Source organism: Ursus americanus, chromosome 21 (genome assembly GCF_024610735.1).
Source record: "Ursus americanus isolate L20-20 chromosome 21, mUrsAme1.1.p, whole genome shotgun sequence".
Taxonomy (NCBI): Eukaryota; Metazoa; Chordata; class Mammalia; order Carnivora; family Ursidae; genus Ursus; species Ursus americanus.
This window is the reverse complement of record NC_142147.1, coordinates 41,163,422-41,391,126: the sequence shown is the minus strand read 5'-3', so window position 1 is coordinate 41,391,126 and position 227,705 is coordinate 41,163,422. Positions and strand designations below refer to the sequence as shown.

The following is a 227,705-nucleotide window of genomic DNA, read 5'->3' as shown; positions in this document are numbered from 1 at the left end:
AGAGAGAGACAGTGAGAATGAGACAGGCACAAAAGACAGAGAGATCTCGTTAATTAACTGCTTCCCCTCCAGGTCTAACTCCTTGGCAAGTCCCGCCTGGCTCCACCCACCCAGTCCTTAACTTCACCATCGGTCCTCCCGCGTCCGTCCTCTGGTGTCCCAAAGCTCTTCCGAGCTTCACCCGCTATGTCTGCTAAGCCCTGCGCACTCACGGCAGAAGTCAGGCGTCCTCCAGGGCCGCAGGTGCACGCCTAGAGCCTGACAGGCGATGGTGAAGGCGGCCAGGGCTCGGCAGACGATGTGACGAGCGCCGTAGTGGCGACACACGTCTTCCAGGCAGTTGTCCATAAACGGGAGTGGGTCCAGCGCGGCGTAGCATGGCCCGAAGGGACCCTCAGCTGCCCCCAGCAGCCCGCAATACGCGTCTCCAGCGAATTGAATGCGTTTGGCCACTGGGCACGGGCCGGGACAGAGAGGCCCGCAGAATGGGCCACAGCCCGGCACTTCTGCCACCTTCCAGGTGTCGGGCACCTGCACGGTGGGGCTGCTGGGGCCGTATTGGCCACAGAGTCCACAGAGATAGGGTCCATAGGGCCTCCGCAGCGTTACACGTGCGAGGCTGTCCCAGTCGTAGGTCAGGGAGAGGCCGAAGTCCGTTTCTACGCAGAGCTGGCGGCCTTGGTAGTAGGCACGGAGGCAGTGGCCGTGAAAGAAGGGCAGCGATTCCAGAATTCCGTCCACCTACAGGAAGGACATGCAGGTGGTGAGATCAGCGGGGAAGAGATATAGTGCTGTCAGGAGAAATTCTTGGAAATGTCAACGAAGGATCAGAGAAGGATCAAACGGAACATTGGTTAACAGCGATAGTCGTTAGGAATCACAGGGAGATTCAATAGGGCATCAGTGGAGGCTAAATGGAGGGTCAGTAAAGGATTCCATGGGGCGGGGGTCAATGGTAGAGTGATTAGATAAGAGTTAATGAGGGGTCCATGGGAGATCAACGAAGGTTAAAAAGAATAATTAGGGAGGCAGTAGGGAGGAGCCAGTAAAGGATCAATGGGAGGATCAGAAGAGGGATAATGGAGGAAGTGGCTAGAGAAATACAAAGGGTTCTGAGGATCAAGAGAACGCTTAGGTGGCTTTGGGTAATGGGGAAACTTAGCTGTTGGGTAATAGGGGGTGGAGTCAATGAATTTTAATGGAACTGTCTAGGGAAGGCTCAATGCGTATGAGACTGAGAATCAAAGACAGGAACAATTGGGATAATAGAAAGCCTTGGGAATTCAAAGGAGGAGTCAATATCAATAGGAAGCTCAATGGGAAGATCCATAGAGATGTAAATAGAATTAATGGTCCAGTCAGTGGACTACTAGGAAGGTTAACCCGTAGATCAGTACATATCTATGGGTGTGAGGTGAGGTCAAAAGGACAGTAAATAGGGTTAATGGGCCAGTCAATATAACAGCAGTAGGATCCATTGGGGAGGGGTAATGGATGGGTTTATGGGATATTCATAGGGGAGAAAGGGAAGGTCATTGGGAAGATCAAGGCTGGGTCTATGGTTAAAGGGGAGTCAACTGAGGACTCAGTGGAGGGTTAATGGGAAGGTAATAGGAGACTCAAGGGTAATAGGAGTCTCAAATAGAGAGTCTGTGGGAAGGGGTCAACAGGCAAGTCAATGGGCCACTAGGAAACTGGAGGAAATCTTTGAGGACCAGTGAGAGAGTGAATAAAGGGGGTATCATTAGAAAAAGAGGGGTCACTACAGTTTACCTGTGTGTAGTAGGGATGGTAGGGGATAGTAGGTTGATCTGGAGCCTTTGAAAACTCACCCGGATGTGGTTGAGATCTTTTGGACTCATGTCCAGCCTCAGGCCACAGGCTAAGAGGGTCAGGGCCTTGGTCCAGCCACGTGGCCGCAGCAGTGGGGTCAAATTCAGGCTGAAGGGCTCAAGGTTGGCATGGGCTGTGCCACAGAGACCCACCAGGCGGTAGACACAAGAGCCAGGGAATTCATAGTGGGTTCCTCCAAATGTGTGGAAGTGGAAGTCTCCAGTGGCAGTGCAGACCAGTGACTTCTCCAGGACAGTGGGACTGGGTGGGGACTGGGCTAACAGGCAGTGGTACCAGGCACCTGTGGAGGCCTTGCAGTGACCATGGCACTTGCCAGGCCAACACTGGGGAAGCTGGCTTACCAGGGCCCCAACGGTCGGACAGTGGCATTGCTGAGTACAGTTGTCTGTCCAGAAAGTCTGGCCTTGGTGCAGGGAGCAGAAGCAGTGGGCACGGGGCACGCATTGGCCCCCTAGCAGCAGGTAGCCGGGTAGGCACTGGCAGGTCGGAGCACAGGGGTGGCTACAGTGCTCTTGGGCTGCGGGGTTGGCACATGTGGCTGGGCATGTAGAGCCACATGGAACAAAGCGGGCGTTTTCTGGGCACTGGGGACTGGGGCTGGAGAGCAGTGGTGGGGAAGGTGGGGAAACCAGTGGTGGGGCCACAGAGCTCGGAGCAGGGGCCGAGGTGGCTGTGGGGGAGAGAGAAGATCAGGCACCTATGAGCCCCAGAGGCCTGGGTAACCAGTCCTCTCCTTCCCAGGACTTAGGAGTCATGCCCCAATCTCTGACCCCTCAGACCACAGCCCTGGGCACCTTGCAATCGACAGCCTAGGACTCCATCTGTGATGCCACAGATCTCCTCCGTAGGGCAGCTGAAGGGGACACAGGCCACACCCTCCCCTAGTTGGCAGGTACAGGAGGAGGAGCAATTCTTGATGAGGACAGTCTGGCCAGGCTGTGGAGGAAGGCAAGGAGGGTGAAAAGGGAGGTAGCATTGAAGGGAAGGTACAGCCAGACCTTCTGAGATGAGACCCACACAAGGAAGTGCATGGAAATCCGAGGCAAAGGGGGGGGACCCAAGTGAAGCTCTAACAAGGACCCAATAGGATGCTCACAGGGAAGTACTGGCCATTGTGGAAGCAAGGACAGTGGTCCACAGGGACACAGTCACGCCCGGCCGGGAAGAATCCATCCTCACACTCGCAGCCCTCAGAGCAGGGAGTGGGGAGCTGCACCACTTCCTGAACACCTGGACAGGCCGCAGGGCAGGGGTTCACACACAGACTGTAGTGGCTGTGGGGGGGGCACTGCATGGCTGTGAAGAGGGGGCTTGTCAGACTCGGGCAAGCCAGGGGCCTCCCCTCTGCTGACCCAGCACCCTCAGATTGCATACCTCCCCCTCAGATTAACCTCGACAGCAGTAACAACCAGCAGTGATTGAGCAGTGTCTGCATGCTATGTATGCAGTGAGCTAGCTACTTGAATGTATCCCAGATACGACTAACACGGCTTTCCTGCTCTTTGTCTTTTATGGGGTTTTCCCTCCCAGTCCCAGCCCCAGCTGAAGGGGTTGACTGTTACTTGAACCATCAAGTCATCCCACCTTCTATCCTACTTGTTTGGGTCCATTAGGAACCTGTCAGTGGATTCTAGTGGTGGATGTCTTTTCTTGCCTTCTCTGCACTTCTAATAATAATACCTCCACTTGCTTTTTAGCAACTACACATCCTTACTTTCAATACATGGACTGAGATGATTTCACATCCAGGTTCCAGGGATGTGTACAGAACCCAGGGCTGGCTAATCAGAGGATTCTTCCCTCCTCTGGATCACAATAACTGGACAGGTAAAGCCTGTGGGTAGTGACCCTGGGACTTTTGCTGGGGCCGCTGGGAAAAGGGTGTTACATTTTTGCAAAGGCTTTGAAGCTGGTAGAACTGTCAGCCTGAAGTTGCCAAAGCCTTGCTGCTACCACAAGAGGAGAAGAATCTGCTTTCAAACAAAGCTAACAGAGAGAGGATGGAAGGGAAGAATAAGATGGAGAAGGAGAAAAATGGACTTTTTAAAAACTGCGGTTGAAAATTCTTAATCCGGCTAAGCCTGAGGATAGAAACACCCTCAGTCTTCGTGGGTAGATGTGCTCCAGATCATTTGTTCTTTCTTCCTTCAGTTTGAGTTGGGACTCTGACATCGCCATTAAGAGTCCTGCTTGATACAGTGGCCGCATTGTGTATCCATGACCAGCTAGTTGGGCCAGGGCTGGGTAAATGACCATGACAGACAGAGGTGGAGGTGGCCATCAGTCTGTAAGTAAAGATCAACCCAAACAGATTCCCTCCAAGAACATTTGAGCCTAGAGGCAGAAAGAGGTCAGAAGGAGATAGACACTGACACCACAATGATAAGTCAAGGTGGGGCCAAGAGTCCATGAGATCATGGAGGATACATATGGACAGAGAAATTGGAAGTTGATGAGAAATTGTTAAATGAACAAAATATTCAGGTGCCAGCTAATAAGTCATTTTCTAGGTGTGTGTCCCTCTGGGCAAATTCCTTAACCATCTATGCTTTGGTTTCCCTCATCCATAAAATGTACTTGCCTGATGGGGCTCTTGGGAGAATTGAGAGCTTAGCACCGAGTATGTACACAGTAAGGTCAGCTGTTCTTTTCATGTTACTACTGGAACTATTTTTACATTATGGTTGGGAGAGAAACTATAGCATAGCGTGTCAGAGAGAGGATTCTGGAACCAGGTGGAAAGGCCAGTTCTGCCACCTACTGGCTGTGAGATCTGGAAAATTCTCTGTGCCTCTGTCCTCAACTATAGGCGGCAGACAATTGTCCCTATCTCCTAGAGCAGTTCACAGGTGGAGTGAGGTGACTTAAAGCATGTAAAACTTGTTCTCAGACCCAGGCTTGCATCCAGGTCGCCTGGAGGGGCTTGTTAAAACAGGTTGCTGGGTCCCACTCCAGAGTTTCTGGTTCAGGAAGTCTGGGGCAGGGCAAGAATTTGCATTGTAAACAAGCCCTGAGTATGGGCAGCTGCTGCTGGTCCAGGGGGAACGATTTTAACACAGCACCTGATATTGAATGAGTGCTTTGTAAATGTTAGCTAAGGGATAAAATCAAATCTGTTTTCCCAACCATCGGGTGTGCAGGACTCTGTCTTGTTTGGTGGTGTATCATTAGCGTGGGCACGACACATAATAGGTCCTCAACTAACACCTGCACTATGAATGAAGCCCAGATCGCGGACTCCCGCCCCGACCCCCCCCCCCCAGCCCCGCACCCCGCCAGCTCTGAAAGCCCTCTGGTGGGGAACATACGGCAAAAGCTGGGAGCCCTCCAGGGCCTCATATCTGCACCAGCCGTCTGGCAGGCAGCCACGTAGGCTTGCAGGAAGGCACAGAGCACTTCGCGGTTCCCGCGGGCACGGCCCACGTCGGCCACGCAGGCCTGGAAGAAGGGCTCCGGCGGCAGGAGTGCGTGGCAAGGTGCCAGCGGGCCGCTGGGCTCGCGCAGGAGGCCACAAGCGCCCCGCCCAGCTGCGTCTGCGCCCGCGTCCTCGGCGGCCGGTGGACAGCCCGAACCTGGGCAGGGACGTGGCGCGGCGCAGGGCCCGGGCCCCTGCAGCTGCAGGTCATCGGACGCATTGCCGTTGAAGTTGCCGCAGAGGCCGCGCGTGAGACCCCGGTAGGCCGCAGGCAGCTCCACGCTCAGGTGGCCACCGAGCTCGAAAAGCAGGCGCGGGCCCCCACGCACCGCAAGCACCACCGAGGCGCCCCGCGCGAAGGCGCGCACCCTGCCGCTGGTCAGCGCGAAGGGCAGGCAGCGCCGCACGCCGTCCACCTGCGGGAAGGGGTGGGGCAGCCTAGAGTGAGGGGGGAGGGCCGGGTCTGGGGAGAACTGGGAGGGGACTGTGAGGAGGGGTGGTGTGGGGAGTGTGTGCAAAGGCGAAGAGAAGTGGTGTGCCAGAATAGGGGAAGAGTGGACAGGGACTGCTGGAGTGAGAAGAGGGCCATGGGGTGAAGAAGAGTCAGGGGTGGGCAGTCCTTGGGAATGGGTATTGTGAGAAGGTGTGTGGAGATCTGGAGAGGGGAAGAGTGAGGGGGAGGGAGAGTGGTGAGGTGGGCCTTGAGTGCATGGAGAGAGGGGAAACTCCTTATTCAGGGACCGGAGAGGGACCTGAGGGCATCCATGGACCTGGGGGATGGAAGGCCGCAGAGGAGGGTAGAGCAGGGAAGAAGGAGAGAGGGGATGTGGGGACAGGAGGGGGAGAGAGGGGAGGGACCACTTTGGAGAGAAAGAGAGGAAGGGCAGTGGTGAGGCAGGGGCACCAGAGAGGAGGCTGGGCCAGCAGGGAGCAGGGGTCAGGGAAGGCTGGGTGGGCCTCATGGGGAAGAGGTGATAGTAGTTGTGGAGCAGGAGAGGGCGCATGAAGACCCCGGCGGAGGAGGAGAAGAGCCCGAGATGAAGGTTGGGGGTGGGCATGGGTGGTGAAGAGAGAGAGGAGGGAAGTGGGAGAGACAAAGAGCCTGAGCAGCACGGAAGGGGGGGCGTGCAGACCCAACTATTGAGACAAGGATTGAAAGGGGCAGGGGCAGGAGAGGGGGGAAGTGGAGACAGGAGAAGGAGGAGAGTGGAAATGAAGTTGTCGGAGCGAGGCAGGCATCAGGAGGTACTCAGAGATCCCACCCATCAGAGCAGAAACTGCCAGGCAGCTGAGAGGAGGCGGACCACAGGGAGGGGGCTCACCCTGATGTATCCCCAGTCCTCCCAGTCTAGGCCGAAGCGGTGGCCATGCACGCAGAGCAGCACGCGGCGGAGCTCGGGCGTCCTTGGGCCTTTCTCCAGCACCACCTCGAAGGGCCACACACCCCGAAGGCTGCCCATGCCCGTGCCCACCAACGAATAGGTGCAGGCATCCGGGAGGTGGAAGGTGGTGCCATCGAAGGTGCGGTAACGGAGTTCGTCTGAGGCGAGGCAGAGGCCTGGGCCGCCCCGGACTGCGCGGCAGGGTTTGCAGGCCACCCGGCCGCCAGGGTGGCAACTGCAGCAGCGGCTGGTCGCGGGGTGAGGAGGCGGCAGCGGCACGCCGGGTTCAAAGTAGCGGCCGGCACTCAGGCAGCCGCACTGAGCCGCAGGCACGCAGATGGCGCCACTCAGCAGAAAGCCCGCGTCGCACACGCAGCCCTCGCGACAGAGCCCAGGGCTGTCGCAGCCATGTGGTGGCTTCTGCCCCGCGCAAGTGGCTGAGCAATCCGGGGCGCACAGCGTGTAATGCGAGTGTGCGGGGCACAGTGGGCCTGGGGGAGCAAATAGGATTGGAGGATTACTTAGAGGCATGTGGCTGTGGGAGTCTCGCCCTCCACCTCTGGGGCTAGGATGGGGCTGCAGGGATGAAGCTCTACTTGGGCGGAACTGCCGGAACCTTCAGATAAGACCAGCTGGCTAACCATGGATCAGAGGCGTAGCTAATCTGTAGGGCTTGGATGGGTGAGGGTTTGGCGGCTGGGCTCAGGGGGCTGAGTCCCTGAGAGGTAAGGGCTGAAGGGCTGAACCATAATCAGGGCTGAGAAGAGGGAAGGATGAGAGCTGGGGGCTGGACTTCCGTCAGAGTAGGCCTGACACTTTAGGATGGGCCAAGGTTGGGGAGTGGAGGGATGGGTGGAGGCTGGCACAGTGGGAAGTCCAGGGTCTCAGGGATACGTTGTGCAGGAATGAGCAGGCACCCTGGGATGGGCAACAGCCAAGGAGCTGAACCTTGGTCAGGAGTGGGACTAGGTTCCCCAGATGAGCAAAGATGGAGAGGCTGGACCGAAGCCCTGGGCACTTACTGCACAGACTTGACTTCCGCCAGGGGAAGACTTGGCCACCCAGCAGCTGGCAGGTTTCACAGTAGAGGCTGAGCATGGGGCAGGGTCCAGTGCCTAGACATACATCCACCATGCAATCTTGGACATAGGGGGCTGGTGCCAGCATCTCATGGCACAGCTGGAAGGGCCCCAGGGGGTCCAGGAGGATGTCACAGATGTGGGTAAAGTAGGCTGGAGTGCTGGTGGTCGGCAGGGTGACACAGGATGGTGGCAGTGGTGGCATCTTGTCAGCAGCATTCAGGCACCCAGTTGGGGAACCCACCAAATAGCTATGGCCGAAGGCCCAAGCCAGCGCATCCTCAGGCAGCTTGGTACCCAGCACAATTCCAGGCACATGGAGGTCATCCATGGGATCCCCATTGTAGTCAGCGCACAGCCCCACCACATGGCCCATATATGCCGCTGGAAGATCCACTACCACGCGGATCCCAGGGGCATAGGTTACACGCAGGCCAAAGGGGCAGCTGACCACAGTGTCCCAGCCATGGCGAAAGATGAGCGTACTGTTGCTCAGAGCCTGGAATGGTAGATTCTGCCAGTCTCCATTCACCTGTATGAAGAGGGTATGTCAAACTGGGGCTCTAGGAACCCAGTATCAGTACCAAGGATGTGTATGTCACTAGGTAAGAGCAGGGCCTCCAGAAGGCCTTGTTGAGGGACTAAGGTTCTGTCTGTAATAACACACACACACACACACACACACACACACATACACACAAAGCTTGGGATGCTGTCCATGGTACAGTTTTTCCAACAAATACTTGGATGGTGAGAACTGGATGGTGGATTCTGGGGTTTGGGCCTGTAGTATTCCTGGATCAGATTTGGCGAGTTGAAAATGACAGCCTCTGAATGTGACACATGTGCAGTGCTGGCACTTAGTCTGTGTTCAATAAATACTTGTTGAACTAATGCAGAGATGAATGAACGAGGTTGATTGGTCAAGTTAGGCTGTAGAGTCCTAGGGATGCTGGGATTTCTCGGTAATGGCAGGGGCTTCAGGGTGCTATGCAAATGGCTCAGGGCAGGGAGGTCTGTCCGTAGTGTATACAAATGTTGAAGCTGCAGTCCATGGTCTAACCATATTTGCCCACAGCACCTGCGGCTGGGGGTATAAGAATTGGGGGTGAGGGTTGTAAGCTTTGGGAATTGGAGATTTGGAATTCCTGGATTGGGTCTGGGGGTGCCCAGGACTTGGACTGAAATCGGGTTGAAATTCGGTTAACACGTGTAACCTAGAATAGTGCCTGAACACAGTAGGTGTTCAATAAGTGATTGTGGAATGAATAAATGGGATTCTTGGGTCAGGACTGGAGTTTCAAGAGCCCAGAATCAGGACTGAAAGCTCTGGTATATTGGCGTTCACAATGAAGGCTCTAGGATTCTTGAGTCAAGGCTAGGAGAGTCCTAGACACTCCAGGCCAGGAGTATTTGTCTCAAACACTTAAGTTGAACTATATGAAACTGCCACATTTGTAGGAAAAAACGTAAAATATTTGCAGCTTCATATGGTCCAATTTTAATAACTACATGTGTCAGGACAGTGAAGTATGGTAGTTAAGTGCCCTTTGACTTTGGAGTCAAGTTATCTGGGTTCAAATCTTGGTTCCTGGTTTGTTTAGCTGTCTCACTTTGGCAATTTACTTAACTTCTCTGTAAAATGAGAGAAATAATGATATTCACTGGAAAAATTGTTGTAAGGATAAAATAAGGATTTGTAATTGCACCTGGCACGTGTTGGGGCAGTGTTCCTTGGGGCAACAGAGGGATCTTAGGTTCTGGGATTAGGGTCCCTTAGGGCCCCCCATAAACCTGAAGTCAGGGCTAGACCTCTGGTCCCAAGAAAAGGATAAAACCCAGTCCTAACTCACATGCCTCCAGGCGCCAGGCAAATAACAAAATGAGTAAAGTTGAGAAGGTGGGATGTGATGGGGACTGTGACAAACTGGAGAGAAAGTATGTGCCCCTGGCTAGAGAGGGAAGTCCCAACCACAAGTGGCCATTAGAATAGGAGACCGGTTGCCAGGGCTTCTGGTTTCTCAAGAGATACTATACGTCCAGGCTTCCTCATTTAAAAATGGCTATTCAAATTAACAAGTCAGGAAACAACAAATGTTGCTGAGGATGCAGAGAAAAGGGAACCCTCTTACACTGCTGGAGGGAATGCAAGCTGGAAAACAGTATGGAGATTCCTCAAAAAGTTAAAAATAGAGCTACCCGGGGCGCCTGGGTGGCACAGTGGTTGGGCGTCTGCCTTCAGCTCAGGGCGTGATCCCGGCCTTATGGGATTGAGCCCCACATCAGGCTCTTCCGCTATGAGCCTGCTTCTTCCTCTCCCACTCCCCCTGCTTGTGTTCCCTCTCTCGCTGGCTGTCTCTATCTCTGTCAAATAAATGAATAGGGTCTTTAAAAAAAAAAAATAGAGCTACCCTACTACCCAGCACTGCTAGGTATCTGCCCTGAAGATACAAATGTAGTGATTCAAAGGAGCACGTGCACCCCAGTGTTTATAGCAGCAATGTCCATAATAGCCAAACTATGAAAAAAGCCCAGATGTCCATCGACAGATGAATGGATAAAGAAGATGTGGTGTGTGTGTGTCTATCTATCTATCTATCTATCTATCTATCTATCTATCTAGATATAGATATTATTCAGCCATCAAAAAGAATGAAATCTTGCCATTTACAATGACGTGGATGGAACTAGAGGGTATCACGCTAAGTGAAATAAGTCAATCAGAGAAAGACAATTATATGATTTCACGCGTATGTGGAATTTAAGAAACAAAATAGAGGAAGGGAGGGAAAAATAAAACAAGACAAAATCAGAGAGGGAGACAAATGATAAGAGGCTCTTAACCATAGGAAATAAACTGAGGGTTGCTGGAGGGTGGGGGTTGGGGTAACTGGGTGATGGGCATTAAAGAGGGCATGTGATGTAATGCACACTGGGTGTTATATACAACTGATGTATCATTGAACTCTACTTCTGAAACTAATCATACACTCTATGTTAATTAATTGAATTTGAATAAAATAAAATAAAGTAAAATAACATGAAATAAAATAAAAAAGACTTACAAAAGCAAAAATATACCATGTTGGTGGGCTGGCAAACTCAATAGTCTCCTCAATTGGAGTTACAGATTCAGTGCAATCCCAATAAAAAAAATTCACCCAAAAAGAAAAAAAATGGTAATTCAATAATAAATTTAAAATATTACCAAGGCAAAGTACTCATGCAAGAGAACTGACAATGTCTGGGTTCTGTCCTCCGTGGTCACTGAGAACTCATCCCCACAGCCCCACAGCTACTCTCCCAGTGTCTCTTCCCAGTGTCTTTCCTGACTTGATGAGAAAATTTGCCATGTTGAAGTGGTGTCAGAGTCACTGGGGCTCTGAATTACATTTCACAAAGGAGGTAGTTGAGGTAATGTTTTTGTTTTGTTTGACCATTTGCAGAGACAGCATAAAAGATACCCTGTAGCCAAAATGTTTAAATATGAGCTCTGCTATTTATCAGCTGTGTGACCTTGGGCAAATGGCCTCACCTCTCTGGGCCACAGTTTCCTCAGCTGGAAAATGGCAATGCCAATTGTGTCTTACCTTAGAAGGACTCTTGTGCATTCTGTGTTATTCCATCAACACCTAGTGAGCACCCTCCATGTAGCCTTTCCAACAACACTACAACCTCTTTTCCTTTGCCACAAGAAGTTATGGGGGACTGGGTAAGGGGCTTCTGGATGTAGGGTTTGATCCTAAAGAGTTAAGGCTTGAGTTCTGATTTGGGGGTTAGTTTTTTGGGGGCTAAAGGTAATCAGCTGGGTCAGAGATCATGGGGCAACAGGAAGGTTGTGGGAGTCCTGGGTTGAGGGTCCAGTATCATAGGACAAAAACTCAAGGTATGACCCTAGGGTGAGGTTAGGGGGATCTTAGGATCAGGTTTGGGAGTCTTGAGGTGAAGACTCTGGGTCAGAGGTCATCAGTGGGATCCCTGGGTGTATGTGTGGGCAGGGTTGGGATTTTCTCACCAGGACATGACCAGATTCCTTGGGGTCCAGCCTCAGGTGGCATCCAGACACGAGCACTTCAAGGCTACTCGGGACACCATCAGGACCAGTGCCCAGGAGCACACGGAAGTCAGCCAGCTCCTGTGGCGCCTGAGAACTAAGGCCGCTTAGCAGGTACATGCAAGAGCCAGGGAAGCGAAAACGGCGCCCGTCGAAGGTGATGTAGTGGCCTCCACCAGCCGCCACGCATGTGGCCATGCCCGAGGGCACACATGTGCGCAGGCCGTGTGACAGAACGCAGCGCTCTCCTGGCCCGCAACCCACCTCCGTGCAGATGACGCTCCCTCCTGAAGCTGGGCAGAGGCAGTGGCGCGTGCAGCCCACGCCCTCCCATAAAGTCTCGCCTGGTCCCAGCAGATGCCCCTGGTGCATGCACCCACAGCCACCAGGCCCCGGGCGCCGCAGGACACAGGCAGGGCCACTGTGAACATAGCCGGCATCACAGGCGCACGTTTCGCCGCAGGGCAGTGGGCACGATGCTCCCAATGGACCCATGCACGTCTCTGGGCAGGAGGAGCCACACGGCTCATAATGGCTGTTTGGGGGGCATTCGATGGCTGGGGGCAGAGGGAGAGGAAGGTGGAGGGAAGAAAGTGTTCACATCAGGATCTCCCAGTCTGGTTTCGGGGACCTAAGTATTCAGCTACCCCTGGAATGGAGACGTTCTCGCCCTCAGCTTTCAAGAGTCATGCCCAGGATCCTGGAATCCTCCTCCCCTAGAATGGAGGCTTTCCAGCAATCTCCATCTCACAGAGTAAAGAAGTTTCTATCATCAGAAACCAGAAGTCCCCTTTCCAGAACATAAAAGTCTGGCCCTGGGACACAGAGCTCTCACCCCAAAGCCTGGAGTCCTCCCTTGCCTAAGAGGACTTTTCCATCCACCAAATCTAGGAAACCTGCCTTTTAGAATTAACTAATTCTGGAACCCAAAGCCCGGAAGCCTTCACGCTAGGACCCGAAGACTCCAGACCCCAAGACCTAGGTGTTCCAGCTCCCAGAAACCAGAAATCTCGCCCCTAGGGTGGAAGAGTCTCCATCCCCAGACCCAAAGAACCCTGCCTCTGTGGCCTCCGCAGTCCCACCCCAGGGACCCTGCAGGCTTGCCCCAGGAATCAGCTCCAGCTTCAAGGAGTGCCACCCCCTAAGTCCCAGAATCCCCTTCCCCAGTAACCCATAGCCTTTTCCATCTGAGGTTCACTCACGGCAGCCAGCCTGGAATCTCCACGAGTCGATGTTGACACCCAGGCGCTGACACGCGTGCGCGTAGACCTGGAGGGTCAGGCAAAGAGCAGGGCGGTAGTTGGGAAAGGGGCAGATCCAAGCACTGCAGCTGGTCTCGAAGGGCGCAGGCAGCAGCACGTCATGGCAGGGGCTAAAGGGCCCGTTCAGAGCGGCCAGGATGGCGCAGGGCCCCGGGGTCTCGGGTGGGGACACTGTCTGGGCGCAGGGAGCAGCCCAGAGGGCGTGGCATGCGGCGTCGGGCGGCTGCAGGGCCCAAGTGCGCAAGAAAGCGCGCGGGTCCGGACCGTCTACATCGTCTGTCGGGTCCCGGTTGAAGTTGCCGCACAGGCCCACCACGTGCGCACGGTAGCCTTCGGTCAGTTGCAGAGACAGCGCGTGCTGCCAGTCGTACATCAGGCGCAGCGCGGGTGGCTCTTGCTCCAGACCAGCCTCTGCCCAGAGTTCTGAGCTGCGGAAGTGCAAACGCAGCCTCCCGTCGCGCAGCGTCGCCGGCAGCCGCAGCCGCTGCTGGTTCACCTGCGGGGGTGACCCAAGAGTAGGAGTCACCAGACAGGGTGCATTCCTGAGCCTTTGAGGTGAAGTGGAGGGTGAAAGCTGAGGGGGTTGGATTTGGGGATGCTGAGGGAGTGGGGACTTCGTAGCTGTAAGGTGGGAATGAGTTAATATATGAAAAGCACTTGGGACAGAGTCCACCTCAGGGATCATATGAGGAGGGTTTGCTGTGCTTATTGTCCCTTCACAATGGCATCTGGATCCTCCAAATTCTGTGAGCTTTGGACATATCCTAGGACCACATGCAGCCACTGGCATGTCCGAAATTTCTCCTCAGGGAATGTTTAGAGTCATTGTTCTGGTTGGAAGGTTACTCCATGCACTAACCCGGAGTCTTTTTATTTTTTAATTATTATTTTTATTTATGTATTTTTAACCAGGAGCCTTGTTACCAACACCCAGATGGGACCTCATGCAAAATTCAGAAGTCTTCCTCTCAGGAATCCAGATAAGCAATTCTACTAACGAGCCTCCTGTTCATAGGGGAGCCTTCAGCTAGGACCCCAATGTTGTTGTTGTTGTTTTTTAATAATATTTATTTTGTTATATTAGTCACCATACAGTACATCCCCAGTTCTTGATGCAATGTTCCAATTTCATTACTTGCATATAACACCCAGTGCACCATGCAATATGTGCCCTCCTTACTACCCATCACCAGCCTATCCCAATCCCCCACCCCCCTCCCCTCTGAAGCCCTCAGTTTGTTTCCCAGAGTCCATTACCAAGAGCCTCCACCAAGAGCTTCCAGATCATACGCTATCTCTCCTTCCAATCCATGATTTCCATTTTTTGCATTCACCCACTAAAAAGGTTACCAACCCACCTTTTACTCTCATTCACCACCTTCACCCTGGTCCAACCATCATCTCCTGCCCGGACAATGGCAGCAACCTCCTTACTGGTCTCCTGGTGCATCCTTCACAAGCCCCATAGTCTGTTCCCCACGTGGCAGCCACAGTGATCCTGTTAACGCCCAAGTGATATTTCATCCCTCCTCTGCACACAATCTTCCCTTGGCTTCCACCTCACACAGAATAAAAGACAAAGTTGTTACAAGAGCCTATATGGAGGTAAACAATCTGACCCCCACGGTCTATCCCTCTCCTCTGCGCCACAATCCCTCCTCTTCAGCCTGGCTTATTATTCCTCTAACATGCCTGTCAGATTCCCACCTTAGACATTTGATGTTCTCTCTGCCCAGAATGCTCTCCTCTCAGATATACACATGGCTCTCTCTCTCACACCTCTTTTAAGACTTGGCTCCAAGTTTCATCTTCTCAGAGAGGTCCTCCTACTTAAAACTATGCTCTCAGATATCCTGATGCCACTTTCCTTTTTTTTTTTCTTAAAGATTTATTTATTCATGAGAGGCATAGAGAGAGAGGCAGAGGCAGAGGGAGAAGCAGGGAGGCTGATGCGCTTAACCGACTGACCCACCCAGGTGCACCCTGATGCCACTTTCCTGATCCATTTTTTCCTCCTTAGCATGTATCACCTTCAAACATACTACATAATTAACTTCTATTTATTGCTGATCTCTCTCCACTAGAACATAAGTACCGTGAGAGCAAGGATTTTGTCCGTCTTGGTCCCTGATGAGTCCTCAAAGCAAGGTCTGGTACATTATGATAAAAATTCCTTAATCAATGAAGAAACGCAGGAGTGTCAGGTCCTTGGGAGATGGGGGCTCATTTAATGAGAGTAGAAATCTGAGGCCCTGAGACTTTGAAGGTGCTAGATACCTGGGTTGGGGAGCCATAAAGGCACTTGGGGGGAACTCCTGACTCCTGAGTAGCAGGGTGAGTTCCCAAGAGGTATGTGGAGGGGAGTATGGAGCACCATGGGCTCACGCATCAGGCCCTAGCGTCCTCTACTTCTGAGCTTTCCATGTATTAGCCCATTTGATTCTCCCTACAGTCCGATTAGTTCAATCTTTTAATCATCTTGATTTCACAGACGAAGAAACTAAGGCCCAGAGAGTTTAAATAATTTGCCTAAGGTCATATGGCACTTGAACTCAGACCATCAGGTTCTGGAGTCCATTGTCCTTCTATAGTGGTGCTGAGGAGGGGCTTAGTATGTCCATAACCTCATAGGTTTGCTCCCTCTAGCAACCCTGATTAAACATATCCTAGTCCCCACAACCTTCCAGAGTAATGCCTCCAAACCTTCCCTGAGGAGAAATTTCGGACATGCCAGGGGCTGCCTGTGGTCCAAGGATAAGTCCAAACTCACAGAATTTGGAGGTTCCAGATGCCAGTGTTAGGGGACAATAAACATGGCAAACACTCCTCAGATGATAGTTACCATGAGGTGGACTCTGTTCCAAGTGCTTTTTGTATGTTAACTCATCCCCACTTCACAGGAACCTGCTAGAGATCCACAATCCCCAAGGGCAAAAGTGTCCCAAAGACTAAGATGTTTTGTGTATTTGATGTTAAAACATAACTGGCAGCAAAAGCTGACCTGAACTCATGGTATGGCTGCTTAAAGTCTTAATTTCTGTCAGAATATTCAGACATTTCACTGCAGAGATATTAATGTTTGTAATTATGTACCACCTATTCGAATTATCATATAATACATGGCATTTACATGGTATGACCACCTGAAATTCCAAAATCTGAAATGCACCGGGCCCCAAGCATTTTGGATAAGAGACTGTGGACCTATATAATTGCCTCCACTGCAGAGTTGACAAAAATGAGGGACAGAGAAGGATACAGTTTCCCAGGATTCCATACATAATGATTCTTACCTGGACAAAGCCGACCTCATGCTTGACAGCAGTGATGGTGACACCAAAGATGCGCATTGTGACAAAATGCATGGGCTGCCTCTCTCCAGAGCTCGCAATCCACAGCTGGAAGGCAGGGAGGCCACTGGGTAGGGCCTGAGGGCAATGGCTCAGCATGTAGGTACAGCCCCCAGGCACAGGGAAAGAGTAGCCATCAAAAGTGTAGATGTATGGTAGCCCGGAAGCCCAGCAGGTACTCCCTGTGATGCCCCCCTGCCCCTCACTAGAGACACCCGCCGTCTCTGATTTGGCCTCAGACACCATTTGGGACCCAGACACGATGCTGAGTTCTTGCTTTGCCATAGTCACAACCTCTAAGCCTGGTTCAGTCACTGCCACCACCTTGAGCCCCAGCTTGACCGCTGAGATGGATTCTGACCTAGCCTGAGACACTGCCTTGGGTTTGGACTCTGGTTCAACTGTGGGCACTGGCAGGGGGAAAGGTGCAGGTGCTGGTTCAGTCACAGCCAGGGTTTCAGGAATTGGTTCTTTTACAGCCAGAGGTTCAAGTTCTGGTTTAACCAAAGCTGAAGATTGAGGCTGAAGTTCATTCACAGCCACAGATACAAGCCCTGGTTTGGCTTCAGGTGTGCGTTCTGATCCTGGTTTGGCCACTGCTGTGGTTTTAGAGTCCTTCAGAGTTATGGTCTTGGGACTGACCATGATCTCGGTGGCCTGGGTGCTGGCCACACACTCAGGTTTGTGCTTCACAAGGTGACATGTGGTCCCACTGGAGCAGGCATGGTCCTTACAGGATCCCAGGAACTGGGGTGGCATCATCAGGGAAGACTCTAGGAGGGGATAGAATTCTGTGGGAGGGTTCAGATCTTCCTCAGTCAGAATATCTGGAGATGAGATGAGATGAAATGATGTAACAGAACTGGGTCCTGGCATTTGGTCTCACCCCCTTCCTGCCTCCACGCACTAGGCCTCCAGGGTCATTAGAGACTCAACATTCATAAGCTAGTAGGGTCCCCAATCTAAAAGGAAGTGGGACTATATCGTCAGGAAGAGAAGGGTGGGGCTGAAGACAAAACAGAAATGGGCAGCACAGTGTGGGTGAACAAGAGGGCTGTGATGAGCTGGAGAGCACAGACTCCATCTAAGGACACCAATCAGTTATTACAAAATCTATGTGCCAGTAAGTCTAAACACATCTGTGGGTTGATTTTGGCCAGTGAGGACTTCCAGTATGCCATGTTAAGCAGCCTTAAGAATGTGTGTGTGTGTGTGTGTGTGTGTGTGTGTGTGTGTGTGTGTGTGTGTTCTGTTGGTATATAGCCACCCCATTTTCCAGGGAGGGGAGTTATTTTTTTCATAGCTGGTGATGCATGATGCTGACACCTACAGAGTGAACTTTTAAGAAATAACTTTGTTCTGTAGGGGTTTGCCTATTTTCCATCAAAATATAATACAGACTTTTGGTATAGATTAGAATATGAACTAAAGTATCAGCTCCCTATGGTAGGAATGTTTCTATGTTGTACATTGCTGCATCTCCAGTGCCTAGAACAGGCTTAGACTGAAGTGAATCTAAAAAAAAAAAATTGTTGAAAATTAATAATAGCAAATGTTTACTGCATGCCAAACACTCTACTATGAACTCATTCTTTTAAATGCCACAACAACCTTATGAAGTTGTTGATATTATTATTCACACTTCACAGAGGAGAAAGTTGAGGTTCAGAGAGGTGATGTGATTTGCCCAAGATCACACAGCTTGTAGTAGGATTTGAATCCAGGTCTTTTGACTCCAGAATCCAGCTCTGAGCCAATTTTAATAAATGAATTGAAGTCCACGTTTTCATTTCTAAGAAACCCCAGCCTCTCTGACTATCCCCTCACTTTTCTCTCACCTCCCTGGTCTCCCCCTGTTTTTTGGGACTGGAAGAGATTGAGTGGGAGCTCCCTTATTCCAGCGTTACAGGGTAGCAAACTGTATTCAGAACCATGGTCAGCGTCCAGCTACTCTATAGTCTGTGCCTAGCCCTGTGCTCTGGGAGGCCACAAGCCGCTTTCCCAGCAGCCTGAGCGAGTTCTGGGTTTGCAGTTGCCACTTGCTCAGTGTGTAGCTTTGGACGGTGATTTCTTGCCTTCAACCTTCAACTGCTTCCTCTATAAAATGGGGGATAACAGGGGCGCCTGCGTGGCTCAGTCTGTTGATCATCTGGCTCTTGGTTTCAGCTCAGGTCATGATCTCATGGGTCCTAGGATCTAGCCCCAGGTTGGGCTCTGCTCATCAAGGAGTCTGTTTGAAGATGCTCTCCCTCTGCCCTTCCCCCCTCCACTCTCTCTTTCAAATAAATAAATAAATCTTTTTAAAAAATGAAGATAATAAAGAGACCTGACTCCAGAGTGGCTGTGAGGAATGTATTGTATAATGTATATACATTATATATAAGAGCATTTACCACTTAGCTCATAAGTCTGGACTATAAGTCTGTGTGAAGCAGTACAAAATAAAACAATACAAAAAGGTGGCTAAAACCTTGTGCTCTGGAAGCAAATAGACTTGGGTTCAAATCCTGGCTCTGCCACTTTCTAGCTGTGTGAACTTGGCAAAAGATTTGACCTCCAGCCATTCCCCTCCCCAGAAAAAAGGAATTATTATAATACTGTTATACAGTCAACCTCAAAGACAAGCCGGAAGTTCAAGCGCCCATTATTTTAACCCTTTCCCTGACCCCATTGTTTACATTTTACACCGTAGTAAAGAAAAAGAACATGTGACCTTCAACAATAACTTCCATTCTGAGCCCAGTGCCTGGCATATGATTTGGTGTACATTTAACAACTTATAACCATTATTATTCATTCCACAAATACTTCTTGAGGGTTAGGCACGTCCCAGAAACTGGTGATTCTACAGTAAACCAAAGATTTTTGTAAAAATCCGACTTCATGGAGCTATTTGGGGTGATGGAAATATTTTGTAGCTTGATCTAGGTGACAGATAGGTGAAAATTCATCAGGCTATATATCTAAAAATTGTACAATTAACTGTGTATCTTAGAACTTACATTTAAAAAAAAAAACGTTGACCTCAAGGAACTAATGGGAGAGAGAGAAAGAGAATAAGTATGAACAAGGAGAAGAAAGTAAGGTGGCTGGTGTGGCTGGACTGGAGTGAGGGAAGGGCAAGAATGAGAAGAGATGAGATCAGAGAGGTAATGGGAACAGATTGTATGGGGCCTCAAAAAACACTAAGTACTGTGCTTTTGCTGGGTGTAATAATTGCATGGAAAGATTTTGAGTGGTGGAGGGAGTGATTTGCATTTAAACAAAACAAAACAAAACAAAACAAAACAAAACAAAACAAAACACCCTGCCTGTCGGGCTGCTATGTGAGCAACTGAAGGTAATGTTATGATTTTCCCGGTCCCTGATCTTCTGGAATCCCATCGTCTGCTCAACTTCCCGCTGTCTTGGGCCCCAGGGCTGCTCACCCACGCTTGGCTGCCCCATGGCTTGGGTCCCGAAGCCCGCGCCCGGGGCGGTGCCGAAGCTAAGCACTCCCACCGGCGGCCCGCGAGTCTCCAGGAAGTGCACCACTCCGGGCTCAGGCCCATATGCCACCTCGGTCCAGACGAAACCAGGAGAGGGGGCCTGGCCTTCACCAGAATGCTGCCCGTGACGCGGCTCTGGGCCGCCGGGGATTAGGCGCCAGTGCAGGTTGGGCAGCGGCTGCTGATCAAGGAGCACCGGGGTGGGCTCGCGCGCCAGCAGCACCGCTACGTTGGAAAAGCCCGGCTGCGCGGTGAGCGCAAAGCTGCGGCTGAATGCGTCCACCGGAGGCAAGAGAGCGAAGAAGGGATTGTAGGCGACGCCCCCGCGGGCCGCAGCTGCAGCCAGGAAAAGCACCTGCAGGCCGGCGGAGGAGCGTAGCACCAGGGGGCGCACTGGGTCCACCGCGAAGTGCAGCACGACCCCAAGGCGCAGAGCCCGCGCCCCTTTGGCACCGCCCCCCCAGAAGCTCAGGCTGCCCAGGCTGTCAGCCACCACATACACGTGGTCTCTGGGTCCGGGAGCCGCGGGCGCGAACGGGGGTACCGCGTAGACGCGGCCCCAGTAATCCTGGGGCAGCAGTTGTTCGGACACATGGCCACAGGCCTTATCTCTCGCTTGCAGGCAACTGTGGCCAGCCAGCAGCGCGACGGGATGAGTAGCCACGACGCGGGTGCCGGACAGGTCGCCTGCGCTCTGCACCTGCAGTGCCTGGAAGGGCTCAAGGTGCACGAGGAGGGGCCGGCCGGCAGCATGCTCGATGCCATCCAGCAGGATGGGCACCGGAGGCGTGAGGCGCAGGCGCGTGGGCCAAGCGCCCGCCACCACCGCAAACTCCTTGTGCCGGTCGTGGGGCTGCAGCGACGGCGTCACCACCACGTAGCGAGTACCCAGCAGGCGGCGCGGAAGCGCTAGTGCGGTGTCTAGGGAGGTGCGCCCACGCGCGTTCACCACTGTCACTCCTACCGGTCGCGAGGCGGCTAAGCGCACCGCGCCCCCTGCCGCCCGCCGCGAGCCCCGCAGCTCCACGGCGCTGGGCAGGCGCACCAACGCAGTGGTGCCTGGCTGCAGGCTCAGCGCGCGCCGAAAGGGAGGTCCGCCCACCGGGTGCGCCCTCACTTGCACCGCCGTCGGAGGCCCCTTCGGAGGTGGCGACACGTACAGGCGGAAGTTGGGCTTCTCCGCGCCCCCATTCTCCAAGAAAGCCGTGATGAAGTAACGGCCCTGGAAATCCACAAATGCAACCGTTGGGCCTGAGGGAACCCAAGGGGAAAGGAGGGGGTCAGTGTACTCTGTTGGATTTTGAGGCCAAATACATCAGGTTCTAATCCTGACTGCCATGCTCTAGCCATGTCCAAAAAGTACCACCTTTGGGCCTCAGTTTCCTCATCTGTAAAAAGGGGGTGTTGGCAGAGCTATGAGAATATTAGATGAGATAATATATCTAAAGGCCATGGAACAATGTCTGGTCAATATTAACTTAAAATTAATTTGCTTCCTTTGAACCATCTGTCCTGGAAAGGCCTGCTCAGCCCCCTTCCCATAACCGGTTTGGCCAATTCCCTGCCACAGAGGCTATCCAAACAGTCCCTGGATCCAGCTGTCCCAAGAAGCTCCATGGTGGCCAATCCCTTGTTACAGAACCATGCCGGGCAGCCCCAAACCCCAGCCAGCACAACCAGTCCCCTGCTGCAGATCCAGACCGGCATCCCCCATGGATCACTCACCCCACAGGCAGCCCAGGGCACCAAGGCACAGCAGGGCGGGGGAGAAGGCAGCCATGGCCTGGGAGAGGGTGGACAGATACAGGCTAGTGCGGTCTCTCCTGCCAGTCTGCCTCCAGCCTTTGTACCGCAGGAGCAGAAGGGGGCACAATGGGAATCCCAGAGAAGGGCTCAGGCCCTGGAGCCCAGGGAAAAAGGCAAGGCTGGAGGTCTCACCTGCAGGAGCTGGGCTGAGGCCACAGTGCGGGGGGTATTTATAGTCCCAGAGGCCTGCGCCCAGACCTCCCTGGGTCGGCACACCGGATGTCCCCATTAGCACCTGTTCCAGTCTGACCTGGTGCCATTGATTATAATGAGGCCTAATTATGTGGGTGGAGGCAGGGAGAGGGGGCAGACGGAGAGACAGAGGTGGAGGGACACAGAGAGAAGAAGGGAGGGACAGATGTGGGGAGGTGAATTAGATCAAAGGGGGGTTTCCAAGAAAAGCGGGACATGACTCCTGACCCTGCCAAGGGTAGAGAGGCTTTAGGCTTGAACTTTCGGGGTCCTGGGAAGGCGGAGGGCCAGGAGCCTGGACTCCTGGATTCCGCGGAAGGAGGGGGAATAGACGCTGCACTTCTGTGTCTGAGGGAGGAGGGGACTGGGGACCTGAACTCCAAGGTTGTGGAAGTGACAGAGGCAGGAGAGGACACGATGTGCCGGATGTGCAGGTCTGGAGGATATGGGGTGGAGCTGCTCAAGGGAAGACAATGGCTTCCATGTGACTCCCCTCCTTCCAGAACATCCGGAGCTGGAGAACAATGGAGTTGCACCCTACATGGAGGATTTGGTAGGAAGGACAGGCTGGCACTCCAGACAAGGAAAGGCAAGGGACCTTGGATACAGTTTCCAGCCCCTTCTCTCCCAGGTCCTGGGAGCCTGCACCCCTAGCCCCTTTCTCCCCCCAGAACACTTAGCCTTTGGTAGGGAGGATAGAGGGAGAATTCAAGAAGGAATTCTTTCAATAGCGTCATTTCTCACCTGCTTAAGATCCTTCCCCTGCTCTTCAACACAAGCAGAGGAGGTGAAGGAAGGCTCCCCCGAGGGCACAAGGAACAACGTGGGTGTGTAAAAGGGTGGGCTTTTCAGGGAGTGCTTATTTCCTTCCAGCCTGAGGTGGGGAACATATATGCTAGAGATGGAGCTGGGGGCAGGCGGGAGAGGGGCAAGACCGCTACAGCCAGGCTGAGTAGCTGTTAACTTTGTCCCAGGAAACCAGGAGAGCCATGGAGGATTCTATGCAGAGGAGGGTCAGGTTTGGCTTTACGAACATTCCCTGAGCCAGAGTGGGAGACTGAAGCCAGGACCCCGGGGGGAGGAGATGCAGGAACCCAGGTGGGTGAGGTAAGAGCTAGAAAAGGGTGGGGCCAAAGAAGGGAAGAAGGCTAGTGGGAGGGCTGCCAGGAGGCTGAGTGGAGGGTTGCCCTGAGAGGACCCAGGTTTGGGAAGACCCTAAGGCCAACGTGGCACCCGGTGAATGTGAGAGGCCTGGGGGCTGTCCAGGAAGCCGAGGGGAGCCAGGTTTAGAGGAGGCGCCAGCGCGGGGGACAGAGACGTGGGGGTCTTCAGGAGAGAAGGAGTACAGAAGCGTGGGGGCATGTGGAGAGGTGCTGCCCCAGAAGGAGGGGAGTAGAGAAGCAGGAAGGGGGTCAGTTCCCAGCCCCGGGGGCTGCAGCGTTTAGGGCTGTGGATGAAGAGGAAGTTCCCAGAGGTTCCCAAAGATCTGATGTTTTACCCAGAGGACTGGGGAGAGGGAAGTGCACTCCAGGGGTTCCACAGAGTTGAAGCCAGAATATACCCAGAATAAAGTCCTTTGAAGTCTTACATTTTATACTCTAAATTCTTGCCAATTTTGCATTCGCTTTCATCAGTCTATCCATGTGAGTTCTCATATAAAGATTTTCAAGTACCTACCAGTGACACCCATTAACCTACCCTTGTGCACCCCGCCCAACAGTGAAAATCGTCAAGTGAAAATGAAGCTGGATTCAGCCTGTGGCTTTGGGTCTCCCTGGCCAGTCTCCTGGTGCATTGGGTGTCTGTCACCCAAGTATTCAAGGCTCTTCATAAGCCTGCCCACAGTGACCAGACACTCTGAGCCTTTCCACAGGTAGCCCAGCCTCCCACCCGCACCTTGTTCTTTGTCATGTGACCCTAGCCACCCTCCCCACCATAGACAGATGGATCTTTCTGAAGTCCAAACCTGACCCCGCCCTTGCCATGGCTGCCTAGTGCCTCCGGAACGGAGGCACAGCTCGTCAGCCTGGCAGCTGGCACCTGCCAACTCTCAAGCTCACCCCTCACTCTCCCCCATCTTCCACTCCATGCTCCTGTTGCACAGAACTTCCCCCAGTTCTTCAAGAGTATAATCCTCTCTTCCTTTTCTTGTGTTTTGCACACAATGTTCTCTGTCCTTGGAAGACCCTCTCTTCTCCTGGCTCTTTTTGTATATCCCTCAAGTATGCAGGGCCCAGTGCAAAATGGAAATGTGGAGTCCTTTGTTCAAAAATTACTAAGAATCTCATGGTGGTGACAGCAGGGCATTCAACCAAGCACAGGGCCCTTCTAAATGTGAGGTGCTGTGGGACTCTACAGGTCACACTGCCATGAAGCTGGCCCCGCATTCAGGCCGCCTCCCAAGCCAGGCCCAGTAAGGAACCCATTCTGGGCTCCCAAAGTCCCTTGCGCTTAGACAGGCCCTAATCAGTCTTGCCTGTGCTTCCCCCATCCCAGCCCTCTCACTTTGGGATGCCATTGTTTGGTGAGCATGTATTTCCTCCGAGGGCCTGGAGCTCTGTGAAGGTGGGGTCTGGGGCTGGGTTGGTCCCCCCTGTGCTCCCAGCATTGCTCTGCACGGGTCTGGGCAGCACCAAGCACTGACGCCCATTCTTGCTTTTCTGAAGCATATGGGGCACCGGGACTAGGGAGGAGTCAAGGCAGAGGCCACACTCAGGTTCAACCCAGAAGAGAAACATCCCTTTTCGGAGGACCGCTTTATCGGACTCTCCCGCATACATGCCCACAGAACGAGCTGTGAAAGCTTGGCATTAGCTGAGGCCTGGTGAGGAAGGGATCACAGACTCGGAGACACTTGGGGCCCAGGCACGCAGGTTGGACGTGGCAGCATGCAGACAGGCGAGCGTCCTGGTATCAGGACTACAGTTACTTCGAGAAAATGCTCCAGTAGCCTGGAACTTTGGTTCCAGGAAACCTGGTCTCGAAAACGTGCAAGGCATTCTCAAAGCCACACAGGGGATGGGCCGTGGGAGGAGTAGCACCTTCTGAGCTGAGGAAATTGGGGGATTCAGCTGGGCGGTGTCGGACAAGCTACATTTTAACTTTAAATTCTAGATACGTGTGATGATTTGTCCATGGTAGTATTGTTCCTGCATGGGGGTGGGGGGTGATCCAGGCACCCTGCAGGGGAGGAAGAGGGGGGCCATGCTAGAGGAACTAGCTTGCCCCCATGTCTCTCCTCCCACACTCTTTGCTTCCAAACGTATAATTAGCTACCGCTGGGTGTGTGTCCCCCTTTCAGGCCTGCATTTCCTGGAAGGTAATTCCTCCCCAACCAGCCACGGTCTCTGCCTTGCAGAGCCAACGTCCACTGTCTGCCTGGTACACGAACCTGGAAAAAGCTCTTAATTTCTATGCTACAGAGAGGTCAGCTTCCTCATCTGAGGGATGGATCCTTGGATAGCAGACACCAGGGTCCCACAGCTCTTCTTTCCAGTCTCTGCAATCTTTCCTGAGAGCCAGATCATCGGACAGTGGTCCATATTGTCCTCCTTTGCCTAGGGGACAGAGGCCTCTGGTGAGGTAGTCTCAAATCTCTCTCCAGTCCATCCACTTCAGGCCCCAATCTTGTTTGGGTCAGCATTCTGCCTGGACCATTGCAGTAGCCCCTTCCCTGGTCTCCCTTCTTCACTTCTGTCCCCTGCGTGCAAACAGACGTACCCGTGGAGCTTCCTAAAGATCAGGGCGCACTACCCTCCTCACTGTTCAAAACCTCCAATGGCTTCTCATGCCACTTCTGATAAAACCCAGACTCTTCCCGGCAGCCTACAGGGCCCTGCATCATCTGCCCCCTTCCCACTTTCCAGCCTCAACACAGCATCCTTTCCTCACCCCACCTCAGCAGCCCCCTTCAAACCCTGTTACTCCCCATGTACCACCCCCATCCCGGTCCCTACACTTCTGCACATGCTGTTCCATTTGCATGGGATGCCCTTTCCACCCCTGATGCAGTTAACTCCAACCTGAGCATCCTTCAGATCTCAGCTGAGTAGTCACTTCCTCCAGGAAGCCTCTCTCAACCTCAATTCCTGGGTCAGGTCTCCTGGTTATAGGGTCTCACGGTTCCAAGTATCTCTCGGGCATGTCCCCATCCCCACTCCCCACCCCCCACCCCCGTCACCACAGATGCTTTACACTGGCTTGTGTGATTATTTAACATTTTTTTCCCCACCAAATGGTGAGAGATGTGAGGGCAGGACCTGTGCCTGTATTTGCTCAGTATTGAATTGCCAGCATGCTGCACAAGTAGGCACACAATAAATTGCTCAAATTTAAAAGGGTTGAGGAATGGTGCACTCTGGCTCCCCCTTGTGGCAGCAACTGGTATCTTGTAGTTGGCACTAGATCTCCAATCTTCCCGCTCCTAGGCCGCCTTGGCCAAGACACCTCACTCACCCTGATGGCGTCACCTGACCTCAACCACCGAGGGTAACAAACAAGAAGGACCTCATTATGCTTCTGGAGGACTCGGGAGTCAGACCAGGTCCCTGGGACTCAGATTGTTCCCATGGCTGGTGGAAGATCATTTTCAAAACCTACACCCACCAAGAAAACCGTTGCAGAATCTAGGATGTTATCCCACGAGGACAAGGTCATGTGCACCAGGTCTTGAGAACGGCCAGTCCAGTTGGGCCTCCTTCACCATGCCCCTCACACCAGCATCATGCCAGAGAACACTCACAGAACTGAAGCCCATCTCCCCCACCCCCATCTTCTCTGCCTCTGGACCCACTACCAGAGGAGGCCTGGAGTTAGGGAACACTATTCCTTTTCCTGCCTATCCCATTCCTGGATCTCCAATGAGGCCCGGTGTTACCAAGAGCTAGGGTTTGGTCTACCAAACCTGTAGGTCTGGTGTCTGAGGGGGGCCCAAGGCAGTCCAAGGCAGAGTAAGACCAGCCTTGCAGAGACACAGGGCTGACAGGTCCAGATCAACCTGAACCAGGCCCTAGGTCCACAGAATCACAGGGTCTGTGCTCCCTAACTATACTTTCTTACTCCTACTCTCAAATCAGCTGAATCGGGCACCTGCTGAACCAATCTCCTAACACTACTCTCAGTGAGGTCACTGTGGCCTGATAGCACTAAACAGAATAGTCACTTGGGTCTGACTTGCCTGGTTTGCTTTACTCTGTCCCTCCATCTGCTGGTCCTATTTAGTCTTTGTCAGGTTTTTCTTGCCTGTCTCTTAAATATGGAAAGTCCCAGAGGCTGTCTCATCACCCCATTCCTCATCTCCGCTGACATAACCTTCTTTTCTGTCCCCAGCTCCAGCCTCAGACCAGGGTCCTGAAGCCTCCTGGCCACCACCACCTAGATGTCTTCTGGGCCCCCCACATTCACCAAGTCCCCCATTGGCCTCAGCATATTCCCCAAACCTGTACCACCTTCCTGGTTCTGTATCAGGTGGCTCTACTGTTCCCTGCCTTGGCCAGAGCCCTGGGCCTCACCCTGGACACTTCCCTCCCCCATAGCACTTCAGCTCCATAACCCATAACTTCAGCTTCCTCTCTCACCTACCCCCTATTCCTTTCCCCCAGCCCTGCCCTGGTCCAGTCTTGTCCTTACCCATCTGGGTCCCTGCCTTGGCTTCCCCCAGGCTCCCAGCTTCAGTCTTCCCCTCTGGTCCATGCTCTTCATGACAGCTAGAAAGAGCTTCCTAAAGCCCATTCATGACCCTGTTCCTCCCCTGCATAGACTCCTCCATGGCTCCCCAGTACTATTAGGCCAGAGTCTGAGTTCCTCAGCCTGGAGGTCCTGGACCCTGCTCACCCCTCCTGCCTTACCTCTACCACAATACCCCCAGTGTCTGGCATTCACTAAGTCCTTGCTTGTGCTGGGCCCTCTGCCTGGAACAGCTTTCCCTTTGTTCTTTGCCCAATTATCTCCTTCTGATGTCGTGCTCAGATCTCATCTTTCCTCCAGGAAGACTCCCTGACCACACCCTAGGCTGAGTCACCTTTCCTGGGCTCCCACAATCTCCTAGGTTTCCCTCATCGCCACGTCTCTGCTCACTCTGAACTATCACTATCTGGTCAGGGCTTGGGGCCCTCTGGGTCATGGTAGCATCACCCAGCACAGGGTGCACCCAGGGGGCACGCTCACAGAATTCTGTCGATTGAATGGAGGACCATCCTCAGCCTCATTCAGGAACCTCAGACAGAATGGGGTGGGGGGGTGTCTCTCCCCAGAGGAGGCATTCCCAACTCCAGACCCCTGCATGATCCCCCCCCCAACCGCCACAGACAGAGACAAGGGCAAGGGCCTAGGCCCAAGCTTAGAAAAATAGGACTTTCTTGTTGTGCCCCGGTGCCCCCGACACCCTCCCCATCAGAGTTTTAAAAACCGTGAGCAATTTGGTGAGTCTGAGGCCAGGTCCCACGGGGTGCCTGGGTCCTCCCACCCCTGGGGCCAGAAGGGCCATAGAGGTGGGCGCGAGGCTAGGGTCCCGTGGGTTCGTGGCTGGGCCTCCAGGGCTCACAGTCCAGCTGGACCACGGTGTGGGCCCTGGGCGCAGCAGGCTCAGGGGCGGGCGGGGCCAGTGTGGGGCCCAGGGCGCCGTTGGTCTGCAAACAAACGCTGCTGACGGGTGCGGGTGCCTTGGTCTTGCCGGGGGGCTGGCCGCCATGCACCTTGTAGCGCATAAGCAGCACGAAGATGAAGACCAGTACAGAGGCCACGATGACTCCACCAAGGGCGATGATCATGGTGCCGCCCAGGAAGGGTGCGTGCGGGGCCCCGCAGGGCCGCAGCGCCGGCTCTGTGGAGAAGCGGGCGCAGCCCACGGGCCGCGTGGCCGTCAGCCCCGTGGCGCCGTCCTCGTACACCGCCAGCACACAGAGATCGTAGGTGCGGCCCGACGCCAGGTCCGACAACAAGAAAGAGCGGCTGTCGGCGGGAATCATCCTGGAGGGACAGGCAGGTGGGGGTCAGGTCTCTGGCTGCCCAGCACCCACCCTCCACTGTGCCCCAACCCTCTGGTCTGGAAGATCTCTCCCCCAGCCCGCTGTTAGCCCAAGTTCCTTCCCACCACCACTCATATTCCCTTTGGTCTAATACCCGGTCAGCCTCCTGACTGATAACCCATGAGTCATCTTGGGTTGCTGGCACCTGCCGCTCAAATCCCCCAGATTCCCTCGGGGGGCCACTGCCCACTGCTCCTCTGCTCTGCTGCTTCACCGTAGCCTCACTGACCGGCTTCCCTGCAGTGCAACTTTCCCTCCAATCCCACCTCCCGGTCTCCCTCTAGACCCTCGCCCAACTTCCCAGGTTCCCCCAGGTTCCCCCCTCTACCTCTCCTCCAGCTGGGGCCTGATTTCCCTTTTCCAGCTGCCCTATGTTCCTCCAGCGTACAGCCAGAATCCTCTCATCTCACCGCCTGATTCCCCCATACTGCTGATGCCTGATTTCCTTCTAACCTGCCAATGAATGTCCCCCTAGCCCCACTGCCTTATTATCATTATTGTCTCTATAGCCTGCTTTCCGGTGAGCCGTCTCTGTTCTCCTGAAACTGATGTGCCTCGGCCATCACAGCTGATTCCTTTTTCTCCCTGTTGCCTTATTTCTTCCAGCTCCAGCTCTTGATTCCCTTTTTGTCTCTGTTGCCTGGTTTTTATCCTTTCCTTTCCCATTTCCTTTTATCCTTAGCACCCAGTTCTACTTTATTTCCTTTTGGAGCAGAGCACCCTGTTGGAGATTTAACTTGTTTTATAATGTCTTATTCCTAAACTGCTTTAATGAGGGAGTCACAGGGAACTCCGTGATTGTCTCTGAGAGGGTGACTATCTAGGAGAGCATTTGTCTCACCTCCTGCCAGGCAAGGTGGGCAGGGCTGGTGGGATTTTCAGGTGTGGGCCCTCCATGGAGCCGACTCCCCTGCCAGGGAGTACGGCCATCTGAGAAAGGGGACAGAAGAAGCTTGCTAGATTTCCAGGATTAAAAAGGAAATCAGTTGATGATCTCTTGAGATATGGGCCCCTGGGGAAGGAAAAGGGACCCAGGTACTGGGTTTATAAGGTGCGTGCCCCAGGCGTTAGGAGGCCTGACTCCCTGCAGCCAGGCTTCGGGAACTGCACCCTGGGCCCAGCCTGGCAGTGAGAAGAGGGAACCACCCATAGCCACCCATGCAAGGTTGGACTCAGCCGAGAAGTGTCAGCAGCATGTGGGTCAGAGCTCCACTCCTGACCACATGTGGCCAGCCACAGCAGATGTTCCAAATGCTCTCCAGCCTGGGGGTGGAATATGTCCTGATCCACCTCTTGGAGTGTATAAGCCCCAGATTTTCTTCTCTCACTTGCAACAATTAAATAGAGAAGGGAATCCCCAACAGTGGGCAAAGTGAATGTTCCCGTTCACCTAGCAGGCGGAGCATGAACGAGGTTGAATTTGATTTAGGAAATCAAACATTGAGATGTCACCATATTAGAACTCTAAACATGTGGAGTAGGTCACACAGCACAGACCCAAAGCCTGATCTCTGTTTCACCTCCTCCTTCATTTCATTTGCCCCATGAACTCTGGACCTTCCTGTTTGATCTCCTTTACTTCTTGCAACTTGGCTTATATCTGGTCCTGTCCTTTGGAAGCACCTGGTTCCTCTTTACCTTTATATTCAATTTGTTTGTACCCCTCCAACCTTGCCCCCCTCCCTGATTAACTTTTTATTCTTTTGGTCTGATTACTTTTTACTCTTGCTGCCTGATTTCTTTTTTATATCTGTTACTATTTACTTTTGCTGCCTGATTTCTTTTTATCACTACTGCCAGATTTCTTTTACCTTCTCTGCCTGATTTCTTTTACCTTTGCTGTCTGATTGGAACCTTCAGCCTCATTTCTCAGCTGTGTTGCAGCCTGGGGTGTCAACAGACATATCTCCAACCCTCCCTCCTCCTCAGTCTGCCACCCACGCTGCCCAATGCCTGGACCTTGCACCTGTAGACGAGGATGTCGTCGGCTGAGCTGTTGTACTGGATCTGGTACATGCGGATGCCTGGGATAGGCCGCTGATCTGGCCACTGGACAAGAGCAGCTGTGGCCCCATGCTCAGTCACCTGGACACCACGGTCGGTAGGGGGCCCAGTGTCAGCTGCCTTGGCAGCGGCGGAGGCGGAGGCGGCAGAGGGCGGGGTGAGGGCATCCGGATCCCCGTCCCGCGGGGGGTCACAACTGGTGCTGTTGGCTAGCTGGGGAGGTGGTGGGGGACCCACGGTCAGCTCAACAGCAGCGGTGGCCTCACCAGCTGCATTGGCCGCAATGCAAGTGAAAATGCCACCATCGCCTGGCTCGGTGACCAGCAGCTCCAATGTCCCGTTAGGGAAGGCACGAGCACGGCTCGAATTGCCCACCAGCCGGCCCTGGGGTGACACCCAGCGCACGCGGGGCTCGGGGTCCCCCACTGCCCGGCAGCGCAGGGCAGCTGGCCGACCTGCAGGCACTGCCAGGGGCGGCGAGCGGTGAGTCACCACAGGGGGCTCGCACACAAATTCCTCCTCACCCACAGCCCAGAAGTAGCGGCCGCCCAGAGCAGGCGGGGAGGCGCAGGCCTCCAGGTCGTCCTCCCGGGCCAGCCGCCGCAGCCACACCAGCTCGCAGTTGCAGTGCAGGGGGTTCCCGCCAAAGGCCAGCACCAGGGCGGAGGCAGGTGAGCCGCGGGGCCTGGCCAGCAGCGGCAGGCGGGAGAAGAGCGGGTCGGGTGGGATGGTGGTCAGGCGATTGGACGTCATGTCCAGCCGTGCCAACTTGTGCAGGCGGGAAAAGGCGCCAGCGGGCACGGAGGCCAGCAGGTTGTGGTCGAGGCCCAACGTGTTGACGTTGCCCAGGCGGCCCAAGGCCTCCCAAGGCAGCTGCTCCAGGTTGTTGTAGGAGAGGTCCAGATCCTCGAGCGTCTCGGCGCAGTCGTCCAGGGCGCCGGCCGCCAGGGCCACCAGCTGGTTGTTGCTCAGAATGAGATGGCGCAAGTTGACCAGGCCGCGCAGCTGACCCTCGCCCAGCGAGGTCAGCCGGTTCCCGTCGAGGTGCAGGGCCCGCAGGGCGCGCAGGTCGGCGAAGGCGCCGGCGGCCACGTGGCGGATGGTGTTCCGCGACAAGCTCAGATGCAGCAGGCCGGTCATGTTAGCCAGGTCTCGGCGGCGCACGGCCGCGATGAAGTTGTCCGCCAGGCGCAGCTCGGCAGCCCGGCGGTCCAGCGAGGGGGGCACGAACAGAAGGCCTGCCCCCGGGCACAGCACACTGAGGGGCAGGGACTGTGTCTGGCAGCGGCAGCGGCGGGGACACGGGCTGGGTGTGGCTGGCTGGGACGGAGACGAGGCAGGGGCCAGCGGCAGCAGGCAGAGGAGCAGTGGGAGGACGGCCATTGCGGGCGGGGGCGGCCTACAGGGAAGAAGGGAGGCATTAGGGCAGGCTGAGGCCAGAAGAGGGGTGCCAGAGGGCACTAGGGCGGTTCAAGACCGGGAGGGAGGGCTCAGAGGAAAACAGTTGGGTCAGAGATGGTCAGGCGGAGGGGTGGGAGGGGTTGGACAGATCAAAAGCCAGAGGAGATGGTCAAAGACTCAGAGGGATGTGTCATGGAGGGGCAGAGGGAGCAGGCATGAACAAAGACAGTGAGAGGAGAGGGAGGTAATTAGAGATGGTCAGAGACAGTGAGGGAATGGGAGGGTTGATGAGAGTGTGTAGAAGGGAAGCCAGAGGGTTTGAAACGTGGTCAAAGACGGCCAGAGAGAAGAGGCGGTCAGGGTGGTGGGAATGATTAGAAGTAGTCAAACATGACCAGAGAAGGGAGGTGGTTAGAGATGGCCAAGAAGAGGAGAGGTGGACAAAGGAGGGGACATGGTCAAGGGTGCTCAGATCTAAGAGACATGGTCAAAGATGGTCAGAAATGGTCAAGAGCCAGAGAGGTAGTCAGAGAGAGGACGAATGGACAGATGTGTCAGAGACAGCTGGAGATGAGGACAGCTGGGTAGAATGGTGGGTGCCGGGAGAGGTCATCAAAGAGAGGAAGGGCAGCCAGAGATACTAGAGATGATTAGAGAACTCCAGTGCTCAACAGAGACAGAGAGAAGGGAGGTGGTCAGTAGGGTGGCAGACTGGCAGTTGGGACAGGCTGAGAGGAGGGCGAGAGCAATGGCAGAAGATGGTCAGAGACAGGCCAAGGCTCAGAGTCAGGGGTGGACGAGAGCAAGAGAGCTGGTGAAAGATGATTAGAGAGAGGCACGGTGGACAGAATGCCAAAGGTGGTCACTGAGTGAAGCAGCAGACAGAGGTGGCCTGAGACAGCAGCGATGGATGGAAGTGTCAAAGATGATTAGAGCGAGGAGTGGTGAAGAGAGATGGTCAGTGAAAGGAACGGTGGCCAGGAGAGGCGTCTGGAGATGGTCAGATGAGACAGATGGTGGGAAGAAATTGGAGAACAGAGTGCGAGATCAGAGACCTGGAGGTGCCATAAACTGGGGAAGAGGAGGTCAGAGAGGGGTAGTGCTGGTCAAATAAATATCCAGAAAGTATCTGAGGACAGCAGGAGCTGGAGGCAAAACCTTGGGGTGGGGGGTGGGGGAGTATATCTGTTTCCTGGGGAGACCCCAAGGGTGCCCAGGGGGACCTAGTCCTCACTTACCTCCACCCCCAGCCACAAAGTTCCTCCCAAGTCCCTCCCTACCATGGGGGTCCCCCAGTAACCTTACCTGAGCTTGAAGCTGCCCCAGGGAGCAGAGTCCTCAGGCTCCAAGGGGTCAGGGGTCAGGGCTCTGGAGGGGGGGCCTGGTCATGCCTTCTCTGTCCCCAAGGCCTCTGTAGAGGGACTGTGTTGTGCCTCAGCCCAGATCTGTGGCCATGGAGTCTCTAGACCTTGATACTTGGGCTCCTAGATCTCTAAATATAGGGCCTCTAGGGGTCAATTTTAGAGACCTAGACTCCAGTTTGGGTTGGTCAGAGCCAGTGTCTCCTAGCTCTGGTCTTGGGATGCTAATACAGCCAAATGGAGAGTAATGGGTCTGAGTCTCAAGCCCAGTCCGGGGATCCGATACTGGGGTGCTGGGTTCAGATATTGGGGTGCCAAATCAAAATTTGTATGTCTCTAGCCCTCAATTTCAGCATTCGGGTTTGCAGCAAGGACTTCAGGCTCAAACTCAGGTTTAGGCCCCTTGGAATGCCAGGGTTCAGATCTCGGAATTTGAGGCCTAAATCTCAGGGTTCAGGTCCCAAATAGTGGGTTCCAGAGTATAGAATATGGGAATCTGGTCCCAGATTTCAAGGTCCCAGGCACAGCATTCAGAGTTCAGTTCCAGATTTGGGGCTTTAGATGCGAAATCTTGAGGTTCAGGCTCCAAATTTGGGGGTCCATATTCCAAGTCTTGGGGTTCCAGAGACTGATGTTGAGATTCCAGCCCCAGATACTAGGTGTTCCGGCTCCAGGTCTTCGGGTCCCAGCCCCAGATCAGGGTCTCAGTCTCAGGTTTCCAGATCTCTGGATCCAATCTCGGGGTGCAGGCCACCGATGTCGGGGTGCAGGCGCTGGGTTTGGGGCGGTGTGGTCCCGGCTTGCTTCCCCGGGCTGCGGCGGGGACTGGCCCGGAGGGAGGGGGGCGGATGCGGTGGGGGGGGGTGGCAAGGCAGCCCCGGGGGCCGGGGTGGGGCGAGGCCTGGGCGAGGACAGACGGACAGACAGGGACACGCGGAGTGGAGACACCGCAGAGCAGGTGGGGGCGCAGGGGGGAGGGGCCGCTCTCAGAGACCCCTCCCCCGCCGGGGCCGGGGCGGGGGCCGGGCGGGGGCCGGGCAGGCGGGCCGGGTCCGGGCGCTCCCGCGGCCTCCTCGCCGGGAACCCAGGGCCTCGCGCGCGCCCGCGCTTAAAGGCGCAGGCCCCGCGCGTGCCCGCGCTTAAAGGTGTAGGCAGCCCCCCTCTCTCAAAGGAGCGCGTCTGGCCCCATCTCCCATGGAGTCGCCCTGGCGTTGCTTGGGAGTGAGAAAAAATCTTTGGATACGGAGAGACACAGAGACTGAGACAAAGAGACACACAGATTGAGAGAGACAGAGACAAAAAGATGGCAGGTTTAGATTCAGAGACAGGAGTAGAATGAGAGAGGCAGAGACAAAGAGATAGAAAGACCCACACATTCAAGGATGGAAATACACAGAGACAGTGGGAGAGCCAGAGAGAAATAGACAAGGACAAGACAGAGATAGACAAAGACAGAGACACAGAGAAAGTCAAAGAGACTGAGACACGGGTGGGCTGAGGGGTTGGGCGGTATGGGGGGCGGAGACTGAACAGGGGCAACTCAGCTGTGAGGATGGGTATGTGTATTTGTGTGTGTTTCCAGTTCTTATTCACAGCTTTGAATACGGCCTTCCATCCCAGAGCCTTGGGCCCCCTAGCCTGTCTCCTGCTCCTTTGTCTCAGCACCACCTCCCTGGGATGTCCTTCCCTAAGTGGGGTTTCCTTACTTGGACCCTGGCCAGCAACAGGCCTGATCTTTCAGGAGACTCTGCTCCTTCCCAAGCCTCCTTGTCCTGGGTGCAAGGGGAAAACTTGGCTCCCAGACCTGTGCCCTCTGGAAAGCTAGACCTCAAGAAGCACTGGACAGGTAGCCCATGGAGGATGGAAAAGATAGGAAATGGGACAGAGGCAGGAGACTAGACAAGATAGGAAATGGAACAGAGGCAGGGGACTGGACAGGTTGACCCAGAGAAGTGTGTCCACTACCTTCCCCTCTCCCTGACTTGAGTCCACTGCCCCACAGAGGACTCTGCTAGAATTGAACTAATACATGACTCACCAGGAGTTGGGGCTGCCTGTCATGACCATTGTGAGAGGGTAGTGGAGGGGAAGTGGGGGGTTCCACATGTCTCCTGGCACATGGTATCACAGGAAGAGGGATGTGGGTGGTGGTCTACAAGCCTGCCCTTGGAACTTTGTTATAGCAACATGGGGGACCTGATCTTTGGGACCCCTGGTCTGAAGGGAACACAGGCTTGGCCTTTGGTCATGGCCCTAACCCTGGGGGGACCTGAATGGTCATATACCACCCCCAGGGACACCACCCCCCCAGTAGAGGAGTAAAGCCACATTTTTGGGGGGTAGGAACATGTATGCACATCACCCTGCATCCTTAGCTCTGCTGAAGGTTTCAGAACAGACTTTTGGCTCCTTCCATTCATGTGTATTGAAAAATTGCAGCTAAAATTAACTCAGCTCTAGGGCCCATCTTTCCAGATCATTAGCAAAGTTCATTGGTGCTCCTGGCCCAGCATAGTGGATACTGGTTAATCAGACACTCAGAAAAAGGATGCAGAAGTCTCAAAGACACTACAGAAGTGGTGGAGATGGGGAGATTGATGGAAATACCTGGACACAGTCCAAGAGCAGAATGGGATTAGAATTCAGTGGAATTGACTGATTTGGGGGTGACCCCAGAAAATGGGCAAGCAATTGGGGAGAATGAGGCAGCGGAGGAAAAAAGTTAATAGAGGGTGCAGGTGAAGAGCAGATTAACCCTCTGGGCAACTGGGACTCAGTTCAGCTGGGGAACATTAAGAAACCTTGTAGAACACATCAGAATTATGTTTCCCTCTCAACTCCCCCCCCCTGCAAAATTTCTTTCCCCTGCCCCTGCATTTATACACTAGTCCTTACCCCTTTGGGTGATGGTCATCTCTTTGGTGGGAGGGGGTGGTGCTGAGAGCCATCTGGGATCTGAGGCAGAAAAGCAGAGAGGAATGCCTTGTATGAACTAAACCAGTTGTCCTCACACTTTAGTTGGGATCACCTTAGCAATCGATCTCCAGGCCCCAGTCTTAGAGCTTCTGATCCAGTACTTCTAGGTGAGGCCCAAACGTTTGCATTTCCAACAAGTTCCCAAGTGATGCTGATGATGCTGGTCTAGGGACCATACTTTGAGGACCACTGGGCTAAACCAGGGACATCTGCAGCTTGCATGGAACTGTCCACCACAGCTGTGCTGAAAGCTGGTGGATTGAGGGGATTTAGCATTCTAAGCGTGTGCCAGAGAAAACGACATATTTAGAGACATAAAGTGGGGCTCGGAAATAGAGAGGGGCAGATGCAAAGATGCTAGTTCAACATTTACTGTGGCTGTCTGGCCATGGCTGTGTGCTAAATGACACTGCAGCAGAAGTGTGTGACCTAGGCAGGGTCAGGGCCTGCTTTCACTGAGCTCAAATTTCAAAAGCGAAAAAGACACTTCTCCAGACAGCCCAAAGTGATCAGGGCTGGGCTGGGAGAAGCTAGGGCTGCACAGCCTGGAACTGTCATGACAGAGGCCCAAGCCACAGTGGCCAGGGTGTGACAGGGGATGCACAAGGCAAAATAATTAAGGGCTTTGATGGCAAAGCACAGGCCTGAGTGGTCAGGGCTCTGATGGAGGAAGCAGAGGGGTGTGGGGTCCCAGAGGCAGAGTCTAACCCTTTAGGCGCCCTGGCTCCTAGCCCCCAGTGAGGGAGGCTTCCCAGAGGAGGGGACCTTTATGCTGAGACCTGAAGCATGAGTAGAACAAAGCAGGTGGGCAAAGGGACCCTCTGTGTTTTTTGTGTGCCCTCATGCTATAGCATGTGCAGTCTGGGGGGTCCCTGCGGTGCCTGAATAGTACTGTGCATATGTCTGCATGTGCTGCAGTCCTTCATTAGCTCCTGTGAGGGGATCCTGGTGGGATGGTGGTTTGGGGGGCTCTGCTTAATTGCTGCATTTACTTAATTACAACATCTGGAGAAGGGGACAAAAGCAGCGGAAAGAGCCACAGCAGGAAGAATGAGGTTAAACTGCCTGGGAGCTGAGGGGGGCTTCAGGGGAAGGGGGCTGCTCATTTACGCACACCGAATCTGCCTGAATATACAAATACACACGGGGGACACATCCATATTCATACATGCACATCACGTACTCAGAGGCTCACCAGAACACAGACACAGCAGGCGCGTAGAACACATATGCACCTGGCTTCGTGTTCAAATACAGGGGACATGGGGTGCCTGGGTGGCTCAGTCGGTTAAGCATCTGCGTTTGGCTCAGGTCATGATCTCCTGGGATCTAGCCCCGCATCAGGCTCCCTGCTCAGTGGGGAGCCTGCTTCTCCCTCTCCCTCTGCCCCTCCCCCAGCTTGGGCTCTCTCTCTCTCTCTCTCTGTCAAATAAATAAATGAAATCTTTTTAAAAAAGATTAAAAAAAAACAAATACAGGGGACATACACAAGTGCACACTTAGGCACACACCTCCGACACACACACGCACAGACTCACACTCAGACATGAGATCCTATGTGCAGAAACACACTCTGCACAGATTCTCTCTTGCATGCATGTGTGAGCCATATTCCCACACATACGCACAAGAAACATATTTAGAAAGCCGTATCAAACACCTATAAGGGATGGGTACACACACATGTGCATACACATACATACGCACATGGGCATTCAAATCAATGAAGTCTGTCTGTCAGAAAAAGACTTTATAAATAAACTTAGGGGGTGCTTGGGTTGTTAAGCGTCTGCCTTAGGCTCAGGGCGTGATCCCGGCGTTATGGGATCGAGCCCCACATCAGGCTCCTCCACTGGAAGCCTGCTTCTTCCTTTCCCACTCCCCCTGCTTGTGTTCCCTATCTGGCTGGCTGTCTCTCTGTCAAATAAATAAAATCTTAAAAAAAAAAAAAAACTTAGGCCCCTTTCAAGTTGGGGGTTGTTTGAGCAATGACGGATGGAGGTGGTGTTCCTTTATCCTCAACTAGTACCCACCAACCCAAGTCCAGCCAGCAGGGTTCACTGGAATTAGCTCAGCTTTGTAATTAGCACATGAATTGATACTGAGGACTAGGAACTCCCTTTATTTTTATTTTTATTTTTATTTAAGATTTTATTTATTTGACAGAGAGAGAGAGAGCATAAGCAGGGGGAGTGGGAGAGGAAGAAGCAGATTCCCCACTGAGCAGGGAGCCCGATGCAGGGCTTGATCCCAGGACCCTGGAATCATGACCTGAGTCAAAGGCAGATGCTTAACCCTTGAGCCACCCAGGCACCCCTAGGACCTCACTTTAAAGATTAGGTCTGAAGGTGCATTCCCATGTGGATGGGTCAAAAGAGATGGGCAGGAAGATGAGTATATCCTCCCCACCTTCCCAAACATATACACCAACCACCGTAAATCAGACTGATGGATTTCTGGCGAGCACTGACTTCTACAGGGCAACCACAAGGTCCTCTGTGTGAGGCTCTGCTTGATGATGGTAGAAGACCTAATGCAATGCTCAGGGTCTGCTTTAATGACTCCCAACTGTCCACCTGGAAGAGAACTTCCATAAGAACATGGGGGAAAGTTTACATCTGTGCAAAGAATGGAGGGGAATATACAGATAACTTTTAAATAGTAAACATAGAGCCTTTGGGCCACTGTATGAAACTGCTATGTGAAAGCCTGAACACCACAACTGGGGATTAGAGGTTCATTTCACAGAATGACAGGGGGTGCCCAAGGTTTACAACTATCAGGGGACCAGAGAGGAAGGGTCAGAGTATCAGTGCGTATATTGTCAGCTACTGTAAAAATGACTCTCTTGATTTCAGTGACTTCATACAATAGTTGATTTCTTGCTACAGGTGTCCTGCTTGGTTGGCAGCTGTCCTCCATCTGGTGACTCACACAGCCGACTTGTTCATCTTATGCCTCCATTATTTCCTGGGGCTCAGAATTATGTGTTTCCACCTGGCAAATGGGAGGAGACAGGGTGGAGAAGGTTCATCGGCTTCTTACAAAACTTGGCCCAGAAGTGACCTTCTATAAACCTCCCTTCTGCCCATATTTTATTGGAAAGAACTAGTCACATAGCCACCCCGGATGCAAGGAGAGTTGAGAACTTATTCCCAGGCTGGGCGGCTTCCTCCCTGTCATAATTACACAGAGTGTATGAATTATAATGGACCCAACATCAACCACCACCAGATCCGTGCCCTCAGGGGAGGCAGCGGGAAGAGGCAATGGGATCTCTTTTCATCCACTACACCAAATCCTTCTCCAGGGAAATGTCTCAGCCCCACCCTGACCACCCAACCACCTACCCTGGGCCCTTGCCTTTGGGCTGGATGACCACAAACTTTACTCCTTTGAAGGCAAAGTGAACCCGATTTGATAAATCTTTAGGTCGATGCAGAAAGATGATGGTGAGCGTCCAACATTATTTTCCCAAGCATTTATTGAGCCCTCACTATGTGTCAGACCCGATGCTGGGAGCACACCTGTGAATCAGATACAGCCCAGGCTTTGGAATTTTGTCTCCTCATAAGGCAGAAAGAGAACAGGTAATTTCCGAACTGTGGTGGTCAGTGTGATATTCCGTTATGAACAAGATGGGGGAGAGGCGAGGGACAAGGAAATCACCAAGTCTAGCTGCCTGTGTGTGATGGTGGGGTTGGGGGTGGAGGTTCAGTGAAGGGATGAGGGCAACATTTAAGGGGGAGGTCGCCTGGCCCAGAAGTGGGTAGGGCTTTCTAGGTGTGAACGTAATCCCTGTGTGCACAGATCTGTGTGCTAATCAGAAACTAATGATTCCAGCTTCTAACACAAACAACTGTTGATTCAAGAGCTAATCAGAAATCTGATCTCTGTGAACAGAAACCTGTGCTGATTCATGTGCTAATTATAAATCTATGCTGATTGTAACCTCTGTCCTGGAGCAAGGCTAAATCACAAACTTGGGCAGGAACACATAATCAACGCAGACATCCACATGCTAATGGCCATTTTGAGTTGATTCATGTGCTAATTACAATCTTGGGCTAATTTAACAGAGTGATCAGAGGGCGTTACAGTCTTAGTGAAGAAAAGCCCTGACTAGGAAGCGTCACAGCCTAGGTTCATATCCCAGCCCTGCCACTGACCAGCTGAATTGACTTCGGGCAAATTATTCCCTTCTTTGGGCTTCAGCTTCATTCTTGTAAAGGGGGGCTGATAGTACCTCAACTGGCTGTTGGGAGGATTAATTTAGATAATTCATGTAAAAAGCTGGGAGCAGTGCCTCACACATAAGTACTTACTCTATAAATACTAGCTGTAATGGTAACGATAATATACAGTCAACAGTTCTGTCATTTAATTTAATCTTCTTAGTGGGCTCTACCTCCAACTTCTTCACCGCCACCACTCTCCCTTGGCCCAGGTCCGGGACCCTGCCCTCTGGATACGCCTCCCAGGCAACCCTCAGCGTCCCCCAGCCCCGTCCCCGCTCCTGCCCCTCCCAGCACTATTCCCAGGTTAGGTTAAGTTATAACCGCTCATCTGCCACGTGGGGGCAGCAACACACCGCTCAGCCGCTGCGCGCGCGGTGCATTGTGGGGCACGTAGTCTCTTGCGTGAATTAAGCGGTGCTTCCCACCTAAGAAGCCCACTGCATTTCCCCGGAAGGCTACGCGACACCCTCTGCCTCACCTTGCTCAAATCTGGTGGCTGAGGCCTCGCCCCCTTGGAAAGTTCGCCTCCAGAGCGGCGCGGGGGATTCTGGGGTGTCGGAACTGAGCCCCGCGCCCCGTGGGGGGGATGCTGCGCAGGCGCGGGCGGCTGGTCAAGCCAGATGGATCTTAGCGGGTGGGTGGGGGCCGCTGTTAGTCGCAGCCGCTGTGAAGCGAAGGGGAGTGGGGGGCGCTGCGCAGTCCCTTAAGAACCAGCGAGCCCCCCACCACTGTATATGCCGTGGAGCCAGCTCAGCCGCCTGCGGCTCTCCTGAATCTTCACTATCTCCTGTCAGGTCTCGAGTCTGTTTATGGCGCTTTAGTCTTAAAAGAAGAAAAATCCCTTCCTCTTCTTATCTCTCTTTTCCTTCACAGATACGCCTCTACCCCGTTTAAAAACAAAAAACCCAAAAACCTCCACCTTATTATGGTAATGTTCAACCATGCACAAGAACAGAATAGTGTAATGATCCCCCATCGCCTTCTTCACCAATTATCAACATATGGCCAATCTTGTTTTATTTTTCTGCCTTCCTCCCTGCAGAATTAGTTTAAAGCAAATCCCAGACATCATATGATTGCATCCATAAATACCTTTATATGTATCTCTAAAATGCAAGGTTCTTTAAAAAAAAAAAACCACCTTTATCACACCTAAAAACAAATAATTTCTTAATTTTCTTTAATACTCACTTGTCTCCAATTTTCCCTGATTGTCTTATAAATGTCTTGACTGTTGACTGGTTCATATCAGAATCCAAACAGGATCTATGCATTGCATTTTGTTGGCACCTGTTTAAGTCTTTTATTCTAGGATGGTTTTCCCTCTCTCTCATTCGTCTCACGGTCTCATTTGGCTGATTGCATTTCTTGGTGTCCTTTATTATGTTCTCTTCTGTCCTCTGTATGTCCTGTAAAATGGTCTATCTAGAGGCTGGGTCAGATTCAGGTTTAATTTAGAGATAAGACTACTTCATGGGTGATGTTGAGTTCTTTAATCAGGAGGCACATAATAATGTCTGGATGTTTCATGTTTGTGATGTTAATATCCAATGTTGGGTTTCAGCGTTGTCAGCCTGATCCATCCATTATAGTAACACAGCCAAACTTCAGGAGGGAAGTCCCTACATGCTCTCCTCTCCATCTCTCTCCCTCTGTTTCACAAAAAAAACCCTGATACTTTTGTGTTGCTAAAGCTCTTCCCTGTAGCTAAACTCAAGAGGCAATTCTCTATCCTTAACCCTGGTCCTGTGATAACAGGCCTATCCTATGCTGTCCAGTATGGTATGCATTAGCCACACAGGGTACTGAAGGTTTAACTCGTCCTAATTAAGATGTGCTATCAGTATAAATACACACTGGGATTTCAAAGATTTATTACAAAAAAGAATGTAAAATATCTCAAGAATTCTAAAAACATGGGTAACATGTAGGGGCGTCTGGGTGGCACTGTCGGTTAAGCATCCCACTCTTGGTGTTGGCTCAGGTCATGATCTCTGGGTGGTGAGATGGAGCCCTGCATTGGCTCCATGCTGAGCACGGAGTCTGCTTCTGATTCTCTCTTCCTCTCCTTCTGCCCCTCCTGTTCATTCTTTTTCTCTCTCTCTCAAATAAATAAATAAATAAAAATTAAAAAAAAATTAAAAACATTGGTAACTTGTTGAAACAATAGTATTTGGGATATATTAATAATAACATATATGACTGAAATATTTTATTAAAATATTTTCACCCTTTTTGTTTAACCATGGCTACTAGAAAATTTTATTTTATTTTTAAATTTATTTAAGTAGTCTCTACACCCAACATGGGGCTCGAACTCATGACCCCATGATCAAGCGTCGCCTGCTTTTCTGACTGAGCCAGCCAGGCACCCCTAGAAATTTTTAACTAAGACACATGGCTTACCTTCTATTTCTATTAGAAAGCATTGTTTTACACTTAGTGGTTTTCAAAGTGTGATTTCTGGGTCTGCAGCAGCAGCAGCATCATATGACAACTCGTTAGAAACGCAAATTCTTGGTTGCCCTGGACCCACTGAACTGTAATCTCTGGGGACAGGACCCAGCAGTCTGCATTTTAACAAGTCCTCCAGACCAGTCCTGTCTGAAAACTCCCCTTCTGGTTTCTGTGACACAGCTCTCCCAAACCCACCCACTTCGCCCGCTCCACTGTTAACACCCCGGGCCGAGCCCCATTCAGCACCGCCTGGACTACCGCAATTGCTTACAGACTGGTTTCCCTGCCTCTAATCTTGTGTCCTACTTGTAGTCCTCATACCACACCTTTGGGAGGAGGTGTCTTTCAAAAACATAAATCAGATCATACTAAAAACCTTTCAGTGGCTTCTCATTGCACTTATAGTAAAATCCAAGCTCCTTCCTGTGGCCACTGCAGCCCGACCCCCAACTCCACATTGTCCTTCGATTTCCCTTTCACTCCTTCTGCCCCAGCCATCCCTTCTCACTGCTCCTCACACACTCCCAGCTCTTTCCTGGCTCAGGGACTTTGTGACGGCCATTCCGTCTTCTGGGAACATGGTTCTCCCAGATCTTTGTAGGCCTGGCTCTCTTGTCCTTGAGGTCTCTCAGCTCAGATGCCCCATCTCAATGCTGCCATTGTGTCGCCACAACTAAAGCCTGACTCCCCCACACCCACATTCACACAATATCACCCACCTTTCCTCCTGCATGGCGTGTTTCACACACTGTTCTTCCTTTCCTTCATTTGTCTGTCTCCTCTACGATAATGTAAGCATACAGGGCAGGGACTCACTCCTCTTGCATACAGCTTTGTCCCCAGCTTGTCACACAGTACCTGCACACCGCAGGTGCTCAGTAAAGGTCTGTTCACTGACCTAGTAAGTACTCCTCCTCAGTCTCTCCTGTGGCTTCTATCTATTCTGAAGTAAGAGGACCACTGGCATCCACAGCGTTTGAAAAATCGGAACACCGCCATGACATTCTTGGTTTTTGGCTTCTGCCATATTGGGACAACATGGAGCCCACTTTTCTGCTTGGGCACGGTAGGCTGGAGCTGCTCTACCTGTGAGGGCCTGAAGAAGATACAGGTATTAGAACAGAGGGACGTTAACACATGGAGGTGGTTATGCACCAGATGGAGGAGCTAGAGGGCCAAGCGGGAGCCAGTGAAGCAATCAGAAATTAGCAGCAGTGGGAAGCCACTGTCACTCCAGGCTGGAGGAACAAAGGGCAGAGGTGGCATCAGCAGAGCCCAGAGTGAAAGTCACCTAAAGGAAGCTGGAGGACCCAGTGGGATTGTCGAGCTGGCTGGAACTGTGAGGAGGCACAACCATGGGGAGAGGGATGAATTGCCATGGTCTCTTGCTGCCCCTCTCCAGGCTCCTGACACTGCTTCCCACTGGCAGAACCCCAGATAAATCCAGATAAAGGGGGAGACTGGGAACTGTGGCTGGGATGCAGGCAGAAGGGGGAGGCTGAGGACCAGATCTAACCTAGCCAATACAGCCTAGAGCAGCACGGCATGGGTTTCTGGGTAAATCCGTGTCCCCACCATGCCCTGTTGTCCCACACCAGGCCCTGCCCCCCAGCTTACATTACATGTCTGGCTGCTGTAGGATGAGGGTTAGGGTAGAATTTGCAACCCTGGTATTTTGCTGCATAACAAATTATCCGAAAATTAAGCAGCTTAAAACGACCATTTTCTTTTTCCTCTGAGTTGATGGATCAGTTATTCAAGAAGGGCTCAGTGGGGCTGGGCTGGGCTGTGCTCACTTTGTGTCCATCATAAGGTTGAAGTCAGATGCTGAGTGGGGCTGGAGTCATTTGAAAACTCAACTGGCCTGGGTGGCTAAGGTGTCTCACTCACGTAGCCGGCAATGTTGCTAACTGTCAAATGAACGGTCAGTGGGCTGTTGACCAGAGCAAATGCACAAGGCCACTCCAGCATGGTGATCTTACATGGTGGCTGGCTTCTCCCAGAGCATGTGTCCTGAAAGATCCAGGGCATTTTTTTTTTTCTGAATTTATTTGGTCAGAGAGCCTATATCGGTTAACTGTTGCTGGCAACTATCACACCATTTTCTTCTTCCACATTCTGTTGACCACATCTGTTCCCAATACCTGCTCAGATTCAGGGGCGGGGGAGGGGGAATAGACTCCACCCTTTAAAGGAAGTTGCTGGGAAGTCAGATGGCAAAAGGCAGGGAGACAGAGAAAGTGAAAAATTGGAGCCATTTTTGTAGTCTTCCAGAGTCTTTGCTCCATGGAGTGTATTGGGTAAGGTAAATTACTAGCTACTGTTAACCAAAGAATGCCCAAATTTCAGTGGCTTGATACAATCTCTATTTCCTTCACACCACAGTGTAATGCAGTCAGTAGGGTGGATCTGCAACTGGGTGACCTGGGGACTCAGACTCCTTCCATCTGGTGGCTCTGGGCAACTTTAGTTGGCTTGCCCCTCCCTGCCCCCAGTCCTCTCTATCAGCAGATGTTAAAAGAGGTGAGGGCCACAAGGTTTTTAGAGTCACACCTGGAGGTCCAACACAACACATTTGCTCATGTGCTGTTTGCTCACATACCTGACTGCAAGGGACGATGGGAAATGTGGTGCAGCTGTGTACAAAGGAGCAAAGGGAAGCCATTTTAGTGACAAATTAGCCAGGCTCTGTCACACATTTTGTTTTGTTTTGTTTTTTTAAAGATTTTATTTATTTATTCAACAGAGATAGAGACAGCCAGCGAGAGAGGGAACACAAGCAGGGGGAGTGGGAGAGGAAGAAGCAGGCTCATAGCGGAGGAGCCTGATGTGGGGCTCGATCCCATAACGCCGGGATCACGCCCTGAGCCGAAGGCAGACGCTTAACCGCTGTGCCACCCAGGCGCCCCATGTAACACATTTTGGAATGTGGTAGCTATGAAAATAGAAAAGTTTTATTTATTTAGTTTTCTTGTTTATTGCCTGTCTCTCTCCACTAGGATATAAGCTCTATGAGGGCAGTTTTGTTCATCATTACATATCTATCACCCATCCAGGGCCTGGACAAATATGTGTTGAATAAATGACTATGTGCATGGGTGAATAAAAATTCAATAACTTCAGGGGTGCCTGGGTGGCACAGTCGTTAAGTGTCTGCCTTCGGCTCAGGGCGTGATCCCGGCATTATGGGATCGAGCCCCACATCAGGCTCCTCCGCTATGAGCCTGCTTCTTCCTCTCCCACTCCCCCTGCTTGTGTTCCCTCTCTCGCTGGCTGTCTCTATCTCTGTTAAATAAATAAATAAAATCTTTAAAAAAAAATTCAATAACTTCAGAAGATATAATATTACAAACTCAATAAAGACTGATATTTCTAAGGGGATTTTAGCAACATGAGAAATTGCTCATGTATAGTGAGCGCTTAGATAGGACATAGGTTAGTAGCATATGAACCCCGGAACAGAACTCTATGTAACAGTGGCTTAAACAAAGTAGACTTTTATTTCTTTCTCACCAATAGACCACGTATAAACAGTTCAGGGCTTCATGGTATCAGAGATCCAGGCTGCTTTAACCTATGGCTTTGCCGTCCCTTGGGGAATGCCCTGGCCTGCGTGGCCCAAGATGGCTACCACCACATCCACATTCCAGGTAGTGGGAAGAAAGGGGAAATGGAGACTCACCCCCATAGCTCTTTCCTAGCATAGTGAACAGAGAAATGAAATCTTAGCTTTGATGTCTAATTTATTTTGCCCTCTGTAGTGTGAGGGTTGTCTCCTTGCTTACTTTCCAGGGCAAAGAGCAGATGTCTAACAGTAATGTCAGGTCACAGATGAACAGTTGAAGAGAATATAGCTGTTTGTTCCAGTTTCATACAAATCATTTACAAAAATGGGCAGGATGAAAATTTGCATATATGATATGGTCAGAAATCTGAAGTGTTTGCGTGTATGTTGTCATATCTGTTGATTCTGTTGGTTCTTATTCATGATGTCTTAGATTTGTAGGAAGAATCTGAAGACCTAATGTGGTTGTACATTACTCCGGAGGGGACATTAATCCAGGACAAAACCTAGGTTTACCTGACTTAGGAGGTACAAGGAGAAACTGTTAGTTCACATGAAGGTTAGATGATTTCAAGTTCACTTTTACCTTGAGTGTGATGGTGTTCAGATCCCAGCTTAAGATGAAGAGCTGATGTTCAGACTCTCTGGTCAAGGTGGATCTGGGCCTTTATTCTTGCCTCTCTAGTCCCAAACTGCCTTCTGGATAAGAAAATGCCTTTAGAACAATGTGAAGGTATTTGTTCTGAAGGCATTTGAGTTCTGGGCTCCCCTCTTGCTTTATTTTAGATTTGGGTGGTATTTCCTTACCCTCTTACTAGTGCTTTGCTACTTAGAGTAATTTTCCCCATATATTTCATCTTGTATTTTCATTTGTTCCTCAGGGGAGGGTGATTTCTGATTTCTTAGACCACCATTACTGGCTGCAGAAGTCCTGTCCCCCTCCCCCAACAAATTTGCCTTTATGTATTTGTTGTGTTTTCTGAAATTAAAATATTTTTATTTTTAATGATTATATAAGTTAAAAATACTCCCCGTAAAAACACGAATTTCAAAAATAAAGAAAATATAAATAACCGAAATCTCACCACCCAGAGATACCACTGTTGATATTCTCTTGAATGTCATTCGGTTTTTGCTGTGCAGATAGACACAGTTTTACGTGTATAATTTGATATAAAAGGCGTCTTGTTATACACATTATTGTTATATATTTCTTTCATTGCAACCCTGTTTTGCTCTTACCCTCCCCGATCTCCTATCCTGACCCAGGTCACCAATATGACCAATGGTGGCAGCCTGCTGTGACTCCTTCCACAGTTTTATTCACCACCTCTCGATATGCAAACATATATACCCATATCTACAAGGGATTCTTCTGGTCACTGTTTGGCATCATACTATATTCATGTCTCTCTACCTTACTTTTTTCAGTTAAAATCCCTGCAAATCAGCTTGAAGAATTCTAATTCATTTATAATGACTGCATTTATGATGTGGATGAACCACAATTGATAAATCTATGGAACATTGCTTTAATTATATTTTAAAGGCCTTCATTTCACAAATAAAAGGTCTAGGATGTCTGTCCACTCCTAGTGTCGGGGTCACATTCTTGCCACAGAGAAAGGGAGGACACATCTTTGCCTTTAGGGACATGACCTGGAAGTTGTTTCATCCCACGTTCCATTGGCCAGAAGACAGCTACAAGGCCTCACCTGGCTCCAAAGAGGCTGAGAAACATAGTCTTGGCCAGGACACCAGAAGCCCAATTACAAATTCTATTTTAATAGAAGGGGAGAAAACAATGTTTGCGATCACTGGCATCCTGCTTCACTCACCTTGCAAGTCAGCATTTGCTAGCATTTTCCCACAAGTCCAAGTGGGAAACATCTGTTTAGTTGTCAACATTGCAACTGGTAGGAAACAAAGACATCGTGAAACCTCTTTACCAGTTCCTTTGGTGCTTAGAATTTTCATCTCTTTAAAACAATTTTTTATTCAGGTAGAATTTACATAGAGTAAAATACATCCTTTTACTATATTGTTTTATGAGTTTTGACAAGTGCATACAGTCATGTAATCTTCACAAGAAAAATAGAGAATTCTTTTTTTTCCCCAATTTTTATTTATTTATTTGAAAGAGAGAGAGAACAGAGAGAGAGATGGAGAAGGAGAAGCAGACTCCCCATAGAGCAGAGAGCCCGGTGTGGGGCTTGATCCCAGGACCCCGAGATCATGCCCTGAGCTGAAGGCAGACATTCAACCTACTGAGCCACCCAGGCGCCCCCACCGTTTTTTTAAAGAAGATTTTATTTATTATTTATTTGAGAAAGAGAGAGCACCGAGGGAGAGTGAGAGAGAGAAGCAAACACCCTGCTGAGCAGGGAGCCGGATGTGGGGCTTGATCCCAGGACCCTGGGATCATGACCTGAGCTAAAGGCAGATGCTTAACCTACTGAGCCACCCAGGTGTCCCTCAGGAAATTTTTAATTTAGAGAATTTTGAAAAGATGAAACACAAAAGAATAACAGGAGCCCTCAACAGTCTATCTACCCCCGACAACCATCCAACTACAGCCCATGCTTTCCCACTCATTCTCCTCCCCTGTGTGGTTATGTAGCATAATATTTTATCTGTAAATATTTTGGTATTCGCATCAGAATTTTATCTGAAAGAGTGAGGAGAAGAAGGAGGCAACCTGGAAAATCAATTCCCCAGTGTGAATAGCGGCTGAAAATCCTGGGTGGTATTAGGACTTATGTAGCCCCAGGACTGATCTCTGGCCCTCCTAGAGATTCGGTGGTGTCCCTAACATTCTTGAACACATCCCCTTTGCTGTTTAAACTAGTTAGTGGCTTCTACTCTATGCAATGAAGAACCATGACTGCTACATCTGGGTCAGGTGTAACCTTGGTTTAGTGACCAGAGCCAGGAGGTGGGTGTAGGTAGCTCTAACTTGCAGAAAGAGCCCTAAGACAGTCACAGTGCAGACAGTTGTAAGCTGGGTAGTGTGCCCAGAAATGGTGCATGCTGAGGAACTATTGTTCAGGCGCCAATGGCATCCCCTACATGCTGCTTCAGGACTGTTTCTCCTTCCCTCTCCAAACCAGAGTTCTTATGGATCCTGCCATTTTCTTACAGACTTCGCCCCCGGCCCCAGCCACAGGTGATTGGTTTGGGGGTGGGCTGGGAATTCGTGCTGAGCCAATCTTAGCCCTTTCCCAGGATTCTTTTCTTTTTCTTTTTTAGAAGATTTTATTTATTTATTTATTTATTTATTTATTTATTTATTTGAGAGAGAGAGAGCACGCATGGGGGGGGAGGGGCAAAGGGAGAGGGAGAAGCAGACTCCCCACTGAGCTGGGAGCCTGCCCCGGGGCTCCATCCCAGGACCCCGAGATCATGACCTCAGCCAAGTCAGACACTTAAGCGACTGAGCCACCCAGGCGCCCCTTTTTTCTTTTTTAAATCATGGGCTCAGCAAGAGTGAGCTATTGATGGTAGAAACTCCACAGTACCATAAGGAACAGAGAGGCTGAACAAAACTGGTCCAGCGAGAAGCAAAAGCAAGAGATGAAGAGTCTCCGAGTCAGTCTGGATCTGTCCAAAGTTCCGTCATCCCCTTTCCTCAGATAGTTGGGTGCTCAGCTTTCCCTTAGAGCACATGTGCATTAACCTCCAAATCTTCACAAACTTCATCTTCTAATCTCAGCTAGTTCAAGCCGGGCATTTGAAACTATGTCCAGTAGAATACAGAATTGGCTGTAGTAACAAAGTCCCCAAAATAACAGTGTTTCCATTGTCTATTGCTCTGGGGTGCAGGGTGGCTCAGTTGGTTAAACAACCGACTCTTGATTTCGTCTCAGGTCATGATCTTGGGATCTTGCGATTGAGCCCTGAGTCAGGTTCCCCTGTCAGTGGGTAGTCTGTTTCTCCCTCTCCCCCTGCTCATGCTCATGCTCTCTCTCTCATATAAATAAATAAAATCTTTTTAAAAATTAAAAAAAATTCAGGGGTGCCTGGGTGGCTCAGTCCTTAAGCGTCTGCCTTCGGCTCAGGGCGTGATCCCGGGGTCCTGGGATCGAGCCCTGCATCGGGCTCCATGCTCCTCTGGGAGCCTGCTTCTTCCTCTTCCACTCCCCCTGCTTGTGTTCCCTCTCTCACTGGCTGTCTTTCTCTCTGTCAAATAAATAAATAAAATCTTTAAAAAATTTTTTAAAAATTCAATCTACCATTGTTTTGTAACAGACTATCCAAAAATGTAATGGCTTAAAACAACAACAATTTATTTTTTCTCATCATTCTTTGAGCTGGCTGAATGGTTCTGTTCCACATGGTGTTACCTGGGGTCATTCAAGTGGCTGCATTTGGCTGGTGGCTGGCATGGCAGGAAAGATCCAGATGACTTCTTTAATCTGCCTGAGGCCTTGGCACTTGCTGTTGGCTGGGGTGCCTTGGTTTTCCTCCACATGGACTTTTTGCACATGCTATCTCATCCTCTAGGGCCTCTTCGTATGGCCTCACTCTCCAGGAAGGGAGCTTGGACTTCCTTACAGCATGGCAACTGGATTCTAAGACAGCAAAACCAGAAGCTATCAGGCTTCTGAAGATCTACGCTCAGAACTGGAACAGCACCCCTTCCACCACATTCTTTGTCAAAGCAAGTCATAAGGTCAGCTCAGATGCAAGGGCAGGGAAAATGGACTCTCTGCCTCTTGATGAGAGGGATGCATACTGGGAGGAAGAAATTCTTGGTGACCATCTTTGGAGACTACCTACTAATGACTGTCTTTGAACAAGGCAGACGTTTCTCGGTCACCTAACAGTCCAGGGTTGGTTTGGTTTCCTCAAGATGATGGGAACTGAGCCTTCTTCTGTCTTTCCACTCGTTCATTTTGATGATGTTGCCCTCACCCACTTGTTCCAAGATTCCCACATTCAAATTCCAGCAAATGAGAAAATCAGCAAGAGGAGTAGAGTGCATCCCTCCACGAAGGCTAGGACTTCTAAATTGCTCATTTACTTCCCACACTCTGCATCAGCCAGAATGAAGTTCTATGGCCACTTTAAGCACAAACGAGGCCAGAAAATACAGTCTTTAGTTTGGTGGGCAGAGGCCCTGCTAAAAATTTCTTGGAAAAAGGAGCTGGAGGATATTGGCGGACACTAGCATTCTTATCTGCCAAGTGACTAATTCAAGAAGAAGTAGTGGGCATGTCTGGGATACCCTTAGACCTCTGCAGAGATCAAGAGCCATGTTTCAACCAACCTGTTACTGGTGGCCATTTAGTGCAATATTGAAAGAGTATTTACTAAGCAGCTGCTATATGTGCTGGGGATATAACAGTGAACGAGGCAGAAAGGTTCCTGTTCTCATGGAGTTTCCATTCTAGAGGAAGTAGCAGACAGTAAAAATGGGACTACACAATTCAGAGAATTTCAGGTATGATAAATACAGGAAGAAAATGAAATTGGTGGTGGGAGGTGACTTGAGCAGTGGTGGTTTCAGAAGAGGCCTCTGTGAGGGCATGACATTTGAGCTGAGATCTGGAGGGTGAGAAGGGGCCAGTTCTGCATGAACTTTGGGGAACGCATCATAGGCGGGGGAGCAGCAGGTACAAAGGCCCTGGGGTAAGAATGAACTTGACTTAAACAAGAAACAACAAGAAGGCCAGTATAGCTGGAGTAGGGGAAGCAAGGGAAAGAGGGGTAGGAGGGGAAGACAGAAAAATGGGCAGGTATTTATGCAAATATATGTGTTTATGTCTCTTGGGTAGATGCCTGCTTCCGTGGAATGGCTGGATCTCTGCATAGGTGCATACTTACCTTTACCAGACACTCTCTCCCAGAACGGTGGTTCTGTTTTTCATTCCCACTAGCAGTGTGAGGTTCGCAATCTCTCCACGTCCCTGTTGACACTTGAGAGGGTCAGTCTTTTTAATTTTACTCATTCCAGTGGGTGTGTAGTCATATTTCATTGTGGTTTTAATCCGTATTTCCCTAATGACTAATGATGCTGAAAGATTTTGCACATGCGTATTGGCCATTCGTGTCTCCTTTTGTGACGTTATCCGTCCACATTTTTGGGCCACTTACAAAATTGGTTCTCTGACTTTTCAAAAAGCCTCCTCTGGCTACCGTGGGGAGGGTGGGCTGTAGGGGCAAAAGTAGAAGCAGGCAGGGGGTGTAGCTTCTACAGAGACAAGCTCATCACAGGCTCAGCACATTGCCTGCTTTCTGGCAAAGTCAGCTTGGGCCTTGCCCAACTCTTGGGCTACTTGCCAGGAGAGATTGAGACACTTACAGATCTCATGGGAGGTGAAGCAGCCCTACTTCCTGGAGTCTGGCCCTGGGTGAGGGTGGCTCCCAGTCAGTTGGGTGCCCTCCGTCTCAGCCTTCTTTCACCCAATGGCCCATCCACCCTTGGAGAGCCCAGGCCGACCAGCCCAGGCCAACATTCTGTGGTTTATACCAGTACAGTCATACCAGTTGCTAAAATATTTAAATACTTCATTTTTGGTTGGTAAAGAACCCCTACCCCACCTCCCACAGATATCCGCCACCACCCCAGTCTGTTCCCTTGGGATACCTTGGACTTCCCCACATCTCGGCTACTAAAAGAGAGGCTCCAGGACTCAGAGCCGGCCCTATGGCCACAGCTGCTTGATTGGTCGGTGAGCGATTGTGCTGGCTGTGAGGCTGAATTTTTGGGGACAGCTCCAGCCCGGCTGGAGTTGGGAGCACCAGACTGGGAGGCTGAGTCTGAGGGGTTGAGGGAGGATTTTTATCAAGGAGAGCCCCGAACTGGAGACTTGAAGTACTAATAACAGTAACAGTAATGAGGATTAAGATTCGCTGAGCAGTTGCAACGTGCCAGGCAGACATTACTCTGACAGACCTCATGTAACACTCGCAATAAAACTGGACCACAGCAGCGCTGCCCCCCACAGTGTGCGCCCCCTGCCTGGCCAGAGGGAGCCCAAGAGCACCGAGCACCCAGCACTGGAGTCAGATCAAGACCCCAAGTCTCAGAGCTTCCCTTGCTCTCTGACTGCCCGTGGCTCACTCAGCTTCAGCCACCTTGAGGCCTGGGTGCGGCTTGTGGGGCCTTGGGGGCCCGTTCTCTCTGCGCTCACTGCAGGCCTGGTGGCGGTAGTGGTGGGGTGTTTAGCGACTGCACGTGGCCAGGCCTGGATGATGGCGGCTGTTGGCGGCCAGTGCTACCTCCTCCTGGGCCCTGACCCTCCTCTGGCTTCCAAATCCCCCACCATGAAGGGCCACTCAGAGTCTGTCCCATGACCGGCATCCAGTTTCCCCTTTTCTCTCCTGAGACCAAGCCCAGGGAGCTGTGGGGTGTGACGCCTAGATGGGGGAGGGGGGCTTCCTGCCGTGGGCCCATCCCCCCAACGCCCTAACCTCAGGTTCCTCCTAGCCAGCCCCAGCTCAGGCTTCTGTGGGGGGACTAGAAGTCCCTGTCTCCTCCTGGGTGCCTTCCCTCTGTCCTCACTTCCAGCTACTTCCTCATTTGGTGGTGCAGGGCAGCCCAGCCCAGTGGTCAGCTCCCTGTCCCCCACTTGCCTCACCCCAAACCCCCAATCTTGTGTCTGTGCTGTGCGTATCTGTGTCACTGTCTATCCCTCTTTTTCTTGGCCTCGCCACTCCTTTCTCCTTCCCTATCTTTCATCTTGGTTCTTTTTCTTTCTCCCTAAGGGTCAAATATCCGTCCTTGGGTCCTGTTTCCTTACCAACTTTATTTGCTGTGTGACCTTGGGCAAGTGTCTGGACCTTTTTTTTTTTTTTAAGATTTTATTTATTTATTCGACAGAGATAGAGACAGCCAGCGAGAGAGGGAACACAAGCAGGGGGAGTGGGAGAGGAAGAAGCAGGCTCCCAGCGGAAGAGCCTGATGTGGGGCTCGATCCCATAACGCCGGGATCACGCCCTGAGCCGAAGGCAGACGCTTAACCGCTGTGCCACCCAGGCGCCCCAAGTGTCTGTACCTTTCTGTACAATGGGGATGACGAGAGCATCTACCTCAGATGGGTGTTGTGGGGGTTAAAAGAGTTAACGCCTTAGGACAGAATGCCTGCAGCTCATTAGTGCCCATATCCTGATGGCTCTCTTTTAATTTCCTATAAACATCACAAAGTTCTTTTTTTTTTAAGATTTTATTTATTTATTTGAGAGAGAGAGACAGCGAGAGAGGGAACACAATCAAAGGGAGTGGGAGAGGGAGAAGCAGGGCTTTCTGCCGAGCAGGGAGCCCGATGCAGGGCTCGATCCCAGGACACCAGGATCATGACCTGAGCTGAAGGCAGATGCTTAACTGACTGAGCCACCCTGGTGCCCCAACATCACAAAGTTCGGATTATCAAATGATTATAGCTGGTGCTTATAAAAAGCTGACAAGTTTCGGACCCTGTTCTAGAGACATTCATCCATTTGCTCCCCACAAACCCCTACAAAATAGGCACTATTTTACTCTTCATTTTACAGATAAGGAAACCGAGGCCCGGAGAGGTTGAATGACTTGCTTCAGGTTGCCCAGCCAGGAAGAGGCAAAGCTGGCTTCAGTCAGAGCCACTGACTCTTCCTGGTACAAGGATGGCTGACCCCTGATCGGGGGTGGGTGGGCATATGTACCCTTTTTGCTTTTATGTTCAGTGCTTAGGGGCTACAGCATGGTCCCCGGGGGTGTCTAGGCCGGATTCTTCCTGGCATTATCTGTCTCCGGCCCTCCTCCTGTACTGTCCCCTCCTCCCTCCTGCCACCGCCCACCTCAGACTTCCTCCTTCACTTGGTTGGACGCTACTACACCACATCCCACCGGCCCTTGGACTCCGGTGTCCAGCAGCGTCGCCTGCGTCATGGGGGTCCTTGGACCTTCCAACAGGCTCCTGTTCCTGCCTCTCCTTCTGACAGTGGGTGGTGAGTTGGGGGCTTCTATAGCTGCCTCCTGAGTCCCTGGGCTCGGCTTGGGGCAGAGCAGGGAGCGGGATAGAAAGAGAACCAAAAGGGAGGTGGGGGAAAGCAGATCCCCAGGCCCCCAAAACTTATGGCTGTCTCCCAGAGCCTGAGACCCCAAGATGTGGCCTCTGGTGGCAGCAGGGGGAGGGGACTCTGCGGGTGTTGCAACAGGACAGTTCGGGGTAGAAGTAACGCTGGCCAGTGACCTTGACGCTGGCCCACAGGTCCCACCAGACATCACTTTCCACTCTTATCTCCTGGCTATCAGGACCCACCCTCCTCAGGTTCTGTGCCCACCCTCCAGTCACAGCCCCATGCTTCAATTTATCTTCTTTTTCTCTCCTCAGGTTTCAGCCCTGTCCAGGCACAGAACGGTAGGCCTAGACTCTGCCGTCCTCCTCCCTACCTCCCAAAGACCTCCCCATCTCTGTCTGTTCCCCAGTCTCTCCAAACCTTCCCCTGCTGACATCTCTTCCCAGTTCCCAACTCCCACTGACCACTCCCAACTCCTATGCCCCATTCTCAGGATGCAACTGCTCCGTGGTAAGTCCTGGTGTGCTGGCGGGGATCGTGCTGGGGGACCTGGTCCTGACCCTCCTCATCGCCTTGGCTGTGTACTCCTTGGGTCGGCTGTTCCCTCGGGGGCGAGGGGCTGTGGAGGGTGAGTGGGGCTGGCAGGGGGTAGCCTGGGATTCTCTGAGGGAGGGGTAGGCTCCCAGATCACAATCATCCAAAGGGACAGTGATGGAGGGGCTGATTTTGCAGCAGCAAAATGGTCCAAATTCACCATCTTAACTATCTCTGCGCTCTGCACTACTCCCCATCCCCCAGCAGTGACCAGGAAACAGCGCATCACTGAGACAGAGTCGCCTTATCAGGTGAGAAAACCAGCTTCTCTTCCTCACATCTCACTCCTACCCTGTGGGTGTCTGTCCTAAACACTTCCCCAGTCCTTCTAGAACCTAGACCCTAAAGCCACTTTCTCAGCAACATTTCAAACCCTCAAAGACTCATGGGGCATCTGTCCAAAACTGCTTTCAATGATCAATCATGACCTTATGCTCAGCTTAGAATGTGTGAGAAAACATAGGAAGGGCTTTACTTGCACAAGGGCAAACGTAGGCCTTAGTGCGAAGGCAGGCATGGAATTGTTCGGGACAGGTTGATTTCTGGGAGAAGCTCTCAGAAGGGCAGACGACATAATTCGGCCCTAATTCAGCAACTCTGAAGAGAGGAGTTTTAGAATTTGGGGGAAGATCCTGTATCCCCTTGAGAAGCTGATGAAAGCTAGAGACTCCTCAGAAAAATCCACACGGAATTTACAAAATTGTGCATATAATCTAGGGGTGGTACAAGTATCTTGAAACCCTTCTTAAGAACCACCATCCAGGGGCACCTGGGTGGCTCAGTCAGTTAAGCATCTGACTCTTGATTTTGGCTCAGATCGTGGTCTCAGGGTTGCGGGATCCAGCCCTGTCTGGCTCTGTGCTCAGTGGGTAGTCTGCTTGGGATTCTCTCTCTCTCTCTCTCCCTCTGCCCCCCTCCGCGCTCGTGCTCTCTCAAATAAATAAATCTAAAAAAAAAAAAAAGACCCCCCCATCTCCCCACTCCCACGTGTGCACGTGCGCACTCTCTATCTTAAAAAAAAAAAAACAGACACAAAACCACTGCTCAGACAGATGCATCTTTCCATCGCTTGCCTCTCAGTCATTGCCCTTCTCAACCCTTTAGGGGTCATGGGCTCCTGTGAGAATCTAATGGAAGCCAAATAGATCCCTTCCCATAAGGGTGCACACCCAGACCAGTCATTTGCTTATGATTTCAGGGATTCAGTCTGAGGGCTGCCTCTTGCGGCCATAGACGCCTCCCCCTGCAATTTTAAGCCTTGTTCTGTCAAGTCTCTTACTTATCTGTAGCTGGCTTTGCTTTTCCTCACTTGTGGATAAAAAATCTCTTTGTAAAGTGTAAGCATCTTGAGTTTGGCTTTGTGAGGTCCAGAAGAATGAGGGAAATTTTCAGTTACTGGGGGCAATGAAATTTTAGGGCAAAGCATTATTCTAATTTATTCATCCTTTGGTGGAATTTGTCAAGCACCTCACAGCAACAGAGTTCACATCCTAGTTGGGGAGATGGACCTGAAGCAAATTAAAAGATAAGATAATTTGGGGCAGTATCATGAGGAAATAAAACTGGTGTGACAGTGACTGGAGTGTGTGTGTGGTGGGGAGAAGTTAGATGGCAAAATCAAGAAATGCTTCTCTGAGGAAGTGACGTGAGCTGCGACTTGAAGGGAGAAAGAACCATCCACGGGAATATCTAGGAAGCGCATGTTCCAGGCAGAAAGAACAGCTTGTGCAAAGGCCCTGAGGCTGGGGCGTAATGATGAGGCAGAGGAGACAGGGAAACACTAAATGCACTTGATTAAAATCCAGATCTTTTCCATGGCAGAAAGGTTAAAGAAGCTGCCGGGAGCCTTATAAGCCACTGGGAGAAGGCTGAATTTTGTTTTAAGTTTATTCAGAGGACCTCATCCACTAATGGTTCCCACCCTGTGCCTCCCATTAGGAGCTCCAAGGTCAGAGGTCAGATGTCTATAGTGACCTCAACACACAGAGGCCGTATTACAAATGAGCCCAAACCACAGCAGTCAACAACCTGATGCCTGGATCCGGTCATTCCTGATGTCTACCCAGCACCCTATTCCTACTCCCACGAAGATACAGATCCACAGAATGCCCACCCTGAGGGGTCAGACTGCTCTCCACTATTGCCCCCAAATAAATATGGCATACAAAAACACTGTTGAGTTATTCCAGATCTCTCAGCTGAGGGGGCAGGGATATGTGGGGTTCTAGGGGGTCATGGACCCAGAAACAGCTAAATAGGAGGGAAGCTTTGGGGACCCTGGGGTTCTTTGAAGAAGAATTAGAACCAGAGGGAGTTCAATTGTTTTATTCCACCCCAAAGTGGGGAGTGTGTTTCCTGTGTGGCCGCATACCATGCGGGATGAGAGGGTCAGAAGTCAAAGGTCTCACTTACAAGGGGGTCAGCCCCTGCCAGGCATGTTGATGTAGACTTTGTCATCTTCTGGGGGTGGGGGAGAGAAAGCATGAGGCCTGACCACCTACCACCCACCCACATCTCCACCTTCCTGGGGACCCCCTGTCTCAGGGGTTTCCTCCGGAGTTCCCCCCTGCACCGCCCCCAGGGTTTCCCCAGCATCTCCTCCAGGGCTTCCCTGGGGGACCCCTCCCTGGGGACCCCCTCTCTAGGGACTCCTCTCCCTCCAGGCCCCACCCTGTCTCTGCCCTCACCTCGGATGGGCCTGCGGCGTGGGCAAGCCCACACAAACACCACTGCAACAATGAGTAGCGACACCACCGCATCGGCGGCCAAGAGGCCTGCCAGCACTGGCAGAGAGAGGGGCCCACATCCGGAACAGGAACCTGGAGGGTGGGGGCCGAGGCAAGAAGGCGGTTGAGGGAGGTTCCAGACCCTCAGGGCTGCACTTTGGGCGTCTGGGGCAGAGGAAGTCCCTGGGGGGAGGCGGGGATGTCTGAGATTCCCTGAGGTTGACTTGGGGGATGAAAAGGGAGGTGGGGTCTGGAGAGAAGTGGGAGGGTGAGAGTCCCAGCATAGAGGGACATACGTGGTGCTTTGGGCATAGTGGGTACTCCCAAAGAAGGCTGGGGGGTGGCCGAGTCCCTGGGGCTTCAATTTGGTGATGAGGGCAGTGAGATGGGGACCCAGAGAGGACAGCAGATGCCCTGGGGGCTCTGATTTGGGGGTGAGAAATTAGCTGGTGACCTAGAGAGCCACCGGGGGTGTTCCAGGACCCTCAGGCCACACTTCAGGGGCAGAAGCAGTACCTCAAGAGCCATGGCAAAAGGGGAGGAGTGCCAATTTCTCACCTGGGGTCACCAGAGCTGCAGCCACTGTGAAAAGAGAGGGAAAGTGGATTAGCAAGGAGAGGTGGTTCCCAAAACAGGGTGCAAGGAAAGGTGATGTCCTGAGAAGTAACCTCCAGAGAGCGCAAATGAGAAAGAGGCAAGAGAGACAGAAAATCAAAAGTAGAAGTAGAGACAGACCCAGCAGTGAGAAGGGGAGATTAACAGGCAGCTACTCCAGACTCAGCTTCTCTCCCCCAAAGAACCAGGCTCGGAAGCCAAAATGGATCCCCAGGAAGGAAGGGATCCTGGGAGGACCTGCCCTTAGCTCTCCTCCCTTCAGATGTCACCAAGCCACCCCTCTCATAAATGCTCTGCCCGCCACCCCCCATAACCACTGGCTTCACCTGGCAGCACAAGCAGGAGCAGGAGGACACCTGAAGGGGCCATGGCGGGCTGGGGGCTAGAAGGGGTCTGGCAAAAGGCTGTGGTCCAGAGAAGTCCTGAGGAACAATGGGGGAGTGAAGAAGCAACAACAGCGGATGTCACCCTGCTGGTGGCAAGGTCACCTGCTTCCTGTGTGATGGTGTGGGAGGGGGAGAATTGGTGGGTCCCTGTGACTGCCTTTGGGGATCAACTGGGTGTAGGATCAGAGACCAGGGAGGCTGCTATGATTGTCCAGATGGGAGGTGACAGATGGACCAGGTTGTGGGCATTGAGGAGGCTCTGGAGAGATTTTGGAGGTGAAACCAACACAACCTGCTGATCGTGTAGGTATGGGTGTGTGTGAGAGAGGGGGATTCAGGATGACCAAAGCTTCTGGACCTTCTGGACGAAGCAACTGAAAAGACGGAGCATCCTTTGACAGACATGGAGAGGAGGGGAGCAGGTTTAGGGGGAAACTGCCAAGGTCTGGGGACACTGAGTTGGAAATGCCTGATAGATCTCCCTGGAGATATATAAATTTTCGGGTTGATGGCTTATGGATGGTATTTAAAGCCACGGGACTGGATGAGATCACCAAGGAAGTGAGTTCAGACAGAGGAGTGCCCCTGGCCCCCAAGAATGGGTGAAGAGGTGGAAAGAGCCAGGGAAACTAGGAAGGAACAACGTGTGAGGAAGGAGAAGCAGGAGAGCAGAAGTCTTGAAAGGCTGGCAGAAATGATTAACATGGCCACAGATGTGGGAACTGAGAATGAGCCTCCCCTGGGAATGTCAAGTTGGCTTGAGGGCTGGGAATTCCTGTCGGCTTAGTCTACAGCTATACCAGGCACCCAGCAAAGTACCTCCCTTAAGGTAATAAATTATTCTTAATGATGAATGAATAAATGAGAACTGACCTCTGAAAAAGAAGGTGATGTGGGGAAGAGGGAGAAGTTTGATCCCACCGACGTGAACTTCCCTCCCTTGGGACCAGGAAGTCCTGAACCCCAGCCTCCTCTCACCCCAGGACTCAGTAATACTGTCCCCTCCCAGCTCAGGCCCCAGAAATCAAAGCCTCCGGCCCACCTTGGACAGAGACCCAGAAGTCCAGGCCCCCACTGCCCTCCTCCTTAGGGTGTCCGCTATCCCCGGCCGTTTCTCTCTCAGACCAAAGTTGGGGTCCCCCAGCTCCCTCTTTCCAGGGAGGCTCAGGAGTCGCGCCCTTAATGTCAGCCCCGCCCATTCAGAGACCAGGCTTGTTCAAGCGCGACACGGGGACTCCCGGGCCTGTGGGCGGGGCCCTGCCCTTGACTGGGCGGTGCCAGAAGCCCAGTTTAAAAACTCGCGGGGCACTGACTCTAGATCGGGGACCCGGCGGCGGCTCCGCGGGGCAAGTGCGAGGCTGGCGCAGCGCCGAGGCCGCGGCCCTGGGGGCCCGCAATCCGCGCCACGGAATCCGCGAGGTAATGGAGGGGGCGGGGAGGAGAGGCACGCTCGGCCCCTTGAGAGAGCGAGGGCTGGAGTCCTGCTCTTGCGAACCTGAGAGACGGAGCTGGAGCATCAAGCCTGGGTGCTGAGAGTGAGCGTACTCGGTATTTGGAGGGGGCAGGAGGCCAGGACTTCTGGGTGGTGATGGAGGAACGGCTGGGATTCTGGGCTCCTGGGTCCTGGGGGGTAAGGGACCGGGGAATCGGAATCCTGGGTCGCGGGGGGGGGGGACGGGCTAGGAGCTCCGACCACTGGGTCCTGTGGAAGAAGGCGGCTGGTGGCTCGGACTCCTTGCTCTAGAAAGGGGCTAGATGGAGTCCTGGGGGCGTGGTTGCTTAAAAATCAGCCACGAGTCGCTGCGGGTGAAGTCCCGCGCCCGGCCGCAGGGGTCCACGTTGGCCTTGACCCTGCCCGGGCCCCGGGAATTCCCGAGTCCCCACCCACCCCGGGTCCCCGGGCCGAGCAGGAATTCCCCACGTGCGGGGATTCCGAGAGCTCCACGCCTGGCCGCGCGCCCCGCCTCTGAGCGGGACACCTGCGGCGCGCCGCCGGGAGAGGAAGGGGTGGATGGAAGATTCCCTTGCGTGTGCGCCGTGACGTCAGCACGTCGTGTCTGGGCTGTTTCCGAGTTCGCCCTCCCCCGCTTAACCCTTGCTCCGCCGGAACCCGGGCTCGGAAGGGTGAGGGTTGAGGGTCCAGACTTCCTTGGTGGTAGGGACCAGGCTTCTGGAAACTGAGACTCCCAGGTGCAAGGCAGGGCGAGGCTGAGGGCCCGGACTCCTGGGTCCTGGGAAAAGGGGTGCTAGGCTCTCGGACTCCCGCAGAATGGGGCCTGGACTCTTAGGTCTGAAGGAGGGATAGGGTCTGAACTTCCGGAGCCCAGATGAGCTAGGGGGCTATTGATTCGTGGTTCCCTGGGGAGAGGGGCTGGGGACTCGGACGCCTGGTTTTCTGAGGAAAGTGTGTCAGGTCAGCTTCTAGGGCGGAGAGATGTTGGGAACCTGGATGTGCGTCTCCAGGGAGTGATTCCCAGCGACCCCCAAGGCCTCCGGACTGGGAGATCTGGGGGCTGGGATTTTTCACGGAAGTTGGGGGAGGTGCCGCAAAGGAGCGCCCTCCTCCCCCTTCCTCAGTTTCCACGACGCTGGTGGAAAGTTGGGTCAGAGGGGAAAGTGCGGAGCAAAGGGAAGGAAACGGCGGAGGCGGAAGCTGCACCTGAAAGCTAAGATTGGCTTTGGAGTTCTCAGGCGGCGTCAGTGTGCCAGTTTTTCCGCGCAGGAGGGTGAGGGAGGGTGCCCGAATCCACTCCCCCGCATAGTTGGTTGACTTAAGGACCTCTGATTGCTTCCCTCCCCTTTTCCTGTCCCCTCCTTCAGTGAGCCGGAGTGAACGCAGCCACTGCCCATCACAGACCGTGAAGAAGCTCCTGGAAGAGCAGAGGCGCCGTCAGCAGCAGCCTGACGCTGGTGGAGTACCGGTAAGATCCATGAAGCCCCATAAACTGTAATTCGTGAAGCCACGTCCTGTTGGGGAGAGGCTTGATGGCTGATGGGCCCTTGGAACAGATGAGAGGTGTAGTCCTGACTTAGATGCGCTGTGGGTGGGGAATGGATGCGAGGGATCTCTCAGATAAATTCCCCCGTGTTCCTGTTTTTGTTTATCTCTCTACAGGGACAGTTTCCACCTCCCCTGGCCCAGTCCCTGACTCCATCTGTGAATGAGAGTGAGGCCGGTAAGTCTGCAAACTCATCTGGTTCCCTCAGCTCCAGCCCCAGCTTTCTTCAGGGACTCAGACACCCCAAATCTTAGAACCCGGGGAACTTAGGAGTCAGACCGTCTTTCTTGCTGGGACCCAGTAGCAGTTGATCTCCCAGATTCTCTGGAGCCCATGGGTGTATGTACACAGTCCCTCCGTGTTCCAGGGGCTCAGGCTCCCAGCTTTTTGTTGCTCCCCAAGTCTAGGCCCTCAACCCTCAGTGTCCCTGGAGTCCAGATCCCAGAAGTCCAAGCTTTCAATCCCTTGGTGTCCTGGCTTCTGGGTCCCAGCCCTTTAGTGTCCCACAGGTACTAGCTCTCAGTACCTCGGGAGATTCAGGGCCCTCACACCCGCCCTCCAGCCTTGGTCGTGATTTGCCCGGCTCTCATAACCAGGCCTGCCCCTGTTCCTCCTCTCACAGGCCATTCTCGCTTCCCAGTACACCAAGAGACTGTGGGTTCTGGACTTGGCAGCCTGGCTCCCACCACAGGCTTTCCAGACTGGGACCCCAACACGCATGCTGCCTACACAGACAGCCCCTACTCTTACCCTCCTACTGCTGCTGAAGGCTTCCCGACTCCTGACTTCTACCCACCCTCCGACCCAGGGCGGCAGTGTCCATTTTCTGTGGGGATGGAGGTGAGATATAGAGCGGGAACAGGATGCTGAAGGGCCCCAAAATTCCCAGTTGCCCTCATGCTAGATTAAGATCCCATTCTTCAGATGGGCAAAATTGAGGCCCCAAGGTCCAGGGTCACTTGGTATAGATGGGGCACCCAGCCACTCTCCCTGGCACTCTGTCCATGTACGTGTATATGTTTGGAAGAGGGAATTCTTAGCTGACTGGCTCTGCCCACCGCATGTATCCTTTAGGACCCCCTGGATACCCGGCTTTATGCAGAACCTTCCCTGCCACAGGCAGGATCCTGGAGAGGTTCTGGACTCCCCTTAGGACCCCCACAGTTGCCCCCTGTGCCCACCGGACCATCCCTGGACACAGCCCGTGCTCACATGCTGGCTTTGGGGCCACAACAGCTGCTGGCCCAGGATGAGGAGGGAGACACGTGAGTATAGGGGATTGCAGTCTGCCTGTTCCTGGCTTAGCTGGGGTGGGTGCTGTGCTCACTGCTTGCCCCCACCTGTCCTCAGGCTCCTGCACCTGTTTGCGGCTCAGGGGCTGCGCTGGGCAGCGTACGCCGCAGCTGAGATGCTCCAAGTGTACAGACATCTGGACATTCGTGAGCATAAGGGCAAGGTGAGGGCCAGGGGCCTGGACTCCTGGATTTGAAGGGAGATGGTCTGGGAGCCTGGATTCTTGGTTTTCAGGGAGGAGACTGGGGGCCCAGACTGACCTCCTTATCTCCTGCAGACCCCTCTCCTGGTGGCCGCCGCCGCCAACCAGCCCCTGATTGTGGAGGATCTGCTGAAGCTCGGAGCGGAGCCCAATGCCGCTGATCATCAGGGACGTTCTGTCTTGCACGTGGCTGCAACCTATGGGCTCCCAGGAGTGCTCTCGGTATGGCCAGCTGCCCGGTGGGGTGAATGGGATGGACTGGTCGCTCAGATCCTGGCTTCCAGGGCTAGGAGGCCTGGGGAGACTCTAATCCAGCACTCCGCCTTCTCCTTCTCAGGCTGTGATTAACTCGGGGGTTCAGGTTGACCTGGAAGCCAGAGACTTCGAGGGTAAGTTGGGTGGGTGTGGCAGGTGGGGCTTGGGTGGGGTGGGCGCTCCGGATGCAGAGCCCTCATCGTCTCCACCCTGCAGGCCTCACCCCTCTCCACACAGCCATCCTGGCCCTCAACGTTGCTATGCACCCACCTGACCTATGTTCCCGGGTGCTGAGTACCCAGGCCCGAGACGGGCTGGCTTGTGTCCAGATGTTGCTGCACATGGGTGCTGATCACACCAGCCAGGTGAGCTGGGCAGTGGGCAGCCGGCCCCTGGGAGGGTGTGTGGGATGGGTCACCTGGATGTCTGGCGGCTTCAGACAAACGCTGACTTTGCCTTTTGCCAGCTGTGTGAACTTGAGCACGTGGCTTCGTTTTTCTATGCCCCAGAGAATAAGATTACTGATCCTAGCTTGTATTTATCAACCACTTCCTATTCAACGAGCACCAGGTGTCACGGATGAGCTAATCGAATCCTCACCAACCGCCTTTGACATGGGCACTGTTATTACTTTTCCTGCTTTACTGATAAAAGAAACTGAGGCACAGGAGTCAAAAATCTTACACCCTGTAAGTGTCAGAGAGGGGATTAGAATCAGGTGACTTCACGCCAGACTCCAGCCCTTCATGGGCAGGCTGAGAGAATTAAACATCCACTTACCATTTTGTTTTGTTTTTTAGTTAAAGAATTTTGAACACAGATAAAATACAGAAAATAGTGTAGCGACCTCCCCGTACCCAACGTCAGCAATCAGCAACTTGTACCCAGTCCTGCCCCATCAATTCCTCGACTTTCCTATAGCATTTTAAAGCAAACCCAAGCATGTATTTTCATCCACAAAAATTTGTGTCTTTAAAGTTAAAAACTCTTTTAACCTCAATACTATCATTGTACCTTAAAAAAATTAATCTCATAATATCAAATATCCTGGCTGTGTTCAAATTTCTGATTGACTCTAAAGTGATATACGTTGTTTTTTCATTAAAAAAAAACTATTGCCATTATAAGACTTTGAAGGTTGCTCTTAGGGGCGCCTGGGTGGCACAGCGGTTAAGCGTCTGCCTTCGGCTCAGGGCGTGATCCCGGCGTTATGGGATCGAGCCCCACATCAGGCTTCTCCACTGGAAGCCTGCTTCTTCCTCTCCCACTCCCCTGCTTGTGTTCCCTCTCTCACTGGCTGTCTCTCTCTCTCAAATGAATAAATAAAATCTTTAAAAAAAAGAAAGAAAGAAAAAGAAAGAAAGAAAGTTGCTCTTAATTTAGAGCTTCCCCCTCCCGTCTCCTTGTCTCCTCTCCATGATTTATTTGGTGAGCCAACTAGGTTGTTTAGCCTTGTATAAACACATCGTATTTCTAATATCCGTTATCATTACAAACTCTTTACAGGCACATAATAAAGTTTCATTGTGGAAAATGTGTTTATTTTCTCCAAAATGTGAAGAGAACAGCTCAGAATGGAAGTGCATATAGGCTTAGTTTAGTCCCCTGATTAATGCTGCTCAAGTCCCATCCTTAGAGATAAAGTACAGTCCGTGTGGGATGGGTGCGTTTTACCATGCCTAACAGAATGTGGGGTGGCCAGGGCAGCTGCTAGCCCAGAGCTCCTTTGGAGGATCAGAGCCTTTTTCTCAAAGACACTCGGGCTGGAAAATTGTCGTAGTAAACATAGTTCTGTGATGCCTATGATGTGAATGGCACCCCCTTAAATGTGGTACTCTTGTGTAGTGCACAACATAGATAATGGTGTAAGGCACCCGTGGGTGCTTGCAAAGGAGAGACAAGGCGTCTAAAGGCTCTTGGGTTCCGTGGGAGGGGCCCTGGGTGTGAGGACTGGCCTGACTTCTGCCGTTGCCTTCTCTACAGGAGATCAAGAGCAATAAGACAGTTCTGCATCTGGCTGTGCAGGCCGCCAATCCTGCCCTGGTTCAGCTGCTGCTTGAGCTGCCCCGGGGAGACTTGCGGGCCTTTGTCAACATGAAGGTGGGGGCCTAGGTTGGAATGTGCGATTGTGTAGGATGTGAAGGTGAAGGGCAGGGGGATGTTGGGAGGCCTGTGGGCTGTGGCTGTGGCAGGGACAATGTACAGAACACAGGTGGGGACCGTATAGGATGTGGACGTAGATTGCGGGAATGTACGGGACATAGAGGGGTGCGTGGAATGTGACTGCGGAGGGGATTCTGGGTGTGAGCAGGGGCAAGTGGGATGCGGCTGTGCAGGCAGGAGTGTGGGATTTGGGTGTTGGAGACTGTGAAGTGTACCGTTGAGGGCCCAGGCCAGCTGAGTCTGAATCCTCATCAGCCCTCCCCGCACTGTCCCCAGGCCCATGGGAACACAGCCCTCCACATGGCGGCTGCCCTGCCCCCTGGGCCGCCCCAGGAGTCTATCGTGCGGCGCCTGCTGGCAGCTGGGGCGGATCCGACACTGCGAAACCTGGAGAATGAGCAGCCTGTCCACCTGCTGCGGCCTGGGCCGGGCCCTGAGGGGGTGAGCGCTGAGTCCACCCTGACTGCAGAGTGGCCTCTGACCTAACAGGGAGAGCCCCTGACCCTACCCATTCGTGACTTTAGGGGGTGACTTTTACTCTCGGAAGGTGACCTTGATCCCTATCCAAACCTGACTTGAAAATGTGACCTCTAACCCCAGTGTTTGATTTCTGACCTGATATTGGTGACTCCTCCTAACCTCTACTTCAACCCTGACCTCTACTTCTAACCCCAAATCCTGACCTCAAGGTGTGACCTTTGATTCCCAAGTGTGATCTCCAACCCCTCACCCCAGCCCTGAGTTCTGACCTCAAAGTGGGACTTCTGACCTAAATGCGACCTATGACCCCTTGCCTCTACCCTCCGACTCCTGGTCCTCAATGTTAACCCCAAAGTGGGAACCCCCGACCAGCAACAGCTTTCCCCTTCATCCCCAGTTCTGGCTCCTGAACCTTTTTTGTGTGTGAACCATCATCCCTAACTCCACATCTTGACTGTGAACCTCTGACCTGCAAACCCAACCGATCCTTCTCTGCTTCTCCACCTTCCCCTCCAACTTCACGGGGTCTGTGGCCCTGACCTCTCTCTCCAGCCTCCCTAACTTCTCCTCCCCGGTCTTGTCTGCAGCTCCGGCAGTTACTGAAGAGGAGCCGTGTGGCACCCCCAGGCCTGTCCTCTTAGGACTCAAATCCAGAACCTGGACTGATTTTTCCAGTCCCCACCGTCCTGTGGGACAGCCAGCGTATGCTAATGTTGCAAATCCATGATAATGTATGTGGAATGTCCTGCCAGCGGGGTCTTACATTAAAACCCCAAAATGGCTGCTGGGGGTAAACGAATCCCAATATTTGGGGTTGTGTAATACCCCTCCCCCACCCACAAGGAGCCCTCTTGATGATTTCTGTGAAATCGAGGCCCCTTGATTGTTTCTGTGAAACACCCTAGACCCCTAACCCTTTCTCCATTGGGATCTTTTGGGACCCCCTTCCCTACTCAACTCCAGTTCAACTCACCTAGAACCCCAGATGTGATTTTCCTACATAGTACTTGGGGTACCCCCAGAATAGCTCCCAGTGTTATCCAGTAGATGACCCCCCAAACCTCCCCAGGACCCACACCATTCAGGTCCTTACCCCTGAGACATAGGAAGGACTCTCCTAGATTCAAGTCCCCTAGGTCCTATGCTTTCTAATTCAGAACTCAGCTGGACCCCTGTCCCAGATCTGCGCATTTCCAGTGAATCCCTCCCCTATCTGAAACTCCTTATTAAACTCAGTTTGGACTATACAGTCAGTGTCTAAATCTCTGGGGGGATTGGTGTAGGGGAGCGGCCATGGCGCGTGGCTGAGGAGGCAGGTTTGGATGACTCTGTGGGGTGGGGTGTGTAGCAGACTGTGGGTACCAAGTCTGCGTCCTGTCACCTTCACCCCATCAGCACCTGGTGGTCTGAATGCCTGTGGGCATCATGAGACCGCTGGTGCCTGCTCTACCCTGGGTATGAGCCTGGTAGCCTTAAGTGCCAACAAGTTTATGCCACTTCCCATCTAACAGCCCTCGAAGCAGAGACTGAGGGGAGATGGTCTAGAAAGACTCCAGGTCCCTCACCTCTGTATGAGGATAGTGTAGAAGTGTGTGTTCTACACAGGCTCTCAGAATTCCCCACCAGAATCAAGCTCCAGTTCCCCCACACAGTTCTAGCTTGATGACATTCCCTTTCCTGATGCTTTCCCTTTTCTGTGTCCTTTCCCACCTCCCCTACCAATAGATTGTCCTCAAATCCTGCTTCTGGAGAGACCCAAACTAAGATAGAAGACCTCCACAATGCCCCTTTCTCATAACTGCCCCACAGCCTCTGCTCTGGATTTCATCCCAATCTTATCACCAAAACAGCCCTGCTGAAAGCCCACTGACTTAGCCCCCCACTGCTCAGAGCCTCTCAAGGACAACAAACCAAGCATACTTCAGGGCATGTGCCCGTGTCTCCACCCCAAAAGTTAAGGCTTGAAACAACCATCACTATTTGCTCATGATCCTACAGTCTGGTCTGGGCTCGACTGGACTGTCCTGCTTTGGTCACTCGTGACAGCAGTCAGCTAGAGGCCTGATTGGGCCGGACAACTTCACGCATAGTCTGATAGCTCAGCCGGGATGGGTGGAACCAGTGGGAATGGGCCAAGCAGCTCTTTCCTCCTGTGGTCCCTCCAGGAAGGTGGGTGAGTTTCTTCACAGGGTGGTTCCAAGAAGTGTTGTAAGAGAACAAGTGCTCGTTTGCACCGTGCTTGTTGACATCGCATTGGCCAGAGTCATTCACATGGCCAAGCCCAGAATTCGGGGAGGGAGCTCCACACCAGGGCTTGAATATTGGGAGGTGGAGTTTCGGGAGCCACCTGTGTTAGTCTCCCGCAAGAGCAGCCCTGAACCAGGGTGTATCTCTTTCTGTGTATGCACATAGTCGCAGCTGACCCGAGAAGAATCCATAGGAATGTTATTCCATAGATTCTAAGAACTTGACCGGAATTCATCTTACAGTCATATTGTGGCATAATTTAATTTCTGTATTTTTTCCTTTGTGGTACAAAGGTATTTTATCATCTTTCTATCATCTATCTATCTATCTATCTATCATCTATCATCATCTATCTATATTTTATCTATCATCTATTTTATGTATGTATGTATGTATGTATCATCTATCTTAGAGTGTGAGTGAGGGGTGCGGCAGAGGGGGAGGGAGAGGGACGAGCAGACTCCATGCTGAGTGTGGAGCCCAGTGTGGGCCTCGATCCCAGGACTCATGATCACATCCTGAGCCAAAATCCAGAGTTGGATGCTCAAAGGACTGAGCCACCCAGGTGCCCCCATAAGGCTATTTCTTTTTTTTTAATTTTTTAATTAATTAATTTATTTATTTATTCGACAGAGATAGAGATAGCCAGCGAGAGAGGGAACACAAGCAGGGGAGTGGGAGAGGAAGAGGCAGGCTTAACCGCTGTGCCACCCAGGCGCCCCCATAAGGCTATTTCTTAACATTGATGGCAGTTCAGCGTCTTTTGACATATAAGATGTATATCCCAACATGTATCAACAAACACATGCACACACATATTAAAATGACAGAATGATAGAATGTCTCTAAGAAACTATTATTAAAAGAAAAATTAACAAATTGTTTTCACTGGGAAAAGAAGGCAGCTTAGCGGCACAAGAGCATCAGATGAACAATAGCAATCCCCTGCTGGAATTTCAACTATAAGCGTTTTAAAATTAATTACCCTAAGTATCGCCATTAATAGGTAAATATTATTAAGGAATCACACCCTGAGCATAGTGAACAAAATGGCCTTTCACTTCCTGTCCCTCCCGCCTGGAGCTCCTTATTCATTGTTAGCCTGTTGATTGCCCTTGACTGTGAAAACCCAAAGGCAGCATTTTCCCCTATCCGTGGTGCTCGTCATAGATTTCTGCTGGGGTTGTCTCAGTACAACTACAGGTATAACCGGTATCAGAATGATGTTGGAAACTGGATTCTCCCAAGAAGCTGTGGCATTGTATCCAACTTGCCTCATGTAGGCATCTTCCTCCCAATGCCTACCACGTCTATATTTAAAATACATGACTTGTATTTACATGTATATATTATGAAGAGACACTCTGAGCTCATAGGCTCTTCAGAAGAATATCTAACTCTAGGTGCTTCCTCCCTAGTCCATCTGTCAGAAAATTGTGTACTAAGCTGACATTAAAACATGACATATTACTGCCACCTGCTGGGAAGTTGTGGTAAAAATGCAAATCTACAGTGTCTAGAACGTGAATGGTATCACTTGGAATTTTGCAATGCACAGCCTGAACAGAATATGGGACAGCCTCGAATTACTAGACAGCAGGTTAGCAAAATGACTGAGTATGGAGACTGGAGCCAGGTTGCCTGGGTTAAATCCCTAGCTCTGACCATTCCTAGATGGTGACCAAGGACATGTGATGTAACTTATCTCCATTTCTTAATCTATAAATGGGAATAGTCACAGTACCTCCTTCATGGGATAGAAGTAATGATTAAGTGTGTCAATATATGTAAAAAGCTCTGGCACAGGGTGAGTGCCTTAAGAGTATTTGCTGTCATAATGTTCTAAAATTTATTTAACAAATACTTGTGGAGTAGCAGGCATACTTCTAACATCTCCACAACTATTAACCTTTTTAGTTTCCATAACAACCCTCTTGGGACAGGTAACAGCATCTGCAGAGGGCTAACCCCAACGTCACAAGATGGGGTGCATGAAGATTTAAATTCCAGTAGGCATTTGCAGACATCACATTCCCCTCTCTGGGACACGTAACTGGAATTTCCACACATCGGGGGATTCCTGTTGCCTCCCAAAGAAGGGATGAAAACCTGTGAGGGGCGCCTGGGTGGCTCAGGCGCTAAGCGTCTGCCTTTGGCCCAGAGTGTGATCCCAGGGTCCTGGGATCGAGCCCTGCATTGGGCTCCCTTCTCTGCTGGGAGCCTGCTTCTTTCTCTCCCACTCCCCCTGCTTGTGTTCCCTCTCTCGCTGGCTGTGTCTCTATGAAATAAATAAATAAAATCTTAAAAAAACAAACATGTGAATGGGAAGAGGGGTTCAAGATTCTCAGTCCCTCTTTAGGATCGCAGGTGGGGGTGGATGCTGTGTGTGATTGAGTGTGAGGGTGAAGCTGCCAGAACACAGCTTCCTTGCAGTCTGTCCCGGGATTCAGCAAACAGAGGTCTTGAAGTAACGAACCGTTCAGCAGCACGGAAAGCTCCTGAGTGGGCAAGGGGAGCCTATCCAGCCTTTGGGCCCGGCCACATGCAAGCCAATTCTGGCCCTTCGTACAATCTCCGCCCGGATTTAAAAATCCTTCATACTGTTTGAAGAGGTGAAGGAGGCCTGGGCAGGGATCCACACCGGCGTCCAGAGCTATGAGTACACGCTGATTTCCCCACAGAGACGCATGATGGCATGGTGGGGAACAGGATTTTATTGGGTTGTTAGTGGAGAGCACACGGGAGGGTGAATTCTAGGAAACAACAGACACTGGGACCAAGGTGGTGATCACCTTAAGGAACAATAAATTAACTTATAAAATAAATTAAGGTGAGGAAGTCCCAAAGAGGGAGGCAGCTGGGAGTACCTGGGGATTTCTTGGGAATGGAATTTGGAATTGGAAAGGGGAAATAAGAATTTCCAGCCCCCTCACAAAGAGTGTGAAATGAACATTTTCAAGACCCCGCCCCCCAGGCTGGGAGCTGGGGTTCTGGGGCTCTAGATAGAGGGAAGGTCTGGGCTCAGCCAAAGAGGGTGAAAGGGGCTGGTTCAGGGTCGTTCCTCCAGGAAGCGGTAGGTGGGGTTCTCATAGCCATGACGCTGCAGTTCACGCAGCTGCTGCTCCTCCAGGGTCAGCATGGGGTCCACCTGCAGTACGGGCGGGGAGGAACAGAGGGGCATAGGGACCTGACCGCAGATCTCACAGTTCCTCTGTGCCCAGGCTCTGGAACACCCCCCCCCCCATCCCATGTGTTTGTCTCTCACCTCCACCACTCCATGGCTGATAGCCCCATAGGGCTTCTTCCTGCGCAAGAGCAGTAGGGAGAGGACGATCAGGGAGCCCCCACCTGCTCCCATGATCAGCAGCCCAGACACGGCCTCTCGGGACACACCTGTCCCGGCTGGTGCCTGTGCGGAGAGGACATGGGGCAGGGGACATCTTTGAGGCTCACCAAGGCCCTGTGTGGCTTTGGGAGTCACAGCCTAGCTACTGACTTCTGACCTCTCCCCCTAGGTACCCAGAATAGTCCTCCTCTTACCAGCTCATCTCTCTGAATCTCCGATGAGTGGAAAGGAAAACCCCTTGGAACAGACACATTCACCTGGGGGAGCAGGAGGTGTCAGGGACTCAGGAGTCTGGACCCCAGCCTCCTCCTCCCCTGGGCCCCGACAGGGCGTCCCCCAGCCTTCTTCTTCCCTAGGACCCCAAAGTCCATGTCCTCAATCCCTTCTTCCCTCAGGCCAAGGAATCCAAACCCCTGACACCCTCCTCCTTCAGACCTTGGAGTCCAGGACCCCTCTCCCATCCACCCTCAGGCACCTACAGGTCTAACTTACCTTTCGCTCATACTGCTCCAGCGGGGACATCTTCTCCTTCCCAGGGGATGCAGCATCTTGTTCTGTGGACCCTAACCCCCAAGTCCTATCTTACTCCTGAGAGTCAAGAACGGTGCTACCCCTGCCTGAGAAGGTGGTCAGAAGGGGCACCGGACTCTACCCCAGCAGGTCTGGTGCTCCCCACGCATGGACTCTTTTCCATTCTGGGCTTAGGGACTAGAGGGATTTGGTGGCTGGGGTCTATTCTGGGAGATACTCACCTTTTGGAAGGGCCATGGGGGTGTCTGCTGGCAGGCAGAGGAGGCAAGACAGGTGGAATAGTGAAGAAGGGAGGGCATCATCGAGGAAAGGGTGGAGACACACCCTCCCAAGGGCCCAAGGCCTACAGAGGCCTCCACAACCTTGGACATCCGTTTCTATCCTCTCCCACTCACTGTTGTGGCTAAGATACCCTCAGACTTTAGGGGACTAGACTTGAGGTTGGGTGCCTGTCCCCCAAAGTCTGGGCTATCTATATTTGGGTTAACTCACCGTCCTTGGAATCCAGAGGCTGCAGCCCACCCTTGTCTTCACTGCTGCCCCCGGGGGCGGGGGCTTCCAATTCATTGGGACCCAGGTGCTCAGAGTGGAGGAGCTCCTCTGAGGGGAACAGGCAGAAAGGGGGTCGAGATCGTGAGCGTAGGGATGCCACAAAACAAAACTGGGTGAATAAATGGCATCCTAATAGTAGCATGATCTGGCGTAGCCGTAAGTGTGATCTGGGAAAGTGGGGAGCTAGATGGAGACGCCCCTTGGCAGGGAGGATGAAGGTTGAAGTTTCAAGAGAATGGCTTCTTTAAAGAGCAGGCTCACGTGTGGGATATCCGGGAGGAAGTCACAACAGATCTGGGGGCTGCGGTAGGTCACGCTTTCTGGTGTTCGTTCTCTCATGGGGGCCCCTTCCTTTGAATCTGGACTGGGTTTGTCACCTGCTTTAACCAACGGAAGGTGGGGCCCTGCCTTAAGAAGCCCTGGAACGGGAACCAGGGGTCACAGGCACTCACGGATCTGGGGCCGCAGCTCCTGAGCCAGGCGGGGGTTCTGGTCAAGCAGCCCCAGGCTCTGATTCATTCTTTCTTCAATGACTTGAAGGTGGGTCTGCACCTGTGGGGGAGGTAAGCATGAAGGATGAACGGGGCATCAAGGAGAGATCAGGAAACTGAGGAAGGGTGAATCAGGAAGGTCAACAGGCCCAAAGAAAAGTAGCATATACAATGGACAGGAAGTACGGTACAAAGGCCAAAAATTGGGCCACAGGAGGAAGAAAACTGGAGGAGGAGAAGCAGAATAAAAGGAAAAGAAAAAGGTGTACAGCAGACAGGAAGTAAGGGGCTTGGAAAAGGAAGTAAGGCGGAAGGGAAAGGAGTAGTCACTGGGAAAAGTGCGCAAGAGACAATACAAGTACAGGATACAGGGAATATGGCATAGACGACAGGAAGCGGACGAGAGTGAGTAGGAGGAGCAGAAAGTAGGGTCTGAGGAAAAGAAAGTGAGGTTTCAGGGGTTACAGAAAAGGAAGTGGGATTAGAGGGTCCTATAGAAATGATGTTCAAGGGCAAGACTTGGAGTTCAAAAGCGTAGAATGGGGTAGTGAGAGACAGGGAGAGAACATCCAAGAAATAGGAATTGGGATCCGGGGGCACAGAGCAAGGGCTGCATGGAAAACAAGGGGGTTAGGGAGAAAGGAGAACGGAAGGACAGGTACAGGGTATAAGGCCCAAGAGAGGGATTCTGGGAAAGGAAGTAGGAATCCAAGGGACAAGAAGGGGGTCAAAGGCACAGGGGTGGTGGTGGAGGGGTGGGGGGTGAGGGCAGTGTTTCAGGGTCAGGGAGTAGGGATCCAAGGGGCTGGAAAGGGTCCTAAGGCACAGAGGTGGGGGGTTGCCAGGGACAGGAAGGGCGTCCAAGGGACAGAAAGAGCGTCTAAGGGATGGGGTCCCAGACACAGGGTCGGAGGGAGAACGGGGTATTCGGGAGCTGGAGTGACAGGGATGTGAGCACCTGGAAGCGCATCTGCTGGGCCTTCTCAGGGTCCACAGCAGCCACGTGCTGGAAGTGCCTCAGCGTGTGCCTCTGCTCCTTCTGCTCGGCCCGCAGGTAACGCCGTAGTGCCAGCAGGACGCGCTCCGCCTGGGGAAGGGACGAAGGCTGCCTGGGCCTGCCCCAGACCTTCTCACCCTCCGCCCTCTGCCCCCGCAGCTCCCACACCTGAGGCGGATCCCCCTGCAGTGCCGCCAGGAAACCTTCCAAGGCAGCCCGGCGCTGGTCGTTGATAAGGGCGATGACTCGGGTGGCGTGGGTCTCCACCAGGCGCTGTCGCTCACCAGACACCTGCTCCTCCAGGGTCTGCAGAATGGACTGGAAGTGCTGGTGAGGGCCAGGAAGGGTGAAGATGGGTGAAAGTCCGGGTCAAAGGCAGTCTGGAAAGGCAGGGCTCTAGAGCCAAGTTGGGGGTGGGGAGGGTGCCGTGGGTCTAGGCATGGGTAGAATCAACCCTAGGGTGGGAGTAGATCACAGGTCACTGGCTGGAAGGGGTGGGGATACAAGGTCAGGCAGAGTGCAGGCAGGACCAGGCCAACTGGGAGCTGACCTGAGGAGGTAAACTGTACTGGGTTGGAACAATCTAGGAACTGAGCTGGCTTGTATTTAGGGGAAATACTTTCCAAGTATTATAGGACAGGTAAGGCTCTAGGCCTGGGCGGGGCCAACTGGAGATGGTCTGTGCCTGAACCTGATGAGAGGAGTGGAGCAGGAGTCAGGGAATGGGCTAACCTGAGCGAGGCTTAAAGGTGACAGGTGAGTCACGGGGCTGGGCCTAGTGAGGAGGGACTGAGTAAAAGTGAGAGCAGAGGGGTGGGACCAGAGTCAGGGGGAGGGGCCTGAGAAGGCCGGGGCGGGCTGCATCTGCAGGGGCTCAGCTGGGGAGGACCACAGAGCTGGCCCTCAGAGGTAAGGATCAAGTTAAGAGTAGACAAAACATGGCCAGTCTGAGGAGGAGAGAAATGTCAGGTCAGACATAGGCCGAGAGGGGTGGGGCCAGGAGAGACCGATATCACTAGGAAGGGGTGGGTGGAACTGAGTGAGGTGGGAACCAGGCCGAGACCAGGTGTGTCCCGGGTAGTGGATGCGTGAGAGTCAGACAGGCTAGAGGGCGTCCTACCTCATTCAGGGCCTGTCTGTCAGCCTTCGGCAGGTTCTTGGACTGGTTGTCTGCCATGGCCCATTCACGCATCACCTAGTATCAAGGGGAGCTTCAGGATCCTGGAATCTACCCTGCTCTACCCAGTGAGTCCCCCAATCCCTCTTCAAGACTTCGGAGGCTCCAGATCCCTTAGGTCCCACTGGCTCTTGGGTTCACAAGAGGTTAAGGCTCTGAAGGATTTTAAAGTAGAAGAATACAGTGTCCCAGAGTTTCCCTAGAATCTCGGTGGCATCTCAGTGGGATTCTAGGTAGGTCAGGGACCCCTGATCATCCTAGAGGTGGTGTTGAGGTCCAGGGGTTGCTGGGGGCTTGGGGAGTCCTTGGAGGCAGCCTCAATGTGTGCCTGTGTTTATTTAGGGAGTTCTGTGTTGTGGGAAATCCTGGGGCTCCCAGGATCATCACCTCATTAATCTGGCGCATCCTACGTTCCTCCAGGTCCATCTTGGCCCGCAGGAACCCCTCATGCTCGCTGATTTCTCCAGGCATGCCAAAGTACACATCCACACCATCTGTGGGCCTTGGGGTGGTGGTCACTGCAAGGCCAGGAACCAGGGAATCAGCCTGAAGCCCATCTCCAGGTCACCTTCCCTTCCTGGAGAACTGCATTTCCTAGAGCACACTGGAGGCCACCATGTGTCCACATAACCATAAGCTGCTGTGGGGCATCATGAGAGATCTGGTTCTGAACTGGGCCTGTTCTTGCAAAGGTTAGGAACCCATTATACCATCCTTCAGCTTCCCCAAAATAACCCTTAGGAACAACCAGAGGGCTCCTCCACCTCCAGGTACCCCCAAACCAACCCCATCCTTTGCAGTCTTCACAGGACAGCTCTTCCACCTCTTCTTTATCCAAAGTTACTCCCATCCCTTCCATTCCCCCCCCCCCCCAGTTGGGTCTCTCCCCAACAGGTCCCTCCTAAAGATGCCCCTACCCCAAGGCTCCCTTAAAGCATCCTTCCTCCAGGGTAGAGGGAACTAAGGGTCCAGAGACTGTCTCACCTTTGCTGACCGCTGCAGGGCTATGGGAGCTTGAGGGTAGAATTCTTTCCTCCTCTTCTTCCTCTTCAGCCCTTGGGGGCTCCACGAAATAATCGTCTACTGGCTGTAGGAAGGATTCCTCTTCTTCCTCATCCTCACCCCCCTCTACTCTGCCCCCTAGGGGCCAGGACCGGGTGGAGGGGTCTCTGAGGGAACAGAAGACTCAAGGCAATGAGAATCTGAACCCCGCCCCCAGGCTTCCATTTCCTGCCTCAGGAGCCTTGTGATGGGCATGGAGGGTCCCCTCCCACTCACCCAACTGCTGTCCCAGACGGATCAGGGGTCACCGGAGGGGGGCAGCACACATACTCCACACCTCGGAACCGATCTGTGCCACAGGGCAAAAGCATGCCCGAGCCATGCAGGATGAGGCCCTGGGAACTGCAGGCCTGTGGGAAGAGTAGGCCCAGATGCCAGGATTGTGGGTTAGGAGAGGGTAGAGGGGAGCTTGGATGCCTAGGTCTTGAGGACTGATGGGGCTGTAGCCTGGATTCCTGATTCTGTCCCAGTGGGAAGAGGGGGCTGAGGCCCAGACTCAGGTTCTGGAGGGGACTGGACTCCTGGGTTCTAGGGGGTGAGGATGGATGGGCCAGAGTCCTGACCTCCTGTGCTTCCTGATGCCTCCGCGTGGAACTCTCACACTGGTCCATGCGCTCCTGATGCAAGAACCGGCAGCCTTCAGGCACCAGCAGGGCTTCGCTCACAAATTCACCTGCTGGGGAACGGGGGGGGGGGGGGGGTGGCACCACAGTGAGACCTTCCCACAGACACTAGCTCCACCCTCCTCAGAATCCAGGCATTTTATCCTCAGAGGTTTCTCTGCCCCACTCTGGCACCAGACGTCCAGATCTCCAATGTGAACCTGAGCCCAGGGCCCAGAATCTCACCCCTGGGAGACCCCCCACTTCTAATACCCTGCCCCAGCCTGTGACTCACGCAGGCAGCGGAAAGGCACAACCTGGTGGTGGGGGTGGGCACAACGGCCACCTCGGGCACCCCCGCACCAGCGCTCCATGGGGATGGCCTGTGTCGCCTGTTCCACACGCGCAATCTGCAGCTCCGGGTACATCTGGGGGCACCGGGTAGGGGCGATCAACCCACAGCCTCACCCCTGCCAGCCGAGCTTCTCCACTGGCCATGTCCCTTTTCAAGGCTCTAGTGATCTCCCTAGGCTCTGCTTCTCCACAGAATCGGTCTTAAGATATCTAAGCCAGCAGGCCCCTACCCACACCCCCAGTAGCTCTCCCTCGGAAGCCCCGCCAACCACCCCAAAACCCACCTCTCTCCTGGTCACCTCTGTCCCCTCCCCCAATAGGTTTGGCCCTCCTTTAAGCCTCACCTCTTCCTCTGTTTGGCTTCTGAGGAAGCATCCCTTCTTTTTGTATTAGAACTGCCTTTTCGTTGCCACGCCTCGTAGCTTTCTACTCTCATTGGGCTCCACCCCTTTTCCTACCTTGCAGGTCCAAAAGGTCTTTTTTCTTAGCCCCGCCTCTCCTCTGGCCACGCCCACCTATACCCCTATCTTTAAGGAGCCCACCACAGATTGCTAAGCTCCGTCTCTTCACTGGTTACCGTCCTTAGCTGGCCCTCTTTGCACGGTTCTCCTTTCCTGACCTAGTTTCTCAAAAACAGGTTCTGCCCTATCCTAAATTCGCCTCTTCCTTGGCCACGCCCCCTAGCTTTCCCTGCCTACCTAGAGCCTTCATTCTCCCTGGACCATGCCTTTTGTACCACTAGCTTCTTTTGGGCGACGCGGCCTAGTCTCCGAACCACTTTCCCGCTGACCACGCCCCTCCCAGTAGGTCCCGCCCACCTGTCTGCAGTATTCCAGCACGCGTTGCGGGTCCCGGAGACAGCGTCGCGAGCGCTGTGGGTCTGGTTCCCAGCGGCCGGTGCGCAGGTCCCGGTGAAGGGTTAGGTGCCCGCACAGTCCAGCAACCTGGGCCGACCCCGGGGCCTGAGGGTCGGGTCGGAGGGGTCAGAGAGGGCCCCGGGAAGCTGGCACGTGGGTCCCCTGAATCTTTGCTCCTTAGGACCGAGGGGTTCGGACCCCCAGCACCAGCCCCCTCCACAAAGCATCGCGCACCCGCCTCCTAAGAGGTACCGTTCCCCGGGAAACAGCTCCCACAGGGCGGGGGCGCCCCAGCTCTCCCGTTGCTATGGCGACCCGGGTCCCCCGGGAGTCTCGCGGCTTTGTCGCCCCGGAGACAGGCTCCGCCCCCACCCCGGCGCAGCCGCACTGGAGCCCGAAGGGGTTAAAACGGAATCGCGGGGGAGGAGGCCAGAACCCAGGCGTTCTGGCCCCTCCTCCCTCCATCCCTAGCTCAGGGTCCCACTCTCCAGTGCAAAGACGACAAGGCCTGGCTTCAGGGCCCTGCAGGCCTGGACACCAATCCTTTGAGGGCTGGAGAGCAACATCCCAGGTCGGGGGTTGGTGGCTGAAGACCTAGACTCCTGGGTTCTGGGAGGCTGAGGGGGCCCTCAAATGGGTCCAGAGGATGCAAGGGGCCAACATTCTTGGATCCAGGTGTCTTACTGTCTGGTGGGTCCCATGTTCAGGTGGGAAGGGGTTGGGGCTGAGTCACCTAGGTCAAGAGGGTCTGAGGGGGCTAGACTTTGGGGATCAGAGGCTCTGGAACAGCCAGGTCCTAAGCTAGGGGCGCGAGGCGGCTGGGAGGACAGAAGATGGGGATGCTGGGGCCTGAACTCCAAGGTTCATGAATGCCTAGTGCCGTTAGGGGCGTATGGGGGCTGGCCACTTGGCTGGAAAGACTGCGCTTTCTGCCCTGGACGTGTCCGCGTCCGGGTCCAAGGCCCGGTCCCGCCCCTTCCCCCATCCCCCAGGACCCGGCCGGGCCTCACCTCGGCCGCGCCGGGGCTCCCACCGGCCAGGCTCCCGACGGCGAGCTGCGCGCGCAGAAGGAGCAGCAATAGCGGCAGCAACAGCGGCAGCGGCGGCGGGCCCCGGCGGCGGCCCAGACCGCGAGCGGCGGGGCTGGTGGGCCCCATGTCCCGTCCCTCGCGCCCTCACGTCCCCTGCACTCCCGCCCGGCCCGGCCCCAGCGGTGACAGGAGCTCCCAGCGCCACCGCCGCCGCCGCCTCCTCCTCCCGCCGCCCGCGGGCTGCGCCGGCGCCGCCAGCCCCGCCCCACGCCGGCCCCGCCTTCCCAGCCAGGACAAAAGCGTGGCGGCTCTGCGCAAAGTGGAGCAGCTCTGGAACCCCGGGTGGGAGCCAGCGCCAGGCCCCCGCCTCCTAGAGATTCCGGGAGTCCCACCTCATGCAAGGGCCTAGCCAGGAGTCTGGGTCATAGGCTCCGCCGTTTTGAGCCTTTCCTCGGGACCCTCACCTCCAGCTTTCTCTTCCCTCACACCCGGACACTCGCAAATCAGCCTTCTCTTCCGAACATGCCAGCATTGGAGACCTCTCCCCCCAGCAAATTCCTCTCTTAAGGTCCCAGGAATACAGGCCTCGGAAATTTCCCTAATCGAGGACACAGCAGTTGAGACCCAGTCCCCTTCTCACTCAGACCCAGGAGTCTGGGCTGCAGGCACCTTTATTTTCAAGACCAGAGACTAAGCCCCTGCCCTTTTTCCCTAAGACTCAGGGAGTTCTGCCTTCTGTTCTGCTTTCCAAGGATCCCAGGTGTCTGGACCTCTAATTCCTAGCTCAAGGATTCATAAACCAAAGCCCCCAGGACCTTTCTTTAAGAATGACCTGAGCCAGGTGCCCAGCACTCCAGGACAAGGGTCTCAACCCATCCTTGCTTTGAGGACCATGGCATTTCTATTCTCACACCCGGAGCCTCCCCCTCCCCACCTCCTCTTCAGGGCTCACTGCTTTGTCTCCTCAAATAACTAGAATTCTGTCTTCCCCAAGCCAAATGGAGCAGCCCTGTCATGTATGTGCATCTGTGCGTGTACGTGTACATGTATATCAAAAGAGCCTGGAGTGCTAAATGGGTAGCAAAGGATTGGGAGGTGGCTCATGGTTTTGTTCCTACAGCCACTTCATTGCCTAGGGTAGAGGAAGGGCCTTGGGGCAGATTCAATGGACCCCTTCCTTGTGGAGGGTAACAATGCTAGGAGAATCCCCAAGACACATTCACTTCTCAACCTTTTTTTTATTAAACATAAATATTCTCATCCCCAGATTCCACCCCCACCCACCCCACCCTACTCCCCTCTTCTCATGACAGTTCTCACCCTGTCCTCACTCCTTGGATTCAATTCTTCCAGGGCCTTTAAGGAAATTGGGTGGAATCAAGATAGTGCCATCTTAGGTTCCCAGAGAGTGAGCGACCATCTTGGCTGCACTTTCATTGGCCAAGCAAAGTGCCCGTCAGGGAGAACCAGGACAGGGCCTGGCCTGGCTTCCATCTAAATCTGTCCTATGTTGCCTGTCTTATCAACACAGGTGGTCATTTTGAAATCTCTTCTTTCAATGTCTGGAAATAACTTCCACCCCTGCCCCTAACTCCTATCACACCCCCTGTCTCCATCCCTCTACAAAGAGCCCATCCGCCATCTTGAATCCCTTTTACACAGGGGAATAGTTGGTCAGTGACCACTTTGCTCCCACTTGGGGCAACCCCTTTGGCTGACTTGACTGTACACCAGTGATCCAGACAATTGTAATGATCTTTCTCTCCCATCAATGTTCAATTTTGGAGGAGGAAGGTCACCAACTTGTTCTGGTTCCTCAAAAATCAGGACAATCCATTGTGGCAAGTTGAAGATTCCAGGACTCTTCACTTGGAGAGGTGTCATACATGAGTCTGGAGACGTGGGTGGCTAGGTATGGGGAAGGCAGCATATGGGAAGGGTGGAGTCCTGGGGGCCAGATCTGGGGGTCCAACGGATGTAGGTTTGCTGTAGCTGGTAAAAGCTCGAGGGTGGGGTGTGGTGAGATAACCTGCCCGAGCTCTATACAGTCTGCAGGGGGGGACCATGCCTAGGTGTGAGTTGAAATCATAGAAGGTAGGAGTCCCTGGAGGTCCAAGGGGGGAGGGGGGCGGCAGAAAGAGGCCTCCTCCAGGGCCTTCACCAAGGCTCAGGCTCACACTGACTCCTCGGACCTTGTAGTAACCATTGGTTGGATCCTGAGGGGACAAATGGGATTTGTTAAGTTATGTGAGTATATAAAGCGGGGGGGGGGGAGGTTAGGGTCCCTAATGGAGAGACACACTTAAAGCAAGACCTAGAGAGAGACAGAAAGACAGAAACAGGAGCAAGCAGAGACCCAGAGACAGAGATAGACATATAGACTGATAGGAAGACCAAGTGGGACAGAAAAACAGTGACAAGAGACAAAGGGACAGAAGGAAATGGGCAGAGAAAGGCAGCAACAGAGAGATATAGGCCTGCTAAGTCCTGGTGGTGTGGAAGGAGATGCAGCGGGGAACAGAGAGATTGAGACCAAGTTATTCATTCATCTGCCCCCAGCCCCAAAGCTCTGATTCTGTGTCATGCCTTATGCTGTTGCTGGAGGTGACTCTCATGGGGAGAGACTGGGGTCCCCTGCCTTCAAGGAGATCCCAGGCCAAAGAGGACATGGCAAATCCCCAGAGTCCAGAGGCGTCAGGGTAGTGATGGGGAAAGGACAGGCAGAGGGATAAGGCTTGATGGGGAAGCACAAGCAGGATTTCAGGGCTGGGACAGGAAGCCAGGACAGAGTGGTCCCGGTTGTGACAGGCGGAACACAGTATCATCAGGGCTGTGATGAGGGAAGCATGGGCTTTCTAGAACAAGAAATGTTTGAGTCGAGACCAGAGGAATATAGGACAGAATTAGGTAGGTATGGGAAAGAAAGTAGTGTTTCAGGCCAATAGAGTGGCATGTGCTATGTACAGAGGAGACAGAGAAGGGCTCTGGACTGGGGACTGAGGTCAGTGGAGCTCAAAAGAGGGGACCCCAAAGGAGGGGCAGGGGAGATGTGAGGCCAGTGTGGGACCTGGTAGGTGGAAGGGGCCTGGCAGAGGCATCCAGGAGGCCTGAGGTGGGCCTGTGATGGGAAAGCTCAAGAGGGAGGCCAAGGCTGGACAGATTTGTGGGTGTAATCAGCAGGTGTGCCAACAGGCTGTAGAGGTGAGTGAAGTAGCTCAGAGGCAGGAAGAGCGGGTGAAGGGGGCTAGGTCCCAGGGCTGGGGGCAACAGAGTAAAAAAGGAGTGGACCAAGTAGGGAGAGAGCTGGAGACTCAGTGAAGGGAACCCCTCCCTTTCCAATACTCACCTTGCTTTCCAGAGCCCCCTCCTCATCCAGAACCAGGTCACTGTGTTCCTTGTGCATGATGGGGCCCTGGGGTAGGGTGCGTAGTGAGAGGGAGTGCTCAGAGGGTCCTCCTGGCCCAGTGCCAGACCCTGACAACCCTTAGCTAGACAGTAGAGACTGGGCAGGAGGGACCAAGAGCCCCTGGAGCTGGGGTGTGGACTCAAGAAAAAGGGCCCTGGAGACATATTTGTTCTAGGGGATAACTGGGTCAGGGGCATATTTGGACTTGGGGGACATTTGAGCCTGGGGTCACTTGTTGGGACTCAGACCCTCTTTGAGTTGGGGGGCCCACTTGGGACTGGGAGAACAGTTGGGACCAGTCACTAATTGTTCTAGAGGCAGAGTTGGGTCTGGGGACCCTGGCATCCTACCCGGTCCTCGCCGCTGCCTGTCTCCTCCTCCTCGGGGCCTTGAGAACTGGAGCCCTCACTGCTGCCTGGGATTTGCACCAGGTTCTTTTGCTTGGAGAAAGAGGCTGCAGCCAGAGACAGTGCGGCAGTAGAGATAAGGGATGGGGCAGGGTCACAGTTTGTGGAGACCAATGAGCAGGAAGAAAGAGGACTGGGTTGGGTCAGGAGTCTGGGAAACAACAAGAACCTGGGAGGGTAAGGAGCGTGACCCTGAGAAGATGGACATAGGGCTTGAGGGAGGAATCAGGGCCTGAAGGTGAGCCAAGACCAGAGAGGTGGGACTGGGGCCAGGTCAAGTCCAGGTCAAGGCCAGGTCAGTCAGTGGGGCCGGGGGAGGGAGGATTAGGGGTTGGAACTGAGGCAGGGCTCAGTCACTGACCTTTGCCATGGTGCCAGCAGCAGAGGGTCACCCCAATAATGACCATAAGAAGAGTCATGGCTGCAGCAGCCACTCCAGCCACAATCCGCACAGTGGGCAGCAAATCTACAGGGAGGAGAGGGAGTGTTCTGAGGAGGCCAAGTATGAGGCCCAGGAGGAACTGGGGAACAGGGATTCAGGGCTTGCTTAGGTTGGAGTCTCTGCGTTCAAAAGGTCACCAAGTTTGAGGATACCCAAGTTTGTAGTCCCTAGATTGGGGTCCTTCAGGTTTAAGGGCTCTTGAATTAAGGGTTCCGCAAGTTTAAACTCCCTGGCTTGAGGGGGTCCTAGAGTTTGAGCGTTTTTAAACTTTGCAATTCCCCATATTTGGAGCTTCCTTTCTTTGGGGCCCCTAAGTGTAAGGGGGTCTCTCAGTTTAGAATTACATATTTACATATTTAAAGGAATTTACTGTTTTGGGGGTCTCAGGATTCAAGGGACTTGTAGTTTTGAGGCTTTCAAGGTTTGAGGCTGTTGCATTTGTAGGTCCTTGGTTTAGAGATTGTGGCGTTTTGGGGGTTTGGGATCCTCAGATCTGGAGTCTTTAGGCCCAGGATCTCACCTCTACGGCCCAGGCTGACCTGGGTGCCTGCCTCACCCAACCGGTTCCTGGCACTGCAGTTGAAACCCCGGCTAAAGTCGGACTCCTGGGTCCCCGAAATGTGTAGCACAGAGATCAGGGCTGCGCCCTGTCCCCCGCGGCCCTCTGGGGCTGGGAATGTCTCCACCAGGAACCGACCCTGCGACCCTGCCGCCAGAAAGCCCTCATCCCAAGACCAGACCTGGGGGCACAAAAAAAGGAAAGTCATTAAGGAGATTGGAAGGGGTGGGAAGGAGGGACAGGGTGTCTGTCATTGCAGTTTTGGAGGTCGGGGTGGGAGGTCAGGGATCACGGCTGGGCCATTACAGCGGGGACATTTCCTTACCACGGCATCTGGGGCTGGGGATGCGAAGACTAGACATTGGAGGCGGGCGGGGCCCCTCAAGAAGGCGGGCGCAGAATGCAGGGCGGTCACAATCGGGGGAGCTGGTTTGGAGATTGTGGACCAGTCAGATAGAGGTCCTGCCCTCGGAAACTCCAATTCTCAACAAGCCGGGGCCAGGTCTTGGCCCTCTGCACTAAAGCCAATCAAGCAGGCCACGCCCCTCAATAAACTCCGAACCTCTCAGAGGCTCCCCTTCGCTAAGTCCGGCTCCTACCGCCCCGCCCCGCGGTCTACAAAGCCTGCCTTCTCAAGGCCACGCCCACTCCCGTTTCGAGCTCGCCCGCTCTGCCGGCTCCCAGTCCCGCTCCTCCCGGTCTTCTAGGGAGCGCCGCTTTCTCACCGTTCACAGTCAACCTAGCCTCCGCAGCGCCGCCCCCCAGGCCCGAGAGCCCCGGCTCAGCCCTGCACACGTAGTCGCCTGCATCTTCGGGCCCCACCGACGGAAGACGCAGCGTGGGGCCGGAGGCCAGCACCTGGGATAGGGTAGGGGCGTCAGAGGCAGGACCTTGAGAGGAAGCCCCGTCCACCGCCACCCACGGCCACAGGCCCCAGATCGGGTCTCACCTGCGCGTCCCCGCTGCGGGACCAAGTTACCCGTGGGAGCGGGTTCCCGCGCCAGGCACAGCTGAAGGAAGCGTCTTCCCCTACGTCTACTGACAAGGGCTCTGGCCTTGCCTGCAGAACTGGCCCGACTGGAGGAGAGAGAGGAGGCGTCGCATGGCCGGGGAGGGGTGCAACGTCTGACCCGGGATCAGCGACTCAGAAACGACACCCTCAAGGGTCCAATACAGGCGGGCGGTCTACAGCAACTCGGCTCACACTCTCTGCTCACACGCCCCGGCCCGCCCCCGCCCCGCCCCGGCCCCGTCGCACCAACCCAGCACAACCAATCCCGGCCTACATCCTATTCCGGCTCCACCGGAACCACGCCCCACTCTAGCCCCTGGCCCTTTACAGTCGGCCCCGCTTTGGCCACACCCAGGGCCCCGCCCCGGCTCACACTGCACGTCCAGCGCGGTGCTGCGGTTGGCGCTACCCACAGCGTTGCTGACCTCGCAGGACACCGGCTCAGTCAGGAATGAGGCGTCTGCCACGACCTCCAACATCGGCCCGCGGGCCCCGAGCACCGGGGAGCCTCCCTTTGCCCACCTGCGGAGGGAGTGGGGCTGTTCGTGTTGTCCCTGCTCCCCCGGCACACCCACTCACGTCCCAATTGCAGTCCTCCCCAAACCCGTGCTCCGGGCTGAGGAGAGGTGACCTTCGCGCTCACCTATAGCCAGTGACAGGAGGTTGGGCTGTGGACTGGCACAGGAAAGTGACCTTCTCTCCCTCCAGCGCGGTCTGTGGTTCTGCAGACAGAGTCACCACTGGGGGATCTGTGGAGGTGTGTCATGGTCAGCGGTGGACAAGGACCTGGAACACCTCCATGGAGCACCTGAGTCCAATGCCCAGCCTCTCACAGGCTGGGTCCCCAGTCTCCTCTTCCTTCTGAGCTAGGAGCCCAGGACTCCAGGTCCCAATTCAACCAGGGCTCAGGTCCAGAAGCTCCTCCTTCCTCATACCCTGGAGTCTAGCCTCAGGCCCCCTTTTCCCCAAGGGCCTCTGTCTTAAGGGCCGCTGTCCAACTGCACTCACACTGCAGGCTCAGTGTAATAGCTGTATCCTTCCCCGACGGCAGGGCCTGGCTCCGGGCCCGGCAGACCAAGGTGGCTCCATCATCATGGCTGGAAGGAGTCAAGGATAAGATGCTCTCCACTGACCCAGTGGTTCCTTCCTTCAGCAGGGTCTGGAGATTATGAACAATAATGATTTCATCTACCCCTTATATAGTGTCACTTCTAAGCCTTTATTTAATCTCCACAATTACCCTATGAAGTGAATATTATTGTCCCTATTGTACAGATAAGGAAACTGAGGGACCGAGAGGTTAAGCAACTTGAATTCAAGACCAATCAACTAGCAAGTGGCTGAGCCAGGATTTGAACCTGGGTAGTCTGGCTCTGGAGTCCTTACCCTTAATCACATACCAAGGGTACCAACAGTTGAACCTCTTCCCTCCCATGCCCCTCTCTCCTCTGGATAAGCCTGTGATCTGAGTGGACCCCAAATTTCCCTCAATGGGCGAGGCATGCATAGGGATTTGGACCTGACCTGGTAGAAGGTGGTCCCATCCAGCCGGATCCCATCTCGGAACCACAGCAGCTCAGGGGTGGGGCGGGCATCCCCACGGCTCCGACAGGTCAGATTCGCAGGAACCCCAGCCACCAGAGACACAAAGGGGCCGCCCAGCACCTGGGGGGCTTCCGGGGGCACTGTGGGGTGGATTGGGGTCAGAGCTGGATCCTGGGCCCAGAGACCCCAATCTTCCCAGCTCTCACTGACTACCCCTCTGGGCTCCCTGGATTCTGATACTCAGCTAGCACTGGCTGTCCCCCTGGGCTTCCCAGGGACAAGTGAGCTGGGTCCTCACCCAGCACATGCAGTTGGGCTGGTCGAGAGCGGAGGCCTGCTTGGGTAGCCTGACATTCATATGATGCTTGATCCTCTAGCTCCACGGGCTTAATGTAAAGGTCGTGCTGGCCACTGGCTGCATTCCCTGATATCCAGTACCGGGACCACCCTGCAGTTAAGCAAGAGGCAGTCACACCATGGTTCTGAGTTCCTGGCCCCAGACTCCTTCCCCAGACATCCCACACGAGAAAGACACCCAAAAGTGGGTGCTGGGCCAGAGAGACTCTAACCCCCTCCCAGTCCAGAGTATGGCAAACTTGGGGGTGGGTGAACAGGTCAGAAAAAAGCAAGAAAACAATTACCATAGACGTCAGATTAGATACTACCTCTGGGGTGCGCAGAGGGCTCTGACAGGAGAAAGGAATAAGGAAGGTTCTGGGGAGCTGACAATGGGTGTGAGTAGTAGTTACACGGGTGTCTACTTTAGAACTATTTGGCAAATCTTCCCTTTATGTTTTATGTGCGTTTCTGCATTTATGTAATATTTTATAATGCAAATAAAAATCCCCTACTCCCCAAGGAAGAAGCTAAAACTTCAGTTCTCCCGGGTGTTTATCTGAGCCCAACAATTTCCCAAATTTGAAAATATCAAAATAGAAACTTCATATACAGCCCAACTCCAGCACCTCCACCTGAAGCCAACCCTTCCTGGGTAGAGAGAACAGTGTCACCTGGCAGGTCCCTTTCACCTCCTAGAGCCAGCCCATCCTTCGTCCACTGAACCAGCCCCCAGTATTCGCCCAGGGCACAGGGCAGCCGGGCCTCCTCCCCCAGCAGTGCCACCAGGTCATCTGGTTGTTGCAGGAAATGGGGCGACAGACCTAGGAGGATCAGGTGAGGGGAGCAGGGTTGAGTTTAGCAATGAGCTTAGCTCCCTCATTCAGGACCCAGGAGTCCAGCCTCCCCGAGTTCTCCTGCAGACCTAGGAGTCTGAGCACACACACACCCCCACCCTGTTCCATCTACCCCAGTAAAGAGGCAGCTGGCAAACAATCCTCCCCCAAATTCACCCGCCCCTCGAGGTACCTGCATGTCCTCGGAGGCAGAAGAGGAGGATGAGGAGGGCGGGGACCAGCATTCTGAATGTGTCGCCCAAGATCCTGCAGACTTGGGGTTGCACTGGCTTCCTTGCTAACTCCTTCCTCAATGGCACACCTCTTATCACCCTGGTCGGAGCTCCTTTCGCGCCCGACTCTTCGCCCCAGGCTAGGAACCACCCCGTTTCTGGCCTGGAGCTCCCCAAGTCGGCCCAGCCGCAGGCTCCAACACTCTGAAACACAGGCGGTTTCCGCGCCCTCGGTCTCTGAGAGATCGGGGAGGGCCTGATCCCACTCGCCCCGCCCCCTGGGAGACCCGCCCCTTCCCATTGAGAAACTCCCGCGGCCGAGACTTGGATGAATGCTGGCACCGCAGGGCTGGGTCTCCCCGCGGGCTGGGGCCCCACCTAAATTGGGGTCTGGGAGCCGGAACACCTGGATCGAAGGAGGGCGTCCGGCTGGGTTGTACACCTGCACCCTGCCAGGCTTGTGGGGGGCATGGCGGGGAAGAGAGTGGAAGAAACTTGCTCAGCCTAGGTCCTGGAGGGAATGCGCAGAGTGGAAACAGAGCTATAAATGGGAGCCCCTCGGGCTTCGCTAGTTTCCGCGCCTTGGGGAGGCGGGGCCCGGGGCTCCCGTGGGCCTGCGGGTCAGGGAGAGGACACCGGGGTGCCTGGGAGCAACTGGGACCCCTGAGAAGAGGAGGGGGTTCAGTTCTCGCCTCAAAATGTCAGCTCAAAATATCCCTCTGCCTGCCTTGTTACCGCTGCAAACCATAGCACGTCCAAGTATCTAGGAATCCAGGCCCCAGCCCCTCCTTTCCCGAGACCCCGCAGTCCAGGCTCAGCCCCTTGTCCCACTCGACTGTGGTTGCCGGGCGACGGCTGGGAGGCGGCGGTGCCCGAGCTGGGCCAGGCAGGGAGGCTGGGAACCGCGCAGCTTGTCCTGACGGCTGTATGCCGCCCAGCTGGGGCGTTCCCACGCTGCAGGCCTGCCGGTGCGCTGCGCAGCTGGCCGGGCAGGTGGGCGGGACCCCGAGCCGACCGAGTGGGGCCTGGGGGCCTGGGACCTGGGGTCTGATATTCCTGAGCCTGCAGGGACTGGGGGTCCACACTCAGGTTCTCTGCTGTTCCTGAGCTCAGATACTTGCGTCTCCAAATGGCAGGGGCTTGGACTCCAGGATTCTAAGACTGGGCGTTCAGACTTCTGTTGACAGGATGACCGGGTCAGAAAATCTGGTCTTAAGTCTTAGAGTCAGTGGATTAACCACCACTCTCTCCCGCCCCCACACAGGCCCAGGAGGATGTGAAAATCACAGACAGTGAACATCTGCCCTAAGTCCTGTTGGGGGGGGGGGCGGTGTGTGGAGGCCTGAACTCCTGGGTCCCTGGGGAGAAGCAGCTGCAAACCTGGACTCCTGAGGCTGAGAGGGGTAGGTCCTCGGGACCAGACTTCTAGGTCTGGGGGCCTGAGCCCGCTTCTGTTTGGAGAATCCAGTGGCTGGATTCTGACAGAGGACGAGCTAGGAGCCAGTCTTGGGAGGAAGTCAGCTAGTAAGGCTGTTTTTCCAGACACTTGACATCGCTTCCCCTTCCTGGCTCTCTTGGGCCATAGGCATGGAAAAAGAGAGAGTGGGAGGTCCCAGGAGCATCCAGAGAAGGAAAACAGCCAAGGTGGAGGGTGAAAGGTTTGTGCTAATTAAAGGTCCCAGCAACTGACAGCTCTACACCCTGGCCCTGAGGGACACCATCTGGTGAGAGCCCCTATTGACTCTGCATCCAGCCCATTCCCCAGAAGGTGTGGGGGGCAGTTGGGAGAGGGAATGTGGGGGAGGGCGAGGAGTCAGTAACGGGAGGGAAGAAGAAAGACTAGAGGGAACATCGAGGATGGAGCTGTGGGGGTTCAGACCAGATGCCTCATCTTGTTCCTGGAGGAGGACCAGAGAAGGGAGTAGGGGTGGGGGCGGGGGGAGGAAATGAGCAGTTCCAGTTCCTGCAGGAGATAAGCACGCAGAAGAAGCTTATCCCTTGTGAGTGTGTGTGTGCATGCTGGGGTGGGGAGGGCAGGCCGAGAGGGTTATAAAATTCAAAGATGTGACAACCAGGAGGGCTCAGCAATGGAGACACAAATAAAAGAAAGAGGTGTAGTCAAATGTGGACTGAGAAAAAAAATATTTTTAAAGATTTTCATTTATTTATTTGTCAGAGAAATAGAGAGAGCAAGTGCACAAGCAGGGGGAGCGGCAGGCAGAGGGAGGAGCAGGCTCCCCACTGAGCAAGGAGCCCGATGCGGGACTCAATCCCAAGACCCTGGGATCGTGACCTGAGCCGAAGGCAGCTGCTTAACCAGCTGAGCCACCCAGGTGTGCCGGAGAACAAATATTTACTGAGTGTCTGGTGTGTGAGAGACACAGAGCATGGGGAGTGGGGGATAGAGATGAGAACAAAGACAGAAAAAAAAAAAAACATAGACACGTAGAGACAATAGAGAGACAGTGACGTAGGTAAAGGTTGCCTGAGACGTAACCACCTGATTGTGGGCGGGGGGGGGGGGGCAGGGAGAGACAGAGGAAAGCTTCATGAGGTAGAACTCATATGGCCACAGGGTTCCCAAGCTGGGCTCACTCCTATACCCACTTAGTGCAGGTGGTCTTGGACCGTGGCTTTCACTCCACCCTCTCTGACAGCCCTGCACACTTATGCTTTAGACACTCAAGCGCGCACACACACACACGCAAACACACACCCACTCCTGAGTATACTTTCACAGATCACATTTCACTCTCACCTTCCCCATGCTCACACCCATGCTCATGCACTCACATGCACATATGCACACAGATATCTGCACTCTTGCAGTCTCTCAAGCACAATCTTGCACACTCTCCAGCAGAGATCCCTGATGGCAATGAGGAGATGTCTACTCTGGGAAGGCAGAGACTTGCCAAGGTCATGTACCAGGGGAGGGAAGAGTGGGGGAATCCTAACCTCATGCTGGGTCCAGCTGTCTGCCTGGGTCTGACTGGCTGCCCCTTATCCTTGGCCCAAGCCAGGCCCTTGGGGTCATGGGGACTGGGGAGGCACCGTGGAATGTTCCTGGCATGTGCTGACAGGGGATTTCATGCTCCAGCTGGGCCGGGAGGAGCCTGCTGGGCGGAGACCTGGAGCTGGAGACTCGGGAGGGTGCCCAAGGGAGGCAGCAATGTGAGGACAACATCGGGCTGGGTCTCTGCCACTGACCACATTAGCCTCATCGCTCTCCTGGGCTCCTGGAGTTCTCCGAGCAGCTGTCCTTCCTGAGGGGCTGTGAGTGGTGAGAGGAGAGCAAGGGTCGGGGGGGGGGGGCAGGAGAGAAGAAGGGTGAGACTGAAGAGGAGGAAAGGAGAAAGAGAGAGAGACTGACTCATGGGAAGAGAGGAAAACAGAGAAAGAGAAGGAGACAAATGGACCAAGAGAGACAATAAGAAAAGCCAGAGATGTAGAGAGAGGGACCCAGAAAAAGACAGAAACAGAGAGAGGATGTTGGCAGTGGACACTGCGAGAACCACAGGCAGAGGACCCAGGATGGCTCTGACGACCCTCATCAGGGCTCCCCTGTTCCTCATGGGGCTGCTGACCACAGGTGAGTGGGATCCTGGCCTTGTGACCCAGCGCCAAGTGGCCCTCATTTCCCACTCATGTTCTCCAGACAGACCTTCTCTTGCTGACATCCCTGTGTCCCCAGGCCTGGCCCAGTTGCCGCTCCCTGCCTCAGCTCCACGAGGCTTCTGGGCTCTGCCTGAAAACTTGACGGTGGTGGAGGGGACTGCTGCTGAGCTGCGGTGTGGGGTCAGCGCTCCTGGCAGTGTGGTGCAATGGGCCAAAGATGGGCTACTCCTGGGCCCGGATCCTAGGATCCCCAGCTTCCCGAGGTACCGCCTGGAAGGGGACCCTACTAGAGGTAAGGGATCAGGGCCTAAGACCCTGAACCAGCAGCAGGGCCTGACTGGGTTCCTGACCTGGGACCCCTGGTCTCACCTGCAGGTGAATTCCACCTGCATATTGAAGCGTGTGACCTGAGTGATGACGCCGAGTATGAGTGCCAGGTCGGCCGCTCAGAGACAGGCCCTGAGCTTGTGTCTCCCAGAGTGATCATCTCCATCCTGGGTATGGGTGAGAGACCGCCAGGATGCATGAGTCCCATTTCCAGCCCTCTCCTACCCCAGGGCCCAGGATCCCAAGCCCTCAGTCCCAGGCCCAGGGTGCACATCTGATGAGTAGTGAGACTCAAAACCCAAATCCTCCTATTTTTCTCAGTGGTGGCAGCTCACCCCAGACCTTTTCTCACCAGTGCCCCCCAAGGTGCTTCAGCTGACCCCCGAGGCAGGGAGCACAGTCACGTGGGTAGCTGGGCAGGAGTACGTGGTCAGCTGTGTGTCTGGGGATGCAAAGCCAGCACCTGACATCACCTTCCTCCAGAGTGAGTGTTGGTGAACTGGCGGGGCCCCTGGAGTGGGGAGGGAGTGTGTCCCTCTGAGAGGTCCCAGAAAATAGGACATTCCTTGAGTGATGGGGATGCAGGATCGGTCTTGGGGAGATGTTGAGGCCAGTGTGGATGGGAGGGAGCATCCAGGAAAGGACACCAAAGTGATTGCAGGACTGCTGGTCGGAAACTCAGAGAAGAGGCTGAGGCTCCAGATGGAGATATGGGTGTCATCATTGGTGCAGGAGCAAGAAGCTAGGTGATGGCGGTGGGTGACACAACCCGGCAAGGTGGTGAGGGCATGGGCCCAGGAGGAAGGCCTGAATGTGTGGAGGAACAGAGCTGGAACTTTTCCTCCAGAACGAGGAGGGAGGGGGCATTATGTCCACCCTGAGGATTTCCAGACCAGTCTCCCAGGGATCTGCCTCGGGGTGGGGGGGGGGGAGGCAGCATCCCTCTAGCCCTCTTGTTGCCTCAAGGTGGACAGACAATTTCTGACATCTCTGCCAGTGTGAATGCGGGGGTCCCAGGAGAAACTATTCACCACAGAGGCCACAGCCAGGTATGAAATTTGGGATGCCCTCCCCTCAGCCTGGCCCCCAAATTTCTCCATGAAAACACCAAGCATGGAGACCAGAGTCAGGCATGAACATCTGGGACCTAATTCTTCACTCTGACCCCTCCAAAACATCTTCATGGGAACCCTAGTTCCAGAGTATCAAGTACAAGGATTTTGGTCAGGTGTGGGCCTCTGGGATTCCAATTTTCACTGCTGACCCCCCAGATCTCCTCCATGGAACTCTAGATCCTAGAGGAAATCAGCAGAGAGACTTAGGCAAGGCGTGGGAACCTGGGATCCCCACCTCTTCACCCTGACTCCCCAAATTTCAGATGATGACTCTGACTCCAGAACCCCAACTTCCCATCCCAGGGTGACACCCCAGAGCTCAGATAACGGGCAGCTACTGGTCTGTGAGGGGTCCAGCCCAGCAATGGACACCCCTATCCGGGTCTCAGTCACCATGAATGTTCTGTGTAAGTGGGGAACTGAGTCAGCTGTGGGCATGGGGGATGGGAAGCAGGAATTGGGGGTCCTGGGGGGATTATGGAAGGTTCAGGTTCTCAAGGAGAAACATGGGGGTTCAAAGGCAGGTTGTGGGGCCTGGAAAGAATGGATGGGCTCCCCAGGCCCACTGAGTGACTGCTGCTTCCCAGTCCCCCCAGGACCCCCTATCATTGAGTGGCCAGGCCTGGCCGAGGGGCACGTGAGGGCAGGACAGAGCTTGGAGCTGCTGTGTGTAGCCCGAGGAGGGAATCCGCCAGCTATACTGCAGTGGCTGAAGGTGAGGGCAGAGGCAGACATTAGGGTGGGAAGGGAAGCGGGGTGGTGGTGGGAGAGGAGCTGGTCCTGAGCTGGCCCAGGTTTGTCTCTGTCTTCAGAATGGCCAGCCCATGTCCACAGCATGGGGCACAGAGCATGCTGAGGCGGTGGCCCGAAGCATGCTAGTGATGACTGTGCGACCGGAAGACCATGGGGCGAGGCTCAGCTGTGAGGCCCACAACAGTGTATCTACGGGGATCCAGGAATGCGGAGTCACACTGCAGGTCACCTGTGAGTCCTCATGCCAGCTGCCCATCTGTCAGTCCGTGCCCCAGAGAACCATCTGCTTGTGCCCCCAAATCATGCCTGTCTGATGCCAAAGACCTTGTCATATGTCCCCAGTTCTTTGTCGGGGCCAGTGTGTGAGGCATCCAGCCTAGCTTCGTGTCTCTCCTCTGTCCATCATCCCTGCAGTCCCCCCCAGTGCCATTACCATCTTGGGATCTGCATCCCAGTCTGAAAACAAGAACGTTACGCTCTCCTGCATCACCAAATCCAGTCGCCCACGTGTTCTGCTGCGATGGTGGCTGGGTTGGCGGCAGCTGGTGCCCACAGAAGAGATGGTCATGGATGTGAGGCAGTGGCCAGGCTCCTGGGTCTGAGGGAGGAGGGAGCCGAGGGCACGACTCCTGGATCTGGGAGAGGACGGGCCTGGCAGCCTGGGTGACTGGGTCCTGGCCTCCTGGGTCTCACAGAGGAGGGGGTGGAGATGATTTCCATGTCCCTGCTAAGGTCTGGGGTGAACCCAGACCTCAGGTACCGGGGATGGGACTGCTCTCATTGCCAAGTCTTAAGTTTGCTCCTTAGCAGGGCCTGCACGGTGGCCACATCTCCATGTCTAACCTGACGTTCCTGGTGCGGCGAGAGGACAATGGTCTGACTCTTACGTGCGAGGCCTTTAGTGAGGCCTTCACCAAGGAGACCTTCAAGAAGTCACTCATCCTGAATGTGAAATGTGAGCCCAGGGGTGCCCCATCCCTTAGAGACTCCCCACCCCCACTCTCAGGCCCAACCCAGAGAGAAAAGCCCCTCTTCCCGGCTTTCCTCACAGATCCTGCCCAGAAGTTGTGGATAGAGGGCCCCCCAGAGGGACAACGCCTCCGGGCTGGGACTCGAGTGAGGCTGGTGTGTTTGGCCATTGGAGGCAACCCAGACCCCTCTCTTACCTGGCTCAAGGTTGGTGCCAAACAAGGGTTTGTGGGGTGGCCAGAAATAGGGGGAAAGACGGAGCCCTTTCTCTCCTCCAGAGTCTTGGGGAATGTTGGAAAAACGTGAGCTTCTTGAAAAATACTGGAGAGTTGGAGTTTTGGTAGGGAATTGGAAAAGACACAAATGCCATGAAGATGAAACAGAATCCTAGGAAAATTCTGGAAACTCTGGGAAAACAGAATTCTAGGAAAAAAGAAGGAATTCTAGATGAGGAAAGGGAATTCTAGCGAAAAGGCAATTAATTTCACCAAAAGAAAAAGAAATTCTGGTGAAATCTTAGGGATTCAGATGAAATGGCAGCAATTTTAGGGAAAAACTAAGAATTCCGGGTCCAAGGACAATGAGGGGCAAAGGCTAGAAATTTGGGGGAGAGACTAGTTATTCCACAGAACATCTGAAAATCTATTAATAATAAATTTCATCTGCAAGATTTGGGGGTAAGAAAGTGAAATTTCATTAAAATTAAAAGAGGGATGCCTGGGTGGCTCAGTCATTAACCGTCTGCCTTCGGCTCAGGGCATGATCCCAGGGTCCTGCGATCGAGTCACGCGTCGGGCTCCCTGCTCCGCTGGGAGCCTGCTTCTTCCTCTCTCAGTCCCCCTGCTTGTGTTCTCTCTCTTGCTGGCTCTCTCTCTCTCTCTCAAATAAATAAATTTTTAAAAAATCTTTAAAAAAAAGAAAAAAATCAGGGGCGCCTGGGTGGCACAGCGGTTAAGCGTCTGCCTTCAGCTCAGGACGTGATCCCGGCGTTCCAGGATCGAGCCCCACATCAGGCTCCTCCACTATGAGCCTGCTTCTTCCTCTCCCACTCCCCCTGCTTGTGTTCCCTCTCTCACTGGCTGTCTCTTTCCTGTCGAATAAATAAATAAAAATCTTTTAAAAAATAAAATAAAATAAAAATTAAAAAAAAGAAAAAATTAAAAGAAATTCTGACAGAATTCTGAGTAAATCCTGAGAAGTTAGGGGGCTAGTGAAAATTCTGGGGGAAGGACTAGAAATTATGGGAATGAAATTTAATTGGATAGAATTCTGGGAAAAAACTAGGTTTCTAGTAAAAGACTGGTGTAATAAGAGGATATGGGGGAAGGATTCGGAAATCTGTGAAAAGACCATGGAATTAAGGGAATGATCAAAGGAAATCTTTGGAGAAAGTGGGAATTTTAAGAAAAAGAACTAAGGACAGGAAACAACGTAGAAATTCTGGGAAAGGTTTAGGAATTCCATGGGACTTTCCTGGCGTGTGGTGCTTGCTAAGTGTAGCTGGAATGGATTTTGAGGAGTGGGGCTGAGGGTCGGCAGGGGACACCGACCACTGCTAGAGCAGAGGAGGCGGGGCCAAGGTGTGGGGCATGGGGCTGGAGGCCCGGTCCCACCGCAAAACCTTGGGGCTCTAGGGCCCCAGGGTAGGCGGGAGAGATTCCGTGTGGGAGGTGCTCGATTCCAGTCCCCATTCCTCTACCTGAGCTGGGTGCCAGGGGAAGGAGGACACTTTTCCTCATCACACGAAGGCTTTATCTGCGCTGGCGGCAGCCAACTCAATGGGGCTGTTTCTAGGGGGAAATGGCAGGGCTTCGCCGTCCCCCAGTCAGTCTTTGCCCTCAGGACTCCCGGACGGTGACCGAACCCCGGTCGCCCCAGGAGCCGCGGCGGGTGCAGCTGGGAAGTCTGGAGAAGTCAGGGAGCACGTTCTCCCGAGAGCTTGTACTGATCACGGGTCCGTCGGACAACCAGGCCAAGTTCACGTGCAAGGCGGGTCAGCTCAGCGCATCCACGCAGCTTGTGGTGCAGTGTGAGGGCGCGCTCGGCCACGGCCTGGGGGAGGGCGTGGTCGCGGCGGGGAACTAAGCCAGAGCCAGGCTGGGGGACAGTGGGTATGGAGAGCTAGGTCGTGTGCGGCAGAGCTTGGGGTCTAGGCAAGGCGGAAGCAGGCTCTGAGCCTCGCTCTTCTGACCCGTTCTTGAAGTTCCCCCAACAAACGTGACGATCCTGGCCAACGCGACGGCTCTGCGCCCAGGGGATGCATTAAACCTGACTTGCATCAGCGTTAGCAGCAACCCTCCTGTCAACTTGTCGTGGGACAAGGAGGGGGAGAGGTGAGAGTGCCAGCGGTCCCTCCACTCTCTGGTTCCGGTCACGCCCCTTTACCGTTTGAGCCCCCACCCCCACCCCCACCCCTGGTGTCCTGCCCCGTACCTAGTACCCCTCTGCCTCTGGTTCCATCCTTGAGCTAGCCCTGACCTGACCCTACCACCCCTGCGTGGGCCACAGGTTGGAAAGCGTGGCCACGCCGCCCCGTAGTGCCCCATTCAAAGGCTCTGCGGCAGCCAGGAGCGTCCTTCTGAGAATGTCTTCCCGAGACCACGGCCACCGAGTGACCTGTCGAGCCCACAGCCCTGAGCTACAGGAAACCATGAGCGCCTTCTACCGCCTCAACGTGCTGTGTATGTGGAAGCCCTCTTGATTCCCTCCTGACCTTATACTACTTGGGTCTTCACCTTGACACTGGCCTTTATCTCCATTCTAAAGCTTGACACTTTCGTGACCTTTATCCTTGACCCCTAGCTCTACACAAACTCCTCTCCTGCCCAACCTCCATTTTGCCTTGCCCTTTATTCTAACCCCTGACTGTGAACCCTCCTGAACCCTCTCTCCAACTTTTAACCTGACTCTGGCCTTTACCCTTTTCCTAAACTAGATCCTGACCTCTATCCTGAACCTGATCGCTGAATTCAGCTCTGAACTTGTTACCTTGTCCACAATCTTAAATCTAGTCATGACTCCAACTTTAACCCTCATACCGGTACCTGATCTCAAATCCATCCCAGACCCCAACCTTAACAACAATCTTGACTCCCTTTGGCGCCCCTTCCACAGACCCTCCGGAGTTCCTGGGGGAGCAGGTGCTCGTGGTGAACGCAGTGGAGCAGGGTGAGGCACTCCTGCCGGTGTCTGTATCTGCCAACCCTGCCCCGGAGGCCTTCAACTGGACCTTCCGCGGCTACCGCCTCAGCCCAGGTTTGTGGAGTGGTCACAGAGAAGGGTGCAGGTCTCCCGGACTGGAGGGGGCTGGCAGGCCCCTCACCCTGACCTCCCCCAGCTGGTGGCCCTCGGCATCGCATCCTGTCTGGTGGAGCCCTGCAGCTATGGAATGTGACCCGCGCTGACGATGGCCTCTATCAGCTGCATTGCCAGAACTCGGAGGGCACCGCTGAAACTCTAGTGCGGCTGGATGTGCACTGTGAGCCCCTATCATCACTCTGGGAAACTAGGGCGTTCTAGGACCCCGCCCCCATGGTAGCCACACCCACTCAGGGAATCTTGTCCACTGTGGAGTCTCCTATGGTGGAAGCTCCGCCCACCTAGGCGTATTCATCCATCCTGAAAGCCTCCCACTCTGGAGCCTTAACTGTGATGGAGTCACTCCCACTTTGAGAACCTTGCCCACTAGAGAGACCCTAGGTGGAATCTGCTCAGACAGGGGGGCCACCTACATGGGAGTTACTCTCATCAGGAAGTCTTGGGGCGCTTGGGTGGCTCAGTCGGCAAAGCATCTGACTTTTGATTTCAGCTCAGATCATGATCTCAAATTCCTGAGATTAACTCCTGGCTCCACTGTGCTCAGGGTGGAGCCTGTTTAAGATTCTCTCTCTCCCTTTACCTCTGCACACATGCACATATGCAGGAGCTCGCTTTCTCTCTCTAAAAAAAAAAAAAAAATTAGGAAGCCAAGCCCACTGTGGAAGATCCACTTTCTTACAATCCTGGAAGTTCACCAGACCTGCTCTTGTCACCACAGAGGCACAGTACTGTAGTGGGTGGAGAATGCCTCTCTAACCCTGAGAACTTTACTTTGCATAAAGGGCAGACTGTATCATACCTGTTCATACCTGTAACTTTCCTGAGCACCTCTAAAACACTTCTCCCACTTGGGGCCTTTCCCACCATCATCTGTATGGGCACAAGTGCCTTCCCCAACCCCTTGCCTCTCCCAGATGCTCCCACTATTCGAGCTCTCCAGGACCCAACTGAGGTGAATATTGGGGGTTCTGTGGACATAGTCTGCACCGTTGATGCCAATCCCATCCTTCCAGGGATGTTCAACTGGGAGAGGCTGGTAAGGATCTGATCTTTGGTAAATGGAAGTGGGGGCTGGGGGATGTGGTTTCTTGACTGTGAGTTCCTTGGGAGGAGGGATCACAGCTATATGATCCTATATAACTATATATTTGTTGGGACATCCTCCGAGAACTACCTGTTGAATGGCAGATGGATGGGTGCATGAGTGGATAGATAACCAAGTGAGTGGGCAGGCAGGTGGATGTGTATATGGATCAATAGGTAAGTGGATGGATGAATAAGTAGATGGAAGAACAGATGGACAGACAAGTGAATGAATGGATAAATGATAAATAGATGAGTGACTAAAGGTTGAATGAAAGAAATGAATAGATAAATTGATAAAATTAGAGAGTAGATAGACGGATGAATACCATTAGTGGAAAGATGTCTGTGGAAGAACAATGGATGAACAGATGGATAGATGGATGGATGGATGGATGGATGGGTGCATGGGTCAATGGAGACATGGAGAGATGGATAAACAGGTAGTTGGATGAATTGATGTACAGTTGCATGTATTTATGGGTATGTGCATGTATGAGTAAATAGAAGGGGTGGATGGGTGGATAGATGGAAGTGTGGATAGGTAGAAGGAAGATGAATGAATGGGTGAATGCACAAATGGATGAAGGAGACGTAGATAGATAAATGAATAAATTGACAAGGAGATGGATGGTTAAATACATGGGTGGATGGGTAGATAAATCGCTCTGAGCATGAATGGTTGGATAAATGGATGAGTGAATAGTTTTCTGGATTGGTGGATGAATGGATGGGCCCATGAATGAATGATTGGATACACAAATAGATGGATGGATGACTCGGGGGATGGATAGATGGATGGGGGAATTTTTTCTTTGGCAGATCTGTGGAAGGTGATTGTGTCTGGGAGAATAAAGGTACAGGAGAGACCCAGTTTGGGTGATAATGGAGCTGGGGCCAGACTTGGGGGCCATCTCCTGTATTTTGTGCCTCAAGGGAGAAAAGGAGGAGGACCAGAGCCTGGATGACATGGAGAAGATGTCGAAGGGAGCCACAGGGCGTCTTCGAATTCACCATGCCAAACTGGCCCAGGCTGGTGCTTACCAGTGCATTGTGGACAATGGAGTGGCACCTCCAGCCCGAGGGCTGGTCCGACTTGTTGTCAGATGTGAGTAACACCCAAACTCCTGATTTCAAGGCCTGCTACTAAACTCACATCTCTCATGTCCTTCCACATATCTCATGTTGACCAACAACTCCTACTAGTTGCCCCCCAGGTGGAGCACCCCACTCCCCTAACTAAGGTGGCTGCAGCTGGAGATAGCACCAGTTCCGCCACCCTCCACTGTCGTGCCCGAGGCGTCCCCAACATCGTCTTCACTTGGACCAAAAATGGAGTCCCTCTGGATCTCCAGGATCCCAGGTGAGTCAAGGCCTAGCCAGGCAGCACTCTAGTCCCAACTTTGGTCCCCCAACCCATGTTACCTTTCCTGAATCCTTGCTACACCTCCTCCCCAGGTACACAGAGCACACATACCACCAGGGTGGGGTCCACAGCAGTCTCCTGACCATTGCCAACGTGTCTGCAGCCCAGGATTATGCCCTCTTCACGTGCACAGCCAGCAACCCCCTTGGCTCAGACCACACCAACATTCAACTCGTCAGCATCAGTATGGTGGGAGTGGGTTATGAGGGTGTTGGGAGGATGTTCCCTGGGTCAATCCCCAAGTCTCTGATTGTCACAGAATGGCAGGGTTCCCATAACTGAGAAGTGTTTATGCGTGGGGATGGAGTTTCTGCCTGCCCTGAAAATCCTAATGGAGACTGGATCTTCAGGGAAACCCACAGGAAGGAAAAGAAGGAGGAGGGAAGAACTTATTGGCCCAAGTAATCAAAAAGTAGGTTCTCAGGAGTCACTGGATCTAGGTTCAGCTGTCATCAAGAACTCTCTGACTCTCAGGTCTGCTTTTCTCTGTCTTGGCTTTATTCTAAGTTTCCTCATAGAGGGCTATTAGACTTCCCAGGAGAAATGGAATTTTTCTCTTCCTAACAGTGGTATGAAAGTACTAGATTTAAGATTTATTGGCTCTACTCAGCTCCCATCCCACCCCTGAACCAACCCTGTGGTCAGGGATGGCAACACCCTGGTTGGCTTGGCCTGGTCACATATCTCTCCTACAAGGAGTAGAGTCATTTCCATCAGAAGCACCTGGCCTGAGAATCTGGATGAGTGGTTTTCCAAAGGATACTCAGGGTTCTGTATCCAGAAGAAATGAGGAATGAATGTGACATAGGCACCAAAAAAATCCACACAAGGAACATATGTCATATACATTCAGTGCTCCTATTTGTCAAGCCTATTTGCAAATTTGCCTACTTGCTAAAAATTATTTGTAACCTCAAAAAATCAATACTCATACTGCTTTCTTGGTCATTCAGAAACATGTACAGAGCAGGTAAAAAAAACTGAGTCACCCAATGAGCACATTCTCAGCTGGGGTAGAACAACGTAACACTCTGCCTTCTTATTCCAGCTTTCATACTGTAAGTAAGTGTCCTCTTTGTGGCCTATTTAGTCCCACAGTTTTTGCACTTTTGTGCTTTTTGTTAGTGATTCTGCTATTTAAAGTGGCCTCTAGCCACAGTGCTAACATGTTGTCTAGAGTTCCTAAGGATATGGAGAAAACATTGCTGTTGGATAAGCTTCATTCAAACATGAATTGCAACACTGTTGGCCGTGAGTTCAATGTTAATGAATCAATACGCTACTTTAAATAAGGTGTCTTTAAATAGAAACACAAAAAACAAGGTCATGTATTGATTGGTTGATGAAAATGTTGTGACAGGAGGTTCACAGAAATCAAACTGCATTTCCACCAGAAGCAATGATTTGATGTTCTGTAATTCAGTGTTCATAGCAACTTTATAAAACATAACCACAACTAATCACAAGAATCGACTATATATTTAAAATAATTCTTAGAAAAACCTGGAAGGATCTTCTAGAACCTTTTGTATCCTCTGACTACTCCCCTCATCTTTTTCTTCAAAGGCCGTCCAGATCCCCCATCAGGATTAAAGGTTGTGAGCATGACCCCATATTCAGTGGGGTTGGAATGGAAACCTGGCTTTGATGGGGGTTTGCCACAGAGGTTCCAAATCAGGTGGGTCCCTGTCAGGGCAGGAAGGGATGGCAGCCAACATGGCTGGGGCACCTCCCTGAATGACTGCCCTCCCTCTCGTACAGATACGAGGCACTGGAGACCCCAGGGTTCCTCTACGTGGATGTCCTACCACTTGAGGCCACCACCTTCACATTGACTGGGCTGCAGCCTTCTACACGATACAGGGTCTGGCTGCTGGCCAGCAACGCCCTGGGGGACAGTGGACTAACTGACAAGGGAGCCCAGATCCCTATCACCACCCCAGGTGGGAAGCGACAATCTTGAACAGGTTGCAGAGCTCCTCAAGGGACTTATGGGATGATAGAGTGAAGTAAATATTATTCCTTTTTTATAGATGAAGAAACTGAGGACCAGAGAGACTAAGTTTACTGTTGAAGCTCACACAGTGAGAAGGAGGTAGAGATGAGATTGGAACTCAGGCAGATGAACTCCAGGAACCAGTTTTTAGCCACTAATCTATTCTGTCTGAATGTGATTAATGACACAAGGGAAATTAGAAAAATGTTTTAATTGAATGGAAAGAAAACATGGAAATTGTGGGGTGCAGCTAAAGCAGTGTGAGCAGGACATTTACAACACTACGTGCTCATTTAGATTTTTTAAAAGGCTTCAGACTGATGCTTAGTTTCCATCTTAAGAAATTAGAAAAAGAAGAGCAAATTAAACCCAAAGTAAACAGAAGGAAGGAAATAATAAAGAGCAAAAACCAATGAACTAGAAAACAGAAAAACCATAGGGAAAAATCAATGAAATCAAAAGCTGCTGCTTTGAAAAGGTCAATAACCTTTATAAAGTGAGTCAACGAGAAAAAGAAAGAAGACACAGCTACACCCGTATCAGGAATGACAGGGGGCATTACTACTAACCCTACAGACATTTAAGGGGAAGTTAGGGAATGTTATGGGCAACTCGATGCCAATGAATTCAGCAACTTTGATGAAAGGAACAAATTCCTTGATATGACTAATGAGAACGTTTGACTCTGGCAGGCACGGTAGTGTAGTGGCTCATCACACAAAGCCTGGTTTAGACAAGCCTGGATTCAGGTCCCAGCTCTGCCACTTCCTAGTCATGAGACCCTGGGCAAGGTGCTTAACATTATCCAGCCTCAGTGTCTAAAAATAAGGTATCTGAGATCTCTGCACCTGTCTCTGAAAGTAAGATCTCTCTCAGACAGTTGTGAGGATTAAATAAATTAATTTATCTAAAGTGTTTAGAACAGGAACCTGTACAGAGTTAGTGCTATGTAATACTGATTTGGAGAAATGCCCTCTGCTCAACTTCTGTTTACTTTGCCCTATTAAAGCTCCCTCTTTCTGTCTTTCCCTTCCTGACAGAGCATCAGCCTTCTTCCTTATGGAAGTAAGGAACTTCTCCCACTCCTTCTCTTTCTTTTCCCCATTACAGTCTTCCTTCTAAGTACTAAAGCATAAAGTACTACACTCACTTTGCTTGCTCTAGAACACCTCTATTAAGACATTCTGAGAACCCAGGATCTTTTTTGGTTAACCCTCCAAAATTGATAATTTGGGTTAAAAGGACCTTCCATACCATAAAGCACTCATCAATAATAATAATCATCATCATTGTTATTATTATTATTATTGGCATTAGAATGGCTGTTAATAGTATTGCCATTACTATCAGCAATTTGCAGCTCTCTTTGAAATATTCCTAAGAAGCCATAAATCAGTTCCTCAGAATGGGTTGAAAAGCTTAATAGGAAACCATGAAATAGTTAAGGCTTACCCAGATTCTTGGTGTAGATTCACAATCTCTATACCCACCCCGCAGGTCTAGACCAGCCTTCTGGAGAACCTGACTACCAGCTGCCCACAGAGCAGCCTGCAGGTAAGTTTTCAACCCCTTGAATATCCCTCTCTCCCTTGAGAATAGAGCCTTCTGGCTTCCAACCCCACCACCTCTGTTTTGTGGCCACAAACCCTTAAGACTTAGCTCTGTCCCTTATGCACATCCTAAGCTCTTTCTCTTTCCTGGATGTGACACATTTTCTCTCTGCCTAATTCAGTTTAATTCTGAAAGAATTAGCTGAATCCATGCCCTGTGCAAAGCCTGTATCAGTTGGCTTAAAAAAAAAAGATTCATTTATTTATATTAGGGAGAGAGCGGGGGAGAAGGAGAATCAGAGAATCTTAAGCAGATTCCCCACTAAGTGTGGAGCCGGAGGCCGGGGGGCCTGAGGCAGACCCCCACATGGAGCTGAGGCAGGCCTGGACATGGGCTGACGTGGAGCCCCACATGGTCCTCGATCTCACGACCCTGAGATCAGGACCTGAGCTGAAACCGAGTCAGATGCTTAACTGACTGTACCACCCAGATTCTCCTGTATCAGTCGGCTTTCGATGCAAAATAAACCACTTCAAACATGGGCATTTACAGCAACAACCATTATTTCTCTTGATTCTACAAGTGGCTGAACAGTTCTGGTCTGGGCTACAGGCAGCTGGAAGCTTGTCTGGGATTGGTTGACCTAGGATGGCCTCCTTCTCACATATCTGACAATCTGATTCTTGGTTGGGACAATGGAGATAACTGCACCACATGTCTCTCCTTGACTTGTTCATATGGAGGTGGTCACAGGAGTCCCAAGAGCAGCAGGACTGGGCAAGCACTTTCAAGTGCCTGATTCTGTCACACCTGATATTGTCTCATGGGCTGAAGCAGGTGACATGTCTCAACTCAGAGTCAGTGTGGAAGGGGACTACTCAAGAGTGTAGTTACAGGGAAAGAATTTTGACCATTTTGCTAACAATCCCCCCCTCAAAGTCTGAGATGGTTGCAAGTGACAGAAATTCAGCTGTTGTGGGCAATAAAAAGTTATTGGTTGGCTTGTGAAATTGAAAACTCCAATAGGTTCTCATGATTTTCACAAAGGATGTATTTCTCACTCTTTCTCAACTTTGCCTTCATCTCTGATGGCTTCCTTCTCAGGTTCTTTCATCAAGAGGGCAAAGAAGTACCCACCCCCCTCCACATACCTCCAGCTTTGTTCCACTTCTCAGTAGCCAGCAGAGGAGTGTCCTAAATGTTCTGGCAAAAATCCACCTTGGGTCAAATGCTGGATGGGTCTGAACTGATCACTGTGGAAAGAGGGATGGGTGCTCTTATTGGTCAGGGAAGTCCATATATCCTCCATGGAGATTTGTGGGAACATACAGCCTAAGAGTGAGGGAGTGGCTATTTCCTCAAAGGAAGATAAGTGCTGTTAGCAGAAGATAGGGAGATAGATGCTGAGCAGATGTCTACTTAGAGGGATTTAGTCTTGTCCTTAGGGATATAGCAGAGGACTCCGATATTACCTGGAAGGGAAGTTTGTGCAAAGAGGAAGTCATTTGAGAATAAAATCAGTTGAGAAGAAAGGACATTTACTAACACACATTTGACTCTTCCAAGGCTTAGGGGTGTGGCTTTGCCTCAGTGGTTCTGGAAACAGCCAGTGGTTAGTTTGTGTGGCTGGAGGGTCCAATACCAGCGTCTATGGTTGGTGGGGAAGGCTGAATACATGGGAGGAGATCTTGAATGCCCAGCTGGAGCTCCCACCTGAGTCTACACACAGGGCTCAGGTAGGACCCACTGTTAGTGGCTTGACTTGAGAAAGGAGCCACCTGCCCTGAGGTGGCAAGAAGGAGTGGATCTGGACATCCCTGCCCATCTGCTTCCCTGGCCTAGGAAGAGGGGCTTTGCTTAGTCAGAAATGGGCTTTCTCAGAGAATGCTGCTCCGGGCCTAGGGCCAGTCATTTTGGGTTCACTAAGGGGTACCTTCTTCCCCCAGGACCCTCAGGGATGCCCCTGCTGCCTGTGTTGTTTGCTGTTGGGGGTCTTTTGCTGCTTTCTAACATCTCCTGTGTTGGGGGATTCCTCTGGCAGCGGAGACTGAGGCGTCTTGCTGAAGGTGAGGAAAGACCATTCTTCCCCTGCAGGGATGGAGGCCCAAGGGTGACAGGGAGCCCTGGGGCTGCTCCATATTGAAAGTTTCCCAGGGACTGTTTGGCCAGAGGAGGGGTGTCTCTGATCCCTTTTTCCCTACTTCCCTCAGGCATCTCAGAGAAGACAGAGGCAGGGTAAGTGGGAATATTTTTCTGTAAGAAAGGCTCTGAGGAAGGAGGTTTGGGGATGAGAGGTGTCAGAGTCAACACCCAGCTGACCTCCATACCTCTGTCCTGGAAGGTCGGAGGAGGACCGAGTCAAGAATGAATACGAAGACAGCCAGTGGACCGGAGACAGGGACACTCGAAGCTCCATGGTGAGTGAGGGTGCTCCCAAAAGCTCTGCTAACAGGGAACCGGCAGACTAAATTTCTGCCATTAACTTCAGGTTAATCATTGTCCTTTCTGGGAACTATGGAATCAGAGGATAGAAAAGATTTTATCTGGGTTTTTTTTTTGGGGGGGGTGGTTGACAGGTTAGCACAACAGATGTAGAACCATATTACCACTCCATGAAGAACTTCAGCCCCCAGCTGCCACCAACACTGGAGGAGGTGTCTTATCCTCGAGGTGAGTCATGATCATATCAGAGTTCCCTCTGCTCATAGATCTCCCTGCTATCTGGACAGGTGCCTTGATTATCCCTTCCTTCCACTCCAACTCCAGGTTTCACACATCTTGAAGAGGCGGATATGGCTTTTCCTGGACACCTGTATGATGAGGTGGAAAGACTCTATGCCCCACCTGGGGCCTGGGGACCCCTCTATGATGAAGTACCAATGGTGAGGAGATTTGTATCAGCAGAATTCTTTCCTGGCTACCGCCAGAAACCTACCTCCTACTGTTTATATTAGTTAGGGTAAACTAGACGTCATAGCACAAAGTCCTATTTCCTTCTCACATAGCAATCAGAGGTGAGTGACCCTATTGCACATGGTTATTGCAGAACTCAAGTTCTTTCCATTGTGTTCCTCTGCCATCCTCTAGTGCATTGTTCAAGTTTGCATAGATGGGCTCGTTCACTGCGTGTTTCAACTGTGGGAGAGGGAAAAAGAGAGTGTGGTGGAGACACAACCCTGCCTTATGGCCCAGGCCCAGAAATGGTACATTCTACTCTTTCCCTGATGAGAACACAGTCACATGGTCACACCTAACTGTAAAGGAGACTGAGAAATTTAGTCCAGCTTGACATCTATATGCCTCACTATAGTTCTATTACCATGGAAGAAGGAAGCTATGCATTCTACTGAATAATTAGCCTTTTCTACTACACTGGTTAAGCAGACAGATATAAAGAAATAAGTTTTTGGCCCACTCAATTGAAAAGTCAAGGGATAGAATAGTCTTCAGGCCCCACTCAGGTGGAACCAGAGTGTCCTCCCTACAGATGTCCCTAGAAAATGCAGGTTTGTATCCTCTTAGATTAGTAACCTTCAGAGAAAGAGAAAGTCTCTTTTCCAATAGCTCTAAAGCCCCAGAGCTGACACTTTATTAGTCCAGCTTTGGTCACATACTTATTGTTGAACCACTGAGGCAGGGGAAAGACTATGCTAATTGGACAGATCTGGACTGGTACCCAGCCATGGCATCAGAGAGTAGGGGCCATCCACTGGACTGAGTGAGAGAGGAACAGAGAGCCCAGAGGGAAGTGAAGATGGTAGCTGGGCAGGCAAGAACAACAAACACTTTGACTATCAACTATCCCCACCTACTGTAAGGGAGGTGGGGCAGAACACTTGACTTTCTGTGTGGCCTTGGCAAATGCTCTGGCACCTCTAGGCCAAGGATTTCCCTCTGTAACTGTCCCAGGTGGGGCACTGTTCTCACCAGCATGGAAATAATGTGCATTAAAATGCTGTCCGTGGTGCTGAACCATATGTGCCCTGGAAAGCACAGATGCAATCTACACACTTTTTCTGTAAAGGTCCAGATAGTAAATACTTCGGGCTTCGCAGGACATGCTGTCCTTTTCAAAACTACTCAGCTCTGCTGCTGTAGTATAAAAGCAGCCATAGACAATACATAAATGAACAAGTGGCTAAGTTCAATAAAACTTTATTTTTGGACACTGAAATTTGAACTTCATATAATTTTCACATCATAAAGATTCTTCTTTTGCTATTTTCCCATTGATTAAAACATGTAAAACCATTCTTAGCCCCAGGCGGTACAAAAACAAGCAGCAGGCTGTATTTGGCCCATGGGCAAATCAGCTCTAAAATTTGCTGATCTAAAACAACAATTTCCTCCCAATCCTAGGGCAAAACACATCTCCAGTAAGGACCACTCTACATGGTCTTTTTTGTCTTCTATTTTGATGAAAAATTTGATATTTATAGGACTAACAGAATCATTATTCACATTCCACTCCAATTCTCAATATCATGCACTTTTAAAAGTTTCATGTTTCTGACATTTTAATTATTTTTCTGACAGAAATCATGAGATATCTTAGACTTGCTTAAAAATAACCCACATGGTGAGGTTAGGAGATGAAAAGATGGAGATATAGATAAATCAAGATCGACCAAGGGTTGATATTATTGAAGTTAGGGGTGGGTACATTGAGGTTCATGATGGAGACTCATTATAATCTCTCTCCTCTTTGTATTTGTTGGGTTTTTTCCTCATAATTAGAAACTAAAACATTTTTTTTCCTGGGAAGTTGAGTAGGAGTGTGTATCCCTCCTAGAGCTGTAATGAGGACCTATAGGGCATCTTCTTATGGTTCTAACTCCACCTTTGCTTGTCAGGGCTCCTGTGACCCCTGCTGGCTTGAGGAGACATATGAGGATACAAGAGGAATCTATGATCAGGTGGCAGGAGACTTGGACCCCATGGAACACGATTCTCTACCCTTTGAGCTGAGGGGACATCTGGTGTGAGAGCCTTCTCGACACCCTTTTCCTACACATGCAGGACATAATATTCCACTGGTCCATGTGTGTAAGTGACAGGAGATGATCCAAGTAAGGCTTACATAAATAAGACTGCACTGGGAGCTGCCTTTAGAAACTAAACTTCTCCAAAGGGAAACAGTAAATTGTAAAAGACATCTCAATAATGAAAAGCTATTCCAGGGTCTTTATATTTTCTAAAGTAAAATTTTCAGAAGTTGGGAAAGACATAAAAATAGTTCATTTTGAGTTCAATTACACCTGAAATAGCTAATAATAAGTGGAATTTGTGAACCATTATTATATCTAACTTGTTTTATTATTTTCCACAGGTATCTAAAATATGATGTATAAACTATGACACACATGTAAACATAAATAGACTTTACAGAAAATAAAAAGACAACAAAACAAGCTAGATACAAAAGAATACATATTGTATTATTTCACTTGTAGAAATTCTAAAACAGGCAAAGTTAATCTAAGGTGACAGAGCATATCAGTGGTTGCCTGGGACCATAAGAAGGGAATTGACTGCCAAAGGGCACAACAGAACTTTTTTGGGGTAAAAGAAATGTTCTATATCATGATTGTGGTAGTGGTTTCATGGGTGTATAGATTTGTCAAAACTCATTGAACTGTACACTTATGATGGGTGCATTTTATGGTACGTAAATTATACCTTGGTAAAGGTGATTTGTAAAACAGTCTCCATAATAAAGCAACCCAGCAAGATAATTCTTATTGTTTATATTGAATAGCAGAAAGACTGAGAAATCTGCCTATTTTTATGGAGAACAGAGTATAGCTAAGTACAATCTTCATTTAGGCCTCCATTTCTACTGGATTAATCATATTATCAAAACTGTAGGTTCAGGGGTGCCTGGGTGGCTCAGTCGTTAAGTGTCTGCCTTCGGCTCAGGGTGTGATCCCGGAGTTCTGGGACTGGGATCGAGCCCCATGTCGGGCTCTTCTGCTGGGAGCCTGCTTCTTCCTCTCCCACTCTCCCTGCTTGTGTTCCCTCTCTCGCTGGCTGCCTCTCTCTCTCTCAAATAAATAAATAAAATCATTAAAAAAAACACTGTAGGTTCAAATGCTCATCAACATATTTTTTTTCCCTCAGTTTAGACTAAAATAAGCTTTTACACTATAGCACTCGAATACACAAATACGCGGGTCCAAACAATTCCCCTTTAATTTGAAAGATGATTCGGTTCTTAAAAGTAGAATTTTCCTAATTGTGTATTTTTCTTTTTCAAAGAAGGAACCTACAGCATTCTGTTTCCACACTGGCTAAGCAGGAAAGGTGAATTTATTGGTCGTTCTAGATGACAGCATCAGGGGAATGCTGGCTTAATGCATTGCTGGATCCAGTATTGAAACAGAGCCAGGAAAGGTCTATTTTTCTACGTCTCTTGGCTCTGCTTTTCTCTGTGTTGATTTCATCCTCAGGTAGACTCTTCATTTAAGAAAGAAAGATGACCACTTACAGCTCTAGGCTGGCATTCCAAGCTCAGCAGCCACAGTGACTCTTTTGCCGATAGTTCTGGAAAGTCCTGGGGCTGCTTTTCCCTCGGCCCAGCTTGGGTTTTAAGCCCATCCCAGAACGGATCATTGTGGCCAGGGAAGAGAATATGCTGATATTCTTGGATTTGGGTTGTTGGGTACCACTTGAACGGCTTGGGTAAGGCTCCCCAAAGGAAATCCATGCTGTGGTTGGGTCTCTTTGTGCACTTCCTATTTCCTCTTGCCAGTGTCTGAATCAATGCACCAAATATCTATTGCTTCTGTCTGCCCATAATCTAGTCCCTTTTAATTTACATAAATAACTATGAATGAGACAAGTTCCTGATTACAACAAGCTCCTGGATCCAGCTGTGCCTGAAGTTAGAGCTGCTTCTGGACCATAAATTCCCCTTCCCCCTTAGGCCAGTCTGAATGGTGGCTTTAGTTAGTTGCAACCATAACTTACCCTCTTTCTTAAGCCAGTTTGAATGGGGGCCTTTAGTTAATGGATACAAAAAAATGGATAATTTGCAAGGGGCAGAAACTCACTTGAGCTCAAGTAGAACTAAAAAACCATTTATTTTACTAGTTACTAAGGGAAAAATAATAATGTCATAGTTGAGAAAACATTTAAAAATGGAACTACCCTATAATCCAGTAATTGCACTACTGGGTATTTATCCCCAAAATGCAAAAACACTAATTCAAAGGGATACATGCACCCCTATGTGTATTGCAGCAGCATTATTTACAATAGCCAAATTATGGAAGCAGCCCAAATGTCCATTGATAGATATATGGATAAAGAAGATGTGGTATAGATACACAAGGGAATATTATTCAGTCATAAAAATGAATGAAATCTTGCCATTTGCAATGACATGGATGGGACTAAAGAGTATAATGCTAAGTGAAATAAGTCAGTCAGAGAAAGACAAATATCATATGATTTCACTCATATGTGGAATTTAAGAAACAAAACAAATGAACGAAAAGAAAAAAAGAGTGACAAACCAAGAAACAGATTCATAACTATAGAGAGCAAACTGATGGTTACCAGAGTGGAGGTGGTGGGGATGGGTGAAATAGGCAAAGGGGATCAAGAGTACAGTTATCATGATGACCACTGAGTCATGCACAGACGTGTTGAATCACTATATTGTACACCTGAAACTAATATATGTTATATGTTAACTCTACTGGAATTAAAATTTAAAACTTAATACAATTTAATAATAATAATAATAATAATAATAATAATAATAATAATAATAATAATGTTGAGGACGGGGAGCCTGGGTGGCTCAGTCATTAAGGGTCTGCCTTCGGCTCAGGTCATGATCCCAGCGTTCTGGAGTCGAGCCCTGCGTCGGGCTCCCTGCTCAGCGGGAAGTCTGCTTCTCCCTCTCCCACTCCCCCTGCTTGTGTTTCCTCTCTCGCTCCCTCTCCCTCTGTCAAATAAATAAATAAAATCTTTAAAAAAAAATAATGTTGGGGGATTTTTTTTGTTTTGTTTTTGCGAAAATTTTAAGAAAAGAAAAAAAGAAACTAGAAAATGAACCATAGAATAAATCTGAAGAAAATAGAATATTTCTTCTACTTTTAAGGAAATTAAAATAGCGCTTGCTTCAGCAGCACATACACTAAAATTGGAACAATACAGAGAAGATAGTATGGCCCCTGTGCAAGGACGACATGCAAACTGAAAAGTGTTCCACATTAAAAAAAGAAAATTAAAATTAAAATAAGTTAATGAAAAAGTAAAATGGAGATTCTTTTTAAAATTTTTAAAAAGATTTTATTTATTTATTTGACAGAGAGAGACAGCCAGCGAGAGAGGGCACACAAGCAGGGGGAGTGAGAGAAGAAGAAGCAGGCTCATAGCGGAGGAGCCTGATGTGGGGCTCGATCCCAGAATGCTGGGATCACGCCCTGAGCCGAAGGCAGACGCTTAACACCTGGGCCACTCAGGCGCCCCCTAAATTTTTAAAATTTAAATTTAAATTTAATTTTTTGAAGATTCTTTTTTAAATTTAAATTTTATTTTATTTCATTTTTTAAAAAGATTTTATTTATTTATTTGACAAAGAGAGCAAGAGAGCACAAGCAGGGGGAACAGCAGAGGAAGAGGGAAAAGCAGGTTCCCCGCCGAGCTGGGAGCCCGACACGGGGCTCGATCCCAGGACCCTGGGATCATGACCCAAGCCCAAGGCAGACACTTAACCATCTGAGCCACCCAGGTGCCCCTAATTTTGTTTTTTAAGTAGGCTCTACTCCCAGCATGGAGCCCAACACAGGGCTCGAACTCACAACCCTAAGATTGAGACCCGAGCTGATATCAAGAGTCAGATGCCCAACTGACTAGCCACCCAGGCACCCCTAGAGATTCTTTTTTAAAAAAGCGAACACTATGTTCTTTAAACTGACAAAATATATAAATCTGATTACAAAGAAAAGTCATCAAAGTTATGGATGAAAAGAACTATGAAAAGCAAGAAGTAAAAATAAAGAGCTTTCAGTCCTAAGGGTGGTTTGTGAGGCTAAAAGCAAGCCTGGACATGGTAAGAATGTGGATGTGTTGGGTGGGGGGTTATGGAAAGCCATGACAGCCCCGGGGTTAGGTGTCAGAGCCTAAGCAGACTGTGAGGAGTATGCACAGGAGGGTTGCACAGTACGGGCTGTTAGAGCCCTGGTGGAGTGAAAAAGACTGATACGGGGGACAGGGGTAGCAGCAACAGTAGGAGATCAGTTAAAGACAGGGGGATTGATCAAAGAAATAAATATATTAATGTTAGCTAGATTTCTCACTATCAGAGAAGGGGCTTATGCATGGATAAGAATGCATCATAAACCAAAGATAATGGTTGATCCCTGAAGTCCAGAAGAAAAGAGAAAAACAGAACAAAACAAAAATATTCAGGCACAACCATGTGCTCATGGAAGCGTACATTTGTACAACCACTTTGTTTGGCTGGGTCTACTAATTCTTAACATATGTATACCCTACAAACCTATAAGTATACTCCAATGTATATACCCAGCAGAGATGCTTATATCTGTGAGCAAAAAGACATAAACTAGAAAGTTCATTGGTACTAGAATCTGAACACAACCCAAGTGTCCACCAGGGAGAATAGACAACTTAGTTGCATATTCATCCAATAGACACTATGACAATGAGGATAAATGAACTACTGATTCAACAGTGTGGATGCGTATCAAACACATAGCATTGAATCAGAGAACTCAGACCCAAAAGAGAACATACTCTATGATTTCATCCGCTTGAAGTTTAAAAATAGGCAAAACGAATTGGTGGCATTAGAAGTCAAGAGTGGTCATCTTTGGGGCAGAGAGAAATAGGGATTGGAATGTGATACAGGGAGAGCTTTCAAGGGGGATAATAATGTTGTTCTTTGACCAGGGGTGCTAGTTACACAGGTGGTGTCACTTCCTGCAAATTTATCATATCGAACACTTGTAATATGAGCACATTTATGTGTGTTTTACACTGTTAAAATTTTACATTATATCTCATAAGCGGCATTATGGTTGGAATTGAAATTTTCCTATATGGCAAACCTTTGGTGCCGTTCTGAACAACAAAAATCATCATTTTCACTCTATTCACATTATAGTTTCATTTCAGAAAAAGTATGTTTTAAATCGTACCACAAATTTTTATGCATTTGTATATATGTTATATTAGTAATTTCAGATAATTAAGAAACTTTTAAAACGCCTTTAAGGAAGGTTTCAATTTGTTTAGGGCACGGACGCAGGGTCTAGCGTTCCTGGTTCCTCTCCTGTAAAAGTCTGTAGTGCCCTCCAACCAGCGTGGCAACCAAAAACGTTTGCGCAAGTTTCCAAAATTCCCACCAGGGGGCGGTACCGCCCCGTTTGAGAAGAACAAACCTAGCCCAAGATTCTAAGAAAGTGTTTTGTATACTGGGATCTGGAGCTCAGCAGAGAGGTCTGTGCTGGAGATAAAAACTTGATGGTGGTAATGGGAGTGTCCTCTGATGTTAAGTGGTCACCGAGCCCCGATATTAAAGGCTGAATAGGTGTGCAAGTCATTGAAACACAGAATCGCAGGAGTACTTGGGGGAGAAAGATTTTCCTAAAATTGTTGCTGGAGAATTGTTAGCGCAGGGAGTGATAGGAATTGAGGCTGGTGAGATGGACTAGGATAAACCATGAAAATCATCTTATGGTGTTTGTACTTTATCCTATGAGTGGTCAGAAGCCAATAAATAGTTGAAATAAGGACAACAGACAAACAGTATTCATAAGCTGTCTCCACATGCCAATCCCTATTCTAAGTTCTTTTTACGTGTTTTCTCCTGGAACCATTAGAACCACTCATGAGCCCAATTGTTCTATCACCCAGCGTCCATTCACCCTTTCCCATTGCTGACTCTTGGGAAGCAGCAATACCTCTTCCCCCACTTCAAGCAGGCTTTCTGCGTTGGATGTAGCCCCCTCTACTTGGGGCTCCAGCAAATGGCCATTTGGATTCGGCCATTCTGAGTATCTAACTCTCCAACCCCAGTGATTGACTTAGGGGTCATTAGGTGACCCAATCAAAACGGAGAGGACTCTGATCCCACAGCTTTTCTCCCACTTAGAACTATGTCTCTTTGCTAATTTAACAGCCCCTTTCCCTCTCACCACAAAATGGGTGACCACCCACAGGACCATCTGGAGCTTCATGTGAGTACAGCATCTAAAAAGTGCATCTTCCAGCCTCAAATTGAGCTGTCCCTGCTCATACTGCATGGAGCAGAAGCAAGCTAGTGAATTGACAATCTGCAAGCAAAATAAGTTACTGCTGTGGTTTTATGCCACCAAGTTTAGGGGCAATTTATTTTGCAGCAGTAGATAACTGGAGAATTGCTTCTGCCAACTCTCCCTCCTGGTGGCTTATTTTCTTGTGTGTTTGGTGATCTTTGAGTGTGAACTTATTACTTGATCTTAGTTACTGGGAGTCCTACACACTTAAATTGGGGAAGCCTTCCTCTAGAGAGGATTTTCTTCTGGTTGTGCTGGTAGTTAAGGGGCACGATTAACCTGGGTCTATCCCAGCCCCTCTCAGGGTCTTGGCTTAACTTGCGAGTACCAAGTCCAAATCCCCTACTACCTCTCCAACAGCCCAAGACTTAGCATCTCAGGAGCAGTGCTGTTTTCAGCAACACTCTCAGGGCAACTCTACCTCTCAGCTGTCCCCTGCTCTCCCCCACTGCCAGATCATGAATTTTTTGAGGGGGTGATTCTTGGGGACTCTTACTTCTTGTAAGATCACAGTGACTCAAGAAGGGGGTCTTATCCACAATTTACTCGTACTGCTGAAAGAAGGAAACTTTAAGTCCTGTGTCCAGCAAATGCCAAATAAATCCATTAAATTATTCATTCATTCAACAAAAGTTAAGTCCCATGCTAATCACTGGGGATAAATTAACGACATAAATGCGGTCCCTGTCCTCATGACACTTATGGTCTTGTGAAGAGGGAGCTATTAATAGGTATTTGCTCAAATAAGGATGAATGTGTCAGGAACTACAAGTAAAGTGTAGAATGGTTAAATTTCTCCTTGCAGGACTCCTGGGTGGCTCAGTTGGTTAAGCATCTGCCTTCGGCTCAGGTCATGATCCCAGGGTCCTGGGATCGAGCCCTGCGTCAGGCTCCTTGCTTAGTGGGGAGCCTGTTTCTTCCTTTCCCCCTGCTTGTGCTCATGCGCTCTCTCTCTGACAAAAACAAAAACAAAAAAACTTTAAACTTCCCCTCAAGGCAGGGGCTGCTCAGGGTAGGCCTTGTTGAGGGCGCACCTTAAATCCTGAGACCTGAGGACATGTGGGAGTTAATTATGCAAATAAAAAAGGGAAGAGTTGTTTATTTTTTTATTATTTTAAAGATTTTATTTATTCATTTGAGACAGAGAGATACAGAGGGAGTATGAGAAGGCGGAGAGGCAGAGGGAGAAGCAGACCCCCTGTTGAGCCAGGAGCCCGACGTGGGACTCAATCCCAGGACCCCGAGATCACAACCTAACCAAAATCAAGAGTCGGACACCCAACCAACTAAGCCACCCAGGCCCCCTGTTTGTATTTTAAGTAGGCTCCATACCTAGCCTGGAGCCCAATGTGGGGCTTGGACTCACAACCCTGAGATCAAGACCTGAGCTGAGATCAAGAGTCAGATGCTTCACTGACTGAGCCCTACAGGCGCCCCAGGAAGGGGAGAGTTTTAAGGGAAAAGGAACAGCAAGTGCAAAGGCCCTGAACAGGAAGAAGAGACAACAAGGAGTATAAGAGGGTGGTGGGGGGATATGTGAGGTCTAAGTCAGTGGAGTGTAGGGGTCATGTTAAGCGAAAGAAGACCATCTCAAAGATTACATACCATATGGCTGCATATATTTGACATTCTCAACAATACAAAACCACAGCGATGTTAGAAACGATCAGCGGTCGTCGGGAGTTATGGGTGGGGAGAGGGTGTGGCTGCAAAAGCAATGTTTTGGGAGGATGCAACTTATGTTCTTATCTTGATTGCAATGGGGGTGTGTGTGTGAAATGAATTTACACATGTGATAAAATTCATTGAACTGCCCACCAGAAGAAAAAAAAGTTATTTTTTATGGTATGATCATTTTAAAAATAAAATTAAAATAATCTCTCCAGGTGATCTCAGTGTGCAGCCAATGTTGAGACACTGGTGATGGCCTTGAAGACCATTTGAAGGAGCTTTTCGTTCTCTTCAGAACCATGGGGAGCAAGGGAGGGGCATCCTTGAGATGGGAACCCCCAGGAGGATTCATACACTGAGGCGGTCTAGGGAGACCACTCTTTGGTCTGAAGGCGCCAATACTCTGGTTTGTTTCATGCATTCATTCAATAGTTATTCAGCACCTAAGTTGTGCTGCCTGTACCTGGGTAACAAAGCAAGACAAAAACTAAACTACTCCTTCCTCTTACCAGGTAAGGAGAAAGGAGTACTTTAGAGATTGCAAGGGGGAAATCTGGGAAAGGAGTCAGAAGCCTGTATATCTGCTCCCCACACTTGGCTAGAGTCCCTGTGCTGGATTCCCTGGAACCTGGGGTTCTCATGGAGAAGTTTTTGGGGGTCAGAGTGAGTAGACAGTGTCCCTCAAATGCCACACTGATCAAAGTGTTTGTGACTGTCACCCTTCGGATTTGGAGTTTCCATGAGGATTTGGGGGGATCTCCCATCTGTGTGGTGCCCTATTTATCTCTCCACTCTGGCCCCGCCTCATCCTTGCACCCCTATCCCTGCCTCAGTCTCCTCCCTGGCTTCTAGACTCTAACCCTCTCTCTTATCTACTCTCCCACTGGGCAGCCAGGGGGATCTTCTTTATTTTTTTTTCCAGAGGGATCCTCTTAAAGCCTAAATGTGAGTTTCTCTCCCACAGCTAGAATCTTCCACAGCTCCCCAGTGTGCTCAAGGTAAAATCAGCTCTTCATAATGAATATTTAAGGTCCCTCACAATCTAGTCCCAAAAGACAATTTTGTTTCTGGCTTCTCTCCTCTCCCTATACCTCTATGAACTCTAGTCCTCTTAATCGTCCAATGGCAGGTGTGGGAAGGCTTTGAACCTAGCCCCTCAGCCTGTCTCCTACCCTTCTGTCAAGGCTGCTCTGGCAGAGCTGATGAGGAGCCTGGGAGGCCTAATAACATGGTGATTAAGAGACCAGGCTTGGGGACTCTGGAGTCAACCTAACGGTCACCAGTAGGAGGCTGTTCTACTAAATTATGACTCTTGACCAAAACACAGGATTTACAGTAAATACATAGGATAAAGGAACACATTAGGTGACATCACATGAGTATAATCAGGGAACTACAGCACGTGGGGCATTCGACAAGACACCTGGGGTCTCAGGGTCATGAGATCCAGCTCTGCATCGCTGTTGTTGTTGTCGTCGGGCTCTGTGCTCAGCAGGAAGTCTGTTTGAACTTCTTTCTCTCCCTCTGCCCCTCCTGCCACACTGTCTCAAATAAATAAGTAAATCTGTAAAAAAATCATGAGGACTGTACCAAAAATATACCCCAAACACTAAAGAGACATAACAACCAAATGCAAAGCATGGATGGGCATGGATTGACTCTGGTTTAAAAAATAATACTAACAGCTATAAAAGCCATTTTGGAGTCAATTGGGGAAAACTGAACACAAATTTGATATTGATACTAAGGAATTATTGATATTTTCTTAGATGTGAGATGGTGGTGTGGGCATGTAGGAGGATGTTCTTCTTTTTTTCAGATTTATTTATTTGAGAGAGAGAATGAGCAGGGGAAGGGGCAGAGGGAAAGGGAGACAATCTCAAGCAGACTCCCTGCTGAGCAAGGAGCCTGAAGTGGGGCTCACCTCGAGACCCTGAGATCACAACCTGAGCCGAAATCAAGCGCCAGACATTCAGCCGACTGTGCCACCCAGGTGCCCCGTTCTTATTCTTAAGACATACATGCTGAGATGCCACAGGGTTTATAACTTCCTTTTTCTTTTTTTTTTCTTTTCTAATATTTCATTTATTTATTTGACAGAGAGAGAGAGAGCCCAAGCAAGGGAAGCGGCAGGCAGAGGGAGAGGGAGAAGCAGGCTTCCAGCTGAGCTCGATTCCAGGACCCTGGGATCATGACCTGAGCTGAAGGCAGACACTTAACGGACTGAGCCACCCACGCGCCCCTGTAACTTACTTTCAAATGATATGGGGCACATGTTTATATTAAGAGGGAAAGAGGAGAGAAAAAGCAAAGGTGGCAAGGTTGCTGGATCTAGGTAGAGGGTGTATAAGTGGTCTGTGGTCATTCTTTAAACTGTGTTTGCCAATTTTTATGCTAAGTGTCAGAGAAAAATGAAATCATCAATGAGGAGAGTCCATACAACAGTACAATCTGCAAACGTTAAAAATGAGACAGATCAGCAAACCATAGAGAAAATTAACAAAGCCCAAGCTAGTTGTTTGAAAAGATCAACAAGATTGATAAAATCCCTAGCTAGACTGATGGAGAGAAAAAGAGAACAGAAATGACCAATATCAAGAGTGAAAGAGAGGTTATCTCTACAGATTCCATAGTTAGATTTGACAATTTAGATGAAGTGACGATTCCTTGAAAAACACAAGGAATGAAAGCTTGTGAAATAGAAAATATGAAGAGCCCTATATTTATTAAAGAAATTGAATTCATTATTTAAAAACTTCCCACAAAATAAATAAATAAAATCTTAAAAAAAAATACAAACTTCCCACAAAGACAACTGGCCTGAATGACTTTACTGGTAGATTCTATTAAAGACTAAAGGAAGAGACAACATAGAACGTCTCAAATTTGAGACGAAGCTATATGTGCTGAGATGGGAATGATCTTTCAAAATACATTGTCAAGTAAAAAAAAAATCAATGTGCAAAGGAATGAAAAGTATTTTCTCATTTCTCATAAGTGTGTATTCTGTCTTTGCAAGGATAGCCCATTGCCTTACAGGGAGGAAATTGAGGGGCTGAAATTCAGGAGTGGGAGAAAGACTAATCTTTCACTCTGCCTCCTTTCGTAGTATTTTACTTTTTTAAATATGAACTGTGCATGGAATTAAAACAAAACTGTTTAAAGACTTAGTTCAAGCTTTACCGGATTTATAGTCTGACTCTACGCACGTGTTCTGTGAACTAGGTACTGATAAAAGACTGCAAAAAGAGGCTGCATGGCTAAAATCTTGAGCCTGGGGTCTAGCGGATGAGGTCATTAAACCCATACTTGGCCACCCACTGGCTGTGTGATTTCAGGTAGGTAGCTCTACCTCTCTGAGCCTCTGCTTTTAACACCTGTGAATTAGGAGTTATGCGGTCAAAGATTAATTTTGCCTGGCTCCTGGGAGGTAACCTCTTGGAATATCCTGCTTGGTAAGAGTGTTTTGTTCACCTGAGGACATGCAGTGTCAGCTTGACCTCTGGAGGACCTAGAGACTAACGTCAATCATATGTGAGCACAGCGGTGACTGTGTGACTGACCCCCCAGCAGAAAGCCTGGACACCAAGGCTCACGTGAGGGCCCCTGGCTGCCGTTCCCCGGGCGTGTCGTCACGCACTGGGGCTGGGAGCACTGAGCACTGTGTGCTCCATGGCCCTGGGAGAGAATGACTAGAAGTTTGTGCCTGGGGCCACCTGGATCCCCTGTGCCTCTTCCCTTTGCTATTTTTAATCTGTATCCTTGGAATAAACCCTGACAGTGAGTAAAACAGCTTTTCTGAGTTCTGTGGATCCTTCTAGCGAGTCACTGAACCTGAGGTGGTTTTGGGGATCCCCAAACACAGGAGTGGTGAACAGTGTGCACCTCACTGGGGGCACGGGCACCAGGGAGATCGTGCACACCCAGCACCTAACGATCATAGGCTGTACTTACTGAGCACGTCTGAGGACCAGGCTGCGTGAGCACATGAACGCACCGGCTCCTCACAACAGCCCCAAGAGACTGGCACTCTGATTCATGTTTCCTTTTTATTTTATTGTGAAATGTATGGTACATTCAGGAGTATAAAATGTAGGTGTATGACATGAAAAAAAAGTACTTAGGGGGCTGCCTGGGTGACTCAGTCGGTTGAGTGTTTGCCTTCTGCTCAGGTCAGGATCTTAGGGTCATGGGATCGAGCCCCACATGGGGCTCCCCCCTCAGCAGGGAGTCTGCTTCTCCCCCTGCCCCTCCACCCACTTGTGCTCTCCCTCTCTCTTAAATAAATAAATAAATAAATAAATAAATAAATAAATAAATAAATAAAATATTTTCAAAAATACTTAGAATATGAACAACTGTGAATCATCAGGTTAAGAAAAAAGGACAGGGAAGCCCCCAGAAGTCCCTACCCAGTTACAGCTCCTCCCATCGCCCGAGGTAACAATATCTCTGACTTTTGAGATAATCATTTCCTTTTTTGTCTTTCCTGAATGGTTCAGCTACCCATGTACATATTCCTAACACTAGTGTTTCATTTTCCCTGCTTTCAAGTGTATTGAACAGAATGATGCAGTGTGTCCTCTTTGGCATCTGGCTTCTTTCACTCACCGCTATGCATGTGAGATTTAACCATGGAGTTGGACGCATCAGGAGTCTGTTCCTTTTTCATTGCTGTATAATATTCCATATAGTTTGCCTTTGTAGCCCACAGTGCATCTCTACCCATTCTCTGGTTGATGGAGATTTGGGCGGCTTGTGGCCGTTACAAACAATGCGGCTGTGAATGTTCCTCCCTCTACATGTTTCCCGACGGCCACGTTCCAATTCTCTAAGATGTATGCTCAGCCTGGAACAGCTGGGTTACAGGTTACGTACGTTTTCAAATTGATTCAGTAACACTGCCGTCTTTCCTGTTTGAAGATGTAGTAATTGCAACAAGCGAGGTTAAGTAACTTTCCCAAGATCACAAAATCGAATTGCCTTGAACCTGGAGATCCTTGTTCAGAGCCCATGCTTTCCCTTAACACCCACTGGCACACGGTGGGCGTCTCACAATCGTGAGTGTTCTGCTGAGGGTTGTTGGGGGCTATGATTGGGGGTTTCCATCCCTGTCCCCGTTATTTTGAACTCTGTCCCCATCAGTTAATAATTAACTGCCCCCCAAGGAGTCTATGATCCTAAAAGATTTGCCTTGCCCTGGCTACTGCCTGGTTAATCAGTCACTGCCCCTGGCCGGGCAAGGGGCACTTGGTAGACCTCCTGCCTCCAAAGCCCCTTCACTTGCTCTAGAAGCAGCTAGGGGTTCATGATGCTTCGGACCTGTCATGTGCTCTGTTCCCAAGCTGGACCCTCTGCTGGGGGCTGGCAGCCCCTGAGCTTTGATGGTGGGGCTTTTCACCTCAAAGGCACAGGAGAACTGACACGAGCTTTGTTGGTGCTGCGGCTGTGTGCCTGGCCCCCCCTGGTCACACATGGCCTGGCGGTGAGTGGGGACCCTGGGGACTGGCCTTGGGCACTCCCAGGGCTGGGCTCTGAGCCCTTGCTCTCTGTCACTGCAGCTCCAGGCCTGGTCTCGGCGACTCCTGGGCTCCCGGCTCTCGGGCGCACTTCTCCGAGCATCTATCTACGGGCAGTTTGTGGCTGGTGAGACAGCAGAGGAAGTGAAGGGCTGTGTCCAACAGCTCCAGACCCTAGGCCTTCGGCCCCTGCTGGCCGTACCCACTGAAGAGGAGCCAGACTCAGCTGTCAAGACTGGGTGAGTAGGGCCAGGCCCCGGGAGGCTGGGAGGTTGGCCGGAAGGGGATTGGTGGGCTCCGGAAGCTAATGCCTGCTGGCTGGGCAGTGAGGCCTGGTATGAGGGAAACTTCAGTGCTATGCTTCGGTGTGTGGACCTGTCACGGGGCATCCTGGAGACCCCTGGCCCAACTGGGAACATCCTTATGCAGCTGAAGGTGACGGCGCTGACCAGTACTCGGCTCTGTGTAAGGGACTGGCAAGGTGGGGGAGGGAGGGTATGGCTGCCTACCAGGTCCCCCTCACCACTCCACCCACCACCCCATTCCAGAAGGACCTAACCTCATGGATCAGAAAACCAGGGGCTTCCTTGGAGCTAAGCCCTGAGAGGCTGGCAGAAGCCATGGACTCTGGGCGGGTAAGGATCTCAGGCTGGGAGAGAATGGATAGTTGGTGGGGACGTTGAGGGGGGGAGAAGTTCTCCGTACTTGGATGTAGCAGGCACCTGCCTAGCACCTGCTGGCAAGTAAGATGTTCGAACTATGTAACTACTGCTACTCCCCAGGCTTAGAACAATCGGAATAAATGCGGCTATAGCCCTAGGGTGTGGTTGGGATGGATGGAATATATGGGTCATCTGGGGGTCCTAGGTGAGGGCCTTGGGGCTGGAAGCTCTCAGAGGAGGGAGTGAGACAGTAGCTCTTTACCAACTAGAAGAAAGTAATCAGTATTTGGTCAATCAACTCAGCTATGTCGTATGTTGACTGGAAGTTATGATTAGGCCAGTGGGGTTTTGGTTTGGTCATTCATTCATTCACTCATTCATTCACTTCTTTTTCTTTTTTTTTTTTAGATTGAGATTTTCTTTCTTTTTTTTTTTTAAGATTTTATTTATTTATTTGACAGAGATAGAGACAGCCAGCGAGAGAGGGAACACAAGCAGGGGGAGTGGGAGAGGAAGAAGCAGGCTCATAGCGGAAGAGCCTGATGGGCTCGATCCCATAACGCTGGAATCACACCCTGAGCTGAAGGCAGACGCTTAACCGCTGTGCCACCCAGGCGCCCCCATTCACTTCTTTTTATTTACATATACTATTGCTACCCTCCCTGCCATTGGCACCCACTCGATCCTGTATAATGTCTATTTCTTTGTTATTGTGAGTTTGTTTTGCCAAGTACAGTGTTTGGGGGACATATTTTTCCAAGATTTTATTATGAAAACTTTCAAACATATGGAAAAGTCAAGAGAATTTTACAGTGAACACGGTTAACATTTAACTATACTTGCTTGAAATCGTATCTGTCCCTCTATCCATTCCTCCACCTGTCCATCAATCCATTTTATTTTTCAATGCATTTAAAAATAAGTTGCAGACATCAGCACAGGACCCTCCAAATGCTTCAGGATGTATATCGCTAATTAGAGCCTGATAATTATTTACAGTATTTTACTTCTTTTGAGGTAAAATGCATATGCAATGGTATATACAGGTTGTAAAGGTATCTACTGATTATATCTATTTGTGTATTTCACAAATACACACACCTGGGCAATTCAAGTCCCTATCAAGGTACAGAACATTTTCATCACTGCAGAAAGTTCTGTCCTGCCCTTCCCCATCAGCCTGAGAATAGAATTTTAAATGTATACAGATAGCATGGTTATCTCTCTCTTTCTGTTTTCTGTTTTTCCCCTGAGCACTCTGATTTTAAGATCCGTCCAAGTGTCTCAGTGTGCATCTAGTCCACTGCCTCTAGCCGCTGCTCCTGGCCGCACAGTGCACCTCTCCAGGGACGGACCCGTCGGGGGGCCTCCGGGCCTCCACCACCACAAACAACGCTGTGGGGGAGGTGGTGTTCCTTTTACATTTTTTTAATTTGTCATTTTTAAAATGTGTCGCAGAACACATGGACGCAGGACTTCATGTTTCAGAGGATCAGCTTTAGAGTATAACAGAGTTTTGTCTCTTTATGAGCTTTAGTTTACTCGTGGGGACAGTGAGAGCAACTTCTTCCTAGGGCGGTTTTAAGGATTAAAGCCCCTGCCAGGCTGGCATCTGACTTCACGATGAGCAGAGGGGCCTTCCTCATCCTTGCGTCACATGCTTTCCTTGGCATCCCTAATACAAACCCCTGGTTTTCCTTTTCCATCTCTTCTGCCTCATTCTTAATCCTTGTTAGGTTCTTTTCTGTCTGTCTCTTCAATATGGCGGTTCCCCAACCCTAGCTCCTGGCTCCTGCCTCCTCACTCCTTACCCACCCTGCAGCCTCAGTTTCGCCACTGGGTACTCATGAGGCCCATGTTTGTCTCCAGCCGCAGCCTTTCTCCTGAGCCCCTGGACATCCTCTAGACCCCTCACACCTACCAAGTCCCCAAGCCTGCACCCCTTCCTGTCCCCATCTCAGAGACAGCCCTCCCATCCCCGTCTCAGTCCCTACCTCAGGAGAAGGTGAAGATTGGGTGAGTTAAATATTTGGTGAGGTACCCGAAATAGCACCAGGCACCAAGTACGCCCTCTTTGAGGTGGCCATCATATGTAGGAAGTCTCACCAGCTACTAACTCCACAGAACTGCCCCCAGACTCTGCCCCCAGCCAGGGGGAGACAATTCTGACTGAGGAAAAGATAACTGGGCAGGTGCCCCGGCTCTTCCCTCCTTCTGGAGAGTTTTCTCCACTAAGCTGAGGGGGGGTTGCCACAGCCTGATCCTGGGGTGTTCCATTAGCAGAACTAGACCTGCGTCTCCACAGGACTCTGCTGGGTCTGGTAGAACTAAGTCCCACCTATTCCTCCTTCTCGAAATCCCCAATTTCTTTGAACCCAGCTGGACTCCTTGAGTCACCAGCTGCTCACATTAACCCTTGGAATCTCCATAGCAAGAACGTAAGTTAGGGACAATTATTATCTCCCCTGTGCACCCCCAGGGGTGGAGGAAATGATGACCAAGACAAACTCCCAGTCCTTGAGGCACTCATTTGCCAGTCAGGGAGGGGCAAGAGACACTCAATTACTAAAACCAAAGCCAATAACTAACAAGTATAAATAAGCATTGTAGGGACCAATAAGGCTGAGGAAGGAGAAGGGAAAGCCCCAGAGAAGGAGTTGCAAATGTGAACCAGGGAAAACCTTGTTGAGAAGGTGACATTGAGAAAAACACCTGGAGGAGAGGTAGGAGTGAAGCAAGTGGACATCAAGGGGAAGAGTGTTCCAGGTGGAAGGAACCGCCAGAACAAAGGTCCTGAGGCAGAAAGGTACCAGGCATGTTGAAAGACTAGCAGGGAGGCCATCATGGCTAGAGGGCTGTGAGCTCAGGAGAGCTGAGGAGATGAGAGCAGTGGGGCCAGACGGGTGGAGACTTGTGGGCTGCAATGAGGTTGCAAAGCAATGCCTTAGATGAGGATATTGAGGTCCTAATAATACCAGGTGACAACTGTGGCACCTACTAAGACCTGGCTACTCTTCCACACACTTTCTATGTGTGAATTCCTAGTCTCTCACTCACCGAGCTTCAGTCTCCTCACTGGTAGTTTGGGATAATTCTCTACCGCGATCATTGTGAAGATTATATAAATAAGATAGTATATGAAGTTACCTATTATTATAATGACAATAACATATATTGAGTGCTTATCATTTGCTAGCCCCACCCCATTCTTAGGTCCAGGCACGTCTTACAGTTCAACACAGCAACTCCATGAGGGAAATGCCATTATCCTCTAATTGTTGAAAAAATAGACAAAAATTGAGGCTCAGAGAGGTTATATGACTTGTCCAAGGCCATACAGTGAGTGGTGGAGTCAGGATTCAAACCCAGACCCTGGGCTCCTAACCACTTTATTCACCTCAATAAATAGTTCTATGTGATACAGCTCTGTTTCCTATTTCTAACAATTTCTAAACTTTTCTCCCTTCTGGGTGGTGGGGGAGAGGAGACCTAGGCCCTGGAAGGATCCAATCACCTGAGCCATTCTCGCCTCCCTGCTGCTCCCCCAGGATCTCCAGGTCTCCTGTCTCAACACCCAGCAAAACCAGCATCTCCAGGCCTCTCTGAGCCGCTTACACCGGGTAGCCCAGGTAACACCAGCCGTGGCCGGCCTCCGCCACGTGTGCTGGACACCCTGAGGCCTGACCGTGGTCCCTCTCACCCTCAGCACGCCCGGGCCCAGCACGTGAGGCTGCTGGTGGATGCCGAGTACACCTTCCTGAACCCGGCTCTCTCTCTGCTGGTGGATGCCCTGGCCATGCGCTGGAACGGCCCCGGGGAAGGCGGGCCCTGGGTGTGGAACACTTACCAGGCCTATCTGAAGGTGTGTGGTGTACTCTGGGAGACCACGGGCTGGGGTCCTGGGGCCCTGACCCGAAGCTGCCGGGGTGCCCCACCAGGACACACACGAGCGGCTGAGGCGGGCCGCGGAGGCCGCTGACAGGGCTGGCCTGGCCTTCGGAGTCAAGTTGGTACGAGGGGCATATCTGGACAAGGAGAGAGAGGTGGCTCGGCACCACGGGACAGAAGACCCCACTCAGCTGGACTATGAGGCTACCAGTCGGAGGTAGGACTGGGCCAGACAGGCCTTGGAAATAAACATCTGACCTTTCATCCCGGCACGCTGCCCGTGATGTTGAGCACCCTACGTATGTTCACATATCATTTCCTCTCCCTTGTCCAGGGCATCGTCACTTCCCGCCTCCTGTTTGGGTTCCCTGCTCCCTCCTTTGTCCACCACCACAACCCCTACCGCACAGGCAGCCAGGGGGAGTCTGTCAATATCTAAGTCAAACCACATCCCTCCTCAGTTCAAAACCCTTCCATTGCTCCCATTGCACCTCAATAACCCCCAAATCCTTACAGCAGCCCCCAGGCCCCACGTGATCTGGTATTGTCACCTCAACTTCTCTTCTGCCCCACTCTGTTCCTCCACACTGGCTTCCTTGATGATCCCCAGGGCCTTTGCATGTCTTGTTCCCACTGCTTAGAATGTTCTCCCTCCAGACAGCTGCTTGGCTCAATCCCTCACCTCTTTAGGTTTCCACTTATTTGTACCTCCTCAGGGGACCTTCCCTGCCCTCCCTACCAAAAACTAGAACACCCACACCTACTCTCTCCCTCAATTTATTTTTCTCTTTAGCACTTACCAGCATCTGAGGTTCTATAGACTTTTGTATTCGATTGCACACTGTCTATCTTCCCCTCTAGAGCGTGGGCCCAGGAGGGCAGGGGTTTCTGATTTGTTCATTGCTGAGCGCCCAGTGCTCAGAACTGTGCCTGCTACACGGCAGCAGTTCGGTACAGATCTGTTGAACACATAACCCCCAAGCAGTAGGCACTATTATCATCACCCCTCCCCCCATTTCACAGAGGAAGGAACCCAAGCACAGAGAGGTAGAATCACTTACCCAAGGTCACGTAGCTAGCAAGTGGCAGGGCCAAGTTCTGAACCCAGCAGACTGACTCTAGAACCTGGATTCTTACCCACCTCAAATCAGCCTGTGCTGGGAGCAAATTTTGGATGAACTCCTTGGGCCGCCATCCCGTGACCCTGGGAAGAACGAAAGTGGTCCTTTACCATATACTTTCTGATCACCTGATTTAGATCAGGACCTGTGCTGGACCCTGGTCCCAGTACCAGCTAAGGTAGTCCCCAGGCCCTGTCCTCCTAGAGCTTACAAAATCTACCTCCATTTCACATCGGATCCAGGAGAGGTTTGTAGAACCACAGGGACTGACCCAAGCTCACAGGACAAGGGGCCACACCATGGCCAGAAGCTAGACTTGCATCCGAGGCCCATGAGGGCTCCTATGTACGTTTGTGCCCCAAAGGCTTAATCACTGGCACCATTATTATTATTTTTTACTAAGATATAATTCACATACCATAAAATTCACAATTTCAAAGTGTACAATTCAGTGCATTTTAGTATATTCACAAGGTTGTGCAGCCATCACCACTAATTCCAGAACATTCTATCGCCCCCCAGAAGAAACCCCATGTCCACTGGCAGTCACTCCCCATACGCCTCCCCCTCAGGCCCTGGCAGCCTCTAATCTATTTTCTGTTCCCATGGTTTTGCCTCTTCTGGACATTCCATATCAAGGAAGTCATACGATGTATGGCCTTTTGTGTCTGGCCTGTTTCACTTAGCATAATGTTTCCAGGGTTCAACCACGTTGTCAGATGAATCAGTTCTTCATTCCCTCTTACATCTAAATAATATTCCACTGTATGGATGCACGACATCGCGTTTAGCCACACATCAACTGATGGGCATTTGGATCGTTTCCACTTTGGACTATTGTGGCTAGTGCTGCTCGAACATTCGTGTGCACACTGCTCTGTAAATACACATTTTCAATTCTCTTCAAAGCTCACTTCTCTACGAGTGGAATCGCTGGGTTCTGTAATTCCCTGTTTAACTTTCTGAGGAATTGCCAGGTGGTTTTCCAAAGCTGCTGCACCATTTTGCATTCATACATTGCACATTCTGAATAAATAATAAATTTATGTGATTAAAAATCAAAATGTGGGGTGCCTGGGTGGCTCAGTCGGTTGAGCATTTGACTCTTGGTTTCAGCTCAGGTCCTGATCTCAGGGTCATGAGAGTGTGGCCCTTGTCGGGTTCTGTGCTCAGAGCAGAGTCTGCTTGGGATTCTCTCTCTCCCTCTCCCTCTGCCCCTCCCCCTGCTTGTGTGCATGCTCTCTCTCTCTCTAAAAGATGAATAAATAAATCTTTAGAAGAAAATCAAAATGATATGTGATACCTGGATAGCTTAGTTGGTTAAGCGTCTGACTCTTGATTTTGGTTCAGGTCATGAACTCAGGGTCATGAGATCGGGCTCTGTGTAGGGCTCTGCTCTGGGTGTGGAGCCTGCTTGGGATTCTCTCTCTCCCTCTTCCTCTGCTCCTCTCCCCTACTTGCTCTCTCTAAAAAAAATCAAAATGATGTGAAAATGAATACGTTGACATACCTCACTTCCACCCAAGTCCCCCTCTCATTTTGGAGTCTCCTTGCCCTCCCCAGGTGACTTACTTTGGTTAGTTTCTTACACATTTCCTAAGTTCCTTTATCCATAAACAGACAAACACAGAGATTTGTGTGTGCGTATGTGCAAAAGGCATCATGCCTACACACTGCTCCTTGCTTTTCCACTCCATTGCATATTTTAAAGGCAGAATAGTCTAATGATAATAAACCCAGGCCCTGGAGCATCAGACAGCCTAGGTTCAAATCCCAGCCCAGTCACTTTCAGCTGTGTAACCTGGGGACAAGCTTCGGTCTTCCCCTCTGTAAAATGGGGATAACCGGGACATCTACCACATGGAGCTGACTCGAGTGAATGTATGTGGGTCAGGCAGAACACTGGAGGAAAGAGAATTCCAAGCAAAGGGGTTTAACTAAAGGAAATGTAGTAAAATGTACTCTTTCTATAGACTATGGGCAAGGTTAGGGGAACCCCTAAGAGCATGAAGCTGTTATGACCACTGTTCCAGAGCTGAGGAAGTGGGGGCCACCCTAAAGGTGTTACCATGCACGGGACTGTCAGTGTGGGCCAGGGCGGGTGCTAAGGGGCGAAATACCCCAAGCTCCCTCTCCTCCCATCTTCTGAGCTCTTGCCCATTCCTCCATGGGTGATACAGGACATAAAAGTCAGCTTCCTGGGGGGCAGGGAAGGTCAGAGAACAGATCTGGGAGGCAATGGAGAATAACCAGTGTAGTACGCAAAGTCCTTAGGGTGGCACTTGGCTGGCAGCAAGCTGGCAAAGCATTTGCCAGTCAGTTTACCTTTCCGTATCACTGCCCCAGTGTCCTCACCCTTCTTTAGTGCCTGGCGCTGCACTATCCTTTGTGCGCCATTGTTCATTTGAGTCAGTCCCCACCGACAGACAGTTGCATTACTGCTCCTTGTGTTCCGTGGCCAATGCTGCAGTGAATGACCTTGGGTAAGTGTCATCTCGTGCACAGGGATGCGGCCCTTTGCTGTGAGATGGCCATTGAGCCAGGGGCTTTATGACACCCTCATCTCACTACACCCTCAACAGTGCTGTTAGGTGAATTTGAATTGTTACAAGAGAGGAAACAGGCTCAGAGAAGGGCTATCCTTTGCACCTGGTGCAGGTGAAATGGGGGTACTGTCTGACTCCAGAGTACTTGCCCTTAAGCACCCCACATCCCGAGGACAGGAATCCTGAGTCCCTGGGGGCTGACCTTTAATCACTAGGTCCCATCAGCTGAACAGAATGTCTTCCTTCAGTTACAGCCACTGCCTGGAGCTGATGCTGACCCATGTGTCCCACCGTGGCCCCATGTGCCACCTCATGGTGGCTTCCCACAATGAGGAATCTGTTCGCCAGGCAACTAAGCGGTACATAGAGGGATGGGAAATGGGTACCCACAAGGAGGACCCCTCGACTCCTCTCCCTTGCTCACATGCCAGGGATGGGCAGAGGGTGGCGGACATGGAATAGAGGGAGAAATGGTGAAGGGCCAGTAGGTCCACAGGGATTCAGGGGAGGCTATTCAAAATATTTAACCCCCACCAAACCTGTAGGCCCCAGCTAACCAAGACATTGCTCCTTATATGCTGGGGCATAGGGAGGTCTGAGGGTCCTAGGGAAGGAGCTGGGACTCACTGGCGAGCTTCCAGGAGCCTGAGAGCAATGGTTATTTATCATTGAGTTTAGAAGTACTTCAAAATTTTAATAACTGGAACAGCCATGTGGGTGCATAATGGCTGACTTTCAGCTCTGGATCCAGCCACTGTCTGGATTGATGATGTGGCCTTTTCTGTAGCATGTGGGAGCTGGGCATTCCTCTGGATGGGCCCGTCTGTTTTGGACAACTTTTAGGGATGTGTGACCACGTCTCCTTGGCACTGGGTATGTGAATGGCCCATTCTCCCCATCCCACCACCATGACCCACCCAGCCCTCAGCTTCATCCCCTCCCAGCCAAATCCCTTCTCCCACTCCCAACCAGTGCCTGCCCAGGCTCCCCTCCAGAGCCTAAAGCTGGGCCAGCCGCCAGACTCTTCCAGATAGATCTGTGGTTCCGATATCTGAAGGCCTTGCACGCCTGTCTCTGAGCCTGCCGTCTGTCGCTGTTGCTGGTTCTTGATCATGGTGTCTTGTTTCCTGTGTGCTGTGTTATCTTGCCTGTCTTGCTCCCCGGGGTCTGAGACCAGAAGATTTATGTTTTCTTCTGCCAGGTGCTAAGGGGTACAGGACCAGTTTACCCTAAATTCAGAGCTTGAGGTTTCCTGAGGCATCTCCTGGGTGCAAATTTGAGCTACAAATATGTGAGGCTAATCCCTGGCCTTGATCTCTCAGAGATGGGTTTCTGTTTTCTTCACTGCTCCACTTATGGTCGAGGCCACCATTCTCTGTGAGTGGGCAAAGGTGGGAGGGTTGACTTCTGGTTAACTCTTGACACTGAGGGCGCAGCTTAATTTGAGGAAGTGCTCCATTACAACTCACCCTGGTCAGGCTCTGGGCCTCGATTTCTGCACCCCCTCAACTCTGTGAGGTCATCAAATTTTGCCTTCAGGGTGGAAGTGCCTCCTTCACGTCCTTCCCTCTTTGGATTTTCACTTTCTCTTAATGCTTGGATTACTAAATTCCTTACTCTTTTGGCAGTATTTTAATAACTTTGGGAAGATTTTTCTAAATGTTTACTGCAGGATTTTAAGTTTTTTCAGTGGGAAATTTTCTCCAACTGACCTAGTCTGCCATGTTCTCAGAGACGGAAGTCTCTGTTCTAGATGGGGCCTCCCCCCAAACATGAGTTTACACCCTGCCAACACTCTCCCCACAGGGCAGGCCGGCTATGCTGTGTATAAGTCCATCCCTTATGGCTCCCTGGAGGAGGTGATCCCCTACCTGATCCGGAGGGCCCAGGAGAACCGGAGTGTGCTGCAGGGTGCCCGCAGGGAACAGAAGCTGCTCAGCCAAGAACTTTGGAAGAGAGTGTTGGGGTGGGGCCTGAGGGCACCCCATTAGCATCCCCAGGGGTCATGTGGTTAATAAAGACCCTGAGCCATTGCCCAGGCTGCTGCCCTGCACTGAAGCTGCCTCCTTGGGGAAGGGCTATCTGTGACCTCAGTAGGCCCAAGCTAGGCTGCAGCTCAAGGGAGACCACTAGCTGACCCTAGAGCATAGCAAGGGCATTGATTCAAACACGAATGATGCCTCCCCCTAACCCTGAGGCAGCCTATCCTGCAGTGGGCCTGGAATCAGCTTTACTCAGCCAGTCAATGACTCCTGTGTGAACTTTCTTCACTCCAGGGGATCCCCAGATGAAGAGCAGGCACTGAGGCTGGGAGGGATAGAGGGAAGAGGCAAACCACTTTTTCATTTAATAAGCATTTACTGAGGCTCCTTCTGAGCTATGCTCTGAGCTGAACAATGCTGGGGACACAACAATGACAAAGACAACTGCAGGCCCTGCCTCACAGGGCTCAGTCCAGTAGGGGTAGACAGACTTATCTTCAGACTGTGACAGCCTGGTGGATCAAGAGGAGACACCTGGTGATCAAGAGGCTTCCCAGAGAATTCATAAAGATAACCAAGGGAATACTGAGTAGAGCATTCAAAGGCAAGGGCGTGTGCGCAGACAGAAAAGTGTGAAATAGACTGGGGAGTGGGAAGACAGGGATGGAAGGTAGGCGGGCCAGATAATGCCATCTTTGATGCCAGATTTCAGGGCTTGGAATCTGTCCCAAGGGCTCAGGGGAGTCAGGAGGGTTTCAAGCAAGGGAGGGACAGAGTCAGGTCAGCCAGACCTGACTTTAGTAAGAGTCCCTGGCTACCATATAGTGACTGTACCAGACTGGGGAGACAGGCTGGGAGCCCAAGGGAAGCTGGAGTAAGAAATCCCTGCAGGCAACTGGAGCATGGCAGGGCTATAGCGAACGGAGGAGGCAGGACAATCTGGAGGCTGAGTGGATGGGCCCCCGGGCTGAGAGGCTGGTTTGGAGGGAGACATTGAAGGGCGAGGCCCACAGCTCTGGCTTGAAGCGGGGAGACCCTGAGATGGGACTCGGGGAGGAAATGCAGTTTTGAGGAGATACTGCCAGTGCGGGACCCAGTGGATGGGAGGGCCCCAGGGGATTTCCAAGGGGGAGGTCTCCAGGACACCATGGGGCTCCAGGTTTGGGGCAAAGAAATGAGGCCGGGATTAGGGAAAGAGGAGACAGCCTGTGGTGTTGGTGAGAAGCATGGGAAGAAGACAGCCGAGGGCAGCGATCAGGAAGGGCCCAGTACCTGGGGGAAACAAGTCCTGGGGCAGGCGTAAGGAGAGGGTAACGTGTACCGCAATGCAGATAGCTCCGGTGTGGTTATCGCTTTCCCTTTTCTCGTATCACCTCAGCGTTGTAGGGGCGGGGGCGGCGGGGGGCCCACTGCGCAAGTGCAAGGCACTGATGCGCATGCGCCCCTGATTCCCGCTCAGTCCGACGCCGGAGCGAGCGTGCCCCGGTCACGTGGCAGTCATGTGGCGATCACTCTAGGAGTCTAACGGTAGGTGCAAAGATCTGTCCCCTGGGGCCTAAGCCCCAGAATCTTCCTGGAGCTCAGTGGGCCCTCAGACTAGACCCCGCCCCCCAGACCTCCCCCGTCCCTTATACTCCTCCTTCCTTCCCAGGCCTGGTGGCCCGCAGATCCGACCCCTTATAGGAATCCGGTTCCCAGCCTATAGACGCAGCCCTCAGACCCCTTCCGTCCTCATCCCCTTCCCCTAGCCCGCAGACCCCACCCCAACACCCAGAGGCTGCCCTGAACCTCAGTCCGTGTCCCAGCCCACAGAGCCTGCCTCAGGGCCTCAGGCCCTGCCCTGACTGCCCTCCTCCCTTCCACCCCCTCGCACAGCATGGAGACATCATCCCCTCTCGGGCCCCAACACTTCCTAGGCCCCTTTTCCACCAGACCCTTTCCCTAAACCCCTAGTCTCCTTTCCTCAGCTCAGATCCTATCCCTGGAGCCCTTACACCCCCTCCGCCAGACAGAATACCTAGCCTCAGACTCACTTAGACCCCAGACCTGCCAGTCTGTAGCTCTCCCAGATCCCACCTCTTTTCTCATTCAAACACCTAACAGCAGAGCGGATTCCTCCTGAGACCCATCCCTTTCTCAAGCGGCCCTCCAGGACTCCCAGCCAGGTCTGTTTTTCTTGCTCCCAGAGGTCCTATCTTCCCTTCTGTCTTCATGAGACCCCCTAGGTGATCCCTGCCCAGGAGCTGAGCGAGGCCGGAGCCCACAGATGCCCTCCCTGCGCTCTCGCTTCCCCGTGGAGCTGGGCTCTGTTAGGGATCCAGAAGGCCAGGTGGGACGACTGCATCGCCTGGCTGTGGCCGGGGGCCCAGGCTGGGGCCTCACTCGGCTCCTGCGGAGAGGTGAGGATTCGGCTCCTGCAGGTGCCTGCGGGAGCCATCTCAAGAGGCCGTGTAGGAGGTGGGACTTCAGTGGGCCAGTTGTGTACCAGGCACTATTGTGTGCCAGCCTCTGTGATGGGGATTTAAGGATTTAAGGATTACCTTCTGGGTCATTGTGAATGAAATCTATCATGAGAATTTAAGAGAGTGGTGAGGATGAAGTAGATACACCGAAAAGAGTGGCTTTGTAATTACAAGAGCTGGTCATGCAACTCCCCCTCCCCAACCCCAGGGTGAAATAGCCAGTGCAAAGGCCTTGAGGTCAAAACAAATTGTAAGTAGCAGCAGGGGAGGAGGGGGACTCGGAGAGGGCTGAAGCTAAGAGGCACCAGCTACAAACAGGAAAGGGCCTCTGAAGTAGTGGGTGAATTCTGTTATATTTTGTTGTGTGTGTGATGGGAAGCCATTGGAGTTGTAGGCAGGAAATTAACATCTAATTTACAATTTCCATTTTTCACTGATTTTTCTAAGTCGATTGTGTTTCTGGCCACTTTCTGAACTTAATAATTGTAAATTTTTATTCTACAGTTTTTGTTACCTACAGATGGTGACAATTTGGTCCCAGCCCTTTAAACTCTAATTCTTTTTTTCTTCGTGTAAGGTGTTGGCCAGAACCCCCAAACCTTGTTGTCAATGGACATCTCTTTCCTTGTTCTTGATAGTAAAGGGATTATTCTGTATTTCTCCATCAAGTATCGTGGGTGCTCTCGGGTTTTGGTTTGTAATTTTTGTAAAGTGAGGAAGTTCCCATCTATTCTTAGTTTTTTGAGGTATTTGCCCCCCAAACATAAGTAAGTATTGAATTTCATTTTTAAAAACTTATTAATTTAGTGATTCATCACTTACATATACCACCCAGTGCTCATCATAACAAGTGCCCTCCTTAATACCCATCACCCATTTAGCTCATCCCCCCACCCACCTCCCACCATCAGCCCTCAGTTTGTTCTCTGTCATTAAGCGTTTCCTATGGACATTTTGAATTTTATCAGGTGCTTTTTCTGTATCTGCTGAGCCAAATGTGATTTTTGTTCTTTAATCCATGAATATGTTTTCCTACATTGATTGATTTTCTTATGTTGTATCGTCCCTGATTTCTGGGAATAAATCAATTGGATAATCCCTTTTAGTCTGTTGAGGGGGTAGCATATATGATCATAAATGGAATTGAAATATGATTTCATTTTTGGTTCTGGAAACTTACCTGGCTTTGAAATTAAGGTCATTCTATCTTCATAAAAGGAGTCTTGCCCTCTTTTTCTGTCTTTTTGTTTGTTTGGTTGGTTGGTTTTGGAACAACTTGTACAAGATTGTCTATACATGAAATGAAATGATTACCATTGTAATGATTATCTATATCGTGCAGTGATTTGTGTTTTAAGAACATCCTTCTGCAGGGCAAGACAAATGCAGAAAACCAGTGAGGATGCCATTGCAAAAGACAGTGGGCTACTGGGTAAAATAGAATGCAGTAAATGTGATATTCAGATATTCCTAAAGGACCATGTTTGGAGGGATTTTGTAACAGAGACCAAGCTGGGTTGGGCCAAGTGCGTGATTGATTTTAGCCGTATCTGCCTAGGACATAGGACTGCAAGGACAAAGACAGCATGCATTTGCCCTCAGTAGGGAGATAGGCGAGGGCCTAGGGGAAGAATTCGGGATAATGGGTATGGAGAGGAGGGGTTGGAAGAGAATCTGGTCAGGATGGTGGGGGGAAGGGATTGGCATAAGTGGAGTGCAGAGGAGGTTGCTACTTGGATTCGGCTCTTAGAAGCAGTATTCAAAAATAAACTTGAGATTTTGCCTGATAAAATCCAAAGAGTTTGCTTTTCTTGAAGAATTGGCTGCTGGCCACATGGGACCTGTATATATACACTGAATTAGAGCTGGGTGGAGGCTGCCTGCCCTGGACAGTGCACGAGGCTCCTGTCAGCCGAGGTCCCTGAGACATACACTTCCACCTGGCCCCCCGGGCACCTATGTGTGATTTTGACACTTCTGGGATGGCAGATGGGTGTCAGCATAGCAGGTGGATATCACCCCTTGTTGCAACTCTGGGGACTTACTAATGGTGAGCGCTGTGTTGAGACAGATTCTGAGCAGAGTTCCCAATGGTTGGAGGATGGGGGTTCCAGAACATACAGATAGAACCTGGAGTTGAGGGTGACCCAGGCAAGGAGGGACTGCGGGGACTGGGAATTGGCAGAAGTATTGTTGCATAGCAGCCCCCAGGACCTCTGCCTCTGGAGTAAAGGGCAGGGACAGTCCTAAGTGTTGCTGCCCCATAGTTGTCCAGGTGGATGGCGAGAACTCTGCTGGGCAGACGGGGCTCTTCCTCTCAGCGCTGCTGGGCCACAGCTGTGCCGTGCAGCTCTTGCTGACCTTTGGCGCCAACCCCAACCAGTGAGTGGACCGATGACCATGCCCCCACACTCCCAGGGGTCTGGGTCTGAGCCCCAGAGAGCCTGAGAGTCAGGGCTTTCCTCCCCAGAGACCACTCCCTCATGACACCTTTCCATCCTGATGATCCTTCCATCCCCACTGATCTCTCGCTTGTTCTCTGGACTAACCCCTTGTTCTCCAGGGACTATTCCCATTCTGCCACTACCTCCCATGCTCACAGTGAGACTCTCACCTCTCAAAGGCCCCACTGTGTCCCCAGGTGACCCCTCCTGTCCCGGTATCCACCTCCCATGTTCACTGTGACTCCCCTCATCCCTCAGTGCTTCCATCCTGCCACCACTTGTCCCTTTTCTGCCCCTTTCCTAATCCATTTCTGTCCTCATTGTTCCGCTGCAGCCGCTGCCTTGATGGCAGCACACCTGTGCACGCAGGCGCCTTCTCGGGCCGCAGCCTGGTGATGCTGCACCTGCTACAGGCGGGGGGTGACCTGCGTCTGCATGACCAGCAGGGTCGCACGCCTCGGGACTGGGCAGAGGAGGGTGGTGCTAAGCAGAGCTGGGAGGTGAGCAGTGGCCCAGGTGGGGTGGGGGCATATAGAGCCGGCACCCCCGTCTGCTTCACTGCACACGTCCCCCATCCAGGTGCTGGAGCTGTTAGAGCTGTGCCGAGCCCACATATCAGCGCTAGTGCATGACGGTGAGTTGGCAGCCAGTGCATCACTGGGCCAGTTGCAGGCCGGCTCTAGACACAGCCTGTGTGGCTCCCTGTCCTTGCTGCGGCTGGTGCGTGTGGACAGGTAACTATCCACATCCTGAAGCCCCCTCACCCACCACCTCCAGCTGCCCTAGACTCACCCCTGGACTTCCCTTTGCCCCAGGGCGCCGAGGCCGGAGCACATCAGAAGACCCCCCCAAATTCCAGCCTTGGGGTTTGGCCAGGTAAGTGGTAGAGGTTGGGGGAGCAGGGAACACCCCTGTCCGCTTTGTGCCTCATAGTCCCGCTCCCCATCCCCAGCTGAGCAGCCTGTGGCCACTGGGGCTGGTAACAGGCATACCCCTCGCGGACCCCAAGGAGATGCTGCCAGCCCAGGGCGAGCCCGACCGCACCTACGAGAGCAGCTCCCACACCCTCATGGCCAAGTGAGAGAGAGCCCCTCCCACACCCCCTGCCTAGCTGTCCAGCAGAGTTCTGGGAGGTGTCCAGCTCTCCTCCTTCCCTCGTAGGAAGACCCCCCATTTCAGACCTGTGGCTCTTTCCCCCTCCCCATTCTCTAGCCTCCTGTGGAGGGGCCACCCTGTGACAGCTCGGCAGCTGAAGGCACCTGGAACTCAGCCAGATGTGCTGTTGGCTGACCTTCAGCACTGCAGGTACACCACCCCCGGCCTTGCCCCAGGCTGGCCCAGCCCCACAGACCAGTCTCCGGCCTGCCCTCCGGACTCAAGTGTCTCACAAACAGGAGGCCAGGGAGTGTGGCAGTGGCCACAGTTACGGTCTTCACCTCTGGGCCAGGACCTGGCAAGGAGCCCTCCTGCTGGAGCAGCCACCCTTCCCCCACACTGTAAAGTGGGTCCCAGGGCTGTGTGCGGTGTATTACAGGCCACAGAGGGATGGCTGGGCATGGGGAGGGGTACCCCAGATGGGGTATGAACTGGGTGTTGGCCCTGCGAGCCAGGTCTCAGTTTCTCCTCTGTCTGGCGGCTGGTGCAGATCGTCAACCCCTGGCCCATGCTGATCTGTGCCCAGGAGCAGCCCCCGCCATGCAGGTCGGGGCCTCCTGGTGAGTGGCCTGCTCTCCTCCCGCCCAGCACCCTGCACCACCCCAACCTGCTGCTGCTGATGGCACTGAGCCCATCAGCGGACCTGTCAGGGCTGTGCCTTCTCTTCGAACCCGTGTGGCTGGGCTCCCTGCATGTGGTGCTTCACCCACGCGGGCCGAGTCCGGGAGGGCCCTGCACTGTGCCGGGCCTGCTGCCTGGCCACCTGCTGCTGCAGGTGCTGGAGGCCCTGCTGTTCCTGCAGGCCCGCTGGCGCGCTCATGGCGGCCTCAGCTCTCACGCCGTGCAGCTGGTACGGCCAGGCCTGGCCAAAGTGGGCAGCCTGGAGCACGGGCGCCCGCTGCACCAGCGCTGGCTGCAGCCCAGGTGAGTGCCCGCCTCACCTTTCTGCCCCTGTATCCCTGTCCAGTGGCCCCTGGCTCACCAGGCCCCTTGGCCTCCACAGGCCACAGCAGGACTACGCCCGGGGAGGCCCAGGCCCAGGGCTGCCCCCGCCTCCTGAACTGTACCCCTGGCTGCCACTTGAGCTCATCTGCGGTGACATGCCTGCTGCCACCTCAGATCTCTACAGCTTTTGCATCTTGGCCCAGGAGGTGTTCACTGGTCAGTGAGTGATCCTACACCCTGCCCCACTGAGGCCGCCCTCCGGTTTGGGTCCCCCAATCATGCTTCCTCACAGGAGAGCTGCCCTGGGCCGGGAGAAAGGGGCCAGAGGTGAAGGCTAAATTGGAGGCAGGTGAGAGCCCGACCCTGGATCCCCTGGTGCCGGCCCCCTACCAGGCCCTGGTTCAGGCTGGGCTGGGCCTAGGGCCCGCTGACCGCTGGGGCAGCCTGCAGAACACTCGATACCTGCTGCGGGAAGCCATGGCCCAGGTACGGGACAGGTTGGCCAAGGTGGGTGGTAGCCACGGAACCTTAGGCAGGACCCGTGTCACACACGCAGCCTCCTTTCCACAGGACTCAGCTCCTGAGGTGAGTTCCCCGAGGCACTGGACCACACGAAGCCCTGTGTCTCAGGGTTTCCTACCAGGTTAGAGGGCATGGAGGGGGTGGTAGCCGGTGCTGAGCTCAGCTCTGCTCCCCATGTTCCAACCAGCTGGTCTGTCCCCCCAGAGACACTGTACTGTGAGGTGGCCCCCAGAGCCCAGACTACACCCGGGCCTGTGCCCCCTTTGATGTCCCTAGGCCCTTCCCCATGCCAGGTAGGAGCCAGAGCAGGTATATGGAGGACCAGGGGAGCTACGGAGCACTTGGGCCACTCATGCCAGCTCCTGCCATTGTCTCTGCAGGCCCTGAAGACGCCAGAGGTCACAGGCCACAGCAGAGTCCAGAGGGCCACAGCCTGGGACTCAGGCAGCAGCTTGACTCTCGGCAGCAGCCCGAGTCCCGGCCTCAGCGTCTACCCAGGCTCTAGCCCTGCAGCCAGGATCAGCCCGCACTGCTGCCTGGAGCCCAGCTCAACAGTATGGATCCCGCCAGTGACCTGCGCGACTGTCCATTCATTAAACTGTGACCCCTCACCCCAGTTGTCACCAACCCGTTTCCCTGGCTGCCTCTCCTTTGACCAGGGACCCCCCCCGGAACCCCCCAACTGTCCTCTCACTGACCTGTGCCCACTGACCAACCCAACTTCCCCCAGGGCCCTGTGCTGCACTCCAGCCTTCAGGACTCAGCCTCCCTTCTGGGGACCCAGGGTTCTGTGGAGCAGTTTGAGAGGAACTCAGCCAAGATGCCAGCCCTGCAGGGGCTGCAGTGGCACACACACAGGGCTGCCCTGCTGGACCCCCACCCCCGCCCTGTGAGCCCACCCCCTGCCTGCTGACCCACACCCTGGAGGCTGCTGGCAGGGAAGGCCACGAGGGCGGGTGAAGCAGGGGACCCTGAGCCTGTCCCCTGGCCCGTTTCACCCTCCCAGGCCCATCCTGAGCTCCATGGCTACTGGGGGGCAGCTCCAGCCTTTTTCCCCTGCAGGAGCCCAGTCCTGAGCTGATCAGAGGAGGTCGCTTCTCCAGCCTGCAGAAGTGAGAACTGGGCCCTGCTGGGGGCCCCTGGGGCCCTTTCCTCGTCCCCGCAGTGACCCCGGCTCCACCCCATCCCACTGCTCCCCAGGATGGACCTGCTGGAGGAGATCCTAGCAGAGCTGCGAGATGGACGCCGACTCGGAGACAAGCCCAGCCTCGACCCCGCTCCTGACACGGATTCTTAGAGGGCCAGTGACTGCCTATCTGCAGACACCGCCCCTCAGAGCCTCCCAGGAGTGACTTCCCATGCAGCACTTGCTGAAATGATGAAGTGATAAAGTAATCCATCCGTCTCTGCCTCTTTGTTCCCTGAGTCTGGCCCCAGCATGACACTAGCAGCCATGTTTTCACTGTTTTTATTCATTAATTTTGTCAGATGGTTTAGTGGGGCGTGTGGGGGGGAGATGGGCAGGAGCTGTTCCCCAACCCCCTGTGCACAGGTCAGGACAAGTTGGGGGCTCCTGGAGGGAGAGGGAAGACAGGGTGTCAGCCTAGCCCTCAGATTTGTGCGAGAGCCCCCAGGATGGGAGGATGGTGGGTGGGGAATGGGTGTGCCCTTCGGCCCAGGGTAGGGAAGCTATAACAGGTTAGGGACCCACATCAGAAACAAGTTACAAAGTTAGAAACCTGGGGTAAGGGTCAGGAGTTCAAGAAAATACAAAACAAGGGACTGAATTGGGCCAAGATCAGTGAGGGGGAAGGGAAGGGAGGAAGGTCTTTCCCTGCTGTGGCTCAGCAGTAGCTTCGGGTCTGACCCTCAGAGTGGAGGGACCAGCTGGGAGTGGGGTAGGGGGGTGGGGGACCAGCCCCCTCCCTTCCTTGCCCCCCATTCCTGTACAAGGACCCACGGTGGTGCTCGCCCCCCCTCCCATAGGCTGGTGGGGCTGCCCTGTACAGCAGGAGAGGCTCTGGAGTTCCCCAGGGTGCAGGCACCCTGTGAGGGGTGTGGGGGCCCCAGGGGGCCCGCTGTTTCTGGGGTAGGCGGGGGGCTGGGGGGCCAGGATCTGAACGGCTACGGGGGTGGGCAGGAGGGGAGGAAGAGCTGGAAGAGGCGGGTGAGGGACCCCTGGGCCCCAGCGCTAGATTAACATAGAGGGGCTCAGGCCGGGTAGGGCGCCTGGCAGGATGCTGGGGGGCTGAGTAGCCAAGGTGGTCATGGGGAAAGCAGGAAGGGGCTGGTGGGTAGCTGAGCAGGAAGTCGGGGGACCTGTGGAGTGGTGGCGATTGGCCAAGCAGGCCATATGAGGCATTGAGCCTATCTGGGGGCATAGAGCGAAAGGGACTCCAGGACCTAGTGGGGCCAGTGTAGGGGGCTCCCTCACCCGTCTCAATTTCATAGTACAGGTTCTCTCCCCTGTCAAGTGGTGCAGGGGGACCTAAGGGGCTCCTCCAGACTGGGGCTGGGGAGCTGGTCTGGAAGGATGAGGAACCCAGGGGGTACAAGCCTGGTTTGGGGACCCCAAGGAAGGGCGGCAGGCACTCCCGAGGGGCTGAAGAGAAGAAGCCGGGAGTAGGAACCTGTGAGGGGACAGAATACAGGAACTGAGCTGCCATCTCTGGCTTATCCCCACACGCCCTGCACCCCCCACCTCTCCCGAGCTGGGCACTGACCTGGGCAGGGCCTCTGAGTCCCCTCCTTGAGGTCCCTGGGGGCCGCTGGCTCCTCACCAGGCTCCCATCACTTTGTTGCCTTGGTAGGGAGGGTGGGGGTCCAGGAACCCAGGCACCTGGGTGGGCTAGGGAGTTGGGGGCTGGCCCAACCCCTGAGGTCCCTGGGGGCTCACCGCCCACCTCCAGCGACAGTGAAGGGTGGAAAGGGGAGTGGGGAGCAGAAGGGGTGCTCCCATGCTCCTGTTGGCTCTGTCTCTGGGCCACCTGCTGAGCCCGCTCAGCCAGGGCCAGGGCCATGAGGCGTGCTGGGTTCTTGGGGGGTGGGGGTGGGGCCCCCCCAGGGCGCAGGAGGGACAGGGGTGGGGGCAGCAGCGGTGAATCCATACCAGGACCTACACAGGGAGGAATGGGAAGAGGAGTCAGCCAGGTCTCGGGTGCAGCGTCAGGGTCGATCAGGGCATGAGGCAGGCTAGCCAGACTCACCATGCTGGCCTTGGGCTCCCCGGGGAACAGGCAGCGCCAGCTTGCTGCAGATCTCCTGTTGGCACGTGTCACTCAGCTGGGCCTCAGCTCCCCGCAGCAGCAAGGGGATGAGATGGGGCCGGAGGCCTGGGCTGGGGCTGAGGGTCGGCGTTGGGGTGACTGAGGCAGGCGTTCCCCCGGCCCCCAGCAGCTCCAGGACAGCAGGTGGCACTGATACAGCCAGGGGCTCTGAGATGTCCAGGGCAGTGGGCGAGGCAGGACTGGCGGCCCCACGGGGTGAGAGGGCCTGTGGGGTCACCCTGGGTGGGAAGGCAGAGGCAGGGGCTGGGGGTGCCGGGCTGGCGGGAGGTGCCGGGTCCCCTGGTGTGGGGCTGCTGCAGCGAAAGGTCAGGGGATCAAAGTCGAGCCCCCGGAGCCCCTCCAGGCAGCGGGGTGGGCTGAAGTCCAGCTCGTCACCATCATCTAGCCAGGCTGAGGTTCGGTGTGAGGGGGACCCAGAGAGTGCCCCCAGCCCAGCTCCTGAGGATCCAGAGGATGAGGACTCCGAAGAGGAGGAGGATTCAGAGGAGGAGGATGACGAGGACAGGCTCTCGCAGGAGCCAGCTGGTGCCGGGCCCACAGGGAAAGCGTCACTGCTGGAGTGGGGTCGCCGGAGCCTGTGCAGCCTCTGGAGGCCTGGAAGGGGGAGCAGTTAGGTCAGGGGCCAGAACTTGACATAGCCATACAGCAGTAATAGTAGGGTACATCACCCAGTGCGTTAGGCTGGGGAAGTTACAAGAAGAGGCGCCTCCCTGGATAGGGTCCCAGTGGCTGCAAATCCAGGGAGAGCTTTTCGCTGTTCAGACTCACAGTGAGAAAGGAAAGAGACGGCAAGGCCATGATGAGACTCCTTCTACACCCAAAGGCAAGACTGACATCTGACAAGCACGCGGTTGGTGAGCAGGAGTCCAGCAGGGTCTCCTGGGCTCTCACTATGGGGAGTGTAGACTGGGCAACCAGGTTTGGAAAATGATCCTGCCTCCTCACGTAGGTGGAACATGAACAGGAGCATGGCCTGCGGGGCACCCTCCGCTCCTGGGTGCCTGGGGTGCTCTCCACAGTGTGGCCGTGCCGGGAGTGCTCACCAGGGCCCCCAGGCCCCTCAGGAGTCGGATGGACAAGCGACTCTGATGGGAGAGCCGCACACGGATACCAGAGAGCAGCCAAGAGGAATGAGCCTGAACTACACTCCGCCACATGGGTGGCAGCGAGCAGAAAGTCAAGTTCCATATCCAGCACCACACCCCCTTTCTTAGGAGATCTTCAAAGTTTCAAAACAGCAAGGACTGTGCCATATGTTACTTAGGCAGAGGCCTTCAGGTGGTAAGTAAGACCTTAGAGCAAGGGGATGCTGCCCATCAAATCTAGGGTCCCCTCCGGTGGAGGGGCAGCAGATGGGAGAGGGGAGGAGCTTGCAGGTGAGGGAGTGGGGCTCTTCTAGTTCTGGCCAGTGGGTCCACCGGTGTTCGATTTATTATTTAGATTTTTTTCAAAAGGAGTGAATAAAAGCCTGAGAGGCCCCTGCCTGGACCAATGATCACAGTACATCATGAACCAAGGGTGAGGCTTTATCTAGCACCCTGCACCTCATGCCCACATTAGGAACTAAAAAACAAAACAAAAAACCACCCCAAATGCCCCAAATTTGAAGTACATTTAGAGGCCACCTCAGGGCCCCCAACCCTCCCAGCTCCACCAGGGCCTGGGGATGAGCCACCCAGCGCTCACCAGCCCCGCTGGCTTGTGATGACAGAGACTCCTCACTTTTGGCAGATCTCAGCGTGACTGTGTCAGGTCGGCCGCCTGCGAGGAGAAGTAGGATGGTCATGGGCACTCCGGAGTGCCTCCCCTCCCACCCTACACCCACGGCGGCCTCTGACCTGAAGGCTGCGGTGGGGCGCGGGTGCCCCCCAGCCAGGGTAGAGGCTTCTTTCGGGGGATGCTGGGGCCCCGACCCAGTGCAAAGAAGGTCTTCCAACTGCTTCCCCCTGGCTTTCGCTGTTTCTCGCCTCTCTCCCCTTTCCTCCTGGGGTTTGCGTGAGACACAGGAAGCAGTCTGAGATCTGGGGCCTCCAGGCTGGCCCTGTGCTCCCACCAGCATCCCACTCACCTTTCCACAGGTGAAGCTGGGGCCTTGGGAGGGGTGGGCTCGGTAGGAGTCCCCAGCCGGCCCTGGGTCCGAGCCTGGGCTTCCTCCAGCGTCAGCAGGCGAGTGGAGGGGCCGCTGCCCGCAAGAGACTTGGGCCTGGGGAGGAGGCAGCGGCCTAGGGAGTTGGGAAAGGGGGCAGCTGTCAGCTCAGGGGGCCACTCAAGGCCACAGGCAAAGCCAAGCGCTACAGCCCAAGCCCCGGCCCCGCAGCGTGCCCACCCGGGCTGGCAAGGCAGGGGGCCAGGGCGGATCAGGCGGGAATGGGTGGGCAGCAGGCAGGTGAGGAGGAGGAGTGAGGCAGAACGAGCTGATGAGGAGGCAGCTCCCAACAGCCAGCGAGGGCAGCGGCTCTGGCTTCAGTTACCTCGGGCCAGAGGGCCCTCCGACGTGCTGAATCCTGATTGGGCTGGGGTCCGGGGTAGGGCGGGGAGTCTGGGTGGGGCCGGGGCGGGGTCAAGTCTGGGGACCTCCCACCTCCTCCCTGGTTGACCCATGGCCCCAAGAGCCCCCAGGAGCTACAAGGGGTGAAGGAAGAACGATGTCCGGGCCAAGAAGTGGGGATCCTGAGCGTAGGAGCTGAAATGAGAAGGGGGGGGAGGGGAGGGAGAGGCCGGGGCGGGGTCCTCAAGGAGCCAGGAGGGAGGTCCAGCTTCAGTGGGGTAGGGATAGGGCTGGGAGCCCACCTGCCCTCCCACTGCAGCCCTAACAATGAGGGGGCAGTAGCCAGGACATCAGGGGGTGGGATGGGCATACCTGCAGGGTCGAGGCCAGCAGAGGTGAAGGTGTCGCTAAACAGGACATCCACGTGAGTGAGCAGGAATTCCACCACCACCGACTGCACCCGTACCTCCCTGAAGGCTGCTGCCCCACCCAGCCCCACTGACTCCAGTTCCATGGACCTGGATGGGAGGAGGGGGAGGGAGGCCAGGTGCTTTGAGCCCCAGCTGGTGGGTTCCAGCTAGGCGCAATGGGGAGCCAATGGAAGAAATGACGTCATCTAACACCTCCGACCTTATCAAAGTGATCACATCCAGGATTGGGTTCTCAACCTTTCCCCAAACCCCTACCTCCCTGCCTTCCCCATCTCAGTGAGTGCTCAGGCCAAATCCCTCTGGGTGTTGCTCCTGACCCCTCTCCTTTGTTCCCTCACACCTACATCCAATCTCTCAGCAATCCCTGTCTGCTCCACCCACAAAAATATCTCCTTATTCTAAGCTCTTCTCCCCACCATGGCGCAGCCTCCATCCTCCCACTCCCAGACGTCACAGCAGCTCCTCCCTGGGCTCCCTGTCTGTCCTGCCCCCTGCAGTCTGCTCCCCTCCACAACCAGAGGGAGCCTGTGATGTCAGGGCCCTGCTGGCTCAGAGCCTCCCCTGGCTGCACCTCCGTCCTGGCAGAAACTAAGTCCTCACCATGACCCAGGACCCCGTAAGTCACTCCTGTAGCTGGTGCCCTATCACTTCTGACATCATCGTCTCCTCCCCCTCAGCCGCTCCCTCGCTTGCTCACCCACTCCAGCCACACTGGGCTCCCTGTGGTCCTCCAGCACAGCAGGCACCTTTCAGCCTCCAGACACTGGCACTCGCCTTCCCTTGGCCTGGTCTGCTCCTCCCCAGATATCCCCACAGGCCCCTCCCTCGCCTCCTGCAGGGCTTGACTCAAATGTTACCTTCCCAATGCAGTCTTCCCCACCCACTTTATTTAAAGTCGTAAGCTTCCTTCTCTCTTTTTTTTCCTTTGTCCTAATAGTTCTTATATCCACCATCTCATGGACCACCTATTTTATTTAGGACAGAGAGCTCTTCTGCCTTGGTCACCATCGAATGCTCTGGGGCTCACCCTGCTACTGGCCTTAGGAAGACTTCTTATGGAAACCTCCCTTGTCACTCAAAACTTTCAAAATGCCATGACCCCGTGGATCTCCTTTCCCTGCTTTGTAATCTTTCTCCTTGGTACTCATCACCATCAGACCTTATTCTCTATTTTTCTTGTTGATAGTTCATTGTCCATCTCCCCATGAAAATGTGAGTCTAGGAGCACAGGATCTTGCTCGCTACCAGGTCCCGGTGCTGAGAACAAGGGCTGGCACCCAGGAGGTCCTTACGAAATAGGTGTTGAATGAGATGAATCAGAGAACAAAAGCTGTGTGGGTTCTGGGTGGGAAGTGTGGGGCAGACTTGAGGCCCAGCCTGTGGAAGGAAGCTGATGGGGGCAGGCTGTGAGCTGCCCGCTTACCGTAGAAGGTTGGGTGCCCAGACAATGGCCAGGTTGCGGGCATGCATGCTGGTGTTGGCACTGTGTCTCGCCATGCGGGCCAAGTGCCTCAGCAGGTATTCCAGGGTCCTGAGGATGGGAGTGGAGGAGAACACCTGAGCCTCAACTCCCTTGGGACCCCACCACAGGCCTTCCCTGCCCCTTCTGGCTTACCTGTAGTGAGGCGGGGGCAGCTGCTGGATGACGTCGTGGACACGCACCAGGCGTTCCTCCTCCCCAGGCACGGACATGGCTTCCTGAGATGATGCATAGGCGTGATGGGGGTGGGCCAAGGCATCCCCACACCCTCCAACCTTGCCAGCTCCCTTACTCACACTGAACTTCCCATAGAGCTGGTATGTGAGCAGGGGGTTCGGCAGCTCCCGGAAGTAGAGCTTGCAGAGGGAGGACACACTGTGGATGTCCTGCAGGAAGGCGGGGCCGGACAGTTCAGGGATCCTCTCGCTGTCGAACTCATGCCTGAGGCCACCAGGTCAAGAAGAAAGATTCAGGTCAGAGCTGACCTACATGGCTGTATTCTTCCCCCACCTCTCAGAGTGTCCGTACATGGATGCCACCCTCTTCCTGTGCTGGGCTCTTCAGAGGCAGAACCTTACGGAACCCCCCAACAACTCTGTGTGCTTCAACGGGCGTGCCCCCCATTTTACAGAGGAGGACACTGAGGCTCAGGTGGGAGAGGCTCCTGCTTGCGGCTACCTGAGGCCATCTGAATACAGAGCATGACCACGCATGCTCCAGTCATTTTCCTGGCTTCAAGAGGTCACTGGAAAATGTGGCCAAAATCCCAGCAGCCCCCACTCAGAACTCTCCGGTGGTGTCCCACTGCTCTTGGGTGAACGCCCTCTCATGTGACCTCGTGCCTTGTCTCTCAGAACCCCAGGCTCCACACCGTCACCTCACGCCTCCTGTTAGTCCCGATGCTCATGCCTCACTGCTTCCCGCTTGAGACTGTTCTTCATGCTGTCCCTCCTCAGCTCAGACCCTCCTGTGGTTACCCCCTTACTTTGTGTAAAAGGCAAAATCCCAACAGTATCCTAACAGAAGGCCTTGTGTACTCTGCCCGCATTTACTTCTGGGACATGAACTCCTGCTGCTTTCCCCTTGTACTAACTGTTCCCACCACGGTGGGCGCTCATCCCAGGACGTCCGCACAGCTGGCCTGTCACCTCCTCTAGAGCAAGCCCTCCGCCAGGCGGCCTTCTCTGCCCACTGTATTTAAAACTGCAATTTCCCTCCCCAACATACTACGATCCTCCTTACCCCATTCTATTGTTCTCCACAGCACTTGTCACCTACTAGTACACTCTCTCATTTCCTTGTTTGTCTCTTCCTCCAGTGTGTGACCCCGCGAAGGCAGAAGTGTCTGTGTCCCCAGTGCCTAGTGTGTGGCATGTGGCGGGTACTCAATGAAGACTGATCTCTGCTTCCAATGCTTATTCTGCTCTTGCCTTTCAGGCCTCAGCTTGGGTGTCACTTCTTCAAGAAAGCCTTCCCTGACCCCAGCCCCAGTCCAACCCCACCCTAAGCTCTCCTAACCGTCCCCTCACCCAGATAACTCTGTGTCCACAGCACATGGCACAGGGCCTGGAATAGAGACAATGCTCAGTAAGTGTGTGGAAGGAAGGACTTGGTGGAGGGCCCTCACCGTAGCCTCTGGATGTTGGATGACACTCCTGAGAGCCGGTAGATTCCATCCACCACCCCATGGGCCTCAATAAACTCGGAGCAGCAGCGAAGTACCTGGGGCACTGGGAGAAAGCAGGGCTCAGGTCTGGGCAGGCTGCAACAGGGTGGGAGGAGTAGGCTGAGCAGGTGGACATGGGGCCTCACCGTCCTGGCCTGAATTGCTGAGGTGCTCTCCAAGGTCACAGCCAAACACCCTCTGCCGCAGGATGCCCCGCTGCCGCAGCCGCTGCCGAGAAGGGCGGGAGCGCATGAAGGTTCGGAGGAGGCCAGCCAGCTTCCCACGTGGCCGGGGCACGGCTGTGGGAGGAAAGGCAGGTCATAGAGTGTCAGAGCAGCCACTGGTCTTATGGGGAGTGGGGTGGGCAGGGGCCTGGCCTCTTGTTCCCATTACCTGAGGTTAGAGAGGAGACACCCTGGTGTGTTGGGACACCACATGGGGGACCATCGGCATCTGTGGGGTGAACAATGGGTGGAAAGAATGGACGACAGGCAAAGGATGCAGGGAGGCCTCCCCATTGTGCCCCCGGCACTCACCCCCTTTTAGTCCTGGACCAGGCCGCTCTGTGAACAATTCCACACACTCACTGGGGAAGAAACCGACCTGAGGAGGGTTTGGGGTCAGTGAGCAGGCCACCCTAGCTGGCACAGTGCCCTGACCCCCGTCCACCCAAGCCAGGCTCACCTGGAAGCCTCGTTTGCCCCGCCACCAGCTCCGATCCTCGGTGGGTGGCATGTCGATCACGGAGACAATGTCTCCCACCTGGGAGGGGGAAGGTAATTGGAGGGAGGGTCAGAAGGGACAGGGAAAGTGGGGAGCCCAGCCAGGAAGCCCAGGCTTCCCCGCAGCCTCACCTCAAAGGAGAGCTCATCTGGAGCCTGGGCTGTGTACCGTTTGATTACGTGCGCAGCGGCCACTGCAGGGATGTTAAGGGAGGCCTCCTCACTGAGGAGCAGTCGCCGCCCGTGGTTGTCCAGCTGAGATGGAGAAAGGCCAGAAGGAGGAGATAATAAGGGCCCGGGGGAGGCTGCTACCTGTCCCCTACCTAAGAGCCTCTGTCAGTCAGAGCTATTGGTCAAACACCTAAATTCTTGCCCAAAAAAGCCCCTCCTTTCCTCTCATGTCCCAGGACACCCCTGTACCCTCATCCTCCAGAGCAGACACTGCACATCTGCTCTCCGAAAACCTACTGGTTTGAGCCACTGCTGGACAGACGTTCTAGGAGTTACAGTCAAACCTATTTCTAACTGATATATCTTGAAATCCTCCCATCCCCACAGTCCAATGCCTGCTGACACACACGCACACACACGCACTCATTCTCTCTCACAGGTATGTGCCCACACAAACACTCCTCTGCTCTGGCTCATTTCTCTTCTGTGCCCACACACACTCTCAGACTGGTTCTTGCTCCTCAGACATCCCTCACTCACTCCCAACTCCAAGTCCCCCTTCCTGGGCCCACCTCCATCCAGGTGAGCACAGGCCCACAGTTGAGGTTACTGTCCACCAGGCCTGACAGGGTCTCCAGGTATTGCAGCAGCAGTGGTACCAGCATCTGGGGGCAAGTTGTCAGGGGGGCTTTTGTGAGGAGACCTTGAGAGAGTTTGCGGCCCTCCTATACTGCCCTAGCTCACCTCTGGGCAGGACTGAAATACAGCCTGAATGCATGGGTGCTGCTCCGCTGGTAAGCACTGAAATATTTCCATATCAGTTAGTAACAGGCTATGCCAAGCTCCTGTGTGCCCCCATGGGTCCGGGCCATGCTGACTCTCCCACTGAATCCCCTGGAATGCCTCATGATCCTAAAACTGAAAGGAGCCTCCCACTGCAGTTTCATTCTGGGCCTCTCCATTCTGACTGGTTGGAACCTGGGCCATACCAGTGTTTAAATATTTAACTATCCTCTCTTGATGGTTTCACACATTGCTCATGAGGACACACCAGAGGATACACCAGAGCTGAGGCGGGGGCTGAGACAACAGTTTACCTGGGCAGCCCTGGCCCCCTCTGGGGGTGGGGGAAGCTCTGGGAGGCAGGAGAACCTCCTGTCAAATATGCACCGGTGTAGGTGGGCATCCAGGGACCGGAAGTCATCATAACTTCGGAGAACTGGCCAGGAACGGCCCTGTGGGAGCAGGAGGGACAGAAAGGAGCAGTAGTCCCATGACACTGAGCTGAGAACCATGAAGACCAGTCTGTCAGGCCAGATGAGAACGGGGTGGCCTCACCTGACACGTCACTTGCACCCCAAACACCAGCTCATTCTCTCCAGAGAAGCTGGGGCCTTCACGCTCTGGGGACAACAGGAGCTGTAGAGGGAAACAAAGGCCCAGGTAAGGGTCTCACTTTTGTCCCAGTCCTGACCTTTCCAGGTTGGCACTATCTAGAGATGAATCTGTGTCCCCTGCCTGGGCCTCCCTAAGGGCAGGTGATGTCTCAAAGTACAGGGTCCTGGCACAGAGCATACACCTAACAAAAAGTTAGGTGAATGAATAAAGAAACGAATGGATGAATGAATGAACCATTCTCCCCTTCCACCCTACAACTCCTGCCACTGACTGCTCAGATGGGGGAAATAGCTATTCCTGAGATAGGTTTCAGGGGTAAAGTGGCTGATATTGCTTCAGGCTTGGGTAAGATCTCACCCTCCCACCTGAGTGCAAAGCCCTCCTACCTGAATATGGCCAAAGTCAACATTCTCATAATGGAAATGGGCACAGTCGGCCAGCCGGGGGAAGGGACCTCGAGGAGCCGAGAGCCTGGGGGACAGGTGACACATCACTGGCGGCTCCTGTGTTTGGCCCCCCTCCTAAGCTGAGCCTCACCCTCACCTCACCTTTTCCCAGGCTTCCCCTTCACACTGGGCCCCCCAGTGTGGGGCAAGGGCTGCACTGAGCCCTCCCCTGGGCCATCCAGGCTGTCAGTGCTGCGAGCCTGTAGAACAGAAAGAAGAATCAGAGGCCTCCAGAGATGGGAGCAGAGAGACAACGGGGGCATTGTTATCTGTGAGCCTGGGCACGAAGGCCCGAATTGCTTCACAGGCAGTCCTGCATGGAGCAGAAGGTAGGTCAGGGGGAGGTGAAGGCAACTAAGGTTAGGCTTGCTTCTTTGTGTGTTGTCTGGGGTGGGAGGCTGGAAGAGCAGAGCCTGAAGGCGAGGCAAGGAGAGCACATGCTGGTACCATCTCTCTTTGTTTAAAGCCCTCCTTCAGCCCCTGCAGGGTATAGTTATCTCCCCTATGTGCCTCTCCACACCTTTTATTGATGTCTGGACAATCACAGCTCCCATCTTATCAATCTTCCTGCTTCTAACCTCTCCCCTCCTGCTAGCTTCTTCACAGCAAGTGCCAGTATAATTTTCATACCACACATATCTGCCTGTCTCTCCACAGATCATAGACCTTCAATGGCTCCCTGTTATCTTCAAGATAAAGTCTGAATTCTCAGGTCTGTTTACCTCTCCAGCCCCATTTGCCGCCACAGCCTCCACTCTCAGAGCTCTCAAACTTCTAAGAGTCCAAAAAAAGCACCATCTTCTTGTTTCCTCCTAGGCCTTTGCAAAGGTTGTTCCCTCTGCGTGGAACGCTCTTCCCCATCCTTTCAGTAGGTTCCTTCCTCCTCATCCCTCAGGTCTTGTCTCTCTCATTCCCTCCTCTTGGAAGTTCTCCCTGACCCAGGCTTTGTCAGCCTCCTCTTCGAGACCCCTCTATCCCCTGAAGTTCTCCCATCCCAGCCCTGAGCACTCTGAAATATTGGTGACAAGTCCATCTCCCCCATTGGACTGTGACTTCCCCAGGATCAGGGTCCAGCACAGAGCTGGGCACAGAATGGATGCTCCTCACAAGTAAGGTTGAGCCTGATTCTTCTCTGGGTTCCAATGCCCAGTCACACAGCAGGAGCCAGGTAAAATCTGATGAATAAATTAACCAGCTGCCAGATCAGGATTTCCCAGGCTGGGCTTTAGCCTCTCCCTCCTTCATATAACTGCGACCCCAGGTTCATCCTTGGGTCTCACCCTCGGTTCTGTCCCTCTCCAGCCCATGAAGCTACCCAAGGCAGGACAGGATGTGAATCTCTTTGCGCCTGGAACATGGGGTCTGCCAGGAGGTATCAGGGAATGTCTGTTAAGTGAGCGAATGAGGGAATGAATGGATGAATGAGCAGGAGCAGCATGGTGGGGAGGGGGTGGGGAGGGAGGGTGAGGACAAGAAGATGGAGAAGGACCCAAGGATCTAGCGAGAGGTATACTGCTGGTTTGGGATTGGGACTGGGGTGGAGTAAAGAGAGGGGAGATGCTGAAGAGGCTGAGGTTCAGGCTGATGGCAGGGGTAGGGGAGGGTTGATTGAAAGGGAGCTGAACGGAGTGAGAACGAGGAGAAGAAAAGGGTCAGGCTGAGGATGGAGCCGGGTGGGGGTGGGGCTCAAGAACCACCAAAGGGGCTGGTGGTGGAGGGGGAGGGGGCTAGTCAGGGAAGGGTGGATGTTGGGAGAAGACGCTGAGGACCGCTGTGGGATGGGGGCTGGTGAAGGACCCAGGAAGCTTCAGCAGGTCCCTAGGGGGGGCACTTGGGGGTGCGGGTCCTTCCCGGGACTAGCCCATCCCCCCAAGCCTGGGTCCTCGGCCACTGTCACCTCCATCCAGGGCGTGGAACAGGATGCACACTGAGGGGGCGGGGCCGGGGAAAGGGCTCCGGCCCAAGACCTGCGGGGAGACGAGAGGAACCTCGACGAGGGGTGAGGGGCGGCGCGGGCCGCGGGCTCGGGCGGGGCCGGGGGCGGGGCGCGCGGGGCGGGGCCGCGCGCGGACAGACTGACACGCGGACGGACTGACGGCCGCGTGGGCCCCTCACCACCATGGTAGCGTAGCCTCCTCAGGCGCCGGCCGCGCTCGACCCCTCGCTCGTCGTCCTCGTCGCCGCTGCCGCCGCCATGGCGACACAAAGGGGAGGGCACGAGCCGCGCGCGGGCGGCTGCAGGCCCCGCCCCTAACGGCTGCCCGTGGCTCCGGCGCGCGCCCCACGGAGGCGGGGGCAGCGGGGACGCGGCGCCGCTTCTCATTGGCTCCACCCTTGGCCTTAGGATGACACCCCGCCCACCCGGAGGGTTTTCATTGGCTTAGGCTTCCGTCCCATCCCTGGCTCGGTCGCTTCAGTCCCGCCCCGCGAAGTTTGACAGCGCCGCGCCCATGACTGCTTTTCATTGGCTGTCATTGCCCTCCTGAGACACACCCCTAGGTTCTTTATGCTTTGCTTCCAACACTTCCGACGCTAACCAGTGGGCCCTCCCCTTAGTCCACTCTCATTGACCAGTCCTCCGACACTTTTTCTCCCCTTTGACATTCTTATTTGGATGCTTCCATGGCCTCAGAGCTTTTCTCCACCGCCAAGCAGCTTTTCAAGGTCTCCCTCCTTTAGCTCCATCTTGTCGGTCCCGACCCTGACACTGCCCACAGAATACTGAGGGCATTTGCCCATGGAAGGTTTTCACTGGCTCAGATACCCTGTCTGGGACGTAATGCTAGGCAGTCTGGGACTGGGCCTCGCCCTTCCCACTGGACATTGTCCTTGCTTCCTCCTCTACTGCTTCTTACAGGCCGGCCTCCAGCCTTGACTCCTTTTTCCTAGAACTGGTTTCGCCCGCAACACCAGAACGTGACCACGCCTCCCATAAAGCCAGTCCCAAGAGTTCCGCCTCTGACTTGAGCCAGGCCCAGAATACACTATAACAACGCCCTTTCCAAGAGAACTTTTCCATTAGTCATGTTCTCAACAGGGTTCCTCACCTCAGAAACTACTGCTTTGATTCATTCAATCATTCATTCAAAAACTCTAATCACTTAATTTGTGGCTACATCAGTAAACAAAGCAAAGGAAAATATATCCTGCTCACATGGGGCTCAAACGCTGGTGGGAGAAGACAATGAACAAAATGTTCAAAAATATAGAAAATTAGAAGGTGATAAATTCTATGGATAAAAAATTAAGCAGGGATTGAGGAAAGGGAATGCTGAGGGAGGGGGTCAATATAGAGTTACTTATTTCAACTTACTGAACTTGCTGACCTCACTCCCATCACAGGGATTTCTTATATGATGTTCCCATTGCCTGCAGTCTCCCCTCACCCCCCCCTCACTAACCCCTTTGGTGGTTTTATTTTATTTTATTTTTTTTTTTTTTAAAGATTTTATTTATTTATTCGACAGAGATAGAGACAGCCAGCGAGAGAGGGAACACAAGCAGGGGGAGTGGGAGAGGAAGAAGCAGGCTCATAGCGGAAGAGCCTGATATGGGGCTCGATCCTATAACGCCGGGATCACGCCCTGAGCCGAAGGCAGGCGCTTAACCGCTGTGCCACCCAGGCGCCCCCCCTTTGGTGGTTTTAAAACATGACTGCAAATTCTCTGATTCTGCTTTCATGAAAAGCTGGAGTCTATGTCCCCTCCCCCTTGAATCTGGGCAAGACTGACAACTTCAACCAACAGAGAATAGTGGAATTGACATTATGTGATATCCAAGGCTAAGTAGCAAAAAAGCAACGCATCTTCCTTTTTGTCTACTGCACTGACTAGCTCTAGAGCTTTGAGGCATCATGTGAGAAGTGCAGCTATGGCCAGGAAGCCATGCTTTGAGGAAGCCCAAGCCCTATGGAGAGACCATGTGTGAGCACTACAGTCCACAGTTCCAGCTGAGCCCAGCCTTGGAGTCATCTGAGCCCTGGTGCCAGACTTGTAAGTGAAGAAGCTCCAGAGATTCCTCCCCTGGCTGTTGAGTCACCTTTGAGTCTTTCCAGTTGAACCCCTAGACATCATGGAGCAGAGACAAACTGTCCCCAACTGTGTGCTGTCCGAATTTCTGACTCACAGAATCCATGAACATAATAGAATGATTGTTTTATGCCACTAAGTTTTGGGGATGATTTATAATCCAGCGATAGTAATTAGGATGGCCCTTTGTCAATTAGATAATTGACAATTGTCAGTTCCTACCTGTCTCAGCTTAAATGTAACTTCCTCGGAAATCCTTCTAGGCTCCAGTCACCTCCCAACTAGATCAGGTTCTGCTACTATAAACATCTTTCATTTCTCTTTATATCTAAACAGTGACTTCCTTCTTTTTGATTTCATTTAAATGTGTGGTTTATTCAAAAAGGCTGAAAACAAATATATATCATGTCCACGATATACAGAAGCTACTTTTAAAAAAAGATTTTATTTATTTATTTGAGAGAGAGAGAACACAAGCATGGGGAAGGGCAGAGGTAGAAGCAGCCTCCCTGCTGAGCGGGGACCCCGACGTGGGGTTCATGGGGTTCGATGTGAGGCTCAAACCCAGGATTCCAGGATCATGACCTGAGCCAAAGGCAAATTCTTAATTAACTGAGCAACCCAGGTGCCCCAAGGAGCTACTTTTAACAGAAACCTATTCTATTCTCCCTTTTTTATAAATACAGATATTAAAATAATCCTGATCATACATTCTCAACATTTTATTATGAGAAGTTTCTAATATACAGCAAAGTTGAAGACACCCGTATACCCACCACTTAGATCTTACCATTGACATTTTACTGTATCTACTTTATGTCACATTCACCTATTACTCTATTCATTCTATTTCATTAATCTTACTATTTTTTGGATATATTTCAAAATAAATAACAGACTTTGGTATACTGTCCCCTAAACACTTCAACATGCATATATTTAACTAGAGTTCAATATATGTTTTTATTTTGAGGTCAACTTTACCTACAATAAAATTCAGAATTTTCACTGAATTTTGACAAATGCATACATTGTGTAACCAAAATCCATACCCAGCAGGACAACTGGACTTTTTATATGGCAGCCCAGGGCTCCAAAGCACACAAAAGAGAGGGGATGCAGGGCCACCAGGTGGAAATTGTATCATCTCTTCTAATCTGGTTTAGAAAGTTAAAGCAGTGTCATTTCCTCTATATTCTATTTGGTCAGGCAGTCCCCAAAGTTCTACCTAGTTTCAAAGAGAAGGGACACGGACTCTACTTTTTAATGGGAAGTGTGTCAAAGAATTTACAGACAGAACAATAGGTTTTTCAATAGTCCAGACAGGTGATGTAGCCTAGACTGGGGTGAGGGCAGTGGAAGAAGAAAGGTTAAATTCTGGATAGATTTTTAAAGGAATTGCTAGTCAACTAACTGACAGTGGGGTGAGTGAGAGAGAGAAGTCAAGAAGGGCCAGGAGGATTTCGGCCTGAGGAGCTGGAGGGATGGAGCTCAGGAGAAGCAGGGAGGGGCAAGTTTAGGGAGAAGATTGAGAGCTCAGTTTAAGACCTGTGGGGTTTGAGACGTCTCTTAGGCCTTTGAATGGAAATGGTGAGCAGGTATCAGAATATAGGAGCGTAAGGTTCACAGCCAGGTCTAGGCTGAAAATAGAAATGTGGGGACCATTAGAATAGAGATGGTGTTAGAGTGGTGAAACTAGATGAGAGCACCTGGGAATGAATACAGATAGTTAAGGCTGGGGACCTGGGACATGCTTAAGTGACAGGCTGGGGCAATGACAAGATGTGACCAGAGAGGTGAGGAGAAGGGTGGGACACTGGGAGCAGGGGAAGGAAGTGTTTCAAGGAGGGAGGGATGAGCACGCTAAATGCTGCTGCTGGCTCAAGCAGGCTGTGGACTGAGGGCTGACCATTGCCCAGCACTCTGATGAACCCATTAGCTTCATGCTCAGAGAACAGCCCTTTGGTCTTAGCTGAGACAGGAGGATCCATTTTCCGAGCTGAGAGTCAACTAAGGTGAGTCCCAGTCTTGCTTGACATCTGGCCCGGAATCCCTCCCCAGTCCTAACCTCAGAAACAATTCCTCAGAGGGGAAACCAGAAGAGATTTCGTGCCAATGGTAAGGAACTAGAGTGAGGGTGGGGCAGGAGCTGGATAGGGGAGGGAGAGAGCTATTTCTCTGAATTAGCATGACCCTTAGCCTTTCCAGAACGACTTTCTCAGAGGCAATCAGTAACGTGGAAAAACATTTTTTTTATTGGGAAAACTATAATTTGTACAATTCAACGTCGTCTGGTCTCAAGTGAAGCTCCTTCCCTCTGCAGCCGCCTTCCTGGGGACCTGGGAGGTGACCTGGTTGGAGGAGACCAAGTCCCTGGGTCTTCAGTGTGCTCCAGTAAGAGTGACAGTTGGGCGTCCACTTTCCTACAAAAAAAGCCAGGGTAGTAGAGGCTGAGGTTATGTGCTCAGGATTGGGGTCTGGGGTGGTGGTGGATGGCTCTGGGAACGGGGTGTTGTAGATCCTGGTGATGGTCTACCTTTTCTGCCGTCTCAGCTCCGCCCTCTGAACTCTTAGCAACTGAAGTACCGGGTCGTCCTGGAACTCGCTGCCGTCAGAGTCTAGGAGTAAAAGGCAGAGCGCCAGGAGGTCGACTCGTGAGGTGCTGGACTGCCATCCAGATCCGGCAGCACGCACAGCAGCTCACCTTCTGCAGCCTCCAGAAGTCTGGCGGCCTGGCAGAGCAGCTCTTCTGAGGGGGCGTGCTCAGCAGCGGACGAGGGCGTAGCCACCGCCTCGAGAGACCCCGCCTCGAAGGAAGGGGGCGGGGCCTCGCCGGAAGGGGGCGGGGCCTCGACGCAAGTGGACACCTCCTCAGCTGGAGGGGGCGGGACCTTGCGCGACGGATCCCCAGCTTCAGCCAAGGGAGTGTCTTTGTCTTTCCGAGACTCCCACACCGCTAGGGGGAGCGTGGCCTTGGCTTTCCGAGACTCGGCTTTAGACCGACCTGGCGGAGTCCGTGCCTTGGGAAATCGTGATCCAGATAGAGGGGGCGTGACCTCGGAGCGAGGTGGCGCAATCTTGGTTTGGGGGTGTGCGGCCTTGACTTTCAGAGATTCAGCCTCGGGCAGAGATGGGCCCTCAAGGTGAGGGGGCGTGTCCTCCAGGCTGTCCGGGAAGAGCCGAGCGGATACTACTTGGCCCAGGGCGCCTCGGAGCTGCGGGCCAGGTCCCTCGTCGGCTGCCAAGACTGTCCCAGCGGACTCCTGGCGCGGGGCTCTGCTTCTCCGAGGCTTGGGGTCCTGCCTCTCAGGCTGGGCCGCGCTGCTTGGCGCAGGAGTGGGCGGGTCCTGGAGGGCGACTGGGGGCGGGACGGTGGAGGCTGTGGGTGCCGGGGTGGAGGCCGGGGGCATGGGGGTGGCAGCCGGAGGCGCAGGGGTAGAGGGTGTGGGAGGAATGGCCCCAAGAGATACCCAAGGTCCAGACTGTGGGGTCCAGAAGAACCCAGGGGGGCTGGGGCCCCAAAAGATGTGTGGAGAGAACCCTGGGGGAATAGGAGGCCTCTCCATATAGAAGGCCTCCAGGGGCCCAGGCCGGGCCACAGTGGCCCAACGTGGGACGCAGGTAGGCTGGGTTCCCAGGGAGCCAAGGGTCTCTGCAGGGGTAGGAAGGGCCTGTAGACAAACAGGGGCAGGGACCTGAGAGGGAGAGAAAGGGTAGAGGGTTCTTCAGTCCCCTTCTGGCTCCCCCTTCCTCCAGCTTCCCTTAGCATCCCTCCCTCCAGCCCCCTCAGGCTCCTCCCTCCCCCGGCTCACTGGAGTGGTGAGGGCAGGAGTCTGGGGTAGCACCCAGGTTCCATCACCCTGCCCTCCTCGAGCCCGTTCAAGCTTCCGCCGCTGCCGCCACTGGTATAGAATGTCATCCTCTGGATGCAGGGGTGCCTGGGAGGAGACCGGGGCTGGAGCAGGGACGGGGGCAGGTGCTGGTGCTGCTGTGGGGGTAAGTAGAAGGAGGAAGGATAAGGCCACAGCTGGGGTGAGGAGCAAACCAAGGACAGCCTGTGCACATACCCTTCAACTGTACCAGAAAGGTATTCAGACAGGCTCTCCAGACAATGTCCCAGCTCCTTTCCCAAGCAGGAAGTGAGAAAAGGGGCAGGGTCAGAGGAGAGAGCACTCATGGGCTTCTCAACCTGTCATCATTCAATTCTTTATTCATCCGCAAATATTTATTGAGTTCTTCCTATATGCCAGGCACTGTTCTGGACGTTGTGGTTACAAGAGTGAACAAGACAGATCCTCCAGAATCTGCCCACTTCTCCTCCTCGTGACTGCCCTTTCTTGGGGCCAACCCTAAAGCAACCTCTTCTCTGGTCCCTCTACTTCTGTCCTCCCAATCTGTCTACCCCGCCCCCCCGCCCCCCACACATACCTCAGCCCACCCCACCCCCGCAGCCAGAGGGAGCCTAGGAACACCTGAGTCAGATCAGGGCCCTCCTGGACTGGAACCCTCCCGTCCTGATAAAAAGCAAAAGCCTTTGCATTTGTGCTTCCCACTGCCTGGAGTGCTGTGCCTCCTGTATGCACAGGGTTCCATCCTTCCCATGCTTCAGATCTTGGCTCAGTATAACCTTCTTAGCGGGGCCTTCCCTGGCTACTCTATTTAAAACTGCAGCACCCCCCAGCCCTACCACTTCCTGTCCCCTTTCCTGTTCCAGGTTTCTCCTTAGCTCTCTTCACCTTTTAACATATTCGGTGTGGTACTTGTTTGCTTACTTCTCTCTCCCTTCACAATGCCAGCTACACAATGGCAGTGGTTTTCGTCTGTCTGACCATTGCTATATCCACAGTGTCAAGAACAAGGCCTGGTGCGGTCAGAATTTATGGCATAAATGCCAAATGAACTATTTATTATATTGAAATGTAGGGTCCAGACCTGTGCTAGGGATACAGCAGTGACCAAGGGCAGGGCCACGAACTGTCCTCAGTTCAGTGGGGCAAATGGACATCATTCCCATCACCCAGAGCATAACTTCATCGGTCATGATCAGTAGGGCTCCCATTGTCTCTTAGATGCCCCACCATCTGATGCTGCATAGAGAAGGGGGGTGTCATCCTGGATCGCTCTCTCCCCAACTCCCCTCTATATCCTGTGACTCTACTTTCAAACCTGGCCACTTCCCTCTACTCTGTTCCTCAGGCTCTGGACCAAGAGAAATTGCCAGCATCTCTCACTGGGGGGTCCACAGCAGCCAGAGGGAGTCTGTTAATAACCCGAGAAAGATCACATCCCTCCCTGCTCAGAACCCTCCCATGGCTCCTCAGTCCTAAGATAATGACCTCCCTAAGATAATGCCTCCCATGCCTACATGGCCCAATGTAATCTGACCCCTGCCAATCTCTTCCACCTGACCCCACACCACTCTCATTCCCTCCCACCCCCCCCCCACCCCACCATTTCTAGTCCATTATTTATACCATGCTCCCTCCCACCTCAGGTCCTCTGCAAATGCTAGAGGGCTGTTGTCCCCACCTTCATTGTTCGGGTCTCCACTTAGACAGCACCTCTTCCAGGAAGGCCTTCTCTGACTTCCCAGCATCACGATCCTCTCTTGCATGGCCCTCATTTCTGCTTACATTTCACATTTGTTTGTGGGGTTATGTAGCTATTTTCTGCCCCACATTCACTATATTGTGAAGACCATGAAGGTGGGACCACACACGGTTGGTTCACTGTGGAATCCCCAAGCCCAGGGCCTTATCCACAATAGGTATTCAATGTTTTTTAGATGAAAGAATGAATAAATTTAATCTGAAGGATAACTCATAAGGTCCTAGTTTTATCCCCATTTTGCAGATGAGAAAACTGAGGTTCAGGAAGGAGAGGTGAATAAAAGGTGAGGTGAAGCCAAAAACGAGCAAAGAATCAGACAAGCGAGAGCTCAGCCAGGATCACACACCATGCAGGAACACCTCCCTGTTTACCACGCCTGCCTGGCCCCACTCACTCAAGCCCCATGAGACACGGACAGCATCTGTTCTGTGTGCCACCGCGTCCCAGGACCTGGCCATGCAGTAATAGTAACCCAGGTCCTTAATCCCATCTCTGAAATCTGAAGACTCCAGGTGGCAGGAATTGAGAGTTCAACAGTTTGTCTGCTTCAGCAAAGTCACGTCATATGTCCAACATCGACAGAGGGCTGGCTCAGTACACCAGGCTCAAACACATTAGTATTTGGTTGAACACTATGAACTTGTCCATATCCAACCATTTTTTACTGACAAAGACAAAAGTTTCATGTGGTTCAATGTAACAGCCATAGCAAAAAGTATGTCTGTTCACCCTCAATGAGATATAGAGACATGATAAACAGCCTTCGTATTCTTTAGGTCAGATTTTGCTGTCCAGTCAGGTATGGGGTCAAATGAGCAAAAAGCCACCTGATTTTTGGAAATTTGTGTTCAGAACTGCAAACAGGATCAGAGAGAGAACCTGTCATACTAATGATAGGTATTGTTAGGACCCGTAGCAAGTGCTCCCTGTATCCCCCAACTCATTTATTACCCCTGTTTTAAAGTTGGAGAAACAGAGAGGCCCGGAGAGGCCCCAGGTCACACAGCTGGTAAGTGTCAGAGCTGGGATTCACATCCAGTCTCTTCTCAATCCTGGCCTCAGAACTTACCATGTGCTTTGAGGTCAGAGCCCTTGCTGGAGTCAGGGGGCAAGGTCACAGAGAAGGGAGAGAGGCCCTCAGAGCTGACTGGGAATGAGGAGCTGCTGGTATCGCTCCGGCTGAGTGAAGAGGAGGAGATGGAGGCCTTGCTGTAGTGAGAAAGCAGAAGGGAGGCAACGGGGGTCTCAAAGGCAGTGGGTGGTGCTTGGAGCTGTAGGAGTGGGGAGGATGGTGGGGGCAGGGAAGGCACCTGCGTTTGAGCAGCCTGGCAGCTCTGCTCTGCAAGCTCAGTGTCTCCAGGTCCAGCAGGGATGAGTTCCATGTGTTGAGGCTCTGCAAGGGAAGAGGGATTAGAGGCTAGCCCCCATCTCAAAGAACACTGGGAAAGTGGCTTTGGACAGAGGGCCTGGAGTACAGGTCTGCATTCCCCCTGGTATCCTCACATGCTGGTAAGTCATTCTATGGAATCCGCTCCTCCTCCTCAGGGTCAGGGAAGAGGGACCCAGTTCTCCTCTGTGGATCCGCACCCCTCCTTGTAGTCATTATTGTGGGAGAAGTGTTGACCCCCCACCTTCCTGACCAGGCCTAGCTAATCACAACAATCTGTCCTCTGGTTCCACAGCAACTGGCTCAAAGCTGAATGCATGAGAGTAAGGCCTGGTGCTTTGGATGGAAATACTGGAAAATCTTCCTCTTTCTGCTGAATTAACTATGTAAGTTAGAAGCCTAGATTCACTGGAGCCAACTTCACTACTTCAAAGGGAAAGCCTGTCTGAGATTGAGCCCAACAAAGAGGAACAGAGAGTCAAGAGAGTCGAGTTCCTCCTAATAGTGTTCAAACACCTGGATCCGGCCATGCCTGAAAGCATATACATTTGGGATTTCTTGATTGCATTAGCCAATAAATCCTCCTTTTTTGTTTAAGCTTCCTTGAATCGGGGATTGACTCCAATTCTATCCCAGGGCTGGTGCTATCAGTTCAGGTACATAGGGAAGGAAGTAGATGAGGATGTCACCTGCTTCATTTCCTGAAGGGGTGCCACAGCCTTAGCCTGAGATGTGCTGGCCACCTTGGCAAGAGTTGGGACTGCTGTGTTGGGTCTTCCTTCTGGTTCACTGGCTCCTGCTGAGAAGCCCCAGTTGATTTTGGGAGGCCATGACGAATCTCTGCTGGGGGCACTGATCAGGAAAGGTTTTAGGCCGGCAGTGGATGGGACTGAAGCTGTTACCTGCTGCAAGTTGAGTGCTGGTGTCCGGAGATTCAGGCCGTAGCCACCAAAAGTCAGCTGGGGTTGGGCCTGCAGGGTGGCGTTCCTCTCGGCTTGTGGGCTGAGCCTGGCGGAACCGGTTTATGTACCTGTGCGCATCAGAGAATGGGAGGTGGGTGAATGAGGAGAGCCATGTAATAATAATAATAATGACAACAACAATCACAACAGCGATGTTTATCAAGTACTTTGGCAGTACCTAGTACTTGTCCCTCAACATCTGTTCTCTCTTACAGAGTAATGCAATATTATATAAGACTGTATAATACTGGGCACATAGCCACTCTTCTACAGATAGATTTAGCAGGGGTACCTATAGTTTTATGGCCACATAACTAGGTTCTTGACCAGCAGAGTTATGAGATGAGGAGATGTGATTCTGGAAAATTGATGTGGTTGGGAGCCATTTTGGTCCATAAAGGAAAGGGCAACAGCCTAGTGATGGGAAGCAGTAAGAGAGAAGGAAACTGTGTCCCTGACACCTTAACCAGGGGCTGCCATGTCAGCCCTGGTTGCTTCTGTCTGGATTGTTGGGTGAGGGAGAAATAAATGCTATCTTGCTTTAGCCACATTTAATTTGGGCCTGTTTGTTAAAGCAGCTGAACTTGGGTCCTACAAATCAAAGGGCTCACTATGTGATAGCACTCGTTATAGATGCTTTATAGACAGTAACTCACTGAAAGCTTGAAACAGCCCTAGGGGATATGTGCTGTTAATATCCCCAATTTACAGATGAAGAAAACTGAGGCCCACATCATACAGAGGGTAAGTGACAGAGCTGGGATTTGAACCCAGGCAGCCTAGTTCCAGAGCTCTTAATAACACACATAAAGTGTGGTCCTAAAAGTGCTGCATAAACAACTCTGGCCATGGTGATTATTATGGGAAGCCTGGCCCCTCCTGATCCAAAGCCTTCTTCCCCCCTGTCCCCCCAGGGCTGCTGGTACTTACTTGGCTACCACGGACTCCCTGCTGTCAACCAGGATGGGTGGTGGGGAGGCTCCCATCTGTCCTTCTGTGGTGCTGGGTGGGGAAGGGGTCCCTAAGCTGGATGGCCAGGACTCTTCAAACAGTTCAGAGGAGTTGGGACTTGTGGCCAGAGCCTTGGGAGCTTCTGGGCTTCTGGACCTCTGGGACCTGGATGGGCTCAGGGTCTAAGATAGGGAGACGGGGAGAAGAAAGTGAGGGTTGAGGGGTCATCCCTGTAGGGAATGAAGGCACACATGAAGTGTGTCTTAGTCGAGAGGGGAGGAAACATATCTCATAATGGTAACAACTCAGAGTGACTGGAGGCTACGATAGGAGATCCAGGTGACAGAGGACTGGGTGAGGGCAGAGCCACGAGGAAGGACTGTCTCTTAATCCCCCAACCCCCAATCTCTCATCATATGTCCTCCTTCCCTCTAGTTGTCACTCCCTCACCACTGGGCTCACACACAGCACTCTCTATGGAGTGTCCTCACCTTGGGGTGCCAGGTCTGGCTTTGGGATGGCCAGTAGTGGCTTTGATCCAGGGGAGTATCCTCAAAGGGGCTGTCTTGGATGGAGAAAACTGGCAGACTGCAAGGGCAGAGTGAAGGTTGGCAGGCAGAGCCCCCCTGTTGGGAGGCTATGGGGTGGAGTCAGGTTTCAGGGTTGGGAAGAGGAGGGCAGAGCCAGATTACAATTCCCATAGATTCCAGGAAGAAATGGACTATAATTCCCACGAAGCAGCACTGCACATTCAAGATAATGATACTAGAAGCTCGATTCCCACCAGCCCTTGGGGCAGTCTCAGAAAACCAAGTAACTGCCAACTGGTGGTTCTTAACCCTGAATCCAATCTAGGAGACGTTTAAAAATACAGATATACTGTACTCACCCCAAGCCAAAAGAATCATAATATCTGGAAGGGGGCTGGTCATCTGCATCTCTTTCGCACCGTCCCAGGTGATTTTGAAGTGGAGCTCGGGTTAAGAACCATGGCTAAACCCGAATACTGTACATTTCCCTTAAGTACTGGGGACACTAAGGAGGAAATGGTAAATGGACTACAATCCCCATCAGTAACTGGGCTCCGCCTAAGCAAGAAAGGTCAAAACCAACATTCACAGGAGTCTGGGGCAGTTTCAAAATTCAGAAATTTAATTCCCAAGATGACACTGGACACCCTTAAAGGAAAAAGAAAAGCCCTTTGAGCCATTTGGGAAGCGGAACGTAAGACGCTAGGGGACCCAGATGTTGTGAAGTCCAGGCAGGAGCTGCCAAAGGATTTGGAGCATCTTGGGAGTTGTAGTTCCAGTGCGGTTGAAAAAGCGAAGACTCCGGACCCTAGCAAACCTGACCCAACGCTGTGTTAATCTCACCCTAGGACCTCCCCAAGCCTCCTGTGGTCCCCGGGAGAAGGATCGGTCTCACCTGCGGTCCATTCCGCAGCCACCTGGGCGCTTCCGCCAGCTCCGCTCCCTCACTGGGTTGACCCCGCGCGCATCTTTGTCGCTTAGCAATGCTCTGTCAGGCCCGCCCCTCTCCGGGAGTGCCCGCGCGGGAAGAGAGCGGCCTCCAAGGCGACCAATGATGGAGAGGAAAATAAAAGTAATTGGAAAGTGGCCAAAGAGAGATGTCGCACAACCAGCTGTAACTTCGGCCTGACTGAGAGAGCATGTTTGATTGGAGAACCGTAGCGCGCAGCAGTAATTGGCAAGCCTGTGAACCAATGGAAAGGACCTGAAGGCGAGCTCGCGGTTAGGAGGGGTCATAAAGTACTCTCGCTTTCCTGCAGTGACTTATAGCCACTCCCCCTTTTGCTGCAGAAATCTTGTCGGGACTCCAATGTCACGGCCGCTTTTCGCGTTGCAGGGCAATCGGGGAGTCCGTCCCCTCTCTAACCGCCGCCCCCTCCATCAGTCGGGCCAGCCAACGGGTCCCGCGGAGTCATTAACCACTTCCGTCTTGCTGCAGGAGCAGCTGGTTGCGCTAAGTGCCAGGCCTGGGCTCCCAGCCGAGGTGGTGGGATCAAAACGAGCTATTTCGGGTCCGACGCGCGGCCCCTGGGGGGCCAGCCTGGACTGTTCGTGCCCGCGCCCTCTGGCTGCTGCTCACCTGGCAGACCGCGCTACCCTGCGCACCCGAGGCTGAGTCAGAGGCCCAGAATTAGGCCCGGCTTGCCGGGGGGCTGGGCTCAGGGCCCTGCTGAGATGGAAGTAGGGTCTGTTCTGTGTCCTCCTGACAGCCTGGCCGGCTACCACATTCCCTGTACCCAAGACTCTGCTCCTAAGACCGCCATCTGCGTCATCCCCAGAGCTGCCTGCGGGGCGGGGGTGGATTAAGGGACTGCGAACTCTGCGGTGGGGTTTTCGGGCCCTGGGTCCCAAATGCTGCGTCGTCCTACCCACTCGGCAAGGCTTCGCCTCCTCAGCCTTAGTTTCCCCTTTGGGAAATCGGGGCATCACCTCTCCGGCATCCAGCAGGCGCTTAGTAAATGGCCAAGTCATTGTTGGGCTTTCTAAATAAGGCTCTATTAATGGCCGGGGCTGGCCGTGGTCCCAATGTCCCCGGGCGGCCCGCCGAGGGGCGGACACAAGGCGTACTATAAGAGCGGCTGCGGCGCACGCAGGGGCACTGCGGAGCCTAGGGGAGGCGGCGGCGGCGGCGAAGCAGGATGGAGATCCCCGTGCCCGTGCAGCCGTCTTGGCTGCGCCGCGCCTCGGCCCCGTTGCCCGGGCTTTCGGCGCCCGGGCGCCTCTTCGACCAGCGCTTCGGCGAGGGGCTGCTGGAGGCCGAGCTGGCTGCGCTCTGCCCCGCCACACTGGCCCCCTACTACCTGCGCGCACCCAGCGTGGCGCTGCCTACCGCCCAGGTGCCAGGCCTGGGGGAGGGCGGTAACTCGACCACTTGCAAGGCTTGGGGCCCCGGTCATCCCGGGGTGGGGGGCGGTGGTGAGGAATGTCCCCCGACTTTGAGCGGGGGGAGAGTCCGGCCACTCAGAGGGGGTTCCAGAGTTCGCTGAGTATGGAATCTCAAGGCTGGATTACCGAAGGGGCTGGGAGGTCCCTGCCGGTCTGAGGAGGGTCTCGGCTCTGAAATGGCTGAGTCACGGATAGGGTGGGGCCGTCACTCTGAGGCGAGCGTTGGGGAGTCTGAAGGAGGCTGGTGACCCAGGAAATCTGGGGGAAAGAGGGCGCTCAGTTATTCTGAAGGGCATGGGGTTCCCAGGGACTCCTGAGGGAAGGGAACGTTTTGTCATTCTCGGGGAAGAGTTTGGAGACGAAATGTGGCGACCCTATGTCTTCTGGAGAAACAGAGGGGAGGAAGGGTCCTGTGACTTGAGAAAGGGGGGCCTGGACACTCTGAGAAGTAGGGGGAGAATACTGGTAACTGTTGAGGGCATAAGCGGCCCCGTGACTCCAGTGGGAGGGTAAAAAGACGACTCTGGAAGCTGGGGGAAGAGGCATCTTGGCAATTTCGGGGGGGGGGGGGACGGTGTGCAGTAAGGGCACCAGGGGTTCTGAGGGATAGGGGGCTGGGGACTCAGTGTCCAAAGGACGCTCTGACACTGGGGGAGGGGCCAGGCCTGTGAGAGTGGAGGTCACTGACCTTGCAGGGGAAGGGGGTCTCATCACTCTGGATGAGAGAATCTCAGTGATTACAGAGGGAGGGGTGAGCCCAGTTATTCTGGGTGAAGAGATCCTCTGGATCTACGAGTAGGAAAGGGGACTGCCCAGTTCCGGAGGCCTGGGACGGGGGCAGCGCCGGAACCGACGGGGAAGGGGCCTTGCTGGGTCCTGGGAGCCTCGCCCCTCTGATGACGATCGGGCTGTGCTTAGGTCCCGACAGAACCCGGGCATTTCTCGGTGCTGCTGGACGTGAAGCACTTTTCCCCAGAGGAAATCGCCGTCAAGGTGGTTGGCGACCACGTGGAGGTGCATGCGCGCCACGAGGAGCGCCCGGTGAGCCCGCTGGCAGGGGTGGGGCCAGAACGCGTAGGCGGGACCCGCAGGCCGGAGGGGCGGGGCATCCATAGGGAAAGGGCGGAGCCACTCAAATCTCTTTCTCTCCAGGATGAGCACGGATACATCGCGCGCGAGTTCCACCGCCGCTACCGCTTGCCGTCTGGCGTGGACCCTGCTGCCGTGACGTCCGCGCTGTCCCCTGAGGGCGTCCTGTCCATCCAGGCCGCACCCGCAACGCCCCAGGCTCCACTGCCGCAGCCGCAGGCTGCTGCCAAGTAGGCGTCATGCCTGAACCCCGGGAGCCGCCTCAGGCCCCCTCTTTTAAAGCCGACCTGACTCCGCCCAGCCAGATGTCCCGAGCGCGCCAAAACCACCCACCCAATCTGGGATCCTACCCTGACCTTTCCCACGTAGACTGCCCTGGTAACATAGACCATTCCACTGACACTCTCGTTCTCACACCCCCTCCAGCTTTCAAACTCCTGACACCTTCCTAGCTTCTAGGCCCTCCGCGGACAATTCAGCCTACAGTCTCCCGGCCCCACTGACCCCTTTCTTGGCATATAAACCCACTCAAAACTCCCTCCTCTGCTTCCTTCTGACTCATCTATTAAAACATGCCCACATCCCATTTTAATCTTCTTCCCCCTCTAACACTAGATTATGGTGTGGACAGCCCTGCCTCCACCCTAGGCCAGTCAAGCATAATCCCTCTCCACCCCTCAAACATCCCAGACCATCCAAGGCCTGGTTCTCAAGATTCTGGATCCTTCCCCTCATCCCAACTGACAATCTACTCCCCCCCCATCTTGTGACTTGAAACCCCGGCACCCCTCTCCCTGACTCCTAAACCCCTTTTCTGACCCCCCACCCTCGGACATCTATTCCGGGCCTAGCAGGACCCTCAACCTCAGACTGCACAGATACCCATCGCATCTCCCCAGACTCTGCACGGATATCCTAAGCCCCACCCCCAACTCTAACCAGAACCCCCCCCATTCTGTCTTAATCCCCAAATCTCCAACCACATATCCCACGTAACCCACCTTTCACATACCTCCCCTCATTCTCCAAGATTCAACCAAGCAGCCACTTTTGCTTTGGTACCCCACAGTCCTCCTCCCTCCTTGAATTTCCTGCCACCCATCCCCTCATCCATTCCCCCAATAAATGTGCTAAAGCTGTGCCAACTGCTTTATGTCTGGGCCAGGAAATATGGGCTGGAGCAAGCAGAGGCTGGTGTGAAGGAGGGGAATGTTTATTGGGGGGATGTGGGGGGGCAGGGGAACATCACTGTCGCTCATACATCTCCCGTAGGATCTTCATGCTTTCTGAGTACCGAAGCTGATTCCGATGAGATGCCTCCTTCCACCTGTGGTGGGGGTAGAGAAGCAGAGGGAAGACTCAGCAGTTGGGGAAGAAGCCATAGGGGTACGAACAGGTTTGGGGACGCTCACCTCTGGCGGATGCGTTTCCAACGCTGCATGTTGCGGTAGATGAGTGTGGATGGTGAGGGCTCAGGCTCGGAGGGCTGCGTGGACAGAGAGGCCAGGCTGGGTTGGCCATGCCCAAGCCCCGTACCATATGCCCCATAGCCCTGGGCCAGCCTGCATACCCACCTCATCCTCAGGGGTACCCTGCGTCTCAGGCTGCAGGGGGGATGGAATTCGGGATCTGCAAGCATCTCCAAGTGGCCCAGGGGCTGTGGGTGGAGGCAGCTTGTACACATCACGACTCTTGCTGTTGGTGACCTCTGAACTCTGCGGACACAAGGGCCCCACACCAGGCCCAAGAGAGTTTGAGAAGAGGGCCAGCAGTACACACTTCACCCCTCCTGCCTTTCCCAGTGACAGCAGACAGGAGGGTTTCACCAGGGACTGTCTTAAGAGCCATGCCAAAGAAAGGTCTGCTCCAGGGATCCCTGCCTGTATTCTGTCCAGCCCAGGGACCCCCAATCACTCCTACCCAGCCCAGTAACCCCCATCTGCTCCCCTAGGCCAGGTGGCTGCACCTGTTTGCAGTAAGGATCTCTGTCAAGCCCCCCAGCTTTTGGGGACCTCTGATCTTGGAGTTCACATCTACCTGCCCAAGGAAACCCTGTCCCCTCTCCCTCTCAGGCCAGGTAGTCATGTCTGTCTACTTTAAGGGGTTCCATCCATACCCTTGGCCAAAGGGTTCACATCTGTGTGCCTCACCGGATCGAGAAATCACTGTGGGACACGGAGACCTGTGCGCATCTATCCCACCAGCTTTGGGAGAGGACACCTCTAACCATCTACCCACTGGCTGCTGGGAGGGGGGCCCACCCCACATCCAACCTCCTCATCTTCAGGCAGTGGGGGCAGTGGTGAGCTGGGTGAGCGTTCACGCTCGCGCACGGAGGGGCTGTTGCGCATCCAGGCTCGGCAGATTGGGTACAGGGGCGTGTTCTCACTGAACTGAGCCAAGTCCACACTCCGGTCAAACAGCTTGATCACATACGTGTCTAGGGTAACAGGAGGGGAAGGTGTGTGAACAACCTCACACAGCTCCCTGTCACCGCCTGCCCTCTCCGGCCACTGCCTACTCACTGGATCGCTGTGGCCCTCCCTCAGCCAGCCCGTCATCCATCTCCCTCCTCTTCTTCCTTCGCTGGTGGGGGAAACGGGCGGATGGCCTGTGTGGGGCAGGAGAACATCAGGACCAGGGTGGGGGTTGGGAACTTCTCGTCAGTCGGCTGGGGCCCCTGCCACCTTACCGTTTGCCAGTGGCTGCAACAGAACAATCCCTGTGGGGAGAGACAAGGTGTCAGCAGGCTGGCCCTCGAGGGCGCCCCTGGGGATCCTGAGATGTTCACGTGGACCCCACCAACCCCTTAGACCCTGAGTCCCGCTCACGCCTCCGGGGCTGTAGGTGGCAACCATGAGGGAACCTAAGCTTCTGCTGCCACAGAGTCTCTGTACATGCAGGGTGGAGGACTACGGTGGAGGAAGCACGGAGAAGGGTGGTCAGGGCTTGGATGAGGGAGGAAGTTGTCCATCACAAATGCTCAGATCCAGATCCCATCCACGAAACTTACTTGTTGTGGGTGTCCAAGGGGGTTTTCCCAGCTTCCTCCTCCAGACGCTCCCTGGTAGCAGAAGAGAACTATGGGCTTGGGGTTCCCAGAGCTGAGTGGGAAGGTGCTGAGTGGCTTGTCCACTGGGATCCTTGCTCCCTAATCCAGCCTCTGGGGTCCCACCCAGATCCGCCCAGGACTGGAGGGTCCAACTTGCCAGGACCCCCAACCCCCTGCGACCCGTGCCTGGCCAGGTCCTAACCTGTCCATGTGGCTCTTCTCCAGCAGACATTGCAAAACAGCATCAAGTTGGTTCCGGGCCTTGGCCATCTCCAACTCTGGGGAAGAAGATACCGAGCAGGACTCAGTTCCCAGGCCCAAGGCAGGTGGGCAGCCAACTGGGCCAGGGGCCAGGTATGCTGAGAGAATGCAGTGGGCAAGGACAACTGAGCAAGAGTGCTGGGTTCCAGGGCTGTCCCACATGCTCGTGTGTGACCACAGGCAAGCCACCTTACCTCACCTAGCCTGTTTCCTCATCTTGAAACTAGGTCTCCCAATGATACCTATCTGCAAGGACTGTTTTGAGGTTTAAGTAAACCTATGATGTATGTGAATCTCTTAGCAACATGCATTAACAGTAAGTTGTACAGAGTACTTTTATGTGCCAAGAATTGTTCCAAGCACATCACACACGTTAACCCCGTTACATTTTCACAATAACTCTGACAGGTAGATATGATTATCCCCATCTTATGTATGATGAAACGGAGGCACAGAGAAGTCAGGCTACTTGCTCAAAGTCACACAGCGAAGAAATTGCAGGGCTGAGGATTTGCACACAGGCCATCTGGCTCCACAGCTGACATTATAAGGCAGAGACTCAAACTGGGTGCAGAATCTAGCCCCCAGATGTGCTTTGTTTGGCTGAAGCAGTGGTGTTATTTTAAATCTGAACTAAATCTGAATGGAAAACATTTAATAATTCGGAGATTGCACCTAAAATATCCATTTTTGGCTCCCCCTCCCCCGTCAGGAAATGATATCTGGGCCCAGCTTCCTGTATTCCTGGCTCTGTCAGCCTGTGTGTTTACTTCCCCTCATCATAAAACTTAAGGATGTGATATTATAAATATTCTCCTCTTGCCCTTGTGGGGCGTTTGCTCTCCTCTTCCAACCAGTACCTAGCTTCACTCTGGCCCAGTGCTCAAAGCCTGGAAGGATACCTGGGGACATGCTTTACCAGCCCTTGGATGGGGAGACACAGGATTCCCAACATCACTGAGGAGAGACAGGGTGGGGGGAAGGGCTTAAGGGCAGCTAAGATTCTAGCAAAGAGCCCTGGGCAGGAGCCAAGGTATAGATCATACCCACATCTCTTTCCCTAGCTCCTGCTTCTTTCCTGAACCTTAGACCTTGGGATCCCATGGTCTCCTAGATACCTTTCCCTGGACATCCCCTAGGCCCCTACCATCTACTGGGTCCCACACTAGCCTCAGTGCCTCTCTAAACTTTACCCCTTTCCCTGGGCCCCCACCTCGGGGGTAGCCCCAATGTCCCCCAGTCCCTCTTACCCTCCCGCACCGCAGCTCACCAACCCCATGGCCTGTCCACTTGGCCTCCTGAGTGTCTCTCCACCTACCTCCTCCCTACCCCGGTCCTCTCCCTTCCTTCTCCTGGACTCCCAGACTCAATCTCCTCCTCTGATCTACCCTTCACAAGGTGGCCAGAAAACCAAACCAACGCTCTCCGGCTTAGAACACTCCACAACTCTGCAGAGCCCCAGGACTGAGCTCTTTGGCCCAATGTTCACAGGCTTCCATGACCCTGCCTACCCCTGCCCCCCAACCATCATTTGTGGCCAGGCTTTTACTCTCTGACCCAAGTTTTTTTTTGGCATTTGGGGGGCATTTTTAGTAACTCACTAAACTCATTTTAGTAACTCACTCCTCAGCTCCAAACTCGCCCTTGGCTCCCCATTTCCCTCAGAGCAAAAGCTAAAGTCCTAACTTGGGCCCACAGGATCTGTCATTCCCTCCTGCTCCCCACTGCACTCCCTCTGCTCCAGCCACACTGGCCTCCCTGCTCCTCCTTGCACAAGCCAGATGAGTCTTCCACCTCAGGGCCTCTTCAGAGCTATTTCCTTGGTCTGATTTGCTGTTCCCTCACCTATCCTCATAGCCCTTTCCCTCGTCTTGTCAGATCTTACGTTCTGCTTCATTGTATTACCACTTATACCATCTAACACCCTACACATCATTTTACTCCCCGCCCTGGTCTGGATTCCATGCCTCTCTCACCACCCTCAACGTGCCAGTCCTGGTTTCCCATCAACTTGGACCCAACTCAAAATGACTTCCTCTCTCTCAGCGTCCGTTTCCCCATCCACCACGTTTCCTACTTCCTAGGATTACTGGGCTACAGTGACTGCCAGGATTAAAAGCTTCCTTGTACTTCAGGCGCTGAGCACAATGCTTGACCACTGCTGGAAATAGGGAAACTGAGGCAGAGCCAAGAAGAGTCCTTTCAGAGTCACACGGCTGGGGATCCCCATGTCTTACCGCACCACACAGTTTGAGCCACCACCATTCAATCTCAACGCTACCTAGAGCACAAACCGGTAAGGTATGAAGATGGCAAGAATCGTTCCATGCCTGACATGGCGATAGTCAGAAGGGCGGCAGGAAGAAGTCGCGTGGTCCGTCTTATCGCGATAATCCTGTCTTTCGGGACTCCCGTACCCTGCTCCGTCGGTGCTCCCCTAAAAGCCCCCTACCTCGGGGTCCTCACCTGATTTCTCCACTTTCACCTTCACCGGGAACATGGTTTGGGTCTGAGGTGTGGCTAGCTGGGTCAGAGGAGCCCAGAAGAGCCCAGGGTCACAAATCAAGGCTGAAGGCAGACGGGAAGAGGTCAAGATAAGCTTTGTGCGCAGCCAGTCCTCCGCGCTGAGCAGTGTCCGGCGGCGACCGCTACTGCTGCTGCCACCTCCACTACTTTCCCTTCTGTGGGCGGGCCCTTTTGGCAATTGCCTATTTCCATTTGTCAGTGCAACCGTCGATCTCGTCCCTGACCAATTGACAGCTGCCTCCATCGGCTCCCAGGTCTAAGTCCCACCTCTCGATGCCCCGTTTCCGGAAACAAATCAACGACATCCCGGAGCGCTTCCTGGGAGGTGTAGTTCCAGCTCCCGAGACTCAGCCAGAGTAACGGCGCCTGCGCCGCGCGTGGCACGGTGGGTGATGTAGGATGAGGGCTTCGCAAGGCTTCTTGGAACTTGTAGTGTTAGAAGCTTTGAGTAACACCAACTTAGCTATTGACAGGGTTTATTTAACTGTGGGAGACCTTCTTGTCCCTGAGGAAGAGAAGTCTGGAGGTAGGCCTGTTCAATCTTACTGAGCACTCGCTAGGTGCCAGCTACCTCTTAATCTCTCTTCAGGCACAACCTCATTTATTTAGGAAATATTTAGTAGTGTGCCCGGCACTCTTCTAGGCACTGGGGATGCTGCACTGAACAAAACAAAAACTCTTGCCGTAATAGAGCGTATATTTTAGAGGATGTAAGATTACAAGAAACAGTGGAATATTTTAAATGAAATAAAATGAGAAAGGATACAACCTGAAGGCACATAGGGAGTACCAAGGTAGGGATTGAAATTTTAAATAAGATGGTCAAGAAAGCCTTCTCTGATAAAGCTCTTGGCTATGTCTATTGCTGCGGACATCTTCAGAAAATGGGAAACTTCCATTTACCACATATGGTTTGGCTTAGACAAATTCTAGGAGGTAGCATTGATATCCACATTTCTGATGAGAATACTGAGAACAAGTGGGAAAGTACAGTTTTCAAATTCACACACCAGCAGAGGATAAAAGCCCCTAGCAGTGCAAGCATTATTCCTTTCCTAGTTCTGCATCTGTAAAATAGGGTTCCTGAGCAGGAAAGTTCCTATTTCAGAGGGTGCAAAGAATGAAGGATTGCACATAATGTGCGAAGCACTAAGCCTGGCACAAAATGGGCATTCAATACGTATTTCTGAATATTAAAACCATTTTATGCTTCAACCTCCAAAAGATCCATAAAGTCAATATAGAGAATTAGAGTCCTTTATTGGGGGATGTCAGCAAAGAACACAGGAAATGGGAAAAAGTCTTAGGGGTTTGAGAGCGAGCTTAGAGTAGAGGAGCCCATCCTGGGTGAATGAGAAGGTCCCAGGCCTGTGCAGAGGAAACTATCAGGGAGTACCCAGGGGTATGGTGAAGGAGAGGTAGTCACCAAGGGCGCCCCAACGGGGCCGGTAGATCTGGAAGATGGTGATCCAGGTGGTGAGCACAATCACCCAGAAGAGGAAGCCCACAGCTGAGCGCCAGACATCTATAAAAGGGAACAGGAATGGGTAAAGTTGGCCTCCACCTGCTCTCTGGTCTCTCCCCAACCCAACCGCTGGGCCTCTCTTCTCTCCCAGAGAACCAGAATTCTGGAACCTCCATCATTCCCTTCCAACACCTGATGGCTTCCCTTCATCTGTGCCCTGGACTCACAGCCTTTGATTTGGCTCTGCTCCGTGTATGCTGGGACAAGGAAGGCCTCTCGGAAGAACCAGAAGATGTTGACCAACCAGAGAAAAGGCAGGAAAGCAAATCCGCCTAAGAGAGAAAAAAAGCAAACAAACTGGAATGTAAGGCAGTGACGATCCTCCCCCCTTCCCCCGCCCCCAACTCCCACCTAGAGGACGGAAGGCCCTCTCCCATACCCAAGTTCAAATGGAAATCTCTGCTATCAGAGACTTAGAAATCCTTGCCCCTCCCTAGGGCCCCAAAATCTGACTCCTCATTCATCTCTTCCTCAGGACCCAAAGTCTGGACCAACTCTCCCCGTCTCTTGGGACCCAGAAGCTGAGGCCCCAGCTTCCTCTTCCCTCAGGTCCCAGGCCCTTCCCTCAGACCCAGGAGTCCGCAACCCCAGTCGCTTTATCCCTTAGACTCAAGAATCCAGGCCCCTGGGCTCTCTTCCCTCAGGCGCTCTAGTCCGGTCCCTTCTCTGTTGGGATCCTAGGAACCGGCTCTTACCCAGATAGTACTTCCGGCACAGATTCAACTTCTCCTCGTTAGACACCCGCTCCAAGTTCATAGTTGCGCTGAGACAGAGTTGTCCCGCGGGTATGTAGGGCAGGAGCCAAGCCTTGACCCCAAATGACAGATGCAGGGATCGCGAACAACCACGCCCCTATTACGACAAAACGCCGATAAACTGAAGGGTGGATTTGCTGAAAGAAGGGTACCCCGGCCCCCACCAGCAAGCTGACTGGGTTGAACGCTCTTCATGTTTATTCGGGTGCGCGAACGGCCCCCAACTCACCGGTGCCGTCTACTTCCTCCGCTTGGAAGCCTTTGCCACTTTCAACTCCGGACGTTTGCGCGACAGAGCGCAAGTATCTCTGGAGTTTGTAGTCTTTTTGCATGCGGCAACGCTGCACGCATGCGCTTTCGGGGAACTCCAGGCGGTGATTTTTGCCGGGAGGGCTCAAGCCTCTAACACGCAAGCGCAGTAGGCAGTTTCTGAGCGCGCGCTGTGTCGGGAGGCAGCGACGAACTACACTTCCCAATGCTCTTAAGGAACGGAAATGACGTGAGAGCAGCCAGAGTTGGAGGGTTCGGGTAAAAATGGCTGAATATTTAGCTTCGATATTCGGGACTGAGAAGGACAAGTGAGAACGGGCGCAGGGAGTGGCCCCTTGCGGGGGCCGGGACCGGAACATTTGGTTCCCTGGTGGCTGGGAGGCGTTGGGCGGTGTTTCTGGGGTGTCCAGCCTCCCCGGCCCTCGGTTCACCTCTGTCTTTGCACCTCTTCCAGGGTTAACTGCTCTTTTTACTTTAAGATCGGGGCCTGCCGGCACGGGGACCGGTGCTCCCGGCTTCACAACAAACCGACTTTCAGCCAGGTGAGACCCGGCACGGAGCCTTGAGGGTTAACGCCTCCCGGCCATTTCCCTTTCTGTTGTCCATCACCACGAGGTCCCGCCTTTTCCGGATTTCTAAGCCCCACCCCACCATCGGCTTTTTTCTTGTCGGGCCTCTGCAGGTTCCTCCCCCTCCTTCAGGCCCTTCTCCCAGGAACTTGGCCACGCCCCCGTACGTACAAATCACACCGCTGGGCTGTCCCTGACTGCTAGGTGTCTATTCTGGTTTCCTTAGGGGCAAGCATCGCTGATGCACTCAAGATGCTTAGACTTCTTCTCTGTTGCCAAGTCTCACCCCCAACCTTCATACCTCACCTCACCCCTTTGCATGCGCTCAGGCCCCGCCCCCTTTAAATTCTGTTCAGACCATAGTGCTGCTCAACCTGTACCGGAATCCACAGAACACTGCCCAAACCGCAGATGGATCGCACTGTGAGTGAGGGACCGGTCTTGGGGGCAGGGCGGACAGCCGCCAGCAGGCCACCCCCTGATTTCACCCTGCCCCCTCCTCCAGGTCACGTGAGCGACGTGGAGGTTCAAGAACACTATGATAACTTCTTCGAGGTGAGGATTGGCAAGGGATGGGTTGAGTTTCCTGTGGAGCAGGAGTTCAGCTGAGCTCCTACTGGTCTTCCGCAGGAGGTGTTCACGGAGCTGCAGGAGAAGTACGGGGAGATTGAAGAGATGAACGTGTGCGACAACCTGGGGGACCACCTCGTGGGCAATGTCTATGTCAAGGTGCCTGCTGTCCCCACATTAGAGCCTAGATGTGGAGGCATTTCAGTGCCTGATGGCCACCACGGAAACCTCACAGCTTGAAGTCCATCACTAAATCCAGCCCAGCCCAGAGCTGCTAACCGATCCCCTAAGACTTCTGAGTTTGATTGCTGACCCTGATCGACTTTCCCCTCAGTTTCGGCGTGAGGAGGATGCAGAGCGGGCGGTGGCTGAACTCAATAACCGCTGGTTCAACGGGCAGGCTGTGCATGCTGAGCTGTCTCCTGTCACCGACTTCCGGGAGTCATGCTGCCGGCAGTATGAGATGGGGTATGGTAGTACGGGCGTGGGGTGGGCACCTGGAGTCCCAGACTCCTGTGTGTTGGGGTGCTGTCATTGACAACAGCCTCGTCCATCCATCCATCCTCCACCCAGGGAATGTACCCGCGGTGGCTTCTGCAACTTCATGCACCTGCGGCCCATCTCCCGGAACCTCCGACGTCAGCTGTATGGGCGGGGACCCAGACGCAGGTACCTCAGGACTAGCTTGTCAAGACATCTCATACCCTAAGGCCTTTATACCCTGAGATGGACCTGATCCAATGCCCCAATAACAGTGTCTCTCTTTTGTATCCCAAGACTGGCTCTGAGCACCATCCAAAGACCAGCGCCTGAGTCTCAACCCCCAAACCAGCTGGAACTCCAAAGCCCCAAACACAAGACCAGTCTGGATCTCCAATCTGGAGATCAGTCCCTGAGAACCTGTCCTGATACCACTCAGGAACTCTGGTTACCTGCCCCATCCCAGAGCAGAGAGGCAGACCTGGGGAACTGTGCAGCACTCCTTACAGCTCTAATCCTCATCTCTCCACTCCTGTCCCCAGGTCACCCCCGAGGTCCCATACTGGCCACCGTCCCCGAGAAAGAAACCGACGACGTTCCCCAGACCACCGGCATGGCCGCTTCTGAGACCCTGGCTCCCTTGACCTCCACCCTTGACAGGCATAAATGTTCCTGGCCAGGACCCCTCCTGAAAGCTCCCTTAACCCCCCAGCTCCATCTTCCCCAGGCTCCGGGGCTCCATGCTGTAATCTGTTCAAAACAGGGACCTTCTCTTACCACCCCTCCCCTAATAAAGTTCTGTATTAAGGGTTTAGAACCTGTTAGCTTGAGCCTAGCTGTGGGCTGGAGTTTCCTTCCACCCCCACATCTCCTGACGAAAAGGGGAAGCGGGCTGGGCTCTGGCCACAACTTCTGCTGAAGAACTTCCAACAACAGGTGGGAGAGCAGCAGGCTCAGGGCCCAGGGCTGTAGAAACCCCTCAGTGGGACCGGTTGGGGTGGGGAAGCCTCTGTGCTGGGAACCTCAGCACTCTCAGGCTTCTCAAGGGGGCGGTACCTGGTTGTGGCAGGTTGGAGGATTCCCAGCCCGCAGGAGATTGGGGTTAGGGAGCTGAAGTAAGGTTACTGGGAGTTGAGTGGGAGTCTCCAGAGGCTGAGGGCTGGGTCCTCCATGCCAGCTGCCCTGAGGTGGGAGTTGGAAATAGCTAATACTTAAGCTTACCATATGCCAGGTGCTGTTCTAAGTACTTTACTTCAAGTAATGATTTTAATTCTTCACAATAAACCTGTGAGACAGGTGCTGTTACCCCGTTTTAGGGATGAGAAAAGAGGTAAGGAAGATGGCAGAGGTGGGATACAAATCCACTCATTGTGGTTCCAGACTCCTCATTCTAGCCATCTTGAGGCCTTGGTGGCCCTTCTGATAATGAGCCAGGAGCTGGACTAGGGGCTGGGGATAGATTCCCGTCTTCCAAAGGGGTCTGGGGATCTCATACCCCCACATCACTGCTTCCTTCTTCTGCCCTGGTTTTCTGGAAAGTGTGACAGCGGCGCTGTGGTCGGAAGTCCTGCGGTCACGGCCCCCCAGGCTGCAGACCCGCCCGGATGGGGCCCCTATGCCTCCTCTTGACTGCCGCGCTGCTCCTGGCCCAGGCGGCGCCTCTGGGGGCCTCCCAGCACTGCGGGCGCCTCGAGTACTTGAACCCTGATTACCGGTGCTGCGGCAGCTGCCTGCAGCGCTTTGGGCCGCCCCCCTGCCCGGGTGAGGAGCGGGGACAGGGGTATGCATATGTTGGGGCGGAGCCAGGGGGTGATAAGGAGCAGGGGAAGGGACGAAGTCTGTGGGTTATTGCCTGTGAGGCTTGCTTCGGGATAGGGGCAGCGGGCCTTACGCAGATAACACGATGTGGGGCTCAGCTTGTGATGGAAGGGCTAGTACAGGTTACTTCAGGGTCACGGCGAAGGGGTGTTGCCTGTTAGGCGGGATCGCGGCAGTGTCCGAAGGGTGGGCGGGGCTTGGTGCCGGAGCTGGATGGGGTTAGTGGGGGGGCGGGGCCTGTGGAGAGAGGGTCTCGAGACTGGCAGGGCTAGTGCGGGGAGGGTGGGCACGTCGGTGATAGGTTGGGTTAGTAGAGTACAAGGGGTGGGGCCTGCTGGGATAGGACAAAGGGGAGAGGGTGTCGCTAGTGCAGGAGAGGAGGGGCTGGGCGGCGGCACGTGAGACCCTGTTTCCCACCAGACTTCGAGTTTTCGGAAACTGCGGGCTCAATGACTCTGGCTATCACGTGTCGCGCCCCTTCAAAGAGTGTCCTATTGGGCAGTGCAACCCCGACAGTGCGGAGCAATGTAGCCCCTGTGGCAGCGGAGCCACGGCCCCTGCCCCCGCGGGGAGCCGGAGCGGCGAAACACAGTGGCGCTGCAGAGGTGCTGGTCGGGCCCCGGAGGGCCTGGGATAGGGTGCAGCTTGTTGGAGACGGAGCGGGGGCTGGAGGGCGTGGTTTGGATTAGATGGGCGGGGTCTGGAGCAAGGGAGGGGGTGTAGCCCCGCTGAAGAGAATAGGGTGGGGGCATGATAGGATCGGAAGACCTACCTGGGTTAAAGTGTGTGTGTGGCGGGGGGTAGCTGGATCAGGCGGGGGTTGGATCCCACTGAGGGAGAGAAGGATGGGAGGTTCAGGCTGAGGGGGCAGGAGTGGGGCATGCCTCCCGCTTTACTCCAACCTATTTGCAGAGGTCGGTTCCTCCCAAGGAGCCCTGCCCTCTGAACACTGGGAAACCAAGCGTCCTTAGCTCCCAGGAGCCCAGCCCATCAGCGATTTCCAGTGTCCGGTGGACATCTGAGCACAACGTCACTCAGCAGGCCTTGCTGAATTTTGCCCTGCCGGTGGTGCTGGTTCTCTTGGTGCTGGTTCTGCTGGTGACCTCAGCAGTCATCCTTCTGCTCGCCCAGCGGTGCCACCGCCAGGCAAAAGGTCTCCACCCCTATCCTGGCTTGGTCTGTGGCGACACCAACACCCATACCCTCTTCTCCTTGCACTCGTCCTCTCCAGGCTCCCTGGAGGCATCAGAGGCAGGGGTCTCACGGAAGGTCGCTCTGGTTCCACTCCTGGGCAGAGGTTAGTCGGGGACATGCCAGGGAGGGAGAAGGCGGGCTGGAAGATTGCCCTCACCCCTCCATTTGTCTCCCAGAACGGCCGCACCTGGCATCGCAGCCCCTGTCTCGCCTCCTGGATGAGCTGGAGGTGCTGGAGGAGCTGACTGTACTACTGGATCCTGAGCCTGGGCCGGGTGGGGGGGTGGCCTGTGGCACCACTAGACACCTGGCGGCGAGATACGGAGTGCCTGCTGCCTGGTCCACCTTTGCCTACTCACTGCGGCCCAGTCGCTCACCACTGCGGGCCTTGATCGAGATGGTGGCGAGGGAGCCCTCGGCTTCTCTGGGCCAGCTTGGCACACACCTGGCCCAGCTGGGGCGGGCAGACGCGCTGCAGGTGCTGTCCAAACTTGGCTGAGCTGGGGCTTGCCCAGCCTAGTCCTCAATAAAGTCTCCTGTGAAATAAGCGCCTGCCGTCTCTGGGCCTCATTAAGGCACGCTTTTGAAATAGTCTTAAGTGGGCCAAGACCGAACAGGAATCCTCTCATTCCACCACACACACGAGACCAGATATGGCGTGACGTGCCCCTGGGGGCTGGCCTCAGGTGCCTCTGGGCAACCAAGGTCCTCTCTGAGGACCCCGACTGGGTTCTCACTGGGAGTGTGTAGAGCACGTGTTGCTGTGAAGGTGTCACAGACCCCCCACAATTTACCTGTAATTCTGAAGGATGGCCTCTCACCCCTCTGTGGAGGCTGACAGGCTTCCCCGGCTCAGGATTGCTGTGGAGAAATGGGAGCTCCTACCTGCCCCCAACACCGTACAAACGGGCAGACCACCTCTCCAAACATTGACAGACTTTATTATGGGAGGTTCCCACCTGGGAACCCACCCTCTTAAATAAAAAAGTGCATAGAAAAGAAGGGATTTAGAAACCTTTGTACAGTATCTACATCCTGGGCCCCCAGGACAGGAAGGGGGCGACTGCTGGGTGGGCTGGAGGGGTGGAGGCAGGGCCTTTGCCACCTGCATGCCCACATCCACCCTGAGCAGGAGGGTGGGCGTGAGATGCTCTGGGAGGGACTCGGGAGCCCCCAGACTAGGGGCCAGACGGCAGCAGGGGGCGTGGCAGGCAGCCGTGGCTTCAGTTAAGGAAGCGACGGCAGCGCTTGGCGCCGCAGTTGCACGGCAGCTTGTTGCTGGCATCCTCGATGGGGAACTTGTAGTCGTAGGTGAGCTCCTCACCACGCAGGATGCGGCGCAGCGCGAAGATGACGATGTGCTTCTGGCCCTCCACGTGGATGACGCGGGAGAAGCAGTTGGGCTCACACGAGTGGTTGATGAAGCGGGCGGCGTTGCCGTGCATCGTGGCGTCCACCACGTCAAAGTCATCCATGCGGAACATGTAGCACCCGATACCCTGCAGGGATTGCGAGGGGCCGTCGGGCGCCCTGTCCCCAACGGAGCAGCCCCGCTTCACCCGCCTCATTCCCACGGCCCCGGGGAGCCCACCTTCCCATCGTAGAACTTCTCCCGCTTGTCAGTCAGCACGGAGCGAATGACGATGCCAGAGTACTCGATGACCATCTCGCCGGCATCGATGTTCCGCTTACAGAATAGGCCCCGCCCGTGGATGGCAGATCTGCAGGGTAGGACGGGCCAGGGGGAGCTCAGGGGGCAGGGGTACAGAACCAAGGCGGCCCCGCACCAGGGCACCTGTCCATCCACCCAAGGGGCATCCTCCCCCCAACCCCACTAACCTGTAGACACCCACAGCCTCTTTGGATGTCTTCTTGAGGTGACGAAAGCGCATGGCCATGGGCAGCTCCAGGCTGGTGGCACGTCTGGTAGGGTCAGCAGTGTCACAGGCTGGTACCCAGGAATGACCTCTCTTGCCCCTGGTCACCCTTTTTAGGACCCTTCCAGAACACCCCCAACACCATGGCCTGCCCTCCATACCTGGTTGACCTGAGCTGCACCTCATCCTCTTCCTCATCACAGGTGGCTCCCTCAGGGAGCACCCGGTGCTGGGAGGCCAGGAAGTTGAACATGTCAAAGGTGCACTTCCTGCAGCAGGGAGGGAGGAAAGAAGGGAGGATAACAGCCATTCCTTCAAAGAGGTGCCATCTACCTATTCCTTTGGCTTGGGCCTGCTGCTAGCAAAGAAGAAATACTGCTACCCCTGAAGACACAGGCAAAGGGGAATGGATGGGGCTCATTCTTCTGACGTGAATGCTAGGAATAGTTCCTGGAGTGCCCTGGCATCTTCTCCCGGGCCTCAGTTTCCAACCTCTAAAGACCTAACTCCCACGCCTGAGAACCCCCACAGGGCTCCCCAGACCTCTCACCGGAGATAGACCTCGGCACGGGCCGCCCCGTGGGGATTCAGGGGTGGTTCCTCCTGGCCCTCTCCCTGCTGGTGGTAGCGGAACTTATAGTGCTGGCAGCGCTGGGCCCCGGGCAGCTGCTCTGCCAGGAAGATGACAGCGTCGTGGTGGATGCCCAGGAGCCTTGCCCCGCTCATTCCTGGGGACAGTCAAAGGTGAGGACACATGCATCATGTCAGAGGCCCATCTTGTCCTCTGGGAGTCCTCCCAGCTCTCAGCATCCCTGCGGCCTCTCCATTTACCACTGAAGGAGAGATGCCGGAGCCGGGCGTGCCCTCGGGCCTCTTGCACCTTCTCAATCAGAGTTCTCCATGCCCCTGAGGAGAGAGCAGGGCCAGAATGGTCAGGATGGGGCTCGACTGGACACCTTCCCCCGTCACCCCCACTCCCGACTCACCCTCCAAGCTCTCCGCTTCCACGCTGAACCCATCCTCACTGCTGATCTCAAAGCGCAGATGCGGGCCAGCCCGTTTGGGGGCCTGGTTCTCTTTGTCCTCTGGGGATGGAGGCTCTTCCTCAGAGCTTGAAGCCTCACCTGGTCCCAAGCAGCAGGTCAGAGCAGGTGAGGATCACCCCTCCTGGAGTCCAAAGTCCCGGGTTCCCCACCCTCTCCCATGGCCTCCCTGCATAAGCAGATACTTGGTCTGAGGGCTCTCTTCCTGCTCTAATTGCCCCGTGAGCCCTACAGGATGGACATTATTTTTTTCCTAAAGAGCCTGCGGTCCCTTTTCTGTAAGCGTTCTTGGAGAGATGAGCATCTCCGTAGAGGCCTGGACTGCCCTGGCTCTGCAGGAGACACTTCTGGCTCACTCAAACCCAGTTTACCAAAAATGCTCATCCACCCCTCATTCTTCTCTCACAGAAAATTAAAAATACCAGAAGTATATTTTACACATGTATTTTTTTTATATGCAGCACATCTCTGTAAATATTACAAATTTATTATATAGGCCCCTACCTACAGACTCAAGTACATGTACGTTATGGGCTATTTAAAGGATTTCTCAGGGGCTGAATATCTTAGAACAGAGAGGACTTGCTGCTGTAGGAGCTGGGGATGTGAGAGCCAGTGGAGGGTCAAGGACAACTCTGAGGTCTGGGGCCTGAATAACTGGAATGATAAAACTGCTGATGACTGAGATGGTGAGGGAGAGGGAGGAACAAGTTTGGGGTGAAGGTAGAGGGCTTAGTTTGGGACATGCTGAGTCTGAAATTCCTCTTAGAAAACCAGCCCTTGCAACCTGCAAGGAGATGGGGAGGGAGCCGGTAGCAGGATCCAGGAGCCCAACTACCCATCTTCTGGCTCTCAGAGTAAGAGGTGGGATTTAGAGCCACGAAGTAGATGAGAACACCTGAGAGTAAGTGCAGACAGAGGGCCGGGGCACTGGGACACACCAAAGTGACAGGCTGGGGCAATGACAAGACCTGACCAGAAAGGTGAGGAGAGGAGTGGGGTTTTGGAAGCTAGGGAAGAAAGTGCTACAAGGAAGGGGCGATCATCCCAGATGCAGTGGCTCACTCAAGCACGCTGTGGACTGAGGACTGACCGTCATGTCTGGAGGGGGAGGGCGGGGAGTACCTAAGTTTGAGTGGAGCGTGCTTTAGGAGAGGCAGGACCCACGTGGCCACACTTGCTCCCCACACCACTCCTCTGGGCCAGCCCGACTGCATGCCCTCCCAGCACTAGGCAACTCTCCAAAGCTGATTTGCTGTGTGACCCACATCATCTCCAGGCCTCAGTGCCCCTGGGTTCACCTCTGACAACTTCTTCCGCCTTCGCTTTGCCCTTACCCCAGCCTCACCTCCATTCTGCTCCCTGAACCCGACAGGCTGACTACAGGGGCCTCACCCGGGTGCTCTCATTGCCTTCTTTCTCACGGCGCTCGTTCTCAGCTGCAGTACACTTGCTAATGTACGTGTCTGTTTCCTCTACCAAAATATGGCGTGGTCCCTAAGGGTGGGGACCTGTTCGTCATGGTCACTGCCATATCCTCACACCACCTCTGACCCCCATACGCAGTCTTTCAGTTAAGCGGTCTCTCGTGTACCTCGCTCCGCTTCCACGCTCAGTAAGTCAGCGCTACGTAACGAGACAATCCACACATCCGGACAGGGCTGGGGCCAGGAGAAATTCCGAGCCTCAGGCTGTTCAGTTACCAGCTCGCTTGGCTGTAGCCTACCCGCTCTCCCATTGCCCTCTATAACCAACAGAGCACTCACTGCCCTCCCAGCTTCACCGAGGCTGTCAGCCCAATCCACTCCACATGCCCCGGATCATGTGTCCTGATGGCTCTGCAAGTGCACTGACCTTCCCTTTGCTCCACCTCAGTGGTCTCCTATTCAAATCCAACCGCCACGCCTCCTCCCACCCCTGCTTCCATCCACAGGCCCCCTTCACCCTCCTTCATGGTTTTGCTGTCTCAGCCCTCATACAAACCCCTCTGGGCTGCTGCCCACCCTCTCCTCTCAGACCCTTAGCCAAGCTTGCCGGCAAGATGCCTGGGTCTTGTTTTGGCTTCCTCATCAACCACTGTCTTCAATTCTCACCTCCAGTGTAGCAGCCACCTCTGCCCTCTCCCACCCCCCCAAAAGCCCCTGCTTCCTGGACTCTGCTCCCAGGACCGCTGCTGGGTGTGTTGCCAGTGGTAGGGGTGGTCCGCCCTGCCCCCCCCCACCCCCTCCTCCACCAATCCTAGGACCCATGTCTGGTGTCCTCCGGGGCAACGCTTCTTCCTACTCCTGCCCCTCTCGATCCTAGGTGAGCTCCATCCTCACTGGCTGACCCCCAGGTGCTCTTGTCTACCTGCACGCTCTAAATCCCATCTCTAATTCTGACAGCCCCCACACTGCTCAGTTTTACTAGGGACCTAACCCTCTGACCCTGGCAGATTAGGCTCTGAAGCCAACCCCCAGGCTCTTGGGCACTTTCGAAGGGCCTCTCACGTGGAGCTGAAACTTCATCTGTTTCTGCCATGGGCCACAAGCTCCGAGGGCATCTTTCTAACTCTGAATACCTAGTCTCAGGCTCCGAGCCAGGTCGGTGCACAAGGTCTATCTTTTGAAGTGGACCAATTCTGCATCTGACCATCACCCAGCTGAGGCAAGCATAAGGAAGGAGGCATTGAGAGCGAAAGGCTGGTTCTTACCTGAGTAGTGGTGCCACTGGGACTCAAGCAGCAGGTCAGGGGGACCGTCAGGGGCCCTGGGAGGACCACCTTCAGGGAGTGGCAGCAGAGGGGACCGGTCCTGGAGGGGCCTGTGAGGAGACACCTGTCAGAAAGAGGAAGGGACGGAGATCCCAGAGCCTCTAGGGAAAGGGCACTGGCTACTCACCTCGGGCTTTCCTCCCCAGTGGGCTCCCCAGGCTCATCCAAGTCAAGAACTCCACGCACTGTGGGCGTTTTCATCCTCACTCGGCTAAACCTGGGGGAGGAACCCCAAGAAGGCTGAGCTGCCTTCTCCTGCCCACCTCTCTTGCCCTCCTCCTTAGACTAGGCACATTCACTCACCCGCTGCCACTAAGCCCTGGACCCTGGGGAGCATCCTCCAAGGACTCTCCGTCTTCCTCCAGCCGGGGGGTCTTGTTTGGGGGCGGCGCTGGTGGGGAACGGCCAGAGAAGGTGGACACCCTCTTGATGCGGATGGGCTGATGGGGTGGGCTGGGGGGCCCACTGCTCAACACCAGTGTCAGTGGAGGAGGGGGTGGTGGTGGGGCAGGGCGGACCACCCCTACCACTGGCAACACACCCAGCAGAGGTCCTGGGGGCAGAGTCCAGGAAGCAGGGGCTGTGGGGGGGATGGGAGGGGGCAGAGGTGGCTGCTTCACTGGGGGTGAGACGGGTTCACCCTCCCCAGCCATCTTCACAAACACTTGCCCCAGCTTGTTGACAAGGATGATTTTGGATGTGGCGGGTTTGGGGGGCTCGGGGGCAGGGCCCAGGCTCAATACCCGGACCCCTGGGGCCCCAGGGAGCCAGGCAAACGTCCGAGTGGGGTCAGCTGGGCTAGAGGGCAGGCCCTGGGGAGGCTGGCTGCCATTGGCCAGGGGAGGCGCTGGGGGGAGTGGCTCCTCTCTGGGCCCAGCACCTCCCTCCCCGGGCCCCCCTAGGTTCTTCAACACAAAATCCACAATTTCTGACGGCAAGTCCTCAGGAGGTCGGGTTCTGTCCCCTGCAGCCCCGATGACCCCAGCCCGGCCCACTCCTGGCCCTGAAGGAGTCCCCTGGCCCCGAGGCTGCTGGATGGCCTCTGCCTCGCTGTCCGTGCCGTCATCCACTCCATCCAGCTGTTCGATGCGGGGGGCTCCAGGAAGGGCACCAGGGGCCAGGGCAGGGCCAGACACCACAGTCACAGGGAAGTGGACATAGCGGGGGGTTGGGCTGGCCTCTTCCTCTGAGCTGTCCCCTGGGCCCCCATGGCTGCTCCCCACTGCCCCTGCAGCCACAATCTCTTCCTGGAAGGGCTCAGTCCCCAGCAGGCTGGCCGCAAAGTCCAGGTCAGCAGCACTCAGTCCTGACACCACCTCCATGTCCTCAAAGTCTGGGCCCAGGTCTTCAGGGGGTGGTGGAGGAGATGGGGCTGGGCCAGGGGGAGCCAGCTCCCCTGAGGTAGGTGTGAGGGCTCTAACGACTGAGGTAGGAGGGGGCACCCTGAGCTGTGGGGAGGTTCTGAGAGGGGGAGAGGCCCGCCGTGATGCCGGCAGCCTTGGGGCCAGGGGGCTGGGACGACGGGAACGTCTGGGGGGAGCTGGGAAGTCCAGGTCTCCCACCGTGGGGATGTGGTGGGTCAGAGAAGATGGACTTCCTGTGGGGGGAAGGGTCAGTGTCAGCCATGAGCTCCTGCCTCACCCACCCACCCCTCTCCCCGACACTCCCAGGTACTCACCAGGGGAGGGCAGGGGTCCAAAGGAGACACCCCCCAAGGGCCTCCGGGATGGTGAGTAGTTGGGCACTTTGATTCGAGCCCCCGAGAAGGAGCGGGGGGCCAGAGGAGGGGCACTGCTTGGATCTGGCCGAAGTGGGGGGTCCAGGTTCTGAACAGGTGAGTGGTGCTCAGGAGCTCCAGGGATAAGGGCATCTGTATCTGGTGGGGGGTCCACATGATCCGGGGGCTCTGAGGAGGCAGGAGAATGGCCTCAGGAATGGCAGGGGCTCTTTGTCAAAGCCTCTCCTCACACACCCTCCCTTCTTTTGAGCCAACTGAGCCTTCCCCACCCCTGCCGATGGTCCGGTCACAATGTGCACTCGTTCCCAGTCATCACCGAGGTTCCACACCCCTCTGTGGCTTCTTCAGAACCTCCACACATGCCCGGATCAGGGGCCCTTTGTAACCCCTCCTCACCCATCTCTGCCACCTTCCCCGTTCCCGGCTGCCTACTGTTCTGACTCAGGCCCCGCATGCCGCAAGGGGCACTGCCCTCTCTCCAGCAGGGCCAGTCCTACCACTTTCTCACCTGTGCCGCGCATCCCTGCCACATCAAACACATCTGCCCCATCCTGGTCCTGGCGCTTGGGGCTCCCCATTACCTGGCTCCACCCAATCTGTGAGAACAAATCTCTGCCGCCTCCTTCCAACACTCCCCTGCTAACAGCCAGGATGGCTGCACCCTCCTCCCTTCTCTACTTCATGTCATGCTCCAACCTGGCACAAACCCCTTCCCTGCAAACACAATTGAATCTCTTCCTCCTCCCATTCAGCCCACAACCTCTCCTTTTACCAGTCTCCCAGCCCCATCTTTGCTGTGTGCCACCCGGCTCTCAGCTACATCCCTCAGCACTGGCTCGGCTATGAGGGGACCAAATTGCCCTGAACCCTGATGTCACCGTGCAGAGCGACTGCCCTTGTTGACCTGCAGCACAGCAGAGCTTGTGCCTTCCTCAGAGGGCTGCGGGAGCATCACAGGAGCACATGCCCTAAGTCTGTTTGTCCAGAAGCTGCCACTCCCCACAGGCAGGTAGCTCTCCCTTTACTTCCTGTGAAATGCTGAGCACGGTCCCTGGTGCGTAACTTATAGCTATTAAGTGATCACTTATTGCCATGATGACAAAAGGAAGAATGGCAAATATCCTGGGGTTTCTTTAGAGAAGAGAGGAATTGGGTTGGTGGGTAACCATTTGGGGAGGGCAGCGTTCAGGGAAGGAAATGAGGGCATTCCAAGGCCCTTACCTGAGGAAGGGGCGGGGCTGTGCACAATGGTCTGATTCTCCTCTGCTGCCTCCAGGTGAACTGGCTCTTCCCTGGGACCCCATGGCCGATACTCCAGAATCCGACACCGATACCAGCAGCGCCGCCGAGCATCCACTGTGCTCCAGTACAGACGGGAGCACCTGTCAGGTGGGCGTGTGGGTAAGAGGGTCAGGACAACTTGGGAAATGGGATCCTGTCCTGGAGTCCTTCCATCCCACCTAGGCCCTCTGGGCTGCTCACTGGTAGCCAATGGGGAAGAGCCGTCCCTCGCAGTCCGAGAGATCAGACAGGGTACCCAAGGAGTCAATTCGGATGGAGCCTGTGATACAGAGAAGAGATCAGGAGGGTGGGCCAGGCAGGGTCAGGAAGACCAGGGTAGAGGGCAAAAGGCTTACCAATGAGAACATTGATGGCATCAGGTTCGAGCCCCGTCAAGAACTTTCGCTTAAAGTTGATGCCCTCGAAGTCCACATAGACTCGGCGGAGAACATCAAACCCATCAGGGGTCACGATCTCCTGGAAGGTGGGTGGCAAATGGGGCTGCTGGATTGGTGAGGGGCAAGGGGGATGTGAGGGAAGGCTTCGAGGCAGCGAATGGACATCTGGGGGCTTGGCTCAAGGACTCAGGAAAACAAGGAAGACACCAAGAGGCAGCTGGGGACAGGGCTAAGGGGCTGCAGGGAACTATGAGTGGGACGGGAAGAGAGAGCAGTAGGGTGTGTTTCCCCCATGGTTCTGGCTCACCTTGCCATCCAGCAGGTCTGTGTGTTTCTGGCAGAAAACTTTCTTGTCATCCTGGAAGATGCAATAGCTGGCCCGGGCGCACATGAAATGGAAGTTGCTGAGGCAGGAGGACAGGCAGCAGCCCACTGTGGCTCCAGGCTTCAGGCAGAGTTCACAGCGCTACGGTTGGAAGGGGATGCTGAGGGGAGAAGCCAGTGACCGAGACCAGGGTCTGATGCTCAGCATCACTGTCCTGGAGACTCTGTTTGGGCCTGTCTAGCCCAGAACCTCGCAAAGCAAAGGCACTCATCAAACATACCCTCTTCCCTAGCTGCATCCAGGGCCAGGTACACATCAAAACTATTTCAGATTTTCTGAAGCAGAGTGTTGCAATAGCAAGAAAAATAACAACATCTAACACTTACCAAGCAATATTTACCATCTTTCTCACACCATTAAAAAAAAAATATTTATTTAAGTAATCACTACATTCTACATGTGGGGCTTGAACTCATGACCCCAAGACCAAGAGTCGTATACTCTTCCAAATGAGCCAGCCAGGTGCTCTCTCACACCATTTTAATGTAAAACCTGTATCATTTCATTTAATCTTCACGTTTGTAACCCCCCCCCCCGTATATATCACCCCAAGTCTCACTTCCTGAGCCAGAGACATTATACAGCACCCCAACACTGGTGAGGAGGGGTTCTAACCCAGGAAATACCTCACCTCAAGGGACACAGTAGGAGCTAAGTGTCTTACTGTATAGAAAGCATCCAGCACAGGTTCAATCAACAAAAGATCTAACTTTTAATCTCCCAGGCTTCAGGCCCAAATTCACGGGGTGGGGGTGGAGGGAGCCACTATCACTGAAGTACCAGAGTCCTGGGACAACCAAAAAAGGTACCCAGGACCGGCAGTGAAAGGATGTGCTGGGGTAGAAATTGTGAAACAAGAGCGGTTTCCCCTGTGGCGGGTGGGGGTGGGGGGCCCTACCCCGAGACCCTGGGGCTGCCCACCTCTCTAGGCCCGGGCTCTCACCATCTGCCTCCCTCGAGCCACAGCAGCATGCACGTTTTTGAGGGAGCCATCATTTTCCTCAAACACTTCAGCTGACCAAATGGCACAGTTGACGTGTGTCCACTCATTCTGCCCAATGTATAGGAGCCGTCCTGCCTCCTGGGGGCAGAGGAGAAATGGTGTGAGGAAAGGCCCCAGTGACTAGGCCCCACAATCTGGGCTTCATATGGTAGCCCTCACCTTAGAATCCGCATCCCCATATTTGAGGCAGAGCGCACACTGACGAGGGTCCTCCAGGTGTGAGAAAGCAGCTGGATCCTTGCCCTGAAAAGCTGGAAGAGGTGTGGGAAGGCAAGTCCCAGAATCAAGACCTAGAGCTTGCCCCACCAACTCAGAGTCCCTGGCGTCAGTCCCCAATTCCCAATACCTGCTGAGGGGTCCCCTGGAGGCTGCCCTGATTCTGGGGTCTCTGGTTCCTGCTGCCTCCACTGAGCGTAGACATGGTCCAAAGATGGGGGCAACACAGCATTGGGAAGAACTCCGCTGTGGACAGGCAGGGTCAGCATCTGACACGTCTAACAAGGGTGGCCACCCACAATCTTAGCCCAAACATGCCATGACACACTTGGTCCTCTCTCCATGTGGCATTTCTCCCAGTCTCCCAAATAAGCCAGGGCCCCTCATGCCACCTATAACACATGAAATGCTGTTCCTCATGCCTGGAATACTCTTTTTCCACATCTCAGCTTGGATGTCATCTCTTCCGAGAAGCCTTAGCCCTAAACACCTTCGCTGGGCTCCCACAGCCCCCTGAACTTTCCCATCACCACTCTCACCATCTGGATCATCAGGCACTAATGTGCCTGCTCAAACCCCCAAACATGGCTTACTCACTGCTATTCCCCAACATTACCTTGCCCAAAGTAGAAACAAAGTGAGCTAACTGCACAATCTGAGTCTTTGCTGGCCTAGAACCACTGAGAATTCTCATGCTGACGCTAACTCTGTTCCTCGTCTATTCTCAGCCCAGGATCGAGACCCTGGATTCCCAGGTGCCCTTGCTTTTGCCCTTATTCCCTGGTTCCCCTCCTGTTACCCAGCCTCACTCACTTCGGCAGCCGGGTACTCCGTCGCCAGTACTTGGGGTCGTGGGCGTCGAACCAGCCGAACGCAGACTCTAGTAGCTGGGGAGCGGGTTAACAGGATGAGAACTGGCTTCCCCGGGAAAGTTGGTAGGGGCAGGGTCTGAAGGACCCACACTCTCCTCCCCACTACCACTCAAGCCACTCTAGAGACATCCTCCACAGTTCTCACCTTCAGTAGGAGCCCCTTCATCTGGCCTCCAGCCCGGCGCTCTGGGGTCTCTCCTTCTTCCGAGTGCCTCATCAGGATGCCCACCATGTCCTCCATAAAGCTGTGCTGTAAGGGGGCTTGTCAGGATCAGAGCCCCCACCCTACCCACAGGCCCCTCCTCCTGGCACCCACCTATTCTTCTCAATGTCCCACTCACCACAGACTTGTAGTGGCCTTCCTCGAAGCGCCGACTCACTGCCTGCAGATCGCAGGGGCCTGGGTGCAGCTGCTTTCCAGCCTGCCCACACTGTAGAGAGAGAAAGTCAGCAGGACTGGTGCTGGGCGTGGCCCCACCCCTTCCTACCTCCTGAGCCCCGCAGACCTGAGTGCACAGCAGCAGTGGGCCCGCCACCTTGGAGCTCAGTAGACCCTGGAGCACCTGGCGCAGGCCCCCCTGCAGGGCCCCACTGAGGGCCTCTCGCCAGCGGGGGTGCGTGGCCCCTGCACACGGTCCGCAGGTATACAGCACTGAGTCTGGCAGCCCAGAAAGGATCTCATAGTCTTCATCTGAAACAGCCAAGGTGGGACAAGAGAGAATGGTTCAGGAGAACGTGAGGGCTCTCAGCAGCCCAGAGGAGCTGCCAAAGACATACATCTATGACACCTGTCCCATGAGGGCCTATGGGGGTAGGACAGGACACCCCGCCCCCTCACCCCGGGGCAGAGGTGGCAGCCCAGGCACTCTGCCTACTCACCTGAGAGCCCCTCGCACTTGGCGTGCACCCAGTGGTCACACTGCGCACACTGCATCATCTTGCTCTCGTAGTCATTGTCTTCATAGCAGCGTGTGCAGATTGGGCAGAAGTTTCCTGCAGAAGAGGGAGGAAAAGGGCAAGTCAGAGGGGCTGGGGCCACCACCTACCCCTTGCAGGTCCTGTCTGGAGCCAGCCCCCATTTGGCTGCTGTGAGGGCTGCCTCTGCTATGCCTTATCTTGGGTCCCTACCATCCTCAAAACACTGGCTGAGGATACAGCCTCTTCAGCCTGGCAGCCCCAATGCCTCACAACCTTGCTAACATGCTGCCTGAACAAATGGGGAAAGCCCAGGTTTTCAAGGTCATCAGTGGAGACTCAAGGTTCCAAGAAGAGGTTGTACAATGGTGGGATCCAGGCTGACTCCCGCTGCCCCGAGAACTGTGTCCCTCCACTTGAGGTACTGGATAGGCTTCTGTGGGAGACTACCATGAACAGAAGAAAAGGTTCTGTGGCTACAAGAGGAATACAAAGCCACTAGAAAACCACGTCTGTCCTGCCTGTCTAGGAGCCTGGCCCACTGCCCGGTGTCCCCCAGGTCCCCTGACAGGTCCCCACCTTTCTCATAGAGCTGGGTGCACCTGGGGCAGAGGCTGTAATCTCCAGACCACTCGACGTCCCAGTTCTTGCCTGGAGTCGCCCCACAGCTCTTACAGCGCACGCAGGCTGAGCAGATCTGGGTGGGGGGGGGGGGCAGGGTGATGTTAGGGGGAGCAGGCTGGAGCAGTGTGTGGGGGGTACAGTGGGAGGAGATGGGCAAAGAGGAATGGATGGTAAGCAGGAGACATACGAGGAAAGACAGATAAAAGGTGTACAAGAGAAGCAAGGAGGAGGGAGGAACAGGAATAAAATAGGGGAGACTGACAGAAGGAGACAAGGAAGAGTGGAGGTCAGGCAGGGGCAGGGGATTCTGAGCCCAGGACCATGGAATGCATGAACCCTTCTGCATTCTGCAACCATTCTGTACAAATTCTGCACACACGTCTTGTCTATGTGAAATTTGGGAAGAGAAAATGCTATTTATCAGATAAACTCTCACAAGGACCTCCAACCTTCCAGTCTGGGGGTAGTAGTGGCCTTAATTAGAACTCCAATGCAAGGTATGTGGGCCTCATTTCTCACCCAGTGGCGCCGTTTGCGTGTGGCCCGGGTTGGGTAGCTGGGCCCCAGGCAGGCTGGGTGATAAGCATGGCGGCAGCGCTCACACTCCAGGAGGTGCTGTTGGAAGTTGGGAGAAAAATAACAATGGCAGAACCTACTGGCACAAGTATACCCCTCTCCTCCATGCCTCCACCCACTCTCATGGCTCCTGTGCCCAAACCTTGGATCCCCGGCCTTTGCGCCCACAGACGTGGCAAAACTTGCAGCGGCGGCAGCACCAGGTGTCATGATGTTGGGGCAGGGGCCGCTCGGCCTCTTCCAGACAGAACGGATGGAAAGGGTCACAGCAGACTTGGCAGAACACCAGCTGGGGGTGGGGAGAGTGAACAATGGGCACAGTGTGAGGCCAGGAGGCCAAGGGATGAGACCCTGTAGAAAGGGCCCAAGCAATCAGGCAGTAAGGGCCAATGGAGACCTGGGGGGCTGTGGAAAAAGGCAGGGATCCAACCTCATGCAGGCCTTTGCTGGCACACAGCAAGCACACCATCGGTGGCCCCCCTGGCACGGACGTTAGCACGCTGAGGCCACCCATCAGCCACACGTTCTCCAGGTCACAATCCTCCTGAGGAAAGAGGATGCGGGATCAGAGAGCAGCCAGGAACACAGCCACAGCCATCTTTAAAGCCCTGGTTTCTCAGATACAACCCACAGGTTTCTTTCAAACACGGTCCTTGAAGGACCCTCTCCCTCAATGCCATACCTTAAAATCCACACGGACCCTGTGCACTCCATCAGGGGACTTCTGTTTTCCAGTCCAGCCATTGGGAAAAGATGCAAAGGGGCCAGGGGCCAAAGCATCCTAGGGAGAATGGTGGTGGTCAGAAGGCTGCCAGCCTCACCCTCTGCAGACTTCTCTCCACACTGTCCTCTACCCCAGCCTGCCCAACCCTGTCTTTTGCCCAGATCCTACTTTGCTTTCCAGAAGGACAGACCTGCCTTACCCCTCAGGGCCTGTCCTCTGGTGTGGACACAACACGGCACTCAGATGAGCCCGTTACCCTGACTTGCTAGGAAGCTCCTGAAGGGCGGGACCATGCCTTCCACAGGGCTCAGGGTTCTTGGTGTGGGGCCGTGCTGACCTTGTCCAGGCGCCTTCGGGCCTTGAGCTGCAACACAGGCTGGAGGGTGGGTTTGCGGGGCCGGCTCTGCTCCTCGGGTTCTGGCACTGGCAGCTCTAGGCAGCACACATAAGTGGTGAGGGTCCCCCTCTTCCCTGCCCCACCCCTTTCCTCCACACCCCCCTAATGTTACCTGGATCCCCACGGCCGCCTTTAACCAACAGAATAACTCCTAGACCTGGCTCGATAAGCTACTGAGAACTTTATACACCCACTCTCCCTGTCCACCCCAAACACCATCTCTGTACTCAGCTACTTTCTCTATCCCACAGATACAGGCCCCAGTCTGGAAACCGCCCCCCGCCAAGACACAGGACTGACTGAAAGGAGAAACAGCAAGCAATTCGCACCATTCTCTCGGGGGGTCCGACGCCGGGGAGCAGGGGGACCCCCAGGCTCTGAGTCATCCGAGTCCTCGAAGATATCATAGGAGGGTCGCTGTTTGACGCAGCGCCGGGCTGACTTGCGCTGCAGTAGGAGGGAGTCCTGCTCCTCGGGCCCTGGGGGGGCCACCACCTCCTCCCGGGGCCCCCCAGCTCCCGCCCCCCGGCGTGGGCCTGGAGGACCAGGGGAGGCCTCAGGAGATTCATCGGAATCCCAGGGCAACAGCGTCTTCACTATCGTCCGGCCTGTGGGAACAGGGGACTTAGTAGGATCTGAGCTCAGCCAGGGACATGGGACACTGGGATGCAAAAAGCCAAAAAGAAGTGGGGCAGAAGAGAACGAGTACAGGAGAGATATAAAAGCACATGATGGAAAGATGACAGAGGTAACAGACTGCAAAGATAAAAGGAGGAGAGCAAAGAAAACAGTTTCTTCCACGCCATGGATCTAAGTAAATTTGTATAAAGAAATACTCCTCAAACCTTGTTACCTTTTTTAGCCAGCCGTTCCATCTTCCGAGCCTCTATCTTGTCGCACTTCCGGTATCTGGGGAGGGGAGCAGCACGTCACCAGGGTAGGGGACTGGTGGTCTGGGGGAAGAGAGGAAGCTCTCCACAAGGATGCCAATCCCACTTCTCTGGTGGGGCAGGAGACCTGGGTGACTGACAACCACGAGTGGGAACAGAGGCTGTGCCCTGACTACTCACACACAGCACTGCTTCTTGGTGTTGGGGCCCCCAAACTTGGGCTTGTCCAGGCAGTTGACACAGGACCCACAGTCCTGCACACGGAGGCAGCCCCGACAGTGTCCACACCGTGCCATCCGCATCTTCTTGCCATGATGGGAGGGCAGTGAGCGCCGGGGTGTATGGGCCAGGGTCCCTCCAGACCCTGCAGGCTCTGAGTCTCCCCCAGGCCCTGCCGACTCCACCTTTCCCCGCCGAGACCGTGATGGGACACTCTCAGTCTCAGATGCTGATGATGTATCTAATGCAATGGAGAGGAAGGAATGGAGCCACAAGGCCACCAGGGCCTTTTACCTCAGTTCCCTGTTCTCCCCTAGATCTCATTCAACTGGCGCTCTGGTCCCGACTTTCCCACAGTGCTTACGTCCCAGGTGCCCCCAAATCTGCTCTAAGACCTAGTACTCCAACCTACTTGCCACCTGCCCCAAGCATCCAACTCAGCTCCCACTCTCCTAGGCTCTTGGTGCATGTGCTCGCCCCCAAACTTGACACAGCTGTCAAATCTTCCCACAACACACCCGCCCCTACCCTCCGTGGCGAGGTCCTGCCGATCCCGGAGAGGGAGAGCACTGAGGCGGGGGACGTCTTCAGGGACCATGGCCCGGGCCTGACCTAGGGCCACAGCAGCATGACGACAGACATGTTTGATACGGGGGCCTTGCACGGGGGACTCGGGGCCCTAGGGGAGGAGAAACCAGGAATACATGTGGGAAGTTGCCCCTTGTGCTCCTGCTACCAGCCTTCTTCAGAGGGCCCTCCTCCCACTCCATACCGACGGTCTCTCTCTCTTAGTTTCCATCGATTCATCTTCAGACCTGACAGAACCTCTATCTGAGATCTGCTTGACAGTCCCCACGACTTCCTCCATCTGCCCTCCAGGGCTCGGCTGGTGGGGGAATAAACAGGGTCAGAGGCTGGAAAATGAGGAAAGATAGGACCAGGGGACTAGCACGGGGGAGGGCCAGGGAAGGAACACAGGCAGCTGAGAAACAGGGAAGGACTGGCTCTGAGGGTTCCCTGAAATACTGGAGGGGGTCTGAGAAGGCAGAACGTTAATGAAAACTGAGAGAACTGAGAGAATCGAGGCTGGATGACTGGGTGCAGAAACCTGGCCAAAGCGCCACGCTCACCGGCATCAAAGACGCCACCTTCTGCTGCTGCTGCTGCTGATCGATCTTGAACAGCTGCACCTTGGCTCTCTTGAGGAGGCTGAACATTTTCTCCTCCACACCAGACAGCGGTAAGGAGCCCAAGCCTGCAGTACGGGCCTTGTCCAGTGGTGAGGGCTGCTGTGGCGGTGCCTGCGGCTGCAGTTGTAAGTGTGGCTGTAATTGTGGCTGCTGTGGTGGTAACGCCTGGGGCAGCAGCTGGGTTGGCAAGGCCTGTAGGGGCTGCTGCAGCTGAGCCTGAGACTGCTGCCCATTGCTCAGAGCTGGAGCCCCAGGAAGGGGCACCTCGGCCTTAACAGGAGTGGGGACCACAGGAGCAAATCGAGGCAGGCTGAGGTGGTTGGTGCGGCCCACTGCCCGTGGCTCAGGCTCAGCTGGAGAGTCATCGGCGGGAGGAGGCTCTGGCTCAGGGGCTTCAGGGGCCCCAAGAGGAGTAGTAAGCACCGATTCGTAGATCTTCAGGTGGGCTTCGCTTGGGGTAAACTGAGGCGCCCGAAGGAGCAGGGGCCTCCGGGATGGAGTGACAGGGACAGGAGGTGGGGGCGGGGCCGGTGGGGGGGCAGGAGGAGGAGGGGGCAGTTCCCGGGTCAGCGAGGTCCAGCGAAATGTAGGTTCCCTTAGAATGGACCGTCTCTTCTCAGGTAGTGGGACTGGGGTAGATGGGGGGGTTGGGGCACGCGGTGGAGAAGGAGCTGGTGCTGGTTCTGGGGGGGCAAGTGGGGAGGTGGCAACAGGAGGCCGCAGAGTAGGTGAGACTTCTACCTTTAGGGGTTTGGGGGGGTCTTCATCCATAAATCGCCGGGGTGTCTTGATGACTCGGGAGGAGCGGGCACTCACCACAGGCATAATAAACTGCCGGATATTCTTCAGGAAGGTGGTACTTTTGGGGGCCACAGTGGGGCTGTCTTCCGGAGGGCCTCCCATGGTGGTGCTGGGGGTTGGAGTGGGAGGAGAGGTACCCTCTGGCACTGCCCGAGCAGCTTCTCGCTCTGCCCGCTGGCTAGGAGTCAGGGGAGGCCGGCCCCTCTTCCTGGAGCATGTAGCTGGGACCACCGGAGGAGGGGATTCTTCCTGCTCCTCTGGGGCAGGAGGCGGTGGAGGCGATGGTGGGGGCAAAGGGGACACTGGGGGTGGTGGAGGGCAAAGTGGGGATGAAGGAGAAGTTGAGGGGGATGGGAGGGGTGGAGGAGGTGGAGGAGGTGGAGGAGGTGGAGATGGTGGCGGCGGGGGAGGGGGTGGAGGGGCTGGAGGAGTCGAGGGTGGGGATGGCAGCTTTGCCTCTTCCTTTTCCTCTGCTAGCATCATCTCTTCTTCAGGTCCAGCTCTCTCTACCCTTTCTTCTTTCTCTTCCTTGTTTTTCTCTTCTTCTCTCTCTTTCTCTCCCTCCTCCTCCAGCTTTAGCTCCTTTCTCCAGCAGGGGCCCTCTCCCGATCCAGATCCAACTCTTCCTTGGGGGGCATCCTGCCAGCTTTCCTCATGCTGATCTTGACCCTGACCTGATTCAAGTCCCAAGGACAATTGTCCCATCTTCACTTTTTTGGCCTTTGAAACAAACTTGATCACGAGAGGAAGCCCGCCTCGGCCTCGGCCTCTACCTCCACGGCCTCCTCGCCCAGACTGTCCTCCACGCTTGGGGGTCCCAGGTCCTGGGCCAGGCCCCTCCTTGCACTTCCAGCTGCCAGTTCGGTGTTTTACGGGAACCACAGGAGGTGGGGGCTCAGGTTTGGGGATTGTCACAGCTGCTTCTGCCACCACTACTGCTTGTTGCTTCTTCCTGCAGGGGCCTGCTGGCCGTCCTGGGGGCCGTCCCCGAGACCGACGTGGAGTGGAGGGCTCACATGCCCGGCTCCGTGGGGCTGGGGGTGCCTGGGCCCGCCGGAGAAGTTCAGTCAGTGCCTGCACCATCCGTTCTGTGCCCTCCTCACCCCGTTTCCGGGCAGGAGTCTTTGGGGGGGTAGGAGCGACATCTGCTAGGCGAGGAGGCGGAATGGGGGTCATCTTATGCTTGCGGCCCCGACCTCGGGGGGCTCGACCTAAAAGGAGAATAGGTGTGGGGAGATGGGTCAAGCTAGCCCTGTAGACTGAAGAAGGCACTCCAGGAGGGCAAGAACTAAGTCTTACTTGTCTGTTTCCCCCACAGCCCAGCCTAGCTTGGGCTCTGAACACAAAACACGCTACGTAACTGATGGCGACTCTAGTTAAACAGGGAAGAGCTGACATGAAGAGCAACAGTAACATTCCTGTAAAGCTATAGAGGTAGAGTTTCCCCGTCACTCACCTCGCTGGGATCGGAGCGCAGAGCGCAGGGAACTGGGGGCCACATCTTCATCTGAATGAAAACCCTGAAACTCCTGATTTAGGGGACCAGGGGTGGAGGGGAGAAACAGCAGTCAGTGCCAAAGCCCTCATTCCACCTGAGATTCAGGTATGGAGATATATGCCCAGTTTCCCCCTTAACATACCCCTACCTATTTAGAGAACAACTTAAAGATTGGAAGATACGAAAAGTAGAGAAGACTCTCTCCCTAGGGATGTAGGCACAGGGTATTGTGAGCCCCCATCCCCTGCACCGGACTACACCAGCACAGCCGTCAGTGGTTCGCTGGCCCAGAAGGGAACAGAACTGGGTCTTCTCAGGCCAGGCGGTAGACACTACCCAAAGTCTCCCTCAATCTCCAACTCAGAAAAAGGTGGGACTACTGTTTACACACTCTCAGGATGCAGTTTTCTCCTGAATAAAGATGAGAATAAGGGCACTCAAGTTGGGTTTGGGTGTGTGTGTGTGTGTGTGTGTGTATGTACGTACGTTTCAAATGGTTTACCATAATAAGCTCTACTCTAAGCCCTCAGGTGACTACAAACTGTCCTAAGTAATACAACCCACACCCTCCTGACTTTTCTGAAAGGCTGGGGGTAAATCCTGAGCTGAACTCAGACCTGCTAGAGTTCCCAGTCTCAACCTTTATTTCATTTTTCTTCAACCTGTGCCCCCAAGAGGAAGCCCTCCATCATGCTACCATCTCTCCACTTTAAGTAAGAAGAGGAATCGGGGGTACTGGTGAAACCAGTGATGTGTCAGAGATTATGAGACCAAGTGGAGCAGCCTACAGGTAAGAGCCCAGAGAAACCTAGCCTGGGTCCACTAAAGCCACGCTGCTGTCAACCACCACCGGTTGGGCATGCAGTACCCATAGCCTTCTCGCTCAAACCTCTACTGCAATAGCTTTGCCAACTACCAAGATCACCAGCCCCGGACACTTCTGCAGAACGTGCCTCAGGCCCAAGTACCCAGCTGCAGCCCCGGGCTTTTCTACTTTCAGAGGCCTTTTTCACCGACAGCTCCGTGAAACCTATCTCCCCCAGGCCTATTTCCAGGGCCCCTTCCCTCCGCAGGGGCCCTAAGAACCTCGCTTCCCCACGCCACCCCTCGGGGCCACCCAGACCCTTGGAAGCCCCCGGCCTCCGCCCCGCCCGGCGTTGGGGACGCCTCCGACTGCCTCACCTCATCGTCGGATTCCTCGTCACTGCTCTCCTCCTCGGGCATGCAGCCTCGGCTCGGGCCCCAGCCCCGGCCCCGGCCCCGGCCCCTGCCCCTGTGAACGCGCGGGCCGGCCCATAGGCGGCGGAGCCGGCGCAGGCCCCGGCGGAGCCCCAGCAAACGGAGCAGGGCCGTGTCCTCCCCGGGCTCGACTCCGCCCGGCCCCGCCGCGCCGCCGCCGCGCCGCAGAGCTACTCGCACTCTCTCGGCCCCGCTGCCCCGTCCGCCGCGGCCCCCGCCCCCGCCGGAGCCCCGCGGCCGGCCCGGGAAGCGGCCCCGCGCGGAGCCAGGCCCGGGGCAACTGCCGCCGCCCGCCGCCGCCGCCATCTTGGCACCGTGAGAGGGGCCGGGGAGGCGGGGGGAGGGGCGGCCCGTGCGCAGGACCGGGGGGAGGGGAGGGAGAGGTGGGGCGGGGCGGCTGCGGCTCACGACAGTAACCAGCGCCGCCGCGGGGCCAGCGGGAGCCGGGGGCTGGGCCGGCCACGCGCGGGGCACCACGGGAGCGGGAGTCCGAGGCCAGGCGGCCGTCACCCTTAGACCGCGCCTGAAGAGCATAGACCCCGTGTTGCGGCCCGAGAGGGGTGAGGCGCAGGGACTTTCGGGAAATGTAGTCCAGGCGCCTCGCTCCTTCCGCCGGGAGCTAGGGCCGCGAGAGCTGAGACTGTAGGGTCTTAACCGGACTCAGAAAATTATCTCCGGGGCTGCCGGGAAGTGTGGTTCTTGCCCCAAACTCCTCCCATTGTTCTTGTCGAGACCAGGGCACATATGAACTACCACTCCCAGGGTGCAGTGGGCTTCAGACCATGGGTGTCCCAGAGACACTGGGAAATGAAGTTCGCGGCTGCAGGAGGCGTGGGGTAGGTAGGAAAGGGGCAGCGGCAAAGGATTAGTCTCAGTTGGAGGCGCCCCTCGGCTGCAGTTCTGCGCAGCATGGAGGGGAGATGCTCGAGAGGCCGCAGCTCTGCGGTCCTTGCGCACGGGAGGAGGAGGGTGGCTGAAAGCTCAAGGAGAGGAGGAGGGTGGAGCTCGCGTTCCTCGAGCCCCGGGCTGGGGGTCCCAGACTCAGATTCTGCGCACCATTGCTTGCTGTGGAAGGGGCGAATAACTTGGTTTCTCACAGCCTCTGCCAACAGGGCTTGCTGCTAAGTTAGCCTGGACTTCGCGGCCCTCACGGGTCCCTACCTCTGGGGGAGAAGAGGGAGACCCGGGAGATGGAGATGGCCCCCCGCGTTGAACGGTGGATGCACCGCCACCAGGGGCCGCCACAGGACAAGGGGCAAGGCTGCTCTTCCTTCCCTCTCCCCTGCTCACAGACTAAAGTCTGGACTCGGCTTCTGAGAGGAGGGCACAGGAAACTCTTTATTTGATTATGGAATCGCCAGTTCCCGCATAATTTTCACTCGTGCAAACTTCACTGCCCACACCCCACACGGGCTCGCTGACCCAGGATTCTGGGGCCCGCGGTCATCTGGGAGAAGGCTTTCAGCGCCTTTCCTGCGGTGCTTCTTGGAGCCGAATTTGCTAGGCTGCCATAGCTGCGGTGCTGGGTCAGAAACCTAGCCAGCCTGTCGGCCCGTCTTTCATTCTTTAATCGTATTGTTGGTTGAAGCCAAAGAAGCTATCAACACCCTCAGGTGGTGGAGGAAGGGGACCTACAGGGAGAGGTCGAGGCTCGGGACGGCCTCGAAGAGGAGGAGTACAGGAAGGTGGAGCGAATGGTCCATCCAGGTGGGAGCTGGCTGGGCGAGTGGCCGCGCATGTGCGCCTGCATGGAAGCCAGGCTGGGGCAGCCGGCTCGGCACAGAGGGCAGCGGTAGGGTGCGGCCCCATGCGTCCGCAGGTGCTTGGTCATGGCTGAGAAGTCCCGGGAGCGCTGGGGGCAGAGGCTACAGGAGAAGGGCTTCTCTCCTAGGGCAGTGGAGGGGGAGGCCGGTAAAGGAAAGAAGGGGGTGAAGTCTGGCATAGGGGTTGAAATGGGCAACTGGGCAAGGGAATTGTGTGGGAGCAAACCACACAGAGCCGACAGACCGGTGTTTGGAAGGGAGCAGATACTTTGCACTGGGCGGGGAGCCCATACCTGTGTGGACTCGGTAGTGCGTCTCCAACTGATGCTTGAGTGAGAACCTTTTTCCACAGACAGAACAAGAATAGGGCCGAGAGCGAGCAGGTGGGGGTGGGGGGGGTTGTTGGGGAGATGGGCCTGCTGTACTCACATGACCCACACAGGTTGCAAGTGCACCTGTGGGGACAGAGAAGGCAAAGGAGGTCAGGGCTTGGAATCCCAAATCTGACCACTGGTACTCCCAGACAAGACATCAGGAGCTACAGTGGGGCTGAGGCAAAAGCACCCTCACCCTACTCACCTGTGTGCCTCTGATCAGACTCTTCCATCTCCCCAAGACTGAGCTTTGTGGGGCCCTGGGGGAGGGAACCTGGAGGGAGCGGAGTGAAGGAGGTGCCCTACTCAGGCTGGACTCCTGGAGTCCCAGCCTTAGGAGAGAGAGACCATGTTACAGCATTTGTACAGGGCACTGATGGGCTTACCTGGGGCAGGACTGGAGTTGGCCAACTGGTTCTGGTTCCAGAGACCTTTCTCAGGGTTCAGGGACAGTGGGATCCTGGGGATGGGGTGGGGAAGAGTTAGCCTTGGCAAAACCTGGGGTCCTGGCCAGACCCTTCCTGGAGAGGGAGGTGTCATGAGTCCTCCTCAGGGGCTGGGCTTTGAATTCCCCTGTGGTGGAAGCTTCTTGTCCTATCACCAGTTCAGGAAATGTACAGTAGAGATAAGAGATGTGGTGCCCTTCTACCCATCACTGCTGCCTATCCTGAGCCACTTCCTCCCAGCCAGGGAGGTCTTCCATTAGGCTCTTCACTCACCTCTGGTCCTGACGCCAGACCTCCTGCCAGGCTCCAGTGATGGGGGTGCTGTGGGAGAAGGGAGTGCCATATCTGGGTGGCAACAGCAGGATGCTCCATAGGGCAGGCTGGCCCGTCCCCAACCAAGGGGCCTCAGCCCACCAGGGCCTAGGAATGACGCTTGTTTGGAAGGAACCTGGTGGGGGAAGGGGGCCAGAGAACTCCCGCAGACTTTCCTCAGAGCCCTCTGGACTCTCTGTCACCCACATAATCACTTCTTGCTTCCCATCTGTTCCCCCATGGCCAAAAGGGGATTGCTTGAGTTTTTCTTTTGATCTCATCTGCTCCCCTGCACCCTCCTGCATTGCCTCTGCTATCTCAGGGCTCTCTCTTGGTGGACTTTGCTCATATAGTGTCTCCTGTTCTCTCCAACCAGCTTTAACAAATTGCTCTGGTCTCTGCTCTCCATGTCCCTCCAGTCCTCTCTCAGAATCCCTTGTGGGTTTCTCTGGCTCCTCCTGATGTTCCTTAAGCCCTGGACCCAGTTCTCTAGCCCTGTCCCGTCGAGCCCTCCTGCATGCCTCTTCCAGGGACTGCACCCCCAAGGCTCTGGCCGCTTCCTCAAGGGGTCCCAGTTCTCCAGGCTGCAGTTCTACACTCTCCCCATAAACAAAGTACAGAAGCTGGGCAAAGGTAGAAGGGCTGATGCCTTTCACCAGAGCCCAGCGGCCCCTGCGGCCTAGCTGCTGGCTCACACCTGCCAGCACCAGGCTGTGGGCAGGGAATTCTTGGCTTCCCACAGTGATCAAGGTATCACATAGTGCTGGCCGGAGCCTGGCTGCTAGCCGTACCAGCCGATCAGAGCCATAGGGGCTAGGCAGTCTTGTCGTCGGGAACAGGGGCATTTTGCCTTGCCTGGATACCAATCTCAGAGGACCTGAAAGAAAGGCCACAGTGTTGAGTCCATGGTGGAAAGGGGAGGGACGAACAGCATATTCTCAAGCCTGTGGAGGTGAGGGGAGAAAGAGTGAGTTGCTGGTTCAGAACTGTCTGTGCTCTGAATGGAACAAATTAACCCAAGAGAGGACCCAAGCTTATCCAGAATCATAACGGACCAGGGGGTAGGGGTGAAGGTGGGGGTGGCAGGAGAATGGGAATTAGACCATATTCAGGACTTAAAGAGTAAGGATAAGGCACTTAACGACCTTATAAAATAGTGGGTTCAAGGCTAGTATAGATGAGTCCTGCCAATTGGCAGTCTCCGACTTAAAAGAGAGCAGATGCTGATATTTCTGCTACTCTAAGTCCTTCTGCAGGGAAAGATACCTTGGTGCAGGCCAGGCTTTCTTCTTTCCAGACAAAGAGATCACTATAAGACCCAGTCAGACCTTGCAGTTAGGGATGGAGCAAGACACAGCTTCATGGAAGAGTTTTGAAAGCTAGTGCCGCCCCACCCCCACCCCCACCCCTTCACATGGAGCTGAGTAGTACTCTGAGAGGCAGAAAGGACAGTAAGACTGAGGTCATAGCTGCAGGAGGGCATGCCCTATGGCATCAATCAATTATCTCCCTATGGCTGAAACTTCTAGAACATGTCGTCAGAGAAGGACCTAGAAGAGACCCATCCAGTGGGTTGAGAGTGTAGGTGCAGAAGCCACAGAAGAGAAGGTTTCCATCAAGGATGGAGAGAGATTTTGGAGAAAGTTTTGACCCCTGAGGAAGTGGGAGAAAGGAAAATGGGAACTATATAGGAAGAGGCTATTTTCTTTCCAGAATAGGATAAGGAAATGCTTTAATTTTGTTTTTCATAAGCCAAAAGCAAAGAATAGAAAGAGCCAACAAGGCAGCAATTTATCACACATCAAAACTACCACAGTGACTTTTAAGAAGAGAACTGGGAACCCAGATACTAAGAGACAGACCTAAGTGTCTCAGTGCCCAGTAGGCATATTCCTCAGTGTGGGCTCATCATGAGTAAGGACCCTTGTGGGGAGGATTACTACTTGGACACCTCAGGGAGAAGGCCACAAGTTGGTAGGAAGTGGACAGAAAAAGGGGTGTAATGGGAGGAAAGTCTCAGCTGGGGAGAAGCAACCACTCACCGGTTGTAGCTTCCTCCTGGACACCGCATGTTCTGAACTGCTGTTGGGGCTCTTGGGGCCCCCCTGGAGCTAGCCCCGCCCCTGACCTCACAGTCTTCCATTGGGTGTCCCAAGTATCAGTCTGCCACAGTCCCCCAAGGGGGTGTGGTTTTATACCCCTGGCTCTACTTCACCCCTCTAGGAGAGACCACCTCCTCTACTTCCAGATTCAAGACATTCTGCCTCCCTTCCTGTCTCCTTCATTTGTGAACTTCTAGAGTCAAAGAAGTTCATGTGAAGAAGGTGCCTGGCTGACTCTGTAGAGCATGCAACTCTTGATCTCGGGGTTGTAGGTTTGAACCCCATGCTAGGTGTAGCGATTACTTTAAAAAAAAATAAAAATCAAGGGGTGCCTGGGTGGCTCAGTCAGTTAAGGGTCTGCCTTCTGCTCAGGTCGTGATCTTGGGGTCCTGGGATCAAGCCTCATGCTGCATCAGGCTCCTTGCTCAGCCGGGAGTCTGCTTTTCCCTCTCCCTCTGCCCCTCCCCTCCCACTCATGCACTCTCGTGCATTTTCTCTACTCTCCCTCTCTCTCAAATAAATAAAAATCTTTAAAAAAAAGAAAAGAAAAGAAAGCAAGTAAGCTAGCTCATCTCGCAACAAGAACCTTGGAATAATCAGACCCGCATTTGAGTCTCATCTCTGCCATTTACTAGTTGAGTCACGTTGGACAAGTCACCTCTCTGAGCCTCAGTTACCTCATCCATGAAATAGGGATAACCTTTGCTTACCTCATTTGGAGGTGAGGGTGAAGATGAAATGACATGATGAATGTGAAAGTGGTTTGTCAGTACATAGCATCATTCAAATAGGATTAGTTCTTCTGAGAAGTGTCAGAGCTCTAGCAGCTGGAAGCTGTTTCTACTGCCTCAGAAGTAAAAAGGACTGAAACATCTGGATTCCAAGGAGAGAGTGAAGGAGGGCTAAAAGCATGCCTTGTCGTTCCTCTCCCTGACTTAGTACTAGGAAGCCTTAACTGCTCTGTGGAAATGACCCCTGTCATCTGGGCCACCACTGGGGACTGAATGTACGAGTGACTCAGATTCTCCCATCAAGCTCTGAAGGGGGCAACCCCAGGAAGGGCTGCGGTGGTCTTCGAAGAGAAAACTCCCTTTTCTTGGGTTGATGACAAATGACATTTCTCTGAAATCAGAACTCCGGGGTTTCTTTCACTTCCTGTCAAAAGGGTCAAGCTCTCAGGAGATTTCCCCTGTTTTCACACTTTAGCGCTCATTAACCTGGGGAAAGGATGAGGTCTGAAAGACTCAAATTTCTTTTTCCATTTTTTATTATTCCATTATCCCTCATCCTGTGGCAATTTTTTCATTCATTCAACAAGCGTAGAGAAATCACTTATGATATGTGCCTGGTATATCATATATGCTGAATAAATAACTGGAAGATAAACAAATCAGGCATTGGTAGGCTGCTCTGGTGACCTGACACGGTCTGGTTCACCCTAGGATTCTCCCTTAGATCCTGGTCCCCTCCTAGACCCAAATATTATGTGCCTAAACTCGCATTTCTCCCTTTGGCTCCAGGACCCCAAAGTATTCAGACAGCCTTCTACTTTCTCCCTCCAGACCTAACATGCCTTCCCCCTCTACCTCTCATTCTAGCTTGGGTATAGGCAGATGTTAATCCTTCCTAGATCAGACAGGGTGTGCCAATGGGTGGGGCTGGTGGAGGGGCAATAATAGGGTGGGGAGAGGGGAAGCTGAGTCAGAGTGAAAGGGAAAATGCAAATGGACAGGCTGTGTTCATGTGCTACTCTGAACGTTAAATATTTTCCATTTCTGAGCTTTCTAACTCCTCATACCACCACACCCGGGAACTCATTAGACACCCATATAAAAGACACTTGGCCTGGACATAAAAAAGCACCAATCCCTGATATGTATGTATACAGAGAAAAACATCCTTTCTTCAATACAGTAATACAGTCTCTAAACATATGGAATAAGTGGGGAAAACCATGAGAGAAACCCCAAGTATAGAAGAAAAGGTACAGGGGTCTGGAAGATTACATCATCACCCAGTGGCCTCATCTCCCAGCCCTACTTCATGTGCCTGTGACTCAGCTCCCCCACTGGTATGATTTGCTCATTGGTGATCAAGAATGTTGGAGGCTGTGCTTAAAGGGCGGCATCCTCTGTAAGCCAAGTGTAGTTGACAGGGAGTGTCAGAAGGCTTTCAGGAAACCTAATAGGGAGAAGAAGGGCAAGGGGATTCCCCATTCAGTGAACAAAAGCCCCCAAGATTGGGAAACCCCATTTTGCCTCCTACCTGGTGTCTACCCCACTTAAGGATATCCTTCTTAGAGGTATCCCCAGGGCCCTCTACACCTCAGGCCTTAGGCTGGTGACACTCTAGGCCCTTCTCCCTACATTCTTGACTACACAGTCCAAGCCATCTTGCATTGAGCAGTGACAGCAGAAGCACAAGCAAATAGCACTTTGACTTGGACGAGTAGGGACACTGATAACTCTATTCTTGAAAAGTCTCCCATCACAGTCTCAAAAACCTTGTCCATCTTCCACTTCCCAGGCTGACTCTGTAGGAATCACCTGCAGTTGTCCCCTGGGGTGGACCCAGGAAACCACTGGTTCTGAGGACACAAACCTGCAACCTGGGACAGGGTAGAGTGAGTAGGAGAGATTAGATAGGACATAACTGGAAGGAAGTATGTGGGAAAAAGAGGTATGATTTTTGCCTCTCAGTCCCAATACTCATATTACTAAATAAAGTTTAAAATCTACTATTTTTTAAATTCTAATTGATAGGCATGACCATAAGCTCCTTCATATGCCCCTGCAGGTACAACCCAGCTTGATATAAAAATATCAACACAGCAATACAAGTATGGATTCTCTTTAAATACAATTAAAACTAAACCATCAGAATAGGCCAATTAGAGGCATGATTATTTGTTTTATGAAAAATGTTCTCCCTTTATCTCACTTATTTTAAATACTGAGTATTCCAAAGCCGAGTTAAACAAGATTCAATTTAGAAAAATTATATGAACTTTCCACTTTTTCCAGGAACACATCTTTTTCTTCAAATTAAGGTAGTTAAATTCCCCCACAGCATTTTATGCAGATGAAGGCCAATTATCCAAATCTTACATAAACTTTCAAATGCCCACTCTTTCTAGTTAAGTACATCCAACACATACCAGAGAAGAGACACCACGGAGTAAATTAGTTTCTTTCTTCCCCTAAATCTATGTTTCATATAACTGAAGAACCAGTATAATCATAGCCAGGTGAGCTGCATCTAGGTCATAGAGACCCTATCCTAGCATATCTTTTGTGGATCAAGTGAAAAAGAACTAGACTAGAAGTAAAAAAATTTAGGTTCCACTGCATCTTCTCTGTGGGTGGCCTTTTTCTTCAGCCCTACTATGGGGCTAACTCTCCTGAGATCCTCAATTTGCTCACAGGGGCTGTTCTCAAGACCAGTACTGAATGCCAATATTGTTAAACCCATTCTGACTCCCTCTGGCTGTGTCACCCCCTCCCCCTTGGGCCACAGATCCCAAGGGCATCTAGGAAGTGCCCACCTAGAACATGTATCCCTCAGTTCTAGGCTGTGCTCTGGGAACTTGGAACCCTGGACTTCCTTGCCTAAATGGCCCACTTCCAGGACCTACACAGCCCTCAATCCCAGGTCTATACTCAGGAGGATGAACTGTGTGACTGATGTACCCACCCCAGACCCTGGTCGTGTGTGAGGGGCAGGTAGACTGAGCTCAGACATACAGACTAATATGCCTTGAAATATGGGCCAACACCAGGTATGGGGAAAAAGGGAAAATCTTCATTTCTAGTCTGGCCTAGGCCCCATAAATAATACAGGACCCTGCTTAATTCCAATGGTTCTTAATGTCATAGGTTAAGGGAATTACCATCCTTTTTAAAATTGTAAGCCACGGAATCAACACTTTACATCAGAAAATTATAGATACGCATACCATTGTGCATGTGAATTACAAGGAATTCATGGACTGAAGCCAGTCCTTGGGCAGGTTAAATATTCCTTGTTTATACTTGTGGCTGCTTTGCATGCCCCCGCCAACAACATGCACACAGTTTTCCTTATGAATTCCAGGAGCTCAAAAATCCTTGAAATCTATTCATAGACCACTCCCTTGCATCCCCCACCCAAGGTTTAAGAACTCTGGGTATACATGAAAGCATTCTGAAAGCTTTAATACCATGTAGAACTTGAACTGCTGAATGAAATTCGATATCAACACCCTGCCCCATAAGAATAAAAAATCTTCTGTAAAGACAACCTGGGTGATTTCCTAAGGAGCAGGATATCTCACACACATCTTCCTGTGCTGCAGTACAACATCCATCTTCCCTATGCATCTGGCCCTATTCTTACTGTCTGATATCTTCTGGGAATGAACAGGGTTTGGAAAAGAGTGGACCAAAAGGCCCTAACATGACCCAATCCTGGTTTTTTCTGGAGTCACATGGCAATAATATTTCATGGAGGGCAAACAACCTCTGAGATTCAGAAACTCCCTCCTCAAGAACCTCCAGAAGACCTTGGGCCTAACCTCCTGCCCAGGTTATCTAACCTGGACTGATACGGGAAAATCTGTACCTCAACCTGGAGTCCAGCGACCCCCCCCCAAACCTTGCAGCCACATGTTCTCAGCACAGCCTGGATGCAATGGCCATTGACAACTTCCCATTGGGCTTTTAACCTTGGCAACTCTCACTCTCAGCCCAGGCTGGATCCTAAGACCCCAGGAAATCTCTAAAGTACACACTAGTTTCATCTTTTGGCCAGTGACTCCCAATAAGCTCTGGAGAGTCACAGTCCTCTCCTTCCAGTCACCAGATCCAGACTCAGTCCAGAGCCCTCAGACAACCTTTCACGGTTCAAAGGCCATACGTCATGGCCAATGACGCCACGCAGAGCTCCAGGGGCCTCCAACTGCCCCACAATACACTTCCAAATCAAGTTAGCCTCAGGGACCATGGACCAGCTCAGGGCATGTTGGCCTGGCCTCTACCAGCCTCGGTCCAAAGGTGCCTAGGAAGCCCCATTGCCAGCCTTGCCAGGGCAAAGGGAGTCCCCAGGGACTCAAGCCCTCATAGCCCAGTTTGGCCTGGGCCAGTCCCAAGCCTGAAGAAGTGTAAGAAAAACCATGGCACTCACCGACTTGGATCCTGGTCCTCTTCCCACAGCCTCACATACACTGAGGGTGGCGCAAGCTCGAGTGGCCGTTAGAAAGTGGTGAGCCTTGCGAGGCCAAGAGCTCGAGGCCGCGGCGCGTGCACAGCTTGCCTGGCGCGCCTGGATTCCGAGGCGGACGCTGATTGGCTGCGGCGGTGGCCGCGTCCTGCTGAGCATGCTCAACGTTCTAAGAGGCACCTAGGACAGCTCCACTTGCTCTCTCCCACCTCGCGCCCCGCCCATTGGCTGCCGAGCTCCCAGCCACCCAGCTGGCTCTGTGGAGTGGCAGGGCCTTGGGGGCTGATCGGTCCGCGGACTTGGGGTTCAGGTCTCTAACGCTGAGATGTTACCCTCCAGCTCACCCCCCTCCCCTGCTGAGTGGCTGTAGACTTTGCCCTCCCTCCCGCCCTCTCTGTGAAAAGACTGGGCCCTGAACTTCCTTCGCCTCAATAGCCTTGGAAACTCCCCTCCGCAAGGGCTCAGGATACCACCGCTTTCTTGCTTCTGTCTTGCCACCCTAAAAGGGTTACCCTTTCACCTCTCTCTCAACCCCTGACAGTCTATGAAGTGTGTGTCTGTGGTTGGTTGGGAGGCCCTAAAGAGCCAGCCAGGCTTCGGGTGCCTGTGGGCAGCTTCCCTTTCCCGCCTCTTGCCCTACCCACCATTGATTAGTTACAGAACGCACCCTGCCTCACCCGGAAGTATGCGGGGAGAAGGAAAGCACAAGAGGCGGCAGTGCCTTGACCCGTGATTTGTCTAGATGCTCGCGCTTCAAATGCTCATTGCCTGTCAGCTGAGCCAGGGTTTTAACTGCGTACTTCGTGTACTAGCCATCTCCCCCCTCATACACACACACCGCACTGTAGAGAGAATGGCCCGTTGCTCTGCCCCGCCATTAACTGGCCAGGGCTAAGAGCTCAGCCAGCTGGCGTTCTATCCCTGCAGGGTTTTGGTGCTGACAGGCGGCGAGCTCGCACCGCGCCAGTCTGGGAGCTGATACTGCCTCTCCAGTCCCACTAGCCCGGCTGCGGTTGCACTGCTGATTGGTTGGCCCCACTCTCTTCTAAGTGGCTTAGCTTTGGGTCCGCGCTCGGACACATCCAATGAAGAGTTAGGGCGCCTTAAGGAGGCGGGCATTGCCGACCGCTTCCACTTCTGATTGGTCTAGGGGATTGCTTCTTCTCTTTTGATTGAGCAGAGGGCCAGGAGGCGGGAGCCAAGTCCAACGGTTTCAGGCGGCAGTTGGACCTCTGTCCCTGTGCTTCAAGCTCAGCTCCGGGGCTTGGTGGGGTGTTGTCTGGCGCCCACCTCCGGGCAGCTAGCTGAGGAGCTGGGGACGAAGGACTGGCGCAGGGGGACCCTCCTGAGGAGGGCCTGGGACAGTAGCTGCAGCCGAAAGTCGGACGGAGACCGACTAAGGCTAGTGGCCGGCTGGTGGGAGTAAACCCCTCAAAAAGCTGGAGAAGACAGGTGCTGTAGCAATAGTAACAGCTCCCGCTCACCGAACCCTTTTGGGGTGCCGCGTTGTGTGCGTCATCTTGTTGACTCCTCAATAACTCTGTGAGGGAGCTGATTACTCTGCTGGTTAACCTCTGAGGCTCATTTGGCTCACGTCCCACGGCTAGAATGGGCATTGCTGGGACTCTGACCTTGTTCTGGTGAGAGTCCAGCATTTGAGCTACACTATGATTACATAGGGTTGATCATGTAGACGTGGGGTGGGGTCTGATGTGATCACGTGGCCCTGGTTTACCTCATCTACAAATTAGGGTTTTTTTAATTTTTGTTTTGGACTTGAATTTGATCCTGAAGCCTTCACTCCATGCATATTTTCAAGTCCTCAAACTTTTGGGCAAATGCATTTGCATTCTAGGAAAGGATATTTTAAAAATCGTCCTCATAATATCTTTGCCACTTACACTGAACCAAGCCAGTTTTAAGTGCTTTACATGTATCATCTAGTGGAATTCTTATAACAAGCTCTATCAGACATTTACTGCTATTATTCTCACTTCACAGATAAATGAATTGAGGTTGGGAGAAGAAATAGTTTTCCCTAAGATCTCACCAGGAGTAATTTTCAGAGCTGGAATTTGAACTAGGCCTGTTGCAGTCTGACTCCAGAGCCTAAACTCCTAATTCTTGGTATATACTGCCTCCCATCCTAACAGCTACAGGGTCCAGAGTGTGGGCACATGTGGTCCTGAAAAATCCTCACAGACACCCCAGAAATAGGAATAGTGACAACACCCATTGGAGCAGACAACCAAGGCTCATAGAGCTGAAGACACTCATCTCAGCTCACATAGCTGGTCTGTGGCTAAGCAAGGAGTAGAATGAATATCACATAACCTTCTGAAGCTGAACTCACATTCTTAATGACTCTTAACACTAGTCTCTTCCCATTTGACAGATGAAGAAACTGAGGTCCTGAGGAGAAATCAGAGCTAGAATTCAGACCCAGGTCTATCAGACCCAAGAGAATACCGCCCCTGAACCACATTGCCTCTCCTCTAGGAAGTAACTATCTGGTACATCCTGGGTTGGATCAGGTGAGGAGTCCTCTCACCCAGCCATCCTTGTCTACAAACAATGAGTTAATCTGGTCCCAACTTTGGCTCTAACGGTGGTTTGGCGTGTATTTCACAGCCCCAGAACTCTGGGGCAGGGGGGCTTCTCACTGAGAGGCTCTAATCATAAATGTTACAATTTGTTGAGCCATTTTTATGAGCCACACAAAGTGGAAAGCATTCTGCATGCCTCATCTCACTGAATCCCTATAGTAATTCTAGAACATAGGGATTGTTACTGTCCCCATTTTACAGGGGAGGAAACTGAGACCAAGGGAGGGATGTAACATTCCTACGTTTACCAAACTAGTGATAGGTGAAGCCTAGATGGGAACCCAGAGAACCTGACTGTAGAGCCCTCAAATCTAGCTACCTAGCATGTGCAGGCATAAGAAGGTGGAGTGAGGGACTCTGGGTTCTGGCAAGATTGACTAGGAAGAGTTATCAGCTTGGTTCTGGGGTTTGGACTATAAGATTAAGAGAGTCAAATGAGGGGAGTAGAGAAATAACTATTGCTTGTTGAGCAATGCCCGCATGCCAGACCCCGTGTTAACTAAGCTGCAATATATGTTGAGAAGCAGGGAGCTTTGTGGTTAAGAAACTTGACACTGGATCCAAATGCCTGGATTCCTATCCTGGCCCTGTTTCTTTCTAGTTGTGAGACTTTTAGCAAGTTACTTAACCTCTCTTGGCCTCAATTTCTTCATCTGTAAAATGGGGATAATGATAGTAAACACCTTTCAGGACTGTTGAGAGGATTCAATGAACTAATAGAACAGTGGTGTCTCTTTTTGTCTCCAGTGCCCTGAAACTGAGCTGCTTTCTTGCAATCACCATCACCCATCCTTGACTTTGGCATAAACACTGAAAATTAAGGCCCTTCTTTGCAATGGAAAATTCTGGGGGAATTGTGTTTCCAGAAGAGTTAGCGAGTGCAAAGGCCCTGAGACAGGAGTGTACTTAGTATGTTTGAGATACAGCAAGAAGTCTGGCTAGAGCTAGGCAGTTCAACTGCACAGGTGTTAGACCTAAAAATGACCCTGTACTTTATGCTTGTTAGAGCATAAAAGACATTTCCCCAAGCTTTGATCTCCGGAGAAATGCAAGGCCATGATTACTTTTGAGGTTTCAGGATTCAAGGTTGCTCAGGAATTTAAAGATGAAACTTAGAACTCAAGCCTTCTTGCTCTCCATCCAGGGCTTGTGTGTGGGGATCAGGAGACTTGCATTCACTCAAATATTTACTAAACCAACAGCGTATACCATCTGTGCTGAGCCCTGGAGAAGACTCAGCCTCTTTGAAATCTTTAGATTCAAAGATGTAACCTTCTAGAAAGGAATAATTAGACCTCAAAACATATCCTTCCAGAACCAAGTGAAAACTGTAGCAACTAAAGCCCAGAAGGGGCGCTTAAGCCAGGTGTGGGAGAGGGAGAAGGGCGAACAAAGACTTTCCAGAGAAGGTAGTAACACCTGAGTATATATTTTTGGAGTACCTCTTATGTGCTGGGCATGGTTCTTGGTACAAAGTGTATAATGGCAAACAAGAAGAGACCAAATGTATGTGTACTTGGGCTGCCATAACACAATTTTCATAGATCGGGTGGTTTAAGCAGCAGAAATTGATTTCTCACAGTTATGGAGGCTGGAAGTCCAAGATCAAATCGCCAGCAGGGTTGGTTTCTCCTGAGGCCTCTCTCCTTGGCTTGCAGATGGCTGCCTTCTCACTGGGCCCTCACGTGGCATTTCCCCTGTGCATGCACACTCCTTGATCTTTTCCTCTTCTTATAAGGTGCCATAGGCTTCATATATTCATATATTGAAACATAATCTCCACTGCGCTGAAATTTGGAGATGGGGCCTTCAGGGGCAGGGGGGCAGGGATGATTAGATCACGAGTGGAGCTTTTATGAATAGCATTAGCGCCCTTATAAAAAGGCCCCAGAGAACTCCCTTGCCCCTTTCACCATGTGATGTTACAGTAAGAAGACAGCTATCTATGAACCAGAAAGTATCTCACCAGATACCAAATCTGCCAGTGCCTTCATCTGGGATATCCCAGCCTCCAGAACCGCGAGCTCGAGAACAGTAGATTTCTGTTGCTTATAAGCTGCCTGGTCTACTATAGCAGCCTGAGCGGACTAAGACATGACACCAGTTCTATTGGAGGAGGGGCCTCCCTACTCTTATGACCTCATTAATTCCCTCCTTAAAGGCCCTATATCCAAATACAGCCACGTGGTAGGTTTTGGAGGGGACACAATTCAGTCTGTCACACAGAATATCTACCATTGAACAGCTCCCAGTCTGGTAGGGTGATGCATATTATTTACTTCAGAGTGAGGGAACAGAGCAGAATGGTTAAGGTGTTAGCTCTGGAACAAGACTGACAGGTTTGGGTCCTGCATGTACCACTTCTCAACCGTGTGAACTGGAGCAAGTTTCTTCTCCTTTCTGTGCCTCAAGAGAATCGAATAAACAGACACCCATGAAGTTCTTAGAACAGCCCCGAGCGGAGAGCAAGGGCTGATTAAATGTTGGCTATTGTTATTAGTTGCAAGTAAACTTAAAACTATGCAACGTGCTCTGAAGAAAAATCATGAGATAGATACTTTAAGAAAGGAAAACAGAACTCTAACCTGGCCAGGGTTTTCCGGAAAGGCTTCCTGGAGGAAGTGATGCTTGCACTCAGATTTTACGAATAATTACTCACTAACCTGACTAGGAGAGGGGTGAGTCCTCCAGGCAATAGGAAAATAGGTTCCAGAGCTCTGGGGTGGGAGCAAGCATAGCCCTGAAGTCCATTGTTGTTGGAGTGTAGACAGCAAAGTGAGGGGGGGCTGGGGGCAGCAGGGGAGAGTGAGGCTGGATGTGGTAGGCAGGGCCTGGCCTAGTAGGCCGTGCTCAGAAGTGCTGGCATTTCCTAAGAACCATGCAAAGTCACAGGAAGAGGTATTTTTTTTTACAGAGAATAGTTTAACAAACCCTTCCTGGGAAACCTACGAGCACGCCATGTGAAGAAGCTTGGGCTGGCCTGTTGTAGGCACATGGCCCAGTGAGACCCATTACCCCAGCCACCTACACCAACTGCCAGCCAGCCATACATGTGAGGGGAACCACCCCAGACCAAACAGCCCCCAGTCACCCCACTAGCTGCCTGCAGCTGCAAGAGTCAGCCCAGGTGAGACCCGCAGAAGAACTGCCTGGCTGGGCTCAGCCCAAATGGTCCCAAAGAATCGGGAGCTAAAAAATCATCATTTTCAGTCACTGTGTTTGGGATGGTTAAAAAAGGTAACTGACATGGACCAGAGTAGGTTCTAGGCAACAAATATCACTTGCCTTGATTCTGGATCTTGAAGGTTGAAAAATTCCAGGGCGCCTGGGTGGCTCAGTCTGTTAAAGGTCTGCCTTTGGCTCAGGTCATGACCTCAGGGTCCTGGGAACAGAGACCCTCATTGGAGCTCCCTGCTTAGCGGGAAGCCTGCTTCTCCCTCTGCCCCTCCTCCTCCTGCTCGGGCTCACTCTCTCAAATAAAATCTTTTTTTTTTTTTTAAAGATTTTATTTATTTAACAGAGATAGAGACAGCCAGCGAGAGAGGGAACACAAGCAGGGGGAGTGGGAGAGGAAGAAGCAGGCTCATAGCAGAGGAGCCTGATGTGGGGCTCGATCCCACAACGCCGGGATCACGCCCTGAGCCGAAGGCAGACGCTTAACCGCTGTGCCACCCAGGCGCCCCTCTCAAATAAAATCTTAAAAGAAAAGAAGAGAAAGAGAGAAAGAGAGAAAGAAAGAAAGAGGAAGAAAGAAAGAAAGAAAGAAAGAAAAAGAAAGAAAGAAAGAAAAAGAAAGTTGAAAAATTCCTTCCATTAACAGACTTGTTTCTTCAATTTTCTGAATGAATTTTTATGAGATGAACTTTAATGCCCAGGGATCTTTTGATCATTCCCCCCCCCCCCCAGTAGGACTGGAAGTAGCTCTTCAGAAAACAAAACAAAACAAAACAAAACAAAAAAACCCCAAAAAACAAAAGAACAAAAACCACTGGCCTGTTTTGCATCTTTCTATTTCCATTTGCGGAGCGTCTGAAAAGGCAGTCAATTAAGGGAGAAATGATTCTATTTCATATTTTCAATAAATCTCTTACTTGGGTTAAATGGTGTGTTCCTTGCTGGGCTCAAGAAGGTGCTGGAGGTGGCCAACTACAATGTGGAGAAGAGTAACAGCCACCTGCTGGTCACAGCCCAGGGGAAACAGAAACAAAGCACTGGGATCTGGAGAGAAGCCACTAACTTGCAGTGTCCCTCTAGCGCCCCCTACTGACAAGGCCTAACTTTGCGCCAGCTGATAAATACTGGAATTAAGACGCAATAAATGGATAATTGGCCCAGTGAGTGATGAGGTCCCCAAATACTAATAAAAATGACAGCCATGATAATGGCTACCATTGAATGCTTTTTGTGTCATTTATCTCTGAATCATCAGGAGTAGGGTTATGGGGAGAGAGAATAGTGGTCCTTTCTGCTCCCAGGATCTGTTCATCCTTCCCTAGACTCAGAGCCTGAGTCCACTCTGGGTAGCCAACTTTTCCCTCTGGCAGGCCAGGCCCATTGGGTGGTGCTGAGTCCATCTCTGCTCCAAAGCAGGCATGTGCCCCAGGGATGGTCAGTCCGAGCTCTCTCCAACCCCCGCACATGGTGATGGGACAGTGGGCAATGGGAAATAATCCAGAGGAGGGGCCTTGAACTTGCAGAGGGGGGCAAGACCACTTCTGGAGGTTCAGACATCCAGACAGGATGTGGATGTGGTGCTGAACCTGCTTGCCTCTCTTCCCTGCTGGTTTTTAAATTTTATTTTCACATTTTATTTTTCTCCCTAGCACTTATTTCCTCCAACATGTATATTTCCCTCTTTGGTTTTCTTGATCTCCTCTTCCAAAAAGTAAGCTTTTATAAAGGGAGAGATTGAGGTCTGATTTGTTCCCTGCTGCGTGCCCAGATCTAGACCAGTGCCTGGTGCGTGCCCATGTTAGGCAAGCAATAAATATTTGAATGTTTGAGTCATTATGTTACTGGCAAGACATTCACAATTTTACCATCTAGGACAGGGGCAGATGCAACTTGTCTCATCAACATAGCTTCCTGGGCCCCTAGTCCCTGGGGCTTAAGGGATCAGTGACATTGTCTGCGTAAGGTTGGGTCTCACCAGAGTGGCTCAGTGGGTTAAGCGCCTACCTTCAGCTCAGGTTGTGATCCCATGGTCCTGAGATGGAGCCCCATGTTGGGCTCCCTGCTCAGTGGGGAGCCTGCTTCTCCATCTGCCCCTTCTCCCACTCGTGCTCTCCCTCTCTCTCTCAAATAAATAAAAATCTTAAAAGAAAAAAAAAGATTGGTTCTCGCTGGATCTGGAAAATTTGGTTCTTACAATTCTACAGCGTCTTGAATACTCAGGACATTACATCACCATTCTGGAAGAATTTACACAACAATGTAAGTTTTTCCATTTAAGAGCGATTAACCCACACTGGACTCTTGGCACTCACCCCTAACTCAGGATAAGCAAGGCCCAAACTGGGGAGCCAGCAACTTCAGTGGCCAGATTTTCCCGAAGACTGTTACTGCCTTCAGATCCCCGCCCTTCTGGGAAGCCTGTTTCCTGCTGTCTGCTCTGTCTCTGAGGCAGGACTCTGAGCTCAATTCTGAGGGGACGACAACTAAAAATTCATTTCTATACAATGAGTTAAACCATTTGGGCTAATACCAGTAAAAGATTTTTTGATAAATTCAGTGAGTTGGCCATTTGATAACATGAACATTTTGTGAGTTGGTTTCTAATGAGTTGCTCTGTGTCCTTATTTCACTCCAGTCCTCAGCCATGTGTAATTTCTTTCTACAATCCAAACTGAAGACATTTTGAAACTATGCCATCAGATAAAAAAATTCAAATAATGACATTGGCCAGGTAGGTACTCTGAAAAAATCATGATGTGAGTGTTAATATTTTTTAAATATTTTAAAATAGTCATCAGTTATCAAAGTGGATAAATCATTTCTGAATTAAGGAAAATCACTCCTTAATAATAAAAAATTTCAAATAATGACATTGGCCAGGTAGGTACTCTGAAAAAATCATGATGTGGGTGTGAATATTTTTAAACTATTTTTAAATATTCATCAGTTATCAAAGTGGATAAATCATTCCTGAATTAAGGAAAATCACTCCTAAATAAAGGACATTTCTCGTGCATACACAACCTTTTCTTTTTTTTCTCCTTTTTTGAGTTCTACAAATATAGAAACATACAGTTTTTTCATATAACCTTTCAAAAAAATTTTTTTATTTATTTGAGAGAGAGTGAGCATGAGGAGGGGAGGAGTAGGCTCCCCACTGAGCAGGGAACCCAATGTAGGGCTCGATTTCAGGACCCCAGGATCGTGACCGGAGCCAAAGACAGACACTTAACTGATTGCACCACCCAGGTGCCCCCAAACTTTTTATTTTGGAAGAATTTTAGATTTGCAGAAAACTTACAAAGACAGTACAGAGAATTCTTGAATACCCTTCACCCGGTTTCCCCCAATGTTAACCTATTACATAGCCTTGGTACAATAATCAAAACCAAGAAATTAGTGTCAGCACACAACCATTAACTAAACTCCAGACTTTATTTGGATCATGCTAGTTTTTCCACTAATATATTTTGTCTTCCAGGTTCCAATCTAGGATACCACGTTGCATTTAGCATACGTTCAATTTGAGCACGTTGCGTTTTTCTCAATGAACAATTTATCTTGGAGATGGTTTCATAACAGCAAATGTAAACATGGCTTCCTTTAAACCCAGCTGCATGGTATTCCATGGTGTGCAAATGAATTATAGAACTCCTTCTCTTCTGACATGATTTAGGCTGTTTCCCAGGTATTGCTTTTTAGTTATTCTTGTACCTAGGTCTTTGTACACACTTGTGAGTGCATTTGCAGAATAGATTCCCAGAGGGAGAATCAGGTGGTCAAAGGGGTGAGAGTTTTACATTTTAGTGACTAAGCCAACCTGCCCTCATGTAAGGAGCGTAAACACCAGTGGATGTAGTCAGAGGTGTGCCTGCTTGATTGCCAGTACAGTTTATTCTTTCCATTCTATCATCTCAGATGGTGAAAGAGAGACTGCCCCTTGGGGCAGGAGAGGGAGATGAGCCTGGGCAGGTGGCAAGGAGACAGGCCATAAGGGCCCCTTGGTGCCAGGCAGAGGTGCTGGACGTTGTCCTGAGGGCACTGGAGAGCCATGGAGGGTTAGAGGCTGGATCAAGCCATGGACAGATGTGGTCATGTAGAGATGTGGTAGGAAGAGCCATCACATGGCTACCTCTCCCTTGGATGGTCCTGAGAGCCTCACCGGGCCCTCACCTCTCTGTTTCCCTCTCACCCACAGGAGCGGGCATCCAAGTGTAGGGGCTGGGGTAGACATACCTGTCCTGCTGGCTGAGGCTTGCCTTGGCCAGGCCACACTGCTGCCAGTCCGGCCGAGTGAGCCACATTCTGCAGGCATGAGACCAGGTGGAGCCAAGGAAAGCAGTGACAGATCTGGGACAGAGGTGGAAGCCTGCCTCCCTGCCTTCCCAGAGGCCAGCTCAACCCCCCAGTCCCCAGCATTTGGCAAGGCCTGACCTGTTTTAACGGCTCGAGTAAAATTTGAAAATGTTTAGCAGAATCATTCTTTCCTCAATGCACATCTCACATCCCACAGTGACATTTTGACTAACATTTATTTATTGGTTTTGGAGGACAGCAATAATCATCATAGAATATTTGGAAAATACCAAAATGCCCAAGGAATGAAATAAAAAAATCCCCTGCAAGTATATCCTCTTCCTTCATAACCAATGATAAACTTTGGGGGACTTTGTTTTACAATTTTAATGCTAACGTGCACATATTTATATTTTTTATCAGAAAAGCAATCATAGGGGCACCTGGGTAGCTCAGTTGGTTAAGCATCTGCTTTCGGCTTGGGTCATGATCCCAGGGTCCTGGGATCAAGTCCCACATCGGGCTCCCTTGCTCAGTGGGGAGCCTGCTTCTCCCTCTCCCTCTGCCCCTCCCCCTGCTTGTGCTCTCACTCTCTCTGTCAAATAAGTAAATCTAAAAAAAGAGAGAAAGCAAGCATACTTAGCATGCTCTTTTTGCGTTGAATAACTTCCCAAGTATTCTCCCATGACAAATATGCTTTTGCACTGTGATTTTTAAGGGAAAACCTAATTTTATGCATACCAATCTCCATTAATTCCACAAACACTCTTTAAAGACCCTCAGATATAAAGTACCATATTCACTCTAATGTACGCTGAGCCCTTGGGTTGAACATCCCTCAGCGAAAGCACGAAGCATTTTCAAGTGCGACTTTGCTGTTTAAAGTATGAGTATGGGAGTCACCCTGGTGAATCAGCCTCTGTACACTGGGCATGGTGGAGTCCGCACATTTGAAATCGGGACTCGCGCAGCCTCAGCGGATGGTGTATTTCTGCACTTGATTCTCATTACACAGGATTGAGAAAATTCCTGATTCACAATAAAAAGGTCTGTTAGTTCCTGAGCTTAGAATGACTGGAGCTCTCTGCCCCGAGGCCAGGACTGTTAGAACCCCCCTTTCACAGAGGGGCACACTAAGGCTCAGATCATGTAGTGAGGCTTGTGACAAGCTGTTGAGGCCGCTTTGCTTTCCTCAGAGAATCTGAGTCACAGACGAGGTCACTATGAACTTGCTCATGAGGACATGCCTGAATTTAAAAGCAGATGAGGCCGAATCCCCCCTTTCCTTGACACACGTTTACAGGGCAGTGAAATATGTGCACAGGATCAGGGAGATTTTCATTGCGGAGCCTGCGGGAAAGCCAGTTAGGCCAGTTAACCCGGAGCAGCTCTTGTGTGTTGAAGTATGGTGTGTAGGGGCGCCCGGCTGGCGCGGTCGGTCAAGAGTCTGACGCTTGATTTCGGCTCAAGTCATGATCTCAGGGTGGTGGGATCAAGCCCTGTGTCGGGCTCCTCCCTTACTCCCCACAAAGTGTGCTTGTCCCTCTCCCTCTGCTCCTCCCCTGCTCACTTGTGCTCTCTCTCTCAAATAAACAAATAAAACCGTTTAAAAAATAAAAATAAATAGATAAAAATGCTGTGTATCACATCTACATGGTGTTTTAAAATTCTGGCTTGCAAATAACGCTATACGTTGTTCAGTATCTTAGAAACCACTTTCCTTGGTTTTGAAAAATGATAATCTTTACACAAAGATTTTCAACATTATAAAGATATGCATGGAGTCCTTCGTGGGGAATATATATATATATATATAATTTTTATAAAAATGGGGGGGCGCCTGGGTGGCTCAGTCGTTAAGCGTCTGCCTTCGGCTCAGGGCGTGATCCCGGCGTTATGGGATCAAGCCCCACATCAGGCTCCTCCTCTGGGAGCCTGCTTCTTCCTCCCCCACTCCCCCTGCTTGTGCTCCTTCTCTCGCTGGCTGTCTCTCTCTCTGTCAAATAAATAAATAAAATCTTTAAACAAAAATGAGATCAGTTATGTATCCTGTTCTGCTCCTTGCCTTGTTTACTTAACAACAGATCAAGATGATCTCTGATGCATCTATACCCTGGAATGCATTGCAACAGTTAAAAAAAAAAAAAGAGGTGAATTCATAAACACTGACATGGAAAGTGACCATAACATATAGTTAAGTGAAGAAAGCAAGTTACAAAGCAATATTTTAAAGCATGATTCTATTAAGCATGTGTGCGTGCTAACGTAAATATCTATAGATGTGTCAGTATAAACTTCTGAAAAGCCGAAAAGGACTTTCATCATGTGTTAATAGCAATTATCTAGGGGGGTTGAACCAGATTTGGGGAGGGGTGGTGATTTACTGGGGGTGAAATATGGGACGCTTCCCTTTCTAAATTTTTATAATCTTTAAGCAGAAGGGTTACAAATGATCTTGGGTTTTTTTAAAAAAGTATTTTTTCCATTCTTTTAAACATTATTCTAAAAATATTGACCCATTTCTTTAAAAAGAAAAGACCAGCCCTGAAAATGTATCTATGGGAATAAAAGTACTGTACGTGGTTTGCAAATTTTTCTACTCTGCATTTCTTGGAGATTTCTCCATTAAAACATTATTTTTTACTACGGTGTGGTGTTCTAGACTACAGACATGGCATGGTTAACTTAACCAGTTCCCTACAGAGGCCCATTTAGGTCACTGCAATGAACATCCT

The 227,705-nt window shown here is 52.9% G+C and overlaps 18 protein-coding genes, 1 long non-coding RNA gene and 1 other non-coding gene across 50 annotated transcripts; 10 read left to right on the top strand and 10 right to left on the bottom strand.

Moving 5' to 3' along the window:
• Window positions 1–26,094: 26,094 nt before the first annotated feature.
• On the bottom strand, window positions 26,095–34,687 carry LRFN3 (leucine rich repeat and fibronectin type III domain containing 3). Its single transcript, XM_045799966.2, has 3 exons — window positions 33,618–34,687; window positions 30,874–32,310; window positions 26,095–28,848 (listed from the first exon to the last, which is right to left on the bottom strand). Exons 2-3 carry the CDS (start codon window positions 32,292–32,294, stop codon window positions 28,383–28,385), a joined length of 1,887 nt encoding a protein of 628 aa, XP_045655922.1. The 5' UTR covers window positions 32,295–32,310; window positions 33,618–34,687; the 3' UTR covers window positions 26,095–28,382.
• A 20,994-nt stretch (window positions 34,688–55,681) lies between these two features.
• Window positions 55,682–58,675, top strand: TYROBP (transmembrane immune signaling adaptor TYROBP). Of its 2 annotated transcripts, none has more exons than XM_045799908.2 (5): window positions 55,682–55,837; window positions 56,224–56,250; window positions 56,403–56,537; window positions 56,711–56,754; window positions 58,442–58,675. In XM_045799908.2, the coding sequence occupies exons 1-5, from the start codon at window positions 55,777–55,779 to the stop codon at window positions 58,505–58,507; spliced, it is 333 nt and encodes a 110-aa protein (XP_045655864.2). In that variant the 5' UTR covers window positions 55,682–55,776; the 3' UTR covers window positions 58,508–58,675. The 2 variants fall into 2 exon arrangements, with proteins under 2 accessions (XP_045655864.2, XP_045655862.2); XM_045799906.2 differs by having other exon boundaries at window positions 55,684–55,837; window positions 56,708–56,754.
• Window positions 58,676–58,813: 138 nt separating this feature from the next.
• On the bottom strand, window positions 58,814–61,449 carry HCST (hematopoietic cell signal transducer). 2 transcript variants are annotated; one of them, XM_045799904.2, is made up of 5 exons: window positions 61,273–61,449; window positions 60,171–60,266; window positions 59,788–59,811; window positions 59,191–59,322; window positions 58,814–58,963 (listed from the first exon to the last, which is right to left on the bottom strand). In XM_045799904.2, exons 1-5 carry the CDS (start codon window positions 61,427–61,429, stop codon window positions 58,923–58,925), a joined length of 450 nt encoding a protein of 149 aa, XP_045655860.1. In that variant the 5' UTR covers window positions 61,430–61,449; the 3' UTR covers window positions 58,814–58,922. The 2 variants fall into 2 exon arrangements, with proteins under 2 accessions (XP_045655860.1, XP_045655861.1); XM_045799905.2 differs by having other exon boundaries at window positions 58,814–58,960.
• Window positions 61,450–63,941: 2,492 nt separating this feature from the next.
• NFKBID (NFKB inhibitor delta) lies at window positions 63,942–68,869 on the top strand. Of its 2 annotated transcripts, XM_045799993.2 has the most exons (9): window positions 63,942–64,069; window positions 64,304–64,494; window positions 64,580–64,685; window positions 64,800–64,946; window positions 65,062–65,113; window positions 65,196–65,344; window positions 66,963–67,079; window positions 67,419–67,583; window positions 68,210–68,869. In XM_045799993.2, the coding sequence occupies exons 1-9, from the start codon at window positions 64,064–64,066 to the stop codon at window positions 68,261–68,263; spliced, it is 987 nt and encodes a 328-aa protein (XP_045655949.2). In that variant the 5' UTR covers window positions 63,942–64,063; the 3' UTR covers window positions 68,264–68,869. The 2 variants fall into 2 exon arrangements, with proteins under 2 accessions (XP_045655949.2, XP_087726836.1); XM_087870710.1 differs by lacking the exons at window positions 67,419–67,583; window positions 68,210–68,869 and having other exon boundaries at window positions 65,196–67,098.
• Window positions 68,870–72,562: 3,693 nt separating this feature from the next.
• APLP1 (amyloid beta precursor like protein 1) lies at window positions 72,563–81,065 on the bottom strand. 4 transcript variants are annotated; one of them, XM_045799964.2, is made up of 17 exons: window positions 80,849–81,065; window positions 79,800–79,943; window positions 78,923–79,055; window positions 78,589–78,698; window positions 78,242–78,375; window positions 77,948–78,132; window positions 77,351–77,481; window positions 76,907–76,981; window positions 75,955–76,113; window positions 75,748–75,876; window positions 74,751–74,850; window positions 74,239–74,346; window positions 73,968–73,994; window positions 73,708–73,778; window positions 73,410–73,472; window positions 73,135–73,278; window positions 72,563–73,017 (listed from the first exon to the last, which is right to left on the bottom strand). In XM_045799964.2, the coding sequence occupies exons 1-17, from the start codon at window positions 80,993–80,995 to the stop codon at window positions 72,919–72,921; spliced, it is 1,959 nt and encodes a 652-aa protein (XP_045655920.1). In that variant the 5' UTR covers window positions 80,996–81,065; the 3' UTR covers window positions 72,563–72,918. The 4 variants fall into 4 exon arrangements, with proteins under 4 accessions (XP_045655920.1, XP_045655918.1, XP_045655919.1 ...); XM_045799962.2 differs by having other exon boundaries at window positions 78,589–78,701; window positions 80,849–81,064; XM_045799963.2 differs by having other exon boundaries at window positions 73,968–73,991; window positions 78,589–78,701; window positions 80,849–81,064.
• A 1,538-nt stretch (window positions 81,066–82,603) lies between these two features.
• On the bottom strand, window positions 82,604–89,842 carry KIRREL2 (kirre like nephrin family adhesion molecule 2). Its single transcript, XM_045799959.2, has 15 exons — window positions 89,606–89,842; window positions 89,251–89,400; window positions 88,539–88,688; window positions 88,220–88,380; window positions 87,704–87,854; window positions 87,339–87,444; window positions 87,069–87,217; window positions 86,633–86,760; window positions 86,409–86,541; window positions 86,009–86,109; window positions 85,645–85,864; window positions 85,044–85,148; window positions 84,626–84,729; window positions 84,216–84,281; window positions 82,604–83,085 (listed from the first exon to the last, which is right to left on the bottom strand). Exons 1-15 carry the CDS (start codon window positions 89,655–89,657, stop codon window positions 82,750–82,752), a joined length of 2,112 nt encoding a protein of 703 aa, XP_045655915.1. The 5' UTR covers window positions 89,658–89,842; the 3' UTR covers window positions 82,604–82,749.
• Window positions 89,843–92,772: 2,930 nt separating this feature from the next.
• Window positions 92,773–113,325, top strand: NPHS1 (NPHS1 adhesion molecule, nephrin). The gene is given in 30 exon segments (XM_087870709.1): window positions 92,773–93,237; window positions 93,340–93,555; window positions 93,639–93,761; window positions 93,946–94,074; window positions 94,557–94,594; window positions 94,596–94,639; window positions 95,009–95,112; window positions 95,293–95,420; window positions 95,518–95,689; window positions 95,873–96,030; window positions 96,269–96,413; window positions 96,510–96,634; window positions 98,270–98,456; window positions 98,631–98,760; window positions 98,936–99,108; window positions 99,542–99,682; window positions 99,765–99,905; window positions 100,660–100,781; window positions 101,765–101,936; window positions 102,035–102,191; window positions 102,287–102,438; window positions 103,821–103,932; window positions 104,016–104,197; window positions 105,748–105,804; window positions 107,748–107,867; window positions 108,012–108,036; window positions 108,143–108,218; window positions 108,378–108,471; window positions 108,568–108,683; window positions 110,655–113,325. Coding segments are annotated over 30 exon segments (3,888 nt in total). The 5' UTR covers window positions 92,773–93,020; the 3' UTR covers window positions 110,787–113,325.
• A 598-nt stretch (window positions 113,326–113,923) lies between these two features.
• On the top strand, window positions 113,924–114,028 carry LOC123793922 (U6 spliceosomal RNA). The gene has a single exon (XR_006780105.1). It is a non-coding gene; the product is annotated as a U6 spliceosomal RNA (small nuclear RNA).
• Window positions 114,029–123,984: 9,956 nt separating this feature from the next.
• On the top strand, window positions 123,985–134,555 carry PRODH2 (proline dehydrogenase 2). Of its 4 annotated transcripts, XR_006780103.2 has the most exons (11): window positions 123,985–124,251; window positions 124,328–124,524; window positions 124,612–124,750; window positions 124,834–124,920; window positions 128,496–128,576; window positions 128,654–128,809; window positions 128,886–129,052; window positions 132,751–132,861; window positions 133,290–133,375; window positions 133,704–133,879; window positions 134,309–134,397. XR_006780103.2 is itself a non-coding variant. In XM_045799949.2 (10 exons), exons 1-10 carry the CDS (start codon window positions 124,075–124,077, stop codon window positions 133,733–133,735), a joined length of 1,233 nt encoding a protein of 410 aa, XP_045655905.1. In that variant the 5' UTR covers window positions 123,985–124,074; the 3' UTR covers window positions 133,736–134,393. The 4 variants fall into 4 exon arrangements, 3 of the variants coding, with proteins under 3 accessions (XP_045655905.1, XP_045655904.1, XP_045655906.1); XM_045799949.2 differs by having other exon boundaries at window positions 133,704–134,393; XM_045799948.2 differs by lacking the exon at window positions 133,704–133,879 and having other exon boundaries at window positions 123,986–124,251; window positions 134,309–134,555.
• Window positions 134,556–134,645: 90 nt separating this feature from the next.
• On the top strand, window positions 134,646–143,417 carry LOC123793919 (inactive serine/threonine-protein kinase TEX14-like). Of its 6 annotated transcripts, XM_087870704.1 has the most exons (15): window positions 134,646–136,883; window positions 139,214–139,328; window positions 139,725–139,890; window positions 139,970–140,124; window positions 140,206–140,266; window positions 140,343–140,467; window positions 140,603–140,695; window positions 141,134–141,469; window positions 141,549–141,706; window positions 141,783–141,976; window positions 142,061–142,133; window positions 142,217–142,305; window positions 142,393–142,566; window positions 143,075–143,124; window positions 143,213–143,417. In XM_087870704.1, exons 1-15 carry the CDS (start codon window positions 136,751–136,753, stop codon window positions 143,307–143,309), a joined length of 2,019 nt encoding a protein of 672 aa, XP_087726830.1. In that variant the 5' UTR covers window positions 134,646–136,750; the 3' UTR covers window positions 143,310–143,417. The 6 variants fall into 6 exon arrangements, with proteins under 6 accessions (XP_087726830.1, XP_087726829.1, XP_087726831.1 ...); XM_087870703.1 differs by having other exon boundaries at window positions 141,783–142,133; window positions 142,217–142,901; window positions 143,213–143,302; XM_087870705.1 differs by lacking the exons at window positions 139,725–139,890; window positions 140,343–140,467 and having other exon boundaries at window positions 136,794–139,328; window positions 141,783–142,133; window positions 142,217–142,901; window positions 143,213–143,302.
• Window positions 143,418–143,464: 47 nt separating this feature from the next.
• Window positions 143,465–156,347, bottom strand: ARHGAP33 (Rho GTPase activating protein 33). 2 transcript variants are annotated; one of them, XM_087870702.1, is made up of 22 exons: window positions 156,217–156,347; window positions 154,204–154,301; window positions 154,042–154,126; window positions 153,596–153,676; window positions 153,355–153,492; window positions 152,830–152,922; window positions 152,219–152,341; window positions 152,049–152,126; window positions 151,901–151,967; window positions 151,758–151,817; window positions 151,511–151,663; window positions 151,326–151,428; window positions 149,995–150,139; window positions 149,834–149,916; window positions 149,642–149,749; window positions 148,160–148,305; window positions 147,368–147,521; window positions 147,138–147,283; window positions 146,986–147,060; window positions 145,219–145,893; window positions 144,736–145,127; window positions 143,465–144,642 (listed from the first exon to the last, which is right to left on the bottom strand). In XM_087870702.1, exons 1-22 carry the CDS (start codon window positions 156,220–156,222, stop codon window positions 143,857–143,859), a joined length of 3,795 nt encoding a protein of 1,264 aa, XP_087726828.1. In that variant the 5' UTR covers window positions 156,223–156,347; the 3' UTR covers window positions 143,465–143,856. The 2 variants fall into 2 exon arrangements, with proteins under 2 accessions (XP_087726828.1, XP_045655901.1); XM_045799945.2 differs by having other exon boundaries at window positions 143,465–145,127.
• Window positions 156,348–160,361: 4,014 nt separating this feature from the next.
• Window positions 160,362–169,068, bottom strand: PROSER3 (proline and serine rich 3). Of its 8 annotated transcripts, XM_087870701.1 has the most exons (12): window positions 168,465–169,065; window positions 167,929–168,074; window positions 167,531–167,676; window positions 167,019–167,221; window positions 166,029–166,156; window positions 165,816–165,925; window positions 165,050–165,132; window positions 164,809–164,948; window positions 161,942–162,117; window positions 160,834–161,824; window positions 160,666–160,747; window positions 160,362–160,552 (listed from the first exon to the last, which is right to left on the bottom strand). In XM_087870701.1, the coding sequence occupies exons 2-12, from the start codon at window positions 167,975–167,977 to the stop codon at window positions 160,411–160,413; spliced, it is 2,250 nt and encodes a 749-aa protein (XP_087726827.1). In that variant the 5' UTR covers window positions 167,978–168,074; window positions 168,465–169,065; the 3' UTR covers window positions 160,362–160,410. The 8 variants fall into 8 exon arrangements, 7 of the variants coding, with proteins under 7 accessions (XP_087726827.1, XP_087726826.1, XP_087726825.1 ...); XM_087870700.1 differs by having other exon boundaries at window positions 167,929–169,065; XM_087870699.1 differs by lacking the exon at window positions 167,929–168,074 and having other exon boundaries at window positions 161,942–162,114; window positions 167,531–167,627.
• On the top strand, window positions 161,134–165,734 carry LOC123793898 (uncharacterized). The gene is made up of 2 exons (XR_006780102.1): window positions 161,134–161,272; window positions 165,422–165,734. It is a non-coding gene; the product is annotated as an uncharacterized LOC123793898 (long non-coding RNA).
• A 585-nt stretch (window positions 169,069–169,653) lies between the features above and the next one.
• On the top strand, window positions 169,654–172,183 carry HSPB6 (heat shock protein family B (small) member 6). The gene is made up of 3 exons (XM_045799943.2): window positions 169,654–169,905; window positions 170,873–170,995; window positions 171,107–172,183. The coding sequence occupies exons 1-3, from the start codon at window positions 169,708–169,710 to the stop codon at window positions 171,275–171,277; spliced, it is 492 nt and encodes a 163-aa protein (XP_045655899.1). The 5' UTR covers window positions 169,654–169,707; the 3' UTR covers window positions 171,278–172,183.
• Window positions 172,184–172,235: 52 nt separating this feature from the next.
• On the bottom strand, window positions 172,236–177,141 carry LIN37 (lin-37 DREAM MuvB core complex component). The gene is made up of 9 exons (XM_045799942.2): window positions 176,823–177,141; window positions 174,298–174,373; window positions 174,057–174,107; window positions 173,736–173,765; window positions 173,569–173,654; window positions 173,317–173,483; window positions 172,618–172,758; window positions 172,456–172,529; window positions 172,236–172,370 (listed from the first exon to the last, which is right to left on the bottom strand). The coding sequence occupies exons 1-9, from the start codon at window positions 177,124–177,126 to the stop codon at window positions 172,289–172,291; spliced, it is 1,011 nt and encodes a 336-aa protein (XP_045655898.2). The 5' UTR covers window positions 177,127–177,141; the 3' UTR covers window positions 172,236–172,288.
• Window positions 177,142–178,123: 982 nt separating this feature from the next.
• Window positions 178,124–179,546, bottom strand: PSENEN (presenilin enhancer, gamma-secretase subunit). The gene is made up of 4 exons (XM_045799903.2): window positions 179,392–179,546; window positions 179,103–179,259; window positions 178,575–178,679; window positions 178,124–178,407 (listed from the first exon to the last, which is right to left on the bottom strand). Exons 2-4 carry the CDS (start codon window positions 179,161–179,163, stop codon window positions 178,268–178,270), a joined length of 306 nt encoding a protein of 101 aa, XP_045655859.1. The 5' UTR covers window positions 179,164–179,259; window positions 179,392–179,546; the 3' UTR covers window positions 178,124–178,267.
• Window positions 179,547–179,631: 85 nt separating this feature from the next.
• On the top strand, window positions 179,632–182,729 carry U2AF1L4 (U2 small nuclear RNA auxiliary factor 1 like 4). 6 transcript variants are annotated; one of them, XM_045799927.2, is made up of 9 exons: window positions 179,632–179,740; window positions 179,887–179,974; window positions 180,358–180,424; window positions 180,507–180,556; window positions 180,632–180,730; window positions 180,906–181,039; window positions 181,145–181,240; window positions 181,349–181,987; window positions 182,591–182,729. In XM_045799927.2, the coding sequence occupies exons 1-8, from the start codon at window positions 179,697–179,699 to the stop codon at window positions 181,968–181,970; spliced, it is 1,200 nt and encodes a 399-aa protein (XP_045655883.1). In that variant the 5' UTR covers window positions 179,632–179,696; the 3' UTR covers window positions 181,971–181,987; window positions 182,591–182,729. The 6 variants fall into 6 exon arrangements, with proteins under 6 accessions (XP_045655883.1, XP_045655884.1, XP_045655889.1 ...); XM_045799928.2 differs by lacking the exon at window positions 182,591–182,729 and having other exon boundaries at window positions 180,906–181,027; window positions 181,349–181,975; XM_045799933.2 differs by lacking the exon at window positions 182,591–182,729 and having other exon boundaries at window positions 179,633–179,740; window positions 180,906–181,027; window positions 181,594–181,881.
• On the top strand, window positions 182,656–184,612 carry IGFLR1 (IGF like family receptor 1). Its single transcript, XM_087870698.1, is given in 5 exon segments — window positions 182,656–182,812; window positions 183,290–183,301; window positions 183,304–183,476; window positions 183,782–184,166; window positions 184,240–184,612. Coding segments are annotated over 5 exon segments (1,071 nt in total). The 3' UTR covers window positions 184,584–184,612.
• A 372-nt stretch (window positions 184,613–184,984) lies between these two features.
• Window positions 184,985–205,022, bottom strand: KMT2B (lysine methyltransferase 2B). 3 transcript variants are annotated; one of them, XM_045799926.2, is made up of 37 exons: window positions 204,645–205,022; window positions 203,421–203,493; window positions 201,104–203,175; window positions 200,746–200,859; window positions 200,502–200,652; window positions 199,935–200,214; window positions 199,718–199,773; window positions 199,194–199,472; window positions 198,805–198,899; window positions 198,426–198,524; window positions 198,174–198,287; window positions 197,886–198,032; window positions 197,687–197,782; window positions 197,123–197,240; window positions 196,508–196,621; window positions 196,135–196,319; window positions 195,970–196,059; window positions 195,774–195,878; window positions 195,570–195,643; window positions 194,887–195,002; window positions 194,700–194,791; window positions 194,481–194,618; window positions 193,460–193,618; window positions 193,111–193,231; window positions 192,956–193,034; window positions 192,695–192,855; window positions 191,414–191,641; window positions 190,039–191,332; window positions 189,863–189,952; window positions 189,676–189,785; window positions 186,927–187,064; window positions 186,772–186,846; window positions 186,491–186,668; window positions 186,102–186,209; window positions 185,903–185,986; window positions 185,655–185,784; window positions 184,985–185,562 (listed from the first exon to the last, which is right to left on the bottom strand). In XM_045799926.2, exons 1-37 carry the CDS (start codon window positions 205,005–205,007, stop codon window positions 185,287–185,289), a joined length of 8,202 nt encoding a protein of 2,733 aa, XP_045655882.2. In that variant the 5' UTR covers window positions 205,008–205,022; the 3' UTR covers window positions 184,985–185,286. The 3 variants fall into 3 exon arrangements, with proteins under 3 accessions (XP_045655882.2, XP_087726820.1, XP_087726821.1); XM_087870694.1 differs by lacking the exon at window positions 200,746–200,859; XM_087870695.1 differs by lacking the exon at window positions 203,421–203,493 and having other exon boundaries at window positions 204,645–204,753.
• Window positions 205,023–206,026: 1,004 nt separating this feature from the next.
• ZBTB32 (zinc finger and BTB domain containing 32) lies at window positions 206,027–210,198 on the bottom strand. Of its 2 annotated transcripts, XM_087870693.1 has the most exons (7): window positions 209,639–210,198; window positions 208,625–208,629; window positions 207,558–208,533; window positions 207,225–207,298; window positions 207,044–207,112; window positions 206,758–206,919; window positions 206,027–206,588 (listed from the first exon to the last, which is right to left on the bottom strand). In XM_087870693.1, exons 1-7 carry the CDS (start codon window positions 209,737–209,739, stop codon window positions 206,311–206,313), a joined length of 1,665 nt encoding a protein of 554 aa, XP_087726819.1. In that variant the 5' UTR covers window positions 209,740–210,198; the 3' UTR covers window positions 206,027–206,310. The 2 variants fall into 2 exon arrangements, with proteins under 2 accessions (XP_087726819.1, XP_045655881.1); XM_045799925.2 differs by lacking the exon at window positions 209,639–210,198 and having other exon boundaries at window positions 207,558–208,987.
• Window positions 210,199–227,705: the final 17,507 nt, after the last annotated feature.

Bases quoted from the DNA above. Each gene is read 5' to 3' on its own strand.
- LIN37 (XM_045799942.2), bottom strand. From the start codon at position 177,126: ATGGAGGCAGCTGTCAATTGGTCAGGGACGAGATCGACGGTTGCACTG. The intron at 173,766-174,056 runs GTAAGTTTCGTG...CTCTCCCCACAG, and splicing joins CCCTTGGACACCCACAACAA to GGATTGTTCTGTTGCAGCCA. The intron at 172,759-173,316 runs GTTGGATGTGGG...TTGTGTCCGCAG, and splicing joins CACTGCCTGAAGATGAGGAG to AGTTCAGAGGTCACCAACAG.
- NFKBID (XM_087870710.1), top strand. The intron at 64,495-64,579 runs GTGAGTATAGGG...ACCTGTCCTCAG, and splicing joins CAGGATGAGGAGGGAGACAC to GCTCCTGCACCTGTTTGCGG. The intron at 64,686-64,799 runs GTGAGGGCCAGG...TATCTCCTGCAG, and splicing joins TTCGTGAGCATAAGGGCAAG to ACCCCTCTCCTGGTGGCCGC.
- PSENEN (XM_045799903.2), bottom strand. From the start codon at position 179,163: ATGAACTTGGAGCGGGTGTCTAACGAGGAGAAGTTGAATCTGTGCCGG. The intron at 178,680-179,102 runs GTAAGAGCCGGT...TTTCTCTCTTAG, and splicing joins GTGCCGGAAGTACTATCTGG to GCGGATTTGCTTTCCTGCCT. The intron at 178,408-178,574 runs GTGAGTCCAGGG...TCCCTTTTATAG, and splicing joins GCAGAGCCAAATCAAAGGCT to ATGTCTGGCGCTCAGCTGTG.
- KMT2B (XM_045799926.2), bottom strand. From the start codon at position 205,007: ATGGCGGCGGCGGCGGGCGGCGGCAGTTGCCCCGGGCCTGGCTCCGCG. The intron at 198,525-198,804 runs GTCAGCACGGCC...CATTCTCCCTAG, and splicing joins CCCGAAGGCGCCTGGACAAG to GATGCTTTGGCCCCTGGCCC. The intron at 197,241-197,686 runs GTGAGAAATGAG...CCCCCCACCCAG, and splicing joins CACGCAAACGGCGCCACTGG to ATCTGCTCAGCCTGCGTGCG.
- LOC123793919 (XM_087870703.1), top strand. From the start codon at position 136,751: ATGCCCTCCCTGCGCTCTCGCTTCCCCGTGGAGCTGGGCTCTGTTAGG. The intron at 136,884-139,213 runs GTGAGGATTCGG...GCTGCCCCATAG, and splicing joins CACTCGGCTCCTGCGGAGAG to TTGTCCAGGTGGATGGCGAG. The intron at 140,125-140,205 runs GTAACTATCCAC...CCTTTGCCCCAG, and splicing joins CGGCTGGTGCGTGTGGACAG to GGCGCCGAGGCCGGAGCACA.
- ZBTB32 (XM_087870693.1), bottom strand. From the start codon at position 209,739: ATGGAAGACTGTGAGGTCAGGGGCGGGGCTAGCTCCAGGGGGGCCCCA. The intron at 207,299-207,557 runs GTGAGTGAAGAG...CCCCATCCCCAG, and splicing joins GTCTGGCGTCAGGACCAGAG to GATCCCACTGTCCCTGAACC. The intron at 207,113-207,224 runs GTAAGCCCATCA...CGCTCCCTCCAG, and splicing joins CAACTCCAGTCCTGCCCCAG to GTTCCCTCCCCCAGGGCCCC.
- PRODH2 (XM_045799948.2), top strand. From the start codon at position 124,075: ATGATGCTTCGGACCTGTCATGTGCTCTGTTCCCAAGCTGGACCCTCT. The intron at 124,921-128,495 runs GTAAGGATCTCA...CTGCTCCCCCAG, and splicing joins AAGCCATGGACTCTGGGCGG to GATCTCCAGGTCTCCTGTCT. The intron at 129,053-132,750 runs GTAGGACTGGGC...GTCTTCCTTCAG, and splicing joins TATGAGGCTACCAGTCGGAG to TTACAGCCACTGCCTGGAGC.
- TYROBP (XM_045799906.2), top strand. From the start codon at position 55,777: ATGGGGGTCCTTGGACCTTCCAACAGGCTCCTGTTCCTGCCTCTCCTT. The intron at 55,838-56,223 runs GTGAGTTGGGGG...TTCTCTCCTCAG, and splicing joins TCTCCTTCTGACAGTGGGTG to GTTTCAGCCCTGTCCAGGCA. The intron at 56,251-56,402 runs GTAGGCCTAGAC...CCCCATTCTCAG, and splicing joins CCCTGTCCAGGCACAGAACG to GATGCAACTGCTCCGTGGTA.
- HCST (XM_045799904.2), bottom strand. From the start codon at position 61,429: ATGGGCGGGGCTGACATTAAGGGCGCGACTCCTGAGCCTCCCTGGAAA. The intron at 59,812-60,170 runs GTGAAGCCAGTG...CTCTTTTCACAG, and splicing joins GCTCCTGCTTGTGCTGCCAG to TGGCTGCAGCTCTGGTGACC. The intron at 58,964-59,190 runs GTGAGGGCAGAG...CCCCACCCCCAG, and splicing joins ACGCCGCAGGCCCATCCGAG to AAGATGACAAAGTCTACATC.
- U2AF1L4 (XM_045799927.2), top strand. From the start codon at position 179,697: ATGGCTGAATATTTAGCTTCGATATTCGGGACTGAGAAGGACAA. The intron at 181,040-181,144 runs GTATGGTAGTAC...TCCTCCACCCAG, and splicing joins TGCCGGCAGTATGAGATGGG to GGAATGTACCCGCGGTGGCT. The intron at 181,241-181,348 runs GTACCTCAGGAC...TTGTATCCCAAG, and splicing joins GGGCGGGGACCCAGACGCAG to ACTGGCTCTGAGCACCATCC.
- HSPB6 (XM_045799943.2), top strand. From the start codon at position 169,708: ATGGAGATCCCCGTGCCCGTGCAGCCGTCTTGGCTGCGCCGCGCCTCG. The intron at 169,906-170,872 runs GTGCCAGGCCTG...GGCTGTGCTTAG, and splicing joins TGGCGCTGCCTACCGCCCAG to GTCCCGACAGAACCCGGGCA. The intron at 170,996-171,106 runs GTGAGCCCGCTG...CTTTCTCTCCAG, and splicing joins CGCGCCACGAGGAGCGCCCG to GATGAGCACGGATACATCGC.
- PROSER3 (XM_045799936.2), bottom strand. From the start codon at position 168,805: ATGACCCCTCCTAACCGCGAGCTCGCCTTCAGGTCCTTTCCATTGGTT. The intron at 167,628-168,464 runs GTGAGACCGATC...CTGCCCTTGCAG, and splicing joins GGCTGCGGAATGGACCGCAG to TCTGCCAGTTTTCTCCATCC. The intron at 167,222-167,530 runs GTGAGGACACTC...TCCCTATCTTAG, and splicing joins GCCAGACCTGGCACCCCAAG to ACCCTGAGCCCATCCAGGTC.
- APLP1 (XM_045799962.2), bottom strand. From the start codon at position 80,995: ATGGGGCCCACCAGCCCCGCCGCTCGCGGTCTGGGCCGCCGCCGGGGC. The intron at 78,702-78,922 runs GTGAGTCACAGG...CCCGTTCCCCAG, and splicing joins TGTGCCTTTCCGCTGCCTGC to CAGGTGAATTTGTGAGCGAA. The intron at 73,279-73,409 runs GTAAGAGGAGGA...CTCTCCGCACAG, and splicing joins AGATTCAGAGAGATGAGCTG to GCACCAGCCGGGACAGGTGT.
- KIRREL2 (XM_045799959.2), bottom strand. From the start codon at position 89,657: ATGCTGGTCCCCGCCCTCCTCATCCTCCTCTTCTGCCTCCGAGGACAT. The intron at 89,401-89,605 runs GTACCTCGAGGG...TGATCCTCCTAG, and splicing joins CTGCCTCCGAGGACATGCAG to GTCTGTCGCCCCATTTCCTG. The intron at 84,730-85,043 runs GTCAGTGACTGA...CTCTGGCTGCAG, and splicing joins CTGCTGGCACCATGGCAAAG to CCTCTTTCTCCAAGCAAAAG.
- ARHGAP33 (XM_045799945.2), bottom strand. The intron at 150,140-151,325 runs GTGAGGGCCCTC...TGGTGGCCTCAG, and splicing joins TCCAACATCCAGAGGCTACG to GCATGAGTTCGACAGCGAGA. The intron at 149,917-149,994 runs GTGAGTAAGGGA...GCATCATCTCAG, and splicing joins AGCTCTATGGGAAGTTCAGT to GAAGCCATGTCCGTGCCTGG.
- LRFN3 (XM_045799966.2), bottom strand. From the start codon at position 32,294: ATGGCCGTCCTCCCACTGCTCCTCTGCCTGCTGCCGCTGGCCCCTGCC. The intron at 28,849-30,873 runs GTGCAAGGTCCA...CTGTCCCTCCAG, and splicing joins GACGACATCCTCGTCTACAG to GATGATTCCCGCCGACAGCC.